The 265,000-nt window shown below is 40.4% G+C and overlaps 3 protein-coding genes and 3 long non-coding RNA genes across 23 annotated transcripts in view; 2 read left to right on the forward strand and 4 right to left on the reverse strand.

Annotated features, from left to right (window-relative positions):
• Positions 1-13,323: 13,323 nt before the first annotated feature.
• On the reverse strand, positions 13,324-19,281 carry LOC108264019 (uncharacterized). The gene is made up of 2 exons (XR_001812323.3): positions 19,140-19,281; positions 13,324-13,877 (listed from the first exon to the last, which is right to left on the reverse strand). It is a non-coding gene; the product is annotated as an uncharacterized LOC108264019 (long non-coding RNA).
• On the forward strand, positions 19,276-115,414 carry bcl9l (bcl9 like). Of its 11 annotated transcripts, none has more exons than XM_017465272.3 (9): positions 19,276-19,414; positions 74,930-74,999; positions 75,456-75,822; positions 103,071-103,196; positions 108,445-108,607; positions 108,821-108,905; positions 109,870-112,273; positions 112,472-112,714; positions 113,653-115,414. In XM_017465272.3, the coding sequence occupies exons 3-9, from the start codon at positions 75,537-75,539 to the stop codon at positions 114,858-114,860; spliced, it is 4,515 nt and encodes a 1,504-aa protein (XP_017320761.1). In that variant the 5' UTR covers positions 19,276-19,414; positions 74,930-74,999; positions 75,456-75,536; the 3' UTR covers positions 114,861-115,414. The 11 variants fall into 11 exon arrangements, with proteins under 11 accessions (XP_017320761.1, XP_017320769.1, XP_017320770.1 ...); XM_017465280.3 differs by having other exon boundaries at positions 109,873-112,273; XM_017465281.3 differs by having other exon boundaries at positions 103,074-103,196.
• Positions 115,407-131,436, reverse strand: LOC108264014 (C-X-C chemokine receptor type 5). Of its 5 annotated transcripts, none has more exons than XM_017465311.3 (3): positions 130,828-131,262; positions 117,697-124,907; positions 115,407-116,796 (listed from the first exon to the last, which is right to left on the reverse strand). In XM_017465311.3, exons 2-3 carry the CDS (start codon positions 117,727-117,729, stop codon positions 115,744-115,746), a joined length of 1,086 nt encoding a protein of 361 aa, XP_017320800.1. In that variant the 5' UTR covers positions 117,730-124,907; positions 130,828-131,262; the 3' UTR covers positions 115,407-115,743. The 5 variants fall into 5 exon arrangements, with proteins under 5 accessions (XP_017320800.1, XP_053534019.1, XP_053534021.1 ...); XM_053678044.1 differs by lacking the exon at positions 115,407-116,796 and adding an exon at positions 131,362-131,436 and having other exon boundaries at positions 117,992-124,907; positions 130,828-131,122; XM_053678046.1 differs by lacking the exon at positions 115,407-116,796 and having other exon boundaries at positions 117,992-121,912; positions 123,575-124,907.
• Positions 131,437-131,709: 273 nt separating this feature from the next.
• LOC108264027 (uncharacterized) lies at positions 131,710-137,087 on the forward strand. The gene is made up of 2 exons (XR_006981552.2): positions 131,710-131,828; positions 135,922-137,087. It is a non-coding gene; the product is annotated as an uncharacterized LOC108264027 (long non-coding RNA).
• A 10,085-nt stretch (positions 137,088-147,172) lies between these two features.
• Positions 147,173-148,500, reverse strand: LOC124627777 (uncharacterized). Its single transcript, XR_006982308.2, has 3 exons — positions 148,464-148,500; positions 148,310-148,379; positions 147,173-147,578 (listed from the first exon to the last, which is right to left on the reverse strand). It is a non-coding gene; the product is annotated as an uncharacterized LOC124627777 (long non-coding RNA).
• Positions 148,501-179,781: 31,281 nt separating this feature from the next.
• The window catches only part of sema4ba (sema domain, immunoglobulin domain (Ig), transmembrane domain (TM) and short cytoplasmic domain, (semaphorin) 4Ba), a 173,993-nt gene continuing 88,774 nt past the window's right edge, over positions 179,782-265,000 (reverse strand). For 3 of the 4 annotated variants that reach the window (XM_047153082.2, XM_053678047.1, XM_053678048.1), the window contains 12 exons: positions 258,419-258,481; positions 257,844-257,942; positions 254,100-254,211; positions 242,842-242,958; positions 233,833-233,990; positions 202,972-203,153; positions 202,289-202,439; positions 188,568-188,778; positions 185,983-186,098; positions 185,562-185,719; positions 183,197-183,285; positions 179,782-182,881 (listed from right to left, as the gene is read on the reverse strand). In XM_047153082.2, the coding sequence (XP_047009038.2) occupies positions 182,109-182,881; positions 183,197-183,285; positions 185,562-185,719; positions 185,983-186,098; positions 188,568-188,778; positions 202,289-202,439; positions 202,972-203,153; positions 233,833-233,990; positions 242,842-242,958; positions 254,100-254,211; positions 257,844-257,942; positions 258,419-258,481 (2,229 nt within the window). In that variant the 3' untranslated portion in view covers positions 179,782-182,108. Of the gene's footprint in view, positions 182,882-183,196; positions 183,286-185,561; positions 185,720-185,982; positions 186,099-188,567; positions 188,779-202,288; positions 202,440-202,971; positions 203,154-233,832; positions 233,991-242,841; positions 242,959-254,099; positions 254,212-257,843; positions 257,943-258,418; positions 258,482-258,588; positions 259,177-265,000 lie in introns of those variants that run through there. The other variant, XM_047153085.2, reaches the window with a different exon arrangement.

Genomic DNA, 265,000 nt, shown 5'->3' on the forward strand with positions numbered 1-265,000 from the left:
TGGGGAAATCAGCGAGGGTGAAGTGAACTGACCACTGAGAAGTAGGTGAGAAGAGGGACGAATGGTCGGGGCCCGGATCAGAGAAGACAACATCATCCTCGGACTGGAAGCTGGAGGGGGGTTCTGGTTCTGACTGTGTAGAGGCGTCAACACGCACGTTCATGGGGCAGATTCTGTATCGAAGAAGAGGGGGGAACCCCGGATCTCTATTCCTAGGGGGGGTGCTGCGAAGATAGTTAAGTAGCATCATGATATCAGCAGTGAGATGCACAAGCTGGTAATGAGTGTCCAGATCCAGATCCAGATCCAGATCCAGGTCCAGTAACGGAGAGAGAAGGGACTGACGACGGGCACCGGCACCTAGACATACAGAAGCGGTTTTAGTCAGAGGTGGATAAATTGGTAAAACACTTTAAAGATCTTTATGGGTTGTTAGTCAAAAAGTCGAAAGAAGTGTACGAGCTGAGGAGTGCTAAAACACACACACACACACACCCTCGTACAGTCAAGGGCGGGCAAGTAGACATAACACACACACACACCATCTCTCTCACACATACTATTATAACTTTATAAGAATAATAAAAAGGAATATTAAGATATTATAAGGGTAATGTCTTATAATAAAAAGTATATATATATACTTTTTATAAAAATGCTATTAAGAAGTAGGAAGTACAGTAAACCGTTTTTTCAAGCAGCATATATAATAAGAGATATAGAGTAAATCTGAAAATAAAAACTAGAAATACAGGAAAATATAACTTACTCATGATTCAGATGGTGAAGATTCTCGTCTCGCAAGGAAGGCCTTAATTTTAAGAGAACCATGAAGAGAGCCAGTTATAAGGGTGGCTGGGTCAAACTGCCCCCCCTCGAGATAACGATGAGACCAAGGTCCCTCTAGGTTGTTTAGTCTTGTCCACGTTCTATCCTCTGGGTAATTGAAAAGTGAAGTTTCTGATGCCCTAAGGTAACTGAAAATTCTGGTTTCTGATGCCCTAAGGTAACTGAAAATTCTGGTTTCTGATCCTCTGAGTAACTAGAAACTCTGGGTTTTTATTTTCTGGGTTATTAGAAATGCCTGGGTTCTGATTTTATGTGTAAATTAAAACCCCTGGTTTCAATTCTAAGTGTAAGTGAAATAGCCCTTTTCTGGAACATAAGAGTAAGGTAAATGAGCTCTTTTTTAACCCTATTGGTAGTGAGATCATAGTCTTCTTGAAACATATGGGTTATTTAGTGTGTAAATACAGTATAAATACTGGAGCTTAAGCTCAGGGTATTGGGATCACTTTTGAGAATTCTCATCGGTGTGGATCTCGTGTGGTGGAATGGAACAATAAAGCTGGACCCTTGCTTCTTCTCACTCACGGCTGGTGTATTTTTTCTATCTCCAACTGGTCTCAGAGGTAGATGTGAGTATTGGCTTCTAAGTTGAATTTTAAATGTTTTTGGGTAATAGGCTAAATTTGAGCCAACACAAGGTAACCAGAGTGTGGCTTAATACGCACTCTGCTTCTGCATGCTTGCAGCAGGCAGCGGCTGGAATGAGCCCACTCTCAAAGGGGTACATCCACCCCTCCACATTACCAGCCTAGATGAATTCTTTTTTGTGGAGAAAAAAGGGGGTGAACTAAGACCATGTATTGACATGCTGTGACAAATTCTAGGGAAGTAATGTTATCACCTACTCTGACGATATGTGAAGGGGAGAAGTGGGAGTTTTATGTGCATAGGTCAGCCATCCTAGGCTACATCATAGGACCAGAGGGGGTGCTCATGGAGCAGGACAAAGTCTCCACTGTAACCAACTGGCCCGTCTCCACCAGTATCAAGGGACTACAGTGATTCTTGGGATTTGCCAACTTCTATCAGTGGTTTATAAGGGGTTTCAGCAGCCTCGCAGGGCCCCTGACTACCCTGGTGAAGAAAGGGATTAAAAGGCTGCAATGGGATGAATCAGCTAATCACGCCTTACAGCAGGTGAAGCAGGCCTTCACCACCGCGCCCATCTTGAGACATCGCAATCCCACCAAGCCATTCATAGTTGAAGTCAACTTGTCAGAAACCTGGGTGTGGGCTATGCTATCACAGCAATCAAGAGAAAATCCCAAGCTCCACCCACTGGCCTTTTTCTAGAGGAAGTTATCCCCTGCTGAGAGGAACTATGACAACAGCAATTGGTAGCTCCTTGCAGTAAATCTCACTTTAGAAGAGTGTTGCTACTGGTTGGAGGGAGGTCTGCACCTGTTCACTATCTACATGGACCACAAAAACCTAGAGTACATCAAGTCTGCTAAATGACTCACATCACAGCAAGCATGCTGGGCATTATTCTTCTCCAGATTTGACTTCACTCTGTCCTGCCACCCAGGATTGAAAAACACCAAAGCCAATTCCCTCTCCCACTTGCACCCAGCACCCCTATGTGAGACCACGAAAGAATGTCTCCTACCAGAGTCAGGATTTCTTGGGACATTCACATTGGACATTGACAGGGAAATTGAAGGAGTTCAGGGAGTGAGAATCTCCACGCGCTGCCCAGAGGTAAAGGAGTTTGTGCCATTATCACTGCGGGACAAGTTAATCATGTGGGCTCGCACATACCCTACCATAGGACACCCCAGCACTCACAAAACATACCAACTGCTTCAGGGCAAACACTGGTGGCCACAAATTACTACTGACACCTACAGATTCAAGCTCATCTAGTAGCCTCATGCTTTGTCTGTGCTAAGACCAAGCTAACATGAACAGTACCCGCCGGCAAACTCCACCCACTGCCAACACCTCAAAGGCCATGGTCACACGTAGCCATAGACTTCATTACCAATTTTCCTCCTTCTTAGAACAAAACTGTCACAATGAAAGTTGTACATCAGTTCTCTAAGGCCCTATGGCTGATTCCTCTGCCAGGCCTGCCATCAGCCTTAGAAACTGCTGAAATAGTGTTCAAGCAAGTGTTCCAGTACTATGGCATCCTGGAGGATATCGTGAGTGATAGGGGGGTCCAGTTCACATCACAGGTCTGGCTTCATGGAGAAGCTAGGTGTCTCTGATCTAATCAAGAGACTGGGCGCTTCCTAAGAACTGTCTGCATTGACAATCAAGTGGATTGGGCACAAATTCTCCCATCGCATGAGTACACCCAGAACTCCCTAAAGCATACCACCACTGACCTCATCCCCGTCCATTGCCGTCTGGAATACTAGCCACCTTTGTTTCCATGAAAGGCCAACCCAACGGACTCACCCGCTATAGACTTGTTCCAGTTGAGTGAACAGGTGCTGGTTCCAGCAGAGTGAACAGGTATGGGAACAGGCCCACCAACGTCTTGAGCACATGGCCCAAACAAACGAGATTTGCAGATAAGTGGTGTGGGGAGACACTGAGCTTAGAGCCAAATGACCGAGTGTGGCTCTCTACCAGAGACCTGTGAGTCATAGAGGGAAGCCAAAAATTGTCTCACAGATACATCGGCCCATTCAGAATCCTCCAGAGAATAAATCACATTACCTACAAGCTGGAATTACCATGTCACAGGTGCCTGGCTCCATCTTTCCATGTCTCCCTCAACCCAGTCACTGTTTACAGACCATGATTTTGGATCATGTCTTTGTTCTGTTTGCTATCTTTAATAAATCAGTCTGTACCTGATTTATTATTTAATAATAATAATAATAATAATAATAATAATAATAATAATAATAATAATAGTAATAATAATAATTATTGCTATTATAATAATAATAATAATAATAATAATAATAATTATTATTATTATTATTATTATTATTATTATTATTATTATCCCTACAATAACATTAGGGTTTCAGCACTTTGCACTTGAACCCCTAATAAATATAAATATTCTTACAAAACAATAGGGTTTCAGCATTTCGTGCTTGAAACCCCGATAAGTATGTGAAATAACAACAGTGATGCTTGCTTTGCCTTTGCTGTCTAAAAAGAACATTAAAGCAAGACCACAGATTGCCAATGAGCATATAGTAAGGACAAGGTCTTTTGAAATATTGGACAGATGTATTAAAAATAGAGCTGTTTGGCCACAGTAACAGCAGACATATTTGGCACAGACCAAAGACAGCTTTTCAGGAGAAGCATGTCATGCCAACCATGAAGCATGGTTGTGGAAATGTTATGGTTTGGGGTTGCTTCGTGTCTCAGGGACTGATTCATTCATTGATTCAACTATGAATTCTGCATCATATCAAAGAGTGTTTAAGGTAATGTGAGGCCATCTGTTCAAAAGTTGAAGTTGAGCCAAAAATTGATCTTTCAACAGGATAATGATCCTAATCACACTAGCAAATCCACCAAGGAATGGCTCAAAAAGAAGAAATGGAGGGTTATGGAATGACCTAGACAAATACCAGATTTGAATCCCATTGAAATGTTGTGGGGGATTTGAAATGGGTAGTACAAAAATGTCCCATGAGACAAAAAGTCGTCACTTGAGCACATACAATTTCCTCATGGATGGTGCTCTAGTGTTCAGCATAGTCTCTACAACCTCAGTTGCGAGACCAGAATCTATGAGCTGATGCCCCTCAGGGGCCAGACCAACAGTTTCCATAGTTCCGGCCAGGGGTGATAAATCAGCCCTCTGGCTTGAGACAGTAGATCCCTGCAGATGGGAATCTCCCAAGGAGTGCCGTCCAGTAGGGATATTATCTCTGAGAACTGTACTTGAGCTGGCCAATAAGGTGCTACTAGCAGCAGACATAGACAGTCTTTGTGAACTCGCTAGAACTTGTGGGAGCAGAGCGATCACGGTAAAAATGTGCAGATGTGACCTCGGTCATGTGTGCACTATAGTGTCCAGCCCCAATGATGTGGGAGGAATGAGGGCAAACCACAGCGGGCAGTGTGTTGTCTCCTCGGAGGCGAACACATCCACTTCTGCTTGGTCAAACCTCCGCCATATGGACTCCACCACTTGTGGATGGAGCCTCCAATCCCTGGGTCTCAGCCCCTGCCTCAACAGGATGTCTGCCCCCACATTCCAGTTGCCCAGAATGTATATTACACTCACTGACAAAAACTTTCCCTCTGCCCAGAGAAGAATTAGTTGCACCTGCCTTAACAGGGGGCGTGAACATAATCCTCCCTGGTAGTTGATATATGAGACCACCGCTGTGTTGTCTGTCACAACTAACACATGGTGACCTCTAACTTGAGGAAGAAAGAATTTCAGTGGTAGAAACCAGGCCCGCATTTCTAGGTGATTTATATGCCACTCCAGCTGAAGATTTTTATAATTTTTATATAATATGTTGTGGATAAAAAGGACATGAAATAAACATGAGGGAGACTTAGTATGAGTAAACTGTAATTTTATTGGTAATTCACAGGACGGGTGGGTGTGTAGTCTGGGGGAGAGCGAGAGGGGGAAGAAAATGGGGTGCGTCCTGGGGACATGGGGAAGTCAGAGAAGGTGAAGTGAGGAGACCACTGAGAGTCGGTGAGAAGAGGTAGGTGAGAAGAGGGACGAATGGTCGGGGCCCGGATCAGAGAAGACAACATCATCCTCGGACTGGAAGCTGGAGGGGGGTTCTGACTGTGTAGAGGCGTCAACACGCACGTTCACGGGGCAGATTCTGTATCGAAGAAGGGGGGGGAACCCCGCATTTCCATTCCTAGAGGGGGTGCTGCGAAGATAGTTAAGTAGCACCATGATATCAGCAGTGAGATGCACAAGCTGGTAATGAGTGTCCAGATCGAGATCCAGATCCAGATCCAGGTCCAGTAACGGAGAGAGGAGGGACTGACGACGGGCACCTAGACATACAGAAGCGGTATTAGTCAGATGTGGATAAAATTGGAAAAACACTTTAAAGATCTTAGATCTTTAGGAGTAATACACTATGGTTTATTAGTCAAAAAGTCAAAAAGAAGTATACGAGCTGAGGAGTGCTAACACACACACACACTCTCGTACAGTCAAGGGCGGGCATGTAGACATAACACACACACACACACACACACACACACACACACACACACTCTCTCACACACACACACACATACTATTATAACTTTACCAGAATAATAAAAAGGAGTATTTAGATATTATAAGGGTAATATCGTATAATAATAAATAATAATATATATATATACTCTTTATAAAAAAACAGAATAACAGGATATGTGGGACAGTAGAAGGGTAATATAATGATATTAAGAAGTAGGAAGTACAGCAAACCGGTTTTTCAAGCAGTATATATATTAAGAGATATAGAGCAAATATGAAAATAAAATATGAACTAGGAATACAGGAAGATATAACTTACTCATGATTCAGATGATGAAGATTCTTCTAGATTAAGATTCTTGTCTCACAAGGAAGGCCTTAATTTTAAGAGAACCATGAGGAGCCAGTTATAAGGGTGGCTGGGTCAAGCTGCCCCCCCTCTCGAGATAACAATAAGACCAAGGTCCCTCTAGATTGTTTAGTCTTGTCCACTTTCTATTCTCTGGGTAATTGAAAACTCTGGTTTCTGATTCTCTGTGTAATTCAAAACTCTGGTTTCTGATTCTCTGTGTAATTCAAAACTCTGGTTTCTGATTCTCTGAGTAACTAAAAACTCTGGGTTTTTATTTTCTGGGTTATTAGAAATGCCTGGGTTCTGATTTTATGTGTATATTAAAACCCCTGGTTTCAATTCTATGTGTAAGTGGACTAGCCCTTTTCTGGAACATAAGAATAAGGTAGATGAGCTCTTTTTTAACCCTATTGGTAGTGAGATCATAGTCTTCTTGAAACATATGGGTTATTTACTGTGTAAGTACAGTATAAATACTGGAGCTTAAGCTCAGGGTATTGGGATCACCTCTGAGAATTCTCATCGGTGTGGATCTCGTGTGGTGGAACGGAACAATAAAGCTGGACCCTTGCTTCTTCTCACTCACGGCTGGTGTCTTTTTTTCTATCTCCAACTGGGCTCAGAGGTAGATGTGAGTATTGGCTTCTAAGTTGAATTTTAAATGTTTTTGGGTAATAGGCTAAATTTGAGCCAACAAATATAATAATAATAATATAATTTTTATATCATGCAACATGCTTAATAGCCATGTTACCTGATCACAACAGGCCTATAAATAGGCATGATGTTACACAAGCTTCAGATACCGGTCACGCATGAGGGCGCTTCCCACAGCATGGAGCTCACACAAAGTTGAATTCCCTTTGAAAGGGAACAGGGAACGAGGAAAATGCAAGGGCTTCTGGCTGGATCATGACATCACATCATCTTGAGATCTGTCTGAACAAAGGTTATCAAAGGAACTCCGATATTCCAAAACATTCTCCAGTAACGGACTGGCAAATTCATGAAATTAAAAAACATTCTTGAATCCCTTTTCCTGTAGTTATGGCTCTGCTTTCTGTGATCTCTGTGATTCCTTATGCAACAATTGTAACACATCTAAATGTGAATATGCGGCTCACCGAATCTGAGTGCTTGGACCCCAAAAATGCCGCTTGCCGCTTTAAGTTTTTTTAGTGGTGTTTGCTATGCAAAACATCACTATTATAATTGCCCATACTTATTATTATTAGTGGTGCTTGCTATGCAAAGCATCACTATTATAATTGCCTAAATTAATTTTTCTTCTTCATTTTATTCTTCTGGACACTTTTTCAGCACGTGACTAGTCCCGCACCATTTGTGTCACCATCATAAAACATACCTCAAAATGTGTGACCCCATTGTGAGAAGTGTGCTGTTACTTTTCTAGGCATTTCCATGTGCACGTTTCATGCACGTTGCCAAAAACGCATATTTTCCACCCATAGAGAATGAATGGGGAATAAAACATGCGTGTCACAGCTCAGACACTGTTCACCTGACATGCTTGTATCACATATCCTCTTGTACATCTTAGAGAATAGACCTGGCATGTACACATTGTGCTTAGAATTTTTGCTGGAAACATCCAGAAAATTGCATTATTCCGGTCCCATAGAGAATAATGGGAAATATTGGACCCACCCCCTAACACCCACACTCAGATCGATGAGAAGTCTTGCATTATGGGTACTCTAGTGATGTCATGTGATGTCACATAATGTCACGTGATGTCACAAGTATGTTGACCCCCAAAATGCCACAGACGCAAGTGGCAGATGGTTACAACAGCTCCTGCAGCTTTTAACTTTAATTTCTTTTTTTCACCTCTTTCAGTCTTTCTATCGTTCTGGTTTTATGCAAGACTTTTTATTTCACCTTATTGTCTATATTTGTGCCCAAATTTGTAATTTTAAACGTTTTTCTTGCCATATTTTTGGACCCACCAAGACTACTCGGACAATGCTTGTTTATTCAAGGGAGCAGCTCCTGATGTATCAGATTAGAGTGGCGGCCTTGCCGACAGACATACCAGCGGAGCTACGGAGGCACAGGTGAGGGACAAGAGCAGGCGCAAAGATTAGAGAGAAGCGGGAGAGAAAAAGGAGACTCAAACCTTGCCTTCCATCATTTGTTATCGGTAATGTAAGATCGCTGGCCAACAAGTCAGACAAGATTGCAGCACTGACGAGTAGCCAGCATGAGTACAGGGAGGCCAGTTTGTTGTGCTTCAAGGAGACATGGCTAACAGGGTCGAGCTAGCTGGCTTCACACTAGTGCGAGCTGACAGAGGAAAACAGAGTGGTAAGAAGAAGGGAGGGGGTATAGCTGTCTTTGTTAACTCAAAATGGTGCAACACTAGACACATAACGGTCAAGGAGAGCATGTGTACACCAGATATAGAGCTACTGGCTGTGGGACTGAGACCATACTATTTGCCCAGGGAGTTCTCTCACGCCATTGTTGTGACTGTGTACATTCCACCATCGGCAGTAGCGGCACACGCCTGTGACATCATCTACTCCACCACTGCAAAACTTCAGACACAACACCCGAGCGAACTCATGATTACTAATGGGGACTTCAACCATGTCCCCCTCTCTAAAACCCTTACAAACTTCACACAATATGTAAAATGCAAAACAAGGGAGAATAAAATTTTGGACCAGTTGTATGCCAATGTGAAGGGGGCATACAGCTCCACTGCCCTTTGCCCTCTGGGCAAATCAGACCATAACTTGATCTACAGTGAGGGAAAGAAGTATTTGATCCCCTGCTGATTTTGTACGTTTGTCCACTGGCAAAGAAATGATCAGTCTATAATTTTAATGGTAGGTTTATTTGAACAGTGAGAGACAGAATAACAACAAAAAAATCCAGAAAAATGCATGTCAAAAATGTTATAAATTGATTTGCATTTTAATGAGGGAAATATGTATTTGACCCCTCTGCAAAACATGACTTAGTACTTGGTGACAAAACCCTTGCTGGCAATCACAGAGGTCAGACGTTTCTTGTAGTTGGCCACCAGGTTTGCACACATCTCAGGAGGGATTTTGTCCCACTCCTCTTTGCAGATCTTCTCCAAGTCATTAAGGTTTCGAGGCTGATGTTTGGCAACTCGAACCTTCAGCTCCCTCCACAGATTTTCTATGGGATTAAGGTCTGGAGACTGGCTAGGCCACTCCAGGACCTTAATGTGCTTCTTCTTGAGCCACTCCTTTGTTGCCTTGGCCGTGTGTTTTGGGTCATTGTCATGCTGGAATACCCATCCACAACCCATTTTCAATGCCCTGGCTGAGGGAAGGAGGTTATCACCCAAGATTTGACGGTACATGGCCCCGTCCATCGTCCCTTTGATGCGGTGAAGTTGTCATGTCCCCTTAGCAGAAAAACACCCCCAAAGCATAATGTTTCCACCTCCATGTTTGACGGTGGGGATGGTGTTCTTGGGGTCATAGGCAGCATTCCTCCTCCTCCAAACACGGCGAGTTGAGTTGATGCCAAAGAGCTCCATTTTGGTCTCATCTGACCACAACACTTTCACCCAGTTGTCCTCTGAATCATTCAGATGTTCATTGGCAAACTTCAGACGGGCATGTATATGTGCTTTCTTGAGCAGCGGACCTTGCGGGCGCTGCAGGATTTCATTCCTTCACGGCGTAGTGTGTTACCAATTGTTTTCTTGGTGACTATGGTCCCAGCTGCCTTGAGATCATTGACAAGATCCTCCCGTGTAGTTCTGGGCTGATTCCTCACTGTTCTCATGATCGTTGCAACTCCACGAGGTGAGATCTTGCATGGAGCCCCAGGCCTTGGGAGATTGACAGTTCTTTTGTGTTTCTTCCATTTGCGAATAATCGCACCAACTGTTGTCACCTTCTCACCAAGCTGCCTGGCAATAGTCTTGTAGCCCATTCCAGACTTGTGTAGGTCTATAATCTTGTCCCTGACATCCTTGCAGAGCTCTTTGGTCTTGGCCATAGTGGAGAGTTTGGAATCTGATTGATTGTTTGCTTCTGTGGACAGGTGTCTTTTATACAGGTAACAAGCTGAGATTAGGAACACTCCCTTTAAGAGTGTGCTCCTAATCTCAGCTTGTTACCTGTATAAAAGACACGTGGGAGCCAGAAATCTTTCTGATTGAGAGGTGGTCAAATACTTATTTCCCTCATTAAAATGCAAATCAATTTATAACATTTTTGACATGCGTTTTTCTAGATTTTCTTGTTGTTATTCTGTCTCTCACTGTTCAAATAAACCTACCATTAAAATTATAGACTGATCATTTCTTTGCCAGTGGGCAAACGTACAAAATCAGCAGGGGATCAAATACTTCTTTCCCTCACTGTATAGACTACACCTACTAATACAGTTGATGGACTATTTTGCATTACTACACATAGCTAATGCTAGTCATCTTTAGCAGGGTGATTCGAAAATGTACTCTTTAGTGTACCGTAGCAGTGGAAAAGAATGATAAAGTTTCATTTGACAAATCTGCTCATCTAGAGAGGGCTTTTCATTTGTTCTATAGGAAAGAAAAACATGATTACATTTCTGCTTATTCGTGTAAACGTCAACTACATTGTGTAATCTAATTTCATGTATTGATTCATTTTTGATTTTTTAAAATCTTTTGTCATTCGCACATATAACCTTCTAGCTCCATTGTAGTCAGTTTGCTCTTTGAATAGAATTAGCAGCCTTTGGACTGTGGGTCGTTCTATGAGAGGGATAAAAGTAGTAAATGCAGTGTTTCTTTTTTTGTCTATATTGCTCATTTTATTCAACTTAACAACTTGTGTCCATAATTATGGTAATTAAGTACATAACACTTAAATTCCTTTTATATAATGTGAAATAAAAGTGTATGTTTGTGTGTGTGCGTGCGTCATATTTTTGTTTGAGTGTGTGTGTGTGTGGAATGCACATGACCATACTATGTATGAGAATGTGTGTGTTTGTGTGTGTCATACATTTGGTGGTGGTGGTGTTTGTGTCATATTTTTGGTTGGATGTGTACGGAAATTCATTATTAATCATTTACTTATTTTTTTTTAATCAACCTTATGTATGTATGTGCGTCATATTTTTGGTTGGATGTGTGTGTGTGTCATATTTTTGGTTGGATGTGTGTGTCTGTGTGTGTGCGCGAGTCATATTTTTGGTTCGATGTGTGTGCGTGTCATGTTTTTGGTTGGATGTGTGTCTGTGTGTGTGCGCGAGTCATATTTTTGGTTGGATGTGTGTGTGTGTCTTATTTTGGGTTGGATGTGTATGGAAATTCATTATTTATTATTTTATTATCCTTATGTATGTGTGTGTGCGTGTGTGTGTGCGTGTGTGTGTGTGTGTGTGTGTGTGTGTGTGGAATGCACCGGAACCGGATTTTACAGGAAATATAGGTAAAGAACATGCTGCAATAATTATCATTGACCTTTTTGACCTAGGCCTGACTCATGAATGTTTCACAATCTATGGGAAAGGAAACAACTTGTGTGTGTGTGTGTGTGTGTGTCTGGAATACATCAGAAACGAATTTAACATAATTATAATTTATTATGATGACCCTTTGACCTATCATCATCATTATATTTAATGATGATGATTATGACCTTTGACCTGTACATAGATAGTAAAAATATGTCTCTTTTTGACCTGTCAAAAATAAGGTTACAAAATATACAATGTATATTTACATTATTTATATCTCTCTTCTGCTGTATCATTTAACTTTCTTTTTCGCAGACATTGCTTTATGGTGCCATCAACCACTCATTTTTACATGCTCCTGCATGTTTTCTTGATTATGATGTTTAACACATGTAACAATGTCATCGTGATTTCCATTACAGTGCTTCAAATAGATTGCATTATCTGTCAATAACTATCCACTTGGGATACGTGAATTTCATCTGTCATCATTAAAGGTCATCACATTTATTTGGAAAAGGTCTGCTGCAGCAAAAAGGTCTACTTCAGTTGCACATGAAGTACAATAATACATTCTGTGTCAAATAATCTTTCACCGATCTGTACTGTTCTCTTAAGTATTTCACAAATTTAGAACTGTTAGCTTCAAGGTGTTTCACAACTGAACATCTACTATTCAGGTTTTTCTCTTCATTGCCACATACTGCATGTGCAATTGATCTATAAAAAGCAACTCCCATCAGCGTTGATGCACTTTGTTTTACAGCGCTCTCCTAAAGAACACAAATTGCTTTCAACACCACTGTTTTCATTAATCAGTTGTAAACGTAGACACACAACACATCCTGATCTGCAGTGTTAAAGGTTTAAAACTCATTATGGTATCTCCAATAATGATGTCATCCATTAGAAATGATCAGGTAACTTACTCACCTGTCTAGTTTTGACTTGTTTTGCTCCTCTCTCCTTTTACTTGAAACCAGACATTTCTCATTTGATTTGTAGTCATTGTTTTACATACACACACACACACCTGTTTACTACTGTCACCAATAGAACACTTACTCCGCTCACCTGTCCTCTTAGGTCAAACATGTGCAACACTGCCTTGGTGACAAGACTTATAAGCTGTCTCAATAGTTGTGACCTTACCAATTGCTCTTGCTCTCACATCAGTCACTTCAAATGGTATTCCTTGAGCATTCAGTGACAAAGCAAGCTTAACATAAGTAAACATGTATGTCATTACAGTATGTTACTATGCTTGTGCCTTTAGCATATTCAGCCATACCTTTGTCATTAGGTGAATGAGAATCGTTTACAGCAAATTTTGGCCCCTCCATTATAACTGCACAAATGTAGTCTTCAATGCTCAACAAACAAACATGCATCAAACTGAAGCAAAGCCCTCCGAAGTGCTTCTTGTATAGACATGGATACATCTCGCACTGCTTCATCATAAACCTCAACACCAATACATCCAGTGTATGAATAACGACACTTAATTGAAAACTTGTTATTACAGAATGTGTGCATTGTTAGCAATTCAGCAATCGCTACATAACCACGCTGCGTTGGGTCACCTATCTTGCCCTGTAATCACATTAATGTATACAGCTCATCACCATGCAAGAGAACAGCATCCAATTCATTTGTTGTCCATGTCAGCACATCCTTCAGCTTGCTCATCATTACTGCTGTCACACTGTCTGTTTCTGTCAAAATCAAATCGCTCATCCTCCAGATGGAAAGAGCCTTGTATGACTTTCTGTGGATAATCAGCAGAATTAGTGACATGTACAAATCTGTTAATTTCTTCACCAGGAAATTTGCTTATTTTTATATGACACATTATGCCAGAGTTTTTGCCAACTTCATTTGCCATATACTGTTGGAACCTCTCCCCCTTTTGTTCAGGAGGAGGTATAACCCCATCAGTCAGACCCTTTTTTATTTTCTCCATGAGGAGCCATAACCTCATCAGTCAAGTCAATTGAAGTGCCCAATGAGTAGCGCCCAGCATTACCCTCTTTGCAGTCTGGGACCATCAGAAATTCCACGCGGCATCTGCAATTACATAAATACACAGAGAAATCTATTTAGTACAGTGCTTACTACATTTAACTTTACCCATTGTCTCCAGCAATGGATAACACATGAATACGCAGTAGCCTGTAATGTTATACATATGGACAGTCAGTTTTCTGACCTAAAGCAAAAAAAAAAAAAGTGCAAAATTTATATAATGGCACAAATCACCAGAGCTGACTTATAAAGACATTAGATGAAAATAACAGCACATCTATATTAATACTAATAGATAACATACAAGCAATAATTGCAAATCATACGAGCAATGATGTCTGGCCATAACAATTTGTGCATAACCTTTAGCACAGACCACTTGCTGAACATCTTATGGGTGTGATTATATTCAGAAAAATACACAAAAATCTAAATCGTTTATATCAGAAGTGCTCAGTCCTACTCCTGGAGTCCTACTCCTACTCCCTCATAAAACACACCTGAACTAAATGACCATGGTTTCATGGTTCATTATAAATTATAGACAGGTCTGTTACAGCAGCATTAATCAGATTGCTTTCTAGCCTTATTCAATGTACGAGTCATCTTTCATGTCAAATTCTTAATCAATAAATAAATTTAGAATAATAGGACACTATAGGGCTGTTACCAATCAAATGAAATCAGTATCAACAAAATCCATCTTTGCACTGCAGAGGTGGCACAGAAGCTGTATTTGTAGTGGCATTTAGATGTATTTACACAGACTGTTTAATGCAGCTCAGAGATGGCATGAATGTGATTGTAAATGTAGTGTAAATGTTATGAGGTTAATATTTTAGATTTAAATGAGATATTTTACATATAGAAATAAGAAATGGGAAAAATTTAATGAATTTTATATATAAAACTAAAACTGCCAGTAGGTGGCGACAAGTCACTGTCTAAATAAGTGATTAATTGAATCATTCATTCAACTGATTCGTTCAAACACACTGAATGATTCAAGAACGAAGCACAACTCTGTGTTGCTGGGAGAGCAATCACTCTCCTTTGTTTTCATTTCCGAAATAGAACAAAGACAGGGTCTAAAAATTGTCACTTAATATTAACTTATTGTTTACTGAACTGTTGTATAAAATTAATAACAGTTGCAATCGTACTGATATTCGCACGATATTAAAGCACATTTAAATCATAAAGGCTCATGGACGATTGTAGTTCATCTCACACAGAGCAAAAACTCAGCGCCGCGTTTCATTAACATTCATTTTAGATCATATGAGATTATCGATGTTTAATCACATAACTCAAAGTAAATATAATTAAAACTAAATCTACCATAACAGCTGCATTAAATCGTACGGAGCCCCCCTAGTGTCAGGTAAGAAAAAAAATACAGCCATGTGTAAACCGTGCCTTCAGTTTTGTAATCTGTGCCCTTCCGTGCCTTTAGTTTTGTAAACCGCGCGCACCGCGTTAAAGTTGGGTTTATATTGGACATTCGCTGTACATTCGAGCTTCTCTCCTATTTCTCAAGAAATAAACACACAAAATGGACATAACGTGTATTGTCTTAATAATGTGTATTGAGTGGACATAGAACCGATACAACTGAATATATTTTTATTTTTTCTCCCATTAAAGCCAGCGGAAACCAATCTTTGGGAAACGCAGGTCAGCAGCGCTTTATAGTAATGGAGTCAGTAAGGGACCGTCTACAAAGTGCATGACCTGGGCAACTGTATAAGATTCTACTAAGTTTATAGTCGTCTAATTTACAGGATATCTAACTTATTGCAGTGTTAGAATACAGTATGGATAAAGAATTAGTATTTTTATAGCATATATTATTAATGATATACCTTTTTATTACACATATAAACTTATTGTGCCATATAAAAATCTTATACAGTTGGCCAGGTCATGCACTTTTTAGATGGTCCCTTACTGACTCCATTACTATAAAGCGCTGATGACCTGTGTTTCCCACGGTTTACAAACCTGAGGGCACGGTTTACACACGGCTGTATTTTTTTTCTTACCTGACACTAAGTGGGCTTCGTAAAATCGTCATTTATGACACCCAAAAAATAAAAACACAACAGTATATTCTCCTTATCAAAAAAAAAATTGTGCGCATGTGTACATCGCCTGAGAGCGACGACCTGAACTGCTGCTCTCATGTACTCTCATGAACGAGGTCAACATTTCCGCCAAATAATAAATTACATTTCAATCTGTTCCATGCCAATTCCTATAGTAAGCCTTCAGAACACTTGAAGTGGTGTTGGATTATTTTTACGATACATTTGCATCCAAGAGACACGGGTCTCTTATTCAATCAAAAAGTGCCTTTTTGCATGTATTTACCAAAAATAGCCATAGGAACATATCGACTAACCTCGAGTTACTTAAACCAATATCAGAAATATTATAGATGAGTAATAATAAAGAACAGATTAATAAGATTACAGACAAAGCAGGAACAACATATTACCTACATTTTCCAATAAGAAAACAAAGATGACCGCCATGCAAAATGGTATCTGAGAATGCAACAAAAATACATCATATGAATGAATGAATGCCTTTTATTGTCACTATACACATGTACAATGAAATTAAGAGAAATTAATCATAGCACCCCTAGTGGAAGGAAGTGTTTAGATATTTTCCTTTAATGCATTGAGTTAAATAGCATAATTATTTTATTTATATGACTATATATTAATTAATATAGTACAATTACTATATACTAATTAATTAATATATATTTATTACATATCATTCATATATTAATTATTTATTTTGATTATTTACAATAAATTCTGTATTGTTTTACTTGGGCAGTTTATTTGTAATATTGCACTTTGTTCAAATTAAACACTTATATATATATATATATATATATATATATATATATATATATATATATATATATATATATATCCAAATGGTGTACAGTTTACCTTGCCCTTGTAAATTATAAATGATGCACTCTGTCTAGAAAAAAACGATTATTATAAAAAATAAGTAATTAATCATGAGTCCTCCTAGGCAATTCGTTCAATGTTGACCAAAATTTAATCAGATCAGTTATCAAAAGCTTTTTGATAGACCCAACTGTTCTCATTTAGCACATCAATGAATTCGGCAAGGAGCATGCCAAAATGGACATGAGACTGTATCTCCACAACAGTTTGGCATATTAAGATGAAACCTAGTACCTGTCATCACAATTATGACATAAGGGTACCTGCACAATTTTCCCATGTTGGCCATTTTGAAGGTCTGCCATTTAGAATTTTGTAGTAAAATGCTATATTTTATGAATGCGTTGGCATATCCTTATAAAACTGTCATCGGCACCATGTACTGAAGGTACTCAAGTAGTTTTGAGACAGCACCACCTTGTGGTCAAAAAGTATTCAAAGTTATTCAAAGAATTTTGATAAATCATATCGTTTTCAAATGCCGCTTCAACAAATTTGATGGTGAGCATACCAAAATGGACACGAGGGTATATCTCCGCAACGCTTGGTACGTGTCATCACCATTAGGCCCTGAGGTGACCTGCAGAGTTTCAGCACACTGCCCCCTACTGGTCAGGAGACAGCAAAAATGGCATTTTGGGATTATAAGTCTTATAATGCTAACCATCATGCCCAGATGCTACCTGACCAGTTTCAGAACAGCACCACATACTGGACACTTTTAGGTTAATAACTTTTGATGAAAATCTTTCCGCCATTTTGAATTTTCTGCAAAACCTACTTTTTCAAACTCATCCTAGGCTATTTGTCCGATTTTCATGAAAATTGGGTTCCATCATCTCAAGACACTCATAACTATAGTTATTCACAGAAACCATACCGTTTTTGAATGGTGCTTCAACAAATTTGTCAAAGAACACGCAAAACTGAATTTGAGGCTGTATGTCCGCAAAGCTTTGAGGGATTGTGATGAAACTTGGCATGTTTCATCATCATTAGGCCCTGAGGTTATCTGCAGCATTTCGGTGCACTGCCCCTACTGGTGAGAAGATAGAAAAATGGCTATTTTGGCTCATAACTCTTGAACGCTTTCTTGCATGAAACTATCATGCGCAAATGTTACCTGAGCTGTTTCAGAACAGTGCCACATTCTGGACAAATTCTAAGTAGCAGCATTTTAGATATTTTTAAATAAATGTTTTTTTATGATTGAAAGTTTACATTTTCTAACTGAAACTGGTCTCTTTAGATTTAGTGCAGCATTTCAAGTCGATCGATACCCAATTTTCCCATATGGGCCATTTCGCGCGTCAACCATTTAGAATTTTGTCATAAAAATGCTATATTTTATAAACACCCTGGCATATCCTTATGAAACTTGGCAACTGTCTTTGACACCATGCCCTGAAGGTACACAAAATGGTTTTGTGGCACCGCCACCTTCTGGTCAAAAATTATAATGCAATTTAATTACTTTTGCCCATTGTCATGCTACTGGTCTTGCTAGATTCCATGAGTCATGCCGGAAACAATGATACCAATGATACCAACAATGATGCCATAGTCGATTGAACTTGCTGTCTGCCATTTTGAATTTTGGTGAAAACCTCCTTTTTCAAACTCCTCCTAGACTGTTGGCCCGATTTTCACCAAATTCAATTCAGATCATCTTCAGACGATGCCGGCAAAAACTTGGATTTTGTGTTGATATACCAAACGGTTTTTGTTTAACGCATCAACAAATTTGATTGCATGATGCCGAAACGATTCTGAGGCTGTATCTGTGCAAGGCTTTGAATATTGACAAATTATTTTAAAAATTATTTCCAAATTACTAAATTGCTCTTTTTCACAGTTTGTCTTGATGCTCTCTGCCATGGTTGTTTAGCTCCTCGTTTAACCTCTTTAGTGCTTGGCCCCTTAATTGCTGCGTGCAGCTATATTTATTATTATTATTATTATTATTATTATTATTATTATTATTATTGACGTAATTAGCTTTCATATGAGAAAAATAAATAGCAGCGTGTATCTTTTAACTTTGTTTAATATTTTTTGATTCCCATAAGAAATCTTTGTGAATAATTGCACCTTATTGGCAGAAATCGGGTTAGCTGCGGTGGCTGTCCAAGTGTGCAAGACAAACCGGGTAACCTGAGCAAACGACACTCGAGTGGGTGTGTATGGGTGTCGTTTCCATCAGCTCTGTCTCCCTCTCTCTCTCTGTCTGTCTGTCTGTCTCTCTGTCTGTCTCTGTGTGTGTGTGTGTGCGCGCGCGCGCGCGCTTGAGTGTTGTGTGGGTACCTACGCTATGGTGTGTGATATGAATGCGATGTCCTGCCCTTCCCCGTCGTCTCCGTTCGCGGAATCATGATCTGCTGTCTTCCCCGGGACTCTTCCGCCTCGAACCGAACGAGGGAGATTGTGAAAGCGCCTCATTTCTGATCGCCGTCGCCGCGTTGTTCGCGGGATATGCAGCTTTTGCTCGCCGGAGCCTGAGGATCTCGCGCAGTGGCCACTTTTGGTGATGTCAGTTCGGCCGTCACTCCTGACATCGGTTTTCCTCCCGGACACGGCGGAAAGGTGGTAGGAAACATATCGGTATCAGTTAAAACACAAGCCTCACTGTTGTTCAATACACAGACTGGCAATTGTAACTGTCAAACTGGTCCAGCACCGACACTTCATCTGTCTAGAGAGAAAAAAAACCTTACATTTTCAAATCGCTGGGTCGCTTGCTATACATATTGCCCGCAGATGTACCGAAATGTTACTTCGCTGAACGGAAGAGTATGGCAGCGTTAGCTAGCCTGCTGCAGTTAGCTAGCGTTGGTGGCTAGCTAAGCTTTTCATGCAGTGGAAGCTAATAAGCTGACGACAAACAAGGCAGACGTCAGATCGCTTCCATGTTACTGTCAAATGGCGCAGGACAAAATGTTTGTAACAATCATGGACGGGTAGTTTCTTCTTTTGCTTGTTATTTTTCCTGCTTTTTTTATGTCGGTTAGTTAAAATGGAATGTGAAGTCACACTCAGGCAGAAGCTTGGAGAATTTTGTCTACTATCAGTATTACTGGCGAAACGGTCAAAGCCACCGGCTGGAGCTAATGCTGGGTGACATAAAGCCGAGAGTGTTATTCAGACTATGAGAAGCACTGCTTCCCCGTTATTTCGGAAAAAGTTAATCGAATCCTGTTCTTTTCTGCAAACTTTACTGTCACGTCTCCGCAGCACTGTTTGACTTTTTATGACGACGAAGCATGCGCAGTGTTGTTCTCTTCGGTTGTTTAGTATATATACGTTATGATTCTGGTTAAAAGTTCATCGGACTGTTAGCTACTGTAACTGATCTCTTATGTACATAATGGTCCATCTAGGAATTGCTGTGAGTTTGAGTTCAGGTTTTGGTAGCTTATTATAGCAACAGAGTTCCTGTTAACAATGCAATCACAAAGTCGAAACTCAGTATGTTTGTGTCAGTAAACTCTGCATTAGCGCCAATATGGGCATGGCTTTGTGACTCTTGGTTAGGCTATAACCAGGTGATGTCTCATGGTTGTGATTGTTGTTATACTTGACAGATCTGCCAAGTATGCTTGGAAACTGTTATGTGGTCTGTTTAGGGTCATGTCAGGAGTTTGTGAAGACTTCATATCTAAAGCGCTGCCACATTGTATTAAAGGGATACATAGAGTATTCTTACAGTTTAGACTCCTTTTTTTTTTTTTTTTTTTCCCCAGCTGTAGTGCTAGCCTACTATACAATGTCATGTTAACTCCTTAAAAAGGCAATGGAAGATGTTTAAATCTGCTGGCTCCATATTACAGGGATGCTGGGATTATTGATTAATGTCATAGCCTTATAGATATCCAAAAAAAAAAAAACCCAACATGGTCACAAATACATGTTATAACTAAACAATAGTTCCCCTCTTTCAAGAAACTATATTTCTCTGCACTGTTACGTATGTGTAAACAGAAAAACGAGCTCACCACTTAAAGGTACAGAGATAAAAAAAAATAATGTACAGTATATGCTATGCACACATGAATGATCATACAAAAAAATGTGCAATATACGATATTACAAACATGTTATTAAATTATGTAACAACTGTAAACGTCACATACCTGTACAATGTCTTAAGGAACAATGACCTATACTTAAGTTACTGGAGCCATATACCAAGTAGAATTCAATGTCAACAGGGATTCATCTGTCTGCTCCTTTTTCTTAGTGATGCGCATGCCTGCAACTCACTTAAAATAGACTTCAAACAGAAAGGTACGGAAGCCCTAAGCACCAATGCATTATAATTTTTTTTCTTTGTTGTTTTCTCATGATCTTGACTTAATTTTCTAGTGATCTTGACATAACCAAAAACTGTTTTCTCACAACGTAATTTTATCCTGGAGAAAATCTCACCCATTGTGAATGGGACTGGTGTTACATGCATGTTGGCATCTTCGCCATCATAAATGTAATAATTGCCCTCTGTAGAGATGTACTTTATCTCCGCATTAAGAGAGAGGGGTGTCCCCTTCTCAAGTATCAGACACTAATGTGGAAATCGTCAATCCTGCAGGGATGACGTATTTTTGTACGTCACCACAGAAGTTAGCATCACCCTGGTTCCTTTGACAAAAAGCCAATAGGGTTTTTCTATTTGCTTTTGGATTACTGCAGAAAATAAACTCTGTGACCAACAAAAGTTTATGATTCTTACATGTTTTTTTTCATTAAGATAATCTTCACAAATGAACACAACATTTATGAAATTTGAAGCCTAAGTACAATCACCAGAAGTAAAAAGCTGCTGTTAATCTATAAACGATTACCACGGTTGCATGACTTCAACACCACCACAAAGCTTCTGACAACGCTTTCAATCTTTATTTAAAAAAAACAATACATTTGGAAAATACTATAAGTTGATAAATTTACAAATAGTTTGCAAGAGTGTGAGTATAAACACAATGAGGCTGTAGTAGATGAGCTTACCTGTTCGGAGTGATGACGTTTAATGTCCCCGATAACCTCTGTAGTACCATTTTAGCCACTCATTAGCAACTGTCTTTTTCAAGATATGTAAAAGCTTTTTTTTTTTTTTTTTTAAACCTGAGTGGGGTATTACTGATGTATTTTATGTTGTCGTATAAAACGTAAACATATCTTGAGCTTGTGTTAACCACAGACCTTATTTCAGGCATTTAAACAAAAACCCCATTGAGTTTGGGATGATGGATGAGGAGTACACAAAAAAATTAAGTCAAGATCATGAGAAAATTAAGTCGAGATCACGATAAAAGATGAAAGAGAAAATTAATTATGCATGGCCGCTTAAGGCTTCCATAAAAAGGAAGCTATTGAAAAAAAATTACTTAAGACATTTGACCTTGCTGTGACCTGAACCCTGCTTGGATCAATTCCAAAATCAGTGATGATTACATATAAATCCTACAAGCATTCAACCTCTCATACTTGAGATATCATGTTAATAAGAACCTCAGAAGGACTCATTGATGGATGGACTGATGGCAGAAATCTTAGATTGCCAGAAAATGGGCCTTGAAGATGAAAATAACAGGAAGGACGTTATCGAAGAAAAACTATTTCAGACATTCAACCTTGCTGTGACATTGACTTTGTTTGGATCAATTCCAAAATCTAATCAGTTCATCTGCTGGTTACAATGATAAGTCCATATCAGTCCTACAATCATTCAACCATTCGTTCTTAAGATATTGCTCTAAAAGGAACCTCAGACATATGCAAGGATGGAAATACAGACAACTTGAAAAAATAATGTCCCCAACACCTTTTTATTACTAGCTTATTCTTTATTATGGGTCTATACAAAATGTTTTTGTCTTGTCATATAAGACCTTTTTATCTAGGATGGTTTTAATGAATTTTAATGTATTAGATCTTTTTCCATCTGCAATGAGTAAAGGTCCTGGTGTCTTCATATTGAGTAAAAAAGTGGTTAGGTGTTGAATTTTCCAGATCACTGATATCATTCGATGCTTTTGTGATTGGTTGATTATTGCTTGCTACTGCTATTGGTTGATTATGGTTTCCATTTCACAAAGCACAGTCTGAAAGGTTTTCTTGTGAAGCACTTGTTCTTTGACTGTGGCACTGAGAACTTTTCTCACAGAGGTAGGGTTAAATAACCAGTAAATGCTGTTCCATTCCTCAATGGCTTGTCACAACTCCCTCTCAGCACTTTTAGTTTCACTGTCCAAATATAGTTGTTTTACTTGTCTTCCACTGGGGTCTAATTTATCAAACGTGGCTACACATAGTTTTGTGTGAAAACTAGGCAGAGAATGTAATTTATCAAGCTTCTGACCATGCGAATGCAGGAAGCCCTAGTGGTAGAAAAGGGTAATGGGGTAAACTGATTTGTAAACTTATTGTCATTCATATCAGCATCAGCCACTGGGCTTTTAAAGGGACGTTGTTGACCATATATGGTGATTTGCACCAATTTAGTATTTGTGGCATTTTTTCAGCATGCATTTCATACTCTGCATATGCATATGTGTGATAAAAGCCAATTTCCTAATGTGTACTCAGTGTTTCCCAAACATAGACTGTGGTGGGTAGACCTCTGACCCACTACAGGGGTCTGGGGGCATGCTTAAAAATCCAAAAACCCAAGTGCCTTATTAAAGCTCTCATGCACAAAAATTCAACCATCACCCTTCATGTGAGTCATAAATTTTTTTATTTGTTGATAGTTTTTGATTGATACCCTTGCAACATACTACATTATATAATATATGTAAATACAGGGCATATTTACCAGTTGTTAATAGACAGGAAGTGTTATACCAGTTTACTAGCTAACCTTTGCATTCTTGGGATGTTATTAGATAGCAATCCATCCACCTGATATCATTCATGTAGTAAGATGCTTCATAAGTAATTGCGAGCCCCCAGACAATAAATTATTGGCTTAGTAAAAGAGGGTTATGATTTTACTGTTGTGGCTTGACACCACTGACTCTAATCAGGGCTCTGCACGACCATTTCAGTTGTATTTGCAACTGAAGAGTACTTTCTGTGACTGTGAAAAAATATTTAGGCGCATTGGTGCGAGTGACCTGTTCGAAGTTGTTTAATACAATCGTAATAAAAACTACAACTCCAAAATGCATCTAGCTACATCTAGTGATACATGCATCTAGTTATAAATAAATCATTTAATATAAAAATTGATTATAATACACTCATAAAATATAAATAAAATGAGAAATTAAATAATGTGTAATTACTATGGGTTACATTTAATATCAATTTGATATTAAGATTAGTAGGCTATTTCCTTAGAAGGCTATTAGCCTTGTTCCTAATATGGATAATTTTTTTGTGTTGGTATACTTTTAATTTGGACTATTTATTGTTTAAGATATCTAAAAATAAATATTTTATGTTTGTTTATGTATCAATTAACCAACAGTGTTTCTCATTGCTATTATATTAATTAAATTGAGAGTGACCATGAGCAGAGAGCTTACATTTAACTGTTAATGATAGACCTCCTGATTAAAGCTTAAACAAAAAAAAAAAAGATTGGTATCTGAATTAGTATCGGTCGATCAAGATGACAAGAAATCGGTATCGGATGTAAAAATCCTGATCGGCGCATCAGTAATGAATACCATTAGACTAAAGCGCTTTGGATCTGGCGGATAAATGAACTCACCCAATCACATCCTATATGAGATTATTCACATATATACACAATATACGCAGAGCAGTTTGAGAACTGGCTACAGCCCAGAACCATGGCAGTGGAAAATTTCTAATAGTGTAGCTTTAAATATACTTAAGAGGAGCAGACTTCAAAGACTGAACATTGAGGTTTATTGTATTTGTTTACGAGGTGGAACAGGTTAACAGTTGTTGTTTTTTTGCATACCGCCTGTAAAATTAACTGAAAATATTAAATTTAGCTTATCAGAAGGTAAATTAATTTGTCATGGCTCACACTATGTTCCTAAATTCTGTCATAATTGACAAGCTCAGGTTTTCTCATGTCTAATTGTGCGTTATATTGTGGCACATTAACGTTGCCATCTCTAAAAATAATAATAATAAATAAATAATAAAAAAACTAAACTTCAACCGTGCTCCTAAATTTTTGTAATTAGGAGCATAAGTGCTCCTAAAATAAATTACTGTAGAGCCATGCTAATGTTGATTCAAGGGGATGAAATTCTCATTTTAGTGAAAGTCATTTCACTAAATTTTAGCAAATATCATTTTAGCAATAAGTCATATTGCTATCTTGTAAATATGATTTGTTGATTGTGTTTCATTATTATGCTTTCCGTCCCACTCACAACTGTACGTTCAGTCAGGTAAGTTGTGCTTAAAGTGTAATTAATTGCTGTAATATACTGCACATGGGGAAATTTTGGCCTTCTTCACAAACTCCAGTTGTGGCTCTGTTTAGGTCATTGCTGACTTACAGTGTTGGATGGATGGATCACTATCTATTGACATCCCAATAATGCAAAGGCTAGCCAGTAAACAGGTACAACACTTCCTGTTACCCCTGGGGTGTAAATATGCGTAAATATAATTTAAGCATATGATTACCTCTATAATATATAATAACATTACTATTATTTCATGTCTCCTCCAAACAATATGCTTTCTTGAGCATCAATACAGGCACATGAAAGACCAAAGAACAACATGCATGAATTATGTGTGGCATAAAACATACACCGTTCAATCATCCTTATCTTCTATATCACGACCCTCTGCCCTCTCACGCCTAGCCTTTTTACCAGGTGGTCCAAATTAATTTAATATAGTTTTTTCATCCTGCCCAACTGTCTTTTTTGACTATAAACAAAAATGAGTGACACTGTTCCAGTGCAATAAAAAAAAGAAAGTGGTACAGTAAAAGCCCATAGAGGCTTGAGAATCTGCATAAATGACAGCTAAAAGTCTTTACAACATCACATACCTCTCTATGTAACTAATGACCAAGTTTCAATTTGTACTAAACATGTAGGCTAAAATAACAGTTGATATAATACTCAGCAAGCTATGATAATGAAAATACATTAAGATGAATAAGGGGATTCAAAATAAACTAAACCTGGATCATTTCAGCTACATGCACGCAGCTTTATCCATATCAAAGTGTCTACTATCGCATCTCTTAAAGAAACAAATTTTCGTTCAAGTTTCTATTAAGATTTTTGATTCCGTTAAAACTGTTAACTTACCTGAGGTTGTCTGATCGGTCTTGTGAGGACGTTTGCTGAGAGAGAAGCATTCCCATTGGCTGCAGCCTGTAGGTACAGTATCATGGCCACTAAAGCCAACATTGCACAACTACACACAGAACATCCCCGCTACGCTTATGTGTAGAACTCGCATTTATGTGCTGAACTGCTTTCGGGAAACTCGTCTTTTTAGCATCGAAAATAAAGAGATGTTTTCGTAAAGTTTTTATTTTTTAAACTACATTTTAGTCTGGTCTTTTTTCATCAACAATATTGAATGATACAGTCACATTTAGTGTTTAATGATGGTGTTGTCTCATCTTAGTCACGTAAAAAAAGATCGTCGATGAACGTTTTTCGTCATAGTTATATTTAACAAAATTAACACTATGTAGTATGTTGTAAGCTTATCTGTCAAAAACTAACCAAAAAAAATTACGCATGAAGAGTGTCCATGGATGAAGCCATGTCTCTCAGGAAGAACCATAACTTTGCTAATGGTTCGTCACAGTGGCAGGCAGCCAATCGGAACTGATTTCTGGAAAAATTTGTTAGTTATTTGAGGTTACAGTCAAGCCAGTTGGGCCCACCCACTGCTGACAAAATAACTTTTTTGCACGAGTAGAAACAATAATTGAGAAACAAGTGTGGAGAATGATTTTGCTTGTGCGTACAGATTTTTCCTCACACGCCAGAGCATGTATTGCACAAATGAGGGTTTAAAACAAGCACGCGAGTTCTCCCCTTTATATGTGTTTACATCTAATTTCATCTCGCAGTTCTAATTTATCTCATGCACGAGCGCCAACAACACGCTTGGATTTTTGGCACGGCTGTGTCACCATAATGCAGCCAGGTGGTTTGAGTGTGTGTGTGAGCATGTGCACATACAGCAGAGGGGGAGTGGAGGGGAATGGTCTCACTGACTTGGAGTGACAGTTGCTTTGTCAAAGCAACGGTGTGAAACAGAGACTTTGAATGTTATTATGAGAAGTGGAAAAATATTTTAGGTTCATTATGAAACTGTGGCAGGACAAATTAGGTAATTAGTCTGAAACACTGTGTCCTGGTGGTTCTTGTGCACAAATCTGGGGCTTTTTCTATGCACACTTTGATAAATGAGACCCCTGGCCACAAATCAAGGGATGGCATTTATGCAAGAATCTGTCCAATGAGGATCTTGAGTCTGTGTTCAATGATATGGGATCTTCCATGCTTGGCTATGAATGGTCCAAATAGGGTCAAACTTTACTCCAACGGCCTCAGTTTGGATGCCTCTGCCACTAGTCTAGTCCTTCTTACTAACTGGTGTGCCAGAAATTCCCTTAAAATATACTTTAAACAGGAAAGGAACATTGTTTGACCCTGTTTGGATTATTTCATCAAAAAAAAAAATCAGTTCATATGCTGGTTACAATGATAATTCAATATAAATCCTACAAATGTTGAACTACTCATCCTTGAGTTTTGTGCTGATGAGAATTTTGAATCACAGACAGACATATGGATGGACCATTGGCAGAAATCATACCTAGCCAAAAAAATGGACCTTGAGTTTCTGAGCATGTAAGTAAAATCTTTGAATGACAAACAGAAAAGAAACTGTTGAAGAAAATTATTTCAGCCGTTTAACCTTGCTGTGATCTTGACCCCATTTGGATCAGTTCCAAAATCTAATCAGTTCTGATTATTATCAGTTCTAATCTGCAGGTTACAAGGATGATTCCATATAAATCCTGCAAATATTTAACCACGTTCTTGAGATATTGTGCTAATGAAAATCTCTAATGGATGGACAACTGGAAAATACAATTCCTCCACCATTTAGCACAGAGGCATAAAAAATCGTAGGTCATCCAGCAGTACTCTGTCAGTAGGTACATCAGCCATTGGCTGCCTTCCTGTAGGGAATTTTTTTCAATTTTTTTCTTGCTGACCTTTTACTGGGAATCCAATAGATGCAGTTTGTATAGCATATGGTTTCTATACATTAGACTGTTTTTCTTCACATTTATTCCATGCTATAGGGTTGATGTCTCATCTGAAAATCCACGTTTCTGATTGTATTCTCCACCTTTTTCAGTTTCAGACACTTCCATTCTATGCTACCTTGAACCTTTTTCTGTCTGTTGCACACTTACCAAATTTTTAGAATCTCATAGCACACCTTTCATAACCCATCCTCGTGCACTTTAAAAAACAAACAAAAAAAACACACATACACACTTAATCATGCAGCTTACTTTCAATGGGAAATCTTAGATTGAGGTAAAGCATACAACATGGGTATCATAGCAAGAATGGATGAGAGACAGATGTTGAGCGACTGTTCTCAACAGTTATCCAAAAACTTTTTAACTTTTGAACTGTTGAGTTGATGAACACCATGGGTCATGAACCCAGTCAAACTGTGCCTAAGACACTGATGGAAAGTAAAAATTAAAGCTCTCCTTGAGGATTTTCAAATGCTCAGCGATAAGGCCAGGCACTGCGCTATTTGAATGCATGCTGGACAAGGGAAACCTTTTAAGTGTGCCCTTTTAATTTTCCCCTTTTCTACATATGAGCACCATAGGGTGAGCTTGGATCGGAGTCTTAGCAGTTTGTATGTTGAAAAAATATGATTTCCTTTTTTACCATGAATTTTCTCATTTAACTCATTATGATTCCTAAAAACATCAGCTAAGTAAGAGAATTTTGAGCACCAACTCATCTCTGCTAATTCATATTTTTCGCCAATTAGAAAAGTTTTTAATTCTACCCAGAGTTTTTAATCTTTTAGTTCGTGAATTTTTAACTCAGATTCTTATTCTTGCCCATTTTTCCTGCTTCCAACACATCAACTTCCAGAACTGACTGTTCACTTGCTGCCTAATATACAGTATCTCACAAAAGTGAGTACACCCCTCACATTTTTGTAAATATTTGATTATATCTTTTAATGTGACAACACTGAAGAAATGACACTTTGCTACAATGTAAAGTAGTGAGTGTACAGCTTGTGTAATAGTGTAAATTTGCTGTCCCCTCAAAATAACTCCACACACAGCCATTAATGTCTAAACCGCTGGCAACAAAAGTGAGTACACCCCTAAGTGAAAATGTCCAAATTGGGCCCAAAGTGTCAATATTTTGTGTGGCCACCATTATTTTCCAGCACTGCCTTAACCCTCTTGGACATGAAGTTCACCAGAGCTTCACAGGTTGCCACTGGAGTCCTCTTCCACTCCTCCATGACGACATCATGGAGCTGGTGGATGTTAGAGACCTTAGGCTCCTCCACCTTCCTTTGAGGATGCCCCACAGATGCTCAATAGGGTTTAGGTCTGGAGACATGCTTGGCCAGTCCAACACCTTCACCCTCAACTACTTTAGCAAGGCAGTGGTCGTCTTGGAGGTGTGTTTGGGGTCATTATCATGCTGGATTACATGCTGGGATCATGCTCTGCTTCAGTATGTCACAGTACATGTTGGCATTCATGGATTCCTCAATGAACTGTAGCTCCCCAGTGCCGGCAGCACTCATGCAGCACCAGACCATTACACTCCACCACCATGCTTGACTGTAGGCAAGACACACTTGTCTTTGTACTCCTCACCTGGTTGCCACAACACATGTTTGACACCATCTGAACCAAATAAGTTTATCTTGGTCTCATCAGACCACAGGACATGGTTCCAGTAATCCATGTTCTTAGTCTGTTTGTCTTCAGCAAACTGCAGGCTTTCTTGTGCATTATTTTTAGAAGAGGCTTCCTTCTGGGATGACAGCCGTGCAGACCAATTTGATGCAGTATGTGGCGTATGGTCTGAGCACTGACAGGCTGACCCCCCACCCCTTCAACCTCTGCAGTAATGCTGGCAGCACTCATACATCTCATATTTCCCAAAGACAACCACTGGATATCACGCTGAGCCTGTGCACTCAACTTCTTTGGTCGACCATGGCGAAGCCTGTTCTGAGTGGAACCTGTCCTGTTAAACCGCTGTATGGTCTTGGCCACCATGCTGCAGCTCAGTGTCAGGGTCTTGGCAATATATAGCCTAGGCCATCTTTATGTAGAGCAAGAATTCTTTTTTTCAGATTCTCAGAGTTCTTTGCCATGAGGTGCCATGTTGAACTTCCCGTGACCAGTATAAGGGAGTGTGAGTGCGATGACACCAAATTTAACACACCTGCTCCTCATTCACACCTGAAACCTTGTAACACTAACAAGTCACGTGACACCGGGGAGGGAAAATGGCTAATTGGGCCCAATTTGGACATTTTCACTTAGTGGTGTACTCACTTTTGTTGCCAGAGGTTTAGACATTAATGGCTGTGTGTTGAGTTATTACGAGGGGATAGCAAATTTACACTGTTACACAAGCTGTCCAATCATTACTTTACATTGTAGCAAAGTGTCATTTGTTCAGTGTTGTCACATGAAAAGATATAATCAAATATTTACAAAAATGTGAGGGGTGTACTCACTTTTGTGAGATACTGTATCTTGCCCCTTGACAGGTGCCATTGTAACAAGATAATCAATGTTATTTACTTCACATGTCAATTGTTTTAATGTTGTGGCTGATCGGTGTATGTGTCTACTGATTTCTTTAGCTGCTTTACATTCAGGCAATATGACATTTCAGCAATTGTTTAAGGGTTTTTATCTTAGCCAATATCTCAGATACTGGATAGATAGGTTCAAGTTCTTTTTGAAACTTTTGGACGCATCATCATGAATAGCTTTTGTTTTTTATGTTGATTGTTCAAATGAATAAAATAGACTGCCTCCTTGCTAGCTAGTAATGTGCGATTTGTTGTCAGATGTCTGTTAAGTATGCTTGGAACTATTGCATGATTTGAAAGTTTTTCCCCAAACGCCAAACACGTAGAGGGATGGCACAGTGACTCTCCAATGTAGGTGAAACTATATGCCAGGTAGCTTTCAATCATACTGCCTTCTTACCGACTTTTTCTTACAGCTACCCTCAACTATCCAATCGGGATTGCTACAAAGGGGTGAAGGTTCAGAATCAGAAGTAGAAGAGTTCATTCTTTTCAGAAAACATATTGGATCAGGGGTGTCTCTCTTCTCACTCCACTTAGACTACTCGTATCTACAGTGGTGCTTAAAAGTTTGTGAACCCTTTAGAATTTTCTATATTTCTGCATAAACCTAAACATAATCAGATTTTCACACAAGTTCTAAAAGTAGATAAAGATAACCCAATTAAACAAATGAGACCAAAAATTATACTTGTTCATTTATTTATTGTGAAAAATTATCCAATATTTTATATCCGTGAGTGGCAATGTGAACCTTTGCTTTCAGTATCTGGTGTGACCCCTTTGTGCTGCAATAACTGCAACTAAACATTTCTTATAACTGTTGATTAGTCCTGCACAACGGTTTGGAGGAATTTTAGCCCATTACTCAGTATAGAACAGCTTCAACTCTGGGATGTTGGTGGGTTTCCTCACATGAACTGCTTGTATCAAGTTTATCCACAACATTTCTTTTGGGGTAAGGTCAGGTCTTTGACTTGGCCATTCCAAAACATTAACTTTATTATTCTTTAACCATTCTTTGGTAGAATGACTTGTATACTTAGGGTCGTTGTCTTGCTGCAGGACCCACTTTCTTTTGAGATTCAGTTCAGAAATAGATGTCCTGACATTTTCCTTTAGAATTTGTTCATTTGTTCATGACATTTTCATGATATAACTCAGAATTCAGTGTTCCATCAATGATGACAAGCTGTCTAGGCCCAGATGCAGCAAAACAGGCCCATACCATGATATGCTTATGCTGGAATGCAGTGTTTTTCTTTCTCCAAACATAATACTTCTCATTTAAACCAGAACTTTTGTTTTGTTCTCATCTCTCCACAAAACATTTTTCCAATAGCCTTCTGACTTGTCCACGTGATCTTTAGCAAACTGCAGAAGGGCAGCAATGTTCTTTTTGGAGAGCAATGGCTTTCTCCTTGCAACCCTGCCATGCACCATTGTTGTTCAGTGTTCTCCTGATGGTGGACTCATGAACATTAACATTAGCCAATGTGAGAGAGGCCTTTAGTTGATTAGAAGTTACCCTGGGTTTCTTTGTGACCTTGCAACCATTACACATCTCACTTTTGGAGTGATCTTTGGTGGTTGAACACTCCTGGGAAGGGTAACAATGGTCGTGAATGGCCCGATGAGCATCAACAACTCCTGTGTTTTTTTTTTTTCTTTTTTCTTTTCTTCTGAGGTCCTCAGAAATCTAATTTGTTTGTGCCATGATACAGTTCCACAAACATGTGTTATGAAGAACAGACTGATAGACTGTTCTTTAAATAAAACCGGGTGCTTAATCACACCCGATTGCCATCCCATTGATTGAAAACACCTGACTCTAATTTCAACTTCAAATTAACTGCTAATCCTAGAGGTTCACATACTTTTGCCACTCACAGATATGTAATGTTTGATCATTTTCCTCAATAAATAAATGACTGAGTATAATATTTTTGTCTCATTTGTTTAGTTGGGTTCTCTTTGTCTATTCTTAGGACGTGTGAAAATCGTGCAAAATTCTAAAAGGTTCACAAACTTTCAAGCATTACTGTAGATTAGCATTTATAAACTGGGTCTCCAGTCTCAAAAAATAGCAAAAAAACAATGTGATATTGCGTTCTGCGCTGTTAAATAAATTTTATACTGGGTATTTAATGAGGTGATCTGCATTTTAATGACATTTATTTACTGATGTCATGGCAATTTGGTTGGGAAAGACTGGCCTTGAATTCCAGCATGCTGTTGTTCATCATCTGTCTCTCTACATCTGATTTGCCTCAACTGTTTGTACTAATGAGGGTCTTCCTTTTTGTTGAGGTGCCATAGCCCCCACTGAACTGAAGCATTCTGATCTGCTGATTTTTGTGCCTGTAAGGAATTTATCCTTTATATTTATCATTTATCCTTTGACTACTGGATCCTCTGCAGACCTCAGGAGTCTTTGGCTACTCATTAGTGTAATGGTATAGAAATTCTGGATCAGATAACCATGCCTCAATCTGCAAAAAGACATACATTTTCTGTCCTCTTGATGCAGTTTTTAGCAGTTTCTATGTAGTTCCACCGTTCACCATCTGAATCGTTTGGTATTAATAATTGTGACTCGGTTCACGACAAATGTTTGGAACCTCATGCTTTCTGTCCAGAAACTGAGCTCACAAATGTCAACTACAAGTCCTTCCTGAACACCTAGTCCATCTTTATGGCAACTGCAGCTGCTCTAAGCACCATCTGAGGGATTATACATGGTGCAGCTGTAGCTCATGGTGTCATGAATGCACAATTCGCTTGATTTCTCTGGTTTTTCAGAACGAGTTCACTCACTCTGTCATATGCATTTTTGCTAACATCTGCAAAGTGGTGAAGCTGTCCAAATGGCACTTTTACAAAATTTGTAGGTTTAATTACATCAGCTATATTTGAATTATTAAAGTCAATGAAACGTTAGCCAAACCATCCACTTATGTATGACTCTCATATGTAATTATCCCACCTTGTCTTGGGCCTGCAGGATTCTTTTTGCAGGCAAAACCAGAGGATAAAGCCAAAAGCCGAAAAAGCCCAAAGGTTCATAGAGCTAATAACTGAGATCAGTGAAAGAACTTTCTGACTGTTGCTTGTCCATTAACAAGATGAAATTCTCCTTTGGCACACAATTCTCTCAGGATGTTTGACCACTGAATACCTGCTACTTGTATTCAGACAAAGAATCATTTAAAAAAAAAATCATTAATTTTTTAAGAACTCTGTATACAGTGTTTGCCCTGTATATTGCTTTATTGTCCTCAACAGATTTTTGGAGTGTAAAACTCATTCAACATGGTGAGGAAGAAGCACTAAACTAATTTACAACCATTTTGTATTCCACCAAGTCTCCAGTGCAGTCACCATTAGACCGCCATAAGGCCTGTGGGTCTGAATCTTCATTGTGGACAGCTACACCCTCTACATCGGCCATAATATCCACAGGTTCCTGTCTGAATGGCTTTGACAAGCAAGCTGGTGAGCTCCAGGCCTTAAAAGTTGCTCTACAGTCAAACATGACATTCAACTTCTGCTTGACAAGATGGTATATGCCATGGTAAGGTCTAGACCATATACTTCCATCTGATCTTTCTTCTTTGGATTTTTTATGAACTTCCCCTTGAGTTTAAGTACTTATTTTTCAGTCATCTTTTCATTATCAGGTATGCAGTCATATTCTTTGAAGTTAAACACAAGCTAATAATGTCCCTGAGTTAGCTGATTATGACACCATCTCCATAAACTGATCATCTTCCTTAGATATTTTGTCATCCCTTTCAGCTTCTAAAAAATCCTGTTTCTACCACAATTTCTCAGATATGTGATTTGTAGTCACTTGAAAGCTCCTTCCCTTTTTAATATTGATAGCAATGTTTCTGAAAGGTTCATTCACTCTCACTCCCAGCACCATTCTCTGCAAAAAAGGTTGACTGTTTTCACTCAACCAACCTGCCAGGATTCTATCACTTTGGTTATATTAGCTCCATTGAGCAGTCCAACATCTGCGTTTAATTCAGGGAGATAAACTACCTTGAGGTATGGCTAGTTTTTCACCTCATACTGCCACACAATCATTCTGCAAGTAGAATCATTTGTACAACCTTCCGGTCAGTAGCCCAGTGCCTTTAACTACTCAGCTACCACTAACATCTTTGCTTTTTATGAGGGTTCAAATCACTTTTTACCATCAGGCTGTTTTTTATGTTTCCAAACACTGAGTGAAGAAAAAGTTTCACTAGTTTGTATTTGAAATTTGTTCAACTTCACATCAACTCTACTTTGCTCATGGGTTTCGCAAACAACTATACTCCAATTTCCTCTTATATTGTATCTCTTCCACATAATTGATATCTGCCATAACATTACAGTATTGTACAAAAAAAGACTCATTCCCTGTGTTGCTCTACAGTATCCTCTTGCTGGCTCCATATGCAAACAGCCTTAAATCTGTTTGATCTTATCCAGAGTGAGTTACAGAAGTGCTTTGAAGTCTCTTTCAAAACACATCCTCTTTCTAGTTCACTAGGTCTAGCATTAAAGGTACCATCAATCTAAAACACTGTTGGGTAATTATTATAGTATTAATAACACAAGACAAGGACTTTTTAAGTAACAAATTTAAGTACTTGGTGAATGGTACTGGGAATATAATAAGTCTTCACATCCCTGTGAAAATGGCAGGTTTTGTGATGCATTACAAGCAGAAGATGCTTTAACAAAGTACAAGTTAAATCAGGATATTGTAATTTTGGGCTTACGATTTTAACGGCTGTGTAGACTTTCTATATCCACTGTAGGTCTTTAATCTTTATTTGAAGATAGGTAGTGACCTAAATGTTTGGACAACCAGGGGATGTTAATTCCTCCACCTCATTGTCAGCATAAAGAAGAGGCTTGATGCATGCCTTCCTTGTACTCTGAGAGATGGTGGGTCCAAACAATCTGTGCTGGAGGATTGTAGGGACTGGGGAGTAGAGCAGATTATGATAAATGCTTTAAGGTTGGTCGGCACTGTTCCTTTTTTCTCTTTGTAGGCATGCATCAGTGTTACCAATATGATGCGAGCGGGTACAGGAAAATAGTGGAGGGAGCATAGAAATGGAGTAATGTGGTAGAACTTGGAGAGGTTGAAAACATGTTGTGCAGCTGCATTCTGGATTAGTTGCAGAGGTTGAATAGTGTACAGGGGCAGACTTGATAGTGCTGTAATTCAGTCACATAATGACAAAGGACTGAACAAGCACCTTAGTGGCTCATGTGGTTGGAAATGGCCAGATCCTCCTGATGTTGTAGAGGAGGAAACAGTCTGAGCAAGTCAGACGCAAGAAGTACATTTGGTTGTCCATGGTCACCCAGGGCTTTGTGCAGTGACAGATGGTGAGATCTGAGAGTTGTCCAGGGACAAACCTGAGGTTCAGTTGAGTGTCATTGGCATAGCAATGGTATGAAATCCAAAGTAAGGATATGACATCACCAAGAGAGCGGGTATAGAGAAAGAACAGAAGGGGACCCAGCACTGAGCCTTGTGGGACACCACTGGAGACTCTTTGTGTAGTAAATGTGAATTCCCTCCATGACACTTGATGTGAGCATCCCTCCAGTTAGGACGCAAACCGTGTCTTGCTGCATCATGAATTCCAAGATTCATGAGTCTTGTGATTGACCGTGTCAAGGGCAGCTGAAATGTCGAGGTGGATTAAGACTGACTGTTTGTCTGGTCAAGCAGCATGAATCTAATCAGTAATGGCCACTAGAGCAGTTTCTGTGGAGTGTGCCACAGAGGATTGAAATCGGCCAGTAGGTGCTGATGTCCAAGGTATCCAGAGTGGGTTTCTTCAGGATGAGAATAACCCTAGCTGTCTTGAATGTAGTCAGTACATGACTAGATGCTGTGGAGTGACTAATGATAGAAGAGATGAAGGGGAGGAGGTCTTGTGAGATGGACTGGTGAATTGTGGAAGGGATGGGATCCAGTGGGCATTTGGTGGAAATATAGGACTAGATAATCTGCAGGATTTCTTATGTTGATAAAGGAGAAAAATGTGTCAAAGAAGATGGAGGGGTAATCCTGAATGGGTAGGGTAGGAATAGGGGTAGTAATGAAGGTCTGGCAGATTTTTCCAATCTTCTTGTTAACAAAAGTGGCAAAGTCATCAGCTGACTACATGCTCAAATGACTACATGCTCTTGTACTCAAGAGGATCTCCCTTAAGGATGAGCATGTATGGCTGTGGCAGCAAAGAGAATTTCTACTGCTACACCAAATTTTCTGTGATGTTGGCCTGATGTTCCATGGTGCTGCACAGGGTATCAACCATCTTGCTTAGTACTCCAGTACTCCATTACTTCTTGCTTAGTATGCTCAGCAGCCTCTTGCATCTGTCTTTCAACATTAACAACAAAAACCTTATATGAACAGGCTTTTGGGTCAAACCAACGGTACTGGTCTTTATTAAAATCCTCCTCAGATGTCAAGCCCTTAATAGAATGATTAATATCACAAAACCAGTATACAAATTTTATCTTTGTGTACATATTGTGAGTTTTCATCCAGCATTGTGAACATTAGCATCACCAATCATAATCTACTCTATATCTTTACTCTTGTTTGTCAACTGAGCAAGCTTAGCTCTCCTTGACTGCATGAAACTTTGCAATCAACAGCTTTCGCAGTCATTTTCAGTTGCCTCTTGATAGCTTGTCAACAATGTAGGGTACATTTTGTTTTTTGAAAAAATATTAGCACACTGATAGCAAACAGCTTTTACCAAAGTTGATATTCATGACATTTAAGTTACACACCACAGACTTGAGTTCTTTCTGAAAACTGAGATTCATGAACTAAATATTAATAATAACAATCTAAATATTATCTGGATTCAGCCTTATCGGCAAGGAGCATATGTTGTGTTCGAGGCGAAGTTGCAAGTTGTAATTCCCTGTCTACAATTGGTAAAAACCACCGAAAACACTCACTCAATGTGAAATTTCAACTTGTCCACTTAGGGTAGTCTTCTCAACTACCAGTTCCTTCCCTGTTTATGGAGTTACATGAAATCAATATGGCCAAACACTGAACAGTGTAATCCCTGTTTTGAATATGTAATTATAACAAACTTCAAAGTCGGGCAAAGAGGAGGCGGGAACTGGCTGAACATAAATATAATGTTTAGTCATAAACAAAACATAAAACACAACAGACCAACATAAGTCAAAAATAAAGTGCACATGTCTCTCTCTCTCTCTGTCTCTCTCTCTCTCTCTCTCTGGTGTTTCCAGCTGCTCCTTTATTGCTCACTCCCACTGATTACCCAGATGAGGATGGGTTCCCTTCTGAGTCGGGTTCCTCTCAAGGTTTCTTCCTCTTAAAACATCTTAGGGAGTTTTTCCTTGCCACCGTCGCCACTCAGTGGCTTGCTCAGTTGGGATAAATTCACACCTTTAATATCTGTATACCGTGTTGATATTTCTGTAAAGCTGCTTTGAGACAATGTCTATTGTAAAAAGCGCTATACAAATAAAATTGAATTGAATTGAATTGAATTAGACAACCCTTTGAGGAGGACGGTACTGTCCTTACGGCTACGGCCTTCAGCCGGCCAGCCCTGCATCCTGGAGTCGATGGAAGAGTGGAGAGAGAGAAGGAGTGAGTAGGATAGACAGCAAGAGGGAGAGACAGAAGAGAGAGAAAAAACACTGGTTCTTTGGTCCTCAGACACGCTGTCATCTGGTCCTCAGCCAGCTGGGAAGTGATCCCCCACGACACTGGGCGATGGCACTGGACTTCCTGGCGGACAGCTACAGCTCCTCCCCTTTTCAGGCAAATGAAAGCTGCAGCTCTGCCTCCCTGGCGGACGGCAGCAGGTCCTCCTTTCCGTGGTGGATGACAACTGCTTGTCCCCTTTCAGGAGGACGACAGCGGTTCCTTTGCCTCCCGGCGGATGGCAGCATCTCCTCCATCCTCCCCGGCAACCACTTCAGCACCACCGCCTTCTTGAGGCCTCAATCCTCACACAGTGGCAAGGGCTCTCCGACAGCACATCCCTCCTCCTTTGCGGGCTTCGGCACCACTGTAACAAACTTCAAAGTTGGGCAAGGTGGAGGCGGGAACCAGCTGAACATAAACAAACATGAATTTTATTCATAAACAAAACATAAATCACAACAGACCAAAGTAAGTCAAACATAAAGTGCACATGCGTGTGTGTGTGTGTCTCTCTCTCTCTGGCGCTTCTAGCCACTCCTTTATTGCTCCTTCCCACTGATTATAAGACTCAGTGCCAGGCGTGTGTCCTCACAGCCTGGGCCTTCCTTCCTCCTCATCACAGTAATCATCAATGTTATCACTAACGTTAGGTGGCTAGCTTATTGCTAAGCTACTCACTATTGTCCGTTGTTGTTGCTGTCCTGTAATGCCAGTCCAAAATGTTTGGAGCACTATAGTAGAACAGTACCAAAAGCCACTCAGGCCTGTAAATGTAAAGGTGTAGTTATAACTGTAAGGTAGGTTTTTATGAGCTTTATATGCTCTGAGAGAGCAAGCAAAAGACATGCTTTTTTAGAGGCATCTTTCCACATTTCAAATGCCCAGAGGTGGGAATTGATAGTATTTCAACTTACAAATTGCCACTTACAAGGCACCACAAACACAGCAACAGTTTCTTGACTAAATGTGGTCTGCACATTACAGTGGTGTTGGGGTTCTTGACTAGTACTTTAGTTTTAACGGATCATTGATTTAGTTCCTTTGCATGTATTCAAACAAAATGCCTCTTGCCATCTTACGACCATTGAAAATGAATGAGAAAATATCTTTTTACGAATTTATGTTCAGTGTGCATTTACTGTAACTCATAACCTTAACCACTGAGCTGTAACTGCCCCTATACTTAACACCCTGAATAACAGCAGGGCTATGTCTGTGGTAGTTTGTATAAACTGTTATAATTTGTTTTGAAATTGTGCCGACTATTCAGAATGTATATTGTGGGGTGTGTGCATGTGAGAGAACAAGAGAGATGGAAGAAGAATGCATAAAGTGTAGTTTTACTGCACATGGCTGCTCTTTGGCCTGCTGGTTTCCCCGTTAGCCAGCACTGTAAGAGTGATATCCTACTGTTCTATTTATAGCAGCACACAGAGTTTGCAACTTGATCTGGAAGCCTGATAGCCCCAGTATGTTTTTCCAGCACACAAACTCAAAACCATTTAGGCCCCTCATTGTTCATTTTCATTCCAGCCACATTTGGTAACTAACTTATTTAAGCTTGCAGTATTACAGCAATCAGCCATAACTTTAAAACCATCTGCCTAATATTGTGTCCTCTATGTCCTGTATGTTTTGAGGTGGGCATCCATGGATTGGACTTTGTTTGTTCAACACATCCCACAGATGCTCGATCACACAGATTCACACAGATGTACAGATGCCCACAAATTTTTTCCTATAGTGCATCCTGGTGTCATCTCTTCCCCATTTAAGCACACACACCTGGCCATCCACATGATGTCAAGGAAAACGGGATTCATCAGACCAGGCCATCTTCTTCCATGGTTGACCCTGTTGCTGCTTCACCGGTTGTCCTTCCTTGGACCACCTTTGGTAGGTACTAACCACTGCATACCGGGAACACCCCACAGGACCTGTCATTTTGGAGATGCTCGGACCCAGTCATCTAGCCATCACAATTTGGCCCTTGTCACTCAGATCCTTACAGTTGACCATTTTCCTGTTTCCAACACATCAACTTTGAGAACTGACTTTTCGCTTACTGCCTATTATATCTCACCCCTTGACAGGTGCCACTGTAATGTGATAATCAGTGTTATTCCCTTCACCTTTTAATGTTATGGCTTATCGGTGTACATCACAAGGGTTGTGCATGAAATGCGACACTCTGTGCCTGAACTGGAATATTTCTGTGCTCTAAATTGTTTCATATTTACCATAGTGGAACATAATTGAACTCTTTCTCTGGCGTTCCATTCCACCGACAGAATGGAAATCGACTTATCTGACATTTTCTATCAATATAAACAAATTAATTATTTTATTGCCACAAGTCTGTTATAAGATTAAGCTGTTGGCTGTTGTCTTACTGTGTGTGAAGTGTCGGGTGTTTAGCTGCTGCTGAGCAGAGCAATGGGAAAGGGGAGGGTTTTGAGCCCCCTGCTGGGCAAACAATTCACACCTCTCCACAATAACACAGGTACAGATATAAATCAGACAGTGCAACTAAAGCTTTTTTGATTGTAAAACACCATATACTACCACAATAAAATTATAACATTTAGATCCAATATCAGAAACTTCCTTACATTACCTACAAAGACGAAAATCCAGTTTGTTCCCGGTTCATGATTTATAAGTCATGAACATTTCCATCTGTATATAGTCCATCACCATTATTGACAACACATTTAGTCACAGATGCCATCTTTGAAATGCATTGTTTTAGTATCCCACCCCTCTGGAACTGAGTAATTAGCCATACATTGTGGTGACACACATTAAAAAATAGTGCTATCTACCTTGGCTATGCTAAACAAATTGTGATTAAAAAAAAAATTGTAATAGGTTAGTCTTCCTTGATTGGCACCCACATGGACCACTTGTAGAAACTTTTAGCTTTCAAACAAGACCTCACTTGCCAAGATTGAACATCTTCCCCACCCGACTTTTATGCATTCACCTATTGTTCTGGAGCGGTTGATATTAGTCAGCAAGTATAGGCCAATCAGCTAACACCAGACGGGTTTTATGTCAGCCGTGATGGCTGTTCAAGCTTCGTTGTCCTCCCCCAAAAGTTGATGGAGTAAGTTTTGGCATGTTCTTGTCCATGCAGCATTTACTTTCTCTGATGGCTAGTTTTCTCTAGGCTTTTTGCTCAGCACGCGATTTATTAGCGTCTTGTAATGATTGCATGGTCCTGAAACAGCCTGAATGTGTCAGAGGTTTTGGAAGAGTTATTTTGGAGTGACACTAGCAAGGAATTTGAGGGTTTTGTAGGAGGAAGTCAGCGTGGATTCAACTGAGGAGCAAGCATTCCAGCAAGGACTGGACCCAACCCTTAAAATATATGTAAGCTATGTTCCTTTCTATTTTAAATTTTTGCTTGTAGTGGGGAAATTGTACTTTGTATTTTTGATCATTTATTGTTTCAGAGAAGAAGATAAGGTCCTCGATATTTTCAAATTTCTTCTGAAGCCTTCTCCCCTACACTCACATGGAGCTTTCCACTGCAAAACTGACAGCTCCAACTGCCCCTACCTCTAGAGAAGTCAGAGAAGAGGTAGCACTCATGTGTCACCCATTTGAGCCATTAGGAGAGCCAGTGCTCCTGTATCTTCAACAAAACATGAACAGAGCAAGTGGCACGATATTAACGAAGATGATCACGTTGCTTAACTTTTCTCCTGCCCACACTCCTGGGTTACAGCTTGATAGCCACCAGCAGCACACTTCTCTCGATCTGTTCCATTAATTTTTTGATAAAGCCACAATCAAGTCTCTGCACCAACATAAACCTGTGTGCAGAGTACAAAGAGAAAAAGGGCATGTAGACACCATGGAGTCCTGTAGCTAGCCTGAAGACACACAAATTCCTGATCCTAGTCATTTATGGTGGCTTACTAAAGACTAATAAATCCATCAAGAGTTTGATATTTGTGGAGAAAAGATAAGCTCCATAATTTTCCATTCCCAAACTCGTTTATGGTACACTACAGATTTGAGGCAATAATCTGGTACATGAGCAACATCAAAGATAATGAGCAAAATGATCACCTAAAAGGCACCACTGTCTATGATTGGCTCTTTCGTGTGAAGCCCCTCAGGAAACAGCTCTTGGTGACAGGCAGGGCATACTACCAGCCTCACCAGAACCTGGCCATCCATGAAAGAATTGTAGCCACAAGGTCTAGAATTTTGGATTTTGGACTTGATGAAGCCACAATGTCTGAGCCATTGGAGGCTGCAGCTGTCACTGAAGTGTTGCCGGTGGCAGAGAAGAGGTCATGCGATCCAGTGACAATTGTGGACACCTCAACCTCTGCCAAGAGAGGCAAGGTCTCAGGTGGGAGAAAACATTGTGTATTCTGCCTTCAAAGGAAGAAGTACAAGACTATTTAGAAATGCAAGTATTGCGATGTGTTCCTGTATATTATAGTGGACTGTCTGGTGATGATGGTGGTGATGATGTCATGGACAGCAAAGCTCAGCGATACGCACTAGACTCTGACTCTTGTATTTTTTTTTAAATATAGTTTTTGTCCACTTTTGTTCATGTTTTGCATTTACTAGTTTTTATTTTGCACATTCATATTTGTGGTAAATAGTTATTTTTGCCTCCTAAAATCCAACCACACATCCATGTCGTGGGATGTGGAAACAGAGCCTTCTACATGCCTATATTATATGAGACCATGCTAACATAGCTCTGGTGCTGATTTCAATAAAGGCTAAATAAATTTTGTAAATTTAAAACTTTTTATTTGTGAAATTGCACATTTTGTAACTGACAGTTTCATACTATTGCCATTTGTTATTTCATTTTGTACTATTTGGTGACATTTGTTGGTGGTTTGTGCCATTTGGACATGCCCGTTTGTGCCATTTTTAGCAATGTTTGCTATTTCTAGAAGTTATCTGCTATTTTTTGAGACTTTGTGCCATTTCTAGAGGCATTATGCCATTGGGAAGGTTTTGTGCCATTTGGAGAGGTTGACAAGCACTTGGGGCGTCTCAAAGAACACGAATTGGATTGACCTCACCATTTTGAAGATATAAAGATTTGTGGGGGGGGGGACCCAACCATTTTTGTTTTTTGGTAACTTTTATTTGAATACATTGCCCCTAAGTAGGCTAGGTCAAAACAGAAATACTTATAAACAACTGCAAATTATTAACGCCCTCAGTGTCATATGAGCCATTAACCACTACTGTAGAGTGTGACGTGGAAAAAAAATCAGTGCTGAATATAGGCACCTCTAAAACGAGCAGAAATTCCATTTTTTTGGCCTCTGGTAAAAAGAGTTAAATGCAGAACGTGTGAAAGCAAAATGCTTTCTAAATACATAAAAGATGCAATGAACACTTAAAGTGCCTCCTCTAAGCATTAAACTGTTGAACTGTTTTCATTTATAGCCATCCAGATGCAAGTCAGTTCCTAGCACATTTCGTTTTTGATGTTTGCATGACACATTTTGATATGATCACAGTGTATCATTCATATAGTGGATATAAAAAATCTACAGACTCCTGTTAAAATGGCAGGTTTCTAGTGATGTGAAACCAAGATAAATCATGTCATCTTTTTTTCACTTTTAATATAATATAGTAACCAACAAAATGCAAGTGATGTTAGGCTTTTAGGGAGAAAATGGAAAAAGAAAAATATATATAAGAATCTGGTTGCACAAGTGTGCACACTCCTTGTGTCAAACATATCTTTTAGAATTATGCCTAAACAGTTCTACCTTAGTCTCAGCAGACCATAACACATATTGCTATGTGTTGTGGTCTGGTTTAGGCAGGCTTGGATGATTTTTCATGAGAGAGGTTTTCTGTCTAGCCACCCTATCCTATAGCTCAGATATGTGAAGAATATTGTATAGAAGAATAGAGATTGTTGTCACATGCAGGGAGTGACCAGCACTTGCAATATACTCCTGCAGCTCCTTTAATGTTGCAGTAGGGTTTTCAGCAACCTCCTTGATAGGTTCTCTTCTTGTCATTTAGTCTATTTTAGGGACATCCTGTTCTAGGTAATGTCATTGTGGTGCCGCTTTTTCTCCACTTGTTGATGATGACCTTCACCGTGTTTTGGAAATTTTTTTGGTATCCCTCTCCTGATCTATGCCTTTCAACAATGAGATCTCATAAATTCGTTGTAAGCTCTTTGTGGACCATGGCTTCAGCAATTGGGTGAAACCAAGAAGATGTAAAGAAAATCCCATAGAAACAGTTGATTTTATTTGGGGTTAATCACAATCGAGTCATTGATGACAGGAGTATGATAATTACTTTTAAACATGAGTTTGACTGTGATTAGTTAATTCTGAGCAAAGTCACATGCCTCATTATAAAAGTGTATGCACAGTTTTAACAGGGGTGTTTAGACTTTATATCCACTGCATAGTTATAGAAGATTACAATCATTATATTGTGGCATATGAGGGGAAGCTTTAAACCAGTTGTGTGTTGTTATAATGGTAAATTTATATCAATATGAGATTAAATTTTTTGGTTTGCTTTGTTTTATTTTCTTTTTCTTTCTTCAGCTTCAGTAAGACTCATTATAGGTGATGTAAATCACCTAAAAGCATCTGCCATTCTGTGATTGCTGGAAGTGGTTAAAAAGCTGGTGTGGCTTTATACACTGTTTAAAATGGAATTTTATTTGATACAGCCAACTCATTTTCTTTCTTTCTCCCATCACTTTTCAAAATAAAGTCATGCCTATGATATGCTAATGTTTGTGTGGCTTGAGTTGACTACATGTGCAAACCCATAATCATTACACTGCATAGTCAATTTTAACTAGAAATACTAGTACTAATACTAATAACTAGTAGTGCCTTAGAAATTTCTATATTACTGCATAAATTTGAACCAAAACATCATTAGATGACCTAAAACATCAGCAGTCCTAAAAGTAGTCAACGAGAACCCAATTAAACAAATGAGAGAGAAATATTATACTTGGTCATTTATTGAGGAAAATGATCCAATATTACATATATGTGAGTGGCAAAAGTATGTGAACCTTTGCTTTCACTATATGGTGTTGACCATATACTGTTGATCGATCCTGCACATCGGCTTGGAGGAATTTTAGCCCATTCCTTAGTATAGAACCACTTCAACTCTGGGATGTTGGTGAGTTTCCACATGAACTGCTTGCTTTAGGTCCTTCCACAACATTTCTGTTGGATTAAGGTCAGGACTTTGAATTGGCCATTGCAAAACATTAACTTTATTCTTTTTTAACCATTCTTTGGTAGAATGACTTGTGTACCTAGGGTCGTTGTCTTGCTGCAGGACCCACTTTCTCTTCAGATTAAGTTTATGGTCAGATGTTCTGACATTTTCTTTTAGAATTTGCTGGTAAAATTCAGAATGCAGCAAAACAGGCCCAAACCATGATATGTCCATCACCATGTTTCACAGATGGGATAAGGTTCTTATGCTGGAATGCAGTGCTCTCCTTTCTTCAAGCATAACGCTTCTTATCTAGATCAAAAATTCTATTTTGGTCTCATCCTTCCAAAAACATTTTTCCAATAACCTTCTGGCTTGTCCATGTGATTGTTAGCAAACCAAAGGAAGGACAGCAATGTTTTTTTTTTGGAGAGCAGTGGCTTTCTCCTTGCAACCCTGCCATGCATACCACTTTTGTCCAGTGTTCTCCTGATGGTGGACTCATGAACATTAACTTTAGCCAATGTGAGAGAGGCCTTTAGTTGCTTAGAAGTTACCCTGGGTTCCTTTGTGACCTCGAAGAATATTACATGTCTTGCTCTTGGAGTGATCTTTGTTGGTTGGCCACTCCTGGGGAGGGTAACAATGGTCATGAATTTCCTCTATTTGTACACAGTCCGTCTGACTGTGGATTGGTGGAGTCCAAAATCTTTTTAGAGATGGTTTTGTAACCTTTTCCAGCATGATGAGCATCAATAACTCTTTTTCTGATGTCCTCAGAAATGTCCTTTGTTCATTCCATGATAAACTTCCACATACATGTGTTGTGAAGGACAGACTTCCATAGATCCCTTTTCGTTAAATAAAATAGGGTGCTCAATCACACCTGATTTTCATACCATTGATCGAAAACACCTGACTCAAATTTCATCTTTAAATTAACTGCTAATCTAAGAGGTTCACATACTTTTGCCACTCACGGATATGTAATATTGGAGCATTTTCCTTAATAAATAAATGATCAAGCATAATATTTTTGTCTCGTTTGTTTAACTGGGTTCTCTTTGTCTTTTAGGACTTGTATGAACCTCTGATGATGATGATTTAGGTCATATTTATGCAGATATATAGAAAATTCTAAAGGGTTCACAAACTTTCAAGCACCACTGTAGCTCCTTTAAGGAAATGGCAAGTGTAATTATTTTTACCTTAATACCTTGGAGGACAACATGGCAGTACACTCTTAAAAATAAAGGTTTCAATTAGAACCAAAATGAGTTTTACAGCCTGGTGCTATAGGAGAACCCTTTTAAGTTGCAAAAGAACCTTTTACTCTTAAATTCTTTAGAGAACCATCTATTTACTGGTACTTTAAAGATCCCAGAAATGGATCTTCACAGCAGTGACACAAGGAACCATGTGATCATATGTTCTCTAAAAAAACAAAAACACACAAAAAAACACCTTTAGATAGTGCTTTAAGGAACCAAAGTAAAGTTCTTAAGAGCGATGACAGGAGAACCTTCTCCAGTCCCACAAAGAACCTTATAGGGTTCACTTTAACCTGTTAAGGAATGATGCCTTAAAAAATCAATACACTGCTCTGAAGAACCTATAATGAGCCATAAAGATTTCTTTCATCTCCAATGAACCATATAGCTCAACTCAGGAAACCTGTACAATTATAAATGGTTCACAACAAGAAGAATGTTCTTTGCAGAGCCTATGGTGCTGTAAAGAACCATTAATTAACCTATATTTTTAGGAGTGTAGTGCAACTTGTGCACTTCAATCATGTGACTGTGTCATTTTATACTCTGAATGGTTTATGACCTTTGGCCATTGTAAACGGTGAATCAGAACCAGTTTGCGTTAATCCCTGTAAGTTGATATCAGCTTTGAGTTAGCTTCTTCAGACCCCTTATGTGAAGAATCATCTGTACAATAATTTTTTCCCCCCACCAGACACTCGTTTTCATATCTTTTTTACACCACACCTTTTTTACTCAAACCCATTTTGAGTAAAAAGAAAGGTGTGGTGTAAAAAAAAATAAGATGAATACTTCTGATATGTCAGAATAAGATTCAGCACTTTAGTCCAGTGTTGCATGGGCGTTGTGAATGGTGCATGTGTGTGTTTCTTGTGTTTTAATGCTACCATGATTTTACACTTCAGAGTTCAGCACTTAGCATTCTGCAAGCCACATGTGCATTTTAACATTTGTGAGGTAACAATTTCCAGTCTGCATCAGGCACAGAAACAACAACAGCCAATAAAGTACATATTGTGCATCAGGATTCAACACTGCCGACAAAGAGCTTCTTACTAAGTGAGGTGACTTGAGAGCTTGTTATGAGTTACTAACAGTAATTAACAGTAATTAAGGTAAGCTATGAAAGAATAATGTAGTATAGAGAAGTCTTCCTTCAGCTTGCCAAACGACCAGGAACAAGTTGATACATGGTGAAAGCCTAGATAAACTAGGAAAAATTACTGACATACCCATGCACACCCTGAATGAGGTTAAGAGAATATAACTTAAAGAATATAGATTTTATTTTTGGATGACAGTAAATGGATTTGATCTGCAAAGTTACACTAATGTTTGTGTACACTGTGATAATAATATTGTTTCTTCTCTGTGCAGAAAACAGGTAATCTATTTGCCCCAACACAGTAATAAAAATAAGTAATTTTGCTTGGTATCAAAGAGAGAGCATAGAGGTTTTTAGTACATTATGATTCTCCATGCTTACTGAAATTATAAAGCTATATCAATTTTTAGTATTTCAGCAGAAGACAAACTATTTACTGCAGTTAAGACTAACTTAAGGGACCAAAAACTATAGCACTTTTATTTTTGTTAGGATTTTTACAATTTTAAATTTAAATGTTGTGTAAACATATTAAAAACATAAAATTTGACAGAATGTGTAATATGTGTGGTACATATTGGACAATTGCCACGCAGTGTGGACTACCCAAGCAAACGTCAAACCAGTGTTGTTGTCTACTACTCAAACTTACTAATGCCACCATCAGACCAAGTTTGAGTTAATGTAGAAGCATTAAGCACTTTTATTCACTTTTTTCCATAGATGATGTTGATAAGTGAAACCATTTTATGCCTTGTTTTCATGAATGGGATTGTCTAGTATTTTAAATTCTCTTTAAAAGCGTTTGCCTCCTAGGCTTAATCTCACAAAATGTAAGCTGCCCTGTACATTGTATAAATATGATATTAGAAATGGATCATGAGAAATAGAACAAAATTATAATAAATTCTTATAAATAATCTATTGGTCTGTTTTTAAAAAATCCCATAGTTTGTAGACAATGGCTTGTCTTTACTGTGAATTTGTGAGCAGAACATATTTTCCACTAATTCATGTACTTCTGGAAATTCCTTTCAGAGATTAAGAGAGGGCATTTAACACACTCTGCTCACACGCTGACTACTGTGGCCATGACAATCTGTGCTGTCCCTGTGCAGTTTGCTCCCCCAACCCCCCTCTCTTTCTCTCCCACTCTCTCTCTCTCTCTCTCTCTCTCTCTCTCTCTCTCTCTCTCTCTCTCACACACACACACACACACACACACACACACACACACACACACACACACACACACACACACACACACATACACACACAATTTATGTCTGTGATGGCTCATAAAGGTCACATGATGATTGCTCTGAGAAATTTTAATCCAAGATGTGAGCATACACACAAAGCACACAGACAAATTCACATCGAACACACACATTTTCTGTGCATATTCTGCACTTTTATCTCTGTCACGCAATTCAACACAATTATTTGCATAGCGCTGTTAACAATAGACAGTGTCATAACAGTTACAGAGATCCAAATGTAGCTCTAACTTTAGGTGGTCTGCTTTTACAGATTCTCCATCTTAAATGTATGATGGAAATTAGAGAATTTGCTGGTTCCTTTCTGTTCTGCATTTTCTGCTGATTGCCTTTTGTGTTATCACTTTCCCCTTTCTCAGTGTTTAATAGCCTGAATTCTCTGTCTAGCTGTCTGAGTTTTTCGAGCTATTACTACACTATGGCTGTGGGTGCCTCTGATTTTAAAAGTTGCACAGCTTTGAAATCATCTCCCCTTGGGTGTATTACCTTTTTTGTTCTCTCTTTTTCACTGTCAGGTGGCTCATTTTCTGCTTGAACTTGCTCAGGCCAATGACATATTTTGTTGCCATGGCAACCTACCTCAACACACTCAATATTATGATATTGACACAGTACTGTTTATCAAAACAACTAACACAGTTGTGTTAAGTCACTCGAACAGTTCATGTATGGCTGTGTTTCTGGCTATAGATAGCATGATAAAGGGCAGGGTATAGTAGTCTGGCAACCAATAGTCAAATATACTAAAATACTGACATTGTAAATTGAGTTTGATTTGTTGTGATTCACTGTTTGAAATTTTTAACTAAAGCCATCTGTTAGTCATATTTTATAGTGAAGACTGCTATATTCAACTTGATGCATTATTAGGTCTGTACAGTGCCATGAAAAATATTTGTCCTGAGTTCCTCAATATTTGTCACACTTACTGTTTAGATACTTATGCAAAATATATGATAATGAGAACATGAGGACACACAAAACAAAAAACTCATTTATTGAAGGGGAAAGGTTGTACAACACATCACCCACCAGGTTTGCATCTCCAAAGAATTTCCCATCGTTACCAAATTTTAAAAGCATTGATGGGAAATTCTGAAGGCTGTCTGTCAGCCTTCTGTTAGCCTTGAATGCTATACAAAATAAAGCATTTGATATGTTTTCTATTCAATTTGTCTTCTGCCACAGGCATGGAACCATTGCAGTGCTGTACCATAGTTGCATTTCAAAACTTCAGCTTTGATACAGCTTGCAATCAGTGCAGTATCCATAAATGCACAAATAATTCATGCAAACATGCATACTTTACACATTGAAATACCCCCCCCCCCCCAATCAATGTCTATGCCAAGCTCTGACAAGTCAAACCCAATTGTAAATTTGGTCAATTGGTTGATTGAGTACCTAAGGGGACAATTACTTTTTCACACAGGGCCAGTTGTTGTTGGATTTTTTCTTTCAATAAATGAAATGATCATTTATAAACTGTTTTTGTATTCACTCAGGTTGTTTCTGTCATATTAAATATAGTTTGAAGATGTGCAACAATTAAGTGTGGCAAATATTGTAACAAATATGCAAAAAGTAGAAGAAATCAGGAAGGGGTATTTTCATGCCATTGTTTGTTTCAGAATACATATTTAGCAGGCATTTAAAATTTTATTTGGAGAAGGATTTCAGTCCCCCTTACTTGCATATACTTTTAAGTTGATTTTACTGTGGAGCTCTTCAGCCACCACTCTCATAAATCAAATCAATAAATTAGCCAGTAAATGATATACTGGAAAAGTATTAGAGTTAATTAACAAGTTCCCAGGTTGTGCAGTTTTAGTGCTTTTGTACGGTGATCAGGAGAATGCATGTTTGAATCCTACCAATGCCAAGCATGACCTTTCTCTCTCTATCCCTTGTCCCTTTTTATTCTCATTCTAATTCTCGTAGCGGATTTTAGGGGAAACATTTGTGACAAAGTTGATGCCTAAGTAAACACAAGTGAGAATCAGGCTATGAAAAAGATATTAAATGTATCTATGTGGGCTCACTTGCTGTCAGGATGAGCCTTTATGTAAAATGTAAATACTGATGTCAATTTTTAACATTTGCAGATAAGGATATAAATGTAAAAATTTTATTACTGTGTTGAAGAAAACGTGTGGAACACATTAAATAGCACACGCATCTGTCACAGCATCTGACACGGCAAGCCACGTTAATACACTTGCGAGTTTGTTTGAAGAGCTTAATATAAAACATTCTCATGTTTTGGACAACCTGGATCATGTAATTTTCCTGCAGCAGCTCATTCTGTGACCTCAGCTGTTTTTCAGATGTGTTTTATTCATATGTGTTTTTCATTATTGTCAAGTGACGTCACAGACCCAACTAATCATTGATGAAATTCGTTGTCGATTATTTTAATTATCGATTATTATCAATTTTATTGATTAGTTGTTGCAGCCCTAAACCAAATCATACCAAGCTTTTTGAAATTTACCAGATACTGTGACAAATGGAACCGACTTATAAGCCAGGTTTCATCCTCTGAAAAAAAAAATCATACCATATCCAGCTTCATAAATGATGCCCAATGTGTTCCTGCAATAAGGAGTTTTTGTTTCAACAACATAGAAATGTTTTGACTAGTGAACATGCTGGCCTTCTACTAGTCCAAGTGCCCTGTGAGCTACAAAGTTTATTGTAAGATTAGTATGTGGGCCTGTGAGCAGACCACATGAATATCTGTAATACTGTTCCACTCTAAACCAAATATGGCAAACAAAACCAGCCCCACTACTTTTTCTTAGTCTTGAGACAGAACTTTGTTTAGCCTGGGCCTGTCAACTTTGTACTTATACACACACTCACACACACACACACACACACACACACACACACACACACACACACACACAAACACACACACACACACACAGTATATACTGTGCCTTCCACTAATAATGGCAACCTTAGTACATATGAGTTAAGAAGGCTGTTAAAATTGTCTTTATTGTTTAACCTTTCGATATTGTGTTAAAAAAACTATTGCAAACACAACACAGGTTTATTCAAAAATTTTTGTTGTTAAATATATGTGTGCCATAATTATTGCCACCCTTTCAGTCAATACTTGGTGCTACCTCCCTTGATCGGGACTATCCCTATAAAATATCAGTTTGAATGACATTTTTCTATCAGTCATATTCTGCCACATGAAAATGCATTGTGCCTAAATTAAGGCAGTTTATTCCAATGAGTCGGATAATGGATGATGCTGTAGTCCTATGGCATTCACTGGCTTTGATTAAATTCTAAGTTATATAGAGACAAAGAAAGAAGTTGACTATTCACTCAGGAGTCCTCTTTTTTTGAATATTGTAGAGTCAGTATAGATACTGTAGGACATGTGTTGACTCTGTATTATATGTATATTGTTTATATTTATTATATTATATTTATTAAACCAGTAATATTTACTGAACTTTGAAAATGATACAATTACAGTACTCTAATGTATGGGAACACTATATTACACTCAGTGTTACTACCGACACTACTAGCTAATTTATGTAGATTTTTCTCAGTAACAATCTACTTTTTCACGTAGCAATGTAGCATGACAAAACACTTTTTCCAGTTTCCAATAAATACTACATTATTTTTGAATCACAATCACTATAAATTGAATCTGTGAGGAATCAAGTTTTGTACCTCTGATTATAACTGTAGAATGTGTGTGTTGGTGCACCCCATCTTGCACCCCATCTTTGCACCCCATCTTGAAAAGACTTGAAAAATAACAAGATCTGGCAACCGTGAGTTTAAATGAAGTGAATGTGTTGTCCATAAAAGTTGGTGAAGATATCTGGCAACCGTGAGTTTAAATTAAGTGAATGTGCTGTCAGAGTTAGAGTTAGTAAAGGAGAGCAGCAGCGTACTGTATGTTTACAGACTGAACAGTTGCTACTCTTGATTATGATTCGTGAGGAATTATTTAATAAAGAAGTTTTAATTAAAACCCACCTTGTAGCGTTAGCATTATTATTAATTTACTCCGCCCGACGCCGCTGTGTCTACACGAGCAGGTCACAGTCGCAGGTTCAGGTCTTTTTGGGGGAATCAATAAAAGATGTGAGATCGGGAAGTTGAAGCAGATGATGTACAGTGTTACTCTTCATCATAATGACTTCTTTGCAGTATTTACACACTTGTTCGATTAACTGAGATGATGAAAAGCAGTGTGAAAGTAACTGTTGCGCGGTATCAATACAGTTTGGACTTCCTGTAGTTTTTATTCCGATTGTATTATACAACTCTGAACAGGTCACTCGCACCGGTGTGAATAAATATTTATTCACAGTCGCACAAAGTACTTTTCAGTCGCAAATGTGAGTGAAATGGTCGCACTGTAGAACCCTGAGTTTATCTGCAATGTTTTTTTCCTGTTCGGCGTCATGACGTTTAATGTCCCTGACAACCTCTGTAGTGCCATTTAGAAACATGTTAGGGTCATGATTTCCCCTCGCGCTCGCGAAGCTGGCAGCTCGAGCACAAAAATGCTAACTCCATTTCCGGGTTTTGGCATTACATAATGACGTCATCCCTGCGTCACTCTATGGTGATTGGCTGTAAGTTTAGGAAGTGCTTGATTTGATCTGCAGCGGAGTTTTCTATGAGTGGAGGACAAACTTTAAACGTCAATTTTGCAGTCGATCATGTTCATGTAATCTTGGGCAGTCAAAATCGTAATCGAGATTGATATTCAATTAATTGTGCAGCCCTAGCAGCAAGAAACACCCATCAGTCACATGTCCCAATATTTTTGATCACTTGAAAAAAAAATGGATGGGCTTCAATTTATACCAACTATAGAGAACAATAGAAATGGCCTTGCCATTCCAATACTTTTGGAGGGGACTGTAACTCACAACTTTGAAACTAACATTATTTTTTTAAATAAATACTGTTTGATATTTTCTATATTTTAAAAATAATTGATATATTAAAGCTGCGTTACTAAACTTTTGCCTCTCTGTCGCCATTTCTGTTTGAAACTTAAAACTGCAAGTTACTTGTGGAGTTGTTTTTTTACGTGGATTGCGCTTCGGCACTGCTGCATTGCTCAGATGAATCTGATGGTTTAAGGTATTTGTATGGGTAGATTGTATAGTCGCTTCAATACTTGACAATAGAGGTGGTGGCAGATATGGTTTTCTTGGAGTAGAGGTGAGTTGCTCTCTCTCAGAGCTTGCAGAAAATAAGTGCAATATACCACATTGACCATAGCAACAGCAACAAAAAAAAACATAGGAAACTTGATACCTAGCTGAATCAAGGGAACAATTGTGCAAATGTTAGCTAGCTAACTATTGAGCCACTGAAATGTCTTACCTGTTCAGCAGAAAAAAGCCACCTATGCATCAGTCTTCAATCCCTTCTGACTTGTTGTCGCCACCTCTCAAAATCCATACCAATATTTATTCTCATTTTAGCATAGGCTGTGTCACTTTGCCTTTATGAATGCAGGCTCGCTGTAGATTGAGGTTTCTTGGTTTTGACAACAGCTGATTCCCCAGATGTCTATGATGATTGCATTTAGAACCATCCAGATTAAAGCACCCTTCTAGATGACCCATCTAGTTTAAATTATTGCAAGCAACTCTTGTAAGGACAAGCTCACCACATTCTGTACAGTTGTCTGCTTTCAACTTTGTGGCAAAAGTTTGGTGAAGGGCCATATATGGGTGTGATGGTCAGCTGTCCACATACATTTTTGGCCATATAATGTATTTTTCAGTGCTCCTCAGTTTTGTTATATATTGTATTACTAGCAAAATAGCAAACACGGCTAATGATATTTGTTACAGCCTTTCTCATTTACAAGCTACATTTAAGCTGATTGATCGGTTGTTTGTCAGTTCATTCACATGAATAATCAACTATTAATGTGTTCATTTTCTGCATCTCTGATTTCAATGTACTTCACAAAAATAATTATTTACATATTATATTGAAAGCTATTATTCTAGCCATAGCCTAGTAATAACAGTTAACTTGTACTGAGGAGTGTTCAACATTAGTTACAACATTGATTTACTTAAAGTGTCAGCTCTCATAAGGTGCCTTTTTTCTTACACTCACAGATAAATAAATATTCTCTTGGGGTAGTTTTTCAACTGGAGTATACTAAAGAAGAGTTCTTGTAAATGGAGGTTGAACACAGAGAACAGGTTTAGCTGAGTACAACTGGATTGGTGTCATTTGAGAGAATGACAGGGAACCTGTGGTGTACATGTGGCAGGGAATGCCTTTGTACACTTACATTTACATTTATTCATTTAGCAGACGCTTTTATCCAAAGCGAGTTACAAATGAGAAAAATACAAGCAAAGCGATATATCAAGCAGAGAACAATACAAGTAATGCTACCATCCAAGATCCATTAATTGAGTTCCAGAAGAAGCAAAGTGCACAGAGTAGAGGTGTAAGTGCAAATTTTTTTATTATTATTATTATTTTTAAAAAATGAGTTGGTTAGGTGTTCACGGAAGAGGTGGGTCTTTAGCTGTTTTTTTTTAAGATGGTGAGAGACACTTCACTCCACTCCTTGCTATCTTTCCTGCTGCTTTTTCTGCACATGACAGTGGATGGTATCTGCACAGCTATCTTCTGAAATGTTTTCTTGAACGAAAGATTTCTGAGGATTAAAGTGGCAAATCAAAAATCCAGCATTGGTTTAGACGAAAACACTCACCAAGAACTTTTTACAGTGATATTTCTGTAGTCTAACAGTAGGCCAGCTGCCCATGCTTTTTACCCACAGTGCCATGCAACACAGAGAAGGAGACTGAAATGATCGAGAAGGGTATAGACAGTGAGACATGGTGATGTATAGAGAATATAGCCTATCGCTATGAAAGTCAGCCATCATATTTTATGAAGAGAAGAAGAGAAGTTGTCATCATAGGAGACAAGGGAAAAGTCTGAGAAGAATGAAGAAGTGTTCAAGTGGCTATGTGTGTGCTATACTAGTTTTTCAGAAAGTGTGTGTGCACTAGCCTGTCAACTTTAGCTTTAGGTGAGTTTCTGCACTGAAGGTTCATGTTCAAAAAATAGAGTATTAAGACCTGTCATGATAATTACTTTATCAACTTATGGAATGATATAAGGCCAGGAACTCGATAATTTTTGCTGACCTTGATATTGCTTATTGTGTTTACATGGGTGTTTGTTTACATAAGAATGAATGTCCACCATGCTTACATACAAAACAACCCAATACAATAACACCAACAAGTATCCTAGTGGCTTCACAGCAACACCCACCTAAACCCATTAGCATATCTCACACTTACACATCAACATACAATTATAGCACACCATTGATAAACACAGTAAGAGATCTCCGAAAAACATGGCATCAGTCAAATTTGTAACTTGGAACATCCATGGTATCGGCTTTCAGGTAAAAAAAAGCAAAGTACTACAGCATCTCACTACACTTAACACAGATATATGCTAACTTCAAGAAACACGTTTCTCAGAATTAGACAGTCACAAACTACTCACTCCACAATTCAACCACATTTTCTCTGCCCCTGACTACACTAAACAAAGAGGTGTAGAAATTTTGATAAACAGAAAAAACTCATTCATATACAACACTACTATTACTGACCCCGAAGGCAGATGCATCATAATAAACATCTCTATCAACAACACCCCGATAACCATAGCAAATATATATGGACCAAATACAGACAACCCCTCGGCCTTCTGTATCTCCAACTTACCAGATTCCCCAATCATATTTGGTGCTTACTTAAACACAGTCATCAACCCAGGACTATACAAAACCACTAGCACACAACAGACACTGAACTGGCAGACCACCGAAACAATAAGGCAATATATGTCTGACTTTGGACTTGGCAATTGTTGGCGACTGCAACACCCACACACCAAAGAAGACACATATTACTCACCAGCTCAACATACTAGGGATGTCACGATACCAAAAATCTAGTAGTCGGTACCGATACCAGCAAAAGTACACGATACTCGATACCAAAGTCGATACCGTGGTGTGTAAAAATAAATAAATAATACTTAAACATTAATTCCTTTATTTAAACATTTGAGTATTATAAAACACAATAGTGGCAACAGTGACATAAAAAAGCAATTACAAAATAGATATATAATAAATATGTAGGCATAAAATGTTTTTTCTATGAGATGTTCTGAAATGAGGTCTCTGGTTTCGGTGTATAGTTTGGGGATCTCTGTATACATGAAGTAATTTCTGCTTGGTAGCTGGTATCTGGTGTTGAACTCCTGAATCATTTGCTGGAATCCATGCTTTTTCTAACTTGATCCATGCATATGCATTCAGCAACTGCCCTATCCAGTTTCCTTGCTTCGTTTGAGTTTTTGTCATATTTTCTGTGCCTTTTATAAGCTTCTCTTAAGGTTGACTGTGTTAATGTTTGCTGACTTTGCTCCTGACTCTCCTGGTGGACATCCTCTTCTGGCTGATACTGGAGAGAGAGAGGAGAGAGAGCGAGAGATTTTAGTTATCAATCACTGTCTGACAAATTACTAAAACAGTGTCTATAGGTGCTAAGGTGGGCTCCTAAACACACACCTTATACACTGAATGCAAGCATTAGTTTAAATTCACTGACATGATCTCAGGCCGAAAAGATTTATTAAAACCATTAAAATAATTATTTAATCTAGTGACATTAGGCTACATTTAGCTGACAGGACACGGGCTGAATGGCGATGCATGGTGGCCCATTAGGAGGTAGTTTATAACATTGCAATGCGTTAACGTCGTTAACATATAACAGGCTATCGCTAACATTACATGGAGCATAACGTTAGCTGGTTTCACGGCTACAATGCCCACTGCTTCAAACAAACATAATATAGGTCCGTCTTTCAGGATAAGGATTAGAAGTTTTACAGTTTGTTTGACATTAATATGACTTGAAACTCACTCACCTTGAATTCTTTGAAGAGTTCGGGGTGCCTGTCTTTCAGGTGCTTCGCCAAATTCGAGGTGTTTCCTCCCTTTGTTTGAAGTGTACCGGCTTCAGAGCATCAATTATATGTCCGTTTTTATCCGCCTCGAATGCGAAGTATTTCCATATTCGACTCTTGCCTTTTTTCCTCTCAACGAGTCAGGGAGGAGCTGAACTTGTCGCCATAGAAAAACATACAGGAAAAACTTTTGTAGGTTTTCCCGTGTGCGTAGTTCTTCTTCTTTACCACTTGTGGACCGACTAAAACACTTGCGTGTATTTTCTGCCCCCATCAGGTTCGGAAGAATCGCAACCTCGGTACTTTTGTTACAAACAGTACCAACGGAACTGCAGTAAAACAAGTACCGTCACATTTTAAGAATGTTGGTACCGCAGTATCGGTTCTCGTAACATCGCTACACCATACACACTCTCGCATCGACTATTTTCTAACCAGCAACTCATTAATAACAGCTATATCAGTCACACAAATTAATTCTATTACAATCTGTGATAATGCTCCTGTATCCTTCACCTGGAATAGAAATCACCTTCAGAAGACAGTTTTTAGATGGCGTTTTAACACATCACTGCTCAGTGATCTGGGATTTGATAGCTTAATCAAAAGAGAATGGGCATCCTTCAAAGAAATGAATGATTCACCAGAAACCCCACAAATGCTGCTATGGGAAACAGTGAAAGCTGTTCTCAGAGGAATAATAATATCCTATGCATCATATAAGAAAAAGAAAAACACTGAAAATTAGGACAAAAGATTAAGGAATTGGAGCTTTTAACAGCAATGAACGCCACAGAAAGCACAGCAATGGAATTAAGGAAACTCAAACTAGAATATTTTTCATAAATGAAAAACCCAATTCCTAATACAAAGATTCAGACATGAAAACCCCTGCTTCAAAAGTCCAACAATTGCAGCAAGTCACAGAATCAAAATTTGGTTGTACATATTAATTAACTCATCTGACATTTCAAATATTACTCTTTGCTCAACCTTCACATACTTTCCCCCATACGCCCCAACCCATCACTTTGATAAGTACCATATCCCATTTGCATCTACTGTCTTGTCTTGTCTTCTCTTGTCTTGTGTCTTAATAACTGTCCTCTCCATGTCCTGCACCCACCACTCACCCATATTAACCTTTAAATAGAAAGTACAATACATCTGAAAACATGAATAAAATAAAATAAATAAAGTCTTAATGGTCAACCGAAGTGGGGTGATGGTGGCAGGCCCAAAAAAAAAAAAAAAAAAGAATGAATGTGACCTTGTCATGGCGAGTAGAGACTGATGCGAATGTCTGTGTTTTATTTGAGAGGCAGGCAGACAAATCCAAATTGTGAATCAAAATCAGTAAACAGAGCACAGGCACTGGTCAGGCGATCAGTGAACAGCAAAAGCAGGGATAATCCAAAATACACAAAGAAGAATACGAAACTAGATAAACACATACTGCATGCTCAGAGCCTTTTGCGTGCAGCACTCGGGGGGGATTGACACACCAACAATTTATTACATTTTTAAATTTTATTTATTGATATGTTTATTTATTTATTTATTTATTTATTTATTTATTTGTATTATTATTAACTGCTTAGAAAACAATAACAACTATTGTGATCATTGTCATAACATAACAATACAACAAGAAGCCAGGGTCCTTCAGTCTTTCAGTGCTTTGAACAAAGCCATTGTTCTTATTGCTTTCAGGTTTTTAGAGAATTCAATAGATTCAATATACATTTTCAATTCAAGTTTGAATCTCAAAAAAGTGGTTTGATTTTAGAAAATTTACATTTAAGAATGTGATATTTAGCTAACAGAAAAGTAAGCTTTATAAAATAAGGAGCATCACTCCTTTCACATTCATGAAAACCAAAAACCAAAACATTTTTAAATGTAAATTCAAAATTTGGATTCACATAACACTTCATAAAATCAAGAATGTCACACCAAAATATCACTGTGTGAGAACAATTCCAAAATAAATGTAATACTTTTTTCCTGTGTCATTCCACTTTAATACACACAACTTTATTTATGGACTTTAATGTTGTGAATTCTTTATATTTCCAGATTTCTTGAGTTAATACTGATGTCTGGTGAAAATTTCATGTGAATAGCCTCATTGGAAATATATTTACTGAAAAAAATGGTGATGTGTCCAATACTTATTTCCCCCACTGTAGATCCACTGAGTGACAAGAGAAAAATGCAAAAGAAAACCCTTTAAAAAGCATAAGAGCTCCTTGTGGAACTGCATTAGCCACAATTGCAAACTGTAGAGTAACAGGAATTCCATGCTTTGCTAAGAATTCAGAATAATTACAAATTGAACCATTTTGATTGAAAAGTTGAGGTACAGATTTGTGTTTATACAGTAGGTTCTTATTATTCCAAATTAAACATGAATGAGGTGCAAATTGTGTTTAAAAATGAGGGACCAAGATAATAACATTTGCCTATGGAAAAGGGGCAATTTGATAGGGATTTTCATTATGTCATAATTACAGATTAATAAGAATCTTAAACCACCTAGTTTGTAAAAATAACATCAGGCATCAGATTCCAGATAGAAGAAGGCTTATTAATAAAGTAAAATCAAAAGTTTATACTCCCCTTCTCAGTGGTGTTCATAAGTGTAGATTTTCTAACATGCGTTTTATTATTCCAAACAAAATTAAGGAGCATTGTATAATTTTTTTTAAAAGAATGGCGGCATCGGCATTCAGAGAAAGAGCAGTGTATGTTCACCTTGACAAACCCTTTGCTTTGGCTAGTAGGATTCTGCCCTTTAATGAGAGATCTCTCTGGAGCCACCTATAAAGTTTTTTCTGTGGATTGAAATTTAAGGGGCATCTTTCTAATTAATTTTTCATTATAATAATACCTAAATAACCTGAACTCTAATTTGAATATTACAAATTTCTGAACAATTACACTCTTTAATAGACATCAGTTCACATTTCGAAAGGTTCAAGAATAGGCCTGATGCTTTGGAGAATTGCTGGATATACTCTAGTGCTAAAGGAACCTGGTTTGCATTTTGCAACAAATAAATAAATCAGCCACTTGATTGATGAGTATCTGTTTGTCAACAATAGAGATACCGCAAAGACCACTATTAGAAATATAAGATGCAAATATCAGGGACACAAGTAAAAACAAATACGGGATATTGGACACCCTTTTCTAATACCATGTGAACAATCTAGGAGAAGTACCATATTTTAGTTAAATTATACTGCTACAGTTGTAATAAAGCGTTCTCGCCCCCTTACAAAAGTATTCACAAAAACCAAATTTTTGCACTGATTTAAAAATAAAATTGCGTTTAACTGAATCAAAAGCTTTATAAAACATCCAGGATAATAATAAAACTGTTATGTTCCACCAAATCTCTATAGTCAAATAAGTCTAAAACTAATCTATTCTACTAATCTATCAATTCAAGATTGCCTTGAACCATTTTTGTTGGCCCAGGTAAGCTCCAAGTTGTTAGGAGTCTTTCTCTCCAAATGTCCACCAATGCAAATTTATCTATTAGCCCTAATAATGCAGGGTTAGAACAAACAGTCTTCTTTGGAGTGAATCTGTCCAAATAATTATTAATAGATACATTAAAATCTCCTCCTAGAATGAAAAAAAGCATTAGGTAATTTACTCGAACAATATGTGAGTTTTTCATCTAATTTGTAAAAAAGATTTCATTATCCAGAGAAGTATTGTACCCATATAAAGTACCCTCCACTAATATTGGCACCCTTGGTAAATATGAGCAAAGAAGGCTGTGAAAATTTGTCTTTATTTTTTAACCTTTTGATCTTTTGTTAAAAAAAATAAAATAAAATAGTAAGCTACATCACCACAAGTTTCAATAAAAAAGCCTCTACTTTCATCCAAAAAGAAACTCAAGCGTCTTCAGTTTGCCAGACATTACTGGAACTTCAAATGGGATCGGGTTCTATGGTCAGGTGAAACCAAAATAGAGCTTTTGGCAATAAACACCAGAGGTGGTTTTGGCACACACAGAGCGGTAGCCATATGGAATTACCTCATGCCCACAGTTAAATATGGTGGTGGCTCTTTAATGTTTTGGGGCTGATTTTCTGCCAGAGGACCTGGGCATTTTGTTAGGACACATGGAATCATGGACGGTATCAACAGATATTAAATGAAAACCTGACTGCCTCTGCCAGAAAGTTTGAAATTGGCTGTGGTTGGATCTTCCAGCAAGACAAAGATCCAAAACATGCATCAAAATCAACACAAAAATGGTTTACCCACCACAAAATCAAGGTCCTGCCATGGCCAGCCCAGTCCCCTGACTTGAAACCTGTGAAAACCTGTGGGGTGAACTGAAGAGGAGAGATTCTGTATGGAGGAATGGTCTCATCCCTTGTCATGACCTCATCCAACCCTAGGCATTATAGGAGAAGACTCAGAGGTGTTATTTTGGCAAAGGGAGGTAGCACAAAGTATTAACTAAAGCGTTCTACAGTGCGACCATTTCACTTGCATTTGCGACTGAAAAGTACTTTATGCGACTGTGAATAAATATTTATTCACACCGGTGCGAGTGACCTGTTTGAACTTGTATAATACAATCAGAATAAAAACTACAGGAAGTCCAAAATGCATCTACACCACGCAACAGTTACTTTCACACTGCTTTTCATCACCTTTTCATCACCGAACAAGTGTTTAAATACTGCAGAGAAGTTTATGATGATTTTGATGACAAGAATAACACTGTACATCATCTGCTTCTCTCAACTTCCCGATCTCACAACCGCCATCTTTTATTGATCCTGCAAAATGACCTGAACCTGCTACTGCGACCTGCTCGTGTAGACACAGTGGCATCGGGCAGAGTAGATTAATAATAATGCTAATGTGACGAGGTTGGTTTAATTCAAACTTCTTTATTAAATAATTCCTCACCAATCATAATCGAGATTAGCAACTGTTCAGTCTGTAAACACACAGTACACTGTCTTTCTCTACACCAACTCACAGCTCATTCACTTCATTTAAACTCAGGGTTGCCAGATATCACCATAAAGGTCATCTCCAGTTTCCATGTTTTGATTTAATCCCCCAAAACACAATATTATCAGCAGACATGGCAACACTACTGGGCGAACCCATCTAAAACTGATAAACAAACAAAAATAAAACTAATAAAATGTAAAGACAGAAAATGTGCTTAGTTATAAATAAATCATTTAATATAAAAAATAGATATTATAATAACTTCATAAAATGTAAATAAAATGAGAAATGAAATAATATTTAATTACTATGGGTTGCATTTAATATCAATTTGACATTAAGCTTAGTTCGCTATTTCCTTAGAAGACTATTAGCCTTTTTCCTAATATGGATCATTTCTGTGTTCGTCTACTTTTAATTAGGACTCTTTATTGTTTAAGATATTTTTAAAATAAATATTTTATGCTTGTTTATTTATCAATTAACCAACAGTATTTCTCATTGCTATTATTTTAATTCAATTAACAGTGACCATGAGCAGAGAGCTTACATTTATCTGTTTATGACAGACCTCCTGATTAAAGCTTAAACTAAAAAAGATTGGTATATGGATCAGTATTGGTCGTAAAAATCCTGATCGGTGCGTCCCTAATGAACACTATTAAACTAAAGCGCTATGCATCTAAATGAACTCACCCAATCACATACTATATGACATTATTCAGATATATACAGAATATACACAGAGTGGTTCGAGAATTGGCTCCAACCCAGAACCATGACAGTGAGAAATGTCTTATAGTGTAGCTTTATATATATTTAAGAGGAGAAGACTTCAAAGACTGAACATTGATGTTTATTGTATTTGTGTACAAGGTGGAACAGGTTAACGGTTGTTGTTGTTTTTTTTGCATACAGTCTGTAAAATTAACTGAAAATATTAAATTTAGTTCATCAGAAGGTAAATTAATGTGTCATGGCTCACAGTATGTTCCTAAATTCCTAAAAAGATATAGCAACACGAGTCAGAACAGTCTGAAGGTCTGTCCCGAGTTTGGTGGTCATAGCTTTAAAGCTTTAGGACTAGTTAGAGTCAGCTATTTTAGTCTCGGAGGAAAAAAAAGAGAAGAACAATAAGTTTAAATAGCATTTCAGTATGTTGGCTTTCTCAAACCAACATAATTACCCCACTGAGACTTCCACTATTTGTAATCATATTTTGTATAATGACCCTCCTGAAGGAGACAAAAATCTGACTTGTTTTTTGGCAAACAAAAAAGAGCTTTCCGTTTGATGCGATCCCTGAGCCTCCTGGCGTTAAAGGAGATTAATGACAATGACATGAACAAGGATCAATATAAGAACAACAAAAAACTAAAATTAACTGAGCGACCCAAAAGAGCACAATTCAGTTTTATTTGTATAGCGCTTTTAACAATGGACATTGTCTCAAAATACCTTTCAGAAACATATAAACACAGGATACAGATTTTAAGTGTGTGAATTTATCCCTATTGAGCAAGCCGGTGGTGACAGTGGCAAGGAAAAACTCCCTATGAGATGATATGAGTAAGAAACCTTTAGAGGAACCAGACTCAGAAGGGAACCCATCCTCATCTTGGTAACAATGGATATTGTGTTAAGTAAAAGAAAGTTCATTATGGTTTTTACATGAAGTCTGTTTGTTGAACTAGTACACTGTTCACCAAAGGAGACCTGAGTGCAAAACTACATGTGGTAATTGCAGTCCCAAGGCCATAGAAGTTACCGTAGTCCCAGCAACCACAGCGAGAATGTCCATGTAGAATTGAGGTCCAAAACCATTTACATGGTACTTCAAGTGGTACCATCCTAAGCAATCTCCAGACTGTACCTTCCAGAGAGCTCCATCCAGAGGTAGGGCATCAGGATGGCTCAGGCAGGTCTGGAGAGCAGAAAGGGTCAGGATCACTGGAATCTCCATAAAATCATGTGTGGCTTGACTTATGGTGTCAATCTTGGAGAGATTATTAGGTATGCTTACTATCCCGTGATGGATAAGCCTGTGTACTTTGCGTAAATGAAGGTCTATTCATGGTAAGCTTGAGTAAACAAATATGTTTTCAGCCTAGACTTAAACACTGAGACTGTGTCTGAGTCCTGAACACTTAATTGGAAGGCTGTTCCATAACTGTGGGGCTTTATAAGAGAAAGCTCTTCCCCCTGGTGTAGCCTTCACTATTTGAGGTACCAAAAAATAACCTGCACCTTTTAATCTAAGTAAGTGTAGCGGATGATAGAAGACCAAAAGTTCACTTATGTACTGTTTCGCGAGACCATTAACGCTTGATAGGTCAGTAGTAGTATTTTATAATCAATGTGAAATTTTACATTCTTTTAAATCACTACTTTTCTAAAAATAGAGTAAACACAACCTCAAAAACCCACCCGGTAACAAGGCGCTCAGTTGTAAGTTCAGAGAATAAGAACCAAACTTAAATTTCTCCTTTCAAGTAATAACCATTTAGAAGCATCCCAGAAAACAGAAAGAAAAAATAAATACATAAAAAATACACACAGTATCTCACAAAAGTGAGTACACCCCTCACATTTTTGTAAATATTTGATTATATCTTTTCATGTGACAACAGTGAAGAAATGACAATTTGGTACAATGTAAAGTACTGAGTGTACAGCTTGTGTAACAGTGTAAATTTGCTGTCCCCTCAAAATAACTCAACACACAGCCAGTAATGTCCAAACCGCTGGCAACAAAAGTGAGTACACCCCTAAGTGAAAATGTCCAAATGGGACCCAAAGTGTCAATATTTTGTGTGGCCACCATTATTTTCCAGCACTGCCTTAACCCTCTTGGGCATGGAGTTCACCAGAGATTCACAGGTTGCCACTGGAGTCCTCTTCCACTCCTCCATGACGACATCACGGAGCTGGTGGATGTTAGAGACCTTGTGCTCCTCCACCTTCCGTTTGAGGATGCCCCACAGATGCTCAATAGGGTTTAGGTCTGGAGACATGCTTGGCCAGTCCATCACCTTCACCCTCAGCTACTTTAGCAAGGCAGTGGTCGTCTTGGAGTTGTGTTTGGGGTCGTTATCATGCTGGATTACATGCTGGGATCATGCTCTGTTCAGTATGTCACAGCACATGTTGGCATTCATGGTTTCCTCAATGAACTGTAGCTCCCCAGTGCCGGCAGCACTCATGCAGCCCCAGACCATTACACTCCACTACCATGCTTGACTGTAGGCAAGACACACTTGTCTTTTTACTCCTCACCTGGTTGGCGCCACACACACTTGACACCATCTGAACCAAATAAGTTTATCTTGGTCTCATCAGACCACAGGACATGGTTCCAGTAATCCATGTTCTTAGTCTGTTTGTCTTCAGCAAACTGCGGGCTTTCTTGTGTTTTATTTTTATTTTTAGAATTATAATTATTTTTAGAAGAGGCTTTCTTCTGGGATGACAGCCGTGCAGACCAATTTGATGTAGTATGTGGTGTATGGTCTGAGCACTGACATGCTGACCCCCCACCCCTTCAACCTCTGCAGCAATGCTGGCAGCACTCATACATCTCATATTTCCCAAAGACAACCTCTGGATATGACGCTGAGCCCGTGCACTCAACTTCTTTGGTCGACCATGGCGAGGCCTGTTCTGAGTGGAACCTGTCCTGTTAAACCACTGTATGGTCTTGGCCACCATGCTGCAGCTCAGTGTCAGGGTCTTGGCAATCTTCTTATAGCCTAGGCCATCTTTATGTAGAGCAAGAATTCTTTTTTTCAGATCCTTAGAGCGTTCTTGCCATGAGGTGCCATGTTGAACTTCCCGTGACCAGTATGAGGGAGTGTGAGTGCGATGACACCAAATTTAACACACCTGCTCCCCATTCACACCTGAGACCTTTTAACACTAACAAGTCACATGACACCGGGGAGGGAAAATGGCTAATTGGTCCCAATTTGGACATTTTCACTTAGGGGTGTACTCACTTTTGTTGCCAGAGGTTTAGACATTAATGGCTGTGTGTTGAGTTATTACGAGGGGATAGCAAATTTACACTGTTACACAAGCTGTACAATCATTACTTTACATTGTAGCAAAGTGTCATTTCTTCAGTGTTGTCACATTAAAAGATATAATCAAATATTTACAAAAATGTGAGGGGTGTACTCACTTTTGTGAGATACTGTATATAAATAAAATGATAAAAAATAATAAATAAATAAATACAAACTAAAAATAACAAATAGAAAAGGAAGCTAGATATTAACAATGATATGAAGTAAATATTGTTGTCACAATTTCCCCCAGCGCTAGCACTGTAGCATGCAGCGCGCTCTGAAACCTGAAGTGCAAGCTCAAAGCATGAGCTCATGCTTCCGGGTTTTCAGTGACCTTGAATTTTTTACATTCTACACATGCATCTGTGATGATTTCTGTCCTGTCTCCGCCCCTGTATTGTCATTGGTTGGTTCTCGTATGTGTCATCATTGTTCTCAGCTGTTTTGTGTTTCATCCCTGATATGTTTGTTATTTAACCTCTCATGTGTCTATGCTCAGTGTGAAGTATTGAGTGTTATCACCGTGCCAAGACTTTGGTCATCGTGTTTCGTTTCATGGTTTTTGATCTCGCGTCTAGTTTCTCGTTTTGTGTTTTGCCTTGCCTGATTTATGCCCGTTTGCCGATCGCCTGACCTATTGCCTGTTTTTAACCACGCTAATGTCTCGCATCCGTCCTAACCTCCATTACGTGATTTATGTGACAGAATACTTCGAGCGAGGAGAGTGTCATGCCAGCATACATAGGAATGTCTGGCTACCATTCATGTCAGTCCAGCTCTCCCAGTGGACGGGCATAGATCTCCTGTACCAGAATTATGGATTGGGCGGCTACCCAAGGCAGTTCATGTTCCACTGCCAAATGTACTTTTCGAGCCTGGTGAGCCTCAAGCTGGACAAGAGGCAGTGGCTTGGTTTCATTGTATCCTGTCTTTATGGCCCAGCCCGTGATTGGGCGGAGCATCTGGCCAGTACAGGGTCAAGTGCCCTCAACAATGTAACTCAGTTTGTGGAACAATTCATGTAGGATTTTGCGAGTCCAGGGCAGAGCTACAACCTTGGTCAACTTTTGAGGGGAGTTAGTGTGATGAGCAAGCCTGATGTGTCATTCCACACCTTTTATGAGTGGATCATCAAGGCCGCCTACACAGTTCAGCTCCTGCACCAGGTGACACAGGCATGCAAGACCAAGAGCTGCCATAAAGAATCCACCCTACAGTGTCCTACATGCAGTAAACTTGGGATCCACGGATCATATTTCTGCTCCCAGAAATTAGGGCTGCAGGATTATGGCCAAAATGATAATCACGATCATTTTGATCAATATTGAGATCATAATTATTTATCACAATTATTAATTTATTTTAGGGACAACATATTTTTATTGCACTTTCACATTTAAATAAACAGACTGCTGCTTTCACCTCCATGTTGTGCTACATTCCTGCTAATGTACAAATCTTTGCATCAAATTAGACTGGTCCTTAAAGTGAATCAACTTGTAGAAGCAAAATATAAATAAAATTGTACCCAAAATATAGGATAAGTAAAAATAAAAAATACCATCAACCAAATGAAAATATGCAATCCAATATAACAATATGCAACTAAATGAAAACAATTCAGGCCTATGCCGAAAAGGCAATAAGTGTTTACAGGAGGAGAGACGCAGCCAAATCACCCAATAGAGTGGTGCAGGGATGACGTCATTGTGTACCGGAACCCGGAAGTTAGCATCACACTGGTTCCCTCAACAAAAACCCAATAGGTACACAAATTAACACAACTTTTATGAAGTTTAAAGCCTAAATATAATCACCAGAAATAAAAAGCTAACCATATGCTATAAACAAACTACACCATGGTCGCCTGACTTCAATGTCACCATCACCAAGCTTTCGACAACTTTTCCAAACTTGATTTAAAAACAAATAAAAGAAAAAAACACGTAAAAGCTTTTTAAAAAATCATGAGTGGTGTATTACTGGTGTACTTTATGTTGTAAAATAAAAATCCCATTCAGAAAAACCCATTGACTTCGGGACGATGGAACCGAAGTGCTAAAATGCTCGTTTCCGGGTTTTGGCATACAAAATGACGTCATCCCTGTGCCACTCTATGGTCACTAGCTGTAAGTTTAGGAAGCGCTTGTTTTGATATGCAGCAGAGTTTTCTTTGAGAGGAAGACGAACTTTAAACGTCTATATCGCAGTCGATCATGTTCATGTAATCGTGGGCAGTCAAAATCATAAGCTAGATCAGTATTCAATTAATTGTGCAGCCCTATTGCACATCACAGCTATATTCCTTGGTCTTACCCATTGTTATGAATGACTAAGAGAATTTGGCCTATGTGTTACCTCATGTTTATACACCTGTGAAACAGGAAGTCATGGTTGAACAATTTCCTGTTCCTAGTCACTCAGGTGTACTAATATTTTTTTTCTTGTAAATATAAATGGGAATATACTTCAAAAATATTTTTCTCATAGGAATTCATAGGGGTGCCAGCAATTGTTACACACATATTTAACAAAGAGACTTTTTGATCAACCTATGTGTTTGCAATTCTTTAATAGTATAAAGAGTTTTGCGAATTTTTTGAATAAAAGATCAAATGGTTGAACAATAAAGACAATTTTTCACAGCCTTCTTTGCTCATATTTAACAAGGGTGCCAATATTAGTGGAGGGCACTGTAGCTATCATCCAACATTGCTTAGCCTAGGAAACTAACTAATAAACTAACTAGTGTGTATTTGTAGCTAACTAGCTTCCTAACGTTTGTCAAAGATAAGTGAGAGTAACACTAATGGCCTTTGAGAGTTGAGTTAACGTGTTGAATAGGTACTTACCATTGAAGCTTAAGTGGACAAGGATGATAAAAACACACTGTATGTACAGCTGCCAGTTCACCTCTGGCCCCATTCTTGGATTTGCCAGTGCTTGAAGGAAATGTCAATTCTCTAAATTGACCTAAAAATAACCTTTAGAGAGTGTTCTGTATAGGTTCTCTTTAGATTGTTACAAAAAGCCTTCCTGCAACATTCTGGGAAGGTTAGTTTTTGGTTACCAAAAAAAAAAAAAAAAAGAACCTACAGAGAGCATTCCTATAATGTCATTATTTGGTTCCCTAAAAAATAACCAAATGTGTTAAAACATGTTAAAATTAGGGGATCATTCTGTATTTACTGGGAACGCACTAAAACACAGACAATTAATAACTGACGCATAAAGAATTCACAATATTGTATTACAGTAGTGTAATCATTCTAATATTCTTATTTCAGGAGATCAGGTTTTCACAACAAGGGCAGTTTTCACATGTTTTGTTGATACATGTATATAAAATGTGTGAATATTTTGTTTAATTTTTGCATTTTCTCATCAATTTCAACATTCAATGCCATTATAGGGTACCTTCTACACTCAGATAATTAGATAATTGCTTTAGATAATGGCAGAAACAGAATAAGATTGCGCAAGTGGCCGCTTAAATTAAGCCACTGAGGTTTTTGGATCTCCATTCTTCAAAGTACGACTGGACAGCAATCTCTACTTAGTACTGTTCCAATTAACTTGGTGTGCAGCCATGCAAAAGATTAGAACAAACAAGAAACTATGCAGAATGTGAAAGAGAAAAAGAAAGAAAGTGAGAGAGCATCATCTAATATTCATAACTTCGCAATTCCATTGAGCTCTCTCTCTCTCGTTTGTTCATTTAAGACCAGTGCTCTCTGTGTGTGTATGTGTGTGTGTATGTGTGTGGTCATGCAAGAAGTGTATATTGATCAACAGGGTATCCCCTGTTGAAACATGCGATATTCCATTGCCTATGCTGATGGAGTTGGAAACTATTTGCAGCTAATTCACATGCCATAAAATATCCTTAATGAGGTTAGTAGTAAATGTGTTTGATATGTCTAAATGTTTAAATACTCAATGTTTAAATACTCATTCAACACAGAATGTGATTTTATGGATGGTGGTTTGGGAGCTCCAAATGTCAAATGGATTTATAATACACTATATGGCCAATTCTTTTTGGAGACCATCAGTCCCTTCAGTCCCTCTTCTGCCATTATAATAACCTCCACTCTCCTGGGAAGGCTTTTTTGCTGTAGACTAAAGACATTTGGGTTTGAGATCAAAAGATGAATATGAAAAGAGAGTTTAGAATTTCAGCTTTTATTTCTTGGTATTTATATGTAGATGTGTTAAGCAACATAGAATATAGCACATTTTGTATCAGACAACTCAATATGTAGGCAAACAAAAATATCGGAACATGTAACTGGTGGGTGTTTCCTTTTACCCAGGTGTGTCCTGTTTGATTTAGTGTTTAAAGAATAAATAGCTCTGAACATCTACTCTTGGTTTTAGCCTTCAGTTTCACCTGTGAAGACTGCCTTTAAAAAAAGATACACCAACATAATGATCAGAGAGCTGTCTATTGGAGGAAAGCAAGACATTTTTGAAGCTGAGAAAAGAGGGAAAATCAATCAGAGGGCTTGCACAAACACTGAACATAGCCAATACAACAATTTGGAATGTGCTGAAAAAGTAAGAAACCACTGGTGTACTGAGCAGCGAAACTGAATGGGTCGGCCAAGGAAAACAACAATAGCCGATGACAGAAACATTGTGAGACCTGTGAAGTAAAACCCCCAAACAGTCAGTAACATCACCAACAACCTCCACAGGGCAGGGGTGAAGGTAACACAATCCATCATTCAAAGAAGACTTTGAAAGAAGAAATATAGTTGCCATACCACAAGCTGCAAACCACTTATCAGCAGTAAGAATCAGAAAGCCAGATTGGAATTTGCAAAGAAATACATAGATGGGCCACAAAAGTTCTGGAACCAAGATTAACGTCTACCAAAGTGATGGAAAGACCAAAGTGTGGAAAAAGAAAGGATCTGCTCATGATCCAAAATATACAAACTCAACTTGCAGCAGAATGAATTCAGAAGTTAGAGGGACATTTTGTCTGCCAATTTGCAGAGAAATGCATCCAAACTTTTATCATGCAGCAAGACAATGATACAAAACACACTGCCAACTCAACAAAGGACTTCATAAGGGGAAAATGTGGAAGGTTTTAGAGGGGACTGTATGTGTGGAGGCAGTCAGGTGTCGTGTATGTATGTGTACATGTACAGCACCATAAGTTGTCTGCAAATACTAGCTATATTTGATGGGTATTGCTTTTGGTTACTATGATTAAGGTTGGGGTTAGGGTTACTGTTATGTACTGTAACATACAAAATAATAACTCCCAAAGATTGATTTGTGTGAGTGTGTTCTGTATTGAACATTATGTGGTAGTGTGACTGTATGACCAAAATGTATGTATGTATGTATGTATGTGTGTGTGTGTGTGTGTGTGTGTGTGTGTGTGTGTGTGTGTGTGTATAAATACTTCAACCTGGGTTTTTAAAAATCTAGAAAGTTTGAACTGACTAATGGCAATAATATGTTTGTAATATAAAAAGCCTGTGATAGTACATCCAGGAAATGTGACAGGCAGTGTGAGGATTATAACTGGTGGAAATAGGAAGAAAAATAGAGAAGAGATAGATGAGTAAAAGGTGTGCTGAAGAGTAAGAAAGAGTGAATGAAAAAAAATACATCTGAAAGCGAAAATGTGACTATTGAGGATAGAGAGGTGTACCTGACAGATGGCATCTTTGAGAGTGATGCAGAGGTGATTTTGTGTGTGTACCTGCGTGTATGTGCTTGAGGGAGAGAGACAGAAAGAGGGAGACATTTGTGGTGTGAGTGGAGGTGTTTTTGAGGTCATCACACTGAAATGGCACTGAAATGGAAAGCTGCGTGGGATCCTGTCAACGTCACCAGCTGAGGTCTTTCAGGTTACTGGAAGGTAGGGGTGTGTGTGTGTGTGTGTGTGATATCTGTTTCTTGTGCTTTTGTGCAACAGGTGTTACAAGAAATGACTTGTTAAGGCCTATAAACATAGAAAGAAATGCACTGTGTAAATGTGTTCCACAAGCCTGCACAATGAGCCGTTACACCTTCATAGGCTCAAAGGCATGCTCTCTCAATAATACAGGCTCGGAGACACACCCACTCTTCACTCTCTTTCACACACAGACACATAGAAAACACACAGATGTGTACAGTTTATGGACACAGTCAGCTGGTTAGCCTGGCTGGGTTATGTGATGTCTCAGCATTAGAAGAGACATGTTAGAATAGGAAGAGTGCAGTGCGATATGCTTTGTCCCGTTCAAAGTACAGAAACTTAATCCTGTGTCAGCACTGCTTGAGCTTGCTCAGGCCGCATTCACACTTGGTATTAAAATCAGTCTCGGGCATTCAGATCACAAATGGACAGCACTACTGTACAGGTGTGAACGGGGTCAAATGCGTCTTGTGATCCGTTCACCCAGAGTACTTGCAGATGATGTCTGGGGTATGTGTGTAGTGTGAACAGTAATGCATCCTCATGCATAACATGCATATAAGTCACAATAACATCAGAAGACTAGTCATAGTATTGCCAAGGTTGTGGTTTTCATAAAGAATCAAGCTATATTTGAGCTGCCCACCCATGTTGTTAATACACGTACAGAGTATATTTTTTGTCCACAGGTTATTTTTTTTTCTGTCCATGGCTTGCTTACATACATTTTATCTATTAAATCTCTATTTTAAAGTCAGAGCCACACATTTCTGGCCATAGCAGCACTGGTGAAGTCAGATGGAATGAAGGGTGTGTGTGGGTGTGTGTATGGGTGTGTGTGTGTGTGTGTGTGTGTGTGTGTGTGTGTGTGTGTGTGCCCGCTCTCAGTTGGCCATGTTTGTAATAACTTGTTGAGGGTAGTCAGTTTATTTGTTGGCCAAGCTTTTCTTCTACAACAATTTATGAGGCTAGTATACCAATTTGCTTGCAAATACTAGCTTCATTTGATAGGTATTGCTTTTGGTTAAGGTTAGGGTTAGGCTTACCAATATCTACTATAACACACACACACACAAAGATATACTTCCCAAAGATTGTTTCCGTGTATATGTGGTCTGTATTGAATTTTATGTGGCAGCCTGACTGTATGACCAAAATAGGTGTGTGTGTGTGTGTGTGTGTGTGTGTGTGTGTGTGTGTGTGTGTGTGTGTGTGTGTGTGTGTGTGTGGCCGTACGTCCATCCACTTGGCCGTGTTTGCATTAACTTGAGGGGTATAGTCAGTTTATTTGTTGGCCAAACCTTCTTGTATAACATTTTATATTGTGCTATTTCATAATCAAATTTCAAAGTAAGACAGAGATGGCATCAAATCACTTAACAGTGTTGAGGAATGTGAGGTAGTTTTGTGATTTTCAAATTGTGAGTAATCTGAGAACCTTGTAATAGGGGAAACTTCACTTTTAGGCAACAGCCTCCAATACCCACCCCAAACCCTTTGTTTAAGGAACAGATTTATACTTCCTCTCCTCCCTGCCCTTTCTTAGCTGTCTGCTCCTGTGAATCTCATATTCAGAATGAATGGTACCATTGCATAATTTTGTACTGTAGTTGTGTCTGTCATTTGTCAGTCTATTTCTCTTGTGCATTTGTGTTGCAGATCAATGTGTGTTCAGTGATGAGACCTGAAGCCAAAATGTCCCAGTGCTGCAGCCCTTTATTAAAGTGAGGTGAGTTGTGAGTTGTAATATCATCTTCTTCCTTAATTGGAAGCCTCGGCTAATTTGAGTGATTGACAGCCTTCCTTGCACTAGCCACACTGCTACTGATTATGCCTTTCCATAAATTCAGTAACAAACCCAAAAGGTAACTACAAATCTACTGTATTATTGTATTACACCACATATTACTGAAGGAAAGTAAGAGGTAAATAGACATGTTAGAAAACATTTCTGTCCTTTCCTGCTTTTTTCCCCTCTTTCTCTTGTCCTTCATTTTGTCCATCATCAGGGACACTGTGTCAGTGGCACTGACCTTTGAACTCTGATTAAGGACTGTGTGCTAAGTAATTTGAGGTCCAAGGAGGAAATGGAGAGACAGCAATCTAGACGATCATCGTGTTAAAATAAATGGAGGCATAGATTTATCAGTCTACTCTGAAACTCTCCCTTTTACTCTCTTCACAGTGCAAGACACACTAATAGACAGACACGACTTATTTCTGTAACACCATCCCCTTGAATTTCTCTACATCATCAGATAATCAAATGCACCCTGAAAATAATCTGACCAATCATGGGAAGCAAGTGACCAGTGGTGCCCAGTCACACATCCCTAGTGTGAATCAGCAGGAACAGCAAGGATCTGCAAGCAACCTACGGTCTAAGGGCACTGGGCCAGGGAACCATGGAGTGAAAACCAGTCAGATATCTCCTGTGCTGAAAAGTGTGAGTGGGATGATGAAGACCAAATCCAAAAGGGAGAGAAGTATCTCTGTGGATGCCGGAGAACAAAAAGACACACTTGCACCAGTGCTGGAGTCAGATTCCAAAGGTATGTCTGGCACTGGACATATGCATGAACACTCACAAAAACATTCCTTCTTACTCCAGTTCTGAAAGCGAATGCTAAATATACAGTCAGTATATTTATAGTATAAATATTTTTAGTATGAAAAGTCTTACTTTAAATAGAAGTAAATTAACTCTATGAAGAAATACCATAACAAACCCATGTCAGAATTATTGACACCCTTAGAAATGTCTATGAACAAAATGTATCCCTGTTATAAGTAGTAGTGAAGGTATCACAATCCATCATTCGAAGAAAACTTCAAGAGCAGAAATATAGAGGCCATACCACAAGATGCAAACCACTCATCAGCAGTAAGAATCAGAAATGAAATTTCATGAACTACAGAGATGAGCTACAAGTCAATCACCAGCCCTTAACCCAATTGAGCATGCATTTTACCTCCTGAAAAGGAGACTGAAGGGAGAAACCCCCCTGGAAAACCATCACAAAAGAAGAAACCAACAATTTGGTGATGTCAGTAAGTCACAGGCTTGATGCAGTTATAGCAAGCAAGGGATATGAAACCAAATATTAATTGCTATTTACTTCAGTTTACTTACCTGTTCCTATACTGTCTGATATAGTTGGGTGGTCTTACAGTAGACTAGTATTTCAGTTGAATTTAAAATATATGGGGTTGTGAACTTGTCATTTTTAATCCTCCGCATGTACATAAAGAAAACTCACATTGCTGATATTTCTGCACACACATGCAAGTCACGTGTACAAGTCAGGCCTCAAGAATAAACCAGGCACTACTTTGCATTGGGCAGTCTTGCACCATCCTGCTAGGGATTATTTTCCTTATGTATTGTTTGAAGCTGGATGTGGCAGCAGAAATGAGATGCGCTCTTTCAGATACACTTCCTGACTGTATGAAAGTTGTGTCAAGAAAGTAAGCTCACCATTCCCACTCGACAGGTAAGTCAGTGGATGTTCAACTCCGGCCTCAGTAGCATCCAAAATAGAGTCTGGATTGGCCTGTGTCAGCTGGCATGTGCTGCTGAGGCTCTAAACTAGCTCAGTCAGATTAAATAGTAAAGTACAACACATGACACCTAAACTTTTACACATTGCTTGTCATGACCGAATTTATGCCATAGTGCAGGGTTGTTGTTTTTTTTCATATTTTTTGCTTTTACAAAAAAAGAAAAATAACAACAGGGGGATTTTCTTTTGGAGCAGGTGGAACTGGGATTTAGAAACAGTCCTGCACACGCCTCACTGCTTCGGGGGGGGGGCAGTTCCCAGTGTATTTTTACAATGTGCAATGTGCAGCTGCTTGTAGAACTGGGTGTATCTAGTCTGAAGTCTTTTTTGACTAAAATTGTACTTTTTATTACATTTCTTTGCAGTCTGACTTTCTGTTTTCCACTGCCCCTACTAGTTGACAATTCCCCACAGCAGTGAATAGTTAATGTATTAATCTCCTAGTCTATGCAAACTCTAATAGCTACACGTACATTCTATTGCCCATATCCACTCGGGCAGTAATTAAGAAGTTTAGAACAACTGGCGCTGTATTGACCTTGCCTGGTTAGAGAAGCAAAGTTTCTCCAAGGATCACAGTTGGACATTTTTTATACAATATGATAGAATTTTGGGGTCATCAATTCTCTAAATCTACAATTAGATGCCACTTACATGCTGAAAAGCTATCTGGAAGAAACCCCATTTTTCATCTAACCACAGACATAAATGCCTGGAGTTTGCTAAACATTTCTGGAACTGGAACCATGTTCTAGTTTCAGAGGAGACAAAAATAGAGTTTTTTGGCAAAATACACTCAATGTGGGGTTGGTGTAAAAAAGAAGGATTATACAGTTATACAGAAAATAACCTAATCCATACTCTTAAGTATGGGGGATATTCATTTGTGATGTTAAAATACATTGCATTATGGACTTTATGAAGAAATTTTAAATGAAAATTTTACTTTTTCTGCCAGGCAGTTACAACTGGGGTGTGATGGCATCTTCTAGAAGGACAATGATCCAAATCATACATGCAAGGCTATGCAAAAATGTCTAATTGACCATAGAATCAAGCATTTTGACATGGCCATCCCAGTCCCCGGCCTAAACCCCATTGATAACCTCTAGAGGGAGCTAAAGATTAGCATTCACCAGTGTTTCCCAAAGGATTTTGTGAGATTGTGGTGGGTGCACCTCTGATCCTCTTAGCATTAGCATCAAGCTACTCATGAAAATATATTAGATTAATACCGTGTTTTTGTTTTTTTGTAACAACTTCTTATGGCGATCTGATGTGGATTTTGATCATATAATGAGGCAGAAATATATTATTTGTAGCTTTCTATATTGGTACACCTAAATGCTACACCTGCTTAGCATTTCTCATACAAGCAGCCTTTTTTTCTTATAAAAATACCCCAAATTGCATGAAACGCATACAAACCATATATTGTTGTAATTGTACATTTATTGGCTTCATGTTTCATCTGTAGAAATGTTTCTGTCTGTTAGTTATGTACAGAGAAAGAACTTGGAAGTTTATACGGGAATCATCTTGCGGAAGGTGGCAGTTAAACACACAATATGATCAGAGGTGTATCTACAGGGCAGGCAAGGCAGGGAATTGCCTGGGGTCCTGCATACTGAGAGTGCCCTTGAGGGCAGAAATTTTCATTTTAAAATAATGTGCAGCAACATCTCTTAAAGGGGGCCCTTTGCAGGGCACTTTCTCATTTGAGGAGACGTTTATGCTCCTGCGCCAACCCTTTACGCTCATGTTGCAAGAGCTTTAATTCCTGAAAATGAATCTGAAAAATGAACCTATCTGGCAGCCAGAAGCGCAAGCGGAAAATGAGAGGAGGAGCAATAGAGGGTACAGGACAGTGCTAAGTGATGCAGATAATGACAAGTGAATTAAGGATAATTAAAGACAATCAAACCCACATCTAATTGTCAACTTTCAGTCTTCTTTCACCTTATTATAAGATGAATTGTTGGTAATAGTTAGCTTGGGTTAGCATGTATTGAGCAGTTCTTAATGTGGGCTGAAAGGTAGTAGCTACCGAGAATGATGCGCACAACACCTGCGGCACCGCTTGGCAAGTACCGATACTGTGTTTCTTGCTCACAAATCAATACTTTACATTAGTTAATATGTTAGTTAATATGTTGCTTAATATTAGTTAACATTAGTTGAAGTTTACTGCTTTTTTTTACAGCTTCATTGTGTGTTTTACAAATAGGAAATCAAACAATTTATGTTCTGTTAGATGTGTTTTGTGTAGGCAGCAGACAGGGGAGCCGTAAGGATCCAGAGCGGCCTGTGATGGGGGAAGGGACACAGTATTGAGACCATGTTCAGCACTTGTAGGGTATCCTTTTTTTTAATTAGTTTTTCTACGTTCTTACAATTGTTTTCAATAAAGAAATGAAGTCTTCAAAACACATGTCTACTGCAATTCCTCCGTGGATATCTCTGGGAAACATGAAGACACAAAACAACATAAATCTGTCAGAAGGGCTCCACACATTTATTTTGCCTGGGGCCCCCACATAATCTAGGTTCGCCTCTGAATATGATTGACAGATCTGTAGACAGATATGATTGAAGGATCTCTGTATCTAGACAGAGGGAGAGATTTATACAACACTTCAGGCTCATCAGATGGCATAATATAGTGGAAAATGTATAGAAATGATTCTGGCTAATGAAATGTGAAGTAAACATGGGAATCCATCAAAATGTGCACACTTTTGGACTAAGCCCTAATGTAAATTGTTTAGCGACGCCCTGTGTCTTGTTATTTTGTTTGAATTATTAATAATACTGGATTGATTTTGAGAATGGACCTTGGACCCTGGAAGATCTGCACAGATTCTGTATTGAGGAGTGGTCTCGGACTTCATGCTCTGCATTGTCCAATCTCATCAATCATTATAAACATTGACTCAGTGTTGGTATGTTGCAGGGGTAGACAAACCAGTAGCCTGGGTGGCTAAGCAGATTACATGTTGTAGGGGAATTAGCCCGGGGGAGGGCGGAGCACAGACCCACAAGAGACAGGTTGCAGTCAAAATGGGTGCTTTATTTGTCCGTGTGTGAATTGTCTGTCGTGAGGAGGTGAGGGCATGTGAGTGCGAGGGGTTTCGTGGGGGTGTGGCTGGCGTTGTGACCTTCTCGAGGGCGTGTCGGGGTTCCCAAGATGTGCGCGTGGGTCTCCCGTGCCGTCATCCATCGTTGAACGAGATCTCACCACCCGGAGGTCTCGTCCACGCTCGCACCTTCAGGGAGAGAAGGAGAGAGAGAGAAAGGAATTAGAGATTTGAGAGAGGATACCGTCGTGCTCAATGTTGGCGTGCCTATATGCCGCTGAAGAGCACGCATGGAGTCTGTCTCTTCGCCGTTTTCCTCGCGCGGCCGGAAGCGCGTCCTTTTATCCTCCTCCGCCGACGCCTGAGTGGTGGAATTTCCCCGACGGACTCCCCAATCGCCGGCCGGTGTAGCGTCCACGGTCCCGCCCCACCATGACGGTCCTTCCGGCTGACGGTGTGTTTGGCACGAGGCTGTCCGCTTCGTGCCGGTGCGGCAGTTGGGGAAGGAGCGACTTTCTTATTATGTGCGCCGGCTGTCGGTCCGTCGCGACAGTACCCCCCCTCAGCTCCGAGCCTACTGCCGCTCGGTGGTGGGCCCAGAGTGCGTCTCGTCGCGAGAGCCCATCTGCATTACCATGTTGGGCCCCCGCCTGGTGCTGAACCTGAAACGAGAAATCCTGTAAGGCGAGGAACCAGCGTGTTACCCGGGCGTTTGTGTCTTTGGCGTTGGCCATCCACTGTAGGGGGGCGTGGTCCGTTATGAGGACGAAGTGCCGGCCATCCAGGTAGTACCGCAGCTCCTCGATGGCCCACTTTATTGCCAGGGCCTCTCGCTCGACGGCTGCGTATTTCCTCTCAGCGGGGGACAACTTCCGGCTGATATAGAGGACTGGGTGTTCTTCTCCGTCGAAGGTCTGCAAGAGGACGGCGCCAAGCCCGGTCTCGGACGCATCAGTGTGCACCGTGAATGGGAGGGCAAAGTCCGGGTTGCGCAGTACCGGCGCGCTGGTGAGGGCACCTTTCGGGGTTTGGAAGGCCCTCTCTGCGTCGGCCGACCACCTGACCCGGTCTGGCTGGCCCTTCTTTGTGAGATCTGAGAGGGGGGAAGCTACAGCAGAGAAGTTAGGCACGAACCTCCGGTAGTACCCCGCCAACCCCAAGAAGGCACATACCTGTTTCTTCGATGTTGGTTGAGGGTAGTCCTTTACGGCCTCGATTTTCTTTGTCTGTGGCTTCAGCATCCCTCGGCCAATGCGGTATCCCAGGTACTGGGCCTCAGTCAGCCCTAGGTGGCACTTCTTGGGGTTGGCTGTCAGGCCGGCCTCCCGGAGCGCCTTCAGGACCTCCCCTAGATGAAACAGGTGGTCGGCCCATGTGGAGGAGTGGATGACTACGTCGTCCAGGTAGGCAGCTGCAAACATACGGTGGGGCCACAGGAGGATGTCCATCAACCTCTGGAACGTTGCGGGTGCCCCGTGTAGCCCAAAGGGGAGAACCCGGTACTGCCAGTGGCCGGTGGCTGTGCTAAAGGCCGTCTTGGGTCTTGTGTCCGGCACTAGCGCAACTTGCCAGTAGCCCTTGGTCAGGTCCAAGGTAGATATGAACCGGGCCCTCCCCAGTCTCTTGACGAGGTCGTCCACTCGGGGGACCTGGTTCAGAATCCGGAAGTCGTTGTAAAGCCGCATGCTCCCGTCCGGCTTCGGCACGACGACGATGGGGCTGGACCAGGGGCTGCTGGACTCCTCTATGATGTGATCCTGCAGCATTCGACCAATTTCTTCCTCGATGGCTTTGCGTCGGGCCTCTGGAACACGGTAGGGCCTTTGTCTCACCACTATGCCGGGAGGAGTTTTGATCTCGTGGTGGACCAGCTGGGTCATCCCTGGGGAGGCCGAAAACACATCAGAGAATTGGTCTACCAACTCATTGAGCTCCTGTCTCTGGGCGGGGGTAAGGTCCTCCCCCAAACCGACCAAGGTACGCTTGCCATGGTCCGTGTCCCGGGCCGCGTACGCCGACACTACCGGGGCCGGTTCTACCCACTTCTTTAGCAGGTTCACGTAGTAGAGCTTCTCCTCTGCGCGCTTACCGGGCTGTTGCAGGCGGTAGTTGACAGGGCCCCGGCGCTCGAGGACTGTATACGGGCCTTGCCACCGGGCCAGGAACTTACAGGCGCTGCTGGGTACTAACAGGAGGACCCGATCCCCCGGCTGGAATTCTCGGGGCTGCGCTGGGCAGTTGTATACCCTTCACTGCTCCTCCTGCGCGGCGTGCATGTGCTCCCGGACTATTGGAGCTACCCGGTCGATCCTCGCTTGCATCTCCTGCACATATTCAATGACTGAGCGGAAGGGGGACGGTTGCTCCTCCCAGGCTTCGCGAGCCACGTCCAACAGTCCCCGCGGGCGCAGTCCGAACAGGAGCTCAAAGGGGGTGAAGCCCGTGGACGCCAGGGGGCACTCTCGGACTGCGAAGAGCACATAGGGGAGGAGGAGGTCCCCGTAACTCCCCTCCTCGTCCACCACCCGGCGCAGCATCCGTTTGAGCGTCTGGTTGAACCTCTCGACCAGCCCGTCGGTTTGCGGGTGGTAGACCGACGTCTTAAGGTGCTTCACCTGTAACAGTCGACACAAATCGGCCATTAATTTAGACACAGAAGGCGTACCTTGGTCGGTCAGCACGTCCTTTGGAATCCCCACCCAACTGAACAGGAGTACCAGCTCCCTGGCGATGTTTTGGGAGGTGGCTTTGCGCAGCGGCACCGCCTCGGGGTACCGGGTGGCGTAGACAACAATGACCAAGATGTACTCATGGCCCCGGGCAGACTTGGGAAGGGGGCCCACGGGGTCCATGCCCACTCGCTCGAACGGGACGCTGATAATGGGCAGAGGGATAAGGGGCACCGGTGGGGGCCTCCGTGGGGCAGTGCTCTGGCACTGCGGGCATTGCTGGCAGAAGGCCTGGACCTCCGCGTCCATCCCGGGCCACACAAAGCGGTTCCTCAGCTTCTCCAGGGTGTTTCGTGGGCCCAGGTGGCTGCCGAGGGGATGGGTATGAGCCAGATGCAGTACGGTTGGGGTCTTGGGTTTGGGCACCACCAGTAGGTCCACCTGCTCCCCGCGGCGGCAGGCCCGCTGATAGAGGATACCGCCTCAGACGAGAAAGTACGAAGTAGGGAGTCTCAGGTCAGGGCTCTGGTCGACCCCCTCTATCACTCGCACCTGGGCCCAGCAATGCTTCAGGCGGTCGTCATCCTTCTGCTCCCGTCCGAACTTCCCCTCCCGGTTCACCTGGTGAAAGACAGAACACAGAGGATTGGGGGGCCTTACCTTCCGTGGTGGAGCCTCCGTCGTCCTGGGCCAGGTAGGCCTGCCGGGCCCGGGTCCTCTTCGTGCGTCGCCACGGCCTGCTGGGCCTGGCTGTCGGGCCCGTCGGGAATCCTGGCCAGTCCCGTCCAAGGAGCAGGGGCACCGGGAGCTCGGGGATCAGGCCCACCTGGAGGGGCCAGGCCCCGGCTTCGCCCCGGATCTGGACCTCGGCTGCAGGAACTTCCCGGGTGTCCCCATGGACGCAGGTTACGGTGAGAACCCCCTCCGGGCAACGCCCTTTGGGTAGAATGGAGGGCGGGGCGAGGGTCACCGTGCTCCCGGTGTCCAGCAGGGCGGTTACCGGGTTCCCCTCGACCCACACCGTCAGGGAGGGGGCCTCCGGCGGCTGTTGTAGATGGAGGGCACAGCCCGCTAACCATGGCTTCGGAAGCGGCCGGGCAGGTTCCATCTCCGGCTCTGTAGGCATGGGCTCGCCCACGGGGGTTACATGAACGGGCAACCTCTGGCGAGTCCTCCAGGTGCCGGGACGGGGCTGATGGTCGGACCGGGGACCAGGGGCACCAAAGGGCCAGTCGGGGAGCCGCTGCTCACCTTGGCTGAGCTCAAGGGTGGCCATGGTTCGCTCCAGGGCAGTTAGGAGCTCCTGGGGCGTTGTCGGTGCTTGCGCCCCTACGGCCTGGCGTTCTGTGCGGGGTAATGCCTTCAGGAAACGGTCTGCAGCCACTTTTTCCGCCACCTCCGTGGCGGTATGCTGATCCAGCCGGAGCCACCTTTTAGTTATCCGAATGAGGGTGTTCAGCTGTCCGCGTGGTCGGGCCCCCGGTCGATAAGCCCAGCGATGGAACTCTGTCACTGCCTGGTAGGGGGTTCGCCCACACCATGCCAGGACTCCCTCCTTCATTGCTGCGTAGTCGACAGCCTCCTCCGGCTCGAGGGCATAGTAGGCCGTCCGCGCCTCTCCCGTGAGCAGCGGGCCGAGGGCGCGAGGCCAGTCGTCACGGTCCCACCCCTCCCGGCGGGCAGTACCCTCGAAGGCCTCGAAGTACGCCTCAAGATCTTCTTCGGGGGCGAGGGGGGGGAGGCAGCGGATCTCGCATCCCGGGTCGGGGAGGGGTATGGAGGCGGCGGGGGTCTCAGTCCTCAGGCCAATCAGCGTCTGGGTTGCAACCTGATTGCTTTCGGCGAGCTGCAGTGTCACGGCTTGCTGCTGGATGCTAGCCTCCAGCAGGTGTTTCAGTGTGGGGTCCATGGATTTTTTTTTTTCCTTCTTCTCTCTCGAGTTTTATTTATTTATTTTTTTTTTTTTTTTTTCTCTCTCTGGTGCTTGTTGTAGGCGAGTCTGTACTCTATGCCCGCATCCTCCACCAGTGTAGGGGAATTAGCCCGGGGGAGGGCGGAGCACAGACCCACAAGAGACAGGTTGCAGTCAAAATGGGTGCTTTATTTGTCCGTGTGTGAATTGTCTGTTGTGAGGAGGTGAGGGCGTGTGAGTGCGAGGGGTTTTGTGGGGGTGTGGCTGGCGTTGTGACCTTCTCGAGGGCGTGTCGGGGTTCCCGAGACGTGCGCGTGGGTCTCCCGTGCCGTCATCCACCGTTGAACGTGATCTCACCACCCGGTGGTCTCGTCCGCGCTTGCACCTTCCCGGAGAGAAGGAGAGAGAGAGAAAGGAATTAGAGATTTGAGAGAGGATACCGTCATGCTCAATGTTGGCATGCCTATATGCCGCTGAAGAGCACGCACGGAGTCTGTCTCTTCGCCGTTTTCCTCGTGCGGCCGGAAGCGCGTCCTTTTATCCTCCTCCGCCGTCGGCTGAGTGGTGGAATTTCCCCGACGGACTCCCCAATCGCCGGCCGGTGTAGCGTCAACGGTCCCGCCCCACCGTGACGGTCCTTCCAGCTGACGGTGTGTTTGGCACGAGGCTGTCCGCTTCGTGCCGGTGCGGCAGTTGGGGAAGTTCAATTCAATTCAATTCAATTTTATTTGTATAGCGCTTTTTACAATAGACATTGTCTCAAAGCAGCTTTACAGAAATATCAACATGGTATACAGATATTAAAGGTGCGAATTTATCCCAACTGAGCAAGCCACTGAGTGGCGACGGTGGCAAGGAAAAACTCCCTAAGATGTTTTAAGAGGAAGAAACCTTGAGAGGAACCCGACTCAGAAGGGAACCCATCCTCATCTGGGCAACAACAGTTAGTGTGAAAAAGTTCATTATGGATTTATATGAAGTCTGTATGGCCTTAGGAGCAGCCGTAGTCCCAGCAGTCTGGAATTAAAGAAGATTTGAGCTCCAGAGGCAGAAAGGATCTGGATCTCTAGTATCTCCATAAATTCGTGTGAAAGGAGAGAGGGAGAAAAAAGATAATTATGACTGCGAAGTAGTAGAACAGAATCTAGTCAGGGTAGGCTTGAGTGAACAAATACGTTTTAAGCCTAGACTTAAACACTGAGACTGTGTCTGAGTCCCGAACACTAATAGGAAGACTGTTCCATAACTGTGGGGCTCTATAAGAGAAAGCTCTTCCCCCTGCTGTAGCCTTCACTATTCGAGGTACCGTCAAATAGCCTGCATCTTTTGATCTAAGTAGGCGTGGCGGATTATATAAAACCAAAAGGTCGCTTAGATATTGTGGCGCGAGACCATTTAGTGCTTTATAGGTTAATAAAAGTATTTATAGTTAATGCGAGATTTTACTGGGAGCCAATGCAGTATTGATAATATCGGTGTGATATGGTCGTACCTTCTAGTTCTAGTTAGGACTCTAGCAGCTGCATTCTGGACTAACTGGAGCTTATTTATATTCCTACTGGAACATCCAGACAGTAAGGCATTACAGTAATCTAATCTAGAGGTGACAAATGCATGAACTAGTATTTCCGCATCATGTAGTGACAATATGTTTCTTATTTTAGAAATATTTCTGAGATGAAAGAAGGCTATCCTAGTAATATTATCTACATGAGCATCAAATGATAGGCTGGAGTCAATAATCACTCCAAGGTCTTTAACTGCTGCACATGATGAAACAGAAAGACCATCCAGAGTAACCATGTGATCAGAAAGATTACTTCTAGCTACACGTGGGCCTAATAAAAGTATTTCTGTTTTATCAGAATTAAGTAGAAGGAAGTTAGTTAACATCCAATGTCTAATGTCCTTTACACAATCCTCAACTTTACTAAGCTTCTGTCTGTCCTCTGGCTTCGCTGAAACATACAACTGTGTATCATCAGCATAACAGTGGAAGCTAATTCCATGTTTACGAATAATTTGACCTAGGGGTAGCATATATAAAGTAAAGAGCAGTGGGCCTAAAACAGAACCCTGTGGAACTCCAAAAGTAACCTCAGTACGCATGGAGAATTCACCATTTACATCTACAAACTGATAACGATCGGTCAGATAAGACCTGAGCCAGGAGAGGACTGTTCCCTTAATGCCAACAACATTTTCTAATCTATCAAGGAGAATAGTGTGATCTATAGTATCAAAAGCTGCACTAAGGTCGAGTAACACAAGCAGCGAGACACAACCCTGATCGTAGGTCAGTAGAAGGTCATTTACTACTTTAACTAACGCTGTCTCTGTGCTATGATGAGGTCTAAATCCTGACTGATACATTTCATGAATGTTATTCCTATCTAAGTACGAGCATAACTGCTTTGCTACAACCTTTTCTAAAATCTTAGAGATGAAGGGGAGATTTGATATTGGTCTATAGCTGGACAATTGAGACGGGTCAAGATCAGGTTTTTTAATCAAGGGTTTAATAACTGCTAATTTAAGTGATTTAGGTACATAGCCAGTGCTTAGGGAAGAATTTATTATATTTAGAAGTGGTTCAATTAATCCTGGACAAATCTGTTTAAACAAACATGTAGGTACAGGATCTAGTATGCAAGTTGATGAATTGGCTGAAGAGATTAATGTAGCTAGTTCGGTCTCTCTAAGCGGAGCAAAATACTCTAAACATTGATCTGATATTGCTACATTGTCATGTAATGGGTTTGTTACAGTACTGTCCGGTTTTAATTTAATGGCCTGTATTTCACGTCTAATATTTTCAACCTTATCAATGAAAAATTTCATGAAATCTTCACTGCTATGTAATGATTGAGTGTTTCTCTCTGTAGTGGTTTTATTCCTAGTTAATTTTGCTACTGTGTTGAAAAGGAATCTAGAATTGTTTTTGTTGTCTCCTATTAAGGTGGAGAAATAGATTTTTCTAGCATCGCCAAGAGATTTCCTATATTTCAGTAGGCTCTCCTTCCATGCTATTTGAAATATCACCAGTTTGGTTTGACGCCATTTACGTTCTAATTGTCGAGTTGTCTGTTTTAAGGTTCGCGTTTGATCGTTATACCAGGGTGCTAATTTTTTTTCTCTAATTATTTTCCTTTTGAGTGGAGCCACTCTATCTAGCGTGTAGCGGAGTGTTGACTCCAAGCTTTCAGTCGCCTGATCGAGTTCTGTGTGATCTGACGGTGATCCAAATCTAATTGATGTTTCTGCAAGATTATTTATGAAGCTCGGTGCAGTAGCTGATGTGTAGGTACGTTTTACGTGGTAGCGAGGCGAGGTGGAAATATTATGATCAATTCGTATTATGAACGAGATAAGATAATGGTCTGAGACAACTTCAGACTGCGGAAAAATTATAATATTTTCTATACTTAGTCCGTATGTTAGTATGAGGTCAAGAGTGTGACCACCATTATGAGTAGGCCCGATTACGTTCTGATTAATCCCTACTGAATCTAAGATGGACACAACCGCTAATCTTAGAGGGTCTTCCAGGTTATCAGAATGAATATTAAAGTCTCCGACGATTAATGCCTTATCTACAGACACAACCAGGTTTGAGACAAAGTCTGCAAATTCACTAAGAAATTCAGTATATGGCCCTGGGGGTCTGTAAATAATAATTAGAGGAATTGACTTATTTTTTGTGGCTACATAACTTATATTGGTATAAAGAATTTCAAAAGAATTAAATTTATGCTTAGGTTTTTGTGTGACGACTAGATTTTTACTATGCATGAGACCAACACCTCCTCCTCTACCAGTTGAACAAGGCTGATGTACATAACTGTATCCAGGAGGACTGGCTTCATTTAATGCTATGTACTCGTTTGGTTTAATCCAAGTTTCTGTTAAACACATTAAATTACATTCCTGATCAGTAATGATGTCGTTAACAATAAGAGCCTTAGACGCAAGAGATCTAATGTTTAATAGTCCTAGCTTCAGATCAAAAGTGCTGGCTGTGCATTCAATATGATTTAATTTTATGTTAATTAGGGTACGAAGATAGACTTTCCGAGATTTTCTATATAATTGTATAGCTCGGGGAACAGACACAGTCTCTATAGTATGTATTACCGGTGCCGGATGTTTAATTGAACATTGATTATACTGAATGTTGTTATTATTGGAAGATGTACTTACGGTAGGCAGTCACTTGGAGTGTAGCGCCTTGGAAATGTTGTCTGACAGCAGTTCCACTCCAAGGCTGCTGGGGTGCAGGCCATCAGGACGAAACAACCTAGGACGCTCCCAGAACAGATTCCAGTTATTGACAAACACAAGATTCTGCTCATTACACCAAGAGACTTAACCAATCATTTAATGCTAGAAGTCTACTGAACTTTTCTGCTCCACATCTGTATGTGGGAAGAGGTCCAGAGACGATGATCTTCGTGGTGGGTGATCTGCCTCGTACCGTCTCGATCAGGCTGGAGAAGTCTCTCTTCAGAACCTCCGTCTGCCGCAGCCTGGTGTCGTTCATCCCCGCTTGCAGCACAACCGCTCCAATGCGCTCGTCCTTCTTCAGGATCCCGGATACCTGCGCAGCGACATCAAGGACACAAGCACCAGAAAAACAGTGTGTGCGCACCTTACCTTTATATGAGGCTACACGGACGTTCCGCACAATGGAGTCCCCGACGATCACAGCGTTGGGTCTGGTCTGGCGGAGAGGGGCGAAGCGGTTCCTGGTTGGAATCTCGAACATCGGAGGTGGAGAGGGTCCAGCCCGCGCCTTCCGCCGCTGGTCCACCCAAGGCCCGAGGTGTGTTGGCGCCGGCGTGACGGAGACCACGGCTGGGAAAGTCCTAGGTGCACGGTCCCTGCACAGAGAAACACACGGCGTAGAGGGGCTGGGAGTGGAAATACCACGCTGTGTGCTTACCTTGGATATGTGGGCAGAGGCACAAGATGTTTCCAGCGCAGTTTGTCGCTCCAGCAGCTGGGCCTGCTTGTCAAGTAGGCCGCGGATCTGCTTCTCCACATCCTCCAGTTCCAGCCGCACCATGTGAAGCTCGAGCGAGTCCTCATCTACACTCAAAACCGGAGAGACAGCAGACATGTTTGTTTTTTTAAACAGAACAGCGGTAAGTGAGAAATGTGAAACGTAAACAAGGCTAGCGGGCTACGGGCTACAAGCTAGTTGCGGATGTTTAAAAAAAAAAAAAAAAACAGATCAAATTTAGCGACAGCGCAACGTTACGATTGTTTTATCTAAAGTAGTGTCAGTTATATTTGTATAACGTAAGGTAAATAATTTTAAAGTATAGAGAATAGAAGAAAATTCTAAAGATTAGAAGAAATTAATGTAATAGCGTTAGCTCGAAGGGTTCTGCTTCCTCAGTCACACTTCAGGTTGCCAGATCTTCAAGGAAGGATTCTTATTATGTGCGCCGGCTGTCGGTCCGTCGCGACAGTGTCCAGGCTATTAGTTTTTTGGGGTTTTTTTTGTCATTTCTTTGCAGACAAGCAGGTTCTATTGATTATCGCAGAGAATATTTTCATGTTATGTACAACCCCAATTCCAAAAAAGTTGGGATGCTGTGTAAAATGTAAATAAAAACAGAATTCAATGATTTGTAAATCTCATAAACCTATATGGTATTCACAATAGAACATAGAAAACATATCAAATGTTTAAACTGAGTAAATATACCATTTTAAGGAAAAAAATGTGACCTGTTACCAATTAACCTCCAGCTGTTCCTTTTTAGTAACACTTACTTTTCCAGCCTTTTGTTGCCTACGTCTCAACTTTTTTGAGACGTGTTGTGGCCATCAAATTCAAAATTACCTTTTTTTCTTAAAAATTTAAATATTTAATATGTTTTCTATGTTCTATTGTGAATAACATATGGGTTTATGAGATTTGCAAATGACTGCAGTGTTTTTATTTACATTTATTTACATTTTACACAGCGTCCCAACTTTTTTGGAATTGGGGTTGTATATTTAAACATAGCATGATCCAGATCAGTGCAGTAAGTTGGTACTGATATTTCTTGGTGGCACAATATATTGCCAGAGGAACATACATAATAATAGTCTACAGACGCTTGCGTACTCCTTCTCAACTGCTGGAGGGTGATGCCAGGCAACTCTCATGAGCACTGGACTGGGCAGGTGTGTGCGTGTTTGTGCACGTACAGACATAGTTTTCTTTTTAGAGCATACTTTTACTTTTACGTAGTAATAATGCACACAGATAATGCATAAATGCACAGCAAGGGAGAATGTTACTCAACTAGTTCCTGTATGCCATTGTCTTGCACAGCACACACACAGTCACACACAAATGCACACAGTATAGTTTCTCAAGCTTGAGTGTGCTTTATATTAGACATAAGTATACTCTGTACATGCTGTCTGTGTGTGTGTGTGTGTGTGTGTGTGTGTGTGTGTGTAGTTCACTTTTCAGTTTGAATTTATTTCTTTCAAATTGCATATTTGTGTGTATGTCTTTAAAAGACAAAAATCAGTAGGAAATGATAGACAGTAATTATGTGAAAATGATCTTCCTGTAATAAACTGAAGCTCCTTTGAACACACATGCACACACATACAGTGGACACAAAAAATCTATACACCCCTGTTAAAATGGCAGGCTTTTTTCCACCCTCAATGTGAAATTACAATGTATAAAAATTAAGTCAGAAATAATCCGAAATATTTTATGGGGGGGAAAAAAACTTACAGTAACCTGATTGCATAAGTACGCACAACCCTAAACTAAATATAGGCAATATTTTCTCACTCTTTCTTGCAAAAACATTCTAGATCCATTAGATTGTAACAGCATATCCTGTTCACAGCCCTCTTCAGGTCACACCACAGATCTTTTTTGTTGGAATCAGGTCTGGGCTCTGGCTTGGTCATTCAAAAACATTGATCTTCTTTTGTTTAAGCCATTCATTCATTGCTGATTTGGATGTATGCTTTGGGTCATTGTCATGCTGAAAGGGGGAATTCACCTGAAGGTTTTTCACTAAAATCAACTAGTATTCATGCTATTTGTAGCTATTCCCTTCACCTTGATAGAAGCCCCAGTTCTGGCTAAAGAAAAGCAGTCCTAAAGCATGTTCCTGCCACTACCAGGCTTCAATTTGGGTATACTTTTATTTTGGAGATATGTGTTTTTTGCACCAAACAAACCTTTTGGAGTTATGGAATTATTATACCTTTTGGAATTGGTATAATAAGGCCATAACACATTTTGTTACATGGTTTGGGGTGATTTAGTTGGGCTTGGATGTTTTTTATGAGAAAGGGCTTCCATCTACCCATCCTACCCCAAAGCCCAGACGAGTGAAGAATATGAGAGATTGTTGTCACATGAACAGAGTAATCAGTAGTCCTTATTATAAATTTTGGAAAGACGTCCTGTTCTTGGTGATGTCACTGTGGTGCTCCATTTTCTCCACTTGTTTATGATGGCCTTCACGGTGTTCCATGGTACATTTAACGTTTTGGGAATTCTTTTATACCCCTCTCCTGATCAATTCCTTTCAACAGTGGGATACAACACATGCTTTGTAAGCTCGTTGTGGACCATGGCTTCAGCAGATGAAACCAAGAAGTTGTGAAGAAAACTCTACAGAAACAGCTGATGTTTATTTGGGGTTAATCAGAATAATTGCATTGATGACAACTGTAGGCTTGTCACAATAACAAATTTTATTGGACGATATATTGTCCCAGAAATAATTGTGATAAATTATGTTATTGTCATTTTAAGACCATTTTATGCCACCGATATAACGGTGTATTCTGACAAAAATATTCTTAAAATTTTATCAATATTTTGTCGTCATATTTAATCATTTTAGTCAATTTTGATCAGACTAAAATGGCATCAAATATTAGTCAACGGCATTTTAGTTGAAAAAAAAATGCAAAAATTAAAACAAATATTCACACATTTTATATATTAATTGTTGTGAAAACCTGACCTCCTGAAATAATAACTTTACAATGATTACACTTTTGTAATACAATATTATAAATTCTTTATGCTTTTGTTAGTCCTTGTTTTAGTTACGGAAAGAGCATATATTTTGCAGACTTTGTCTCAAACCTGGTTGTGTCTGTAGATAAAGCATTAATCGTCGGAGACTTTAATATTCATTTTGATAACCTGGAAGACCCTCTAAGAATAGCGGTTGTGTCCATCTTAGATTCAGTAGGGATTAATCAGAATGTAATCGGGCCTACTCATAATGGTGGTCACACTCTTGACCTCATACTAACATACGGACTAAGTATAGAAAATATTATCATTTTTCCGCAGTCTGAAGTTGTCTCAGACCATTATCTTATCTCGTTCATAATACGTATTGATCATAATATTTCCACCTCGTCTCGCTACCGTGTAAAACGTACCTACACTTCAGCTACTGCACCAAGCTTCATAAATAACCTCGCAGAAACATCAATTAGATTTGGATCACCGTCAGATCACACAGAACTCGATCAGGCGACTGAAAGCTTGGAGTCAACACTCCGCTACACGCTAGATAGAGTGGCTCCACTCAAAAGGAAAATAATTAGAGAAAAAAAATTAGCACCCTGGTATAACGATCAAACGCGAACCTTAAAACAGACAACTCGGCAATTAGAACGTAAATGGCGTCAAACCAAACTGGTGATATTTCAAATAGCATGGAAGGAGAGCCTACTGAAATATAGGAAATCTCTTGGCGATGCTAGAAAAATCTATTTCTCCACCTTAATAGGAGACAACAAAAACAATTCTAGATTCCTTTTCAACACAGTAGCAAAATTAACTAGGAATAAAACCACTACAGAGAGAAACACTCAATCATTACATAGCAGTGAAGATTTCATGAAATTTTTCAATGATAAGGTTGAAAATATTAGACGTGAAATACAGGCCATTAAATTAAAACTGGACAGTACTGTAACAAACCCATTACATGACAGTGTAGCAATATCAGATCAATGTTTAGAGTGTTTTGCTCCGCTTAGAGAGACCGAACTAGCTACATTAATCTCTTCAGCAAATTCATCAACTTGCATACTAGATCCCGTACCTACATGTTTGTTTAAACAGATTGGTCCAGTAGTAATTGAGCCACTTCTAAATATAATAAATTCTTCCCTAAGCAGTGGCTATGTACCTAAATCACTTAAATTAGCAGTTATTAAACCCTTGATTAAAAAACCTGATCTTGACCCGTCTCAATTGTCCAGCTATAGACCAATATCAAATCTCCCCTTCATCTCTAAGATTTTAGAAAAGGTTGTAGCAAAGCAGTTATGCTCGTACTTAGATAGGAATAACATTCATGAAATGTATCAGTCAGGATTTAGACCTCATCATAGCACAGAGACAGCGTTAGTTAAAGTAGTAAATGACCTTCTACTGACTTACGATCAGGGTTGTGTCTCGCTGCTTGTGTTACTCGACCTTACTGCAGCTTTTGATACTATAGATCACACTATTCTCCTTGATAGATTAGAAAATGTTGTTGGTATTAAGGGAACAGTCCTCTCCTGGCTCAGGTCTTATCTGACCGATCATTATCAGTTCGTAGATGTAAATGGTGAATTCTCCATGCGTACTGAGGTTACTTTTGGAGTTCCACAGGGTTCTGTTTTAGGCCCACTGCTCTTTACTTTATATATGCTACCCCTAGGTCAAATTATTCGTAAACATGGAATTAACTTCCACTGTTATGCTGATGATACACAGTTGTATGTTTCAGCGAAGCCAGAGGACAGACATAAGCTTAGTAAAGTTGAGGATTGTGTAAAGGACATTAGACATTGGATGTTAATTAACTTCCTTCTGCTTAATTCTGATAAAACAGAAATACTTTTATTAGGCCCACGTGTAGCTAGAAGTATCCTTTCTGATCACATGGTTACTCTGGATGGTCTTTCTGTTTCATGATGTGCAGCAGTTAAAGACCTTGGAGTGATTATTGACTCCAGCCTATCATTTGATGCTCATGTAGATAATATTACTAGGATAGCCTTCTTTCATCTCAGAAATATTTCTAAAATAAGAAACATATTGTCACTACATGATGCGGAAATACTAGCTCATGCATTCGTCACCTCTAGATTAGATTACTGTAATGCCATACTGTCTGGATGTTCCAGTAGGAATATAAATAAGCTCCAATTAGTCCAGAATGCAGCTGCTAGAGTCCTAACTAGAACTAGAAGATACGACCATATCACACCGATATTATCCACACTGCATTGGCTCCCAGTAAAATCTCGCATTAATTATAAAATACTCTTATTAACCTATAAAGCACTAAACGGTCTCGCGCCACAATATCTAAGCGACCTTTTGGTTTTATATGATCCGCCACGCCTACTTAGATCAAAAGATGCAGGCTATCTGACGGTACCTCGAATAGTGAAGGCTACAGCAGGGGGAAGAGCTTTCTCTTATAGAGCCCCACAGTTATGGAACAGTCTTCCTATTAGTGTTCGGGACTCAGACACAGTCTCAGTGTTTAAGTCTAGGCTTAAAACGTATTTGTTCACTCAAGCCTACCCTGACTAGATTCTGTTCTACTTTCTCCCTCTCTCCTTTCGCCGAGCCCCACACGAATTTATGGAGATACTAGAGATCCTGATCCTTTCAGCCTCTGGATGGAGCTCAAATCTTCTTTAATTCCAGACTGCTGGGACTACGGCTGCTCTTAACACCATACAGACTTCATATAAATCCATAATGAACTTTTTCACAATATCTGTTGTTACCCAGATGAGGATGGGTTCCCTTCTGAGTCGGGTTCCTCTCAAGGTTTCTTCCTCTTAAAACATCTTAGGGAGTTTTTCCTTGCCACCGTCGCCACTCAGTGGCTTGCTCAGTTGGGATAAATTCACACCTTTAATATCTGTATACAGTGTTGATATTTCTGTAAAGCTGCTTTGAGACAATGTCTATTGTAAAAAGCGCTATACAAATAAAATTGAATTGAATTGAATATTCACAACATGACTTATCATTCTACCTAGCGCCTTACTACGTTCAAGTTCACTTGTATATTAGGGTCATTTTGTACAGAAGCAAGTTGTAATATAAGCAGGCTTGGGGAATACATGTAACTACATTATGTAATCAGGATACAATAAACTGGTAACTATAATCCATTACAGTATGTCAAAAAACAAAGTAATCAGATTACAAGTACATTTTGTAAAAAAAAAAAAAAAAATGGGAATACCATTAGGATTACAATTTTCTTCATTTCAAACCAAAGAGATTAATATTTTAGAGAACACAAAATAGACAGCTGCTTGATTATAGTTTTCTCGTGCCAGTCGTAACTCACATGAGCAACCTCCTGGTGCATGCTCAAATAAATTTTGTGCAAAGTTAATTTGATAGAAATTAACACATTGTTCTCTGAACTGCTTTTGTTAGGATGACCATACATCGTCTTTTTTGGACTTTAAAGCATCTAAATTTGAGAAAATGTCCAGGATTCGGCTTTAGTTTCATTATGATGTGTTTATGGTCTAATACTGCAAAGTGTGCGCATGTTTGCATTGCTTTAACCCCACTCTGTAATTCCCGGCTTCTAGCACACCAATTGGTGGATTATAAAATGCTTGCAGCAACTGTTGGCCACATTCCTGTCTCTCAACCATTAGCCTACTCTCAGCAAATGCGCAAAAGGTGAAGCGCTGTTGTGTACGGCGTCAACATAGCAGCAAATGACAGCTGTCTTGAGTCGAAACAATGCCCATGGCCATATAAGGTAATTTTTTGTTATCACATTGCTTCGTATTATATGGCCATGTGTGAATGATGGCAGAACGCACACTCATGGCATCTGATATTTTTTTATTTTATTTCATTCCATGGACATTCAAAAGAATGTAGGAAAAAATGTAAAACGTGGGCAGGGTGAAACCAATTTAATTTACTGATATTTATTTGATGCTAATAGTATCTTTTTCAGTTTATTAAAGTCTGCATTCGTAGTAACACTTTTTTGAATGCTATTAAGCCGCCCCCCCCCAAAAAAAAAAAAAACAAAAAAAAAAAAACAAGGTGTCCTCTTTTTGGAAAACCAGAACATAGTCACCCTAGCTTTTGTGATGTACTGTTACCCTCATCAGGGACAGTGAGCTTTTATTTATATATTTATTTTATTAAAGCAAATCCATACATTGAACATTTTTTTAAGCTTGAAATAAGCTCTAAATAATTTAAGTATTTTAGATCATATTACTTTTCTCTTGATATTATTTATATATGTGGCCTTGAAGTAATCCAACAGTAATCAGATTACATTACTTTCATATTGAGTTACTTGGATTATGTTACTGATGACATTTTTTATGAAGTAATTTGTAACTGTAACGGAATACCTTTTTAATGTATTTTAATGTAACCTTCCCAACCCTAAATATTAGGTTTATGTTGTGTATAAGTCTGATTAATCTAATATGGGTATAGGATGCATTTGGGTGAGTTAATTACCCAGCTAGTAAAGCGTTTCAATTTACCACTGTTCATTCACTGTTTATCTTCAGCTCATGCAGTTTAAATGGGCAATACCCGACATTATTGACTATGACTGGATTATTTGAACACTAGAACTATTCTTTCTAGATTTTTCTTCTTCAAAAAACATTGCTAGGGCATTGTTAATATATTGCGTGTCGTTTTTCAACAGTATGTTTTAATTAAAATCTATGCTAGTGCTTTTAACACAACTTAAATTCAAATGTGCATTTTTATCTTAAATTCAATGAAGTTCGAATGTTAATTTGACAGCACTAGAGCAGACGGTAGGACAGAAGCACCGCAAAAGGCTAAATGTTGGTGTGTCAGGAATCTCCCCCTCACGCCGGGCACTGCATGCAGAAGCCTTCAGCACGCAGCATGTTTTTGTTTTCATGTCTTGTTTCTACTTGTGTCCTGTCATTAGTTGTCTTCCTCGTGCAATGCATATGTTTTCAGTTTATCTTTAATTAGTTTCTATATTAAAACCCTCCTGTCTGTGTTCAGTGACGAATGATTTTCAGTGTTTTCCCATGCCTTTTGTTTCATTTAGCTATTCTCTGTCACGATTCCCCCTTGAAGCAGCGTGCTCTAAGCGCGAATGCGCGAGCACCTGCTTTTCTGTTGTTGACTGTAATGACATCTGGACACGTGGGTTTTTTTTTTTGTTTCTGTCATGTCTCCTTCCTGTTCTGTCATTGGCTGGGATTTCACATGGGTCTGAATTGCTCTCAGCTGCTAGCGGTTTAGACGCTGATCATGTCCGCATATATACCGCGCGCCTCCCAGCACACAATGCGGAAGATTAATACTTTAGAGTTAGTTTAGTTCGTGTCATAGTCATAGTCATAGTCACGGTCCATGTTTAGAGTTAGTTTAGCTTGTATCATAGTCATAGTCACGGTCCATGTTTAGAGTTAGTTCGCGCTGGATTATCCGCTTCCAGTCCCTCGTCATAGTTCGTTTCTTGTTTTGTTTATCGACCCTGTTTTCTGTGACCACGACCTAGATTCCTGCCTTGCCCCGTGTATGCCTGTTTGCCAATCGCCTGACCTCTTGCATGTTTATGGATTACGTTTTGGATCACATTTTGGATTTGTCTGCCTGTCTCTCTTTCAAATAAACAACTGTTCATCCTGCACTTGCATCCGTCCTATCTCTGCTCCGTCACGATTCGTGACAGAATCTTCCGCCGAAACATGGATGCAGCAGGAGAATGGAGGAGACGCAGAACCTGGAAGTCGACGCCAACCGTTCCCGCTATGGACTCAGTCCACTTCCCACAATGGACGTTTATGGAGCTTCCTGATCCATTTGACGGATTTTTTGGTGCCCCTGAATATTTTCTGGTAGACTGTCAATTCTATTTCGCCAGCCTGTTAGACCCTAAGCCAGAGGAGAATCGGAGCCATGGCTCCGAGTCATGTGGTCCCGGTTCTTTGGACCGGCCCGTCAATGGGTGCAGCTCAGACTGGATAAGCACTGTAGGAACCTGGATAGTGTAGAACAGTTTGTGGGGGAATTCATGATGCGATTCGGGAGTCCGGAGGCGAGGGACGAGCTAGAACAACTTCTGATGGGGGTAAGTCTGGCAGGTGAACCTGCCCTGCCGTTTACCCACTACTACAGCCAAATTCATGCAGAGCTCAACTCTGAAATCCCAGTCAAGCCTCCAGTCCCCGAAATCCCAGTCAAGCCTCCAGTCCCCGAAATCCCAGTCAAGCCTCCAGTCCCTGAAATCCAAGTCAAGTCTCAAGTCGCTAAGGTCCAAGTCCAAGTCAAGTCTCCAGTCCCTGAGGTCCAAGTCAAGCCTCCAGGCTCTGAGGTCCAAGTCAAGCCTCCAGGCTCTGAGGTCCAAGTCAAGCCTCCAGGCTCTGAGGTCCAAGTCAAGCCTCCAGGCTCTGAGGTCCAAGTCAAGCCTCCAGGCTCTGAAGTCCAAGTCAAGCCTCCAGGCTCTGAAGTCCAAGTCAAGCCTCCAGGCTCTGAAGTCCAAGTCAAGCCTCCAGGCTCTGAAGTCCAAGTCAAGCCTCCAGGCTCTGAAGTCCAAGTCAAGCCTCCAGGCTCTGAAGTCCAAGTCAAGCCTCCAGGCTCTGAAGTCCAAGTCAAGCCTCCAGGCTCTGAAGTCCAAGTCAAGCCTCCAGGCTCTGAAGTCCAAGCCAAGCCTCCAGGCTCTGAAGTCCAAGTCAAGTCTCAAGTCCCTGAAATCCAAGTCCAAGTCAAGCCTCCAGGCTCTGAAGTCCAAGTCAAGCCTCCAGGCTCTGAAGTCCATGCCAAGCGTCCAGGCTCTGACGTCCAAGCCAAGCGTCCAGGCTCTGACGTCCAAGCCAAGCGTCCAGGCTCTGACGTCCAAGCCAAGCGTCCAGGCTCTGACGTCCAAGCCAAGCCTCCAGGCTCTGACGTCCAAGCCAAGTCTCACGTCCCTGAGGTCCAAGCCAAGTCTCACGTCCCTGAGCTCACGTTCAAGCCTGCTGATCCAGTTGACCAAGCTCTGCTCACGCCCCAGTCTGCTGACAGGCCCAGCCAAGCTCTGCTCACGCCCCAGTCTGCTGACAGGCCCAGCCAAGCTCTGCTCATGCCCCAGTCTGCTGACACGCCCAGCCAAGCTCTGCTCACGCCCCAGTCTGCTGACACGCCCAGCCAAGCTCTGCTCACGCCCCAGTCTGCTGACACGCCCAGCCAAGCTCTGCTCACGCCCCAGTCTGCTGACACGCCCCGCCAAGTTCTGCTCAAGCCCCAGTCTGCTGACACGCCCCGCCAAGTTCTGCTCACGCCCCAGTCTGCTGACACGCCCCGCCAAGTTCTGCTCACGCCCCAGTCTGCTGACACGCACCGCCAAGTTCTGCTCACGCCACAGTCTGCTGACATGCACAGCCAAGTTCTGCTCACACCACAGTCTGCTGACATGCACAGCCAAGTTCTGCTCACGCCACAGTCTGCTGACACGCACAGCCAAGTTCTGCTCACGCCCGAGTCTACTGACACAGCCACCCAAGCTCCGCCCATGCCCAAGGTTCACCTGATGACCTCAGAGCCTCAGCCACCCTGTTCAGCTGAGGTCGTCGCTCAGCCTCCCTGTTCAGCTGAGATCATCGCTCAGCCTCCCTGTTCAGCTGAGGTCGTCGCTCAGCCTCCCTGTTCAGCTGAGGTTGTCGCTCAGCCTCCCTGCTCCATGGCAAACATCGTTCCCCCCTTCTGCTTTGAGGAGACCCACGCTCCTCTCCCTGGCCGCACGGAGACCCACGCTCCTCTCCCTGGCCTTACAGGGGACATCGCTCTGCCTTCATGCTCCGCCGAGGACGTCGCTCAGCCTGCCTGCCCGGCTGCGGACGTCGCTCCGCTTTCATGAGGGCGTCGCCCTGCTTCCCTGCTCCGCCAAGTACAGTGCTCTGTTTCCCTGCTCCGCCGAGGACGTTGCTCTGCCTTCATGCTCCGCCGAGGTCGTCGCTCAGCCTGGCTACCCAGCTGCAGACGTCGCTCCGCTTTCATGCTCCCACGAGGACGTCGCTCTGCCTTCATGCTCCGACGAGGACGTTGCCCTGCTTCCCTGCTCTGCTGAGTACAGTGCTCTGTTTCCCTGCTCCGCCGAGGACGTCGCTCTGCCTTCATGCTCCGACGAGGACGTCGCCTTGCTTCCCTGCTCTGCTGAGTACAGTGCCCTGTTAAATTGACTGTTTAAAGAATTAATAGCTCTGAATTTCTGCCTTTGTTTTGTTTTGCCTGTGAAGATTGCATTTGTTGTTAAAAAGGATAAATCAACATGGTGACCAGTGAGCTGCCTATGGGAGAAATGCAAGCCATTTTGAAACTGAAAAAAGAGGTAAAATCTGTCTGAGCCAAGCATTGGGCATAGCCAGTACAATAAGTTGGAATGTTCTGAAAAAGAAAGGAGCTACCGGTGTACTAATAAACAGACATGGAACAGGTCGGTCAAGAAAAACAACAGCAGTTGATAACAACAGAAACATTATGAGAGCTGTGAAGAAAAACCCAAAAAACAACACCACATCACCAACAACCTTCACAGGGCAAGGGTGACGGTAACACAACACACCATTTGAACAAGACTTCAAGTGCAGAAATATAGACGATATACCACATGATGCAAACCATTCATGCGCAGTAAGAATCCGAAGGCCAGGTTGAAATTTGCAAAGAAATACAGAGATGAGCCACAAAAGTTTTGGAACCATGATTAAACTCTACCAAAGTGATGGAAATGCCAAAGTGTGGAGAAAGAATTAACCTGCTTATGATCCAAAACATAAAAGCTCATAAGTCAAGCAGGGTGGAGTAGTGTCATGGCTTGGTCTTGCATGGCTGCTTCAGGAATGGGCTCATTAATCCTCATTAATGTTGTAACTCAAGATGGTAGCAGCAGAATTCATTCAGACGTCTACAGGAATAATCTGGCTTCCAATTTACAGAGACATTCATCCAATCTAATTGGGAGGAATTTCATCATGCTACAATCACCCAAAACACACTGCTAACACAACAAAGGACTTCATCGGGGGGAAAGTGGAAGGTTTTAGACTGGCTAAGTCAATCACCAGAACTTGACACAGTTGAGCATGCATTTCACCCCCTGGAGTGGAGACTGAAGGGAGAAACCCCCAAAACAAACAACAACTGAAAGAAGCTGCAGTACAAGTCTGGAAAAACAACACAAAAGAAAAATGCAACAGTTTAGTGATGTCAGTGGGTCACCTGCTTCATACAGTTTTTGCAAGCAAGGGATATGCAACCAAATATTAAATGTTATTTACTTTAACTTACTTTAAGCCTGGCTGTTCCTATATTTGTGCTCACCTAGAAAATGGGTGGTTTGCCACCAAAGGTGTCATGTTTTATGTTGTTTCCAGATGTAAATATCAGGAAATGAAAGCTGAAATTCTGATCTATTGTCTCATATTCATCTTTTGAGCTCAAACCCAAATGTCTTCAATGTATTATGAAAACAATATAATTGACCTTGCTGTTCCAATACTTTCAGACGGGACTGTACATTCATACTTTAATACCCAGTCTGTGTGGTTTTGTAACAGAATGAAAGGCAACAGGTAACAAGTTGGCAGAGTAGAGAGGAAGAGACCATGAACGATAGAAAGGCAGGCTTTTGAACGTGGACTTTGGGCTTTTGTTCTCCCTCATTCTCACTTACTCTTTTTTTCTATATCACCCTGTTAAAAAACAAACAGAGACTCGTTCAAATTAAATGCAAGTCAGTGTGCCACTTCAAAAAACTCTACCCCCACACCTGGACGGGGCCAGTGATTTAAAGCCTGTTTGTGTGAGTGTGTTGTGTGACGGGGGGGAGCTGACTCATTTGCAGAAAAGGTCAGCTCTTTATCTCTGCCAACACTGTGTGCACAGGCTAATGACACCACATGCAACTTTCGCACCCCTTGCATACACACATTTTCTTGGTCTGTCTCTCATAGGTTGTGAGATAATGAGAGAGTTTTTCATCTTACTATCTTACAATGCCAGTGCATAAGGAGATATTTTGAGACCAGAAAAGAAAGACTAGTCTAATTTTTAATATATGTAATCTATATTATAACATCTAGTGATTAATGTAATATCCACCATTACTAAAGAGTAATGGGAAATTTGTCTTTACTCTATGTATTTTATTTTATTAGTGCTATAGACTTCACAATTCTATGCAAAAAATCAGCAGCAGTATCTCTGAATATATGAATATTTGAATCTTATTTAAATAAGAGAGCATGACTGGCACATAGTGTTTGGGGAAAAGCCCAAATGGAAAGTGGGATTGGTTACTCCCTCTTAAGGACAGGGCTTGTGTTATAAATAAACAGTTGTGGTCAGGTACTGTGGACAGATTTATTTTCTAAACACTGATCTAAATACAGTGGGCTGTAAGTAAAATGTTAGGACTCTTTCACTGGGCTTACTCTAATACAGTATAAACACACTACTCGTATAGTTTTTAATAAAACTACTCTTCAAGTGAACATTTAATTAAGAATTTAGTACTGTGTCTTGTTGGTGTTATCCAGTAGATGGCACAATACGCAGAAAGCGCCGGTGTGTGCTGGAGAAGAAGCAGCCTTATAGTGGAGATGAGTGGTGCTCAGGTGCTGAGACTGAGGAAGAGGAGGAGAAACCCTCCACCACTGCACACAGTAAGTTGAGTACCATAGTATTACTACAAATTACACACATGAGCACACAACAAACTCAGTCCATCTGCAGACACATTCAGTGACCTAATACTGTTTTGTGATTAGCCATATGAGTTTCTTAATGAAGACCTGTTACAAATATATGGGCAGACAAGTACAGTAGTTTCCAGAAGCCAATGCATTCTCCATCTAGCCTGAAGCACTGCAGTTCACTGGTAACAGTTTTAATACTTAATTATAATTAAAGTATGACAATGGTCATACTGTGTGGGTAAATCAGTGACCACATTTTCATAATTTCACAGGATTATGTTGAATACCTATGCCTAAAACCTAATACAAATTATTTATTATATACCTCTCCCATTCCCAGATTTAATGCACCCAAATTATTTTATTTCCTTGACTCCCTATAATACTTTGAATCTGCAAGGATTTCCATGTATTCTGTATGACTGAGAGTTTACTGTGATGTGGGTTAGTTTTAAAATGCACTTGAGGTAAAATATGATTTAGTATTCACTATTTCCCACTATCATAGCTAATATGTCATGGGAGGAATGGGCCAATAAAGCTAGCTGCTATTTTACAGACTCATCAAAATTGCCTTTTTTTTTGCCTTCTACCATTCCAGAGGCCATAGAGGACAAATGTAAGCCAACAGGACTCATATGAAATACTATATGAATGGCATTCTGGTTCTATGAAGAGGAGTTTTAAAAGACAGAATGATTAAAAAAAAAAAAACGATGTCCTTGATAAGAAATCTAGAAATCATAAATCAAGGTGACTTTCTATAAAATAAATTTCTCTCAGATTCAGAGCTAAAGTTCCCAGCGTGTAGTGCCATCCATGGACATGGCAGACGAAGACTACACTTCCCAGACATGCCCGCGCTCGAGTTCACCGGAGTTCTGATTACGAACACCTGCGCTACATCAGAAGTTATAAAAAATTTCCTTTTCTTGAAGATGGTGACAGATTCTGTGGTCTGGATTGAGGTTAGTTTGAGGGACTACTGAGGCACAGTTAGTTAGGTTCTTGAAAGGGACCTTGAGCCACGCTGAGTAGGCACTACTAATCGTCGGTCGTTGATTGATCACAGATTGCATGAGGGAACGTAAGCCTTCAGGGGAGTGTTGAGGTAGGAGGGTGCTGTTCCAGACAAGGTCTTGTACGTGAGCATCAAGGCCTTGAATTTGACACGGAAGCCAGTGGAGGGAGATGAAGAGGGGTGTGACATGGGTTCTCTTGGGCTGGTTGAATACGAGGCGTGCTGCTCCATTCTGAATCATCTAAAGGGGTTTGATGGAGCTGGCTGGGAGGCCCGAGAGTAGTGAGCTGCAGTAGTCCAGTTTTGAGATGATAAGAGCCTGGACTAGTAGCTGTGTGGCGTGTTCCGTGAGGTAGGGTCTGATTTAGTTGATATTGTACAGGATGAACCTACAGGACTATGCAGTTGTTGAGATGTGGTCTGTAAAGGTCAAGCTTTCATCAAGAATCACCCCCAAGGTTCCTGGCCGTCCTGGTTGACTTGAGTGTGGTTGAGCCGAGCTGTACTGTGAGGTTGTGATTGACTGAGGGACAGGCTGGGATGACGAGAAGCTCAGATTCTGCAAGGTTGAGCTTAAGGTGGTGTCCCCTCATCCAGACGGAGATGTCCGACAGTCAGGCAGAAATTCATGCAGAGACAGATGGATAGTCAGGCGGGAAGGACAAATAGAGCTGAGTGTCATTGGCATAATAATGGTATGAGAAGCCATGAGACTCAATCACCTTCCCCAGAGATGTAGTGTAGATTGAAAAGAGCAATGGACCCAAAACTGACCCCTGAGGAACGCCAGTTGTGAGTTGCTGAGTTTCAGAAATATCTCCCCTCCAAAATACCTTGAAGGATCTGTCTGAGAGATAGGATTCCACCCAGCGCAGAGCTGTTCCAGTGATGCCTAGGCTGGAGAGAGTTGAAAGGAGGATCTGATGATTCACAGTGTAGAAAGCAGCAGAGAGGTCGAGTAGGATGAGGACACATGATCTAGAGGTTGCTCTTGCTAGTCATAAGGCTTCAGTGATGGAAAGCAGAGCAGTCTCCGTGGAGTTATTGCGCTTGAAGCCAGGCTGCTTGGTGTCCAGGAGGTTGTTCTGTGTGAGAAAAATGGAGAGTTGATTGAAAACAGCTCTTTCAAGGATTTTGGAAAGAAAAGGGAGGAGGGAAACAGGTCTGTAGTTGTCAACCGCAGAAGGGTTAAGTGACGTTTTTTAAGCAGTGGGGTAACCCGTGCCTGCTTAAATGTGGTAGGGTATGTGCCAGTAGAGAGGGTTGTGTTAAAGATGTGTGTGAGTGCAGGTAATAGTGTGGGAGAGATGGGGTGAAGAAGGTGAGAAGGGATAGGGACAAGAGGACAGGTTGTGGGATGGCTAGAGAGGAGGAGTTTTGAGACATCAGTCTCTGAGAGAGGAGAGAATTAGCACAGTTGAGAGTTACATGTAGGAGGAGCCTGTCTATGAGTGTCTGGGGTTGAGAACTGGTTCCTGATTGATGTAACCTTGTTGCTAAAGAAAGTGGCAAAGTCGTTTGCAGTGAGAGAGGTAGGAGAAGGGGGAGCAGGGGGACAGTGAAGACAGGAAAAGGTTTTGAAGAGAGTACGGGTGTTGGGAGAGCTGCCAATATTCTTTTTCTAGTATATGGCTTTAGCAGTGGAGATGCTATGGGGGAAAAGAGGAGAGAAGTGTTTGGTAACTGGTTAGGTCAGTCAGATTGTTAGATTTCCATTTCCTTTCAGATGCTCTTAGTTTGGCCCGGTTGATTCGCAGAGCTTCTGAGAGCCAAGGGCTAGAGGGTGATGTGCGAGCAGGTCTGGAGGTTAGGGAGCAGATGCTGTCAAGACAAGATGTTAGAGTGGAACATAGCATGTCAGTTGCGGTGTTTACGTCCAGTGAGGAGAGGTGGCTATCGGAGAGAAGTAAAGTTGTGACAACAGAGGAGAAATGTGAGGGGGGAAGTGAGTGAATATTGTGACAAAAGGAGATAGAAGGTGAAGACAGTGAAGGGGGTGAGGGGAGAGAAATAGAAAACTGGATAAAGAAATGGTCAGAGGTATGGAGAGGAGTAATAAGAAGATCGTGTGTAGTTCAGTTATGTGTGAGGATGAGGTCGAGCTGTTTGCCGGCTTTGTGAGTTGCTGGTGTGGCAAACTGCTTGAGGTCAAATGTGGGAAGGAGAGCAAGAAAGTCAACTGCATGTGGCTTGTCTAGATGAATGTTGAAGTCACCAAGGACCACAAGAAGAGTTCCATCATCCGGGATGGTGGACAGTAGCATGTCAAATTCATCATTGAACTTCCCCAGTTGACCTGGAGGATGGTAAACAGCAAGAAAGTGCATTTTGGCAGGGTCAGTGACTGCAACAACATGAAATTCAAAGGAAGTGTAGGAGCAAGAGGGAGAAAGACAAGTAAATTTCCATGTTTTGGAGAGAAGCAAACCTGTACCACCCCCTCATCTGTTGGAACGCAAGGTATGGGAGAAGTTGAAGTTGGAGGTTAGGGCAGCGGGTGTGGCAGTGTTCACAGTATGGATCCAGGTTTCAGTCAGAGCCAGCACACTGAGGTTGGAGTGGGTTGCAAAGGTAGGAATGACATCTGCCTTGTTGACAGCAGATTGGCCGTTCCAAAGTCTGATAGACAATGAGAGGGAATCTGCAGAGACCACATTCAGAGAGCGTAGGTTGTCCAAGTTTTCTGGGAGTGTGCCGTGGTCCGTGCCTGTGGCAAATAACAGGGATAAACTGATGACCCATGTTAGTGTGTAAACAGGTAACCAGCGAGGGGAATAAAGGGAGAAAAAAGTATACTTAGCAGCACGAGTGGTGTCTTGTCGGTGCCCTTGCTCAATAGACTCACGCAGGTAGACTTGTAGGTCTTTACACGAACTCGGTCTTCACACGACAATGGCTAACGCTTCCGCCTCAGCGTTTTCTTAGTTATTAAGTACTGTGGTGGGGCGCTTCACATGCTCACATCGCTGAGCATGCCTCTTTAATTAGCAAAACAAAGTGTAGTCGCATGAACGAGCGACTCTTGACCGAAACTGAATATGAATACCGGAATTAGCTTTAATCTAGCAACGTGTAAGCAGCTTGTAGCAACAAGGAAGCGCAGTTACAGCTTCTATCTGACAATTGGTGCTAAAACTAGTTTCAACTAAAAAAATCCAGAAAGAAACACTTACCAGTTACTGTTCGCTTGGGTGAATAATCGCTTTTGCTCTGCTGATAATACATATCTGCTATATTATCAGCAGATATGTATCTGCTGCTAAAAACATTTGCTGACTGTTCTGTTTGTTGATTTCAAATGTTGATTTCTATTTGTTGATGGTCTATTTGAAATCAGCAGTCACACACACACACACACACACATATAAAGTAAGTATTATAATGCTAGCTTTTAAAGTTAACAAGAATTTTTCTAAATAAACTTTATTTTTCAAAATTCTACCTCATCTTTCCAAGCAAACACATCTTGGCAGAGCAGTTCAGTTCATGTTTGATATGTGCTGAACTACCAGCTTGCAAAAATATTTTTTAAAATCAATCTATTCTATCAAAACAGTAGAATTTTTTTTTCCTATCAAAGCACAATCACCCAATACACATTAACAGATGGTGGCAGATATGCTTTATTTTATGTCAATCTGTGAAGTAATAAACATTCTTTGTGTTGTAATGACACTGTTCTCCAAAGGATATAACCTATAAGCACCTGTAAATGTATACATATAAATGTAAATATGTGTAACTGACCCTGACTTGGGTATTCTCCAATCCAAGTGTATCCTCTGTGGCCTTTCATGGCTTCTTTTCATATGGCAATCTATTTTGCATTTCATTATGTCATATCATGGCACAAAATGCAGGTAAACAAGTATTGGTCACATGACCAACAACACACTTATGTGATATTATGTTATTTATTATCATCTAGTGGCTGAGTTCCAACTTTTTCAAAAAATGTTCAAAAAAAAAAAAAGTTCCCTAATGAAATGCTGTAACTGTGGGTTTACTATCTACAAGGACTACAATCATTAAAATGTTACAACAGGTTTTTTTTTTTCAAGTAATCTGTTTAACCCTCCAACTCCAGCATTTTGTTTTACCTTATTTGCCCAACTCAAGGTTTTCTAGTTATGTGGTGATGAGTCTCCTCTTCCCCCCAACATCACCAGTTTTCTCCTTTTTCCCAATTTTCAGAGGAACATGTGATGTCATGTCCTGGCCAGTCTCTCTCAGGCGCAGTTGAGTCAGTAAGTGGGCCTGGTTTAGGATGTGGCCTTGGTCCAGGTCTACGTTCTGACCAGCCATCTCACATCTCCCAGCAATTAGTGTATGTCTTCACCACTAGCCTAGCCAACAGGTGAGAATAATATTAACAGAGAACCATGTTAAATATTTTTGTCATTGCTGTGAGTGTGATTTTGATATAAATATGACACACTTATATGATTAGGTAAATAGCATCCTCCTATTCATTTGGACCATTGTAAATAATCTGGTTAAGCACTGATATGTGTATGTTTTTAGCTCAAGCACTGAATTGCATACGTGTTCATGTATGTGTATCCCACAGTGCTGCAGACGCAGTGATGCATGGCCATACAGATTCCATCCTTCTGTTTCACCAGCAAAACATTCCTCGTACCAAATTGGACCAGGTTTGTATACAGACTATTAAAGCTGTAGATTAGGATGTGAATACCCTTACATAATTTACAACTAGTTATAATAATGTTCTAGAGTATGTGTTTACATGTTCTAGAGTATGTGTTTTGTTATGTTCCACATTTGAATAAATGTATGTGGCTTTTTTTGTGCTCCTAAAAGAGGAAGTAAAGAGAACATATGAATGTTCATGTGATTAGTGCTTATGCAGGTGTTAATAAGTTTTGGTTGCCACATTTTTTAAAAATATCTATTTAAGTCATTGTGCTCTGTTCCACTTCTGTATGCAATATTTGAGTAAGAATAATGTACTTGATTGTAAGTGGAAAGTTTGAAAATGTCTGTGCCACTTATATTTAGCTGCACATAAGACGAAACATGATGTTTCTTTTATGTCTTGCTGTCTGTTGGTACAATAAAAATAAAAATGTAATTCAATTCTTAAGACATTTGCAGTTCTCAATGCTATGGTGGCCCATAAGTATAAAACATATGAACAAAAAAAACATCCTCAAGCTTTCAATTTTTCATGGTTCCCAGACTGATAGGCAGGCAGTGTTGTTGTTTTTACCATATTTGCTGTTGTGTTTCTGTTTTTTCTGTCATGTTTCCAAAATTGCTGCCGGGTTTTTTGTTTGTTTATTTGTTTGTTTTTGGCTGTTGTGCTATTGGTTTTGCTGTCATCTTTTTGAACGTACCATTGTGTTTTTGTTGCGTTTTCTGATTTGCTATTGTGTGTGTGTGTGTTTTTTTTTATTTTTATTTATTTATTTTTTTTATGTGTTTTGCACTTACAGCTACCGTAATAAGCTTTTTGGATTTATTTCAGAATCTATGTTCTGAATTGGACAGAAATATCCCATTAACATCGCTTTGCTTTTTCTTTTCTCTTTGAATATCTTTATTTATTTCCTTTCCTCTCTCTCCTTTTTCTCTTTCTGTTTCTATTTTGCTCAGCAGTGCACTGGTATTGGAAAGCTCCCCAGCCTATCAGAGCAGCTCAGCTCTAGCAGCACCCCTCCCATGAGCACCCCCAAATCTCAAAGTGGTACACCTCGTCCAGCTTCTGTTGGTGGAGTTATTGGGGGTCATCTCACAGGTGGCAATACTCCTTCCACAGTTCAGCCAGACAGCGAGGTAACCCATGTCCATCTGGGGAACACACCCAGTCACAATAACTGTGCAGCATCTCATCCATTAGGACCTGGAGGCTCAGGGCCCCAGCGAGTGGGGGCCCCGGGTTGTGGAGTAGATGGGTCAGGCATTATAAATCACCCTGGTACAAGTGTCTCTCCCAGTGCCAATCCATCAGTGTTGTCTGTGCACCTTCAGGGTGAGTCCAGCCAGCAGGGAGGACAAGGGAGTATCGAAGGACTGTCTAAAGAGCAACTAGAGCATCGTGAGCGTTCTTTGCAGACACTTAGGGACATTGAGAAGCTGCTTCTGCGCAGTGGGGCTGGTGCTGGCCATGGAGACCCAGGAGGCTCAAATAGCAATCCCAACAATGGGTCAATTAGCAACAACAATACTGATGGATACCAAGGGCTTGAGGATGAAGAAAATAATAGTGGGAGGGCTGGCAGCAGCTGTCTTTCTGAGGGTGTTCCCCCTATCCGTGGAATAAAAAAGCACGAGACTCTACAATCTATAATTTCACAAACACAGAACCTCAGTGGGCCTTGTTTGGATGACACTTCGATAGTAAGGCACCATACCTTGCTCCCTCATCACCACCTGTCATCACCTTCAGGACTAGACATGGGGCCTGTACTAGGTCCTGAAGGACTAACACCAGAACAAATAGCTTGGAGGAAGCTGCAGGAGGAATACTATCAGGAGAAGAGGCGGCAACAAGAGATGAATCCTCACACACACACCCAGCATTTCCGCATGATGTCTGAGATGGGAATGCCAGGGGGGCCACACCTCATGATGAGAGGTCCCCCACCTCCATATCATAGCAAACCTGGAGACCAGCAGTGGGGACCAGGGCCTATAATTGGAGGAGGGATGGGAGGAAATTTAAGGATGATGGACATGCATCAGGAGGGGCCCCGAGGGCCCAGGTTTCCTGGACAGATGCAGCGAGGACCCCCAGGTGGTGGTGGATACCCAGGAAGCCCAGGTGGAGTTTTATCCATGGAAGGGATAGGGTCTCAAAGATCTCCCAGGCCAGGAATGGGTTGGCTGGATGACATGGCACCGAATATGGCTGGAGTAGGTTCATTTCATGGGTGCTATGCTTCAGGAGGACCTGGTGGACCCTCTCAGCAAATGCACAGTGGTATGGACCGTCCCTTAACACGGGAGGAGATGTTTCACATTATGGAGAAACGTCAGCTACAAGGTCTCCGCAGGTTAGATCTGGAGCAGTTATCAAGGCTGCAGCAACAGGGTGGACTTGGAGGCCCCAGAATGATGGACAACCCCAGTGGACCAGGCTTTCCTAATCCTGGCATGGGAGGAGGTCCTCCTTCACGCAGTGATCCAATGGAATTCCCCAATTCTCGCACTATGATTGGCTCTCCCATTGGTGGTGGGGGTGGCACTTTAATGAGAGATATGGTTGACTCTCCATTAGGGGGAAACCTAAATATAAACATGAACATGAACTTGAACCTGCATCAGCAGCAACATATATTAGCCCAGAAATTAAGAGAAGGGCCTGGGTCAGAGATGGCAAGCCTTGAGGACAACACCCGTATTAGGGCTGCACCAAATGGCCGGGTTGATGCTAACAAAGTAATGGTCCATGGACCAGATGTAACTCTTCAGTTCCCCAATCAGGGCCCTTTTCCAGGTGGACAAGGAGATGGGCCCTACCTCCATCAATCAGGTCCTGAGATGTTTAGATCCGATCAGCAGGGTACTCCTCAAATTGGTGAAAACTCAAGGCTTAGCCATATGCCTATGAACACTGGTCATAAAGCAGACCATGGGCCATGTCATCCATCTGACCTTCCCATTAATGTCAACTCAATTGGTTCCCCAGTCATGCCCCCACCTCACCAGCTGAAGTCACCTCCCCTTAGCCAAGAACCTTCTCCCCTCATGACCTCTCCCTCTGCTACAGGCCTGAAATCCCCCAACCAGCTAGCATCCACTGGTCCACCACACCCTCCTCTTTCTTCAGTGTCTGGAGCAGGAACACCTTCTGCCACCTCCATGAAGTCCCCTCAAATAATGGGATCATCCCTTGGACTCCGGTCACCATCTGGTTCCCCTGGACATCACAAATCTCCAGCCATGCCTGTTGCATCTCCAAGGTGGACTGCCTCACCCAAGACTTCCCTGGCCAGCCCTGGAGGGACATCTAATAATAAGGGAATAGGTAATGGAGGGAGCAGTTCAACTGAGACAGGTAATGAATGGTTAATACAATGTTTTATTTTTATTATTATTATTATTATTATTATTATTATTATTATTATTATTATTATTTATATTAATAAGCTATGTAGAGGATTCAAATATAAATATTTTTGTGTTTTAATTGCTGTTAAATTATTTGTGGGTTAAATTATTTGTGGGTTTTTCTCATCCTGTTTTCCTATTCCAGGTATATCCCTTCCTCCCAGGAGTTCGACCTCAACACCCAGCAGTCAAACTCCCAACATGCCATTCACCTCTTCCCCAGACGCACCTCCCTCCCAGAATCCACTGTCACTTATAATGTCTCAGATGTCCAAGTATGCAATGCCCACTTCCATTCCACTCTATCATGATGCCATCAAGACAATAGCCACTTCTGATGATGAGATGCCAACAGATCGATTGCTCCTTCCTGGAGCCAACATTCAAGGTGCAGTCTATTAGCATAACAACCTTTACATTTTTGCAGGTTCAGTTTCTTTTGAAATCCTACAACCATGCCAGTTTTCTGCAGAACTGAAGATGATCGGTAAGACAGTGTCATCTTCTTGGTGGTCAAACAGTCATGCCTTTAGTTAGACTTAAATTGTGATTTCTGCCTGTTATGATGTTAGAGAAAGGAAAAGCTTTCTCCTCCTGATTTCAGTGCCAGGGAAGGTAAACCCTTCTTTATTATTAGGATCAGTCCATCTCAAGTTTTCCAAAAATTGTAAAGTTGGCTGCTTGACCATTTTTAATTTTTAATTTTTTTTTATTGATTACATCTATGTATTGGCATTGCAAAACAAACAGTTTTTTTATTATTTTTATTTTACTTGGTTTAACTATGACAGCCATCTTTGTGTCATAGCAAAGTTGTCACTGAGGCACCAACTGACTTTTTTTAGGATCTTCGGGAGGCTTTAACTTTAATTTCTACATTTCTATATTACCACAACTGTTTATTTCACACTGACATTATGAGTTGGAAAGGTTTAGGGGCATGTGCTTGCGAATGATTGCTTGCGATTGGGCAGGACCTTTTATACCGCAGCTCCACTTCACACTCACTATTGCGCAGACTCGTGCTCAGAGTACACTACTGCGCAGACTCCAAGGTGTTAGTGCCATATTGGGACATTGGCGGCTTCACTTTTCTACAATGGAAGAGAGTGAAGGTGCATCGTCCATCGACCCATTACTTATTAGTGGATGAAATGACTGAACAGCATTGCAATAACCTGTACAGCTCTTTATTGAAAATCATGTCTTAGTTTTGTTAATTTTGAATATTGTATGTCATAGACAGTTGAAAATAACTTGTTTATGTCTAGAATTTAGCATAATTATGCATATCTGTGGCTTAGTTTTTGCTCTATTTCATTATAGGAAATATGGCTAATCACCACTCCACGCAGATGCTCCTGTCTTCTCAAGGTTCAATGGGACCTCACAGTAGCCCTCAAAGCCCCACTGGAATGGCCCTTTCAGGAAATCAGCAGTTATCTCTTGACCCCTCTGGACCTTTGCTGCCTTCACCTAACCCCATTGCCATGCCAGTAATGATGGGGGGTGGAGGGGGCCATCCAGATGGGATTGTACCTTGTAACATGTCCCCAATGCATCCTCCAAGTCAGATGGGTGTATTCTCGCGTATGCAGGCCCCCCTGCACTCTCCAGTTGGAGGTATGGGGCAGCAGTATCCCCATCCTTCGGATGATATTCTCCCTTCCCAGCAAATGCACCATCTTAGCAAGGGTATATCCAATCAGCGCCAGCCTCACCCACCTGACTCTTTCCTATCCATGCCCATAGGAGAGGGCCCGGACTTGAGTGAGGTGATTAGGCCCACACACACAGGCATCCCAGAATTTGACCTGTCTCGAATCATTCCTGCCGACAAGCCCAGCAGTACCCTGCAGTACTTCCCCAAGAGTGAGGCAATGTCACAGCTGCAGCAGACCCCTCACCAAGGGCATCTACCTCATCAGGCTCCTTCAGCACAACTCCTAAAGCAGCTTTCTTCATCTGGTCCCCTTCAGAGCAACACACCCTCCTCCAACCCTCACATTGCTAATCTGCAGAACATGATGGCTGAGCAGCAGCCTCCCCTGCATCCGTCACACTGTGGCTTACGCCCTGGCATAGGGATGACCCAGGGAGGACCCAGAAGTATGGGCCCAGGTGGAGGTGGTGTGATGGGGCCTGGGCCAATATGCCATCCAGGTCATCTGATAGGTAGGACAGGTATGCATCAGCAACAGCAGCAACATCACCACCAGCAGCAGGCCATGATGGCTAACAGCCTCTTACATCACCAGCCCCATATATCACAGGGCACGATGACCCCACAGCAACATCCACACAATCTTATAGCTCAGCAGAACATGATGATGCAAGCTAAGCAGAGGGGTATTCCAATTCCTGGGGAGCACCTTGGCCAGCAAGGGGTTGTCTTGTCCCCTCAGGGGCCCATGATGGGACCCCCACACCCACAGTCAGCCATGATAGGATCCCATGGAATCAGACAGAGGGGCTTGTCATTGGATAGTCCACTGGGCTATGGACCTGGAAGCATGGCAAACATGCCTTTCTGAACATTTTTCAGTAAATCTATTAAAAAAAAAAAAATTAATAATAATAATAATAAAATTACTTTTCCCCTTATGGGTTACTTCAAACCCTGACATGCTTTTTTCAGTGTTTATTGATTGTGGCAATCAGATGCTAATATTATTTGTAATAATGTCTTAATTAAAACAGCCAAATAGTGGAAAATTGCAGTTAAGCAACAAATTCTGAAGCCATTTTTAAATGTCTGTAAAGTATTGTACATTTGACAGATAAATGTGTTCATTACTGTGAGCAAGAAAAAAAACTCACAAATTAGTTTCTAATTGTTTTCTCTGGCTACCGAACTGTTGTGCAAGAAAGTATATAAATATGTTATATATAATTATTAACTATCTGTATAATTGCTGTAAATAAGATGCAATTTGCTCGTTTACAAATTTTATGTATAACTGTGTTTAATAGAAGTCTAAAGGCAAACAATAAGGAAACAAACTGTGTTTTTTTTTTTTTTTTTTGATGATTGGGAAAGTGTTGGGGGATCCGTGAAAAAAAAAGAGACGCAGACACAATCAGGCAAACATTGTTTTATTATTTAAATCTCTTATGTTTTTTACTATCTTGCATCAGGTATTACATTGAAGAGCACTCACCAGCTATGAGAAATATTAAAATGTACACATAAAATATTTACAATGATAAAAGTTGAATCTCGTTTAGATATCCTGCACACTCATGCATGCTCTGTATTGTTTTTCATCACTGCATAGTTAAATGTGTAAGCCAAAGATAATCAGACAAATGGCTCAGAGGGTCAAAAGTAAAATAAGCTCTGCTTTTATTTAGAAAAAAAATTCTCATTATTGAATGATTGCATACTTTCAGCGAGTTTCTTCCCTGTTTCTGTACTCATATATATTGGCTAGTGGAGGTGGTGGTAGCCATGGCTGAGACAGATACCTTTCTGAAGCATCTGGCACATAGCATGGGCCCACAGACACGTAAATATTTTGGCAGCAATCTCAGAAGATCATTCCGGAAACGCACACCTACAAAGGCATAAAGGATTGGATTAAGGCAGCAGTGAATAAAACCAATGCTCTCAGTCACCATCAAACCCAGAGCCAGTGCATTGCGAGTCTGGCAGGTTTTCTGAGATAGGATCTCTAGCCTCACAAGGGTGTCCACAAAAAGTGTTATATTATAGGGTAGCCAGCACAAGCAGAAAATCAGGGTTACCACCATAGCCAGACGAATAGCCCCCTGCTTCTCCAGGCTCTGTTGACTGTGGTACAGTGTGAAAACCACAGCGGTGTAGCAGTAACCCATGATGACTAAGGGCAGGAGGAAGCACAAGAAGTGTGTCAGCAACCGACTAACGAGTAACCAGTTGTAAGCATGGATGCCATAGTTGTTGAAGTGACACTGTAGCCATGTATGGTCATTCCTTCTGGGTTCCACAGAAAGAAATATTATGTTGGGCATAGAGAGAGCAAGACAAAATAGCCAGAGCAGAGCACAGATGAGGTGAACTGTTTGGGGCCGACGGGTCTGGAGGCTGGAGACAACATGAACAATGGCGAGGTAGCGATCAAAACCAATGCCTGCAAGGAGAAGACTCCCACACACCAGATTTAGGCGGTTTAACAGGCCTACAAGCTTGCACAGGAAGTTCCCAAAGACCCAACCAGTTAGCACCTGGGTCACTGCAAAAGGTAAGGTAAAGAGCAGGAGCAGATCAGCCAGGGCCAGATGCAGTAGGTAGATGTCAGTCATGCGAAGGTGAGCACGACGCTGCAGCAGGACCATCAGAAGGAGGCCATTTCCTGAGAGGCCCAACATAAACACCATGCTGTAGACTAGTGGCTGGAACACAGTATGGTACAGGAGCAGGGTTTTTTCTTCAGTGTCACAGGTGAACTGGTCATGGGTTACATTCACTGTGATATTTTCATCGGTAAACTAAGGAGGAAACACATACAATAGGTAATAAAAATATATTTACTTACATTAATTTAATTATATGTTGAGATACATTTTTTTCCCATTGTTTTGTGCAGTATTTGCTGTTATACTTATATTCAATCTGATATACTTAGCAAACTAATATTCAGACTTTAAATTTCATAATTGTTTATATAATTATGAAAGGAGCAGAAAAGCATTTATAGACATTACAGACATAACTGGCAGTTATAGAGTTTCATTAGGTTAGCTGTGGAGCAAAGAGGAAACTGTAAAAGGAAACTTAAAAAAAAAAAAAAGAGAACTGAAAATGATTGCTTTAAACATACAAAATTCATTTTAAGGTTCAGAGTCTGTACTATAATTAATACGTACATAATTGTATTTAGTTTAACATCTGGAACATACTTTGTCGCTATAAAATGTCTTTACCATAACCTAACAATAAAAATTTTCTTTATAGTTTTGAAATAATAAATAGCAAATATAGCGGTCTACATTAGTCACTAAAAATATATTTGTTTAACAGGAATAATAAATTGTTTTGAAGTTCCATTTCAAAACACTCATAAGCTTTATGTTAAGGGCCTACAGAAAATATTGAATATATAAAAGATAATTGTTACTTAATATATTAACTTTGTATTTAATTATATAATAGGTAATTGCATTTTATGCGTACACTTAAAATACATACATGTGCCCACACACACACATATTAAGTATGTTTGATGGAGTATAGGGTGTGGTATGATATTTATATTTTTCTATAGAATATAACAGCAAATGTTGCCTAAAGCAGAAAATAAATAACTGATTGAGTTTTCTTGGTACTTCGTGGTCATTCTATACATTAGTTCTCACTTAAAAGAATCAGATTTAAGTAGCTGTACTTACCTCAAAAATAATATGCTCTGTTATGTTACTCATCTTCTCATCTTATTCATTCTGATTTCCTAAGTGTGAACCTAGGAACCTACAGCGAAAAAAAACCCAGCAGACCGTGTTTCCAGGAAGCACTGTTCCGCCTGCTTTTACTTGGTTTTTTGTGTGTGTGTTTTTTTTTTTTTTTTTTTTTTTTTTTTTGTTTTAAATTACACCCACCTATTGTTTCCATTATAGCTGTCATTTTTACATGTTATGGCCGCTCAGGGCAGGGACAGGCAGAACACAGACACTCAGGAGGCAGAGGTAGTGAAAAAAAGGTGCATTTTTTTATTTATTTAAAGTCAGGTGCAGGAGTGGTGGTGAGGCTGTACTGAGTGTGCAGGTGGAGGTTGCTGTCCCGCCGTCACAGTACGATGTCCATTATGTACTGGAAGGTCATTGGCGCTCCATGGTGGTCAAAGCGGAAAGCCCAGTACTGCCAGTGGCCGCTGGTGCTGCTGAAGGTGGTTTTGGCCTTTGCTTCTGACACCAGGGTGACATGCCAGTAGCCCTTCATTAGGTCTAGGGTGGAGATGAATCGGGCTCTCCCCAGACGCTCTGTCAGGTTGTTGACTCTGGGAATGGGTAACTATCAAACTCGGAGACCTGGTTGAGCCTCTGGAAGTCACTGCAAAGGCGGGAGCTGCTATCAGGTTTTGGGACCACCACAATGGGGCTGGACCAGGGACAGGTGTACTCCTCAATAATTCAATTCAATTCAATTCAATTCAATTCAATTTTATTTGTATAGCGCTTTTTACAATAGACATTGTCTCAAAGCAGTTTTACAGAAATATCAACATGGTATACAGATATTAAAGGTGCGAATTTATCCCAACTGAGCAAGCCACTGAGTGGCGACGGTGGCAAGGAAAAACTCCCTAAGATGTTTTAAGAGGAAGAAACCTTGAGAGGAACCCGACTCAGAAGGGAACCCATCCTCATCTGGGTAACAACAGTTAGTGTGAAAAAGTTCATTATGGATTTATATGAAGTCTGTATGGCGTTAGGAGCAGCCGTAGTCCCAGCAGTCTGGAATTAAAGAAGATTTGAGCTCCATCCAGAGGCAGAAAGGATCTGGATCTCTAGTATCTCCATAAATTCGTGTGGGGCTCGGCGAAAGGAGAGAGGGAGAAAAAAGATAATTATGACTGCGAAGTAGTAGAACAGAATCTAGTCAGGGTAGGCTTGAGTAAACAAATACGTTTTAAGCTTAGACTTAAACACTGAGACTGTGTCTGAGTCCCGAACACTAATAGGAAGACTGTTCCATAACTGTGGGGCTCTATAAGAGAAAGCTCTTCCCCCTTCTGTAGCCTTCACTATTCGAGGTACCGTCAAATAGCCTGCATCTTTTGACCTAAGTAGGCATGGCGGATCATATAAAACCAAAAGGTCGCTTAGATATTGTGGCGCGAGACCGTTTAGTGCTTTATAGGTTAATAAAAGTATTTTATAATTAATGCGAGATTTTACTGGGAGCCAATGCAGTATTGATAATAACGGTGTGATATGGTCGTATCTTCTAGTTCTAGTTAGGACTCTAGCAGCTGCATTCTGGACTAACTGGAGCTTATTTATATTCCTACTGGAACATCCAGACAGTATGGCATTAAGGTTGGAGTCAATAATCACTCCAAGGTCTTTAACTGCTGTACATGATGAAACAGAAAGACCATCCAGAGTAACCATGTGATCAGAAAGATTACTTCTAGCTACACGTGGGCCTAATAAAAGTATTTCTGTTTTATCAGAATTAAGTAGAAGGAAGTTAATTAACATCCAATGTCTAACGTCCTTTACACAATCCTCAACTTTACTAAGCTTCTGTCTGTCCTCTGGCTTCGCTGAAACATACAACTGTGTATCATCAGCATAACAGTGGAAGCTAATTCCATGTTTACGAATAATTTGACCTAGGGGTAGCATATATAAAGTAAAGAGCAGTGGGCCTAAAACAGAACCCTGTGGAACTCCAAAAGTAACCTCAGTACGCATGGAGAAATCACCATTTACATCTACGAACTGATAACGATCGGTCAGATAAGACCTGAGCCAGGAGAGGACTATTCCCTTAATACCAACAACATTTTCTAATCTATCAAGTAGAATAGTGTGATCTATAGTATCAAAAGCTGCACTAAGGTCGAGTAACACAAGCAGCGAGACACAACCCTGATCTTAAGTCAGTAGAAGGTCATTTACTACTTTAACTAACGCTGTCTCTGTGCTATGATGAGGTCTAAATCCTGACTGATACATTTCATGAATGTTATTCCTGTCTAAGTACGAGCATAACTGCTTTGCTACAACCTTTTCTAAAATCTTAGAGATGAAGGGGAGATTTGATATTGGTCTATAGTTGGACAATTGAGACGGGTCAAGATCAGGTTTTTTAATCAAGGGTTTAATAACTGCTAATTTAAGTGATTTAGGTACATAGCCAGTGCTTAGGGAAGAATTGATTATATTTAGAAGTGGTTCAATTACTCCTGGACAAATCTGTTTAAACAAACATGTAGGTACGGGATCTAGTACGCAAGTTGATGAATTGGCTGAAGAGATTAATGTAGCTAGTTCGGTCTCTCTAAGCGGAGCAAAACACTCTAAACATTGATCTGATATTGCTACATTGTCATGTAATGGGTTTGTTACAGTACTGTCCAGTTTTAATTTAATGGCCTGTATTTCACGTCTAATATTTTCAACCTTATCAATGAAAAATTTCATGAAATCTTCACTGCTATGTAATGATTGAGTGTTTCTTTCTGTAGTGGTTTTATTCCTAGTTAATTTTGCTACTGTGTTGAAAAGGAATCTAGAATTGTTTTTGTTGTCTCCTATTAAAGTGGAGAAATAGATTTTTCTAGCATCGCCAAGAGATTTCCTATATTTCAGTAGGCTCTCCTTCCATGCTGTTTGAAATATCACCAGTTTGGTTTGACGCCATTTACGTTCTAATTGTCGAGTTGTCTGTTTTAAGGTTCGCGTTTGATCGTTATACCAGGGTGCTAATTTTTTTTCTCTAATTAGTTTCCTTTTGAGTGGAGCCACTCTATATAGCGTGTAGCGGAGTGTTGACTCCAAGCTTTCAGTCGCCTGATCGAGTTCTGTGTGATCTGACGGTGATCCAAATCTAATTGATGTTTCTGCGAGATTATTTATGAAGCTCGGTGCAGTAGCTGATGTGTAGGTACGTTTTATGCGGTAGCGAGGCGAGGTGGAAATATTATGATCAATACGTATTATGAACGAGATAAGATAATGGTCTGAAACAACTTCAGACTGCGGAAAAATGATAATATTTTCTATACTTAGTCCGTATGTTAGTATGAGGTCAAGAGTGTGACCACCATTATGAGTAGGCCCGATTACGTTCTGATTAATCCCTACTGAATCTAAGATGGACACAACCCCTAATTTTAGAGGGTCTTCCAGGTTATCAAAATGAATATTAAAGTCTCCGATGATTAATGCTTTATCTACAGACACAACCAGGTTTGAGACAAAGTCTGCAAATTCACTAAGAAATTCAGTATATGGCCCTGGGGGTCTGTAAATAATAATTAGAGGAATTGACTTATTTTTTGTGGCTACATAACGTATACTGGTATAAAGAATTTCAAAAGAATTAAATTTATGCTTAGGTTTTTGTGTGACGACTACATTTTTACTATGGATGAGTCCAACACCTCCTCCTCTACCAGTTGAACGAGGCTGATGTACATAACTGTATCCAGGAGGACTGGCTTCATTTAATGCTATGTACTCGTTTGGTTTAATCCAAGTTTCTGTTAAACACATTAAATTACATTCCTGATCAGTAATGATGTCGTTAACAATAAGAGCCTTAGACGCAAGAGATCTAATGTTTAATAGTCCTAGCCTCAGATCAAAAGTGCTGGCTGTGCATTCAATATGATTTAATTTTATGTTAATTAGGTTATGAAGATAGACTTTCCGAGATTTTCTATATATTTGTATAGCTCGGGGAACAGACACAGTCTCTATAGTATGTATTACCTTTGCCGGATTTTTAATTGAACATTGATTATACTGAATGTTGTTATTATTGGAAGATGTACTTACGGTAGGCAGTCACTTGGAGTGTAGCGCCTTGGAAATGTTGTCTGAAAGCAGTTCCGCTCCAAGGCTGCTGGGGTGCAGGCCATCAGGACGAAACAACCTAGGACGCTCCCAGAACAGATTCCAGTTATTGACAAACACCAGATTCTGCTCATTACAGCAAGAGACTACCCAATCATTTAATGCTAGAAGTCTACGGAACTTTTCTGCTCCACGTCTGTATGTGGGAAGAGGTCCAGAGACAATGATCTTCGCGGTGGGTGATCTGCCTCGTACCGTCTCGATCAGGCTGGAGAAGTCCCTCTTCAGTACCTCCGTCTGCTGCAGCCTGGTGTCGTTCGTCCCCGCGTGCAGCACAACCGCTCCAATGCGCTCGTCCTTCTTCAGTAATTCAATAATTCCATCCCATAGCATTTGGCTGACTTTCTCCTCAATAGCTTGATGGTGAGCCTCTGCAACATGGTAGTGCTGCTGTCTCACCACCACCCCAGCGGCATTTTGATTTCATGTTGGACCAGGTGGGTCAGGCTTGGGGTGAACGAGAAGATGTCTGCAAACTGGTGCACTTGCTGTGTCAGGTCTTGCCAGTGTGTTGGGGTAAGATCTTTCCCTCGATGGACCAAGGTATGCTCGTCCGGCTCTGAGCGGAAAGCGCTGGGACAGGTTGGACCCATCTTTTCAGCAGGTTTATACATATTATAAACCTGCTATATATAATATATATTATAATTTTGAGTCTGCATGCGTACCAGGCTGTTTCAAGCAGTAGTTCACTGGGCCCACACTTTTGAGGACTGTATAGGGGCCCTGCCATTGGGCCAGAAACTTACAGGAGGCATTTGGGAGCAACAGGAGCACCTGGTCGCCGGGTTGGAATTCTCGGGGCTGGGCTGGGCGGTTATAGGCCCACTGCTGCTCTTGTTGTGCTGCCTCCATGTATTTCTTGTATGATAGGGGTGACCTGGTCACACCTGATGCATTTCTTGCACATAGTTGACCAGGGACCGGAACAGAGAGGGCTGTTCTTCCCAGGCTTCTCATGGCACATCCAGCAGTCCTCGAGGTCGCCACCCAAAGAGAAGTTCAAAGGGTGTGAACTCCGTGGATGCTTGTGGATGGCAAAAGGTATGCAGGAGAGGAGGAGGTCCCAGTTTGGGCTATCCTCTTCTATCACTTGTTGGAACATCCATTTGAGCATCTGGTTAAAACGCTCCACCAGGCCATCAGTCTGGGGGTGGTAGACAGAGATCCACAGGTGTTTCACCTGCAACAGCTGACACTGATCACCCATTAGTTATGAGTCCAAAGGCATACCTTGGTCTGTTAGGATATCTTTGGGGATCACCACACAGCTGAACAGGAGCACCACCTCTCCAGGAGGTGGCTTTACGTAGTAGGACTGCCTCAGGGTACTTGGTGGCATAATCAAGGATCACCAGGATGTATTCGTGACCCTGGGCATACTTTGGAAGTGGCCCTACCAAATCCATGCCCACCCTCTCGAAGGGGATGCCAATTAAGGGGAGAGGAATGAGGGGTGCAGACAGTGGTTTTGGGGGTGTTATTTGCTGGCATTCATCCATGGGCCAAAGTTGCTGGTCCCGCAACTGCTCTGGTTGCTGGTCGACACCATTGATCAGACTCACTTGGACCCAGCAGTGCCCCAGCAGGGCATCCTCCTTCTATTTGCACCCAAGTTTCCCCTCCCAAGTGACCTGGTGAAACACAGAGGAGACTGGGATAGATGGTATGCGTGTCTCACCTGAGGAGGAATTTCCAGTGGCATATCTTCCTGGGCCATGCAGGCCGGTCAGACCTGGTCTCTAGTGGTGCACCTCTTCTTCTGGCTTCTCAAGGCTGGCGGGTTGGGGAACCCTGGCCAGTCCCACCCGAGCAGTAGTGGTACTGGAAGCTCAGGAATCAGAGTGACGAGGAGCAGCATGGAGGGCACAGCCAGCCAGGGCTTGACAATGCACTGCAGGGAGGCCAGATACAGCTCAGTGGGCATGGCTTTGTTCCAGGGTGTCCCACAGGTGCGGCGGCTTTCCTGCGGTCTCCTCTCCCAATGTATGTTGGGCTGTGACCGCCGGGGCTCCGCAGCGGTCAAGCCCCCTGGTGGCTGGAGCCCAGCTTACATTGGGCGATTGTCCCTCTGCTCACCACTGCCGATGCTCAGCATGGCTAGGGTGCACTCAAGTGCTGGATAGAAGGTGGCTTGGTCGGGTTTGAGGGCATAGTAGGTGTGCTGGGCTTGCCTTGATAGCTTCCCCCGATAGATGTCAGCCCAACACTCTTCTTCTCACTGTTTGCATCGGGTGACCCGCTCAAAAGTTAGGAGGAAGGCCTCAATGTTGTACTCGCTGATGAGCTTTGTTAGGTTGGATGCAGCCTCCCGGCAGGGGTCTGGGAGTGGGATTGAGGAAGCAGAGCAGGGCTTTTTCTTGAGTGCCAGTTGTTCTTGGATCACAGCATGCAGGCTTTGGGCCAGCTCCTGAGTCACCACCTGCTGCTGGAAATTTGTCTCCAGCAGATGTTGTAGCAGAGGGTCCATGATGTCTGGGAGGGGTTGGATCTGTGTTCTTTTTCTCGCATTCTCCATCAGTGTGGCTGCTTAGGGCCGGGACAGGCAGAACACAGACATTCAGGAGGCAGAGGTTGTGAAAAATGTGGGTTTTTTTTTTATTTAAAGTCAGGTGCAGGAGAGGAGGTAAGGCCGTGCTGAATGTCCAGGTGGAGGTTGCTTTCTTCCCAATGTGGGGCACATCAAACTGGCTGGAGCAACCCTGATGCAGGACCTAGGAGGCTTGGCGGAGGCGCAGCACAGCTGGGAAGTTTCTCCTCTGTAATCCTCGTCATCAATGTCATCTGCATTTATTACAGGATAGAGAGAGAGAGAGAGAGACTTACTTGACATACACGCAGAGAATGAACTCACCCTACCATGTCTGCTGTGTCCTTTTATAACTGTTGCTCTTCTGCCAGATGGTGAGGAGAAGCCGCTCCAGTCATTTGCTGCCAGCCATGTGTTTTTGCCACTCCACCTTGCAGCTGGAAGTTGTGCAAGGAGTGCTATGCATGTTGTGAGTGTGTGTAGGCTGCAGCCCCACCATCACAATGTTTAAAAAATACATACAGAAGAAAAAAATTAATTAACAGTCTTTTTAAAATAATTAATTAAACTTTAACACTATAAAAAAAAATCCCAAATTGACACGTTTTAATTTTATTAACTTGTTGCTCAAGTTTACAAAGCAAAAATCTATAGAGTCAGAGCAATAGATGATATACTTCTTGCACCTAACCAAACACTTGGAGATGCTAACTCTGGTCAACAAAATCAAGTTGTTTACCTCGGGGTAACATATCCTGTCAAAAAAAAAAAAAAAAAATTTATTACTTAAAAAATGACATTATAGATTACATTACTAAGTTTTATTTATCAAAGGGAATTTCTCTGTGTTACTAACAAGACGGAGTGGTGTGATAACGGGTGTCACGACTTCCCCTTTAAGCAGCGTGCTGAAGAGCATGTGAATGCACGCTGCTGTGCAAGGTGCGCGAGCACTTGCTTTTTCGTTGTTGACATTCGTGACATTTGGACACGTGCATTTGTTATGTTTTGTTATGTCTCCTCCCTGTTCCGTCATTGGCTACTGCGTCACGTGTGTCCGAATTGCCCTCAGCCGTCAGCCATTACGAAGCTGATTATGTATGTATATATACCGCGCGCCTCCCAGCACACAGCGCGGAATATTAGAGTAGTTTGAATGAGTTAGTCACTTAGTTTAGAGTCCTCACAATAGATAACCATAGTCTTAGTTTATGTCATGTTTCATGGTTCATGTTTGGGTTCGTTAGTTTTGTTCACGCTGGTTTCTCCGCTGCCAGTCCTGCGCTATTGTTCATGTTTCTTGTTTTGTTCCTCGACCCTGTATTTCCATGACCGTGACCTGGTGACCTGCCTTGCCCCTTTATGCCTGTTTGCCGATCGCCTGAACTTTGCATGTTACTGGATTACGTTTGTGGATCACGTTTTGGATTTGTCTGCCTGTCTCTCTCTTAAATAAAACTGTTCTACTGCGATTGCATCCTACCTTATCTCTGTTACGTCACGATACGTGACAGAATATTCCGCCCATCATGGATGCAGCACGAGAACGGAGAGAACGCAGAACCCGGAGGTCCACGCCAATCATCCCCGCCTTGGATTCTATGCAGTTTTCGCAATGGACCTTCCCGATCGGTATGATGGCTTCTTTGGTTATCCGGACTATTTTATGACTGACTGCCAGAGTTACTTCTCCAGTCTGTTTGACCCGAAGCCAAGGGAGAAACAATGGATTAAGTTCATGATGTCCCGATTTTTTGGCCCAGCTCGCAAGTGGGCACAGCGAGTAGCAGCCATGAGACCCCGGGTACTGGAGGACAGTAGGCAGTTCTCGGACCTGTTTCTGAGGGAGTTTGGAGAACCAGGGCAGAGCTGCAACTTGGATGAGCTGTTGAAGGAAGTTAATGTGGCGAACAGTGCTGATCTTCCATTCCACATGCATTATGAGCGGATGAGCCACCAAGTTGATGTTAACATGGACAACCAAGTCCCTGAGATCCAAGTCCGAGTCAAGTCTCAAGTTCCTGATGTCACACCCAAGTCTACTGATACAGCTGACCAAGTTCTGCTCACGCTCAAGTCTAACGACACGGCCAACCACGTTCTGCTCAAACCCGAGTCTACCGACCCGGTCGCCCAAATTCAGCCCACGCCCAAGACTACCGACACGACCGCCCAAGTTCTGCTAAAGCCCGAGTCTGCTGACACGCACAGCCAAGTTCTGCTCATGCCCAAGTCTACGGACACGGCCACCCAAGCTCCACCCATGCCCAAGGTTCACCTGGTGACCTCAGAGCCTCAGCCTCCCCGGTCAGCCGTGGACGTCGCTCAGCCTCCCCGGTCAGCCGTGGACGTCGCTCAGCCTCCCCGGTCAGCCGAGGTCGTCGCTCAACCTCCCCGTTCAGCCGAGGTCGTCGCTCAGCCTTCCTGCTCCATGACCCCCTTCTGCTTCGAGGAGAGCTATGCTCCTCTCCCTGGCCGCACGGAGACCCACGCTCCTCTCCCTGGCCTTACAGGGGACTTCGCTCTGCCTTCCAGTTCAGCCGGGGACGTCGCTCCGCTTTCATGCTCCGACAAGGACGTCGCCCTGCTTCCCTGCTCTGCTGAGTACAGTGCTCTGTTTCCCTGTTCAGCCGAGGACATCGCTCTGCTTTCCTGCTCCGCCGAGGACGTCACTCTGCTTTCCTGCTCTGCCGAGGACATCCCTCTGCCGTCCTGTTCAGCCGAGGACATCCCTCTGCCGTCCTGTTCAGCCAAGGACATCGCTCTGCTTTCCTGCAACGTCGAGGACGTCGCTCTGCTTTCCTGTTCAGCCGAGGACGTCTCTCCGCTTTCCTGTTCAGCCGAGGACGTCTCTCCGCTTTCCTGCACTGCTGAGTACGTCGCTCTGTTTCCCTGTTCAGCCGAGGATGTCACTCTGCCTTCCTGTTCTGCCAAGGACGCCGCTCTGCTTTCCTGCACCACTGAGTATGGCGCTCTGTTTTCCTGCTCAGCCGAGGATGTTCCTCTGCTATCCTGCTCAGCTGAGAACATCGCTTGAAAGAGCTGTTTTCAATCAACTCTCCATTTTTCTCACACAGAACAACCTCCTGGACACCAAGCAGTCTACAAAAATGGCTGCCATGGACTGCAATTCCAAGAACACTCACCTTCATTCTAATCACGCACACCTGCATCCAACTCACAGCACAATCACAACCACAGTTTAAAAAGGACTTCCAATGCATTCACTCTTTGCGAAGTATGCGCTGTTGTGGAAATTTGGACAAACACCAGTACACTCGTCCACTCAGGTGTAGAAGCTTTATTACAGAGAGAGATGAATACGGGATAGAAGATGAGAGCACTCTGAAGCACTCGTCTCTCACATGCACTATGTAAGTTGAGATAAGGAGAGCTGGACATCTGTGAACCTTGAAAAGGGAGTTCTAGGAGGTTTGAGCCAGTTTGGTGTTTTCAAGGTCTTAGCAGATGTGCAGACATTCCTGAAGACAATAGTATGTTTGTGTCAATGTAAGAGGAAAGAACGTTCTGTACTAATGACATGACCACGGGCGGTATTATTCAATGATGAACAGGAACAGAGCTATTACAAAGCAGGAAATTAATAATTTCCCTCACATTTTGCTTCTGCCGTTACCAAGCCTTGATACTTTGTTTGTTGATTCTGGTTTTGACTTTGTTCTTGTTTTTGGCCTCGTCTTTTGCCTTGCCTTGTTTGGACTGTTTGCCTGATCGCCAGACCTCTGCTTGTCTTTGTTTATTGATTTCTGCCTGATCCTTTGGATTTGTACTCCTTGGATTAAACTATTATCTTGCACTTGCTTCTGTCTCAGCCTCCGTTACGTGACACCATCAATAATGAATTTATAAAGGTTAGAAATTGTATAACTCTCTAAGTATTTATAAAGTAGCACAACACAACTATCAACAATATAAAATAATTACTTATTGGGAATAGAAATAAATCTGCATTTCTAGTAAGTCATTATAACTAATATAATAACATTATAAAAATGCAGGCTGTATTTTTATGAATACATAAATGGAACTATAAGACTGATTAATACTTATAAATTGGTGTATAATGCATTATGAGCATGGGCACTGAAAATGCAAGAGTATCACTTCATACGTAATTATAACAATGATATATATGTAGCTATAACTGTTATTATAATGAAGTATAGGTCTTTGTGTCATTATGAATGTGTTTATAGAGCAGTAATACTTGCTTATAAATAATTATAAATGGGGCTACAATTCATTATAAGCATAGGCTTCATAAAAGTGTATTTGCTAAAAATAGGTGTGCAACAATTGTTGGCACCCCTCTGAATTCATATGAGCAAAAAAATGTTTGAAGTATATTCCCATTGATTTTTAAGTTTTTTTAGTACACCTGGGTGACTAGGAAAAGGAAATTGTTCAACCGTGACTTCCTGTTTCACAGGATAAATATCAGGTAACACATAGGCCAAATTCCTCTAGTAATTCATAACAATGGGTAAGACCAAGGAATATAGCTGTGATGTGCAGCAAAAGGCTGTTGAGCTTCACAAAACAGAAAGTGACTATAAGAATTAGCAGTAACATTGAAAATTCCCATTTCCACAATCAGGCAATAATTAAGAAGTTCCAGTCAACTGGAAATGTTATAAATCTACCTGACAGAAGTCATTTGTCCAAAATTTCTCAATGCACTGTGAAGAGGATGGTTCGAGTGGCCAAAAAACTCCAAGGATCACAGCTGGAGAATTGCAGAAGTTAGTTGTGTTTCGGCATCAGAAAGCCTCCAAAACTACAATCCAAAGTCACCTACATCACCACAAGTTGTTTAGAAGGGTTCCAAGGAAAAAGCCTCTACTACTCTCATTAAAAAAAAAAAAAACAACTCAAGTGTCTTCAGTTTGTCAGACACTACTGGAACTTCAATTGGTATCTGGTTCTGTGGTCAGATGACGCCAAAATAGAGCTTTTTTGCAATATGGAAAAATTCCTCATGCCCATGGTTTAGTATTGTGGTGGCTCTTTAATGTTTTGGGTCTGTTTTTCTGCCAGAGGACTTGGACATTTTGTTAGGATACATGGCATCATGAACTCTATTAAATATCAACAGATATTAAATGAAAACCTGACTGCTTTCAGAAAGCTTAAAATGGGCCATAGTTGAATCTTCCAGTGGGACAATGATCCAAAACATACATCACAATCAACACAAACAGGGTTTACTGACCATAACATCAAGGTCCTGCCATGGCCACCTGAGTCCCCTGACTTGAAACCCATAGAAAACCTGTGGGGTGAACTGAAGAGGAGAGTCCACCAGCATGGACCTCAAAATTTGAGATTTTGTATGGAGGAATTGTCTCAGATCCCTTGCCATGTATTCTCTAACCTCATCAGTCATTATGAGAGAAGACTCAGAGCTGTTATCTTGGAAAATGGAGGTATTGACTAAAAGGGTGCCAATAATTGTTTCACACCTATATTTAACAAAAATTTCTTTATACACCTGTGTTTTGTTTGCAATTGTTTAGTATCCCTGAGAGCAGAGTATTTTTGTGAATTTTTTTAACAAAAGATCAAAAGGTTAAATTAAAAAAAATTGCTCATATTTACGAAGGGTGCCAATAATAGTGGAGGGCACTGTATGCTTCTAACCACTACAGACATGTCTGTGGATAATCTTCAAAATATCTTATTAAGCCCCACCCACAATTCACACACTAAGGGAAACTGAAATTACTCTTGATTAACCACCTGAGAGAACTAATTAGCATAGACTAACAAACGCTTCCAAGCAACACTACAGAACTAACAATACTATACAATACAGCAATTTTAGTGGCAACGAGCTAGATTCAACTGAGTCAAGGAGATAGTACACAAAAGTCAGAAACCTACCTTACCAGTAGAAAATAAATGAAAGAATAGAACAACTTAAAGCACATAAATACTCCTAAATCTCTCCCAATTGCCATCATTGTGACTACATTTTAGATTTTTTTTTTAATTAAGTAATGAGACTAAATTTTTGTTGAGCAGTTCATGAACTGTTACATTTTTACACTTTGAGTTGAGTGTTGTGCATTAAGTTATCTTTGACACAATTTGCATTATACCATATAGGGAATCCATTTAGACCGGTTTTCAAACTTCCAGTCATATCTGAGTCTAGGTTAGTTGAACTGTACAATGACACTCGCTGAAGACCCAGTGGGGGTAGTATATGACAAGCTCCCAAAGTGAGTGGTGAGTAAGTAAGTAAATTTTATTTATAAAGCACATTTAACACAGCGAAACTGACCAAAGTGCTGAACAAAGTAAAGAAATGTAAAATAGAAAACAGAATAAAACCAAATAAAAACAGACAATAGACAATAGTAAAAATAAGATTAATATACCTGGGAGAAGAGATATGTTTTAAGCCTCTTTTTAAAAGTGGAAAAGGCCATGTCATCATCAGTCTGATAGTTGGAGGAATGGATGGGTGGAACAGCAGACAGAGGGTCAGTCTGAGTGGAAGTGTCCACACACACATTAGCTGGGCAAAACCCTGGAACCCTGAGTCATCAGATGGGGTGCGGAGAACTTTGATCAGCATGGTTATGTCGGCAGTGAGATGTGCGAGCTGATAGCAAGTGTTCAGATCTAAATCCAACACCTCCAGTAAAGGGGATAAGAAGATTTGACGTTCGCCTAGACATGCAGAAAAACACAGAATGAGCAATACTCAGGAGAAAAACACCACATGTAAGTAATTAGTGAGGCATGCCAGAGAGCTTAGGATTATATCTGCACGTACATACATACGTACATACATACGTAGGAGCAGATGTTCAACTGAGAGTTACATTACAAACACACACACAGAAAATATACAGGGTAAAGCAGATGTAAGCACTAAAAGAGCAATGTGGAAAAAGAACAAAACTTACCCATAATTAAAGAGCCGGCTTGTGTGAAGTTACAGAGATCCTCTCCCAATGAAAATCCAGTCAGGAGTGACACAGTACGCGGAAGTCAGTTTTAAAAAAATTAAAACCAGACAGGCCAAACATAAGGGGAATAGAACCGAGTTAAACCCGGATGATAAGACGCACTGAGGTAAGCGAATTCCGCAAGATAAGGGTTACTGAAAAGCACTGTTTAGCAAACGTAAGGGTTTTCGGTACCAGATTTAGCTGATACATATTGGTATTGGGAAAAAATGCTGAGGGTGGGAAATCTGAACCTAAGGTACTCTATAAATAGGAGAGCCTCAGCTCTGGGTTTTTTAGATCACCCTTGGGACCTCTCAACTGTGTGGATCTCATGTGAATTGGAACAGTAAAACTTGGACCCTTGCTTCTTCTCACTGACTGGTTCAGTGTCTTGCTTTTCTTCATTCAACTGGGTAGTAGATGTGAGTACCTGTTTCTATGCCAAGTTTGTTAATTGTATTCAGTTAGTGGATATAATTTGATACCACACCGGGATCGAGGGACATGCAAAAGAAACATATCAGAAGATCTTAGAAGTCTGTTAAATGAATGTGGTGTAAGACGATCTTTGAGATAAGATGGAGCTTGATCATTAAGAGTTTTAAAAACAAACAACAGAATCTTAAACTGAATCCTAAAATGGACTGGGAGCTACATTCTGAACCATCTGGAGACAAGCAAGAGATGATTCAGGAAGACCCAAGTACAATGAATTACAATAATCTAAGCACGATGTGATAAAAGCATGAATGGTGGTGGTAGACATTAGCCCAATCAGATGCACAGATGTGTGTGTGAGTGTACACAGTGTGTACGTGAGTGTACGTGACAGTGAGTACAGATGGATGTGGGTAATACAGAAGAAACTGTTACCATGGAATAAAATAAAACAAGTACATCGCCAGCATTTTTATCCCCTAAACTGTTCATTTATTATCCTTTCATTTGTTAGATTCTAGGGTTTATGCCACATAACACCATAATAAAAAGAAACAAAGGACTAAATGAACTAAGCAGGATCATTTTACATCATTGTACGATATTTGTGCATAGGGTCATCTTAGCCCAGACTGTAGAATACATGCTCACCTGACTTCATGTTCAGAAAAACATCCTTGTGGAATAGTAGTGATTAGTGCCAAGGTTCACGGAGTAGTAGAAGATAAAGGAAATTGGTTCACAAGAAATTTTTAAATAGTTGAATTCCATTTGGGAAAACACATCATTTGGACAAACAATGAGAACGTGAGTCCAGTAAGCTGTTTTACACTAACATTAGGCAAACGCTTTAGAGAGTAGAGTTAACTGAATGGTTAGTTATATTTAATTTTTCAGTTCCACATTACTGGGATGATCATTCGTTAGTACCACTAGGATTTAGGCAATATAGATTAGTGTATACCCAGACAAGAGGAATTCTTTACTTTCACAAATATTATACTAAGGAAAGCAATTCAAGAAGGGAGAGGGGATTATTCTTTACAGCCTGAAGTTTTATTTTTGTGGACATCAAGCTAGAAATCACTTTGGTGAATTGGGCATATATGAGTATAGAAGAAAGTGCATTCATGAGAGGACGTATTACTTCAACTATAGAAGCACATTAAACTGAGAGCTGCCGTATTGCATGAAGGGAGTCAGAACCATTTTTGGAAAGAGAGATTTTATGAGGATAGTTTGGGAAGAAGACAACTGTTAACAGAACCAAGACAGAATACAGTATGTATTTAGTGCACTTAACCAGAATATTACATTCGAGAGAAGTAGAAGAAGAAGAAGAATGGCCGCATGTTAACTGGCAGGGACTGATAGAGAAAAGCTGGACAGTTAGTGTTTTGGAGAAAGTACTAGAAGAGTGTTGTCACCCCGAGTCTTTACTACACTTTTGTAGAACATTCATTGCTCTGCACGTTGAACCATATTTGACAGTAGGGGAAGATAGGGGTTTCGAAAGAGGAAAAGGAGTGACTGGTAAGATTAATGCTGAGAAAAGTCTACCGGGTAACAAGAAGAAGGACAGTGGAAGGAGAGTTATGGTCAGAGGAACACACTACTTTGAGAGGAATAGTGGTAACCATCATTCCAAATAGGGACGAGTATCGAGTGTTGTATAGACCAGTAGTAGGGAGTTGTAGAATTTGGGGAAAATGAATTAGGGGCATGAGATATATACACTTTTATCCTGTAAATTGAATGGAAATTCAAGAAGGGAAAACAGGGAGCAGAGAAGAGTACATATTTCACAAGAAACAAAATGGATAGAAACTCATTTTTGGAAGGAAAATTGGTATTTAGAATTGCTGGGAAGAAGGCATAGATAAGGCAAAGAAAAATTCACTGATGACTAACTTAGAGGAAATTAGGGAGGAGTGGCCTTACATAGATTGGGAAGGAACATTGGGAAGAAACTGGAAAGCCTCAATTCTAGGTGACACAGTTGTGGAACTAGCTGTCAAATCAGTTGCATTGGGTAATAAAACCAGTGGGAGTATTGGTAGATATTTACCTAGATTTGTAAGAGCAACAATGGTTTGAAAGTGGTAGAAGAGTAACTGGAAAACAGTTAAATAATCCAGTGATTGAAGTCTCAGTGGCATTAAAAAGAGTTACTTGGTTACCAGCCAAAAGGACTTGCACACCATTTGAGCCAAACACTGCAATAGGACTAACACTAGAAAGCATCTTAGTGACTTTTATTCCTGAATGTGACAACAAACCATCCTCTAAAAGGTTTGGAATAAGAACCCCTAGAATACAGGGACCAATCATGGCATCCACGCCTATAGAACTGCTGGGGTCTAAATACCCACTATGCAAGGAGTATATAGATAAGATCTCAGAGAAAGGGCAAAAGAGATCTAAATACATGAAAACAAAGTAGTAAAAGAAAGGACATTTGACATGGCATTGTGCAAGGAAATGGAGACATTGATAAAGAGCTACAAAGCTAAAGATAAAGTAAACTGAGAGAACAAAAAAGGGGGAAAGAGCAGGAAGTCCTGAGATTGTTTAAAAAGGAAGAAGAAATTTCAGGGAAAAGCATTAACAGGCATTAAAAATATTGAAAATGGAGGATAGAAAATCAGCAGAATAAATGGAAGAAGCATTCACCAGACCACCTCCATATGTGCCGCCCAGGGGTCAGTACCCAATAGTAACAGGGACAGTACAGATTGCAGGGATATAGACATAATAGAAATAGAAAACAGTGGAGCCTAGAAAAAGGAAAGCGAGTCCAGAAAAGATGAGGGATAAAAAAGAAGGTAAGGAAACGGTGGAGAACCTTTCCTTACTTTGGGTATTCATAGACAGGGGTTGTCAGAGAGGGAATCACAAAGCTGGGACAAGCTAACTGAGAAAAGCTGGAACAGTTTGACTGAAGCTAAACACTGACGTTGAGGAAGAAATAGACTATGCAAATGAAGATGAAATAGAACAGGAATATATAGCGGAGGAGGATAGGCTAGAAAAAGCCAAAAATGGGTAGATAAGGAATTAGCAGAATCAGAAAACATACGCAGGAGGTACATAAATCAGCAAAAAAAAAACACAAAGGAGATGACCAAAAGAAAGGGCGCATAGGCCAAAGAGTACAGAGCACAAGCAATTTGTGCAAGGAGAGCTGTATCTTGAAATCCCTGAAGAAGACACAACTCCATCATGGGAACTACTCTGAGCAAGTGAGACTGTGTGAAGATGGCGCAGGAGAGTATGACATATTACACTTGCTGTTTACAAGAGCTTCCCCAGAATACCGTGAATGACATTAATCATATTGTGAGGCGGTCAGTTGTTACACCAAGAGTAAGGAGAAGGGCTTCAAATGATATATTTTGAGTTACATCAACAACTTTGAAGGTGAGTATTCTCATGCTATATCCAACTAGCGAATCTAGCTGTCTCCATTTCTGACAGTACACACTGGTCTTTGCATTATTTATATTTTGTAATTAAAGTTTACTTTATACAATAAATTATCCACACTTGCATCCAGCTCCTCCACCAGTCCATGACAACTTGAGTACATGGTTCACTGTAATGGTACATTTTTGAGTATAGTTAAATCATAGTAAATTTACTTGAGTTTTTTTTTTTTTAATAAAACATCAACCTTCATTACATTTTTTTTTTTTTTTTTTTACTGTTGCAGAGTAAAAAAATATAAAGATGCATATAAACATGGAAGACTTTAAGAATTTAACTTTGAGTAAGTCTCACATAACAGGACTGTCATGAAAACAGAGAAGGAACTCGGAACTACAGTTTCCAGCAGCCACTGCATCACAGTCACATGACCACCTGCACCTGAATCACGTTCTTGTTAATTGAGCATTCATGTATATAGCCACAGTTTGCACTGCGCTCTTTGTCTCACGTTAGTCTTTCTTTGCCTTTCTCTCAGTAGTCATGTTTTTGTTCTTTAGTTTATGTTTAATCTTTGCCACAGTGTTTTGCCTCTAAGTTATAGTGTCTTTTGTATGTTGTTTGTTTCTTTATTAAAATGTTTAAATTCAGCTCAGTAATTCACTCCGCTTCCCTGCTCGGCTGAGGACGTCGCTCTGCTTTCCTGCTCGGCTGAGGAATTCACTACACTTTCCTTCTTGCCTGAGGATGTCGCTCTGCCTTCATGCTCGGCTGAGGACGTTGCTCTGCCATCCTGCTTCGCTGAAGACCTCGCTCCTCTTCTTTGCTTCACATCGTATGTCGCTCCCCCTTCCTGCTCCACAGAAGGCATTGTTCCCCCCTCGTGCTTTGCGGAGAGCATTGTTCCTCCCTCTGGACTAGCGGATGAACCTCGCTCCCCTCTTTGGCCTCACAGAAATCTTTGAGCTTCCATCTGGCCTGATGGAGAACTTCGCCCCTCCCGTGGACCTCGCGGTGAGTAGCACTCTCCCTGCTAGTGTCATGGGGAATGTCGCTTCCCCCTCAGGCTCCACCTTGAGCTTTGTTCCTCCCGCTGGCTGTGCAGTAGCCATTGTGCCGCATTCAAGCCAGGCCAGGGATATCATGCCCAAGTCTGCTGACACAGACAACCAAGTTATGCTCACGTCCAAGTCTGCTGAAAACGGACAACCAAGTTCTGCTCACGCCAGAGTCTGCTGATATGGCTGACCAAGTTCTGCCTTCCTGCCCAGCTGAGGATGTCGCTCTGCTTTCCTGTCCTGCTGAGGACATTGCTCTGCTTTCCTGTCCTGCTGCGGATGTCGCTCTGCATTCCTGTTCCGCTGAGGACGTCGCTCTGCTTTCCTGTTCCGCTGAGGATGTTGCTCTGCTTTCCCGTTCCGCTGAGGATGCCGCTGTCTCCTGGTTCAGCTGGGGACATTTTGCCCAGGGGGCCAGGACCACCAGAAGGAGGAAGTGTATTTTGGTGCTCCTCCAGATGGAATGGAATTTTGGAAATGAGGTTAAAATAACATCTGCTTTTATTGATAAAGCTCTAAACTGGTCCGCTATAAGAGCGGAAGATGGTACTGCTCTGAGATCTTATCTACTTTTCTTGAGAAGCTGCTTCAATACAATGTAGGAAGTTGGTTATGGGGAAGATCTGGACATCGCAGCAAACATGATAGTATTTATACCATACACTTTTTGTCAAACTGTCAAAGTAGTGTGTACTGATTTATGACCCTTTGCTCCCCTGACCGACATTTCTATAAGTATACCTAATTTATTACCAGGGGTGGGGCTAAACCTATTGACTGTATCAGTGGGTCATTCTGGCACCTGTATGTCTGGGTCATGTCCTTCCTTTCCAGGGGTGGGTGTGTGGGGGGGATCTCCCCCAACAAATGTGTTAATGTTAATGAGACTGTTGTGAAACCTGTCTCTCCCAGTATTAAACACACACAATGTATACCTTTTTTTGTGGTATAAGAGAATGCTTGTTTCTGAAAATACTTTTTGTGGTATTGTTTTATTTGAAGCTTAAGGGTGGTTTAGGTGAAATATGTCTGAAAAAAGTGTATCAAATGGATAATATTGGGTATATGTTTGTGTTACTATGTGGGGGATTTCGTTTTGTGTAACCACATTGTTAGAAAATGTGTACATATATGAACAGAATATTTGTTTGTGAAATAAATGAAAACAAATGTTGCTTATGTATTTTGGGAGAACGGTTTAACTTTGAATAAAAATTTAGGAGAAAAACGTTTTTTTTAAAAAGAGAATATTTTTAAAAGAATCGAGCATATTACATGTCTTCCAAAAACATAACCCTTTAGGGGGTAAAAAATACTTAAAAGTGCTATTTAAAAGAATCGTGCATATTACATGACTTCTAAACATAACCCTTAGGAGATTAAAAAAAAAACATTAGTGTTGACTAAAAGAATCACACATATCGTTTAAACTAGAAGACAAGTTTTTTTGTGAGATGTCTTCCAATCGCTGGATAAAGCAGGAATGATGTTAAAAACAATTCATCTCTCTCTCAATACACTCTGTCCATCCATACATGTGTTTCCCTGGCTGACAGTTCTGTAGATCATGTAAATTTATTACTCTAGCAGACTATTCTGTATGTACATTTAATTTATTACTCTTTGTGTTTTCTTGACCGACAGTTTATAGGCATATTTATTTTATGACCAGGGGTGGGGTGTAATCCTATTTGTTTATGTTAATGAGTAAGTGTCTGGAGGTATTAATGGATTTACGCAACCCCACCAATATGTAAGCTCTATGTTTTAAAAATGCAATCAGTCACGCAGAAGTTTCTAAGATCGTGGCTGTGTACCAGTGTTTCCGCTGTGTAATTTAGACGAATCGTCGTTTTCTCATTTTAGCTCACCGCTAAAGTTTTGTTTTATTTTGAGGAATACTTCCAAGAGATGTCTGTCTATCGTAATAGTAAGTGTTGTTTTATTATTATTACGTATTATTAAGAATGTTTATTTTAATATCTCCAAATCCGAAGCAGCATGAATGAAACTTTTATTGGCACAAATGAAGCACGAACGATTGAGACTATTTGGAATGTACTTGGAGCATGTGGGGGGGCTGAGTGACCCCAGAATGACCTATAAATATTCTTTTAATATCTCCAAATCTGAAGCAGCACAAACGAAAATTTTTACGGCACAAACCAAAACAAATGAAGCACAAACGATCAAGACTATTTTGCCGACGTTTTGCATTGGGTTGGGGGGTATAGAAACCGGGTTCAAGAGAGTCAAGGGGCGTATTGCGGACCTTGAAAAGCGTTTTTCTGTCGTTGAGGAGTGTGTGGAAGGCATTCAGAAGAAGCAGAGTGTTTAATTTTTATTTTTTAAATTTATTTATTCATTTTCATGTAGTTCATTTACTGATTTGCTTCTCTTTAAATCCAGTTTTAGATTGTGATATTACAAAGGTCTTTCCAGATTATTACTTGCCACACTGTATGAGATAACCCCAATAAAACTGCCTGAATTCTATAGTATAATTTGTTCACCATGTTAGGTTTAAATCCTCTAAAAACAGATTCGCAATTGACTAACATTACTCTGTTCCAATTCACATCCTTCAAAGCACTGGCATGTTTTGTTTACTCTCATAATCCCCCAAACACACACACACACCCAAAGTCTCCATAAAACAAACGAGACAGCAGTGTTTCCCACAATAACCAAAAGTTGTCCACAATGTGAAAACAACGCGGAGAGTAAGCTGAACTAACCAAAAAAATTACCAAGACAAAAAGTTCCAGTAAGAGAAAAAGCCCCTACTGACTTCAAGTCTGATAAACAGTCTGCCACAATAACAAATATAATGTCCTTAACTTTTAAAGACTTGTAACAAATAATATAACAGTGTAGCACGTAAAGCCGTGGAAAAAACACTAATAAAATGAAATTAGCAGAAACTCTAACCCAGTCAGAGCCTCAAAACAGAGAACCACATTAATACAGAAGTAGATTTAAGAGGAGTGAGTCCACAAAATCTAGGCGAAGTAATGCAACGACGATATCTTCAATAAAAATCCAAATACTGTAGAGCTGGAAGGCCGAGTACAAAAAATAAGAGAAGAGCGAAAAAGAAGCCGCTGTATAGGTGATGCAGCTCACCCCGATATCAAGAGTTTAACATAATCTCCTGCTTCCTCCGCTGAAATAAAGTCCTTGTGGACACCGTTATATTTAATGCAAAGCCGAGCTGGATGAAGTATTCCATAGCGAGCGCCCTCAATACCACGAAGTTGATGCCGAACCTCGTTAAATGCAGCTCGGGCCTGGGCTATCTTGGCTGTGTATTCAGGGAACATGGAGATGGTCAAATCCCTCACTTTATTCCGCTGGAGCTCTCTCGCATGGCGTAAAATGTTAACACAGTTACTGTGATAGTGGAATCTGCACACAATAGCTCGTGGTCGTACACCAGGCTTAGGCTTCGACTGAAGGGTACGGTGGGACCGGTCCAAAACCGGCTCCTTCTCCAGACCAAATGCCTCTTTTAACAAGAACGCTACAGCAGCAGTTGTACATGTGTCAGGGCCCTCTGGAACTCCGACTATCCTAACGTTATTGCGCCGTGACTTCAACTCCAAATCCTCACATTTATTCTCTAATTGATTCACGGTCACAGTGAGACTTGATAGTAGTCTTCATGTGAGCTATGTCATTGGTGCAACCGGAGAGAGCATGCTCCATTTCCACAACAGTACCTTTCAGTGTTGACATGGTAGCCTCGGCAGCAACTTCATCTTTAAAAATAACTTGACTTTGTCTGTGTCGCTTCCTGACTGGATTTTCGTTGACAACGGACACTTTCAAACACACTCTCTCAACATTATGAGTTAATTTTATGTTTGTTCTACATTTCTTTTTTTGTTTATAGTGCTTGCATGTACATTACCCTATAAGAGTTTTTCTTGAAACAGAATACAAAACAGAATATGAAACAGATTAATTTCTGTTTTCTGCATACACACCAGGCCTGTGTGTGTGTGTGTGCGTGTCTCTTAGTTGACCTTCTGCCTGCGTGCAGACGTACTCCACCTACGCTCTGAGACCTGCCGCACTTAATCAAATACATGTATTGTTATCCCCCTGTGCCTTGCTTATCTGCGTGTTGTGTCTTAGGTGAACATCCGTTCATACAGTCCACCAGCCCAGTGAATTCTCAATAAGAGAATTCATATACATTACATATTACTCATACTAGGTCTCCCTCATGTTTATTTCATGTATATTTTATATACAACACTCCTTTTCAAAAATATCGGCAATGTCCTTCCTCAGCGAAGCCAGCAACTCAAGCTAGAGTGCGGCGAAGTCAAAGTCATTGCTCGGCGACGCAGATTCAGGAGAAGAAGGGGACTCGCTCATGATGCGCACACTTGGCCTCAGTCGTGTCTGAATGCTACAGTGGGTTTTCGTGTTCTTTCCAGACATTTAACGTACCACAAAGTTAAAAGTGCAAACAATGAAACGGAGTAGAATAAGCCAAAATCTATTGTATGACCGAAAAGCGATAATTAGTTAAAATTTTTCAAGCAGAGTGTTTATAATCAATCTGTGATGGATAATTTTACAACTACACACCATCTCGCATAAACATATTATAACTACACAGAGACTCTATGCTGGGGAGAATCACCGCACTTTTTAGTTTTACTGTTTGTGGTATTTTTACTAGTTTTTTTATAACCATATTTGTTTCAAAACGTTTTGTTTAAATTTTAAAATCTGGTTTAAAAATGTCAAAGCGTTGTGGGGAATCAGTTTGTAATCAGGGAGCAGTAATTAGATCTAGAAAATGCGACGATGACGGTTTGTGTTCCTTTGAACAGCGAGGTAACACAGAAACATTACAGTATCTAATTTGGACAATGGAGCATCTGAATAGATCTGAGTCTTCCACTGATACATTGTTGGAATTATTAAACATGGAGAGATCAATGGCAGACGATCAACAGAATCAATTCCAACTTCGTCATTAGACCATGATTCAAATTCACAACAGGTGGGGATGGGTTCTGACAGCGAATCATATCGTACGTTTAATCCTTCGGAGCCAAATTTTGGGTTATCCGCACCCGCTGTTGATTCTATTGTAAGAGAGGGTAGCGATATTGGTGGTTATACAGTGGTACCGAGACCCAGATTTAATAGTCACCATCTTCAAAAAACAGCTAAAGACCTACCTCTTCCGTGAACACCTAACCAACCCATAAAAATAAATAAATAAAATAAAAATTTATTCTGGCACTTACACCTCTACTCTTCGCACTTTGCTTCTTCTGGAACTCAATTAATGGATCTTGTATGGTAGCACTACTTGTATTGTTCTCTACTTGATATATCGCTTTGCTTGTATTTTCTCATTTGTAAGTTGATTTGGATAAAAGCGTCTGCTAAATGAATAAATGTAAATAGTTTGGAGATATTGCGTCGTATAAATGTGTGTGTGATAACCGCCCCAGACCTGGCTGCATACACTATAATTCTGCATGATATTATGGCAGAAATAGTGTCGTTTTCAAGACTGCTGGCCGGTGATGGGGTTTAATCAACATAACATTGAGAGGCCCTAGTCTACCTGCTGATGTTAACGCTGTCTTGTCACCTGACAACAATTACGATGTGTGCGTGTTCACAAACCAGATTGAGAACACTATACAAAGCAATTCTAATGTGCGGGTTGATGACAGTTTGGATCTAAATGTGTCTATAGCTCGTGGTAAACACGGTGGTGCTTGTGATGAATTCATGCATGGCCCAGTGTGATGTCACAAAATACTGTAAGAAATGTAATAGGCGATGTTATGTGTTTATCAACGTGTTTGCAGAAGAACGTTGTATCCATTGTGGCATGGAATTGGTTAATGATGGCATACATCAATGTTTTATACTGCCAATAAAACTCAAGCCACCTAGTGACAAATACATAAACAATGATTCTGAGACACAAACACGTAGATGGTAAACATATCGCAAACTTCGTATGCCTGATTACTTTTAAAGGGGAAGGGGTCACAGCCGCTGGTACAGACTGTATAAATCAACTTGTTAAAAAGTTTAGACAGCCTCATTATCAGCATTTCACATGGGTTGCACACAATGCTTCTGGGTTTGACAACTGTATACTTTTGGAATATTTCACAAAAGCAGGGCTAACACTTCAAATTACTATGCAAGGCTGTCGGATCATTTTAGTGTATGACAAGACATTCAAGCAATGTTTCATTGTTAGCTACTCATTCATCCCTATGCATCTGTCCATGACGTCCACTGCGTTAAATCTAACCTGTGCTGAGAAAGGTTATTTTCCACACCTATTGAATAGAATAGAAAATGAAGGCTGCATAGGACCATATCTGGACAAGCATTTCTACAGCTATGAGACAATGTCTGACAAAGAGTGGGTTCTGTTTGATGAATGGTATGTTACGGTATCGGGCGAAGTGTTTCATTTTAAAAAAGAACTCGCTATGTATGGCAAGAACGACGTCATTTTGCTCCACAAGGCATGCATGAATTCATAGAGTGTACCCAACTCGACCCTTTCAGATACACCACTTTAGCAGCGTGTTGCATGGCTGTGTATAAAACCCACTTCCTACGAAAAGACACCATAGCTCTGACCCATAACAACGTGTACATAAAGCAGAGCAAGACATACTCAAACTTTTCCATTGAATGGCTTGAATATGTTAAAACAACCCGCGGCATAAACATTCAACACGCGTTAAACCACGGCGAGATGGTAATTGGAAAACACCATCTCGATGGGTATTATGAAAAGGATGGTGTCAAAAAAGCTTTTGAATTCAACGGTTGTCTGTCTCATGGGCATGATTGTAGTTATAATCCCAACCATTTACATCTGTTATCAAAAGTGTCCTACGGCTTGCTCAGAAGACAATTTAATGACAAAGTCGAAATATTAGAAAAAGCATATGGTCTGGATATTGAGGTAATGTGGGAGTGTGATTGGAATAATGCTAAACAGACCGATGTCGATGTAATGGCATTTATGACCACTTACACATATCCCGAAAGACTGAAACCGTGCAATGCTCTATTTGGTGGTCGTACTAATGCATACAAATTGTATCACAGAGTGGACATTAGTGAAAAAATACAATATGTCAACTTTACAAGCTTGTATCCATTTTGCCAAACAATGTTACCCCATAGGACAGCCCCAAATAATTTTCAAGGATTTTGAACCTCTTGAAAATTATTATGGATTTGTCAAAGCTACAGTGCTGCCACCACGAAAACTGCTTCACCTCATCCTTCCCTATAGGACTGGTGGTCAGCTTATGTTTCCAGTCTGTCATACATGCGCAGAACAGCAGAATCAGACCGACCTGTGGACATACTGATGAGGAAAGCATGGGGAGACCATGCAAACTCCGCACACACATGGCCCCGGCGGGAATCGAATCCCGGACCTTGGAGGTGTGAGGCGAACATGCTAACCACTAACCACCGTGTGCCCCCTATGCAGACACTATTGTACGTAATAAAAAAACATTTCACACTACACAATAGGTCAGTCGTTAAAAAGTTTAAGGTGTTGTACAACAAACACGTGCTGCTCCCTGATTTCACAATGCTTCCATATGGCTTCTGACAATCTTTTTGGACATAGGGGTGTGTGAGACACAGATGGTTTTGATTTCAGATTACAACAAATGTCGGCCAGACTTTGTAGAAACCTGCCGCTTTTAAAAATATTATTAAAAGCAACACCCAAACAAAGACAGATTATTTTACAAACTGCCACAGACAAACTCATTGCAACATTGTGTGAAGTAGCTCTCAATGTTCTCTATGGCAATATACCGCTCACATTGCAACAATACCAGAAACTGAGAAAGAGGAAAAGCATAAACAAATTTGTTGCAGATAAGATGGTTGGGGTTAAAAGAAAGAGACGTGTAATAAACCCACAGGGGGCTTTCTTCTACCGCTCTTAAGCGTCTCTATTCCTTTCATCTCCAACTTGATTGCTTCTAGATAACAGGGGATGGAGTATGCAGATATTTTTAGTCCCACAGCATCAGTTGGATAAACTAAAGACTGGTACCCTCCTCAATTCTATTCAGCAGTTTGTGGAGAATGATTTGGACATAGCTATAGGAAATATTTTGCACTCATCTCACTTGGACAATTATGAAAAGGCGAAGCTGTACACAAGCGTTTTACAGCACTTTTTAACACGCTAGACAAGAGGGCCGGGAAAACAGCGCATTAACATTAACACTTCTGCAGACTGACCACGCTGAAAAAGAAAAGCCATCTGCGCCGACCGGCGTAAACCCCCACTATGACTTAGATAATGTAGTGGATGATATTTTGAAGAATGTACCGCAGAGGAGTGTAAAAAACGTTCGATACATTTTAGATAAAATGTCTAAAATGAAAGATGTCACATCTTGGGACGAGTCAGGAGAGTTTGTGTTTAAAGGTAGAACAATCTCTGGTTCACACATGCTTGATTTAGTTAAAAGCATCACGGCTCCACAAAAGATTTCTGATGCCCGAAGACCTGTCGGCTGGCTCTAATTTCTGGAGGCTTTTGCTACTTTATACATACCATACTCTACAGTACCAAACCATTATGTCAGACACGCAATTAACTCTTTCAAAACCAAATCAACATTGCCTATAACCAACTCATCTAAGAAGCATAAAAACAGAAAATACTGCTGAGCTCTCCATCAACAAAATCAGTTTATTCAGCTGGCCCGGTATTCAAATTACCTGCTCTTGACATGAGTCAGTGACTAAGTTTTTAATCTCTGACTTTCTAATGTTTATGATCTTGTTATTATCTGTATTGTTGGATGGGGCATATGTATAATAATAATAATAATAATAATAATAATAATAATAATAATGAGTCAAAAGAAGAAATCTGTTTTTATTGAAAAAAATCTAGTATTAGACAAACATTTCACCTGTCTGAACACAATGAATACATTTTCATTACAACAAACTTTTTTTAGTTTTAGCTTTTTCAGAAATGCCGACACCATATTGTCATTTTTAATAAAATTGTCGATGTACATCTTCAACACACGGTCATAATCATACCCCTTTACCATGTGATAGAGAAAAAACACATAATGCTGCCTGCAGGTCTCTGATGAAAAATCTTGTGACTTGTACTGATGAATGCTGTACCACTCTAGAATTGCAGTTTAGAAAGTTTTTGATATTCTGTGGAAAACGATTGTCATCTGGTTTATTACCAAAGCTGTTGAAAAAACAACCCACGCTGACCTCATTTATGTAGATGGCTAACCACTGTTCACCCAGGAGTCCTGAAGGATGCGTGTTGATTATCACCATTGACGGTAATTTTCTTAAAGGGGCTTTTGGTAAATAGTCACACAGGAGTACACAGAGAAAATGGGTATTACACGAGATCTTATCCATGATAGTCGTAAGCTGGATAGTGTCCATTTTGCCTATTAATAGTAATCAACCAGGCTCTGTCTGCGATTTGACACTTCAATGATACTGTCAAATATGGCATAAACAATTAAGCTGATCGTTCAGGGTAGAGGCTGTCTAAAACGTGCTTCTAGTCTAATATTTCCAGACTTGATAAGCGATACTGCTGACTGCAGTCTTCATCCAATGTGAGGTTAAATGCATAAAGGGTATAACCATGCAGAAAATCCTCCCTATCAACAGATAGAGGCTGATTTTAAGATGTTTTCCAGAAGCCAGCGCTAACTGGTAAAATTTACGCATTGCAGATCCACTTCCATATTCAGGCTGCAGAAGCTTCGCGGGGTGCTGCTGCCCATCAAACAGAATTCATCTTTTGACCTCGTCATGTGAATTTTAATGTCCACAGCATTAAGCATTAGTTTTTCTTGAAAAAATATGTCACTGTGAATGGGTGCTAGTAGTTCAACCACATTACTGGCATTGGTAAAGGCAGCTCGTTTTTTCAATGTTATGTCCCTGTGACCCGTTATGTCCATGTGGCCAGGGGTGTCTTTGTAAAAGAGCCCAATGGAGAAAAGCATTTCAAGAGCATCTTTACCATAATTGGTAAGACACTATTATGCAACGATAATGATGTGTTGGAGCTTTGTGATATGAGATGGACTCCAAGCGACACGTCCACTTCTGAAAATATTGTAGATCCGACATAATTAATAAGTCCCAAGGGGGCTCCATATGCAATGTCTGTACCGTCTCCATTAGTGATTTTGAGATGTAAAAAATCCAGTGTGTTGTTTAGGTCTACATAATCCAATCCAGTCCCTGCTATAAAAAACTCCAGAGGTGATGTTTCTGATATAGTTGACAATGGGGGTACTTCTATATATGTATTTTTTTCAATAACGTTTGAGTCAGAGGCACTATGAATGGATCCAGTTCAATTCTTAAGCATTCTTCTGACATGTTGTATAGTAAAGACATGGTCTAAAATAGTGTTTTAACACAGGTCTTGGGTCTTTTTGCTGTATTCTTGCGTGCTTGCGTTTTACAATTGATGATTTCTTGGTGTTATGTTTTCTTTTCTTCATCGTTTGGCCACTCCTCCGAAACCCTGGTGGTCTACATGCTCTTCTGCGAGCCATCACCATTAGTCCAGACCTGTCTTGAGTGTTTTTATTATTATTATTATTATTATTATTATTAAGCGTATGTGTAACCCTTATTACAAGGTAGTAAGAATGTACATAGGTGTAGTAGTCTAAAGTAGTCTTAGAGGTTATCAGTAATATGAATATGGACCAGAATCAGAAGATGCTAAATTGTTAAGAGCCTGAGAATTGAAGGTCAATAAAAAGAATACCACACCAGAATGACAATTTGCATAAAATGTATTAAAAACACATGGGCTGGTACATACATATACAAAAACAGTTATGGAAAAAAAAAATAACAAACTAAAATAATAAAGTAAATAAATCCCCTTTTAAATTCCCTTGAGCTTAGTTCGTCCTCAGTTTCACTTGCCTTTGTTGACAAGAGTTCAGTCACCAACGTTGGGCCCTTTTTAGTTCGTGTTGGTGTTTGTCCTACCACCATGAAGATGAAGATCCTGGCTATCCGTCTAAAGTCAGAGTCACAAACACGGTTGGCTCGCCACCCTGCCCCCCGGACTGGGAATCTATGAATCTCTGGGAGAACGCCTGGAACGTGGGGTTCTGTATCATTCCGTGGAAAGGATCTCCGCACGATGTTTCCACCTCTTTACCAAAACCTGACCTATAAATAAGGCCAGATCATTTCTCTCAATTACCATTCAGTGAATAAATGGACTGCTACAGGCTACTATAAAATAAAATGAGATAATACTTCAGTTCACCTATAATGCAATGTCAAAATCTCTCTCTCTCGTTGTACAACAGCTCTTATGTTTCTTCTCAGGTATCAAAACTATATGAATTTCTCTCCAGTATCCAAGGTACATTTACATCACAAACTACATCCTTCATAAAAACACATATTTCTAACTCAAGTTGTATGAAACCTTAGTAACGTTCGCAGTATGAAGAATAAAACTGCATGGATTGCATCTAAACATCGATCAACTTGTATTACTTTAGATTAGAGGCATTAAGGTGTTAGCGTGCTTATTTATCCCCCTCTGCACCGGTAACAGTGGAAAGATTGCACTAAAAATTGTACTTCTTTAACCTCCAATAAACACAATTAAATCCACAACTTTTAACATCATTATTTAACAAACTAACCATTTAGCAACAGTAGGGAAAATTAACATTTCTTTTTATAACCCACAAACAAAATCATTAGTTGTTTTCAAAGGCATTAACCAGTAGTTCGCTAGCCTATTGTGGCTAATTACCATATTAGCATTTGAATACAGCAGGCTCACATTAGCTTTCCACCATTAGCACCTTTGCATTGCTTACCCATTACCGTCCATTAGCATAAAATGCTAGCGAACTCAGAGGCCTAGCGCCAAAACAACTCACCATTTTAGCAGAATTCACTGCCTTTAGCTCCGTGACAACAGTGGATTCAGGCACAGCTCTCTTCTACTCTCTATATTACAACAAGATATGTCAGTATAAGCAATAATGAGTACAAGACTTGTTTAATTCACTCCATGCCGTTTTTTCGTCTTACCAAGTGGATAACGCAGCCTCCTATGCTCAGGTGCAAGCGCCAAAAGAACGTGCAGCGACACTAACCTAGAGGTGTAACTGTAAGAGAGCCTAGCTGGCAGCTGATTGGTCAGTTCACTGCCTCATAGAGTTCACTCATTTGCTCACTTACAAATCCATCAAAGATAACAAGAAAATCAAAGTTAACCCTTTTGTGACTTGGTTAGACAGCTAAATAGTGTTACTCATTATTAAGCCTGGGCTACATATGCAATAGTGTGTTGCTAACAACCTCGCTTAGTATGATTTTTGCAGCCGATGTGGCTTGGCTATACTAAAACAATGTTTTAGCAACGGAATAGTCATTCTAAAGAGGCCTCTAATCACACATCTATAGACGGGACGTTCGCGTGATATGCATTCTGTTATAGCGAAAAGCTTGTGCATATAGTTTTCTTTATAGCCTTTTGTGAACGGACCTCTTACTTTAAAAATTCTAACAATGTCACCAACTTTATATTTAAATTTGGGGATTTCGGTGGGGCCGTCGTTAGATCCATATATATTATTATACACCTCAGATACATTTTCATTGTTCATGAAAATGGGTCTCATCTTAATGCTTCTGTGATAGCTGGCATTATATCCATCCATGAGGTCTTGTAGAATATATATCGATATAGCATTTGGAGTTTGCAGCAGTTAAATATCTCTACATCTGACCTTTTAAGGTTCTATTAAACCGTTCGACGATGCATGCTTTTAAATTGGTGGCTGTTGCAAAATGTTGTATGTTGTACCGTTTTGTCATGCTTTGAAAATGTTTGTCAAAAAATCCATTCTCATTATCTGTCTGTAGTTTGCGGGGCACCCTGCCCTCATCTAATATAGATTCGAAAGCTTTAGACACCTCGACACCGGATTTGACACAAAAGAATAACTCAGATGGTCGTAAATGTAATGGTATTTATTTCACTAAAAGAGCACAAATGTTATCATACATCATCGAGGGAGTGTAGAAATTTAATACACATCACAGTGTTTTTCTCAACCATGTAGGCAATAAATGTATCAATTATTTCACATACAACATTTGTCTGCTCATTTCTCGACAGAAGGATTACACATAAATCATGCACATATGTACACATACATAAAAAGTCTACAATTCTAACACGTCTGCCACATTCAGTCACAAGATCTAGTATTTTTGTGATAGAAGCCCCAATTGGATCACATGCATTAATACACATATGCAAAAAAGCAGACCAATCGCACACCGTACCTCTCACAAGACACATCTGATTCATGAGGTTTCATCAGCACAGTCTGTAAGGCACTTGTACATCATGCTGGACATCTCGCACTTAATAAGGCGCTTAAGCAGACTCTTTGCCAATCCTGTAGCACGTGTTTCCCATCTCAAATGACTGGTCCAATCGCCTTCCAACTATCCACGGCGTCAGAGACAATCTGCTCGCTTCTGACATCCACAAGTTTCTCTCTGACTTCGTGAAGCCTTTCCACAATGTACACTTCATCGCGCAGCTCGTACAGAATGGCATCCACTGACCCCTGAATCCTCTGGGGGTGAATCCTCAAACCACACGACTCAATCATTGAGCTATGAGATGTTTAAGTCTGGGTTTGACCAGATTAGGCAATAGTTCCTCAAAGTATTTGTCAAAGAAATACGTGTCAGGTTCAAACAGACACGAGTGTCTAATCTGACTTGGGTGATTCACTTCGCACCCCAAACAGAGCTCTTTCAGCTTTTTGTTGATAAGATATTCCAGAAGGACCATGACTGTCACTTTTTTAATCTTGATTGCGTCAGACCGAATGCAGCCGTCTGTGTCATCAACACCAGCATAGACAGAGGCCCCTGCTAAAATTCCTGTGGTGCCTTACGGAGTTGGAAGGAAACTCAGGTTGTGATATCCTAATTTCTTGCAGAAATTATCTAACCAACTGTTGTCACATGTTTGTGGGAGGGATTCTAGCGTTGTTGCATTGTCATCAGGCAAAGCCAGGGCTGTCTCCGGGGTATTGCTGTAGCAGGCGTATGCAGAATCTTGAGACATCTTGTATATGTGTCCACTGTAACTGCTTCCATCCTGTTTTAATCATCACGGTATGAGGGCAGTCTTAAGAGACGTTCCCCGGAATTGGTAATGCCCTGCTCATGGTTAAACATCAGCGTCTTTTCTTGGAACAAAAGTTAACTCCTCACACTTTTAATCAGAGTTTTTATAGGTGTAATGCAGGACAGTCTTCCAGGGATATTAGGAGTTTTTGGAGCAGCCATTGTATCAGATAGTTGCAAACTGTCTTCTGGGTTTCAACTACAATGTCTTACTCATTCTTTGTGTCTAACTCATTAACATAAACAAAGTGATAGGATTACACCCCACCCCTGGTCATAAATTAAGTATGCCTACAAACTATCGGTCAGGAAAACCCAGAGTCATAAATTAGTGGCACATACAGAACAGTCTGCTAGAGTCATAAAATTACACGATCTACAGAAACTGTCTTCCGGTGAAACACGTATATGGATGGGCGGAGTGTACTGAGAGAGAGATGAATCGTTTTTAACATCATTCCTGCTTTATCCAGCAATTGGAAGACATCTCATGAAAAACTTGTCTTCTAGTTTAAACAATACGTGCGATTTTTTTAGTCAACACTTTAACATTTTACCTCCTAAGGGTTATGTTTAGAAGTCATGTAATACGCGCAATTCTTATAAAACAACACTTTTAAATGTTTTTATCTCCTAAGGGTTATGTTTAGAAGACATGTAATATGCACGATTCTTTTGAACAGCACTTTAAAAAATATATTTTACCTCCTAAAGGGTTATGTTTTTGGAAGACATGTAATACGTGCGATTCTTTTAAACAGATTCTTTTTTTAAAAACGTTTTACCTCCTAAATTTTTATTCAAAGTCAAATTGTTATCCCAAAAAACACAATCAACATTTGTTTTCATTTATTTCACAAACAAATATTCTGCTCATATATGTACACATTCAAACATCATGCTTTTTCTAACAATGTGGTTACACAAAACGAAATCCCCAACATAGTAACACAAACGTATTCCCAATATTAACCATTTGATACACTTTTTTCAGACATATTTCACCTAAACCACCCTTAAGTTTTAAATAAAACAATACCACAAAAAGTAATTTCAGAAACAAGCATTCTCTTATACCACAAAAAGGTATAAATTGTGTGAGATTAATACTGCGAGAAACAGGTTTCTCAACAGTCTCATTAACATAAACACATTTGTTGGGGGAGATCCCCCCCACACCCCCTACCCCTGGAAAGGAAGGAAACGACCCAGACATACAGGTGCCAGAATGACCCACTGGTACAGTCATAGGGTTACCCCCACCCCTAGTCATAAATTAGGCATACTTACAGAAATGTCGGTCAGGGGAGCACAAAGGGTCATAAATCAGCACACACTACTTTGATTGACAGTTTTAGAGAAAGTGTATGATATAACTACTCATGATCATTGTGTCTAAATTGCCTTTTAAATTACATGACAAATGGAGATTTGTTGTATGCAGCATACAGGAAAATGACAAACGAAGGCCAAAGCTCAAGGATCTCCTCGCAATCATAGAGAAACAATTCATACTCTGTCCAGTTTTTAGGAGAAATTCAATGTCCAGCAGATAATGGAAGAATTCCTAAAACAAAACAAATGACATCAAAACCTTATTAAAACATTAAAATGGCCAGCAGGGGGAGCGGTTTTGCCACAACAGTCACTACAGAAGCTGAACAATCCAGTAATAAGAATAAATTGAACTTCAAAGAAAGACCAATCAATGCTTCCTCAATTGATGTTAGGAAATTTTGTGCATTTTGTGGTAAAGACCACTCAATTCAAAACGTAATACAATAAAGAAAAGGTGGAATTCATGTAAGCCGATGGAATGTGCTTTGGAGGCTTAGGAACGGGACACATGAGCAGCAATTGTCAAAGATGTTTTATATGCCAGATTTGTAATACCAATCACCCTACAGTACTTCATATTGACAAAAAGAAAAATCAAATGGATCAAAAGTTCATCAAAAGAATCATCACTGTCAAGTGCTTTAGTTTCCATGGACACTGGAAGCCATACTGGGGCTGGCTCAAAGGACCGTGCTCTCGCTATAGTTCCAGTGAAAGTAAAGTTAACAAAAGGAAATAAAACTGTACAGACTTATGCCTTTCTTGGTCCAGGCAGCTCGGCAATATTTTGCACCAAGCAGCTGATGAGAGAATTGAATGCTCCTGGAAGAAAGTTGGATATACTTTTAACAACAATGGGTCAGGAAAAAACAGTTTCTAGCTACAAAATCTCTGGACTTGAAGTAGCTGCATTGAAAGGAGATACTTACCTGACAGTACCTGATGTTTACACTCAAAGAACAATCCCAGTCACCAAAGATAACATTCCCAAAATGGAAGACCTAAAAAGGTGGTCTTTTTTGATGGATGTGGATTTATCCCCAATAGAAGCAGGCATTGGGTTACTTATTGGAGTAAATGCTCCAAAAAGCCTTGGAGCCTTGGAAAGTGATTAACAGCGAGGGTAGTGAAACGTACGCTGTAAAAACACACTGTCATTAATGGCCCACTGAGTCTCAATATGGATGGTGATGTATGGGATGTGCCAACAGTCAATTGAATATCCATTAGTAAATTGGAAGAGCTGTTAATTAGACAGTATAACTAAGACTGAACAGCAGTATGAAAAAACTGAGATGTTTGTGGAAGCAGTTTATTGACATAGTGTTATCTTCAGCCACTTTCAAAGTTGATCATTACTGCTTGAAATTGCCATTTGGTAATGCTATGTGAGTATTCCCAACAACATGTGCATAAGAGCATAAGCCCAGCAAAGAGCACAGCACCTTTTGAAAAGGTTCCGAAGGAATGCATCATTTTACAATGAATACAAGGATTTCATGAATGATGTGCTCAAAAAAGGATATGCAAAAATTGTACCTCAAGAGGTGAACCAAAACATGGAGATCAGAGCTGGAACCAGAACATGGAAAAATGTGGTATCTGCTACACCATGGAATCTATCACCCTCATAAAGGGAAGCTATGTGTGGGGTTTCTGCAGCCACATTTGGTGGAACATCTTTGAGCAAAGAGCTCTTGCAAGGTCCATATCTGACAAATACACTCATAGGAGTGCTACTTTGATTCCGTCAAGGCCAAAATGCTTTCATGACAGATATAGAATGAATGTTCCAACAGGTGAGGATGGCAAAAGAGGAGATCAACTTTCTACTATATCTGTGGTGGCCAAATGGAAATATCAGTGCAGAGCTTGCAGAGTACAGGATGTTTGTACACATATTTGGAGCTGTATCACTCCCAAGCTGTGCCACATTTTCTCTTCTGAAGACAGGTGATGATAATCAGAAGGATTATTCTGATTATGCAGAGAAAGCTAGCACAGCTGCAACTTGAAGTGCTAACAAACAGAAACAAGAAAAAAACTCATGCTCCTGTTAGAGACAAAGACAAAGAGGAGGCAGGAGAATCAGCTGTGATGGCTCCTGTGAATGCACCTCCCCCACACGCTGTTCAATAAACCACCACCAAGAGGACAGAGAGGGAGAGGCAGATGCAATCTTGGTCCTCCAGGAATATGCTGGGGATGTGGACAGGCTGGACACAACAGGTGTGACTGTCCCACCAATACATGGCAATGGCCTCCCAGGAGTCAAGGAGAGGGGAGTTGGGTTCAGCTCTATTGAGAACCTCCACAGGGCCTAGTATATATCTGGGGTGGGCCAAATCAGGGGTTCTAGGTGTTCCCAGGGAATCCTACAGGGAAAGGTCAGCTTCCAATTCTAACAACCAAAGCTGAACAAGAACCTATACTGCAGGTTAAAATAGAGGGCAAAACTACACCCATGGTGATAGACACTGGAGCTGCTTACACATGCATAAGTCTAAATTATGCCTATCACCTCCCCATGTCTGGTAAGTTTGCAAAGATAGTAGAATACTTGGGAGAAACACAGCTAATTACCTATGAATGCCCCAGTTTGTCTACAAACCAAAAACACAAGTGTAAAAAATACCTATTTTAGTATCAGAACACAATCCTATCACTTTTTTAAGGAGAGATGTGCTGTGTAAAATGGTTCACCAAATTTGGTGTTCCCTGGATGGAGTGTATATAGATCACAGAGGAATTAAAATGCAAATGATAATTTCAGAACCAAAAGAAACTGTGTCTTGGTTGGAACAATTAGAAATCAATGTATAGAAAAGCATTAGAAAATTGGGAATATTCATTGCGGCACAATCCTGGGGCACAGAGGTCAAAATCTGAATTTCACTGCACAATGATTTAGGATCCAGAATGTGAGCCAGAAATTGAACAAAAATGGTTAAATGGAACGAAAAGACAGTAAGTACCTATGATATCACAATACATACTGATAGGGACATAGGGAGTGGCTATGTAAATTGATGATTGTGAATTCATTAGCAGTTGGTTTCAGGTTCCAAATTCAGTTCCATATGTTACTCTTTATGTGAACAGTGGATGTGAGTCAAAAGACTTCGGACCAATGACGAAAGAGGTGGAAACAGGTGAGTAGGAAGCAACAGAACATCCTTTAATTTACCACTCAGCAGACAAATCATACACTAAGATTCTGTCTGCAACTGGCTTGCCAGGAATCCCACAAGAGGTAATGATCAATAAGAAAACGTAAATGCAAGGGACAGAAACACTGGTGGAAGACACTAAAACAACTAAGCTACTATAAGACATGGAAAAACAAGTGCAAACTGAATTATGGTCCAAACAGGACACTGATATGGGCTTAGTAAAATCCGCTAACCCAGTCAGTATAGGACTCAAACCAGGAGCATGTTTGCAACAAAAATGACAATCCCAATTGCATCACGATGCTGAGCAAAGTATTCAACCAACTACTGAAGGGTTAATCCAGGCAAGAGTGTTAGTTGAAACATTCACCTACTGTAATGCTCCAATTTTCTTGTTGCTAAATCAGATAAGTCAAAATGGCATCTGATACATGATGACATGAGCAGTCAATCAGCTAATACAAGATTGGCCAGCAGAAGTTCCCAATCTACACATGCTGTTGACAAATGCTCCTCCTGATGCTAAATACTTTACTATGATTGATCATTGTTCTGCTTTTTTAGCATTCCTCTGGCTGATGAGAGCAGGCATTTGTTTGCCATCACGTATGCTGGTAAACAATATACATACACCAGGATACCACAAGATTTTAAACATTCACTGCTTATGTTTAATCAGGTTCTTAAGGCTGACCTTGAAGACCTCGTCTTGGAAAGCACGTTGTTGCAGTAGGTCGATGATTTTCTACTTTGTTTCTTGTCACTCAAACAATGCCACAGAGATTCTATTAAGGTATTAACTAAATTAGCTCAAGGAGAACACAAAACCTCCAAAACAAAATTGCAGTATTGTCAACCACAGGTTGAGTACCTGGGAATGTTAATTATGCATAAAACTAAGGCTATATTACCAGCACAACTAGAAGGCATAAGTAAAGCACCATTGCCACAGATGGCACAAATGCCATAAATGATGATCTCTTTGGGCATGGGTTTTAGTTCAAACTGGACAGTGGATTATTCAGTTAAAACTATTCCACTGAGGACACTCATGAACCAAGCAGGCCAAAACAATTTGCATGATCCATTAATATGAAACAGTGATGCTTTACTAGCTTTTGAGTTGTGGTAATAAACTTAAGACACAGGAAAAAACAAGGGTAACGGAGTAGGTAGTTTATTAAGAATCACCATCATACACATCATACACTGGGGAGAGAACAGGACTTGTCGGAGAATAATCTGTAGGTGAAAGGCAATATGATCTGTTTGTAGCAAAGCTACTATCATCATCAGAGGAAAGAGTAAACGGGCCCTCCACAGAAGTTATGGGAAACAGTTGAGCCTCAGTTTGAGTAGAAGCATGAGCATAGGTCAACGATGGAATGATACGATAAGCGGGAGGATAAGGAAACTCTCGGGGTACAGGTGAGGAGCAGAGACATTCCAGCAGAGCTGTAACATCCACGGCCAAAAGTGCCAGCAGATGAAGTATATATTCACCCAGGCCTGTGAGATGAGCAGCCGAGACAGAGAAAGTCCAGCTGCAGGAGAGCGTTGATCAGCTGGACAGAGATCAGAGAGAAAAGACAAAAATGAGATAAAATGGTAGTGGTAACACTTAAAATATATCCACATATATACATGTACAAAGCACATGAAAAGAATGTAGGAAACAGGTATCAATATACGGCATGGAAAGAGCATAAAGTGGAAAACACACCCTCATAAGATGTTTTGAGAAAAACACACACACCCACACACTCACAAAATGTTTAAGAAAAAAACACACACACACATACTCACAGAATGTCTAAGAAGCATCAAAAACGTATAACCAGACTTAGAATTAGATTTTTTAAAAAATGTGCAACATTAAGCAATAATGAAAATATATCTCACCCATAATGAAGAAGTGATAAAATATAGAAATTGTCCAGGAAAATGGGGCAATGAGATGCGCTCAGCTCGGACACCTAAAGTGGGAATGCCAGTAAGGCCCTTGGAAAATTTTTGAAATACCTGAAAGAAAAGCATGAAGTTAAGGGGATATCCAATGGCTGAAAATGGGTTTTAAGGGGATTCCAGAGTGAGAAAAGTTGGTTCTAATGGTATGTCAAATTGGGAAAACTAGGATTTAAGGGAAATCAAAAATGATTTTTGATTCTCTCAGCTGACTTGTTTGTGGCTTCATTTGGTCAGTAAGTTGAAGATTTTAGATATGACAGAGTCAATAAAAGGGAACTTCAGGTCACACCAGCACTAGCTATCCCAGATTACACCAAACTGTTTCACTTGTATGTGGCCGACAGGACAAATGGCTATGTGTCTGCAATATTGATGCAACAAACATGTAGTGGAAGGAGAAAGCAGTCCATTGTTTACTATAGCTCCAGATTAGACAGTGTAGCACAGGGCTACCCCATGCTATCAACAGGAAATTATTGTCCTATACTATGCACATAAAAAAGCATCCACTCTGGCTATGGGCTAACCAGTAATTATTTACACCCATCATAACATTGCAGAGCTCTGTTGACCTACCCTGACATCACTATCAAGCATTGTACTACAGTCAATATCGCTGACATGATTCCCCTGGAATGTGAAGGTAAACCACATAACTATGTAGCAGACTCGTTAGCTTTCACTTGTGTTTGTCCTGATTTGGAGTCCTCACCTATTTCAGATGCAGATGTTGATCTGCATATGTTGATGCAGATACAGATCATCTGGGTATTCATGCAGGGTACGCAGTAGTGAATTACACAGCATTGTGAACAATTTACACTTCTGCAGATGTTGTGAAAATATAAAAGAGCCGCAGCAGCAGAGAGAGGTGAGACGCGTCTCCGGTTTCTATAATATTGATACTACTGCCTTTATGCCCCACAGAAGCCAATGGAGAAGAAGACAGAGCCGAAGATGACACTCCCTGGCCCTGCCGCACCCTCGGCCGATCCCCACTGCCCACGCCACGATCCCTGGGTCCGTCCTCAAGCCTGCTCCAGCCAGCTCACTGCTCTCCACTACGTGAAGTCAGCGCCACTCACAGCCTTCACAAAGACACCTTACACCCTTGTGCCACTTATTGAAATAAAATACACCATTTTTGCCTTCACTCCTGTCTCCTGAGTGTCTGTGTTTCTCCCACTGCAGCCTTGAGTTGACACAATGGGTTACAATTGTCTGGATCAGGCAGCGTTGCATGTTACATAATGTTTTGTTGTTGTTTTTTTACTGTTGATATAACATGTTATTGTCATGATATAAGGTCTCCTTACAGTGACATGTTTGTTAGTTTAGTTCAATTACAATCTCTTTACAACCGTGTGGCTTGAGTGAGTTATTTTTTTCTGAACTGTGGACTGTTATAATAATAATAATAATAATAATAATAATAATAATAAACTTTATTTTCATATAGTGCCTTTAAAGCAGCTTCTCAAGGCACTTTACACAATAAGAAAATATCAAGAAAAAAAAACAGATAAAAACACAAAACATACAAAAACAATAAACAGACTGGATACAAAATGGTTAAAGCCATCAAGAAAAAGCTAACCTCAAAATATATATTTTTTAGTTTAGATTTAAAAATTCTGTGCATCTCTAATATGAGCAGGGAATGCATTCCAGAGTCTTGGCATATAGGACGAGAAAGCCCTGTCCCCTACAGTCTGTGGGACAGCCAGTAAACCACCTTGAGAGGAGAGCAAATGATGCTTGGGAGAATATAAATTTAAGCACAGAGAGATACTGAGGAGCCAGACCATGCAGTGCCTTATATGTGAGCACAAGGATTTTAAAACCAATGCGAAATCTTACCAGGAGCCAGTGCATGGACTGCAGTATTGGTGTGATATGTTCATTTCTCCTGACACGAGTCAGGATCCTAGCAGAAGAATTTGCACACATTGCAATTTATTTAGTGTGGCTTTAGGAACCCCAGCAAGAAGTGCATTGCAGTAATCAATATGAGAAAATATAAACGTGTTGATAAGCCTTCCAGTCACAGGAGAAGATAGCATAGGGTGAAGTCTAGTGATATTTCTGAGATGAAAAAAAGGAATTCTTAACAGTAGATTGTACGTGTGGGTCAAAAGACAAACTCGAATCAAATATGACTCTTAGATTTTTTTTATTTAGTTCGGAACTCCAAAGCAAAGCCGTCTACCTTCAACATTAGTGAACTAGCTCTACGAAGCAGATGAGAAGATCCTATAAGCAAAACCTTAGTCTTATCACTATTAAGACACAAAAAGTTTTGGGTCATCCATGTTTTTATCTCAGAAATACAATGTGAGAGAAAAGAAAGATCCACATTTTGACCAGGCTTAGCGTGAATATAAATCTGAGTATCGTCTGCATAGAAGTGATAATTAAGCCTGAGTGATCTTAAGCACAATCCAAGAGGAAATATATAAATTCTAAAAAGTAAAGGGCCTAAAATTGATCCCTGAGGGGCACCAGTAGGAACAAAGCCAATCTCAGACTTGAAACCACTCATAAAAACAAACTGGCAGCGATCAGAGAGATAAGATCTAAACCAGTTAATAACAGTCTCAGAAACACCAAAGACATTTTCAAGTCAGTTGATTAAGTGGTTGTGATTGACAGTATCAAAAGCAGCACTAAGATCAAGAAGAATAAGGATGGCAAGAGAACCAGAATCTGAGGCTATTAACAGATCATTCGTGACCTTGACCAAAGCTGTCTCTGTACTATGAAGTTTACAAAAACCAGACTGAAGGGGCTCTAAAAGATTATTAACAGAAAGGTGATTGTGAAGTTGCAAAGCCACAACACATTCTAATTTTTTTTCCAAAAAGGGAAGGTTTGATATAGGACAATAATTATTTAAATTGTCCAAAGCGACTGTATGCTTTTTTGGAACTGGGGTTACAGCAGCAGTTTTCAATGCTGCTGGTATAACACTAGTGTGCAGAGAGTTGTTAATAAGGCTGAGAACAGCCAGGCACACAGAGTTAAAACAAGATTTTAAGCTTATAGGGAGGAGATCAAGCATGCAACTGGTGGCTTCATATGTTATACCTCCCTAGTAAGCAACTCTGAGTCAATTTGACAAAAATTTGTGAAAGATGTACCAGAGAAATTAGGCAAGCAGAGTGTTTTTCATATCACAGCAAACCAGCAACTCCATTTCCTAGGATACACCACCAACTACAAATATGGCCGAAAAGGACTACAGTTCTCACACACACACACACACACATTCACCTTCTCCAGAATACTAATAATACACACCTGTTGCCAATCTCGTACTCACTCACTCCACACTATATAAGAGACTGTTCAAACACTTAGTCTTTGTGAAGTATTACGAGTGTCATCCATATACCAAGCCGTTGATCATCGTGTTTTCTGTCCTAGGTTTGATCTTGTTCTAAGCCATCATTTATGAATATTTTCTGGTTGACTGCCAGATTTATTCTTCGAGCCTAACGGACCCCAAGCCCAGCGAGAAGCAATGGATAAGATTCATTGTGTCCCAGTTTTTCAGCTCAGCCCGCGAGTGGGCGCAGCGTCTAGCAGCCATGGGATCCAGGGGACTGGAGACCGTAACTCAGTTTGTGGGACTATTCATGATGATGTTCGGCAGTCCAGAATCCAGGAGGATCTTTTGTCTGGCTCTCAAAAGTATTGGCACCTATCTCCTCCAGCTCTCAAAAGTATTGGCGCCCTTCGCGTCCGGCTCTCGAAAGTATTGGTGCCCTTCGCCATCAGCTCTCAAAAGTATTGGCGCCCTTCGCGTCCGGCTCTCGAAAGTATTGGTGCCCTTCGCCATCAGCTCTCAAAAGTATTGGCACCCTTTCTGTCCGGCTCTCAAAAGTATTGGCGCCCTATCTGACTTTTGCCACGCAAGGACCACTCACATTTTCTTCAGGAAATGTAGCAGTCTAGTTAGTGGTGCTACTATTGTTCTTGTGCATACTTATTATTATAATTATAATTAGTGGTGCTTGAAAGCACTACTATTGTTCTCTTGCATACTTATTATTAGTGGTGCTTGAAAAGCACTACTATTGCTCTCTTGCATACTTACTATTATTATAATTAGTGGTGCTTGAAAAGCACTACTATTGTTCTCTTGCATACTTATTATTATTATTATTATTATTATTATTATTATTATTACACTTTTTTCAGCACGTGACTAGTCCCGCACCGTTTGTCGAAGATCGACGGGTGAGGTGTCAAATCGATCGGCTTATTGAGCAGAGGTGTGCTATGACTTTTATAAGCGATCAAAATGCCGGAATTCCCGCTACGGAAGCTCAAAGTCTGAAAATTTCCCATAGACTTGCATTGAGTTTCGAAAGTATTGGCCCTCTAAACAGAAAGCTCTAAAAGTTTTGCCTCCGTACACATTCGGCTGTAAAATGTATTGGCACATGATCTGTTCGGCTCTCAGAAGTATTGGCACCCTATCCGACTGGCGCTCAAAAGTATTGGCATCCCGCACGGCCAGCTCTCAAAAGTACCGGCGCCCTTGACGGTCGGCTCTAAAAAGTATTGGCGCACTACACGGCCAGCTCTAACAGTCCTGGCGCCCTAACTGTCTGGCTCTCGAAAGTATTGGCGCCCTACGCCGGCGGCTCTTGAAAGTATTGGCGCCCCGTCCCGGTTTCGCCACGGCAACCACCACTCACATTTTCTTCAGAAAATGTACCGGTCTAGTTAGTGGTTCTTGAAAAGCATTACTATTGTTCTTGTGCATACTTATTATAATAATAATAATTATTATAATAAAATTATAATTTTATTAAATTATAATTATATAAAATTTATTTATTATTTAATTAAAATTTATTAAATTAAAAAATTATAATCATTTGAATATGCCACATTTACTGCTGCCAGCTGGTGCCACTATGACTGAAACTGTGTACTGCTGTTTTGATGATAGTAATGTGGGGTTGAAAAGACATAAGCAGTGTTTGTCTGAGCCATCAAGATTGCTTCAATCTACAGCAATATATGTAGTGGAGGAAAATGTAGGAAATGTGGTCTTCGTCGGCAGTTTCCTTGAAATTGGCTTGGGCGTGCACCATTCATAACGTACAGGGTTTAATTGTTGATAGTGCTGTTAGTTTGAAAAGAGTTTTTACTGCTGGGCAGGATTATGTAGCATTGAGTCATATAAGAAGTTTGTCTGGTTTGATAATAAAATACTTTAATAAAAAAATATTTATTGTAATGACAAAGTCTTTGAGGCAATTAATGAAATGTCATGTTCCATGACACATGATGATTTAGATCTCACAGTGGAAATAGTTCTTTTTCTGTGATTTTTTAAATGTACAGAGTTTGCGTTGTCATAAACAAGATTTGATGGTTTGTGTTCAATAGTTGCAACCCACATGTATTGGTTTAACTGAAACATTGGTTTGCCTGATTTGTATCATAATAACAAAAAGCAAAAATACACTGGTAATGGTATTTCTGGTTAACCACCAGGGTAGGGTTCAATTTGCTGCAGTGTACTTGCTTGTTATTATAAGCTAGTAAAATAATATTTCTAATATCTGTACCATAGCTTCTAAAAGACAATACTGTTGTTTTGTTTTACACATCCACCTTCTGCAATTTCTGAAACAGTGTAGTGATTAAAAAAAAAAACCATTAATTACATTAGTGTTCAAACATTATTTTCACTGGACAAAATGAAAAAAGAAAAATTGCTTTAACTTGTTATAATCTACTTTACATAATGCACTGTCTTATGCTACGTTCTGTTTTAAGTGAAAGACTTCCTGCTGCCAGTTGTGGCACTATGGCTGAGACTCAGTAGTCACATCCATGAGATCAGCCCCTGTGACCAAACATACAGCTCAAGTTTGATCTGACCACACCACTTTAGTCAAAAGGGGGCACTACATACCTTCTCTTCCATGTCCATGTTTTAGCTTTTGCCTACTACTAAGGGCCGACAACTCTAACGTTTGTGCTGATGTTCATGAAATTGTAAGCATGCTAAGGGCCTCAAAAACAACGTAAATAAACATTAATGTTTGATTCATTACCAAGGCAACAGTATTTAATATATCAAAAATACTTTAACAATTTTACATTGTTAAAGTTAAAATTGCAAAACCCAGATCTGATTCTCTTTATGGATGGATCAGTCATGTGACCCAGAGACAGTTAAAAATTGAGTGGATTATGCAGTAGTGACCGCACATGAGACGGTCATGTCAGGAACTCTCCCCTCAAACCTGTCAGCACAAGCAGCTGAACTGTATGCCCTCATAGAGGCATGAAGATATGCTGAGGGACAGTCAGTATCTATCTACACAGACAGTAGATATGCCTTTGGGGTAGTACATGGTTTGGGGACAATTTGGAAACAAAGGATCTTCCTGACAATTCAGGAACACACATAGCCCACTACAAACTAATCTCTGAGCTGCTGGATGCAGTCCTACTCCCTAAAGCTATTGCAGTATGCAAATGTGATGCACACATTCAAAGATTAGACCCTGTTTTCCAAGGAAACGCTCGAGTGGACAGTTCAGCAAAGCAAGCAGCTGCATCTATGGTCCCAAAACTCAAAAGAAAATAATCACTCTTTCTTTACAGCTTTCAGACCTCCAAGCACGAGCTACGGTGGAGGAAAAGGCTGTGTGGCACAAACCAGGCTGCATGGTTGTTGACGGAGTTGGCAGTGCCCCCAGGGCTGTCCTTGTCTTCAAAGTTGATGCATGGCAGGGACCATGCATCAAAAGGGGGAATGATAATTGTGATAAAGCATTGGTTTCTCTAATTACTCAAAAAAAAATTTTTGTTTACGCTGTTTGCACAACTCATAATGTGGGTCGATGTTTGAAGGTAGAGAAGGCCACGTCCCTATGTCCAAATAGGACTCGGACACGGTAGAAAAGGCATTGCTTAGAGAAGTAATTCCTAGATGGGGAACTCCCAAAAAAATCTCCAGTGATAATGGTACACCTTTTGTGAGCTTAAGTAAGTGGGTGAATATTTGGGTATTGACTTAAAGCAGCACTGTGCATATCATCCAGCTAGTGGTGGGGCGGTACAGAGAGAAAATGGGACACTAAAAAACAGACTGTGCAAATGCTGTTCTGAAACAGGATTAGGATGGGCTTAAACCTTTTGGGATACTGTTTGGGAGACCTCCACACACAGGAATTGGACCTGTGACAGCTCCTCTTCCTGACGCTGCAGCATGTGATGATGCAATGTTAAATTACTGTGCAACCCTGTCCTCTGCACTCTATCCACAAGCAGGTAAAAGCAGCATTTCCAGCTCCAGCCACGGGCTCACTTTATAATTTGAAGCCTGGAGAGTGGATCGTGATCAAGGACTTCCACAGGACCAGGTGGAACAAGCCACGGTGGTCTGGGGCATTCTAGGTTCTCTTTGTCACTCATTCAGCAGTGAAAGTCAACCAGAGAGACACATGGATGCACGCCAGCTACTGTAGGAGAGTGCCAGAGCTGAGCACTGAGCTAGAGAAGTCGGGACTTCGACAGGAGGACTAGAAAGTGATTCTCTATCAAGAGGCCTCTAGGAGGACCGACGCTCATGAGCGATGACCTGCATATACACACCTACACACATAACACACTGCACTCAAACACACATTCTCACACCAGTTCCTTGTGGTTACACAACACAAGACACCAAGTGGTATCTAGTAGCCTGTGAAATCACGGACACATAGGTTTTTGAGAAAATGTTGATGACACAGAAACTGTACTCTTAGGAGGACTGAACTTCATCAGTGCGTACTATATAGCCACGTGACCAGGACAGAGGTTTGACGATGTGACTTTGCTACTTCATGCCCCAAAGCTCCCTGACCAGAGACTACTGTTGCAGACTAGACACAAATCATTAGATGTCAACCTACACATCCACTCATACAAAAAAACCTATTCCAAATCGTGCACCCTTCTCCTGGTATAGGTGGTATCTGTTAGTAAGCCCTGTCACAAAAATAAACTCACAAATCACTGGGACCGTTCCCGACAATACTGGAGGTCCGGGGCTAGACCCTTAAGCTGGAAAGATAAACCAAAGCGCGATATTGGACTTTATTGGGTGGTAGACTTAATGATCAATCACTCCAATCACATTATTGCAGCAGAAAGAGTGCATGACGAACACACTTTTACCCAAATTGAGTATTTAGCCGATTGTGGTGATGGGACTAAGTGCCTAAGGCAACGTGATTTCTATAGGTCCCACATATGCCTGCAAAGTACTTTAGTAGACTATTGCTGCAGATTGGACGACAATTAGTAGTTAAAAGCCCGTATTCCAAGATATTGGCCACCTCTGTAAACCATTCTGTATCACCTTTGGTCATAAGAATCATTGCCAACAGTGCTACCCACACAACGTAACACATCCCCTCGTCACGCAGACACACAATGGTTATTCTATCATTGAACACATGCAGTTTGCGATACGCAACTCTCAGCGAGACGGGATTTGATTGGCTGAACTCAGTACTTGGGGGATGGGGCTTGTGGATATTAACCATCTGTCTACCAATAGGTGCAATGATTCTTCTTGTCTTGCTTATTTTGCCTTATATTGTTTCTCTCATTTGGAGAAGTCTCTCACACTCGTTCAAATCACTAATGACCAAACGCTGATGTTGACAAAGACTGATTACGATCCCTATGATGACCAACCTGACTTGTATCCTAAACCTGACTGGGTACTAGATCCTCCCAGCGACACTGACGATGACGACCCATTGACATCCATTTCACACCTATTGTAAATATTCCTTTGACCGTGACCACTCTCATATCACCATGAATGAGATTGCTTGACCACAGGATACTTTATATCCACAAAAACGGCCTTAGCGCCTTCTTTATTTCTGTTTTATGATGAACTCAGTTGAACTGTGAAAGGATTCTGAAGTTCTGATGTATTCACATCATAGTAATTTCTCTGTTAATTTTAGTCATCCTATTTTGTAATGATAAAAGGGGAAAATGTGAAGGAAATTATAAATTTTTACTTTGTAATAGTTTTGTTCTTGTTCTGTTCATGTTCATCAGAGGATAACACCTAAGAATGTCATGTTAGATCAGTACAGATCAGTACAGAATGTTTATCTGCATGCAGAGACACAAACATGTTTTTCTGTTCAAGGTTCATCTGCACATCTTCTAAGACCCTGAAACAAAGCCTGTTTGAACTGCCTCCAACTGCTTCTTATCAGTACACAGAAGTGTATCATGCTCTGCGTTTCATATATATAGTAGTTGTTCAGCAGAAGTGCCTCAGAGCACTCTCATTATTCTATCTTGCTTCTTCTATCCTGTATTAACCATCTTTCTGTAATATACCTTTTTCGACTCAGAGGACGAGTCTGTGACTGTTGTCTAATTTCCACGACAAGTACATTTGACAAATTTCATCATCAGAGTATGTGTATACCGTATGAGCGCCGCCTGATTTTTCTAACAGGTCGCACATATGCATTTAATTCTTTTGCACTATTTAGTTGTTCCACAAGTTGTCAACAGTGACCCAGGGCCGTTGAATCTCAGGGTAGTTGAAGAAAAAAAATGGAATAAATGGAAGAAATGGAAACGAGTGCAGAAAGTACCCTTATTTGCATAATTATAGCCTTAAAGAATATAAGGATTTGTATATGGGTGCTAATCGTGGCGAGAGATTGCCCAAGAATTGCTGTTCATGTTGTGATTTTTCTTTGTTGTCATCCTTCACACCAAAAGACTTGTTTTACTGCTCTGTACTGACTCTTGTAGGCCTGGAGGTACTGCAAGTTGTAATTCGCATGCGTCGACCACCTGTGTACGTGTACATGTCAAATGGAGTGCACTTTGAAAGGCTATGTGTATGACTGTGCGCACACGCTAGAATATTGTGCCCTATGCTAAACTTCTCTGTAGCTGAAAAGCCGATTAACTTATTTGTTGTCACTCAGCTAGGTTACTGTAATGCTGTTTTCGCCGGAGTGTCTAAATCCACAATCAATAAACTGCAATATGTACAAAACTCTGCTGCCAGGATCCTGACTGGGACCAGGACATGCAATCATATTACTCCTGTTTTGGAGTCCTTGCAATGACTCCCGCTCAGAGTCTGTGTCGATTTTAAAATCATGATGCTGACATACAAGGCATCACAATGAGTGGCTCCTCATTACTTATCTGCTTTATTAATTACTTACACCCCAAATCGCAGACTGCGCGATTACCTCACAGTGTAATCTGTTAACTGTTCCACAAACCTACTTAAGATCTATGGGTGACAGGGCTTTTTCTGTCTGTGCTCCTTCCCTTTGGAACTCTCTTCCTATCGAACTTAGGGAAGCTCAGACCTTTGGCATTTTTAAAGCTCAACTCAAGACATACTTTTTTAAACTTGCATTTGACTGTTGATGTCTACTTTTATTATTATTGTTATTATTATTATTATTATTATTATTATTATTATCTTTTATAATTTTTTACTTTTTTCCTGTGTACTGCTTATTTTGTGTAGCGCGCTTTGAGAAGCTGCTTTTAAAGGCGCTTTATAAAATAAACTTTATTATTATTATTATGCGTAAAAAAAACTAAGTATACCAGAGGCTTAATATATATGGTTGGAGCATTAAAGATCTTGTAAGTGATTTTTTATGGAATGGTAAACAGAAAATGTCCCTACTACCTGATAAATAGCACTGAAATAGCTGTGATAGATTTTCAGTGGTTTTTATTTTGATGTATTGTTTTGCTATAAAGTTTGGTCAAAGCATCAGGAGTATAAGACACAGTATCAAACTAGTAAAAATCAGAACATTCACAGTTCATTCACAGTGCAAAACCTACTGGCAAGGATATTTCTCATAATAGCTATAAAATAGCTATAAGTAGATATATCTGGAGAAGCAACTACATGTTGTGCATCATATTGTGTACCTTGACAGTTGTGTGGTTTGAAGAGTTAAATTTGCCCTTGCCATTTGGCCTAATGTTGTCCTTTAGGTGGGTGAGCTCTACTATGTCTCATACATAGAGCTCGGTCAACACCTCTTATCTCCATAATGACACATCATGTAGGGATGCTCCAGATCTGATACATAGGTTTACGTTGGGAACCTGGGCCTATATATATATATATATATATATATATATATATATATATATATATATATATATATATATATATATATATAGAGAGAGAGAGAGAGAGAGAGAGAGAGAGAGAGAGAGAGAGAGAGAGATAGATATATATACACACACACACACACACACACACACACAGAGTATCTCACAAAAGATATATATATATATATATATATATATATATATATATATATATATATATATATATATATATCTCGGTATCGAATAATCGGGTATCGGCTGAGAAATTTAATATCGGTGCATCTCTACTATATACAGTACCTCACAAAAATGAGTACACCCCTCACATTTTTGTAAACATTTGATTATATCTTTTCATGTGACAACACTGAAGAAATTACACTTTGCTACAATGTACAGTAGTGAGTGTACAGCTTGTGTAACAGTGTAAATTTGCTGTCCCCTCAAAATAACTCAACACACAGCCATTAATGTCTAAACCGCTGGCAACATAAGTGAGTACATCCCTAAGTGAAAATGTCCAAATTGGCCCCCAATTAGCCATTTTCCCTCCCCAGTGTCATGTGACTTGTTAGTGTTACAAGGTCTCAGGTGTGAATAGGGAGCAGGTGTGTTAAATTTGGTGTCATCGCTCTCACACTCCCTCATACTGGTCACTGGAAGTTCAACATGGCACCTCATGGCAAAGAACTTTCTGAGGATCCGAAAAAAAGAACTGTTGCTCTACATAAAGATGGCCTAGGTTATAAGAAGATTTCCAAGACCCTGACACTGAGCTGCAGCATGGTAGCCAAGACCATACAGTGGTTTAACAGGACAGGTTCCACTCAAAACAGGACTCGCCAAGGTTGACCAAAGAAGTTGAGTGCACATGCTCAGCATCATATCCAGAGGTTGTCTTTGGGAAATAGACGTATGAGTGCTGCAAGCATTTCTGCAGAGGTTGAAGGGGTGGGGGGGTCAGCCTGTCAATGCTCAGACCATATGCTGCACACTGCATCAAATTGGTCTGCATGGCTGTCGTCCCAGAAGGAAGTCTCTTCTAAAGATGATGCACAAGAAAGCCCACAAACAGTTTGCTGAAGACAAGCAGACTAAGGACATGGATTACTGGACCCATGTCCTGTGGTCTGATGAGACCAAGATAAACTTATTTGGTTTAGATGGGGTCAAGCGTGTGTGGCGGCAACCAGGTGAGGAGTACAAAGACAAGTGTGTCTTGCCTACAATCAAGCATGGTGGTGGGAGTGTCATGGTCTGGGGCTGCATGTGTGCTGCCGGCACTGGGGAGCTACAGTTCATTGGGGGAACCATGAATATATGTACTTCGGAATGCCTTCGGAGACTGGGCCGCAGGGCAGTATTCCAGCATGATAATGACCCCAAACACACCTCCAAGACGACCACCGCCTTGCTAAAGTAGCTGAGGGTGAAGGTGATGGACTGGCCAAGCATGTCTCCAGACCTAAACCCTATTGAGCATCTGTGGGGCATCCTCAAACGGAAGGTGGAGGAGCACAAGCTCTCTAACATACACCAGCTCCGTGATGTCATCATGGAGGAGTGGAAGAGAACTCCAGTGGCAACCTGTGAAGCTCTGGTGAACTACATGCCCAAGAGGGTTAAGGCAGTGCTGGAAAATAATGGTGGCAATACAAAATATTGACACTTTGGGCCCAATTTGGACATTTTCACTTAGGGGTGTACTCACTTTTGTTGCCAGCAGTTTAGACATTAATGGCTGTGTGTTGAGTTATTTTGAGGGGACATCAAATTTACACTGTTACACAAGCTGTACACTCACTACTTTACATTGTAGCAAAGTGTAATTTCTCCAGTGTTGTCACATGAAAAGATATAATCAAATATTTACAAAAATGTGAGGGGTGTACTCATTTTTGTGAGGTACTGTATATAGTAGAGATGCACCGATATTAAATTTCTCAGCCGATACCCGATTATTCGATACCGAGATATATATATATATATATATATATATATATATATATATATACACACACACACAGTGAGGGAAAAAAGTATTTGATCCCCTGCTGATTTTGTACGTTTGCCCACTGACAAAGAAATGATCATTCTATAATTTTAATGGTAGATTTATGTGAACAGTGAGAGACAGAATAACAACAAGAAAATCCAGAAAAACGCATGTCAAAAATGTTATAAATTGATTTGCATTTTAATGAGGGAAATATGTATTTGACCCCTCTGCAAAACATGACTTAGTACTTGGTGGCAAAACCCTTGTTGGCAATCACAGAGGTCAGACGTTTCTTGTAGTTGGCCACCAGGTTTGCACATAATCTCAGGAGGGATTTTGTCCCACTCCTCTTTGCAGATCTTCTCCAAGTCATTAAGGTTTTGAGGCTGACGTTTGGCAACACGAACCTTCAGCTCCCTCCACAGATTTTCTATGGGATTAAGGTCTGGAGACTGGCTAGGCCACTCCAGGACCTTAATGTGCTTCTTCTTGAGCCACTCCTTTGTTGCCTTGGCCGTGTGTTTTGGGTCATTGTCATGCTGGAATACCCATCCACGACCCATTTTCAATGCCCTGGCTGAGGGAAGGAGGTTCTCACCCAAGATTTGACGGTACATGGCTCCGTCCATCGTCCCTTTGATGCGGTGAAGTTGTCCTGTCCCCTTAACAGAAAAACACCCCCAAAGCATAATCTTTCCACCTCCATGTTTGACGGTGGGGATGGTGTTCTTGGGGTCATAGGCAGCATTCCTCCTCCTAGAAACACGGCGAGTTAAGTTGATGCCAAAGAGCTCCATTTTGGTCTCATCTGACCACAACACTTTCACCCAGTTGTCCTCTGAATCATTCAGATGTTCATTGGCAAACTTCAGACAGGCATATATATGTGCTTTCTTGAGCAGGGAGACCTTGCGGGCGCTGCAGGATTTCAGTCCTTCACGGCGTAGTGTGTTACCAATTGTTTTCTTGGTGACTATGGTCCCAGCTGCCTTGAGATCATTGACAAGATCCTCCCGTGTAGTTCTGGGCTGATTCCTCACTGTTCTCATGATCATTGCAACTCCACGAGGTGAGATCTTGCATGGAGCCCCAGGCCGAGGGAGATTGACGGTTCTTTTGTGTTTCTTCCATTTGCGAATAATCGCACCAACTGTTGTCACCTTCTCACCAAGCTGCTTGGCAATGGTCTTGTAGCCCATTCCAGACTTGTGTAGGTCTACAATCTTGTCCCTGACATCCTTGGAGAGCTCTTTGGTCTTGGCCATGGTGGAGAGTTTGGAATCTGATTGATTGATTGCTTCTGTGGACAGGTGTCTTTTATACAGGTAACGAGCTGAGATTAGGAGCACTCCCTTTAAGAGTGTGCTCCTAATCTCAGCTCGTTACCTGTATAAAAGACACCTGGGAGCCAGAAATCTTTCTGATTGAGAGGGGGTCAAATACTTATTTCCCTCATTAAAATGCAAATCAATTTATAACATTTTTGACATGCGTTTTTCTGGATTTTCTTGTTGTTATTCTATCTCTCACTGTTCAAATAAACCTACCATTAAAATTATAGACTGATCATTTCTTTGTCAATGGGCAAACGTACAAAATCAGCAGGGGATCAAATACTTTTTTCCCTCACTGTACACACACACACACACACACACACACACACACACTGACTCTGCTTATGCCCATGGATTGTGTCATCTGTTTGGAGCTGTTTGAAAGCAAAGAGGTTTTAGAAAGACCATTGGAACGCCACTTTAACATACTGAACAAATAGTTTAATTGATTTCTGACTGTACTTACTGCACTCACTGTATGAATTTCAGATGCGCATGGTTTTAACCAGTGCACGAAGGGAAAATTATGGGAAAGATAAAACAGCAAGAGTATTGGTCTCTGTACTTACAGGCAATGGTGGATAATTTTTTTTATCTGAGTGTGAAATTTGTGCTCAAAACAAAGTCAGAAAGGGAACATCAGCACCAGTATGCTAGTATCTCAATGCCAGAAAGGTCGTTTAAGCACTTGGTGATAGATAGGTTTAGCAGATGGATGGAGGCAATGCCATCCAAAGACCCAACTGCAGGAACAGTGATTACATTTTTGACCAGATAGGTAATTCCTAGATTTGGCATACCATCTCAGATTAGCTCTGACAATGGCTCAGCGTTTGTTTAAAAAACAGTGTTAGAGTAACTGCGAATAAAGTAGTTATTTTTGATGTCTTTATCACCCTCAGTCACAGGGAATTGTGGAAAAGGTAAGTGGTACCTTAAGGCTAAGCTTAACAAAACTTGTGCTGACACCAAACTCATTTGGGTAGATGCTGTACCTCTTGCACTAATGAACTATCGCATGCAAACTAACAAATATGCATCCAACACTGCATGAAATGCTTATGGGTCGACCCATGTCTGTGCCATATGAGTGGTCCTTATGAAGGACTGCCACTGTAGTAATTGCAGATGGAACTAAGTGCATATATACGATAACTAACAAATATGTATGAAGCTTCCTGTTCACAGGAACAGAGCTGGGGACCCAGAGAGGAGACAGAAGTTCCTTGTCCAGTGGCTCCTGGAGAACAGGTGTACCTAGGGGTGTTCGAGCCCAGAAGGGAAGGGCCATACAAAGTGGGCACCTAGATTAACACCCACAAGAAAGGAGGATCAGGTGATTGAAGGGGATGATCCAGTGGTTGACATCTCAGAAAAAAGAAAAGTCAAGATGTGAGAGAGGGTCTAAATGAAGGTAAGGGAGAACGGCAGAACAATGGCAGTCTCAGGCAATGGCAAAGAAGAAGGTCTGTCAGGGGTCGTACCAATAGAGCAGGAGGAAAGAAGGGCTCCTGCTGCTGAGAACGGTTCTGATGAGCCTGATACACCTGCTGAAGGAGAAAAAGGCCCACGCAGACATTCCTTGGGGGGGGGGGGGGAGTACAAAGACAGCTAAGGTCCTCGCTCAGTGATGGTCAGATCAAAATGCCATAATAAGCAGTAGTAGTATTGTTTTTTTGTTTTTAAAAGAGGAACTAGAAAAGGGGTGACTTTAAAAGTAGAAAAAAAAATTGTTTTTCTTCATCCTCTAGCTGATCTAATGTAAGTACTTGACTTTGAAACTTATTAGTGTCTAACTTTTGGAAAAAATAGAAACATCATCATCTACTAATGTTGTCTGTAATTTTATCTATTCATCAAACACCATTAAAGATTTTGTAAAGTTGCGTACTTACATCAGCTTGAGGTTGAAGAAAAACACAGTGAACAAATGAGTGAGAAAAGCAAGGTCCAGTTTATTGTTCCACCAACGAGATCCACACAAAGAGACGTCTCAGAGTGATCTAAAAATCCCCAGAATTGGGTCTCCCTTTTATACAGTTTTTTTAGAATATGCCCCCTGTTTTGACATTACGTCTAATTTCAGAGTAATTTTCACAACCAATATGTTCTAAGTTCAGGTGCTTTTCCAGTGTGGTTATGTTTCCTCTTTTGTCCCTCCTGAAAATCCTTAAAACCACTTTTTAGATGATTTACAAAACCATTAAATTTGACCTTGCTCTGTTTACTTTTTTAAAAAAAACAACTTTTGCTTTCCCTGGCATTTTGAGCTGACCACCGTTGGGAGCAGACCTCTGTAGCTGGGTTTTGTGCTTATTCTCTTTTTAATCATGGGTAAGTACCTTTGTGCATATTTATATGACTATACAAGTATGTCTTTTGAGTTTTCTGCCTATCTAAGTATAGTATGATTAATGAGTAAATGCCAGCCACTTGCTCACCCTGTACTATCCCCCCGGTGTGTGTATGTGTGTGTGTGTGTTTTCTCTTCGCTGCTTGATTAACTTGTGGGGTCTGCTTGTGTTTCTACTGGGTGTCTCCCGTCAGGAAAGGGTGTAACTCTGTTCTTTTTGTGCCCTTTCTTCTTTTAGAGGAGCCGAGACCTTATCTCCCTTCCTCCTTCAGTGACACAGGCCTTGACCTGAACACCCACTACCAGCTCACACATCTTACTGCTGATCTTTCACTTCTGATTGACGCACTCCGAGCTGAGCCCGGTGCCCCTGGTTTCCCTCCGCCCCTGAGGTACAGAATCTCCCCAGCTAAAGTGCTTGTGGATGCTTCCACCCAGACAGAGTCCTCTTTGATGGTTGTCTCTGAAGACTCCTCCGACCCCTATGAGGATAATGATGACATGGTGTACTCTGATCCTGGCTCTGACCTTTCACCTCATTATACTCCTTCTAGTCCCGATTTTTCTCCCGATCATTCTCTCTACCCTCAACCTCCATCCCCCACTGATTACTCACCCACAAGTTCAGTCTATTCTCCCTAATTTCAATAAAGATTTACTAAATACACATGCTTCCCTTGTGTTTTATTTCTCTCATAATTTATATCCAACACTAACTTTCTGTCTCTGAAGTTTTTGACTTAGGCTGGAAAGATTGTTTTCCATGACAATATTTAGCTAAATTTAATTGATATTGGTAATGGTTTACGTTTTACAAGTAACTTATAAAAGAAATTTGTTTAAAATGTGTTAAATAGAAAGTATTTACCGCAGGAAAACTCACAGCTGGCGTCTGGTGATCGACTCAGCAGGGACGTCCGTTATGCACGCGCTGGACACAAACCTCAGTTTATATGCCCTCTGCCAGGCTGTTGCATGAGCTTTGCACATGAGTAACAATTTAAATTTTGTGAGGTGTAAGCAAAGTTATATATATATATATATATATATATATATATATATATATATATATATATATATATATATATATATATATATATATATATATATATATATACACAGTGAGGGAAAAAAGTATTTGATCCCCTGCTGATTTTGTACGTTTGCCCACTGACAAAGAAATGATCAGTCTATAATTGTAATGGTAGTTGTATTTGAACAGTGAGAGACAGAATAACAACAAAAAAATCCAGAAAAACGCATGTCAAAAATTTTATAAATTAATTTGCATTTTAATGAGGGAAAAAAGTATTTGACCCCCTCTCAATCAGAAAGATTTCTGGCTCCCAGGTGTCTTTTATACAGGTAACGAGCTGAGATTAGGAGCACACTCTTAAAGGGGGTGCTCCTAATATCAGTTTGTTACCTGTATAAAAGACACCTGTCCACAGAAGCAATCAATCAATCAGATTCCAAACTCTCCACCATGGCCAAGACCAAAGAGCTCTCCAAGGATGTCAGGGACAAGATTGTAGACCTACACAAGTCTGGAATGGGCTACAAGACCATTGCCAAGCAGCTTGGTGAGAAGGGGACAACAGTTGGTGCGATTATTCGCAAATGGAAGAAGCACAAAAGAACTGTCAATCTCCTTCGGCCTGGGGCTCCATGCAAGATCTCACCTCATGGAGTTGCATTGATCATGAGAACAGTGAGGAATCAGCCCAGAACTACACGGGAGGATCTTGTCAATGATCTCAAGGCAGCTGGGACCATAGTCACCAAGAAAACAATTGGTAACACACTACGCCGTGAAGGACTGAAATCCTGCAGCGCGCGCAAGGTCCGCTGCTCAAGAAAGCACATATACATGCCCGTCTGAAGTTTGCCAATGAACATCTGAATGATTCAGAGGACAACTGGGTGAAAGTGTTGAGGTCAGATGAGACCAAAATGGAGCTCTTTGGCATCAACTCAACTCGCCGTGTTTGGAAGAGGAGGAATGCTGCCTATGACCCCTGGAACACCATCCCCACCGTCAAACATGGAGGTGGAAACATTATGCTTTGGGGGTGTTTCTCTGCTAAGGGGACAGGACAACTTCACCGCATCAAAGGGACGATGGACGGGGCCATGTACCGTCAAATCTTGGGTGAAAACCTCCTTCCCTCAGACAGGGCATTGAAAATGGCTCGTGGATGGATATTCCAGCATGACAATGACCCAAAACACAGGGCCAAGGCAACAAAGGAGTGGCTCAAGAAGAAGCACATTAAGGTCCTGGAGTGACCTAGGCAGTCTCCAGACCTTAATCCCATAGAAAATCTGTGGAGGGAGCTGAAGGTTCGAGTTGCCAAACGTCAGCCTCGAAACCTTAATGATTTGGAGAAGATCTGCAAAGAGGAGTGGGACAAAATCCCTCCTGAGATGTGTGCAAACCTGGTGGCCAACTACAAGAAACGTCTGACCTCTGTGATTGCCAACAAGGGTTTTTAAACCAAGTACTAAGTCATGTTTTGCAGAGGGGTCAAATACTTATTTCCCTCATTAAAATGCAAATCAATTTATAACATTTTTGACGTGCGTTTTTCTGGATTTTTTTGCTGTTATTCTGTCTCTCACTGTTCAAATAAATCTATCATTAAAGTTATAGACGGATCATTTCTTGGTCAGTGGGCAAACGTACAAAATCAGCAGGGGATCAAATACTTTTTTCCCCCACTGTATATATATATATATATATATATATATATATATATATATATATATATATATATATATATATATATATATATATATATATATATATATATATACCCATCCATCTTCTATACCGCTTAATCCTTTTCAGGGTCACAGGGAAACCTGGAGCCTATCCCAGGGAGCATCGGGCATGAGGTGGGGTACACCCTGGACAAGGTGCCAATCCATCACAGGGCACAATCACATACACATTCACACACTACGGATACTTTGGACACCAATCAACCTACCATGCATGTCTTTGGACTGGGGGAGAAAACCGGAGTAACCGGAGGAAACCCCCGCAGCACGGGGAGAACATGCAAATTCCGCACAGACAGGGCCACGGTGGGAATTGAACCCTCAACCCTGAAGGTGTGAGGCGAACAAAATTACATTTATATCACACTTGTTATATTACCACACAGCCTATATGACATTTTAATGGGCCTAAAACAATATGCATATAGCCCTATGAGTAATACAAGTTGGGTACACAATGAACAGAAGTGCAGTCATCCAGTGAATTATAAGACAATGATTACAACTTAATTGCATGTATAATGCTTGGCATATATGCCCATCCATATATTGACTGCAGAGATGTAGTCCGCAGCAGCATATAGACACTTAATAAATCTGTCTTCTTCATTTACAGTAGCACTACTGCTTTTGTGTAAACAGTAAAGTACTGCAAATTTCCATATACAGTAAGTTACTGTAAACGTCTTAAAAATAATCACAATGCAGTGCATATTACAGTAGTTAACCATAAATAATATATAGGGTATTTTTACTGGGTTTTTTTTTTTGCAGTAAGTAACTGTAAAATTACAGCAAAGTCTAAGAGTGTTGTTGATATTCTGAGAATACAGCACAAGGAAATTAAGACCATTCCTGAATACAGAATTTCTCCACATCCTCCAGGTTCTTCCTTCCTGTCTAGTGGATTCTCTTCTTCAGTTGAAAGTTTTTTTTTTTACGTTGTTTAGGTCAGACTGAGATGTCCATATCAAAACCTTAATTCTGGGGATTGGGTTTTTCTTGTATATCCATCCTTCTTTTTACACCAAACCCACCTTGCCAAAAAGCTCTATTTATGTATCACCTGACCATAGAACTCAGTTCTAGTCATGTTTAGCAAACTCTAGGCACTTACTTTTGATTACAAGAAAAGTCTTTCTTCCTGTATACATTCCAAATATACTCAGCAAAAAATGAAACATCCTCTCACATTCAACTGCTTTTATTTCCAGCAAATTTCTTAACATGTGTAAATATTTGTATAATCATTAGAAGATTCAACAACTGAGACATAAACTGAACAAGTTTCACAGACATCTGATGAACAGAAATGGAATAGTGAGCCCCTGACAAATGGGGGGGAGGTCAAAATCAAAAGTAACAGTCAGTATCTGGTGTGGCCACCAGCTGCTTTAAGTACTACAGTGCTTCTCATCCTCATGGACTGCACCAGATTTGCTGTGAGATGTTACCCCACACTTCCACCAAGGCATTTGAAAGTTCTCGATCACATCTGGGAGGACAAATGGTTACATGTAATTTTCGACTGCAAGGACAATCAGGTGTCCTTGCTGTCTCCCTGTAGCACTGTCTTAGGCTTCTTATATTACTTACTTTACATTCAGTTTATTGCTCTGGCCACATCTGCAGTCCTCATACCTCCCTGGAGCAGGCCTATGGCATGTTCATGCAGGTGAGCAGGCATCCTAGGCATCTTTCTTGTGGTGTTTTTCCAGAGTCAGTAGAAAGGTCTCTTTAGTATCCCAAGTTATTGTAACTGTGACCTTAATTGCCTACCACCTGTAAACTGTTAGTTTCTTAAGGACTGTTCCACAGGTGCATGTGCAATAATTGTTCATGGTTCATTGAACAAACATGAAAAACATTGTTTAAACCCTTTCAAATAAAGATCTGTAAAGTTTATTTGGATTTTACTCCTGAAAAAGGGACAGTTCTTTTTTGTTGAGTAAAGTTTATTGGCATGAAGACTTTGTGTCCACGAAATGCTACCACCTTACAATGGTGATCCTTGAAGATAATTTTGCCTCTCTAACCCTCATTGCATGTGGGGGCAAAACACACTTGTATTCTGTCCCAGGGAGGTATTTTTAGATGTGTAGCTTTTTAAAATATCTATTGATTAATTTATAGAGATAACACTCAATTTTCTTGAGGAAAAGTTGGTGAGGTAATCATAAGGTAATTTGTCTTATTTTCATTATTCACCTTCTGTTTCACCACGTCTATAACCCAGTGAACCAGGAAGTCATGGATGACTACTTAAGAATTCCTAAACACTCAAGTAAATTTAAATAAGTAAAATATAAATGGTAACATTATAGGGGGTGCTAAAAATTGTGACAATTTTGTTTAAAAGAATCCATTTTTAATAGGGCTTTTAACATTTTCTTCATAAGCTGTTGGAACTGTGTGTCAACTAAATTCAGGATCCAGGATACATACTGAATTATTTTATAACAAATTAGAACAAATAGTGTGATTATGGCTAGTAAATGTGAATCTAGTTGGTGACATCTGTCTAACTTCAATCAATTTCAAACTTGCCAATTTTTTTCTGTCACAGAGATGATAAATTAACTGATATAAATGTTATGCCATATTTTGCTCACACATTAGTGAACAGCCAGTGTCAGAAGACAGAAAACATTTGTGTGGTGGTCTGGGAAAAGCCATAGGATGTCTCTGTGGCTGAATCCTAGCAAACAGCCCAAAAAATGCTAAATTGGGTTTTTCTGCCGTTCATTTTCCGAATGCCATGGAAAAAGCAGCCATTCTGAATAAAATGTCGAAAGTGTGCGATTTTCGTGCACAGTGCATGTCATGGTTTCATCAATTTGTTGGATAGCTTCATAGTGAATCAATTCAGTTTGTAATCATATACCAGCTGTCAAAATGTCTGTGATGCTCCTGCACCGTAGTCAGAATGGAATGTTTGAATACAATTTTCTCCCTTTACACTTAAAATGCTTCAATTTCACTTATGGTTGATATATATATATATATATATATATATATATATATATATATATATATATATATATATATATATATATATATATATATAAAAATAAAAAGAAAGAAAGAAACATTTCAGATGTGGAAAATGTGAATCCTCTGAACCACATGTAATAGAACATGTCAAAATTACACAATATGAAAAGTTTCCCCAGGCCACTGTACATTTATTAGAATCTCTATGTGAAATCTATTAAAAAGTTAATACATTACTACAAAAAACAACAACAACAAAAAAAAAAAAAAAAAAAAAAAAAAACACTGCTGATCCACTGGCTCAGATTGAATATACTTTAGTATAGCTATATAGTGAAATGGTCATGAAAGTAGAGACCTTATGCTGAGCTTAAAATATTACATAAATTTGGAGTAATGTTAGAGATTATTGTGTATTTGTGGACAGTTTTGCAAATAAACATTCATAATAATGCATTCATATATGACCAAATGATTAATGTACCACATCATATAAGCTATTTTGTGATTATTACTGACAGTCCTAAGGCATTTGCTACACTGAATTCTTTTACTTTTCCTTTCTTGATCGTGGAGCATACACACCATAGGAGGCATGCAGGTGAGCTCTGATGTCTTTTTACAAGATTGTGCACAGCCATAAAAAAATCTACGAGGATGTGTTTCATTCCACAGGAAACACTAACTTCTTGACCAATCTGCAGATTCTTGCTACAGAACTGTCAACAAATTTATGGCAGCCGCATTTTTACATTAACTGGACATTAACAGCCCCATTATACATTAACATTCTGTGGAAATATTTTATACAAATACACCCATTACCACAATGACAATCAATCAGTAGTACAGTAGCACACATATTGGATGGTTATTTTTTGCAAAACATATCAAAGTTATTCATAAACATTTAGGAAAAATAAACGAGACATTTTTCTTACATAATTAAGTTTTGGAATACTTTCCGTGAATCTGTCACTACAATCCATGAAACAAATGTTTGCATGCTCTTACAAGAGAAATGACATTGAGTTTTATACATTATATATTCCAAGTGGTGCAACAGCATGTCTATCTTTGGAAGATTATCAGGCCCCAATGTTCAAGAATCACTTAAAAGGCATTTTCAACCATGAAAACATTTTGACTCTAAATATACATGTGATGGTGTATTGTTATCATATGCTACTATCAGTTGAGCAACTGAAGATACAGGATGAATTTCCAACCATCTCTGTCTTCCAAAATGTAAACATCACAGAGAAATGCAGTCCAAAATGATCTCTACAAATTTTTCCCACAAGAATGATGATTTTTCCCTTTGAACTTAAAGGTTGTTCAATTCACATTTTATGTTATTTCAGTCCTTTTAAATACAACACCCTTTTGTGCCAAATTGCAATACAATCATTCATTTACACTAAGAAAATTTGGCACAATGGACTATAGATTAGATTCTTTAAATGGGTATAATATTATTGACACTGGTCACCACCAGTGTCTACATGACCTACCTCCCAAGTTTCCTATTTCATCCCTAGCATTGCTGTGTTAGGGATTATAGTGGATAAGCATGGGCTATGAAGTCCTCCAACTCTTAGGTCCTTGAAGTTTTCTTTTTCTGCCTTCATTTCTCATAATGCTCTGCCTGTACCATATGCCTTCTTAGGTCCTGTTCACACTTTCACTAATATAATCTCACTGTACCACATTACCTCAATCTTACTTTAATGCTTGATTGTATGTGTGTTGCTTGGAGAGGCAGTACTGAAGATGTGGCCATGTGCCAATGCTGGCTTTTCTAAACGGAAATACAATTCCTGGTAAATTCCCAGTGCTTTGCATTGTACAAATGACTTGTACTGAGGTCATGATGATGTACTCCAGCCTTAAATATATATCATGAGGCTTTTTAATCAAAGCTTGTTCACATTGTACCAAGTACACTATCTATGCTGGTTTACAAGACTTTTGATACCCTGCAGTGGTGAAATTAATCATTAAATGGCATAAGTAAGGTTCATGGGAGGTTGTCAGGATAGTAATCCCTGAGGGCATATCATAACTAACAGGGATGCCAACAGATGATGTGGACAGAATAGATGGCAAATGTTCCATTGGAATTACATCAGCACATCATATTCCTGGGATTATCTAGCTTTAATGCTGCTCTGAGAGTCATAGGTTTCTCTCATTCTTCTCTCATTTTTGCCCCATGAAATGCATGCTATCATTGACTGAGAGAATGTGTGCATCACTAAGACATGTGTAGGGAACAAACTGCAAATAAATACAAATATTGTATTAAACATTCAACAGAAATGGGTTTCAAGTCTTTGCTGTGTGTCCTGTGTCACTATCAATTCCCTCCACTTCACTACATTGTCACTGAAGTTGTCATTTGCATGTAGAATCTCAAATGATGGAATCTTTGATCTCTGAGCCGAGCCGTACTCGAGGACGTGGGCAGGTGGGTGATATCTCTACATGGGTGTCCTTCAGGTGCAATGGGCGCTGTTCTGATTCTGAGAAACTTTTGCTGTTCTCAGGTGAAGAACACTCTTGTGTTGGTGTACTGCAAGCGTAATTGTCATGCAGTGTTTGGTAGCCCTTGTGGTCTGAAACTGAGGACGGGATGTTGTTGCCATTCAATGGTAGACTTTCAGTGGGCTTTCCTGACATTCGTGCCTTTTTCTGCTGCATGTTGGGACACTCGCTCTGCTTTAACATGGATTTCATGCGGTCCCTATTCCGGTAGATTACAAACAAAGAAAAGACAAGGAGGGAGAAGCCTAGCAGTGTGCATACCACAATCAGCTCGTTCCAGTAGGTTTTGGTCTCCATCAGTGATGAGCGAGCTTCACCTGGAAGGATCATTGGCTCCTCCTTGGGCACCAGGGGGGTGTGAGAGCTACCAATCAGGGTGGTGCCGTCATGTTGTAGTTCTGCCTTCACACAGTAATTGGCCATTAACTGCCAAAAGCCCTTTTCTACTGACCAGCATTCATAGGATTCCTCCCTGTCTGTTTGGGCCACTACTACTAGCCCCCCATCAGAGCTTGGATAGAGAAAGCGCCCAGCACCCTTGCTATACTCCCAGTGTCTTTCAGCCAGGTTAGAGCGCAACTTACATGGCAGCACTTGAAATGTGTTCACTGGGATTCTGATCACTTGACATGGATGAATACCTGTGGGTGAGTTATATTACATTTTAGAAGTTATTAATAATTAATCAAAGTTCCCTGCTGAAACAACTAAATCTGTCTCTTGATCTGTTTAATACACATTCACATATTTGAAGTGTAAGTAATACACATTATATGGTATGCTTATTTGTGGCAGGAGGCTGCTACAGTACATCCAAAGCATAGAGATTTCTGCTGCAGTTGGTTTATCAGTGACATTTAGGTTGAATGCCTGGACAAGAACTGAGCCTAGTCCTTGAGCAAAAAAAAATAAAATATTGAAGAATCATATGTTGAGTGAGTTTTGATTTCACTCACGTGTGGATGGAATTTGTGCAGAGTGGGACCTGGGCAGGGCCTCATTACATGTAGCTGTATTGGCATCTTCTATATCTTGCAGAATTTTACTGTAAAAGTAAGAAGAATAGGATCCATAAATCCAAGTGATGATCAGAATTACCATACTTTCATACTTTACAACCTTGTTACCAAAAGAATATTATTTTGCATATACATATACACCGATCAGCCATAACAGTAATCATGGACTAACATTGATTATCTCATTCTAATGACACCTGTCAAGTGGTGGGATGTATAAGGCAGCAATGAACAGTCAGTTCTTGAAGGTGATTGCAAAAATTGGCAAGTGTAAGATCAGAGAGACTTTGACAAGGGCCAAATTGTGATGGCTAGATGCATGAGAAGCAAGAGGGCGGTGCATGAGCAGCATGAGGCTTGGCTTCTCTCCAGAATTAGCAGACTGGTGATCATTTACCTACTTTTCTTCAGTCTTTTTGTGTGGTATAACATTGCAAACATTGTATAAAGCTGTCAAGCATTACTAGGTACTTCAGGGCTTTGCACAGATATCAACACCTCACTCAGACTCCACCAACTACCACTGGAGATAACCAGGACACCGGGCTTGAGTAATCCAGGCAGTCCAACAGGATGTGCCCATCACAGGCTTCAAGATCCTAAACAAAAGAGGGGTAAGCGTGGAGGGCTGCATGCTATGCTCTCTGGCAAATACAACAGATGAACTACGACTGTGGATTACACAGAAAATGCTCACGAACTGCAACATCTTAATTTTCACAGAAACCTGGCTCAATGACAATATCCCTAACAGTGCGATAGAGTTAGCAGGCCACAACATATTCAGGACCAACAGAACAGTGGCAGACTCAGGCAAAAGCAAAGGTGGGGGTGTGTGTGTATATATGTAAACAAAACATGGTGCACGGATACTGTTTTGCACAATTAAATCCAAACCATTCTACCTGCCCCGTGAATTAACTTGCATCATTGCTATTGCTGTTTATGTCCCTCCCAAAGGCTAATGCAAAGTTAGCCATGAAAGAACTGTGTGCTAGTATAAATGATGGGAATGAGGGGAACTGGGCTGAAGTCATTGAGGTCCATAGCTGTAGCACATTTTGGCACTAGCACAATAGTAGATAGTGGAATCTGCATTAATGTTACAGTTTACAACTGCTACTGCTGTCCATAATTTTATACCTTACTTCGACTGTAAATACTTTATTTAAATTGTCATATTTTTGTATTTGGTCAGAGGCTAACTGTATTTCATTGTTTCTGTATGTGTACACTGCACCATGACAATAACTTTTAATCTTATCTCATCACTCGGTTAGACCATCTCCAAAATGACAGGCCTTGTGGGGTGTTCCTGGTATGCACTGGTTAGTACCTACCAAAAGGTGGCCCAAGAAAGGACAACCGGTGAACCAGATAGAAGGTTATGGGTGCCCAAGGCTCACTGATGTTCGTGGAAGCGAAGGCTAGCCCATTTGGTCCGTTCCACTTAAGAGCTAATGTAGCAAAAATTGCTGAAAAGGTTCATGCTGGCTACGATATAACGGATTCAGAACACACAACGAATTGCAGCTTGCCGCGTATGGGGCTGCATAGCCACAGACTGGACAGAATGCCCATGTTGATCCCTATCCACAGCTGAAAATGCCTACGATGAGTACGTGAGCATCAGAACTGGACTGGACAATGAAAGAAGGTGGCCTGGTCTGATGAATCATGTTTTCTTTTACACCATGTGGATGGCTAAGTGCGTGTACGTTGCTTTTTTGGGGAAGTGATGGCACCGGGATGCACTATGAGAAGATGACAAGCCGACAGAGGCAGTGTAATGCTCTGGGCAATTTTCAGCTGGGAAACCTTGCAACCCTGCAAAAACTGTTCAGGAATGGCTTGAGGAACATAAAGAGGTCAAGGTGTTTACTTGGCCTACATATTCCCCAGATCTCGATCCGATCAAGCATCTGTGGGATGTGCTGGACAATTCCTATCCATGGAGGCCCCACCTTGAAACTTACAGGATCTGCTGCTAACATCTTGGTGCCAGATACAATACACAATCAGAGGTCTTGTGGAGTCCATATATTGATGGGTCAGAGCTGTTTAGCCGGCACAAGGGGGACCTACATAATATTAGGCACGTGGTTTTAATGTTATGGCTGATCAGTTTATACCATATGTGCAGTCTTTGCGGAGGCAAAAAATACCATTAAATAACAAGAAAGTTAGATTCTGCACTCTAGTACACTCCCAGTAAATGCTGTGGGATTTTAATATTTGTTTAATGGGATCTTGTTGGTGTGTAGGCCTTTTTCAACTTTGGGAGTGTACCTGCACTGCTAACCTTTTAGATGATGCCTGCCTGACATCCACACACTGTCCGGCTGTCCAGCCACAGTAAGGATCTCTTGTGAGTATACACTCCCCACAGCTCTGGTGGTTGGAGCAGTTAGCAACAGGAATCTCCACCAGTCCGGAGTAAGAGGACACATACAACACACCCTGAGCCAGAGAAGATGAGACATACGAAATCAGCGAGCAAATTTAACCCTTAGATGATCACTAACAGATAATGGCTGCTCCAACAACACATGATAGAAAGACAATTGAAAGACAGCTGCAATTACTTACACAATTGCAAACAGGACAAAGTAGAAATAACAGATGAAAGAAATGGCACACCAGACCTAGCTCTCTCTGCAAAAGAAGAGAATCTCCAAGCTTGTTGATTTAGAGACTCTGCATCATTAAACAGATTTCCATACCTTTTCAGCATCTAGCTTGATGTGCTGCACAGGCTGTGGTTCTAGAAAAAGTGTCAGCTCCTCGATGATGTGCATCTTGCCCTTGGAGTTAATGGCTTTGTGAAGTCTGCCGTCATCTGGAAAATATGTGACAAGTAAAAGGCTACAGGCAGGAGTCATATTTAAACCTATTTTAAGCTATAATCTCTGTTAGTGGATGCATTTCAGGTACATTCTGCTATATACAGTATTATACATGTTAAATGTTTCTACTAGTAATCATTGTAGAGTAGTGAAATGGAGTAGCATGGCAAAAGAACTGTAACACTGCTAGAAAACAAAGCTTTCATATTAGTGTTTTGTTAGATGTTTACTTGGAGATGTTTTGTGAACATGGCTTGCACCATTTTGTATGCATAGCTTGCGCTATTAATCGTGGATTGAATGTTTTTAAGAGGATAGTCTCAACTTAAAGCTCACTGTTAAGGTTAGACTTAAAGACAAGTATCCATCCAGGCAATATAATTACCAGGCATGTTTTGCAAAGCAACTGTCGGCATGTGGCCTCCTACTAAAGTCTACTTATGGGTGTGAAGAACGTAACAACGATAATTTTATTCTAAAATATCTGCTATCTATAAGAAGTACAACCAAGCTTCATATAAATGAGAAATTATTATTAACATCTATACCGATCAGCCATAACATTAACACCACCTGCCTAATATTGTATAGGCCCCCTTGTGCCACCAAAACAACTCTGACCCATCAAGGCATAGATTCCATAAGACCTCTGAAGGGGTGCTGTGGTATCTGGCACCAAGATGTAAGCAACAGGTCCATTAAGTCCTTAAAGTTGTGAAGTGGGGCCTCCATGGATCGTACTTGTTTGTCCAGCACATCCCACAGATGCTTGATCGGATTTAGATATGAGGAATTTGGAGGCCAAGTTGACACCTTGAACACGGTCATGTTCCTCAAACCATTCCTGAGCAAATTTTGCAGTGTGGCAGGGCGCATATAAATGGTAAATGGTACACTTATATAGCGCTTTTATCCAAAGCGCTTTACACTGTGTCTCATTCACCCATTCACACACACACCAATGGTAGCAGAGCTGCCATGCAAGGCGCTAACTTGCCATCGGGAGCTTTGGGTTCAGTGTCTTGCCCAAGGACCCTTCGGTATGTGAGCTTCACGTAGGCTGGGAATCGAACCCTACGATTAGTGGACAACCCGCTCTACCACCTGAGCCACGGCCACCCCAGCATATCCTGCTGAAAGTGGCCATTGCCATTAGGGAATACTGTTGCCATAAAGGAGTGTAATTGGTCAGGACCAGGACCCAAGGTTTCCCAGTAGAAAATTGCCCAGAGCAACACACTCCCTGCATCCGAAATTGCACACTGAGACAGTACCTACTGCTTGGCCGTTGATCCAGTACATACTGATCAGTATAAGTAGCAAGCATGTATACAATGTACTATGCGACGCGATTCTGACAGCTCTTCTACGCCAGTCCCGTTGCATTATGTGATAGTGCAGTATCCACAGTGTCCAGTGGTTATATACTGCAAAATCTCAGCGGAAGCAGTAGGTCATCTGGGTATTTCTCGACTACTGTTTTACGAATACTGAAAATTGGTACATACTGCTCCTTTGGCGTACTGCTTTTCACCTACCGTATAGTAGGGATATTCGTATGCAGCCACTGCTTCTGCCGGCTTGCCTTCTTCCCATAGTGCATCCTGGTGCCATCTCTTCCCCAGATGAGATTTATCAGGCCAGGCCACCTTCTTCCAGTGCTCCATGGTCCAGTTCTGATGCTCACATATAGACTGTAAGCGGGATTAGACCAGATGGGCTAGCCTTTGTTCCCCACATGCATCAGTGAGCCTTGGGCAGCCATGACCCTGTCATTGGCTCACTGATTGTCCTTATTTGGACCACTTTTGGTAAGTACTAACCAGTGCATACTGAGAACACCCCATAAGACTTGCTGTTTTGGAGGTGCTCTGACCCAGTCATCTAGCCAACACAATTTGGCCCTTGTCAAAGTTACTCAGATGCTTACACTTGGCCATTTTTCCTCCTTCCAACACGTCAACTTCAAGAACTGACTTTCATTTGCTGCCTAATATATCCCACCCCTTGATAGGTGTCATTGTAATGGGATAATCAATATTATTCACTTCACCTGGCAGTTATTTTAATGTTATGGCTGATTGTGTATGATTGTAGAATACAAGAAAAAGAATTATTGATTGGTTATATCCAAATTAGGAAGGTTTTGTTGATTTAACAAATTTAATTTTGGGGTACCTCTTCTGTACACAAGATAATTTATTTGTGAATAAGTGAATACGTTTAGCAGTTAGGGCTGCATACAACATGTAAAACAAAGCACAGATTATTGAAACTACAAGACTATACATTTTTTTATTAAAAATAATAGTATTTCTTTTTGTATTTTACATTACAAGATACAATGAAGTAAATCTTACTACTCCTGCACCATAGTGGAAATCATGCAAGAGTAAATGGATGTGCACAATTTTAGTATTAAATTCCTATTGAGTATATTTAAGTAAACTCTGAACTCTCACCTGTACCCAAAAAAAGCACATTGTAGGCCCTGTGTACAGCCTGCACATGATGCACAATGATTTGAATATAATGCACGTTGCGTTTAACCAGCAACGGTTGGCTGCGAATCACACTATCCATCAAGAAGTGGTCCTTCACAAAGTTCAGCACCTTATCCGGCATGTGCAGTGAGGAGAAGATACCCTGAGCCCGAGCTGCATTAGTAATGCACTACAAAGAGAGGGATGAAGAGAGAGAGGTTAGCATGAGTGGAGGTTTTACTTTCAAATAATATACGCATGCACATTATAATTACACCATATTAAATATCCAAATTATACTTGGTAATTTAGCATAGTATTTAAGATATAAAATTATCAGTGTCATCAGTTGCCCTATGCTTAGGAAGAAACAGCGAGACGGCAGTCACACCTGTAGCAAAACTACCTGAAACTGTTAAATGTTCAAGCATCAAGGTTATATTTATATGTGAAGAGAGATGTCTGATGCATTAAGTTTTCAGTGTAAAGAGGCTGCATTCTGCACTAAAAACCTTGCATATATATAACTGGCGTATGACCCTATAAGCAAATAAGCACCATACAATGGCAAGATGCCAAGAGTACTCGGAAATCTGGATATGTTTGAACTGCCAGAGTGGGTTGTTTTATTAATTCTCAGTTATTCTCATTAATGACAAAATGTGTAATAATACAGGAACATTTTTGCACTTTGAGCCCTAGTGAATGTTCACTTATGCATGTGTAATATGGCGTTAATACTGAAATTGCACACATCAACCCAAGATGTAAATATAGACTTAAGTTCTATTCAGACAGTTGAGCAGGAGCAGAAAGTGTATGTGGGAGTACGTCAAAAACATCTACTACATCTGCCATCTGCTATGAGACCATGCATTGCTCTCACATTTCAGATCTTTTTCCGCACTGCTTATGAGGCAACTCACCCTAGTCCACTAAAAACCTTAGTCATTCTCCCCAGAATCCGACATAAACTATGACACATCCACTTCACGTTCATATAAAGAACAGTTAATGTTACTGGATAATGATTGCTGACACAACAGTTTATATGAGCTTACCTATTAACACATAAATGAATACATAGGTGATAGTTCCACCATTTCTTATCATGCTTGGACTCAACACAATGCCTATATATATCTGATCTAGTAAATGGGTATCTCTCTCTCTTTATATCGCCATTACAGCAGTATTTAAACAGGTACATAGCAGACAAATAAACATATAGACAGTTTTATTTTGTACACGCATACCAACTTAATCTTCACCTATCATCGTTCCCTGTTAATGAAATCTGTCAATACCTAATAAAACAGTTTAAGTCACTAACCAAAGTAAGTATACAAACTGAAGCTATGATAAAAGAACAAAAACAATGAACCTTTCTCAAAGAAATTCCTAAATCCTCTGACCAAGTATATGGCTGTACCATCTGTCTATTAAATAAATGCTAGTCCTTCATGCTGAAAAAGAAGGATCAAAATATAATACCAGTAGTTTGGCACTGTGACTCAAAAAGTTGTTTTATATCTGACATCTGAAAGCTAACTACTGTCCCCAACTGCTGTACAATACTGATAATGCTCTTACAGTTAAGAGGGCTGAATGGCAGACCTTGTTAAATAATATTTTATGTTTCTTCCTCATAATGTGTTATATTTTATAAATATATTCTTATATATCTTATATTACTTTTTGCCTTTTCTTATACGTTGAAATGGGAGAAGAAGGGATCGATGCTTGTGCGAAGGTGATCCTGCACAAGGACATGTCTTTGTAACTGTAAGGGACGAGTCAACTTAATCCTTCACATGGTATTCATAAGGTGCCATAAGTTTCTGCTACTCTATGGGTCATGCTGAAGTTTGAACAAAATGGTTTGACTTAATATCCTCCACACACCCACATGGTCACCAGAGGTCATAAATGTACTGCTGGGACATGGGATGTCAAAGCATAGACAAAAGCTTATGTATTTAGTGACAGTTCTGTGTAAGTATCCTCGTTGGCGAACCATTTTCTGAAATCTTGTTCATAGTTTAAACAAAACGCAAGACTCTTTTAAAACACCGTCTTTAAAAAAGTTTTTTTCACCCTTAAAATAACCTGGTTAGAAGGTAGGATATGTAATACATATTTTCATTTTCTTCAGACATATTGTCACTTCAGTCTCCACAACGAATAACACCGATGGATTTGACCTTTCTTTCAGTAAAAGAGAACAATGACATCATACAGCCTTGAAGGACTGTAGAAATGTTTTACACGTCACAATGTTTTTCTCAACAACGTAGCCAATAAATAGTTCAATTATTTCACAAACCTCGGTCTGTTCATTTCTGACAGAAGGATTACACATAGATCATACACATAGGGAGCTACACATGCATAACATGTCCAAAATTCTAATACATCTACCACATTCAGTCACCAGGTCTACTATTTTCTGATAGATTAGTTACACAAACTGATAATTACCACAGAAGTAATTTCAGAAACAAAGATTCACTTAAACCACAAATGTACACATTGGTAGGGATCGTAAAACCCTGAAACACACGACTCGTCCCATAATTCATTAACATAAACACACTGTAAGCATTCTAGTCAGCAAACCCCCAGGAAACACATGACTCTCTCTCTCTCTAACACACCCACACACACGCACGCACACCCACACACCCACATACACACACACTTCAGACACTGTCACCAGAGCTCATAAATGTAAAATTTACACTATCTACAGAACTGTCACCCCGGGAAAACACATGTGCAGGACAGTGTGTATAGGCCTACAAGACATCGCCCGGAAAATGTGTCTTCTAGTTTAAACAAAACTCTCGATTCTTTTAAGCAACACTTTAAACATATTACATCCTAAAGGGTTAGGTTTAGAAGGCATGTAATACGCACGTTTCTTATAAAACACCGTCTTTAAAACGTTTACCTCCTAAAGGGACCTATTTAGAAGGTATGTAAAAACTTTTTTTTTTTTTTTTTTACATTTCTTCGGGTATATCAATGTTTTAGAGTATTTATTTCAGTAAATTTTTATTCAAATTCATGCCATTTTCTCAAAAGTGCAATCAATAAAGTTTCATTTATTTCACAAGCTTACATTCTGCTCATTTATGTTCACATTCAACCATCATGTATTTTCTAACAGCGGAGCTATACAAAACAAACCCCTACAATCTAAATTTAATGTGTGGTTGCAAGATAAAAATTCTAATTTATTGAATTAATTAAATATTTAAAGTTGTACACATTATTTTGATGAGATGTGTTGACATAATAATGTTGATAATTACATCAACTTAATATTGTGTGTAATTTCTGCATTAATTGATTTAAAACAAAATTTACGTTGTAGTACATTTACATTTATTCATTTAACAGAGTGTTAGAGGACCTGTAGACTGAACAAATACTAAGGACATTACAATGTGAGTATCATTTCACTTACAATTAAATTCTACTAAAGCAATGAATTTGGGGCATGTTCTCAATTGTGATATGACCAATAGTGGACTCGTGTATAGGCTACACCTGCTAATACATTTGATGGACTATTTTGCACTACTACACGTAGCTAATGCTAGTCATATTTAGCAGTGTAATTTGAATATCTACTCTTTAGTTTATGGTAGCAGTGGATAAGAAGGAAAAAGTTTCATTTGACAAATCTGCTCATCTAGAGAGGGCTTTTCATTTGTGCTATAGGAAAGATAAGCATGATTACATTTCTGCTTATTCATGTAAACCTCAACTACATTGTGTAATCTAATTTCATGTATTGATACATGTTTTATTTTATTTTTTAAAATCTTTTGTCATTCGCACACGTAGCCTTCTAGCTCCACAGCCTTTGGACTGTGGATAGTTCTATGAGAGAGATAAAAGTAGTAGACACAGAGTGTTTCTTTTTTGTCTATATTGCTCATTTCATTCAGTGCTTTAACGTCTATAAATCCTGCAGAGATGTTATGTATGAGATTTGTAATATAAATCACACTGGATTTTACTTACTATTGTTATACAACTTAAAGGCAGTAATTTTTGCTGGTTTAAAAGACTGCATTCTACTGCAGACAATCTAAATGGAGAAATGTCATTTTAAAAATGATTGTCAACTTAACAACTTGTGTTCATAATTATGGTAATTTAGTACATAACACTTAAATTCCTTTTAAATAATGTGAAAATAAAGTGTGTTTGTGTGTGTCATATTTTTGTTTGGATGTGTGTGTGTAATACACATGGCCATTCCATGTATAGTAACATTTGTGTCAGGAATGGATGGGAACCTGATTTAACATAACTAGTAACGTTTGTGTCAGGAATAGATGGGAACCCGATTTAATATAACTATATATATTTTTATGACCTACCACAGAGTGTTAGAAAGAACGTGTGTGCAACGGGTGTGGGTGGAATACATATGGCCGTACCAGGTATGGTAACATTTGTGTCAAGAATGTATGTGATCCCGATTTAACATAACTATATATATTTTTATGATCATGACCTTTGATCTAGATATAGAGAGTGAGAATATGTATCTTTTTGACCTTTGACCTATACCTGTCAAAAATAAGGTTACATTATATACAAACTATTTCTCTCTGGTCCACACTAGGGTGGGCTACACTGTGGTCACTTCTGGCATCAATAGCCAATCACGTTGCTGGAATGGAAAGGCACCAATTTATAATCTCTTCCTTATCAGAAAGTGATAAAGGTAGCTCCCCGATCAGCACCTCCTCATTCTGAGTTTCTCACCAGAAGAGGAAAGAGACATTAACAGAAACACCAGGTTCTGAGTTTTTGACTCGTGAGGTAGAAGTCATTAACTAAAACAACCATCCTGAATATCTGACCTGACAAAGAGAGAGGCAATTGTAGGATTAAGGTTAAGCTTTTGTGAGGAAGGCAAAAAGTTTAAGCCCCTCCCATGTGGGAAGAGGCTAAGAAGTATTCAGGCCAAAATGTACAGACTCAGGAACAGTTTTTTTTCCCCCACAAGCAGTCAGACGTCTGAACAGCCAGGTCTAACTGTGAGCACCTGCCGCTATAAATTTTGTGTGACTCTGTGTACTTTATGGTATTATTGTCTACATTTACTGTTGTCTTTAGTACTAGTCAATGTATGTCTACTACAGGTTGCACAGTAGTCTCCTGAGGGAACTGTATCGTTTTTGTCTATTGCCATGCAATGTGCTAAAAATGACAATAAAACTGACTTTGACTTTTCAGTTTGGAAGGACACATTCAGTTCAATTCAGTTCATTTTTACTTTTATAGTGCTTTTAACAATGGACATATATGAATTATATATAGAATCATATATAGAAATATATGAATTTAGGATATAAATTAAAAATTTATAAACTTATCCCTAATGAGCAAGCCAGAGGTGACAATGGCAAGGAAAAACTCTGCGAGACAATATGAGGAAGAAATCTTGAGTGGAACCAGACTCAAAAAGGAACCCATCCTCATCTGGGTGATAACAAATAGTGCAATTAATAATAATTCCCTTCTATATCTGTGTACTACATGGTCAAAAAGTGTAATTATGCAAACAGGAAATTCATTGCAGTTTTCACATGAAGTTTATTTTGTTGTATAAGAAAGCTCTGCCCCCTGCTGTACCCTTCACTATTCGAGGTACCAACAAATAGCCTGCACCTTTTGACTGAAGTAGACATTAGAAAGGTCTCTTTAGTGTCTTAAGTTGTTGTAACTGTGACCTTAATTGCCTAACACCTGTAAACTGTTAAGTGTCTTAAGGACTGTTCCACAGGTGCATGTGTAATAATTGTTTATGATTCACTGAGCAAGCATGAAAAACATTGTTTAAACCCTTTCCAATAAACACCTGTAAAGCTAATTTGGATTTTACAAAAGTATCTTTAAAATACAGTCTCCTGAAAAAGGGACTTTTTTTTTGCTGAGTTTACATGGTTAGTTATAAAATTGTCTCGATTTAAATTTATAGTCTGTATTTTTTGCCTGATATTTAAAATTTTGCCATAAAAAGAATTAATGAATTAATTTATATTGATGATGTGCATGTCTCTGTGATGGTCTTCTTCCTAGTTAATTTTGCTACAGTATTTAATAAGGATCTAGGATTATTTTTCTATTAGGGTGGAGAGATACTTTGTTCTAGCAACACTAAGAGATTTTCTATAGTTCAGGAGGCTCTCCTTCCATACTGTTTGAAATGCTACCAATTTAGGTTATCAAAATGAATTTTAAAGTCACAATTAATGCTTTTTCTAAAGAAACAACCAGGTTAGAAAATGAAACCCACAAATTCACAAAGGAATTCAGAATATGACACTGGGGATCTGTAAATAATTTAATTAGCAGATTTGACTGGTTGGACTTATTTTATGTGGCTACATACAGTGGGGAAAATAAGTATGGGATGCGTCAACATTTTTTTCAGTAAATATATTTCCAATGAGGCTATTCACATGAAATATTTTCTAGACATCAGTATTAACTCAAGAAATCTGGAAATATAAAGAATTCACAACATTCCATGAATAAAGTATTGAACATGCTGCCTGAAATTTTTTTAATACTTAGTAGAGAAGACTTTGTTTTTAATTACAGCTTCAAGATGCTTCCTGCCAAAAATAAAAATTTTGTTCTCCTCTGACCAGACTACACTCCCAGTATTTCATATGCCTGTCCAAATGAGTTGTAGCAAACTTTAAAACATGCTTCGACATTCCATTTCTTTAGTAATGGAGTCTTGCAGGATGAGCGTGAGCAGTGGAGTGCATTGCCTATTGTTTCCTCTGTGACGATGACACCTGCTGCCTCCAAGTGTTTCTGGAGCTCTTTCCGAGTGGTCCTTGGCTCTTGGGCTACTCTTCTAACTATTCTTCTGACTTGCTGGTCAGAAATCTTGCGAGGAGCTTCTGTGCGTGGCCGGTTGATGACAGAGTGATGTTGCTTCCACTTGTGGATAATGGCCCCAATGGTGCTTACTGGAAGATTTAGAAGTTTTGAAATATGTCTGTATCTGATTCCATCAATATGTTTTGCAACAATTAGGTTGTAAAGGTCTTGGGAGAGCTCTTTGCTTTTACCCATCATGAGATGTTTCTTGTGTGGCACCTTGGTAATGAAAAGCCTTTTTTATAGACCATCAACTTACTAACCCTGCTGATATTAATTTGCACAAATAGGGGGTATAATTACTTACGGATTTCAGCTTGTTCCTTGCCTTACCTTGGAGAACTGCTTTTTCTTAGTGTGTTCAATACTTTTTTCCTGTGTCATTCCAATTTATTACACATACCTTTATTTATACACTTTAATGTTGTGAATTATTTATATTTGCGGATTTCTTGAGTTAATACTGATTTCTGGTGAAAATTTAATGTGAATAGCCTCGCTGGAAATATATTTACTGAAAAAATGTTGATGCATCAAATATTTGTTTCCCCCACTGTATGTTATGTTAGTATAAAGAACTTCAAACACAAGGTTTTTTTTGTGATGCCTAGATTATCGTTATAAATGACCATAACACCTCCTCCTCTGCCAGTTAGACGGGGTTGATGTATATAACTGTATCTGGGACGACTAGCTTCATTTAATGCTACATGCTCATTTGTTTTAATGCACATTTCTGTTAAACACTGTACATTAAACTCCTGATCAGTAATAGTTTCATTAACAATAAGTGCTTTAGATGTAAAAGCTCTAATATTTAACAGTCCTAGCTTCAGATCAAAGCTGCTGGCTATACAATCAATATGATCTAATCTTATGCTAATCAGGTTACTAAGACTGAGTATTTCAAAATGTTTGTTTAGCTCTGTGAACCGACACAGTGTCAATATAGTGTAAACCTAAATGATGTCTCAGTGCAGTTAGAAGTAGGTCAGTCTAGCCTGGCCTTGGCTCTGGATTGTCACCGATTAACTAAGCGACTATGAGACTATATGATATGTGGCAAAAAATGAGAGCAGCATCCTGAGTTGGATGGATACTGTCCCACCCTAACAGGCCAGGCTTGCTCTCCAAACTACTCCAATTACCTATAAAGCCCACATTGTTTCCAGAGCACCACCTGGACATCCAGCAGTTCAGCAACCATAATCTGATGTAAGCTACATTGCCATGGCGCATTTCGATGGGTTAATTTACACAGCTCTACAATGTTACTCTTAATAACCTCTGACGAAGGTGTATATGATTACCTCCGACATGAAAAACTACATTGGAAAACCTATGCATGCCTAAGACCCTAAGATTATGGCACCATCATATCAGGCCACTGCTATGTCCAGCACCCTGGCTCCTGATATACAGCCCTTAAAGGACTAGCTAATTTCACATGCCTTAAGATAATGTCTACTACAACCACAATTCCAAAAAAGTTGGGATGCTGTGTAAAATGTAAATATAAACAGAATGCAATGATTTGCAAATCTTGTAAACCCATACGTTATTCACAACAGAACACAGAATACATATCAAATGTGTAAACTAGGGCTGCAACTAACGATTATTTTTCTATTAATCGATTAATCGGATGGGGGGGGGGGGGGGGGGGGCAAATGTTCAGTACCTTTTTTTTTTTTGGTTATTTAAAATAAAATCCACAAACTGATTGTTACAAATATAAACTTTAGACTAAAACTTTACGCACTGTTTGTCCAATTATACAAGACTGAAAAGAACCCAATATACACAGACACACACCAGAATATATATTATTAATTTAGGACTGTGGTTTAATTCAGTGCTTTTTGTTCATCCATAACAAAATAATGCATAAATACTTATATATAATATATAATATAAACTAATATATATAAAGTTTAAATTATATAATAGTATTTATGCATTATGTTTTATGGATGCACAAAAATCAACTCAATTTCACTTATGTTTTCTGTTACTACCTGCGTTTAGACATTTTACTTCTGTTTACTTTTGATCATAGTGTTTTAATTAGACATTACAGATCTTACTTGCGCTCCCACTGTGCATCTCCGCATCTACACCGTGAATGAAGAGCAACGTGGCCTGTTACTAACAGATCACTTACGTTATAATAAACTAGAGAAGTTACACTGCAAGCATGCAAATACAACATGTAATCACAATAAACTTAAATTAAACTAAACCTTTTATAAAATGCCCCCCTACCTTAGAGGACTTGGGTCGCACCCTTTCTTCCTCAATCACTTGACAATTACACCTCTGTCTGATAGTGACTGAGGTCATGATGAGGTTGGGAATAAAAGGTAACGTTGACAAACAGTCAACTGAAGAAAGTCATTGCCAGTGACTCTGGGTATCTGTTAAGGTTAGTGGCAACACATTACGTGCGTATGACCTCATGTGCCATCGACTAGAAAGTGGCTTATACTTAACTGGCTTATACCATAAGCCAGTTTAAAAAACCCACTAGTCTTCCATTTAAGATGATACTATCCTTCTAAAATTAATACACTAGACGGTAGATTATACAGTGCATAGTGTAAGTGTATAGTACGTCATTTGGGACACAACTTTAGCATTTACTCGATGCGTGTTTTTGGAACAGAAGTAAAACAATGAGTAAATGCACCCCGTGCCGTGCGCAGACCAACTAATCGATAATGAGATTCTTTGACAACGATTGTCATAATCGATTATTATCGATTTTATCAATTAGTTGTTGTAGCTCTAGTTTAAACTGAGGAAGTGTACCATTTTACGAAAAAAATAATGTAATTTTGAATTTGATGGCCACAACACGTCTCAAAAAAGTTGGGATGGGGCTGGAAAAGTAAATGTGACTAACAAGAAACAGCTGGAGGAACATTTTGCAAGTAATTGGGTTAATTGGCAACAGATCACTAACATGATTGGGTATAAAAAGTGTATCTTAGAGAGGCAGAGTGTCTCAGAAGTAAAGATGGGCAGAGGTTCACCAATCTGCGAAAAACTGTCTACAAATTGTGGAACAATTTCAGAATAATGTTCCTCAATGTAAAATTGCAAAGACTTTGAATCTCATCATCTACAGTCCATAATATCATCAAAAGATTCTGAGAATCTGGAGAAATCTCTGTGCGCAAGGCACGAAAATCAATACTGCATGCCTGTGATCTTCGGGCCCTCAGGCAGCCCCGCATTAAAACAAACATGATTCTATAATGGAAATCACTGCATGGGCTCAGAAACACTTCCAGAACTCATTGTCTGTGAACACAGTTCTCAGTACCATCCACAAATGCAGGTTAAAGCTCTATCAAGCAAAGAAGAAGCCATATGTAAAATGGTAAATGGTCTGCACATATATAGCACTTTTTTAACCTTAGCAGTTCTAGAAAGCGCTTTACACTGCCATGCAAGTCACTAGCCTGCCATCAGGAGCAACTTGGAGTTCAGTGTCTTGTCCAAGGACAGTTCAGCACGTGGAGACATGTGGGCCCGGAAACAAACCGCCTACCCTACGATTAGTGGACAACCCACTCTACCACCGGAGCCACAGCCGATCCAGAAACTCAGTCATCTTCTCTGGGCCAAAGCTCATTTAAAATGGACTGAAAATGGTTCTACGATCAGACGAATCGAAATTCTTTTTGGAAACCATGGATGCCACGTCCTCCGGACTAAAGAAGAGAGGGACCATCTGGCTTGTTATCAGCGTTAGTTCGAAAGCCTGCACGGTATGGTATGGGGGTGCATTAGTGCCTATGGAATGGGCAGCTTGCACTTCTGGAAAAGCACCATCAATGCTGAAAGGTATATACAGCTTTTAGAGCAACCTATGCTTCCATCCAGACAAAGTCTTTTTCAGGGAAGGCCTTAAATATTTCACCAAGACAATGCTAAACCACATACTGCATCTATTACAAAAGCATGGCTGCGCAGTAGAATAGTCCGGGTGCTGAATTGGTCTGCCTTCAGTCCAGACCTTTCACCAATTGAAAACATTATCATGAAACAAAAAATACGACAAAGACGACCCAGAACTGTTGAGCAGCTAGAATCCTGTATGAGACACGAATGGGACAACATTCCTCTCCCAAAACTCCACCTACTGGTCTCCTCAGTACCCAGATGTATATGGACCGTTGTTAAAAGAAGAGGGGATGCTACACAGTGGTAAACACGGCCCTGTCCCAACTTTTTTGAGACGTGTTGCTGTAATCATATTCAAAATTACCTTATTTTTCCTTTAAAATGGCACATTTCCTCAACATTGGATCTGTTTTCCATGTTCTATTGGGAATAAAATATAGGTTTATAAGATTTGCAAATCATTGCATTCTGTTTTTATTTACATTTTACACAGTGTTCAAAGTTTTTTGGAATTGGGGTTGTAGAACAAGCTCTGTCAGGTTTCTCAGCGGGTGCTTCACTGAGAGCAAACCTGTTAGACACGTGAAGTGGAGAGGATCAGTGCTCCTGTGGGTGAGCCTTAGCTTTGCAATTATGCAAACAGTTATGCTAACAGTTCAATGTCCTGATCGCACATGGATTCCTCTCAAGTGATATGGCCAGGATTGTCACCGCCTGCAAAAACACCCAGGCCCCTCCCTTCCTCTCTCTGGTATCCCTGTCTGCTTACACAGACTGAAAACCATCCATCGTTACGCATCACAGTGGAGGGAGGATTTGGTTTGTATCTTCTTCTCCTCACAATTTTTTTTCTCTCAGCTCTATATGCTCGATATTTCCTTCTCAACTTCTTGAGAATTTCAGGTCATTCGCTGACTGCTGTGCTGTTTCAAAGACACAACACCTGATCTCTGGTGGAAACAATGGACACGTCAGCTGCGTACAACAGAATGAGGAAAGCAGTGGGAAAAAAATTTCCACAATAAAGAAAAAGAAAGTAATTTTTCCTGTCCATATTGTGCGCAGGCAAAATGTTAGTACAGACAGAGAAAACAAAAAAACCTCAATATGCATACAAAGAAGAAGAGACGTACTTAGGATGAAGAGCAGTGCTGGGCATTCTAACCGAAAGCTATATATATATATATATATATATATATATATATATATATATATATATATATATATATATATATATATATATATATATATATAGACCCCTCCGAAAGTTTTGAAATGGCAAGGCCAATACTTCTGTTTTTGCTATACACTGGGAACATTTTGAGATCAAACCCAATGAATATGAGACAACAGATGAGAATTTCAGCTTTAATTTCCTGATATTTACATCTAGATGTGTCAAACAACTTAGAACATGGCACCTTTTGTTTGAACCCACCCATTATTTAAGTGATCAAAAATACTGGAAAATGTGATTGACAGGTGTTTCTTGTTGCCCAGGAGTGCCCTGTTAGATTGATTGTTTAAACAATTAACAGCTCTGAATGTCTACTCTATGTTTGAGCCCTGGGTTTCGCCTATGAAGATCGCATTTGTGGTTAAAATAGATAAACCCAGGCCAGAGAGCTCTCTATGGGAGAAAAGCAAGCCATTTTGAAGCTGAGAAAATAGGGAAAATTTACCAGAGCCACTGCGCAAGCATAAGGCATAGCCAAACAACAATTTGGAATGTGCTGAAAAAGAAACCACTGGTATACTAACAAACAGACATCAAGCAGGTTAGCCAAGGAAAACAACAGCAGTTGATGACAAACATTGAGACAGCTGTTAAGAAAAACCCAAAAAACAACAGTCAGTGACATCACCAATAACTTCCACATGGCAGGAGTGAAGGTTACATAATCCACTGTTGGAAGAAGACTTTGAGAGGCCATACCACAAGATGCAAAGAATCATCAGAAGTAAGAATCAGAAAGCCAAAGAAATTCAAAAGGAATTCACAAAGAAATTCAGAGATTAGCCACAAAACATCTGGAACCAAGATTAATCTCTAACAAATTGATGGAAAGACCAAAGTGTATAGTATGAAAGTATCTGCTAATGATCCAGAACATATGAGCTCACTGGTCAAGCATGGTGGTGGTAGTCTCATGGTTTGGCTTGCAGGCTGCTTTTAGAATTGGCTCACTAATCTTCATTGATGATGTAACCCATGATGGTAGAAGTATAATGAATTCAGAAGTCTACAGAAACATTCTGTCTGCCAATTTACAGAGAAATGCATCCAATATAATTGGGAAGAACTTCATCATACACCAAGACAATGACCCAAAACACACTGTCAATACAATAAAGGACTTCGTCAGGGAAAAAAAAGTGGAAGGTTTTAGACTGACCAAGTCAATCACCAGATTTTAATCCTTTAAGCCTGGAAAAGCATCCAAACAGAAGAATCCAACAGATTGTTAATGTAGGTGGGTGGCCAACTTGATACAGTTTTTGCAATCAATGGATATGCAACCAAATTTTAAGTGTTATTTACTTTAAGACTCACCTAAAGATTGGGTGATCTGTCACCAAACATGCCATGTTCTAAGTTGTTTAACACATCTAGATATATATTAAGAAATGAAAACTGACATTTTGATTCTGATTTCATATTCATCTTTTGATCTTAAACCCAAAGGTCTTCAGTGTACAGCAAAAACAAAAGTACTGACCATGTCATTCCATTACTTTCAGAAGGGACTGTATATCTGCATGTAAGTATTATGACTGTATAAAGTATTAATTAAATTCCATTATTAATAAAAAAAAAAATGCCCACAAACAAGACAAGATGTTTCTGATAAGAAGGTAAATACCGCTCCAGGTCTGGGTTCTGGGATTGGGTGATTATAGGTGTACCACTGCTGTGTTTCCCTGTTAACCTCCCGATAACGACCATTAAACACCTCCTCCACTTGGTTCATGGTAAAAGTGCACACAGCTGAGCTGCCCGATGCCCTTTTGTACCTGCAAAGATACACACAAATACACTCATTTAATTTGATTTCATTTCCATTTTATTTGTATAGTGCTGTTAACAATGGACATTTTCACAAAGCAGCTTTAAAGAAATCGGTGTTGTACTGTGATCCATTTGAGACATTTGCTGACCACTCATATTACACACCTATCACACCTTAAAAAATACACTAGAACATGCAACAATATTGGTTAACACAAAACCTGGATTTACAGACCTAAGAGAATCTATGCAAAGCAGAATGGGGTATGTCTCTCTCTTTTGTGTCTCTGGTGTGCTGCATGCAACCCTTTCTAACCAGTGTTTCAGATTGTATTAACACAGTGAATCAAAAGCTAAACCTTTTGTAAAACTCACTCAAAATAATAATTAGTAAAATTAATCCCTTAAATTGTTTATTTAAACACAAAAATAAGTGGCATCTGTCATTATTCTACACATATATGCATCATTGCACAAAATTTACATTTGTCAGTCAAGTGGTCATCAGTTACATGTGTCACCAGAGCTCATTCTTACCACTGAGAGGTGAAAACACCATAGAACACAGTATTCTTCCAATCCTCCTTACTGGGCGTCAAGACAAACATGTCTTGAATGATGTTAAAAGGGAAGCCATCTTCAGGCAATGAGCAGAGGAGCTGGGCTTTCAGAAAGGTGGTCCATTTCTTCTGCAGGACCCTCTCTCCACCCTTATCACCCTGAAATTCATACACACACGCACCCTTATATGAGACAGGTGTCACACCTGATTCAAAAGGAGACAACAAATTTACCAGCTCACAGTAGGAATTAATAGACAGAACTAGTGTTTGAAAATCATGTTTAAAAAAACTGAAGCACAAAGAATGCAGAGACTGAGTGTAGCGTAGATTCCCTCTCGACCATAAAATAGTCACTGACTGCTAGCTATCAACAGGCAATTTATATGTAGAACCACTATGGGTTGAACTACAAAATATGGCTTAACAGGTTAGTAACAGAGTGGCCACGAAAGCCACGGAAATCTGCATGGCAAAGGTACAGCCTGCAAATATCTCTAAAGAGAGAAATTATACCATTAACCCTTTGAAGTCTTAAAAAGAATTTAACCGTTTTGCCATCAATTTTATTTTACTGTATTAAATCATCTAAGAAATATTTTTAACTCAACTATTTGGTATAATTTTTTTTCAACACAACTTAAAATTTCAGATTAATATTAAAAAAATAATAAGATTTTTAATACAAGATACTGTATCAATCTAAGTGGTTCCACAACCCACAAATAAGATAAAATGCCTGTAGAAAACTCACATTTTTATTTACTAAATTAAGAAAACTAACGTAAATGATTTTTTAGCAACATAAATGCAACGTATAAACTTTAGAAGTGGAAAAACATAAATCTAGTAAATTATTTACAAATAAAACAGATCAGTCACACACTGATGACCTCCACTAATATTGGCACTCTTGGCAAACATGAGCAAAGAAGGCTGAGGCACATGCAAAGAAATGCTGCAGAGCTAAGATATCTTCAAAAAAAGAATCTGTAAAATTGTAATGAATATAAATGTATCTTCACAAAAAATACTATAAAGATCAGTAAACAATAATAAATTAAACAAAGGCAATAATTTGGTGTGACGACTCTTTGCTTTAAAAAAAAAAAAAAAAAAGTAGTCACAGGTAGAATTAGAATTAGTGTAGTTTGAGTAATAAGCTTAAAGCTTAATGAGATTTAAGTTTTATTGAGCATCTTGCAGAACCAGCAACAGTTCTTCTTGAGAATTTGAAAAATCCATCAGCCTTCATTATGTTTTTTGTCTGAAAAGTGTCTCTTACCACTTAACATGCTGCTTTCTTTACTGACATTCAAACATATTTTTCTGTCACGTTCAATTTTGTGCTGGAAATCTAAAATATTTTGTATTAACTTGATAATGTAGAGGTCATAAAGTAACGATATATAAAAGTTTGTACTAAAAAAATAGGGTGCCTAAGACTTTTGCACAGTAATGTATATTCCCATTGATATTTTACTACTTTTTTTGTACACCTGGGTGACTAGGAACCGGAAATTGTTCAACCATGACTTCCTGTTTCAAAGGGGTATAAATATGAGACAACACATAGGCCAAATTCCCTTAGCCATTCATAACAATGGGTAAGACCAAAGAATATAGCTGTGATGTACTGCAAAAGGTTGTTGAGCTTCACAAAATGAGAAGTGGCTATAAGAAAATAGCACAAGCACTGAAAATGACCATTTCCACTATCAGGACAATAATTAAGAAGTTCCAGTCAACTGGAAATATTATGAATCAACCTGGAATTGGATGTGTGTCTATATTGTCTCAACACACTGTGAAGAGCTGTGATCACAGCTGGAGAATTGCAGAAGTTAGTTGTGTCTTGGGGTCAGAAAGTCTCCAAAACTATCATCCAAAGTCACCTACATCACCACAGTTTGTTTGGAAAGGGTTTCAAGAAAAAAGCCTCTACTCTCATCCAAAAACAAACTCAAGCATCTTTGGTTTGCCAGACACAACTGGAACTTCAAATGGGATCAGGTTCTATGGTCAGATGAAACCAAAATAGAGACTTTTGGCAATAAACACCAGAGGTGGTTTTGGCACACACAGAGAGGTAGCCATATGGAAAAGTACCCAATGCCATGGTTAAATATGGTCATAGCTCTTTAATGTTTTGGGGCTATTTTCCTGCCAGAGGTCCTGCACATTTTGTTAGGATACATGGCATCATAGACTCTATCAAATATCAACAGATATTAGATGAAAACATGACTGCCTCTGCCTGAAAGCTTAAAATGGGCCATGGTTGGATCTTCCAACAGGACAATGATCAAAAACATGCATCAATATCAACAAAAAAAATGGTTTAATGATCACAAAATCAAGGTGATAACTGATAAGATGGTGCTTCACAGTACAGCTGGATAATGACCCAACAAGTAACCCAAGAGCTTCTTAAGGCAAATAAATGGAATTTTTTAAATAGCAGAGTCATTCACTTGACCTCAACCCAATTGAGCATGCTTTGCACTTACTGAATGCAAAAGTAAAGGTAGGAAGACCCACAAACAAGCAGCAACTGAAGGCAGCTGCAGTAAAAGCCTGGCAAAGCATTTCAAGGGAGGAACCTCAGCATTTGATGATGTCCATTGGTTCCAGACTTCAGGCAGACATTGACTGCAAAGGATTTGTATACAAGTATTAAAAATAATCCTAATATTTATGATTATGATAGTTTGTCCAATTACATTTGAGCCTGGGAAAATGGAGGGACCAAGTAAATAAATGGCTACAATTCCTAAATGGCTAATGCAATATATTTGTTAAACCCCATGAATTAAAGCTAAAAGTCTACACTTCAATTACACATTGATTGCTTCATTTCAAATCCATTGTGGTAGTGTACAGAGGCAAAACTATGAAACTTGTGTCACTGTCCAAATACTTATGGATATGTCTATAAATATTGGTGCTACCCTACTTTAATAGTGTGTGGAAAAGGGAAAAAAAAACAAGAACAAATATTTATTGTTCAAAATAATCTAATTTTTTTTTGGCCATGGCAAAAGGAAATCCCACCAAACTGATTTCATTTCCTGAATATCACGCAATTGTTGGATTTATAGCTGAATTAGCTAAGATCAAGACAAAACATATTCAGAAGTATATAGAAGAATATACAAAAAACCTTTATGGCTTGGAGAGGAGATCAGAAAATCTTACAAGAAAACTAAGACCGCAACAGATAAGACAATGAAATGCCACAGAACACTCATTGACAGAGATTCAGAGTAAGACAGGCAGTAAAGTTAAAGATCATGAAATTCCTTTATCTACTATGAGTGATGTTCCCATGTCTGTAAATGCTTCATTAGAAAACGCTGAGAAGGCTCTTCACAGAGAAGTACAAAAGTAATGCAAATGCAAAAGAAATCTCAGCACCGGCAAACACTCTTATTCTGAAATGGGCACTCCCCATCAGAAAGCAGAATTCAGAGTTGAATAATGCTGCCTCTCAGAGGCTGAAGCAACAAACTACAATGATTCTGGTAAGAAATAAATCCTAAATGAATATCACCACCACCTCTTGTCTAAAATGGCACATTGAATGGTCAGAGCAGTAACAGAGTGAAAATTCTAGTGATCCTCTTGATGAAATTCAACCAAGACATCTTAAAATTAGAAACAAAGACATTGGTTAATCAACGTCATACCTGCACTAGCTGACATTGGCAAATGGAGTGAACACATGCATCATACTTGAGATGATGTACAGTCATGTGGAAATATAAGTACACCCCATGGAAATTGTTGGCTTTTTGACAAACAAACATTTGATCATCTTTGAAACAGTGCCTATTTTATGAAGTTGATATACCTGAACAAAACAACAAGGAAAATGAGCTTTTTTAAATCATTTATTCAACAAAAATATCAATAGATGTGATATACTTCTGTGGAAAAAGTAAGCATACCCTTGGCCTCAGAAGATAATATTGCAATCTTTAGCAGAAATAACTTCTTGTAGGCATTTTGCATAATTGTCCACCTGGCTTGCTGGAATTTTGACCACTCTTGCTTGCAATATTCTTTCAGTTGTTTGTGGGTTTTCTTGCATGTTCTGTCCGTTTCAAAACCAGTCTTTGGTAAGTTACTCAAAAAAAGTAATCCACTACAGATTACTAATTACTACTTTAAAATTGTCGTTTGATTACATTACTGATTACTGCATGATCAGCAATCAGATTACTAATTACTTTACTTTCAAAACCTATCAAACCTACAAAAATACACTACAAATTGAAACCCATAGTTCTTTCAGTAATTTTAGCGTGCGTCAATGTAGGACATGATCAGAAAACATTAGATTTATCATACAACTTGCCTTAGGTGTTATCATTGTTTGTAGGACTACCAGACCGATAAAATATAAAACTTTTCTAACTACGCTAGTTTGCTGTCACTAGCCAAGGGGAAGCACACCTAAGCAATCATAGTATGGATTTAGCTGCTACAGTGCCATGCAAAGTACATTGTCTTTCTTATACTCTGCTCATATCATGTTCATGTAAACTGGAACTCATCTAGACATTTACACACCTTGTTTTCTTGCTTAGCATCATGTTAGTGTTTCAGTTTCAACCCCTTTACTGGTTTTGCTAGCATTTGGCAGAATTGACAGCTGTCCGCCAATAAGCGGTTTTCCACGTATTTTCCTGTAAACCGTTTATGGTTGGTCTCACCTCCATTCACTGAAGATATAAAATGACAACACAGAAAATCTTCTTTTACTGACGTTCAGTTACATAGTGAATAACCACTCCAAGTGGATAATTATTCGGGGCTAAAGAAAAAATCTTTGGCGCTACAGCTGTGAATGCCTAGGCCAGGTTACACAAAATGTGATTTATTTTAAAAATGAATTTAATTAATATTGTTTTCTTTACAATAAATTTGTAATGCAAGTTATGTAATTTTATTGACATACATTTTGTAATGTAAAATGCGTTACATTACTGCGTTATCAGAAAAACTAATTACAATACTTATACCCAACTCTGTTCAAATCCCCCCACAACATTTCAATAGGATTCAAATCCAGGCTTTGGCTAGGCCACTTCATAACCCTCCATTTCTTCTTTTTGAGCCATTCCTTGGTGGATTTGCTAGAGTGTTTAGGATCATTATCGTGTTGAAAGGTCCACTTTCAGTTCAACTTCACCTTTCTGACAGATGGCCTCAAGCACTCTTTGATATGATGCAGAATTCACAGTTGAATCAATGAATGCAAACTGTCCAGTACCTGAGGCAGCGAAGCAACCCCAAATCATAACATTTCCACCACCATGCTTCACAGTTGGTATGAGGTGCGTCTCCTGAAAAGCTCTTTTTGGTCGGCGCCAAACATGTCTGCTGTTACTGTGGCCAAACAACTCTATCTTTGATTCGTCTGTCCAGAGCATGTTATTCCAAAAGGTGTGGTCTTTGCCTATATGCTCATTGGCAAACTGTAGTCCTGCAACAGCTTTTTCCTGGCACACATCCCATGTACCTCAAATTTGTGCAATCTCTTTCTGATTGTAGAAGCATGCCCTTTGACACCAACAGTTGCAAGACTTACTAGCAAATACTGTAATTAAATTTTGGGGTTCTTGACTTCATTTTGCATCAGACAGCCTGCTCTTGAGCTGGATTTGCTGGGACAGCCAGTCCTGGACAAATTGGCAGTTATTTGAAATCTGCACCATTTGTAGTTTATTTTCCTTACAGTAAAATGATGTATTTAAAATAATTTGGAGATCATTTTAAATCCCTTGCCAGACTTACAGGCAACTGCAACCTTTTTCTGAAGGCATTACAGAACTTTGGATAGTAGCTTGATGACCACACACCTCAATAGCAAAGGGAATACCAGACACTAATTATGAGAAGGGTATAAAAAAAGACAGGTTCTACCTGCAATCCCTAAGCAGGTTCTAATCACTGGCACAGAATCTTGAGCACCTGATTCTAATTTTAAGGATTTGACACTGTGATAAATATAGGGGTGTACTTAGTTTTTCCATGTGACTAATCTGTTTTTTTGTTAATATAAATTGTGAAAATTACTACAAAATGTCAATTTTATGTGTCATTTGATAGTGTATCAACTTTAATAGGAACTGTTTCAAAGAGGATCAAATGTTTGCTTATCCAAATATATTTGCAAAAAAATTCCATGGGGTTACTTGTTTTTCACATGACTGTATAATAGATTGCATGATCTTTAATGGCTCAAAGCTATTTATTATCACCATGCATATGATGGTATGATAGTTCTTTTATGACAAAAACAAGAGTGAACTTAACAGAAACCTGGACAAAGCCATTGGTGAACAGAAGCAAAATCTAGCAGGAGCATAGAGGTTTGAAACCAGGTGAATGTACATGTCAACCAGGGTAAAATGACAGACTGCCTCCAATGTCTAAATGAACATTTTCCTTCAGCAAACTTTGGTGCAATTATTCAGGCATTGAAAACGTCAGGAATGACAACATGGATAACAGCAGCCATGGAGCACTGAAGTAAGTTCTTCTTCATGGAGCCAAGGCAGAACTGGCAATTCACTACACCCAACTGACGATATGGACAATGGACTGATATGCCTTGAATGACATGTGTGTCATCTAAGAGCAAGGGGAAAGAATTTGAAGTGACCGGTGAAAAACCTGAAAACTATATCCAGCAGGTATTTCAATTAATATTAGGTCATTTTACAACATTCTACAACCGGAGCCTCTGTATGTCCCCAGATTTTGTGATTTAGTAGTTATAACTCTACTGGGTGCAAGCTTATTCACTCAGAGTAGCATCACATATCTTATAGCTGACAAGCATTGCAAGACATCAGTTACAGCTGCACAGACGTCATATTCAACAACTTTCAACTCCCTTTGGAAATGGCATGGACACTGTGGACTTCTGATCCAGCTCTTCCTGCAGAGAGCCCAGCATCGGCACCAAGACTGTAAACTAAGGTGGGGGAAGCAAGGCAGCCTTAGAGCTAGGCTAATACCACATCAACCATCTCTCCCAAGCATTTTTCTGACTAATGTGTGGCCTTTGGTGAACAAAACTTATGAACTGCAGCTTCAGGTAACGTTGCATAAACTGATCATAAAATGCAATGTTACGATTTTTACGGAAACTTGGCTTAACATTCCCGGGAGCACCACTGAGATAGATGGTCAGTGTCTTCGGGGCAGACAGGATGGTGGTGGACTCTGGTAATATCAAAGGCTGTCTGTGCATTCATGTTAAAAATTATAGTCTGCTTTAACTGAAAGTCATTGCTCTACTAATTTAGATTATCTGATGATTAAGTGCAGAGCCTTCTATTTACCCCAAAAAAATTTCAGCCATTTTTGTGACTGCAGCTTACATTACTCCAGATGCTACTGCTAAGCTAGCCATGGAAGAACTGCAAGCAATAGTCAGCACAATTGGATGGAAATTTTATTGTTGATGGAGATCCCTCTAATATGAGACTTGTACTGCCAAAATTCCACCAGAATGTCTCTTGCTCTACCACTGGGGACCATACTCTGGACCATGTTTACGCGAAAATTGCTGAGGCATACAATACCATTTCCCTTTTTGGGTCAATGCCAATGACCCAATTAGTCCAGAATGCAGCAGCCAGACTCCATACTAGATCCAGAAGATATGACGATATCAGCCCTGTATCAGACCCATATCAGACCGTATCTTAACCACACTGCCTTCGGTTCCAATAAAATTTTCCATTGATTATAAAATACTACTATTTACCTATAAAACACTGAATGGCCTTGCACTGCAGAAAAGCAAGGCGTTTTGAAGCTGAGAAAAGAGGGAACACAAGCATTGGGCGTAGCCAATACAACAATTAGGAATGCTCTGAAAAAGTAAGAAACCACTGTTGTACTAACAACTAGACATGGAATAGGTCAGCCAAGAAAAACAACAGAAGCTGATGACAGACACATTGTGATAGCTGTGAAGAAAAACAAAGAAACAATAGTTAATGACATCACCAACAACCTTCACATTGCAGGGATGAAGGTATTACAATCCACCATACATAGAAGACTTCAAGTGCAGAAATATAGAGGCCATACAAAGATTAATCTGTACCAAAGTGATGGAAAGACCAAAGTGCGCAGAAAGAAAGGATCTGCTCATCTGTGAAACATGGCGGAGGTAGTGTCATAGCTTGGGCTTGATTGTCTGTGTCATGTAACTCATGATGGCAGCAGCAGAATGAATTCGGAAGTTTAAAGGAATGTTTTGTCTGCCAATTTACAGAGAAATGCATCCAAATTCATTGGGAGGTACCTTATCATGAAGCAAGACGATCTGAAACACAATACCAACACAAAAAAGGACTTTAATGAAGCCAACAGCAACTGAAAGAGGCTGTGGTAAAAGCCTGGAAAAGCATCACAAAACAAGAAACCAGTAATTTGGTGATGTCAGTGAGTCACAAGTTTGATGCAGTTATTGCACTCAAAGGACTTCTGTGTTCACTTTAAACCAGTTTTTAAAAAAATAATAAAATTAGGAAAAGAAAACTAATCTAAGAAAAGAACAAATGTTTCCATTGGCAGGAAAGGAGAAGATGGAATTCATTCAATGTTACCTTGAGGAACTTTCTACAGTGAAAAAACCCGCTCATTTAAAAAACACTAAACTGAGCTGAGGCTCGAAACTCAGTCACTGGTGTACTAAACCTGCATAATACCACTGCACTATTCTAGTACACATTCAGTAGCTTAAATACTATAGTTATTGTACCTGTACTACAAGACTCGATCATGTTCCCTTTTTACATAATTAAATCTTGTAATTAGAAACTTATATATAAATTATGTATAAATTAGGTTTATCATAACCTTTGATGAGAAACGTAATATTTTTATGTGAACCATTTGACCACACATTCCATTTTTGTTCAGCTACAGTATGTTGTTCCATGCGCCACCTGGTGGTTATTTTATGAAGCACAACAAATGAATTTAAATTCTTAGAACCGTTCCTGCAGCATACCACATGACGAATCGCGTGAAACTGTATGAAAAAAAATGCTAATTCTTAAAGGCCACATCTGTACATGCAAAATGACCAATACATAAAAAGACTAGAAAAATCTAAGTGGGTACATATGCAAGGTATTATATATGATATATATGATCTGGCCAAAGGTTTCTGGACACCTGGCTGTCGTATCTCCATTTGTTCCTGATCATTCCAAAGCCATGGGCATTAATATGGACCACCCCTTTGCTGCTATAACAGCCTTCACTCTTTTGAGAAGACTTTCTATGAGATTTTATAATGTGGCTATGGGGATTTGTTCCCATTCAGCCACAAGAGCATTAGTTGTGGAATGCTTTTATGTTGTGCAAGAAGGTATGCTGCACACTCAGAGTGCCAGTTCATTCCAAACGTGTTCAGTTGGGTTGAGGTCAGGGCTCTGTGCAGGCAACTTGAGTTCTTACACATGGAACTTGGCAACCTGTGTCTTTAGGGAGCATGCTTTGTGCTGGAACAAGATTGCACTAGTCCCCTTAGTTCCAGTGATGGGAAATCTTAATGCTACACCATACAAAGACATTCTAGACATTTGTGTGCTTCCAACTTTGTAGCAACAGTTTGGGGAAGGTGCACATATGTGTATGATGATCAGATGCCCACATAATTTTGGCCATATTGTGTCATCATGAACCCTAACACCTTGACTGCATTAATTGTTTAAAGTTGTCTAAACAGTCCAAATACAGCCCAACAACCAGGTAATACCATCCCTAACATCAAGCGTGATGGTGATAGCATCATGCTCTAGGGATTCTTTTCAGCAGGAGGAACTGGAAATCTAGTAGCCATCAGTGGCTACATGGATGGAGCCAAATACAAGCAAATTCTTCAGGAGAACCTGTTCCAGTCTAGTCTGTCAGAAATCTGTGTCTAGGGTGAAAATTACATTTCAACAGCACAACACAAGACACAGGGCAGACACTAAAAACCAAATTGCTTGAAAAACAGAACGTTTTGTTTAGGAATGGACAATTGAAAGCCCAAACTTTAATCCAATAGAAAATCTGTGGCATGAAAATTGTTGTGAGAATATTTTGCATAGAAGAAAAATGGTAAGAATCTTTGTGTGTTTGTTTGTAGGGGGATACTTACCAGTTAGGCAGTGTTCAGATTTTTTATTTTTAATTAATTTTGGAGATTACTAATATAATTTAATAATTTACTTCTGTAGAGAGCTAGAAAAATGGAGCAAAAAATCTCATATAAACATACTGTCACGACTTCCTCTTTAAGCAGCGTGCTGAAGAGCATGTGAATGCACGCTGCTGTGCAAGGTGTGCGAGCACCTGCTTTTTCGTTGTTGACATTCGTGACATTTGGACACGTGCATTTGTTATGTCTCCTCCCTGTTCCGTCATTGGCTATTGTGTCACGTGTGTCCGAATTGCCCCCAGCCGTCAGCCATTACGAAGCTGATTATGTATGTATATATACCGCGCGCCTCCCAGCACACAGCGCGGAATATTAGAGTAGTTTGAATGAGTTAGTCACTTAGTTTAGAGTCCTCACAAAAGATAACCATAGTCTTAGTTTATGTCATGTTTCATGGTTCATGTTTAGGTTCATTAGTTTTGTTCACGCTGGTTTCTCCGCTACCAGTCCCGCGCTATAGTTCATGTTTCTTGTTTTGTTCCTCAACCCTGTATTTCCGTGACCGCGACCTTGATTCCTGCCTCGCCCCTTTATGCCTGTTTGCCGATCGCCTGAACTTTGCATGTTACTGGATTACGTTTGTGGATCACGTTTTGGATTTGTCTGCCTGTCTCTCTCTTAAATAAAACTGTTCATACTGCGATTGCATCCTACCTTATCTCCTACCTTATGTCACACCCAAGTCTACTGATACGGCCGACCAAGTTCTGCTCACGCCCAAGTCTAACGACACGGCCGACCACGTTCTGCTCAAACCCGAGTCTACTGACCCAGTCGCCCAAATTCAGCCCACGCCCAAGACTACCAACACAACCGCCCAAGTTCTGCCAAAGCCCGGGTCTGCTGAGACGCACAGCCAAGTTCTGCTCACGCCCGAGTCTACCGACACGGCCACCCAAGCTCCGCCCATGCCCAAGGTTCACCTGGTGACCTCAGAGCCTCAGCCTCCCTGTTCAGCCGTGGACGTCGCTCAGCCTCCCTGTTCAGCCGTGGACGTCGCTCAGCCTCCCTGGTCAGCCGTGGACGTCGCTCAGCCTCCCTGTTCAGCCGAGGTCGTCGCTCAACCTCCCTGTTCAGCCGAGGTCGTCGCTCAGTCTTCCTGTTCAGCCGAGGTCGTTGCTCAGTCTTCCTGTTCAGCTGTGGACGTCGCTCAGCCATGACGAACATCGTTCCCCCCTTCTGCTTTGAGGAGACCCACGCTCCTCTCCCTGGCCGCACGGAGACCCACGCTCCTCTCCCTGGCCGCACGGAGACCCACGCTCCTCTCCCTGGCCTCACGGAGACCCACGCTCCTCTTCCTGGCCTTACAGGGGACGTCGCTCTGCCTTCCAGTTCAGCTGGGGACGTCGCTCCGCTTTCATGCTCTGACGAGGACGTCTCTCTGCTTCCCTGATCTGTTGAGTACAGCGCTCTGTTTCCCTGTTCAACCGAGGACGTCGCTCTGCTTTCCTGCTCTGCCGAGGACGTCCCTCTGCCGTCCTGTTCAGCCGAGAACGTCGCTCTGCTTTCCTGTTCTGCCGAGGATGTCACTATGCTTTCCTGCAACGCCAAGGATGCTGCTCTGCTTTCCTGTTCAGCCGAGGACGTCTCTCCGCTTTCCTGTTCAGCTGAGGACATCTCTCTGCTTTCCTGCACTGCTGAGTACGTCGCTCTGTTTCCCTGTTCAGCCGAGGACGTCACTCTGCCTTCCTGCTCCGCCGAGGACGTCGCTCTGCTTTCCTGTTCTGCCAAGGACGCAGCTCTGCTTTCCTGCACCGCTGAGTATGGCGCTCTGTTTTCCTGCTCAGCCGAGAATGTTCCTCTGCTATCCTGCTCAGTTGAGAACATCGCTCTGCTTTCCTGTTCTGCCGAGGATGTCACTATGCTTTCCTGCAACGCCAAGGATGCTGCTCTGCTTTCCTGTTCAGCCGAGGACGTCTCTCCGCTTTCCTGTTCAGCCGAGGACATCTCTCTGCTTTCCTGCACTGCTGAGTACGTCGCTCTGTTTCCCTGTTCAGCCGAGGACGTCACTCTGCCTTCCTGCTCCGCCGAGGACGTCGCTCTGCTTTCCTGTTCTGCCAAGGACGCAGCTCTGCTTTCCTGCACCGCTGAGTATGGCGCTCTGTTTTCCTGCTCAGCCGAGGATGTTCCTCTGCTATCCTGCTCAGTTGAGAACATCGCTCTGCTTTCCTGTTCTGCCGAGGATGTCACTATGCTTTCCTGCAACGCTGAGTATGGCGCTCTGTTTTCCTGTTCAGCCGAGGACGTCGCTCCGCTTTCCTGTTCAGCCGAGGACGTCGCTCTGCTTTCCTGTTCAGCCGAGGACGTCGCTCCGCTTTCCTGTTCAGCTGAGGACGTTGCTCCGCTTTCCTGTTCCGCCGCGGACGTCACTATGCTTTCCTGCTCTGCTGTGGACGTCACTCTGCTTTCCTGCTCTGCCGTGAACGTCGCTCTGCCTTTTTGTTTCGCCAAAAACGCTGTGTGGTCTCCTGGCTCTGCTTGGGACATTCTGCCCAGGGGGCCAGGGCCGCCGATGGAGATGGATGTTTCATGGCACTCCAGGAGGAGTACCCTTGGGGAGGGGTTCTGTCACAACTTCCCCTTTAAGCAACATGCTGGAGAGCATGTGAATGCACACTGCTGTGCAAGGTGCGTGAGCACCTGCTTTTTTGTTGTTCATTTGTTATGTTTTGTTATGTCTCCTCCCTGTTCCATCATTGGCTATTGGGTCACGTGTGTCCGAATTGCCCTCAGCCGTCAGCCATTACGAAGCTGATTATGTATGTATATATACCGCGCGCCTCACAGCACACGGCGTGGAATATTGAATGAGTTAGTCACTTAGTTTAGAGTCCTCACGATAGATAACCATAGTCTTAGTTTATGTCATGTTTCATGGTTCATGTTTAGGTTCATGTTTAGGTTCATTAGTTTTGTTCATGCTGGTTTCTCCGCTACCAGCCCGCGCTATAGTTCATGTTTCTTGTTTTGTCCCTCGACCCTGTATTTCCGTGACCGCGTCCTTGTTTCCTGCCTCGCCCTTTATGCCTGTTTTCCGATCGCCTGAACTTTGCATGTTACTGGATTACGTTTGTGGATCACGTTTTGGATTTGTCTGCCTGTCTCTCTCTTAAATAAAACTGTTCATACTGCGATTGCATCCTACCTTATCTCCGCTCCGTCACGATACGTGACACATACTGTAAATTTGATATTGCAACACAACAAAAAGAGAGATAATAACTATGGGATAAATATTTTTTGGAGGGACTGTTTATGTGTACTAATTGGTTGCTTGTGTGTCGGTTTTTAATTTTAATGAACTGTATTTGTAGAAAAACTTAATAAATAAATAAATTTTTTGAATAACATACTAAATCAAGTCCCTGTTTTCTGTGTATGAGTGGTGTGGTCACTTGGATTACCTACATTTAGTTTTATGGCACCTGGCTGATACTCTTATTGAAAGAGGAACTTACATAGGTGTTTGGTTGTCCACTTTGAAAATATATCATTGTGCAACTGCAGATCAGCTAGTGCCACCAGAAACAGGCACCATCAGAAACAGGAATCGGTGTAGATAAATAATTACAGTTTATTTATAAAGCTCATATAAAACAATTTAGGTTGACCAAAGTAGTATAGATAGAACAGTGCATAAAAAGAAATATGTATTTAAAAAATAGTATGGAAGTAACAATAAGACTTAAGATAGCAGAACACACAAGACAACAGTAAAATATAAATAAATGGCAAATATTAACTCCTAATGAGCCTGCTCAAGTGTGAGTGTGCAAAATTAAGTTTTGAGACTAGACTTAATTTTTAAAAAAAACTTGAAATAACCTGCCAGCACAGGTCACAGCATGTGACTGTGCTCAGAATTAACCATCCAACTCATGTTCAATAATAATTATCATACACCGGTCATAAATTAAGTGATTCTAATTAACCCCAAAAAAGTGCAGCTGTTTCTGTAGGATTTTCTTGACATCTTGATTTCATCCAACTGTTGAAGCCATTGTCTGCAAAGAGCTTATATGGCATATACGTGATCTCATTGTTGAAAAGTTATACAATGTATCATGATGTACCATGTGTACAATAGAACATTGTCAAGGCCATCATCAACAAGTGGAGAAAATGGGGCACCACAGTGATATTACCAACAACAGGATGTCCCTCCAAAATTGATGAAAGGACAAGAAGAAATCTTATCAGGAATGCCACCAAGAGGAGCTGCAGGGATATCTGCCAAGTACTGGTCATTCACAGGGGAGGGTGGGTAGACTGGAATAGAGTGACTAGACAAAAGCAGTTTCTCGGCAAAAACAAACAAGCCTACCTAAATAATCCCAAACCATTTATCTCTTAATATCTTCAAGAAGATTAATTAGGGACACTGAAGAACAGTTATCATTGGGTTTCAGGGGAACTTTACAACTGCATGTTGTTCATGAAAACTTAGAGTGAACATGGATAATGGACAATTGGCCCAAAGGTGAGCATGAAAAAGAAAAAAGAATATGGGTCCTAAGTGAGAGACGTGCAGATAAGGCTTACAATGGAGGAGGAAACAAATAGTCCTAAAATCATAAGCCACTATAGGAAAGGTCAAATATGCAGAAGATGTTGTGAAACCAAATAATGTGCAGGACCTGGAGGATTTTTCTGAAGAACAGGATTTTTGTCCTGAACAGTTTAACAAAAACAAGGGACAAACAAGGGACTCAAACAACTATCACAAAACAGTCACAGATCATCCAAGTAACACCACACAATATTAAGAATCAAGGATATGTAAACTTTTGAACTGGTTCATTTGTGTAAATTCAGTTATTATTGTGTCCTGTGAATTATATTTAAACATCTGTTATATGAAATAGCTCAATCAGGGAAGTACTAAATTAAAAACAATATACATGATAAATCTAACATTTATTAACAGACTCTGCAAGGGGTACAGTTGCGATCAAAATTATTCAACCCCCATTGCAAATCAGGTTAATTGTCAAAATTTACAGACTTTCAGCTGTTTGCAATGAATAAATCAAACAAAAGCAATTGAAGTAGTTCTACACAATGAATGCTTCAAGTGATTTCCCCAAACCAACTGAAAAAGGAAGCTATCAATCGTTGCAACCAGATTTCTGAGAAGGCAGGTTGTGAAAAACCCTCAGGTGACTGCAAAATACCTGCAGCAAGACTTGGTGGCAACAGGAACTGAGCTTTCAATGAGCACAGTAAGGCTCGTACTAAACACAGAAGGTTTCCATGCCAGAACTCCAAGACACACACCACTATTGATCCAAATGCATAAGAAAAGTCGGCTCAAAATCATATAAATAAGCCATAGTTTTGGAGCCACAAGTTTTGGGATTCTTTTCTGTTGAGCGATGAAACAAAACTGGAACTTTTCGTCACGATGGATCAGCAGTATGTCTGGAGGGAGAAGAATGTCAACAGTCAAGCATGGTGGTGGCTCAGTGATGCTCTAGGGCTGCTTTGCATCCTCTGGCACTGGAAACGTGCAGTGTGTGGAAGGCAAGATGGATTCATTGAAGCAACAGGAAATCCTAAGAGAAAACATAATGCTATCTGTGAGGAAGCTGAAGCTTGGGCATCATTGGACCTTCCAACAGGACAATGATCCCAAGCATACCTTAGATTCTACCAAGGCTTGGTTGCAGAAGAAGTCCTGGAAGATTCTACATGGCCATCACAGTCACCTGATTCTACAGGGCCATCACAGTCACCTGACTTGAACCCCATAGAAAATCTATGGTGGGATTTGAATAAGGTGGTTGCAGCACGCAAACCCAAGAATATTACTGAACTGTAGGCCATTGCTCATGAAGAAAGGCCATTCCTCAGGAACGCTGCCAGAAGCTATGCGTCTTGTTTGCAGCAGGTCATAACAGCAAAAGGCTGCTCTACTAAGTACTAAAGATGAAGGGGTTGAATAATTTTGAAACTGGAGAAATCATTGTAAGTTGCAGTTTCAGTTGAATTTGGGGAAATCACCTGAAGCATTTGCTATGTTGAACTATTTCAGTTGCTTTTGCTTGATTTGTTCATTGCAAACAGCTGAAAGTCTGTAAATTTTGATAATAAACCTGATTTGCATTGGGGGTTGAATTATTTTTATTGCAACTGTATGTAACTTATTTATTTATTTATTTTTTAACTTAAAATGGCAAAATTTGTGTGGCTGTGCTATTTAAATATTTTTATTGCCAATGCAAGATCACTGGCCAGCAAAATGGAGAAGCTTGATCTGTTCATCATGCTGTGCTATGATAATCACAGAAACCTGGCTCCATTCAATGACCACGGATGTAGACATGAAGCTTGCCGGCCACATAACACACCATAGTGACAGGAATGCTGACTCTGGAAAGAGGATACAAAGCTTCACCCACAAGATTGAGCCCACTTAGGTCAATCTGATCACCTTTCTCTGTTCAAACCAACTGTTAGGACAGTGCACGTATGACCTAAAGGGGCTTCTAAACAACATCAGCACTCTTTCTTTTTTATTTTTTAAATTTATTGTTTATATTGACATTTCCATCAGATGTACTTCAGACATTGTATCCACAAGTATGCATATGGTACAAACGTGTTCACCATACATCTCAGAATGATACATATTAAAGATAGATATAAAGAAACAAAAGAGAAAAAAGAAAAAGAAATATGTGCATGCAGGGAGTGATCTTTCTGTGCATCCTAACCATTAACTAAAAATAAAGTCAGATCTATGGGATATTACATAATAAACCCATTTTCCCCAGTACAAAGCAAATTTCTCCAGCTTATGGTTGACAAATGCTGTTATTCTTTCCATTCTGTAAATGTCCATTGTAATGTCCATCCATGTATTTAGAGTTGGGCTCTCCTGTGACAACCAAATCCTGGTAAGAGTCTTTTTGACAGCCACTAGCAGTATATTCAATAAATATTTATCACTTTTCAACCATTCCCAAAATATATATCCAAAATATAAGGTTTTAATTTTAATATTAAATATTACACATTTAAAAATATCGTGTACGGCAATGTGTATCTCTCTCCAATAATCCATGATAACAGGGCAATCCCAGAAGATATAATAATTTATTTCATTTTGGTTTCCACAGTTTCTCCAACAAACCAGAGAATTACAATGATAGTGTGATTTCTGAGTGGGTGTAATGAAGTATCTTATCAGATTTTTCCAACCAAACTCCCTCCACTTTTGTGACCTGGTGTATTTCCATTTGTACCTCCATATTATTGTCCATTCTTCCTCAGATATAGTTATCCCATCTTCCGTCTCCTATTTTGTTTTAATATAAAAGGTCAAATGTATTTTCAGTTATAGCAAACACTTGTATATACAGTATCTCACAAAAATGAGTACACCCCTCACATTTTTGTAAATATTTGATTATATCTTTTCATGTGACAACACTGAAGAAATTACACTTTGCTACAATGTAAAGTAGTGAGTGTACAGCTTGTGTAACAGTGTAAATTTGCTGTCCCCTCAAAATAACTCAACACACAGCCATTAATGTCTAAACTGCTGGTAACAAAAGTGAGTACACCCCTAAGTGAAAATGTCCAAATTGGGCCCAAAGTGTCAATATTTTGTATTGCCATCATTATTTTCCAGCACTGCCTTAACTCTCTTGGGCATGGAGTTCACCAGAGCTTCACAGGTTGCCATTGGAGTCCTCTTCCACTCCTCCATGACGACATCACTGAGCTGGTGGATATTAGAGAGCTTGTGCTCCTCCACCTTCCGTTTGAGTATGTCCCACAGATGCTCAATAGGGTTTAGGTCTGGAGACATGCTTGGCCAGTCCATCACCTTCACCCTCACCTACTTTAGCAAGGCAGTGGTCATCTTGAAGGTGTGTTTGGGGGCGTTATCATACTGAAATACTGCATACTGATCATGTTCTGCTTCAGTATGTCACAGTGCATGTTGGCATTCATGGTTCCCTCAATGAACTGTAGCTCCCCAGTACCGGCAGCACTCATGCAGCCCCAGATCATGACACTCCCACCACCATGCTTGACTGTAGGCAAGACACACTTGTCTTTGTACTCCTCACCTGGTTGCCGCCACACACGCTTGACACCATCTGAACCAAATAAGTTTATCTTGGTCTCATCAGACCACAGGACATGGTTCCAGTAATTCATGTCCTTAGTCTGCTTGTCTTCAGCAAACTGTTTGTGGGATTTCTTGTGCATCATTTTTAGAAGAGGCTTCCTTCTGGGATGACAGCCATGCAGACCAATTTGATTAATCAAAAAATTTTAACGTGTTATTTTTTAAACACAAATTAATCATTTGACAAATCAATTTTGACCCCAATTTCTTCCCGTTAATCGCAGCGCAGATGGTTACCTAGCTTTGTGTGATTAGGGCACGGCAAACGCAAGTAATGATGGCCGAGTAGGCGGTGTTGAACAGCAAGTTTTGTTATAAAAAAGCTTCCAGATGGAAGTTTTGATAAAAGCAAAGTTGTGTGCACTTATTGCAGTGACGAACTGTCCTTCCACCGAAGCACGACAAGCTTGAAGTATCATCTTCAGGCTTTTTTTTTTTTTTGCTGACATTAGCAAAAGTCTTTTTTTTTTGCTGATGTTAGCAAAGATGCTAGTGCTGAGACAGGGTCAACAAGCCGTGCTCGTAAAACGACACTGGTGGAGTGCAGCCAGGGCAAGTTTGTCAACAAAATGACAACAGCAAAGCTAACCAGCACAATCGCTAAATGGATCGCCACAGAGTGCAACATAGTTCAGGACCAGGGGCTTCAAGACATCATTCACATCGCCACAGGCGACCCATCATACAAGCAACCTCGAGGGGAACTGTTGTTACGAGAATACATGAACTGTACGATGCTGAAAAAGCTACGAAAGTGAGGCAGTTGGCAGAAGGTACATATTTTGCACTTACTGGAGACCACTGGACATCAGTAAGTATCCAAAACTGCCTCGACGTAACAGCACACATAATCGATGACAACTGGCAGCTGCACTCATTCACTTTAGGCATGTTAAAAACAGAAAAAAAGACATTTGCCGAAGCATGCGCTAGCCAGATTAACAATGTTGCAAATGAGTGCAAATGAGGGAAAGGTCAGAGCTAGGAACAGACAATGCTCGCAATATGATTGCCGCTGCAAGGAGTCTACCATTCGAGCATGTGCCATGCGTGGCGCATATGATACAAAGGGTGATCACCGTGGCTTTACGGGACAGCGAATTTGACAGTGTTTTAGCCAAGTGCTGTAAAATAGTAGTACACTTCAGACACAGTCCCGCAAACACCACAGAGCTGAAAGCTCAGCAAGCCTCTCATGAGGCTGAAGCCTCTCCTCTAATAGAGGAGTCCCTCGTCCAGGATGTACCGACACACTGGAATTCAACTCTTGAAATGATAAGGCAGACTCAACACAACAAAGATCCACTGAAAGCAACGCTGGCACAGCAGTAGCACAACTTTGCCTGATAACCTCAGCTGAATATGACATGCAGGCAAAGTTGGAAATGTGCTGGAGGCCTGCAGGTAATGTGATTTCTCTATCTTCTCCAATTTTACTGATAAAAATAAGTCATTTGTAAGTCATCTAGACATAGTTTAAGGCCTATAACCTAAATAGATGCCATCTGAATGAAAACTGTAGTCATTAAGTCAATTGTGTGGTGCTCTGTTTGCACTGTAGGAACATCACTGAGCTCCTAGGTGGTGAAAAATATGTATCCTGCTCCGTGGTGCTACCTGCACTATGTCATCTCCGGCACACAATGGAGATCTCTGATGTTGACCCTGCCTACATAGCGCGCATCAAGGCTGCATTCACAAAGGACCTCAACGGGCGAAAGGAGAACTCAAACTTGTGGTGGTTAAGGGTGGCAATCGCTCTAGATCCTAGGTTCAAAAACATTAGGTGCTTGCCCAGAGCAGAGAGGGGAGAGGTGTGGCAAAAGCTGAGCGAGATGCTGAAGGATAGAGAACCTGCACCACAGACCTCTGGAGAAAAAGTGGAGCCAGAGCCTCCAAAGAAGAAGATGGCCCTCCTACTCATGGAATCAGAGTTGGAGTCTGATGAAGAGGTACTCGCCACAGATAAATCTCGAGAGGTACAAGGCAGAGCCCTGTGTCAGCACAGAAACATGTCCATGACAGTGGTGGTCATCACTAGCTGGTACATATGGTAAGCTGGCCCATATTGCAAAAAGGTACTTGGCTACACCTGCCTCAACAGTGCCATGTGAGAGACTGTTCTCTTTGGCAGGCCACATTCTGCAGAAGAAGAGGTCAGCTCTATCATCTGAAAATATGAACAAGCTAGTCTGCCTGAGCAACTGGTTGAAAGAAGAGTCAACTGTATGATTGGTTGACAGGAGGCATGTTGCACAGATGCACAATGACTGAAGTAATTATCTTTAACCAAGAATGTAGAGACTGTTCACTCTGTCTCTTCACAGACATTATGGCATTCCATTTCTAAAATAGGCCTACTTATTGTTGCATTCATTTGAGTTGATGTTACTATGCAAAAAAATTACAGGTAAGCTATTTGTGACTTTGTAACAGACATTACTTTGTAACAGTTGTTGATTTCTGCTAAATATGTCTGCAGTTTTGGTTGCCTCAACAATTTAAGAGATTGTTATTGAACACTTGTTAAACATGTTAATGTTCATGGTTGCGATAATAAAACTGAAAAATCTGTTTCCTTAAACCAGTTTCTAATGCATTTATTTATTTCAACACTGAACGTTTACAAGTAAATCCTAGTATTTTAAATTTGCGATTAATCACAGCCCATGACTGTGATTAACTCGATTAAAATTTTTAATCAATTGACAGCACTTAATTTATATATATATATTGGTGGTGAAGAATGAAGGCTTTAAAAACACTAAGGGCTACAGACAGCTACATCACACACACAAAAAAAAAAAAAAAAAAAAAAAAAAAATGCTCTGTGCTTCAGACATGCCCCTGTAAGTCCTATCAATAATAGCTTGGCAAGATAACCAATGTTAATTAGCCAGGTTTCATTTTGTTACATTCCAATGCAACTTTTATTTCATTATACACTGCCAAGAGTCTCAGTGGATCAAGCAAATACTGTAATTAAGTTTCAGCTACTGTACTTTTATAACGTTGAATATTTTAATCAACTGAAAATGGAATGTTAAGGCACATTCAACATTAATATTACAATAATATCAATAATAACAATTATATATTGTTATATATCAATAATAACAATATAATATCGTATCAAGACATCACTGCAATGTATCATATTTAATTAGAATTTTGTGTCATTAGATGCCTATTAGTCAAAATGTATATGATTACTTCAGTGCTAACTTTTACAAAATACGAATTAAATTTCGTTATTTTATTTTTTAACCAATAAAGTTTCTTTCTACAGTGGTTCTTATCCCATTTGTCTCCCCCAAAATTGCACAACCTCTTTCCTCTAGACTGAAATTGGTATTTTAGAACTTCACTGATATTTGTAATGTTTGAAAATAATTATTTGCTTAAACTAATTTTTTTTATTTTTTTATTTTTATTCCATTTTATCAAGTGCAGCCGTACAGTACAATTAGTAATTCAGCGATATAGCACAGGTATACGTCTTACAGGGCAGTCCATGGCTTCCAATATCCTCTCAGTGTCCACACATATTTCCCCCTCTTGGGACAAAATGGTAAGTAAGGGGTTACAACCACCAATACAGTAAATAGATAAAAATAAATAAATAATTAATTTTAAAAAGACAAAAATAGAGGCACAGTAATAATGAATAAACAATAGTAATGCGTGAATAACATCAAGATGACATTCAAATTTAGATAACAGAGAATCTACTCCGACTCCTATAACAAATCATGATCGGGGCCCATTTAATTGAAAATATTTCTGTTTTTAGTTGTACCTTTTCAATTATATATTCCATGTAATAAACATCCTTCACCCTTTCCCTCCATTGTGATATCGTGGGGGGCTGCGGCTTCAGCCAGGAGACAGTAATAATCTTCTTAGCTATTAAGACTCTCAGTAAGAATGTCTTATTATTGTTCTCCACCTCCTCCGGAAGTAATCCCAATAAATAACAAGATGGTTCTAAAGGCAGTTCTATACGTAAACATTTTTTTATTTAATTTTGTATGCTTTGCCAATATTCTGTTAATTTTGGACAGTCAAAGAATGTGTGTATATGGTCTCCCACCAGGCCGCAGCCCCTCCAACATTGATCTGATTTGTCTCCAAATTTTTAGGTAATAAGGGGAATTCTGAAAAATCTCATCTTGACTTTCCATTCAAATTCCCTCCAAGTGGCGCTGTTTGTTATTTTGTGTCCCTCTCCACAAGATAGTGCCCATTTTTCATCTGGAATGATGGTATTCATCTCCAGTTCCCATTTTTCCTTAATGTCCAAACTGTTATCCTTTAGTTCTTTATATATGTGTGATATGATCTTTTTAATGGTTCTTTTGATTATTAACATAAAAAAACATTTTATATTTGATGGCAAAGTGCATAGTTTATCCCATTCTTTGTGTGTCTGTAAGTAATGCCTTAGCTGCAGATTCTAAAAAAAATCATGGGCTGGCAAATAATATTTATGTTGGAGCTATTCAAATGACAATAGGACTCCTCTCTCAAATAACTGATATAGACCATTTTCTTCCCATTTTTGAACCCTGTGTCTAATTTGGACAGGAGAAAGTCAGTATTGTGTATCTTCATTGTTCTAGAAATGAATGTGGGGAGTCTTAGCTTCTTTCTCACACTTGCACATATCTTTAAAGTGGTTTTAACCTATTGATTGCTTTTTTTTTTTTTTACTTTCCAAATATCTTGGTGCATAAATGGGACTGTGTCTAGAGGGACAGTGGAGCTTTCACTCTGTTCCATCACGACCCAAATGGCATCTTTATCTTGAGAAATCCAGGAGACCATTGATCTGAGCTGGGCTGCCCAGTAGTAGTTTTTCAAGTTAGGCAAGTCTAGGCCTCTGTTTTCTTTGGAACATAACATTCTTTTAAATTTTATTCTAGGTTTTCTATTTTGCCACATAAATTAGGATATCCATTTATTAATTATTTTAAATGTAGTAATGGGAACCGCTACAGGGCAGGGATTGGAACAGAAAGAGCAGCCTTGGCAATACGTTCATTCGTATTGTTTCCCATTAGAGATAAAGGGAGTAATTCCCATCTTGTCAAGTCAGTTTTTATTTCACCCAATAATTTTCCGTAGTTAGCCTTAAATAGCTGTGATGTATCTGAGGTTATGAAGATTCCTAGGTATTTAAAACCTTGATTAGAACAACAGAAGTTAAATCTTCCTGTTAGATGTGCTGGGCAGTGCCCCACCAGCATCATTGCTTCAGATTTCGATTGGTTGATTTCGAATCCCGAGAGTTCTCCATATTCCTTTAAATTTCTTATTAGCGAAGGGATAGAGGAGGCTGGATCACTAATATATGTCAGTATGTCGTCGGCGTAGAGTGAAATCTTTTGTTCTGTTTGACCCTCATCTTTTATGCCCTTGATAGTCTCATTTTGTCTTATTAGTGCTGCTAAGGGTTCAATATTTATGGCAAACAGCAAAGGGCTGAGGCAATCACCCTGGTGGACCCCCCTCTCAAGGTGGAAAAAGTCAGAGCAACATCCATTCACCTTTACTCATGACTTGGGGTTTATGTATATAACCTTTACCCAATCCACAAATTTTGGGTGGAACCCCATTTCAGCCAATGTTTCATACAGGAATTGCCAATTTACAGTGTCGAATGCTTTCTGTGCATCAAAGCTAATTAACATAGAATTTTGCTTACTTTTCTTGGCACGTTATAATATTTAATGCTCTCGGCTCCTTGTCTGTCAGGGATAAAACCTGTCTGATCCGCCTTAATCAACTTTGCTATAATTTTTTGCAATCTTTTTGCCAAGATACTTGTTAGTATTTTTTGATCGTTACATAACAGGCTAATTGGTCTATACCCCTTGCAGAATAATAGGTCTTTGCCTTCTTTATGGATCACTGAGACAGTGGCCTCAGACCATGTAGCTGGTGGGTCCTCCTTGGAAAAGGCATAATTAAAAACCTTAGTTAGTACTGGTACTAAATCATCAATGAAGCATTTATAGAATTCACCAGGGAGACCGTCCGTCCCTGGAGATTTTATTTTTTTTTTTAAATAACTTCTCGTATCTCACATTCGGCAACATTCAGTGTCATTTGCAATGCTTCATTTTCTGACAGTGATGGTAAGTGTAGACCGGCAAGAAAGGTCTCCGATTTATCACGTATCGTTTTTGGTTTTAGCTCTTCATACAGTTTTCTATAGGAAGATGCAAAGGCATCCACAATTTCCTTTGGATGAGATACTTTTTTTTTTTTTAGAATAGGGTGCATAATTTTAGGAACCACACGATTAGCCTGGGCTTTACGGAGTTGAAAAGCCAACAAGCGGCTGGCTCTGTTGCCCATCTCGTAATATTTCTGTCTGGAAAATCTTAATGCTCCTTCCGCCTTATATGTAAGGAGATTATCCAAGGCCCTCCTAGTTTCCTTTAATTCTAGTAGCGTGGCTTGTGCGCCTGTACTTTTATGTTCTATCACTAATAGTTTAATTTTATTTTCTAATTTAATTTGCCCTACCAACCGTATTTTCTTTAGTCTTGATGCAATCTGGATCATTTCCCCTCTTATTACTGATTTAACTCCCTCCCATAGGATTGATGGTGTTACCACTCCATTGTCATTTAACTCAAAGTATTCTTTTAAGTTCTGTTTTAGTTCTTGTACCACTGTTGTGTTGGTTAGTAGTGATACATTTAGTCTCCAGTATCTGAAAAAACTTTCTTTACCAAGCTCCATGATTAACATGACAGGAGCATGGTCACTCAACATTATTTGCTCAATATGGCAATCTTGTACTTTATACATATATTGTTGGGGGAGACCAAAGAAGTCAATCCTGGAATAACAGCTATGAACATTAGGAAAAAAGGTAAAGTCCTTTCCTTTGGGGTTTTTAAAACTCCATGGATCAACCAGTCCTAGTTCTGAAATCATGTCATTAAGTGTTTTTTTTTTTTTTAGTTTGGGATCCTTTCTCTGCCGGTGTTCTATCTAACCTTTCATCTTGTACTGCATTGAAGTCCCATCCCACCACTATCATGCCCTTGGCATTATCCGATATGATATTTGCAATGTCTTTAAAAAAGGTCTGATCGTATTTGTTTGGGGCGTACAGATTCATAATGGACATCTCTACTTCTCCTAATTTACCAACTATCATGACAAACCTCCCCATCTTGTCCCGAATTACATTTTCTAAGCAAAAGGCCACTGAATTATTAATTAAAATAGCTGCTACCCTTTTTTTATCACACCAAAAGAGGCGCTATATACTTGGTTTACCCATTCTCTCCTGTCAGCTTCTGACAGGTGAATTTCCTGCAATAAGGCAATTGAGCAGTGCAATTTCTTTAGGTGACTATATATTTTTTCTTTTAATGGGATGATTCAAACCATGGACATTATACATGATCATGTTGAGATTGCTCATTTGCGTATGGTAAAAGTGTTAATCTTGTCCTTCCATCTCAACCCAAGTCTTAATTTCCATGTAATACACCTGTGACTCATCTGAACCGTACTACACAACTGCACGTCTATTGGAATCATAGAAATATTCATTAAACATAGTGTAGAAGAAGAACATTGTATACAACAACAAAACAAGAACTGACTTCCAAAAACCCAGCTGATTGAACTAACATCTTGTCAATCGGCTTCAGTAAAGACAGAGAGTCGTGACTAATCTCTCCGGGAAAGCACACACTGTGTTGTTGCAACTATCGGACAGCGCTATGCTGTAGTTAGAGTTGCCTAAATGTAAAAACAAAAGTTAACTAAAATTTAAATGTCTTAGCCCTTTCACCCCTGAAGGGAGAAACCCCCGTAATTCTTACTGATATTATTATATCATTTATGAGTCGGCCAAACTTTACTCCATACTTAGTAAAAAGAAAACCCTGCACTTATTCTTAATGGAATGCTTACATATTAAAGTTATTTACTATTTATCTTTCACCTCGAACAGAAGTCTGTAAGTCCACATGGGTCATAGTAGACGGGCCTCTGCTTGATGTCGATACTGAATCCCAGGCGCTGCGTAACAGTTCTTTCTGAAGAATCTCCCATTCGTCCACCTTGATATGAATACCCATCTCCTGAAGGGTGGGGGCCGCTTCCGCGAAACTCGTAAACGTCTTCACCCCGGACTCCAAGTATATTTTCAGCTGTGCAGGGAACGATGACTGGGACTTCATGTTTTTCTCCGAGTTGTTTAATTACCTCCCGAACCCGCTTGCATTTCTGCTGTATGTCCGATGTATAATCTTGATCAAAGAAGACCTTTTGCCCTTGGTATGTGCCCCCTCGTTGTTTCCAAGCTTGTTGAAGTATCGTTTCTTTAACTCTATAATTAGAAAACCTGTCAATCATAGAACTTGGAAGGGCAGACTCCTTTGGTTTCATGGTCAGTGAGCGATGTGCCCTCTCTATGCACAAATCCAGATCATCCGGTAACTCTAGTGAAGATCGCATCAAGTTTATAATAAAAATGATCATATCGGTCTTTTCCTCTCCTTCTTTCACCCCATAAATACGCAGATTGTTTCGACGAGCTCTGGATTCCAGGTCTTCACACGTGGCCGATAGTTTTGCTTCTCTTTGTAGTAAGTGGTGAATGACTATCATGTTGATGTGTTTTATCTTCTGCATCACTTACTCTCCGTTCGACATCACCTGTTGTTCCAGTTTCGCCGTACGTTCCATCACATCACTAAGAGTGGCTTCTACTCTGGATAGGGAGGCCTTTGTGTCCTGGGAAGCTTCCATGTGTTCCCTCCACAAATTACGCAGTTCTGTAAGCACCGCCGCCATGTCTTCTCCCCTGCATGTTTCAACCGTGTTCGGAGACAAGTCCGGTTGGTCTCGTTTATCGTCTTTTTTAGTCGTTCTGCCTTTCTTTTCTGCATCTCTTTTTAAAGTGGACATTGCGCTTTTCGCATTGGGTTGTTAATTATTTAAAGTTAGATTGGAGTTTGGCTACTTTATCGGGGTTTCTTCCTGGAGCAGGGGAATCAGGCTGCTACTCCTCTCATGGCGTCACCAGAAGTCCCTAAACTACTATTTTTAAACCATAAACAATCAATATAGGCAACACAACTTGTATATTGATTGCTGGAGCAATTTAGCAATTCTCAATGTAAATCAAAAGGCAATCAACCACTTATCTGTCTGATTTTTAAAGCATGTTCAATATTTGTCTAAAGTTCACAGGTTCCTGAAAAACTTCCTGCATTTTTAAAAAGGTTCCTTTGATGTACTTTGATGGACTGAACATAATGTAATGATCATTAATGGATTTAGTGTGTGTTGGTTTTATGAAGTGAAATAGAGAAGGTGAAAGTAATGGCATTTCAGGCATCATCTCATTAGTGTGCTTTTGTCAATAAAACCATAAAGGTCACACAAGCTTTTCTTAATGAAGAAACATTTTGAATTATTATAGGATGCAGATTAGCCAGGCAACTTCCACATAATAATTGTGGAACAGAGATAGAGAGGAAGGGAAGTGAATGGTCTTTAAACTTTCAGGAGCCAGTGAGGTAATCCATATAATCTGCTCATTTTACAGCCACAGAGACATTATACCTCTAATCAAAATCACCTTAACTCACGAGCCTACTTGAACACTATACGATTCATTTTGGTCACTATACAGAGAAAGTTGAGCAACAAGAGGTGTAGAGAATGCCCCAAGCCACTGCTTGCATTCTCGAAGGTAAATGATAAGTGTTGTGGGGACTGTGTGGCTTGTTTTATACAATATATGTGTATACTGGACTGAAGCTACATGCAAATATTTGCAAATGAATGATAAAACCCAGGTAATCTAGGAGTGGCAGAGAGGAGGGTGGGGAATTGTAGCCTGATGAACTCTGCATACATCTACTGCTAGTGTGATACATGAAACAATCACACACATACTCATGGCACTCATACCACTTCAGGAGATTACAATTGTGTGGCTAAGGGGAAGTGGGAAATTGAGGGGGTTTATGCTGCATTTGACTTACCTCAGAAGAGGGAAGTTGCAGTTGGGGATTACATAATTTTCGACTGTGTGCATTCAAGGTACGGAATAAAAACTTGGAAACTCCATCTTTGCCTTTTGTTAGCAACAAGCTAGCCAGTTAACTGTGATGAGTCACGTATATTGTCCTCCTTGCAACAGCTAACTATAGTCAATGGAAACAGTTTTTGTTGAGAAAAAAGGCATTAGCACAAAAATGAAAGTGTCACATGACAGAATTTATCCATCAGTTGCTAGAAGATTAGGGATATGTGTGCCATCCAACGCACTGCAAACCTGTGACATAACATGCGGCAAGGAATTATGGTATGCAATTTCATTGGCCTCCACTCCATTCAGCAGCCATATAAATTTTTCTTTAATAGCTTTAATATGCACACAGCATATACACATCAATGAACTAACCCCGTAAGTTTCCCACTACACTGTACTTGGTGCAGGTTGCCAGCTTCAGCAGGGCGAGAGCAATCCACTTTCTGGTCGGAACCGCTGGTCAGTGGCAACCTGTGATGGACGCAGCCCTCCAACACTACCTCCTCCATGGGCAGGGCTGGAGTGGGACCCTTCCACCTTGGGAGTTTAATGCCCATGACCAGCCCATATTTTGACGTGGTGGATGAACTTTGATTGAGTGACATTAAGAAATGAACAATCTCGTTATATTTATTATGGACATGTTTCAACAAGAATATAAATATAAATAACATAGGCTACTGAGCATTGTTTTCTGGTACAAAAAGTCCAACTGTAACATTATGAAAAAAAATTGTTTGCATTCAAGCAAATATGTAGTATTTCAACAGGACAGGTTTTTTTTTTTTTTTTTTTTTTCCATTTTTGCGAAATATACCACAATTCCCACCTCAATGGTACAGGTAGTAAAACCTGAGAAAAGTAATGGTCAGTTCTCCAGCTCAATGTTCTCAGCTCAGATAGTAGTCTAAAGTTGTTGTTTTTTTTTTTTTTTTTAAATGGAAGCTGTGGTAATTTGCCCGTCAATGTATGACATGATCAGACAAAAATTTGGATTTATCACAAAACTTGCCTCGCGCGTTATCACTGTTTTCAGGACTACCAGATCGATAAAATCTAAAACTTTTTGGCTATCTAATACGAGACTAGGCTAGTTTGGTGTCGCTAGCCAAGCTAAGCTAACTAAGCTATCACTGTGTGGGTTTAGCTGCTACAGTGCCATAGAAAGTACGTTATCTCTCTTAATGCTCTGCTCATATCATGTTCATGTAACTTGGAACTCAAACATGTACACACCTTGTTTTCCTGCTCAACATGAGAGAATATTAGTGTTTCAGTTTCAATCCCTTTACTTATCAGTGCCCGTCTAGTTCACCTATGCCTAGAAACGGTCCTGTATTTCAATAATACTTTTTCACGTATGTGACAACAGTTTGTTTATATCTCTATGGTAATGACCCGAGTATGTGCACTTGTGTGTGTGTGTGTTGAGCCAAGTGACGTGAGGAAACAGCACTTTTTTAAAAATGCATAAGTAACTGATGCGCTGCTTTAAATACAAATGTAGTGTAATTCGTTACTTTAGTTAATGTAACATGCTTGTTTTTTGAGCCCAATTTTTGAGCGGCCCACCGGGAATTCTCCTGATGAGCCACCCCAGCCTATGCCTATGGGTTTCTGCATACTTGGAGCCCTATCAGATGAGCAGCTGCTCCATTCTGACTTCGTACTCTGATATTTCAGACAATTGCAATTATTTATGAAATCAAAATGAAAGTTGATCAATTTCATTTAATTGTCTCAAAAAGGACATGTGGGACGCAAAAGGTAGGCCTACAAAATTCGGGATATACACAAAAGGCAGTATGGAAACAGCTCAAGAGCAGACGACTTTTGCGATACACCAAAACTTATGTGACAATTAGCTGCGTTTTTTAAAGGATGACGTCATCACACACACCATTTTATCAGTAAAAGGCCAACTGGAGACAGCAGGAGACAGCAAAGATAACAATTATTTTTTACACACTTTCACTTTGTCGATAACAAAAAAGTGCAAAAGGTGGATGGAAACTTGGCAATTGTTGATTTAACAAACAAATGTGTCTGTACGTTGATTAATCTAAAGCAAATACTTGTATAATTCATTAAAAGTTAAGAAGTGCTACATTGTTTACTGCTGTGATACTGTGTGCAGCCATACTGATTTGACATCACTTGCTGTATTCGGAGTTGAGAAGACCATCGAGTGGAGGGGACATTTTCTTTGTTTGTTTCCTAGTTGGAGTTCTATGAGTTACAACTTGTAGATGAATGCAGCTTTAGTGTAGTTAGTGAGTATGTGTGTGGTTGTGTATGTGCTTGTGGTGCATTGCCAGACGGGTAAACAACGCCCCCTTGCTCACACTGACTCCAACAAAGCACTTCTCACCTTACACACACGAGCAATACGTGAAACAATGGTGCTGTCGAAGAAATCAAATTCTTTTCCTGCTTCACTGAAGAAGAAGTAGATTTTATCATCATCACCCACTGCATTGCCTTTTGGGAGGCTCTCCTGGATGAAAGCAGAGCCTACAAAAGCTGGGTCTGTGGAAAGAACAAACTCAAATATTACTGCAAGAAATATTCTAATATTACAACAGTTCTGTTGTTTATTTATACTGGTACTTTTTGTCTATACTGTATGTCTCTACAGCATCCTCAAGAATTATTGGTACCCTTCATAAAAATGAGCAAATCAGAATATATAAACGTAGCATTAAATATGATACCAATTCTGCAAACCCATTTTTGAAAAAGTAGGTATAGAAATGGGTAGAGATAAATGCTTTTTTGTAGGGCTTACTTTTCATGAGTTACGGGCCACAATGTAAAACACTGTGCTATTTCACCACCATTAGGCTGACTGGGCCCATCTTACATGCCTGAGTAGCAGGAGGGAGTAGTATCTACTAGAGTAGTTTCACATCACTACAACATACGGTTTAGTCTTCACAAGATATTTTAATTAGAAAAAGTAGATTTCACATAATATGCAAATTAGCTCGACATCTAATTGGGTGACATTTTTCTTTAATAATAATAAGTTTAATTTATATAGCACCTTTCCAGAGGTCAAGGACGCTTTATAATACAATGATACGTAAACAATGAACAATCATGGACAAACTCAGACAAAAACAATGATCAACCAAACACAGAAAAGAAACACAGTATAGTCACTGAGAAAACACGTTATATAACAGATTATGATAGATAACACTGAGAAAACAGATACATTTTTAATTGGGATTTGAACTCTGTATGTGATGCTGTGAAGAGTGAGAGGGAAGAATTCCAGATTTTAGGTGCTACAACCCTGAAAAACCTGCCACCCATGGTTGAGAGACTTTGGCAGAAGGTAAGAAATCCAAAGAAAAAGAATTTTGTAGATCTGCGGTAGACCTTGGGGTTTATGAGATAAAATGGAATGTAAAACAATGCTCTATAGCACCAGCATCAGGCCAGGGCATGCCTCCTCACAACATTGAGTATTTGCGGTAATAGGGCACCACATGACTATATTTAGTGTTTCAATGTCTTGTGCTCCCCACTGCATTTTAGTGTTGAATAATAATAATAATAATAATAATAATAATAATAATAATAATAATAATAGTAATAACAATAACAACAACAACATGAACAAGAAGAATCTCAACAATTAAAAGGTGGTTACAAGAACCCCTAATAAGAAAAACTAGACCTTTGGTGCTTGGACCCCTAAAGTATAGTGTGCAATAAAAGTAACACAGGCCCTGTCATGTATATCAGAGAAGGAACTCTGAACTACAGCTCACAGCAGCCACTGCCCTCACTGCATCATAGTCACATGATCACCTGCACCTGACTCACATTCTTGTTAATGAGCACTAGTGTATATAGCCACAGTTTGCACTGCACTCCTTGTCTTATATTTGTCTTTCTTGCTGTGTTCAGGACTTTGGTTTATGTGTATTCTTTGCCTTAGTGTTTTGCTGCCTATTCATAGTTCTTGTTTATTGTTTTATATTGATATTATTAAAAAGTAAATTTGCACTTGCATCGGTCTCCACCTTGAAATCGTGACGGAACATGGGACCTCAAAATGGATGCAGCAGAATTTTCCAGAGTCCAAGAGGCCCTAAATGAAAAGGAAAAGCCAAGGTGGGAGAAGGATAGAAAATTCTCCTTCATTAAGGACAATCGGGAATGGCTCAACGTGATGTACTCCATCACGGGGTATACCAAAGGGGAGCCTGCCAAGACTGGAACAATCTGGAACCATCTCCCACCCTCCCTCCCCCACTGTGGAGCTAGTCCATCCTGCTGTGTCAATGGAGAACGTTGCTCGGCCTCCCTGCTCAGCTGGGGATGTTGCTCCGCCTCCCTGCTCGGCTAGGGATGCCGCTTCGTCTCCCTGCTCGGCTGGGGACGCCGCTCCTTTTCTTTGCTTCGTGCCGTATGTTGCTCCCCCTTTCTGCTACACGGCAGAGGTCACTTCTCCCTCATGCTTCACGGAGAGCATCGTTCCTCCCTCTGGCCTCGCGGAGAACTTCACTCTCCCCTCTAGTGTCATGGGGAACGCTGCTTCCCCCTCAGGCTCCGCCTTGAGTTTCGTTCCTCCAGCTGGCTGTGCAGTAGCCATCGCCCCGCATTAAAGCCAGGCTGGGGATATCATGTCATCTCTCTACGGTGCGGAGGAGACCGTGCCACACCTGAATCTCAGAGAGCACACCCGGTCTGAGGTCGACGTCACTGCCAACCAAGTTCTGCTCACATTTGAGTCTGCTGACATGGCCGACCAAGTTCTGCCTTCCTGTTCTGCCGAGGACGTCGCTCTACCTTCTCGCCTGCTGAAGCTTATAACCCAGCTTCTCATGCCTGAGTGCTGTCTAGCGACCCCAGCAAGCCTGCCCCAACCTCATGCCTTCCCCTCGGCTCCTTGAGGAGCCTGCTATCTGTTGTACAATGCCTGCCTCGGGACCTACGGGGTTGTGAAGACATTTAGCCAGGACCGCCGGGAGAGGGAATGTTTTCTGGCACTCCATGGGTAGCGCCTTTTGGGGGGTTCTGTCATGTATATCAGAGAAGGACCTCTGAACTACAGTTCCCAGCAGCCACTGCACCTCACTGCATCACAGTCACATGACCACCTGCACCTCACGTTCTTGTTAACGAGCACTCCTGTGTGTGTGTGTGTGTGTGTGTGTGTGTGTGTGTGTGTGTGTGTGTGTGTGTATATATAGCCACAGTTTGCACTGCACTCTGTCTTACGTTTGTATTTTTTGCTGTGTTTAGGTCTTTGGTGTATGTGTAGTCTTTGCCTTAGTGTTTTGCTGCCCAGTCATAGTTCGTGTTTAGTGATTATATATATATATATATATATATATATATATATATATATATATATATATATACACACACACACATTAATAAAAAGTAAATCTGCATTTGCGTCCATCTCCACCTTGAAATCGTGACAGGTCCATTGTATCGTTGTATTTAAACATGGTTTTATTTTAAACACATAAGATTTTTTTTTTTTTTTTTTAAGCGTGCAATTTTTTTCTACAAGATAATGAGTAAAATATTAGGGGGGGGTCATGGTAGAGGGTCCACCACTCCATGCAGAAAATTTTTAACTCCTTTAATATTCTTAGGTTTGTGTAGGAGGACTTCCTTCTTCAACACAGGTTTTCAATACAGTTAAAGTCCAAAGACCTAAAGATGGCCATTGCAAATCAAGCTAAAAGGCTATGTAAATCAATAACCCATAATAATTGGAAAAATACTGAAATTGTATCATAAATTTAAAAATGACAAATATTGGACATTGTTGGATGCGTTTTTCCCCCTACCAGATTTTACTAAATACTGAGGCCAAACATCTTTATCTAAAGAAACTGTCAATTAAATTAACTTTCATAATTATTTTTCAACAACCTTAAATATATTGCAACTATGTACATTTTTTTACTTTGAGAGATATAAGCATTTTTGTGCGTAGAATGCAAAGCATTTTTGTTAGTTCTGTTTGTGCAGGTGTTGTATTGTATTTGTTGTAGTCATCCTGAGATTTCCTGTCTACACAGTGGCATACTGCCAGCCTTGCAAGGTGTGTTTATCAGGGATTTCCTTGATTCCTTGTTCCTGAAGACAGATGCAAGAAGAATTATAATGCTAGCAATTACTGTTTCGTTTTTAGAGCCATTTAAAAAGCACTATGCAAATAAGCCTGTCGGTGGCCCAGCTATAGTTAAAGGATTAACCATTTTTATTTTAGGAGTATATTTGGCTCATCAGCTTCTTGAAAGCTCTATCTATGGTTATATCTAGCTCTATCTAAGGAACCTTTTATTCTATGAGTATAGGGGCATGCTATCTCTCTCTCTCTCATATACATATATAGCCTGCAGGCTAGAATGATAATTCAATGTGGAATCTACAAACATTCAATCACTTGCTGATTGGATGGTGGACAGCTGGTCAATCAGTGGTAGCTGGATGCAACACTTTTTCCTGTGACTTTGTCCACAACCTTCAACTAGACTAAATAGCATTTTAAAATAGTCCACCACTTGTGGCTACCCTGGCTGCCTTTTCTGACATACTATTAGCATTGTATAAATAGCCATGAATGCACTTACACTAAACATCTGTTTCCATTTGTTTCCTATTGGATTTTTTCTTTCTTGAACCACTATTGTTCCCTGAGAAGGGAACGAGACCTTGCGTTTAGCATAACACTATAGGAGCGCCCTCGCGTGCAACCAGCATCTGAAGCTTGTGTAAAATCATGCCTATTTATAGGCCTGCTGTGATCAGGTGATGTGGCAATTAAGCGCATTGCGTGATATATATATATGGCACCTGTGAACCACGCCGTCAGCCTCTATTATCTGAAGCGAAGACGCAATTCACAGGCCTGCCCTGGTATGATAAAACTACACAACGTCTCGTTCCCTTCTCATGGAACAGGGTTAGATGCATAACCCAGATGTTCCCTTTCAAAAGGGAACTCCACGTTGTGTTTAGCATAACACTATGGGAACAAGAATACCCATTCCGTCATACCGCGGGAACGGCCTGTTCAAAAAGACCCAAGCCCGAGGGTCACTGCAAGACACTCAAGCCTGGGGCAGAATGAATGATATTACCAGGCTGTAATATCGAATGAAGGTGTGTGGCGTAGACCACCGTGCAGCAGCACACACATCCTGTAAGGATACCCTGTTGGACAAAGTCTTCGAGGAGGCGACCCCCCCCAGTGGAATGAGCCCTTATGCCCAGAGACATAGCGAGACCGCATGCCTCATAAGTGATGGATATTGCTTCCATTATCCAATTAGAGATGCACTGCTTTGACACAGCATCACCTCTACCAGCAGCTGCTCCGACTTACTTACTGGCCGGAGCGGTGGACGCAAGTACAGAGAGCCCTTACTGGACACAGCAGGTGCATTCTCTCTTGTTCTAGTGTGAGGAACGGAGGAGGGCAGAAAGCCTGCAACACCACAAGCTAGGCAGCAGATGTAGGCACTTTAGGAATATAATCCAGCCTAGGATACAGGAAGGCCTTGGCTAATCCAGGGGTAAAGTCATGACAGGAAGGGACAACAGAGAGAGCTTGTAGCTCTCCTACTCGCTTGAGGGATGTCAAGGCCAGTAGAAGGGCTACCTTTAGAGTCAGAAGCTTCTCAGAGGCTGACTCTAAGGGATCAAATGGGGCCCTGACAGACCTTCCAGGACCACAGAAAGGTCCCACGAAGGTATGCGTGGCCTGCAGATGGGCCTCAGCCGCCTGACACCACACATGAACCTCGAAGTTAGAGGATGTTGCCCCACAGGGGCTCCATCAACGGGGAATGGCTGGCCAAAATGGCGGCTACATAAACCCTGATTGTATAAGGAGCCCACCCCACTGAGAAATGGGGTGAGAAAACTGAGAAAACCCCACTTGTAAGAACACCAGGACTGTAGCTATTGCACAGTTCACTGGGTCTAGCTGGCGTTCCTCACACCACAAAACAAAAAGCCGCCACTTGAGCGCATACAATTTCCTTGTGGGTGGTGCTCTAGCATTCAACATGGTCTCTTCAACCTCAGTTGTGAGACCAGAATCTATGAGCTGGTGCCCCTCAGGGTACAGACCCACAGTTTCAATAGTTCCGGCGGAGGGTGATGAATCAGCTGTGAGACAGTAGATCCCTGCAGATGGGAATCTCACAAAAAATGCCATCTAGAAGGGATATTATCTCTGAGAACCATATTCAAGCTGGAAAATAAGGTGCTACTAGCAGCAGACGTAGACTGTCTTGGCGAACTCTTGCTAGAACTTGCGGGAGCAGAGAGATCAGGGGAAAAGCGTACAGATGTGACCTTGGCTATATGTGCACCATGGCGTCCAGCCCTAATCATGCGAGAGGAGTGAGGGTGAACCACAGCGGCCAGTGTGTTGTCTCCTCGGAGGCGAACACATCCACTCCCGCTTGGCCAAACCTCCGCCATATGGATTCCACCACTTGTGGATGGAGCCACCAATCCCTGGGCCTCAGCCCCTGCCTCAATAGGATGTCTGCCCCCATATTACAGTTGCCCAGAATGTACATTGCACTCACTGACAAAACTTTCTTTCTGCCCAGAGAAGAATTAGTTACACCTGCCTGAACAGGAGGCACGGACATAATCCTCCCTGGTGGTCAATATATGAGACCAACATTGTGTTATCTGTAAACACATGGTGACCCCTCAACTGAGGAAGGAATTTCAGTGCTAGAAATATGGCCCACATTTCTAGGCAATTCATATGCCACTACAGATGAGGGCCACACCAAAGACCATGAGCTGGACAGCTGTCTAAGACCGCGCTCCAGCCAGTGAGGGAGGTGTCTGTCATTACGGTCTTGCACTAAGGAGACACCCCTAGAGTGTGAACCAAGGCTAGAAACCGGGGACACTTAAAATTCTCAGAGCACGTAGGCATCGCCGCGTGACACTGATTACTCTCAGAGGTTTCGTCCTCAGACGAAGTCACCCAACTTCTCAGCCACCACTGAAACGGTCTCCTGTGCAATAGGCCCAATGGTATGACGCAAACCCCAGGAACTTCCTGTGACTGGGCGATATTCTATGTGGAAATATGCACCTTTTAGATCTATCGTCACAAACCAGTCCTCAAACTGAATCTGTGGAACGATAAGTTTGTGGGTCAGCATCTTGAACCTGTACGTCGAAGAGTACAGTTCAGATGACGCAGATCTAAAACTGTACGCATACTCCTCTATTTTTTGAGGACCAGGAAATAACGGCTGTAAAAACCTCCCTCCCGCAGGGAACAAGGTACATGTTCTATGGCCCCTTTGGCCCCTTTCTTCCTGTGCTAATGTCAGGCTCTGGTCTGTGCTGACTACTGTCATGAGCACACCTCTGAACGGTGGGGTGGAGGGGCGGGGGTTCGAGCTTTGAACCCTTTTCTACGGTAGACAGAACCCATGGAGACACATTTGGCAGTACTTTCCATGCTTCCAGATGGTCTTTTAGTAACGTTAACTATTCCACATTTTATTGGAGGGAAAGCATCAGATTTTTGTTGCCCTGTGACAGAGACCAGAGAACACTGAAAACTTCGGACAACCTTGGCTAGGGGAGGCCCTACAGTAGCACTGGGGGCTAACTGCCCTAACAACCTCATGTCCCCTGATGCATCCCTCCACGGCCCCTCAGGACCGCTCTTCTTTGTCTGCTTGGCCTTTATGACCATTCTCAGATCAGGCCTAGTAGCAGGCCGCGATTGTGGCCACCCATTTCCCCTGGCTGTCTGCGGGGGTTGGCGGGCTGCCATATTCTCCTTGCGTGTCTCCCTCACACTAGCGCTGGCCCGGGCTCCACTCGTGGATGCCAGTTTGAACTCGACACAACAGGGAAGGAATTGGCTGAATGCCGCCGTATGTAGAGCTCACTCAGCAGGTCTGCTTGATACTCCTGCAACACCATCAATGTCTGCAGTGACCCACAAGCAAGACCCACTACTGCACAGGGCATGCCCACCAATGCCCCGGTGGCCTTACATGGCTTGGATGGCAAAGCCGGCCCCCCTAAATTACCTCTCTCAATGGAGAGAGGTAGCTCGCAAGCGCTTCCTCCATCTTCAGCATAGCTAAAAAGCCATGCCGTTCATCCCCCACAATGGCTGAATAATCTGACATCGTGGGGTTATAAATATGGCTTATGCATGGTTTTCCCACGGAAGCCTGATATTTTCACTTCTCGAAAAAAGGGGAGTTTTCTGTAGTGTGAGGAATTTACTTTCACTGAAGAGAAAAAAGCTCATCCAGCCTTAATAATTGCTTTACACAGCTCTTTATAATCTGGTCTCAGTTTTTAGCACACCCTTCTGGCTCCTCGGAGTCAGACAGGAATTATTATTTATTTAATTTTTTTGGGCTTTCCATAGTGGAAGGAGTCACCGCGATGCGAGCTCCAAAATCCAGCGGAGAGCTGGACCTGGAAGACAGAGCAAGAGATAGAGCAGCGCTCATCTCCGTCTCCTCTTCCAGATCCATACGAGATCCCCCGGACCTGAGACGGCTAGCGGCCGGCCCAGATCCGCGAGGCTCTGAAACCCATCTCACTTCAGCTTCCAAGAAGACAGCCGGTCGCAAGCGGAGCTGCCTAATGTAAGGTGTTACAATGCGCACAGCCAGACCTCTCGAGGGCTGCCGTGGCATGCTCCACCACTAGACACTTCACACAGAAATTGTGCACTCCTCCCCGTGATGAAACAGCAGCAAGGTGTAACACACTTCCTGAATTCTCTCACTCATACTTTTCTCTCTCGCTCATTCTTTTTTTTCTTCTCTTTTTTTTTTAAAAGGGACAGAAATGTCCAGAAATTTTGAGAAGAGATAGAGAGGAAATGAAGCGTCTTTTTGTTTCTTTACACAAACAACTGACATGCAGTCTCGCTGAAGATAATAAGGCTGATGACACGGTTCACAGGTGCCATATATATATATATTATATATATATAAAAAAAATGTGTGTGTATATATATATATATATATATATATATATATATATATATATATATAATCACGCAACGCGCTTAATTGCCACGTCGCCTCATCACGGCATGAAGCTTCAGAAGCCGGTCGCGCATGAGGGCGCTCCCATAGTGTTATGCTAAACACAACGTGGAGTTCCCTTTGAAAGTGAACAGTCATTTTAGCCATTAATTTCATTATGGTTTTCTTATATGTTAATTTATAATGAGCTTTGAAACAGACAGCTCTCCAACACAGACAATCTTATTTTCCAAATAAATGAAGAAGGTGGGACCAAGGGGAATTTGAGTTAAAAAACAACAACAATAACAACAACAACAACAAAAAAAACAGCAAATGGTCCTGACTCTCACCTTGAAGCCAGTTCAATGAGTTTTCTGTCTTTAGGGTAGTGCCTTGACCAAGGCTTTTGTAAATGATGGGCTCATTCCCTTGAAAATTACTGACTGTAGCAGCATACAAATCTCCACCTGCAGAAAAAATTACAATTTTAGACAGATGCATAGAGACACAAATTTATGTATATATACACACATACAGCACTATGAAAAAGTATTCTTCTATTTTGTGTATCTCTCATAGTAAATTTTTTCAGAAATTAAAACAAAATCTAAGATAAAACAGGCAACCTGAGTAAACACAAAATACAGTTTATAAATGATAATGTTATTTATTGAAGCAAAAACTTAATCAAATACTGACTGGGCCTGTGTGAAAATGTATTTGCCCCCATAGTTACTAATTCCCCAAATCTATGAAACTGCATTCATAATAGGGTTCAGCTGGACTAGACGCAACCAGGCCTGATTACTGCAAAACCTGTTCAATCAAATTATCACTTAAATAGAACTTTAGCAATAGCATGAACTTGGTTAAAAATGTCTTACCCAGTAAAAGACTATGCTGAAATTGAAAGAAATTGAAATACATCAGTCTGGTAAGGGCTACAGAGCTATTTCAAAGGCTCTGGGACTCCAAAGAACCACAGTGAGAGCCAGAATCTCCAAATGGAAAGACTTGGCAAAATAGTGAACCTTCACAGAAGTGGTCGACCTTCTAAAATTCCTCAAAGACCACAGAAACTACTCGTCCAGGAAGTCACAAAAGAGCCAAGGATAACATCAAAGGACCTACAGGATTCTCATGCAACAAGGTCAATGTTCATGACTCCACTATCAGAAAGACACTGGGCAAAAACGGCATCCATGAAAGAGTAGCGTGGTGAAAACCACTGCTAACCCAGAAGAACATTAAGGCTCATCTAAATTTTGCCAAAACACACATTGATTAGTCCCCTTTGAAACTATTGGAACGGCAAGGCCAATTTTTTTTTGTTGCTGTAGACTGAACACATTTGGGTTTGACAATATGAGATATATATTTATATACACAGACCAAATCAATCAAAACATTAAAACCACTGACAAATAACGTAAATAATATGGATTAATCTAATGACAATGGCACCTGTCAAGGGGTTGGATATATTAGGCAGCAAGTGAACAATCAGTTCTTGCAGTTGATTTGTTGGAAGCAGGAAAAATAGGTAAGCATCAAGTGACTTTGACAAGGACCAAATTGTGGAGACTAGACGACAGGGTCAGAACATCCAAAATGGCAGGTCTTGAGGAGTGTTCCCCATATGCAGTGGTTATTACCTACCAAAAGTGGTCCAAGGAAGAAAAACTGCTGAACCTGCCACCGTTGAGCCTTTCTGGTCCCATCCCACAGAAGAGCTACTGTAGCACAAACTGCTGAAAAATTTAATGCTGGTTATGATAGAAAGGTGTCAGAACCCAGTGCATCACAACTTGCTGTGTATGGGGCTGCGTAGCTGCAGACTAGTCAGAGTGTCCATGTCAGTGGTCTTTTTCAGCAGGATAATGTGCCCTGCCACAGTGCAAAAACTGTTCAGGAATGGTTTAAGTAACATGACAGAGTTCAAGGTGTTGACCTGGCCTTCAAATTCCCCAGATCTCAATCCGATCAAGCATCTGTGGGATGTGCTGGACAAAGAAGTCCAATACATGGAAGCCCCACCTAGTAATTTACAGGACTTATAGGGACTAAAGGACAAAATGTACAGGACTAAAGTATCTACTGCTAACATCTTGGTGCCAGATACCACAGAACACCTTCAGAGGTTTTTTGGAGTCCATGCCTCGATGGGTCAGAACTGTTTTGGCAGCACAAGTGGGGCCTACAAACTAGCAGTTGGTTTTAATGTTATGGCTGATCGGTGTATGTGTAGAAGAATATCACATACATTTTTTCCCTCACCAAGCACCAAGCATGTTAAATGACAACATTTCCCCACCATTTTCTATATCCAAAGAGGGACATCTAAATTGGACACACAAACATACACGCATGAACACACACACATTAAAGGAGTAAAGGATTGTCACACATCATTTCCCCAACACTTTCTATTTCCAAAAAGGAATGCTTCAATTAGAAACACAAAAATTTTGTCAACATGGTTAGAAAAAATAAACAAACACATACACACATTATGTTTTTAAGTTAAGCCATCTCTTGCTTTCTTTACTTGGACCCACACCATCCTGCTTGAGGATGGGAAGTGGATGTGTCTTTCATAAGTGAAAAAATAAAGTGTTGTAATATTTGTCATAAATGGTGTTTAACTATCAAAAATCTTTAGTTGTGCTGTCCATTTTATCACTGTACCAAACTTTTTGTGGAGAGGTGTGAATTGTTTGCCCAGCAAGGGGCTCACACTCCTTCCCTTTCCCACCCTGCTTACCAAGAGGTACACACAGTCACAAAACTTACAACAGACTTGCACGATAAAATAATTCATTTGTTTATGCTGATTGAAAAAGTCTGATAAGTGGATTTCTGCTGGCAGAATGGAACGACAGAGCACTGTTTGAAACGGTAAATAGATCTCATTGCCATTATTCCACAAAATTCTGGAATTGCAAATGAGCATGCACATCCAATACCAGATGTTCAAATGGAAAATGTTTGGTCTCCTATTAGCCAAAATGTTCAATTAGATATCGACCTTGAAAGCATCTCCAAATAGCCGACATCTGCAAATATATATCAATGTGGAAAACAAGACAACTCCTACAAACCAAAATGCACAAGCTGGTAGAGCCTAATTAGATCCTAATAAGATCCTAATATTACAATAATTAATTGTGTTAGATTTAATAACACTTTTAGGAAAAGAGTTTAGGAAAAGAGTGAATTTTTCTTCAGTTGAAATTGTCAACAGTTTTACTAAATTTTAGAGACTTTAAATAGTGTGACAGATGTGGCAAATGAAATAACTGCACCAAAAGATGTTGAAATTGGAAGTGCTACGCTTGATGTTTCATCATGTATTCAATTAATCAGTGGTGTCATCGAACTGCAATCTTTCCTGACAATGCTCAAAAATGCCATTCAGGGCATTTGGTTTATTTGTTTAATGAATGAATGAATGCCTTTTATTGTCACTATACACATGTACAATGAAATTAAGAACCACTCCTTTTTGTTCCGTGCCAACATGTACATAAAATAAACAAGATAGAATAAAATAAATAAATAAATAAATAAAACAACACGAAATAAGTAAATAATAAATAAATAAATAAATAAATAAATACATACATAGTACTGGGGGGCGAGGGTACTATAAAATGCACAGTTCTGAGACTATATACCTATACTGTGAAATCAGTACATGTATGTGTATAGAATGGTTATAGCTTTTGGGAAAAAAATATTCTTAAATCTATTAGTCCTTGTTCTGATGCACCTGTAACGTCTCCCTGAGGGCAACAGATTAAACAGATCAGAGCCAGGGTGAGAGCTGTCCTTAATGATGGTTTTTCCTCTGCTGAGGCAACGGGAGGTGTAAATATCCATCAGGGAGGGGAGAGGGCAGCCAATGATCTTCTGTGCTGCTCTTATTACTCTCTGAAGCCTCTCCCTGTCTGCCGCGGTGCAGCTGCCGTACCATACTGTGATACAGTATGTCAGCAGGCTCTTGACGGATGAGCGGTAGAAGGTCAGCAGCAGATTGGGGTCCAGATTGTACTTCCTGAGAACCCTCAGGAAGTGTAGCCGCTTTTGAGCCTTCTTAATAACCACTGTGATGTTGTCTGTCCAGGAGATGTCAGCAGAGATAAGGACACCAAGAAACCGGAAGGTGTGGACCCTCTCCACACACTCACCATTGATGAAAAGGGGGGCTAGCTCAGTGTTGTGCTTCCTGAAGTCTACAACGATCTCCTTGGTTTTCTTAGTGTTTAGAGCCAGATTGTTCTCTGAACACCAGGCTGCCAAGTACAGGACCTCCTCTCTGTAGGCTACCTCATCTCCCTTTGAGATGAGTCCGACCACTGTGGTGTCGTCAGCAAGCTTGACGATAAGATTATTATTGTGGACCGGACTACAGTCGTAGGTGACAGTGCAGGTGGGGGCTCAGCACACAGCCCTGTGGAGAACCGGAGCTCAACGTGTGAGTGGAGGAGAGGTGGGGTCCGAGTCTCACTGTCTGAGACCGGTTAGTGAGAAAGTCCTTTATCCAGGCACATGTGAGGGGGGAGGCCAAGAGTAACCAATTTGGTGATGAGAATATTCGGAATTATTGTATTAAAAGCCGAACTGTAATCCACTAAAAGCATCCGGAAGTAGCTCTGTTGCTACCCTAGATGTCTCAACATGGAGTGGAGAGCTACGGCGATAACATCCTCTGTGGATCTGTTTGCGCGATATGCAAACTGATAAGGATCAAAGTCTGGGGGGAGGTAGTCCTTGATGTGCTGAAGAACCAATCTCTCAAAGCACTTCATGATAACTGGAGTGAGGGCCACAGGACGATAATCATTTAGGCTAGTGGTGGGAGACTTCTTTGGCACTGGAATGATCATAGCTTCACTTCTATTGAGAGCCCCGAAAACCCCTCCTCGCTGATGAATCCTCCAGAATAACTGGACCTGAATGAAGCATTCAGTAAGACCAAAGCCAGCAGTCTGCCGCCCCACCGGCCCTACAACTGAGCCATAGAGCTGCTTCCTGAAGCCATGCCCCCTAGAGGCAGAGTCTACCCACTCTCTGTGACAGAACAAAAATCTATGGAGGAGTACATCCATGAGGCTCTCCAACAGGGGTACATCAGACCCTCTACATCTCCTGCCGCAGCTGGGTTTTTCTTTGTGGAGAAAAAATGGAGGGGGTCTCCAACCCTACACTGACTATATAGCATTAAACCAGTGCACTGTGAAATACCACTACCCACTTCCATTGGTCCCTGCAGCCCTGGAACAACTCTGCTCAGCCAAATATTTCACAAAACTGGACCTCAGGAGCGCATATAACCTGGTACACATATGCTAGGGGGATGAATGGAAGACAGTGTTTTAGTACAACCTCCCCCCATTACAAACATTGTGCTATGCCATATGGGCTCTTTAGTGGCCCCTCAGTCTTCCAGTGCCTCATTAATGACATGCTGCGAAATGTGTTGTGTAAATTCGTCATAGCCTATATTGATGACATTCTGGTATACTCACCTTCCCTAAAAATTCATGTTCAACATGTCCATTAAGTTCTCCAACGCCTGTCAAGAGTGAGAAGTGCAAATTTCATACAAGCACTATTTAATTCCTAGGGTAGTCCCAGGGGTGTGTCCATGGATCAAACCAAAGTGGTCGCAGTCATCAACTGGCCCACAATTCATACAGTCAAGGACCTCTAGCGGTTCCTTGGCTTTGCTCATTTTTATCGTCTTCATTCGGGGTTTCAGCTCCATAGCCCATCTGCTCACCACACTACTCCAAGGCAGACTAGCATGACACCAGCAGCACAGCAAGCTCTGAGACAACTAAAGACAGCCTTCACCATGGCTTCAATCCTTAATCATCCTGACCCTTCCAAGCCCTTTGTAGTTCAAGTCGATGCTTCAGAGACAGGTGTGGGAGCTATCCTCTCTGATAGATTTGGTGAGAAGCCCTGTTGCCTTCTACTCAAAGAAGTTATCATCCACCAAATGTTATTATAATATAGGAAACCAGAACTATTGGCTGTAAAACTAGCCCTGGAGGAATGGAGGCACTGGCTCAGGGGGCTGAGCACCCGTTCATCATTTACACGGATCATAAAAGCTTAGAGTATCTTCGTACAGCCAAACACCTGAACCCAGACAAGCACGCTGGTCCCTATTTTCTTCCCATTTTAGCTTCACCTTGTCCTACTGTACAGGTTCTAAGAACAAAAAAGCCGATGCCATATCCAGTATGCATGCGCCAGAACAACATACAGACAGTGGGAAATTCATCCCTCCCCCAGCTTGTGTCTTAGCCTCCACTGATTGGGAACTGGATCAGGAGATCAATAACACCCCCAGAGAGCAAGTACCACCCACATGTCTTACCAACAAGAGCTTTGTGCCCAATCACCTAAGAACCAGAATTATCTCCGGGTCACACACTGCCATTGCCACTGGCCATCCACACCTGCGCATGACACAAGATGCCCAGAAAATTGCCTGTGGGGAAGCTCTTGCATCTGTCCATATCCCATATCCCAAGGTCAAAGCTGACAGTTGATTTTATCATGGATTTACCAGAGTCACAAGGTAATACCACAATCCTAGTAATTGACTGCTTCTCCATGTACCTCTGCTCGATACCTCTACTGACTCTGCCCTCTACTTTTGCCAATGCTGAACTCCTATTACGTCATGTATTCAGATACTATGTTATACCAGAAGATATCGTGGGTGACAGACTGGTTCCGGTGCATCGAGCAGGTGTGGGAATGCACTGGAGCAAGTTGCACAATTCAAAGTATTCGCTGATTAATATTGAAGCCAACACCCACACCATCAACCAGGAGACCAGATATGGCTGTTTACTAGGGACCTATGACAACAACACACCTGAAAAAAAACTCACTCCCAGATATGTAGGTCCATTTAATGTTCTCCAACAAATCAACAAAGGAACGCTTAAACTCAATCTTCCACGCCACTGTCGCATTGCTCCATCATTTCACATCTCCAGACTGAAACCAGTTGTTCCAGGCCCCCTAGACAATGGTCTGCACTTATATAGCGCTTTTATCCAAAGCGCTTTACACTGCATCTCATTCACCCATTTACACACACACTCCAATGGTAGCAGAGCTGCCATGCAAGGTGCTAACTTGCCATCAGGAGCAACTTGGGGTTCAGTGTCTTGCTCAAGGACACTTCAGTATGTGGAGTCATGTGGGCCAGGAATCGAACTGCCAACCCTACAATTAGTGGACAACCCGCTCTACCACCTGAGCCACAGCCGCCCCAAATGACCTACCACCCAGTAGCCCCCACCCCCCTTGGATATAGAAGGACAGCCAGCCAACTTAGTGAAGAACATCCTAAACTTTCGCCGCAGGAGTGGGCAGTTGTAACATCTTATTGAGTGGGAGAGGTACCGACCTGAAGAACGGTGATGGATTCCCACTCATGACATTCTGGATCCCAATCTAATCAAGGAGTTCCATAACAGTCACCCAGAACGGCCAGGTCCATGTTCACGAGGAAGACCCAGAAGGAAAATTGCTCCTGAAGCTCCTCGAGGGGGGGCTCTGTCAGGTCAACCCAGTCAGTGGACTTCGCTTCTAGCGGAATACAATCATGGCCACCACGGACTCCATGTCCCAGTATGCGCACACACGTCCGTGTTCACAATCACCAACCTTCTGATCATGTACACCTGGATTCAATTATTTCATTACTCTCTCACAGTATTTAAGGACTCTCAGAACACAATCATCACGAAGTATATGCTCCACTCATTAGTGTTTGTGATGTTACCAAGACTTTATTGCTTTGCTTGATTTATCGGTGTTTAGATTTTGTGTCTGTTTTCTTTTTTTTGCCCTTTGTCTCACCTCTGATATTCTGTTTGCTGTTCACTGTTGTGGATAAAAATGTCATAAAATACATGAGGGAGACCTAGTATCCAGTAAAGGGGAGAAGAAGAAAAGACGGGCACCAAGACACACAGAAGCGGTGTGAGGCGGATATTGACGAATTGGATTCACACTTTAAAGATCTTAGATCTTTAAGAGTAATACACTATGGTTTATTAGACAAAAAGTCAAAAAGAAGTATAAGAGCTGAGGAGTGATAACACACACACTCTCGTACAGTCAAGGGCGGGCATGTAGACATAACACACACACATAACATTATAACTTTATAAGAATAATTAAAAGGAGTATTAAGATATTATAAGAGTAATATCTTATAATAATAGAAAACTCTTTATAAAATACAGAATAACAGGATATGTAGGACAGTAGAAGGGTAATATAATGATATTATGAAGTAGGAAGTACAGTAAACCGTTTTTCAAGCAGTATAACTATATATAAAATAGAGATATAGAGCAAATATGAAAATAAATTATAAACTAGAAATACAGAAAAATGTAACTTACTCATAATTCAGATGGTGAAGATTCTTGTCTCGCAAGGAAGGCCTTAATTTTAAGAGAAAACCATGAGGAGCCATTTATAAGGGTAGCTGAGTCAAGCTGCCCCCCCCCCCCCCCCCCCCCCCCCCCCCGCGAGATAATAGTGAGACCAAGGTCACTCTAAATTGTTTTGTCTCTCCACTTTTGAAGCTAATGGTAAATTGAAAAAGCCTTTTCGAGAGCCTAATAGTAAATTGAAAAGCCCTTTTTTAGAACATAATAGTAATGTAGATGAGCTCTTTTTTAACCCTATTGGTATTGATATCATAGTCTTTTTGAAACATATTGGTTATCTACTGAGTAAATACAGTAGATAACCAATAGATAGATAGTAGATAACTCTCCTGGAGAACATCCTCCTCTGGCTGACACTGGCAGAGAGAGAGCGCGAGAGAGAGGGGAGGGAATGGTGGCCCATTCGGAGGTAGATTATAACATCACAATGCGTTAGCGTTGTTAACAAATAACTGGCTATCGCAAACATTACATGGAGCATAACGTTAGATGGTTTCACGGCCACAATGCCAGCTGCCTCAAACAAACATAATATAGGACCGTCTTTCAGGTGCTTCGCCAAATTCCAGGTGTTTCCTCACTTTGTTTGAAATGAACGATAGCATCGGTTGCACACCGGAAACCGATACTAGCTTTCCTCTCTTTTCCTCTCAACGAGTCGGGACGGAGCTAAACTTAAAGCTAAGCTAATCTTTTGTAGTTTTTCCCGTGTGCTTGTAGGCGTTCTTCTTCTTCTTCACCACTTGTGGACTAAAACACTTGCTGCCGTATTTGCTGACCCCATCAGGTCTGGAAGAATTGCAACCTCATACTTTCGTTACAACCGGTACCAACAGAAATGCAGAAAAACAAGTACCGTCACGTTTTAAGAATGTTGGTACCGACTTGGTACCGAAGTATCGGTTCTCGTGACATCCCTACTTTTAAACTTTGCATAGATATTGGTTTATGTTGACAATACACATCCTGCTCTTATACCAATTTTCTCAACAATAGCTCTTTGCAAAATCTCAACGCCGCCATATGACCCTGGGTCTGACAGTGTACAACATAAATCCTTCATCAATCATTTAGTAATTTTGGAGTATCAGGAAAATGTCAAATGCAAGTGTAGAAAAGGCTTTTTTTTTTTTTTTACCTCAGAATACATATAACACTAGTTAGGTTTGCATTTATATTAAGATGCACAATTCATGACTAGTTTTGCATTCGAAAGGTTGAGCAAACATTAAAGATTAAACTTGTTCGGCCAGAATTCATGAGCTATACTGTTTGCTGATGCTCAGAAGGCTTGCTGATGCTCAGAAGGCATCAGCAACCACCCCCCCGCCCGAACATATATTTTTAAGGTTTGTTTTTTGTTAGCCATGAAAGTTGAACACTACTCAAAGTGATGGACTAAATTTTCATAATCTCTTTGTAAAAACCATGCTGATGGACCTACTTGATATGAACCACAATTCCCACCTCAATGGTACAGGTAGTACAACTTGAGAAAAATAATGTTCAGTTCTCCAGCTCAACGTTCTCAGCTCAGCTAGTAAGATAAATTTTTTTGGGTTTTCTTAACGGAAGCTGTCAATGTATGACATAATCAGACAAAAGGTTGGATTTATCATAAAACTGGCCTCGGGTGTTTCCACTCTTTGTAGGATTACCAGACTGATAAAATATAAAACTTAAAATCTTATACGGGACTAGGCTAGTTTGGTGTCGCTAGCCAAGCTAGGCTAACTAAGTTATCATTGTCTGGGTTTAGCTGCTACAAGTGTCATACAAAGTACGTAATCTGTCCTTATGCTCTGCTCATATGTTCAGGTAATTTGGAATTCATATAGACATTTACTCACCTTGTTTTCCTGCTCGGCATGAGAGAATATTAGTTTCAGTTTCAACCCCTTTACTGGTTAAAAATATATCAATAAAAATCGGGGTATATTAATTCTCCCCCCTCACACTGACTGCGTGAGTTAGCGTTTGGCAGCATTGAAAGCTGTCAGCCAATAAGACAAGTATTTCCACGTATTTTCCTATAAACCCTGTCTGATTGGTCTCACCTCCGGTCACTGAAGATAAAATTACAACACTTCAGTCTTGGTTTACTGACGTTCAATTATGTAGTGACAAACTGCTCACTACATTAATTATTCAGGACTAATGAAAAAATCTTCGGGACTACAACCCTGAATGCCCAGGCCAGGTACTCTCTTTCTTGTGGGTGGGTAAGTTGGGTGGGGGCGCTCCCCAAGCTGGTGGCACCCTAGGCGACCGCCTAGTTCGCCTATGCCTAGAAATGGCCCCGAGTCACACTTTTATTTCTGTTTCATTGTTTCTTCCTAATTCTTCCTGGGCCTTTGGTGAAAACAAATCCATACTAATAATGTAGCCAAAGTCCTTACACCACTTAAGAGGGCTCAGTAGCACTGCTCCAGAGGATATGACCCAGTACCAACAAGCTGAAAATCAAAACGACCCCTTTTTCTGCATTGAAATTTTTGAAAATCATTTCATGCTCAAAATGTTGCCAGCAGTTTAGACATTAATGGCTGTGTGTTGAGTTATTTTGAGGGGACAGCAAATTTACACTGTTACACAAGCTGTACACTCACTACTTTACATTGTAGCAATGTGTCATTTCTTCAGTGTTGTCACATGAAAAGATATAATCAAAATAATCAAATATTTACAAAAATGTGAGGGGTGTACTCACTTTTGTGAGATACTGTACTGTTGTTTATATTGTTTATTTTTATTACGTTTACAGCATTTAGCAGTCACCCTTATCCAGAGCAACATGTAGAAGTGTTTCAGTCGCTGTAAAAATATTTTTTTTAAAACACATCCTCATGCAAATTCAATAGGTCGGAGACTAAGAAGACCATCAAGAAAATTTTGAGAAAGCCTGTTGTTTTATATTATTGTCATTAAGTAAAGAATATGGAAAATAAAGAAAGCTACACAGCTGTCTGTGCACTTGAACTTTTATGGAGTTCTGTGGGCATCACTAAATATACATGCAAATTTGTAAATCTGGTGGAAAACTTTAGTTTGCTTTGGCTTAAGCAAACTACACACAACTTTATTAAAAGATTGATAAATAAGGCCATACATACCGGCCATGATGGCAGTGGATTTATATTCAGGATTATAAGGGCAGCGACTGCGTCCGTCCTCTATCACAATCTCTCCCGTATTGCTGCGCACCAAAGAGAAATCCACTGTGTTCTGTAGAGGAAAATAATATATTTCTTAAAATTTCTTTAAAACTTTCTAAAATTTTTGTTAAGCCAAATGGATTTTTCTATGCAATACTGATACCCAAATGACTAGATTAAATTGTTCACACTCTTTGCCAATGAACAACTCTTATTTAGATAAAATAATTCTTAGAAAATTTGAGTGTTCCTTCTGGGGAAACCCTTAAAGTTTCTATGTTGGACCCTGCAGCAGAGTGTTTCCCTATCAGAAAGGTGTCCAAGTAAAACATTTTAGGAAGCTTAGAACCCTTAATTATCCAATGACCCTTTAAAGAGTCCTTGAAGAACCTTTTATTCTAAGAGTGCAGTGGCATGCTATCGTGAATATATGTGCCACTAGAAAGTTTGTGAATCCTTTACAATGTTCTGTATTTCTGCATAAATTTGACCTGAAATGTGATCAGATCTTCATCTGATTCCTAAAACTAGATAAAGGGAACCCAATTAAACAAATGATGCAAACATATTATAGCTTTTAAATTTATTTATTGAGCAAAATTATCCAACATTAAAAGTGCACCTATTATGATTTTTCAAATATTACCTTTGATGTAGTGTGTTATATAGCTGTTTGTGAATGTAAAAAAGTCTTCAAAGTTTCAAAAATCAAACTTTAAGTTTAACAAAAATTAAGTTATTGACTCCCAAAAGAAAGAACCGATTCTTAACAGCTGAAACGAGTCCTTAGTAATTCCAGACTTACTTCCTGCACAAACCTATGTAGGTTTGTAACAAAAAACTCCACCTCTGGTCTTCATTGGCTGGTCACGACCAGCTTTGACCTGCTCTCAAACACTACAGTTGTAGTTGCCCCGAGTTAAGTTCCTGTTGTCGCCATGTCTAGCAGACGCTGTTTTTTGTCTTGTCAAAGCAAAACCTTTTTGCATGGACTACCAAAGGATGAGGATATAAAGAGTTGGTGGTTAGAGTTCATTTTTAAAGTAATACCATACCAGTTTAACTTCGACCTTTGTTTTTGTTCCCATCATTTCACTGACGACTGCTTCTCAAATCTAGCTGAAGTTAACCCGGGATTTGAAACCATTGGGCCGTACCCACTTTATTTGGACCATCGTGCACCGGTGGATGACAATCTATAAGTGTGATTAATTATTTATGTATATATTTTCTACCAAGTGTTCCAAATGCATCGTTTTGCGTTGTATACCTGTACAGCCAGTGCACAGCTGTTAGCCTATTAGCCTCTGCTAACCGGTTAACTCACGTTATTGTCTTGAAATACCTCTGCTAATCAGCCGTGGGCCCAATATTACCTGCAAATGGTGGTTTCGGTTTATCTTCCAATGCATCATTGTCCGATTCGGGCTCAAACTGGTAAGGTAAAAGAGACATTTTTCAGACAGAGCTGAAATTCTGATATAGTAGTGGGCGTTTCCTTTTCAACACATGCGGCAAGATATAACAGACTGGGACATCTGACCAATCAGAGCAGAAGAGGCTCTCTGAAATGAGGAGTTTAGAATTAATCCTTTAGAATGGACCATTTCTAAAGGACCGGTTGTTTTTGACAATGAGAAAAAAGGTAATGCTGCAATATAAACTATGAGCAAATTAAAGTGTTTTTTGACCTTGGATGCATGTAAATCTATTGTATGAGACCTTTAAAACAAAAATAGGCACATTTCAAAACCATAATAGGTGCACTTTAAAAAATCTTTCTTAGAAAAAATTTGGTAACTGTTATGATCCCCTTGACCAGCAATAGCTTCAGCCAAACATTTCTGGTAACTGGTGATCAATCCTGCATAAAATGGTCGGAGGAATTTTGTCGCATTCCTCCTTACAAAACTGCTTCAACACAATGATGGTGGTGGGCTTCCTTCTATGAACTGCTCTTTTTAGGTACTTCCACAACATTTCTATTGGGTTAAGGTTTGGACTTTGACTTGGCCATTCCAAAATGGAACATTTCTTCTGCTTGAACCATTTCTTTGTAGACTTACTTGTGTGCTTGGGGTCAGTGTCTTGCTGCAGGACCCACATATGGTTAAGCTTCAATTCACAGACAGATGCCCTGACATTTTCCTGTAGAATTTGCTGGTACAATTAGAATTTATAGGTCCATGAATAACAGCAAGCCGTCCTGGACCCAAGGCAACAAAGTAGCCCCAAATTATGATACGGCCGCCCACATGCTTCATGGCTTGGATGAGGTTCTTACGTTGGAGTGCAGTGTTTTTTTTTTTTTGTTTTTTTTTTCCCCTCCCAAACAAAACATTTCATTTAAACCAAAAAGTTCAATTTTGGATTCATTTGTCTGCAGAACATTCTTCCAGTAGACCAAAGTTTATGTTCTTGAAACATGGGAAGGCCTGCTAAACTCACACCTTATTGCCACTGCTTATTGAAACACCTGACCTCAATTACACAAATTTTAATTTAAATAACCTCGTACTCCTAGAGGTTCACCTACTTTTTCCTGAATATTAATGTTGGATAATTTGGTTCCTTTATCTAGTTTTAGAAGTTAGATGAAGATGTGATCATATTTCATGTCAAATTTATGCAGAAATACAGAAAATTACAAAAGGGTTCACAAAAGATCTAGTGTTACTGTATATCGCATTTTTTATGTATTTCTCTGTCTTAAGCAACCATACTGAAATAATGTAACACCAAAAGTAAATAATCTAATCAGAATGATGTGTTGAAGGACAAGAGAGGAGAACAGATTCAAGACTACAGCAAGGATCCCCGTGTGTGCCATGGTTTCTAATAATCTAATAAAGAGACTGGAGGAGAGATAAAACATCTGGGTTTACAATGTACCACTGTGTCTTTATAGTTTCAGAAGACGTTATTTTGTGTGGCAAAACCTCTTGGAACAGGAGTGGTTTTCGTGGCACATCTGATCTGATATACTCCTACTTTTTAAACTGTGGACAATGTGACTGTAGATGCTGTTGCATAATGTCAGATGTTAGTGTTAGAATGTATTTAATATCTGTTATGCAAATAACTGTATATTATCCAGTATAATATATTATACTGGTGACATTAGTGGAAAAGAAAACTTGATTATTTACTTAAGAGGGTGTGGCAATGGGGGAGTGGTCAAGAGTCAACTGTGAAGATGAAGAAGAGTTGTACAGAACGACTGGATTACAAGTGATTGCCTATAACTATGTATAGTTTATGGCAGCCTATTTATGGAAGGCTGCCAGATGCCAGTGAGAGAAAATTAACCTGACCAGTACATCTGAAGTGGTTGTGTTTTTGATTTTCTTTGTTCTGTTCTATTTAATGTTAAGGAGCACTGAAAAATATATGCATAAAGAGAGAAAAGAAATAAAACCCATCTGCTTGGTTTATCCAAGATGGACTTGGTGCTGGGGGTAAGTCTAAATGTTTAGAAAATTAAAGAGTTGATTATGGCAGCTATAAGCTGATAAACTTTATCAAGATTATTAATACATTTAAATATATTTTAAATACTTAAGCTGAGCGTGGCCATGCAGGTAAAATGTCAATGCAACATGATTCATTTTGGGAATTATGATTTATTTAAATTACATGAATAAGGCATGTGCTAATAAAGCATTGCCTGTTACGGGTTGCAAAAACTAAATATGTACTTACAATGTGTGCACACATGGGGCTGAAGGCATACGTTCCACAGACGTACAGATGAGTGGTGTTTACACGGAGTAAAATCTTAATATAATTGAAACAGTCCGTCTGGTGGATCAACAGCATGAGAGCGGATGAAAAAGAGAGAGACCACAATCAGTGTTTCAGGTCAGACTGCATGTTACAAAAGCACACCAAGGCAAAAAAAAAAAAAATCAGTCTTTGGCATGAAAACACAGCACCTATTACTACATCACATCAAGCCTTGGTCTCCAAATGCTCACCAAATTAAGCATACTGTTATTAAACTAACAACAGCTTTGTAACAGTGTCAGGTTCCCAATCAGTGGGAAGGTGGTAGACCCAGGAAATGTAAATAGAACAACCTTACCAATTACCCTTACCCAAGTTAGCATTTATATTTTAGCACTGACAGTATGGTAAATAAAATGGCTAGCATTTGTAATTTTAAATAATTGTGTTTGTAATTTTAATTATTTTATTAATTATATATACTTATAAGATACAGACAATGGGGAACATTTTCCTCTAATAAAATTCAGGATGTTTGAGGATCCACTTACGTGTAGATTTTTGCCTTTAAAGCTACATTCTTCCCGTTTTCTTTCTGGTGTGCTCCATGTGAACTGCAAAAATATTCAAGTAGTACTTAACAAATACAACACTTAAAATTTGGTAGACAAGTTTCTTTTGTACCATTTTATTTAAATTACATAGTTTTATTTATTAACACCTTAAACTTGTGGGACTTGTGCTGACTGGTGAAGACTTGATTCTCTCTTGTTATCTTGTAGTCTTATTTAAAACTAGGACTTTACCAGGTTAATTACCAATCCAAGCAATATTACTCTGGGAAGCCAAAGATTCACATACTAATCCATAAGAAGATCTTGCATTTAAACTTATCAATACAATTGACATTCTTAAACTCAGTGCTTTCAAAAAAGCAAATATCCAAACGATATTTAGGAGAGTTACAAGAACAACATAACCAATTACATTCTTAAGGAAACCATAAAAATGGATCATGGAACAACCATTATTAAATAAGCTGCTTAAGGAAATTAATTAAACAAACACACAACATATTAAAACAAATATAATATGTATAATGCTTTTAAGAACAGACATTGTCACAAAGAAGGGTTATAGAAATTCAGATGTAGATTTACATCCTTAATAAGCAAGTCAAGAGGTGGCAGTAACAAAAAAAATCCTTCTCAAATGAAACCTTCAAGAAAACAGACTATCTATATGTATCTATATATCTACAGTGAGGGAAAAAAGTATTTGATCCCCTGCTGATTTTGTACGTTTGCCCACTGACAAAGAAATGATCATTCTATAATTTTAATGGTAGATTTATGTGAACAGTGAGAGACAGAATAACAACAAGAAAATCCAGAAAAACGCATGTCAAAAATGTTATAAATTGATTTGCATTTTAATGAGGGAAATATGTATTTGACCCCTCTGCAAAACATGACTTAGTACTTGGTGGCAAAACCCTTGTTGGCAATCACAGAGGTCAGACGTTTCTTGTAGTTGGCCACCAGGTTTGCACATAATCTCAGGAGGGATTTTGTCCCACTCCTCTTTGCAGATCTTCTCCAAGTCATTAAGGTTTCGAGGCTGACGTTTGGCAACTCGAACCTTCAGCTCCCTCCACAGATTTTCTATGGGATTAAGGTCTGGAGACTGGCTAGGCCACTCCAGGACCTTAATGTGCTTCTTCTTGAGCCACTCCTTTGTTGCCTTGGCCATGTGTTTTGGGTCATTGTCATGCTGGAATACCCATCCACGACCCATTTTCAATGCCCTGGCTGAGGGAAGGAGGTTCTCACCCAAGATTTGACGGTACATGGCTCCGTCCATCGTCCCTTTGATGCGGTGAAGTTGTCCTGTCCCCTTAACAGAAAAACACCCCCAAAGCATAATGTTTCCACCTCCATGTTTGACGGTGGGGATGGTGTTCTTGGGGTCATAGGCAGCATTCCTCCTCCTAGAAACACGGCGAGTTAAGTTGATGCCAAAGAGCTCCATTTTGGTCTCATCTGACCACAACACTTTCACCCAGTTGTCCTCTGAATCATTCAGATGTTCATTGGCAAACTTCAGACAGGCATATATATGTGCTTTCTTGAGCAGGGAGACCTTGCGGGCGCTGCAGGATTTCAGTCCTTCACGGCGTAGTGTGTTACCAATTGTTTTCTTGGTGACTATGGTCCCAGCTGCCTTGAGATCATTGACAAGATCCTCCCGTGTAGTTCTGGGCTGATTCCTCACTGTTCTCATGATCATTGCAACTCCACGAGGTGAGATCTTGCATGGAGCCCCAGGCCGAGGGAGATTGACGGTTCTTTTGTGTTTCTTCCATTTGCGAATAATCGCACCAACTGTTGTCACCTTCTCACCAAGCTGCTTGGCAATGGTCTTGTAGCCCATTCCAGACTTGTGTAGGTCTACAATCTTGTCCCTGACATCCTTGGAGAGCTCTTTGGTCTTGGCCATGGTGGAGAGTTTGGAATCTGATTGATTGATTGCTTCTGTGGACAGGTGTCTTTTATACAGGTAACGAGCTGAGATTAGGAGCACTCCCTTTAAGAGTGTGCTCCTAATCTCAGCTCGTTACCTGTATAAAAGACACCTGGGAGCCAGAAATCTTTCTGATTGAGAGGGGGTCAAATACTTATTTCCCTCATTAAAATGCAAATCAATTTATAACATTTTTGACATGCGTTTTTCTGGATTTTCTTGTTGTTATTCTATCTCTCACTGTTCAAATAAACCTACCATTAAAATTATAGACTGATCATTTCTTTGTCAATGGGCAAACGTACAAAATCAGCAGGGGATCAAATACTTTTTTCCCTCACTGTATCTATCTCTCTCTCTCTCTCTCTCTCTCTCTCTCTCTCTCTCTCTCTCTCTATATATATATATATATATATATATATATATATATATATATATATATATATATATATATATATATATATATATATATATATATATATATATACCTATCTATCATGTATATATACGTATGTATGTATGTATGTATCTCTCTCTCTCTCTCTATATCTATCTATCTATCTATCTATCTATATATATATATATACATACACACACACACCTATATATCCATCTATCTATCTATCTCTCTCTCTCTCTCTCTCTGTATATATATATATATATATATATATATATATATATATATATATATATATATATATATATATATATATATATATATATATATACACATACAGATACATACCTATATATCTATATATATATATATACCTATATATATCTCTCTCTCTCTATGTGTGTGTATATATATATATATATATATATATATATATATATATATATATATATATACATACACACACACATACATATATATATATATATACACACACACACACACACATATATATATATACATATATATATATATATATATATATATATATATATATATATATATATATATATATATATATATATATATACACACACACACACACACATACACACCTACCTACCCATATATCTATCTATCTCTCTCTCTCTCTCTCTCTGCGCATGCGCGGTAGTGGAGCGAGTGTGGCGTGTTGAGCGTGTGAGAGCGGTTGGCGTTTCGCCAGCTTTTTTCGGCATTTGATGCAATTTTTTTTCCCGTGTAAACATCTCGGATCAATTATTTGTGTGTGTGTGTGTTTGTGTGTGAACGAGTGCGAAAGCGAGTAAGTGTGTGTGTGTGTCGCGGTGGAGGAGCATGGCGGCTCCAAACACGCGGCTGTGTGAGAGTTTGACTCGCCGGCACGGTGTGAGGGTGGCGTGCAGGGCGAGTGTGGAGGAGTGCGTGTTAGCGGTAGGAGAAGTGGTGGGACATGAGAATATTGTCTCTGCCTCCCGCATGAACAGTGCAATTGTAGTCTTTGTGAATGACGTTGATAGGGCAAACAAGCTAGTCCAGAAAGGAATTGTACTTAATAATGAGCTTACGATGGTCTCTTCCCCAAGTTCCCCATCCAAAAAGGTTATACTGTCTAATGTCCCTCCCTTCATCTCCGATGAGATAATATCCAAAGAACTGTCTAGATACGGGCAGTTGGTCTCCCCCATAAAGAAAATCCCCCTTGGCTGTAAGTCCCCACTAGTTAAGCACTTGGTGTCTTTTAGAAGAATGGTTTTTATGATTCTGAAAGATGGTGTAGAGGAATTGAACCTAGTGTTTAAATTCAGTGTAGAAGGCTATGGCTACAGCATTTTTGTATCTACAGACACAGACATAAAATGTTTTAAATGTGGCAAAATAGGACATCTTGTCCAGGCCTGTCCTGAGAGACAGAGTGACCCTGGTGTTTCTGAGCGACCGGGGTAGGAAGTAGCTGGGCCTTCTGGAGCCGTTCCCCCTGCGGCTGCAGCTCAGCCCTCTGCTGAAAGCCACGGAGTTGCTACTGCACCAGAGCCTAGTGAGAGCGAACCTCAATCTCAGCCTGTAGCCCAGGAACCCGCGAAGGATATACCAACCCCAGAGAAGCCCTGCTTGACTGAAGTGGCTCCAGAGAAGTCCTGCTTGCCTGAACTAGAGAATCCTTGTTTGACCGATGAAGACGCAGTGGATTCTGGTGCAGAGCTGGAGATACCTGCACTGGCAGAGGCAGGTACAGGGGTGCAGAGCAGTCGCTAAGAAGCACCAGTCACTACGCCGGGGGATGGGGGAGACGTGGAGATGGAGGACGAACCCATGTTTAAAGAACAAGCGGAAAAAACGAGGTAAGGGACAAGGGAGCAAACAGGCCAAAAGAGACACTAAAATGGACGAAAAAGAAACAGACAGCGATGATTACATGTCAGATTCTGTTTTCAACTTTGGCTCTCAGGGAGAAAAGCGAGAAGTTGTATACCGTGCTGAGAACATTAAGGAGTTCTTACGGAATACTAAATGGCAAAAGAACATTTTAGTAGAAGAGCACTTCCCAGATCTGAAGCAGTTTATCCATGATGTCAAACATTTTAGAAGAGAAGGAGCTTTTATTGACACTGAGATCTGTCGTCTGAAGAAATTAATTACTAAAGTCAGCAAAGAAACTTCTGATGATGACTAGTAGAGTGTTTGGTGTGTTTTATATTAAAATGTGTTTTATCATCTGCTTGTTTTATCTACACCTTGTTCTTATGACTGGGATTCGTATTGCAAGTGTAAACATTAACGGGGCAAGAGAACAAGAAAAACGTGTAAAACTATATGAGTTACTAAAGCGTATCGATGTAGCGATGTTGCAAGAAACACATAGTAATGTTAACAATGCTACTAGCTGGATGAAGGAGTGGGGTGGGCTGGCAATTTTAAGTCACAATACATCAATTAGTGGTGGGGTTGCCCTACTGTTTGCTCGCAATTTTATTCCCAGTTCTTATACAGTAGTTGAGGTTTTAAATGGGAGGCTTTTAAAAGTAAGAGCTATCTATGAGAATGAGAGCTTTGTTTTTATTTGTGTGTACGCTCCCACCAGTGCAGTGGAGAGAATGGTTTTCTTAGATAAACTAGACAATGTCATTGCTGACTGCAACACTGCCGATATTTTAATTCTGGGTGGGGATTTTAACTGCACAACAGATAACTTGGACAGGAACCACACAGAACCTCATGTAGCCTCCCGTAAGCGCCTGTGGGAGATGATGGAGGCTCACGAACTGATTGATATTTGGAGAAATTTAAATAGAAACCAGAGGCAGTACACGTGGGCCCACTCCTCCATAGACAACACACTCTCCCTGGCAAGACTAGATCGCTTTTATGGTTTTAAACATCAGCTGACACTTTTTACTAAATGTTTTATTGTTCCAGTAGGCCTCTCTGATCACAGTATGGTGCAGTGTATTGTCAGTAAAGAAAATGTAAAACCAAAAAGTGCTTACTGGCATTTTAATACTGCACTTTTAGAGGACACTAATTTTAGAGAATCTTTTATTTATTTCTGGAATGTTTTTAAATATGAAAAGATGGCTTTTAGTTCTATACAACAGTGGTGGGATGTGGCCAAAGCTCAAATTAAAGCATTTTGTCAACAGTACACTCTTAATGTCACAAGAGACATTGTCAGATCTCTGAAAGCTCTGGAGACTGGAATAGTGGAACTCCAGTGTTTGGAGACCACAGGAGATCGAGGGCAGATTGAAGCCCTCAAAAGTAAAAAAGCTATAATGAATGACCTGTTGGGCATCACAGCACAGGGGGCGCTGGTCCACTCATGCTTTAAAAGCATGAATGAGATGGATGCTCCATCGAAGTTCTTTTTTGGTCTAGAGCAGAAGAATGGACAGAAAAGATTCATACATGCTGTGCGAACAGAATCAGGAGATCTTCTGTCAGATCCCGCTGAAATTCGCAAGCAGACAGTTAGCTTCTACTCGAAGCTGTACAGCAGTGAGCAGTCAGGGGCAGAGACAGTAGAAGAGAGCTTCCTTAAAGACCTGCCAAAACTCCCAGAGCATGTGGCCAGCGATCTGGACATAGAGCTAACTCTAGCAGAGCTCTATGAAGCTCTCCAAGGGATGGAGAATGGAAGGGTGCCAGGCATAGACGGTCTCCCTGTAGAATTCTACAAAGCCTTCTGGACAGTTATAGGGCAGGATGTGCTAGAAGTGTTGCTAGGCAGTGTGAAGGGAGGTGAGCTCCCATTGAGCTGCAGGAGAGCCGTCCTGACCCTCCTGCCCAAAAAGGGAGACCTGACGCATTTGAAGAACTGGCGCCCGGTCTCACTGTTGTGCACTGACTACAAACTGCTCTCAAAAGCGCTAGCTTCAAGACTGACTAAGGTAATGGAGCAAATCACTCACCTTGACCAGACGTACTGTGTACCTGGCAGGTCTATACTTGATAATATACATTTAATTCGTGATATTTTGGACGTCTCCAGGCTATTGGGATTAAAGACTGGCCTTATTTTTCTAGACCAGGAAAAGGCTTTTGACCGGGTTGAACATGATTACTTGTGGAAGGTGCTGGAAACCTTTGGTTTCAACCCAGGTTTCATAGCCATGATCAAGACCTTGTACAGTGAAATTGAGAGTGTACTGAAGGTTAATGGTGGTTTGTGTGCCCCTTTTAGAGTCTACAGAGGTAT

The sequence above is a fragment of the Ictalurus punctatus genome, chromosome 4 (genome assembly GCF_001660625.3).
Source record: "Ictalurus punctatus breed USDA103 chromosome 4, Coco_2.0, whole genome shotgun sequence".
Taxonomy (NCBI): Eukaryota; Metazoa; Chordata; class Actinopteri; order Siluriformes; family Ictaluridae; genus Ictalurus; species Ictalurus punctatus.

Excerpts from the sequence above, each read along its gene's own strand:
- LOC108264014 (XM_053678044.1), bottom strand. The coding sequence starts at position 121,530 with ATGTGTTTAACAGAAACTTGGATTAAACCAAACGAGTACATAGCATTA.
- bcl9l (XM_017465272.3), top strand. The coding sequence starts at position 75,537 with ATGCACCCTGAAAATAATCTGACCAATCATGGGAAGCAAGTGACCAGT. Across the intron at positions 75,823-103,070 it reads GCTGGAGTCAGATTCCAAAG|TAGATGGCACAATACGCAGA; the intron begins GTATGTCTGGCA and ends GGTGTTATCCAG. Across the intron at positions 108,906-109,869 it reads CTCGTACCAAATTGGACCAG|CAGTGCACTGGTATTGGAAA; the intron begins GTTTGTATACAG and ends TATTTTGCTCAG.